The 285,744-nt window shown below is 44.1% G+C and overlaps 9 protein-coding genes, 1 non-coding gene and 1 pseudogene across 19 annotated transcripts in view; 7 read left to right on the forward strand and 4 right to left on the reverse strand.

The window, feature by feature from the left end:
- The window catches only part of LOC133101702 (olfactory receptor 10AD1-like), a 957-nt gene extending 405 nt beyond the window's left edge, over window positions 1-552 (forward strand). Inside the window, exon 1 of the mRNA XM_061206667.1 lies at window positions 1-552. This exon is cut by the window's left edge and continues 405 nt beyond it. Within this exon, the coding sequence (XP_061062650.1) occupies window positions 1-552 (552 nt within the window).
- Window positions 553-31,629: 31,077 nt separating this feature from the next.
- Window positions 31,630-32,490, forward strand: LOC133101478 (olfactory receptor 10AD1-like). The gene has a single exon (XM_061206312.1). It carries the CDS (start codon window positions 31,630-31,632, stop codon window positions 32,488-32,490), a length of 861 nt encoding a protein of 286 aa, XP_061062295.1.
- Window positions 32,491-47,473: 14,983 nt separating this feature from the next.
- Window positions 47,474-48,061, reverse strand: CCDC184 (coiled-coil domain containing 184). Its single transcript, XM_061206182.1, has one exon. It carries the CDS (start codon window positions 48,059-48,061, stop codon window positions 47,474-47,476), a length of 588 nt encoding a protein of 195 aa, XP_061062165.1.
- A 16,103-nt stretch (window positions 48,062-64,164) lies between these two features.
- Window positions 64,165-64,293, forward strand: LOC133101833 (small nucleolar RNA SNORA18). The gene has a single exon (XR_009702724.1). It is a non-coding gene; the product is annotated as a small nucleolar RNA SNORA18 (small nucleolar RNA).
- A 1,493-nt stretch (window positions 64,294-65,786) lies between these two features.
- Window positions 65,787-74,492, reverse strand: LOC133101304 (ERO1-like protein alpha; annotated as a pseudogene).
- Window positions 74,493-75,930: 1,438 nt separating this feature from the next.
- On the forward strand, window positions 75,931-84,015 carry ASB8 (ankyrin repeat and SOCS box containing 8). 5 transcript variants are annotated; one of them, XM_061204857.1, is made up of 4 exons: window positions 75,938-75,986; window positions 78,594-78,757; window positions 80,221-80,325; window positions 82,174-84,015. In XM_061204857.1, exons 2-4 carry the CDS (start codon window positions 78,629-78,631, stop codon window positions 82,804-82,806), a joined length of 867 nt encoding a protein of 288 aa, XP_061060840.1. In that variant the 5' UTR covers window positions 75,938-75,986; window positions 78,594-78,628; the 3' UTR covers window positions 82,807-84,015. The 5 variants fall into 5 exon arrangements, with proteins under 5 accessions (XP_061060845.1, XP_061060840.1, XP_061060842.1 ...); XM_061204859.1 differs by having other exon boundaries at window positions 75,942-75,986; window positions 78,598-78,757; XM_061204861.1 differs by lacking the exon at window positions 75,938-75,986 and adding an exon at window positions 76,276-76,335 and having other exon boundaries at window positions 78,598-78,757.
- Window positions 84,016-85,510: 1,495 nt separating this feature from the next.
- Window positions 85,511-126,457, reverse strand: PFKM (phosphofructokinase, muscle). Of its 3 annotated transcripts, XM_061206309.1 has the most exons (24): window positions 126,376-126,457; window positions 125,595-125,717; window positions 107,566-107,658; window positions 100,179-100,252; window positions 99,243-99,320; window positions 97,427-97,616; window positions 97,033-97,198; window positions 96,222-96,266; window positions 95,696-95,804; window positions 95,487-95,582; window positions 95,132-95,224; window positions 94,423-94,548; window positions 93,257-93,321; window positions 92,696-92,759; window positions 91,800-91,949; window positions 90,640-90,710; window positions 90,197-90,284; window positions 89,955-90,107; window positions 89,290-89,454; window positions 88,238-88,299; window positions 87,902-88,013; window positions 86,479-86,578; window positions 86,295-86,400; window positions 85,511-86,053 (listed from the first exon to the last, which is right to left on the reverse strand). In XM_061206309.1, exons 1-24 carry the CDS (start codon window positions 126,455-126,457, stop codon window positions 85,909-85,911), a joined length of 2,556 nt encoding a protein of 851 aa, XP_061062292.1. In that variant the 3' UTR covers window positions 85,511-85,908. The 3 variants fall into 3 exon arrangements, with proteins under 3 accessions (XP_061062292.1, XP_061062291.1, XP_061062290.1); XM_061206308.1 differs by lacking the exons at window positions 125,595-125,717; window positions 126,376-126,457 and adding an exon at window positions 124,106-124,169; XM_061206307.1 differs by lacking the exons at window positions 125,595-125,717; window positions 126,376-126,457 and adding an exon at window positions 110,790-110,871.
- A 1,229-nt stretch (window positions 126,458-127,686) lies between these two features.
- On the forward strand, window positions 127,687-183,200 carry SENP1 (SUMO specific peptidase 1). 4 transcript variants are annotated; one of them, XM_061204441.1, is made up of 19 exons: window positions 127,723-127,756; window positions 128,280-128,389; window positions 131,903-131,950; window positions 133,865-133,995; window positions 135,040-135,121; window positions 140,243-140,402; window positions 144,153-144,324; window positions 151,470-151,573; window positions 151,656-151,942; window positions 153,486-153,540; window positions 157,398-157,436; window positions 158,290-158,374; window positions 158,606-158,761; window positions 159,637-159,768; window positions 178,468-178,671; window positions 179,545-179,624; window positions 180,551-180,635; window positions 181,161-181,256; window positions 182,208-183,200. In XM_061204441.1, the coding sequence occupies exons 2-19, from the start codon at window positions 128,338-128,340 to the stop codon at window positions 182,268-182,270; spliced, it is 2,031 nt and encodes a 676-aa protein (XP_061060424.1). In that variant the 5' UTR covers window positions 127,723-127,756; window positions 128,280-128,337; the 3' UTR covers window positions 182,271-183,200. The 4 variants fall into 4 exon arrangements, with proteins under 4 accessions (XP_061060425.1, XP_061060424.1, XP_061060423.1 ...); XM_061204442.1 differs by lacking the exon at window positions 128,280-128,389 and having other exon boundaries at window positions 127,687-127,756; XM_061204440.1 differs by lacking the exon at window positions 127,723-127,756 and having other exon boundaries at window positions 128,216-128,389.
- A 3,586-nt stretch (window positions 183,201-186,786) lies between these two features.
- On the forward strand, window positions 186,787-187,295 carry LOC133101027 (proline-rich protein 13-like). The gene has a single exon (XM_061205580.1). It carries the CDS (start codon window positions 186,814-186,816, stop codon window positions 187,237-187,239), a length of 426 nt encoding a protein of 141 aa, XP_061061563.1. The 5' UTR covers window positions 186,787-186,813; the 3' UTR covers window positions 187,240-187,295.
- Window positions 187,296-222,464: 35,169 nt separating this feature from the next.
- Window positions 222,465-253,526, forward strand: COL2A1 (collagen type II alpha 1 chain). Its single transcript, XM_061205204.1, has 54 exons — window positions 222,465-222,762; window positions 226,831-227,037; window positions 228,551-228,567; window positions 228,777-228,809; window positions 228,911-228,943; window positions 229,042-229,095; window positions 229,260-229,361; window positions 230,654-230,731; window positions 231,364-231,408; window positions 231,515-231,568; window positions 232,155-232,208; window positions 232,989-233,042; window positions 233,420-233,473; window positions 233,601-233,654; window positions 233,926-233,970; window positions 234,517-234,570; window positions 236,938-236,982; window positions 237,451-237,504; window positions 238,941-239,039; window positions 239,365-239,409; window positions 239,502-239,600; window positions 239,761-239,814; window positions 240,166-240,273; window positions 240,673-240,726; window positions 240,807-240,905; window positions 241,058-241,111; window positions 241,559-241,657; window positions 242,051-242,104; window positions 242,493-242,546; window positions 242,894-242,947; window positions 243,148-243,201; window positions 243,442-243,486; window positions 243,647-243,745; window positions 243,947-244,054; window positions 244,369-244,422; window positions 244,725-244,778; window positions 245,189-245,242; window positions 245,584-245,637; window positions 245,930-246,037; window positions 246,643-246,696; window positions 247,128-247,181; window positions 247,876-248,037; window positions 248,281-248,388; window positions 248,594-248,701; window positions 248,922-248,975; window positions 249,120-249,227; window positions 249,442-249,495; window positions 249,637-249,744; window positions 250,022-250,075; window positions 250,531-250,638; window positions 251,008-251,296; window positions 251,767-251,954; window positions 252,261-252,503; window positions 252,959-253,526. Exons 1-54 carry the CDS (start codon window positions 222,678-222,680, stop codon window positions 253,103-253,105), a joined length of 4,464 nt encoding a protein of 1,487 aa, XP_061061187.1. The 5' UTR covers window positions 222,465-222,677; the 3' UTR covers window positions 253,106-253,526.
- A 22,233-nt stretch (window positions 253,527-275,759) lies between these two features.
- TMEM106C (transmembrane protein 106C) lies at window positions 275,760-281,116 on the reverse strand. The gene is made up of 8 exons (XM_061204798.1): window positions 280,990-281,116; window positions 280,299-280,513; window positions 279,296-279,359; window positions 278,635-278,794; window positions 278,404-278,544; window positions 277,912-277,961; window positions 277,371-277,424; window positions 275,760-276,491 (listed from the first exon to the last, which is right to left on the reverse strand). The coding sequence occupies exons 2-8, from the start codon at window positions 280,483-280,485 to the stop codon at window positions 276,395-276,397; spliced, it is 753 nt and encodes a 250-aa protein (XP_061060781.1). The 5' UTR covers window positions 280,486-280,513; window positions 280,990-281,116; the 3' UTR covers window positions 275,760-276,394.
- Between the last annotated feature and the right edge of the window lie 4,628 nt (window positions 281,117-285,744).

Below are 285,744 nucleotides of genomic sequence, written 5' to 3' on the forward strand. Positions count from 1 at the left end.
CAGGCCATGAGCCAGCAGGTCTGTGTGAGGCTGGTGAGTACTGCCTGGTTCTTCGGGCTGATCAACGGCATCTTTCTTGAGTATATGTCATTCCGGAATCCCTTCTGCAGAGACAACCACATAGAAAACTTCTTCTGTGAGGCCCCCATAGTGATCACTCTCTCTTGTGGAGACCCCCAGTTTAGTCTGAGAGTCATCTTTGCCGATGCCATCGTGGTGCTGCTCAGCCCCATGGTGCTCATTGTCATCTCTTATGCCCGCATCCTGGCCTCCATCCTGGGCAGATCCTCCTCCTCTGGTTGGAGGAAGACCTTCTCTACTTGTGCCTCCCATCTGACTGTGGTCATTTTTCTCTACACCTCAGCCATGTTCTCTTACATGAACCCCCGCAGCACACACGGTCCTGACAAAGACAAGCCTTTCTCTCTCCTCTACACCATCATCGCCCCCATGTGCAACCCCATCATCTACAGTTTTCGAAATAAAGAAATGAAAGGGGCCGTGGTGAGGGCCCTTGGGAGGAGCAGCCTTTCCCAGGCAGAGTCTGTCTAGTGGGAAGACTCCTGGCGGGGCAGCTACTTCCCCTGACTTCCCCTCCCTCAGCCCACACAGGTAGGAGATTCACTAGCTGACAGTCTCCAGGAAAGCATACTCATGGCTTCCTTTCTAGTAGTATCAGACCTGGAAGATCCTGTTGATGTCTAATAATGCTCATCTATCTGATTTCACTTCCACCATAGATTGATCCTTTCAAACTTCTCTTAGTTATACATTTTCATGATTGGAGGGGCAAGTGTAATGAAATGGAGAAGTGTATTCCAAAATTTGGGGAAAGGTAGTGTGGTCCTCTAGAGAAAGTCAGTGAAGAGGATGACCAGTCCATTCTTCCCAGAGCAGTTCTTTCCAGGGCAAAGTCAATTGGTAGGAGACTTAGGATTGGGAAAGGAGCAGACTGAGAGCCATGAGGGAAACAAAGGGATGTGTGGAAGATAGGAAAAAGGCAATGAGTGGGAGAAATATGCCATAAGGTGTGTGACACCATCCCTGTATGGTGGCCTCAAAATTCCCCATGAAATTTGTACCCCCATATAAGAACTGATTAATAGGATTACTTCTCAGAGGTAGCAAGAGGAGGAGCTGTATGCCAAATACATGTGGATTATTGATGGGGAGGAGGAAGGGCAGAAGCAAGAACAAAGTCTGAGGAGAGCACCCACTTCCCCAGGTTGTAAACTGGGTGTGGGAGCTATAGGTCAAAATCTCCTAGGGTCAGGGAAGGTTTGAGTGACATCTACATTGTACAAGAATATAAAAAGTGCACTTTGACCTATTTGCACATTTATTTGCTTCCACTTGTAAATTTTGTCACCAGCCTGGATGCAGTTTGTGCAGTTTAAATGTATCCTTTTTTTTTTCATGAAGATTCCTTCCTATCTCTTGCTTTACCTATAATATACTATATTTCCTGAGACTCTACTCCCACCTCTACCTTCTTTCTTCCGCACCACTATTCCATTACCGAAAGTCTAGAGCAGGGGTTCTAAGTGGGGATGATTTTCCCCCCAGGGGTATTTAGCAATATCTGAAGACATTTTTTGCTTGTCACTACTGGAGAAAGAGTATGCTGCTGGCATCTAGTAGGTAGAGGCCAAAGATGCTGCTGAACATTCTACAATACACAGGACAGCCCCTAAAATAAAGAATTGTGTGGCCCAAGATGTCAATAACACCAAGGTTGAGTATTCCCGATCTAGAGATGAGGTATTAAAAGGGCAGAATCATAAAGACGAGAGTTATTGATCTGGGGAGTGATGAGAGAGGAGGAAACCAAGGAGAATTTAGAACACAGAATTCTAACTGCAAAGTCATTTACTGCTGGACTGTGGGCAGGATTTCTGCTGGCACTGCTATGGCAACAGACTATGTAAGTACTTGTAATAAAACCTTCCCTAAAACCTCTGTGTTTGTCTCTATTTGAGCTTACCCCTATCCATCCCCCCAAGTTTTTTCAAGTTATAGGAATTTCCTATTCAATCATGCCCTTCTGTCTATCACTAGTGTGGACTCCTACTTAAATTCTGCCCTTTTCCTCTGTTACTTCCAACCAAACTTCATCCACCCAACATCCATCCTTTCCTTGTTCCCACCAATCTCACATTCTTGCCTAGCTCAGTCTTACCCTTCATCACCTCTGCTTGTTTGCAGTGGGACTCTTACAAATGCCATTTAGTGCAACCTGTGGAAGCCATGTAACCTCTTATGGAAATACTCCCTAGAATTTCGACACTTTTCTCATCCCATTTACCAATCTCCTTCTTTTACCAATGCTTATATTTCCCCACCCGTATGCTCCACCCATCCTGAAGGGTCTGCTCTACCTTTCATGTATGCTGGATTTTTTTTTTGCCCCTCTAGAACTAAATATACACCTTCTCCCCCTGATCTGGGTCCTGGTAGAAAAACCTTTATTGACTGCCTCAATGGGCTTCATTACCTTCTAGGTTCTGGTTGGGTTCAACTAATAAGAGTGTCTTAGTAGGATAGAGGAAGGCAGGAAGAGAGTGAGTGAGTGTGTTTACTTTCCTGTCTCCTTCCCTGATGTTCCAGAGCCCCTGTCAAGTGGCCTTGTTTTACAGCTCCCTTCCCTGTCCCCGGAAGGTAATACCTGCTCCCCCTCTTGAGAGCCCAGGATGTTTTACCACCCTTCTTTGACTCCCCTTAATCTTGTCCACATCCCCTCATTGGCCCTACTTAAGTATGCCAACTATTTCCTTCCACCACACCAACTGGCTCAGTAATAGGTACCAGGCATTTAGTATAAAAACAAATGGAAAATTTCTCAAAATAGACCATATGTTGGTCCATAAAGCAAATCTTAAAACATTTCAAAGATATGGAATCACACAGACCAAGATCTCTGATCATGTTACCGAAATGCAAGTCCGTGTGCCTGATGCACAGTGAGGCCAAACAATACCAAAACGCCAGAGTTTGGAACAGAGAAAGGTTTATTGCAGGGCCATGAAGGAGATGGGTGGCTCATGCCTTAAGACCCCCAAACTCCCTGAAAGCTTTCAGCAAAGCCCTTTTATAGGAAAGGTGAGGGAGGGGCGTTGTTAGTTGTTGCAAATGTCTTGGTGTCAGATCCTTTGTTCTTGAGGTCAGTCAAAGTCAGGTAATGATGTTCCTGTAAATCTCCACCAAACAAATGTTACTCTCTGTTCTGACAAGAAAGGGGAAGGTCCCAAGGCACAACTTTCACCCTTTGAGGTCCAGGCCTGGCTAAGAGAAGGGGGTCCTTGCGGGGGCGGGGGCGTTACCCTGCCCCAGAGCATTCGTCCAGCACCCAATCTGGGTCCTCCTGCCAGTGCCCAGGCCTGGCTGAAGAGGCAGATCTCAGTTGGTGGCTCCCTCAAGGCCAGGTCATACATCGCTGAGGGAGCCAGGAACCCAGGACCCAACTAGCCCAGTGTGACTCCTCAGGCCACCTGAACAATGTGGCCATTAGGTTGCAGAGGCAGGGATGGGGGAAAGGTTCACTGCCTTCTCAGGGCCTGGGCCCGGCCAGTGGGTGGTCCTGGCAAGGGCTCTGGGGCCCTGCAGGACACACCCCCAGCCTGTTCCCTGGGCCACCCAGCTCACCCGCCAGCCCAAGGCTGGGTGAGCTGAAGGGCCCCGGGGAGAAGATGGGGATCTGCCTCTTACCTCACTCTCCACCTGATGACAACCACCCCACCAACCGTTGGCTCAGTGCCCCCTCTAATGGTAGCTCCTTGACAGTCGCTCGCTTGGGGGAGGGGCCCACTGCAGCGCCGACCAATGGTTAGACCAACGCTGCTCTAACCGTCCCACCCGGTAACCATTGCCTGGTAATGGGGTGAGGGGTAACGGTGCACAGCAATGGCCGAGTGCTAAGTGCTGTGCACTGCAGCGCTCTATTACAGTCATAATGCAGTTCACTTAGAAATCAGTATCAAAAAGATAACTGGAAAGAAACACATATGTTTGGAAATTAAGAAACATAATTCTATTTTACCTGCAAAGCAAAGAATGAATTATAAGTCTAGTCTAACATGGAAAGAGTATAGGGCTTGGAACTTGTCACTTCCACCCTCATCAGTGAAAAAGAAAAAAATAATGAACAAACTGAAAATCAACAACACTTCTTAGATCCATCAGAAAATTGAAGTCACAGGGCAAACCACCACCCCAAAAACTGGAAGACGGGTGAACACAGAGAATCACAGCTTCCTTAGGAACAGAAGCTGCAGCTAGAGCCTGGTCAGAACACTTAAAGGAAAATTGACTAGTTACTGAAGACTGAGCATGGACTAGCTTCATAGAAAAAAACTCCTGGAGGCTCACCCTTAGGGAAGTCTTCATAGTTCCGTGAGTTTTATCTCCAGCATCCCCACCAGATTCTCATGATAAAGATCAGAAAAAAAATCCTCTTATACTTCAGCAGTGGGAAAAGAAAATAACCATTCTGAAATAAGCCCAGAGAGCTCTGTTCTCCTTTACAGACTATCTTCATGGAAATCTATCATATGAGAACCTAACCAACCTGGGGAAGGATCCAAGAAAAAGAAAATCTGAGAAGCACTTGTAAAAGTCACAGCCCAAGGACACAGGCTCACTAGAAGACTGAGACCTAATCATAGGACCATAGAATCCCCCACACCTTACCACCACCTCAGTAGGGCTGGAGGATTTCAAGGATTACAGCTGAAAGACCTGTGACCCTCAGTCCCTGTTTAGGAAGGCGTCTCTAAGGAAATGAAAAGACAACAGAGGAGACAAAAACAAGGACAGCAGAGGAAATATTAGCCGCTGACACCACAGCTACAGCAAACATTAAACACCACCTAACACCTAACAAGATCAACATAAACCCCCCACTAAAGGCCTATTTACCTCAGTTCCTTTTACCTGATACCTTGTGTCTGGTTTTTAACAAAAGAGCCAATTATGATAAAAAATAGAAAATTTCACAAACCCCAAAATAGTGATGGATCTACATACAATTTTGTAGGATGTAGCTAGAGCAGCACTTTCTTTTATTAGAAAAAAAAGTTAAAATGTAATAAACTACCAATTTAATCACAGATTAATAGAGTACACAGGAAAGCAGGAGAAAATGCATATGATTTGTTCAACCAATCCAAAGCTTGATTAAATTAATAGAGTTAGAAGGGATTGATAATTTGTGACTGACCAAAAATAAACAAACTTAAACTATACTAAGAATGAAAGGAGCACATGATTACAGATGTTGCAGACTGAATTATAAAATTGTCCTCTGCTTCTAATACAGATGGACTAGGTAATTTGGAACAACTATCTCACTAAGAACAATCAAAAGCTGGACACTTATTTAAAAAGATCTTCTTGAAGGCATTAAAGCACTAAAAATTCTGTGAAGACTTTCTGGGCCAAGATACAGGAACATTTAATGTGTGTTTACAGAACTGGTAAAGTGGGAGATATGTCATAAAGAAGATGAAAGAAAGAATGGTTACAGCAATAACAATAATTTGAAGAGAAAATAGCCAAGAATTTTCCAAAGTCAAAAAAAAAAAAAAAAAAAAATAACAACATCAGTCCAGAGATTACAGAGGTCCTAAGTACCCCCAAAATATATTATTTATAAAAAGAAAAACACACCTGGTCACACCATTAAAACTTCTGAAAATGAAAGACAAAGAAAAAAGAACAATAGCCACCTAAATAAAAAGAGAGGTTCTTTTCAAAGGAATCACAATTAGACTGAAAGCTCTCTTCTCAACAATGAAAGTCAAGGTATAAAGTTTATCTCATATAAAACTACATCATAGCAGACTAGAGATAGTTGGAAGTCAAAACAATTGCTCCAGATGGTGGGGCAGAGATCAAACATTCATGCTGTGAACCACCTATGGGGCCATGTGTCAAGGAACCGTGGGCAGCCTCTAGGAGCTGAGAGCAGTACCTGGCTGATGGCTAGTAAGTAGACAGGTACCTCAGTAGTACAACTTCAAAGAAATGGATTTTTCTAATAACCAGTGAGCATGGAAGAGGACCCTGAACCACAGATGAGAATCATAGCCTGGTTGACACCTTGATTTCAGCCTGGTGAGGTCCTGAGCAGAAGACCCAGCTAATCATACCCAGGCTCCTGACCCAAGGAAATTGTAAGGATAATAAGTTTGTTTTACTTTAAGCCACTGAACTTGTGGTAGTTTGTTACACAGCAATAGAAAACTAATACAAGTCTTTAAAATTCTAAGAGAATACTATGGAAAAATTTATGACATTAAATCTGCTAACTTAGATGAATGGAAAATCACTAGAAAAATATTATTTTCCAAAACTGACAGAGGAAAAAATAGAAAACTTGAACACACCTATATGCACGAATTTAAATCAGTAGTTAAAATTTTTTCTCTATAAAGAGCCAGACATATGATTTTAAGGCAAATACTGCCAACAACAACAAAAAATTCTAATTTTAGATGGAGGTATTCCTTGTTTTATTGTGCTTCACAGATACTGCGATTTTTAATTAATTTTTTTTTGAGTTTAATACTAGAAAATATTTTAATGTAACATATCTCAAAGATTTGAATAGGCTTTCACCACAAAGGAATCATAAATGGTGAGTAAACATGGAAGATGTTCAAACTCATTAGTAAATTGGAGAAAGAGCATTTAAACACACAACATTGACAAAAAATTTTTAATCTGACAATACCAAGGGTAAGCAATGACCAACCCAATCGCAAAAGTAACCAGTAACAATAAGCAAATAACAAGCCCTAGCACCGAGACTGCTACTTTAAATGCCATTTCCCAGAATTCTGGAGAAATGGCTGATTCCAGGTCTGTGACATAAAATGTATGAAAAGAATCTGGCACTTCCTGTCACAAGCTGGCACTTCCTCCAAGCTGTTGGAGAGTACTACAGATGGGTCAAAAGGCTTAAACCAACTTAAACAGGCTCCCACTGGCTGAAGATGCAACAATTGAACATCAATAAGTTTAATAGCTGCAATGGATTGAAATATCAAATATATTTTAAATGTGGTAGATAATAACTTTCAAAATTCACTGGTCATATCTAGAGGACGTGGGGAACCAATGTGTCATTTTGAAAACTAGTAAATAAAAGGAACAAATCAAGCAAACTGAATCTATCTGCAGACTGTATCTTGGGATGCCAAATAGTTGATGAGGAGAAGGATTTCTTTATAGAGGTATCCCAGCAAATAAATGAAGTGGGAGTGATAGAATTTTAATATTTAACACCATAATTAAATAAGGAGTCTAGGTAATAATCATTAATGGCTGTTGTTAACATCATTTAAAAAAACCAGCTAACTGGATATTATATGCTTCCTGATGGATGGAAGTAGAAACACATCGTCTGACACATTCTTGCCAAAAAATTGAAACTAAATCTGAACAGTTCTCTAGATCTTGCCACCAATTTACAGGAAATAGAGGGTTCTGTGAAACATGTTGATTGACATGTTGGAATGCAATCAACAAAATCCAGACTGTGGAAACTATACAGAATAAATGACTTGATTTCTTCAACAAAGACACCGTAAAGAACATTAGAGACAGCGAGGAGACCTATATATCAGGAAAGACTTCAGAGTTATATCAAACAATATAACTGTATTGTAACTGTATTACAATATTGTACTCTATGAGTCTTATTTGAATACTGATTTGAAACAAATAAATAAAATGATAATTTCTGGCATACTCAGAAAAAAAATTTTTTTTTTTGGGAATATACGTATACATATAGCTGATTTACTTTGTTATACAGCAGAAACTAACACAACGTTGTAAAGCAATTATACTCCAATAAAGATGTAAAAAAAAAAAAAAAACCATCAGATTGCCAACATATCTAAAGACACTGATAAGAGCCAGGTTTGACAGTGTATAAAGAAATGGGTGCTGACATACACTGTTGATACGACTTTAAAGTGGCAAATCCCATCTTAAGGTCAGTTTGGAAGTAACTTAAAAACTAAAACACACATTTAATTAATTTTTATTGGCGTATAGTTGCTTTACAATGTTGTGTTAGTTTCAGCTGTACAGCAAAGTGAAACAGTTATACATACACATATATCCACTCTTTTTTTCTTTTTAAAGAAGGCTGTTTTTAATGTAGGAATAAAACAAGCTTATAAGAAAGAAAATATAGCCATCACATTTTATAAGATCCACTTTAAATATTTATCTAATCATACCAGTGTAGCACCAAAATTTTTTTTTAATTAATTAATTTTATTTATTTTTGGCTAGGTTGGGTCTTCGTTGTTGCGTGCAGGCTTTCTCTAGTTGTGGTGAGCAGGGGCTACTCTTCGTTGCAGTGCATAGGCTTCTCATTGCAGTGGCTTTCTCTTGCAGAGCACGGGCTCTAGGGTGCCCGGTATCCACTCTTTTTTAGATTCCCTTCCCATCTAGGTCACCACAGAGCGCTGAGTAGAGTTTCCTGTGCTATACAGTAGGTTCTCATTAGCTATCTATTTTATGTATAGTAGTGTATATATGTCAATCCCAATCTCCCAATTGATATTGCAATTTTTATAAATTGAAAGTTTGTGGTAACTCTGCATTGAGCAAGTCTATCTGCACATTTTTTCCAATAGCATTTGCTTACTTTGTGTCTCTGTGTCACATTTTGGTAATCCTTGCAATATTTAGTTAGTATTATATTTGTTATGGTGATCTGTGATCAGTGATCTTTGATGTTACTACCATGACTCTCTGAAGACTCAGATGATGGTTAGCGTTTTTTAGCAATGAAGTTTATTTAATTGAATATGTACATTGTATTTCAGACATAATGTTATTGCACACTTAATAGACTACAGAATAGTGTAAACATAACTTTTATATGCACTGGGAAACAAAAAATTTGTGTGACTTGCTTTATTGCAATATTCGCTTTATTGTGGTAGTTTGGAATGAAACACGCAATATTATGGAGGTATGCCTGTATACTAGAAAAGAAGGAAAGACCTCAAAAAAAAAAAATGAAAATAGAGCTACCAAATGACTCAGCAATTCCACTCTGGGATATATGTCCGAAAGAAAAAGAAAACACTAATTCAAAAAGATAGATGCATCTCAATGTTTATAGCAGCATTATTTACAATAACCAAGATATGAAAGCAACCTAAGTGTCCATCAACAGATGAATGAATAAAGAAGATATGGTATATTTTAAAACAGTAGAATACTACTCAGGCATAAAAAAAATGAAATTTTGCTATTTGCAACAACATGGATGGACTTGAAGGGTATTATGCTAAGCGAAATAAGTTAGACAGAGAAAAATATATACTCTGTGATATCACTTACACGTGGAATCTAAAAAATAAACTAGTGAATATAACAAAAAAAAAAGAGGGAAGACCTCAACTTTTTAAATAACTTTGAAACCAAAACTTGACAAAGACAAAATAATCTAATCTCACTCATGAACAGAGTTGCAAAATTCCTAAACAGAATTGTCTCCTACAATGTGTTAAAAAGATAATACCTTATATCATGAACAAAATTGAGTCTGTCCCAGTACATTCAAAGTTTATTTAACATAAGAAAATGAATTAATATAAATCACTACATTAACAGACAAATGAAGAAAAACCACATGATAATCTTAGTAGATGCAGGAAAGGCATCGATTTTACTGAAAATTCACACCTGTTTATAATATTAAAAAAAAAAAAATCTCAGCCAACCAGGAATAGATATGTACTTCCTTAAGCTATTAAAGTGATCATATACCAAATCTCTGCAAGCATCATCCTTAATAGTGAAACATTAAAATTACTTTTAGATTATAAACAAACCTAGGGTAACCATTATCCCTACTTTTATTCAAGATTGTATTGACAATCCTAGACAGTACAATAAAGCAAGGGAAGTAGATAAATGGTATAAGAACTAGCAATGAAAAACGAAAACTGTATTTAGGGATGGCATGATTGTCTTCATAGAAAAACTAAAAGAAGGCAGAGATAATTTATTTAAATTAATAGAATTTAACAAGTTTACTAGATACAAAATCAATATGCAAAGATCAAATTGCATTTCTATATTCCAGCAAACAAAATAGAAAAATAAATTTTAAGACCATTTTAAATAATATCCAAAATGTAAAGTACATGGGAATAACCATAATGAAATAGGGCAATCCTTCATGGAAAGATGCATGTAAATTTATGGACTGTCACTAGGGAAAATCTAAATAAATGGAAATATATAGAGACTTAACACATAACATCGATAGATATACTCTTTGTCCCAATGACTCTTGAAGTTATACCACTTTTGGACTGCTCATTTTTGGTATAATTATTTTTTCACCCACATTTGAATTGCACATCATGTTTGGGTTGGAATTGTGTCAATAAATACTATGGACCAGTTGTGATAAGGAAGTGAGGAGACCAATGAGCTTCCTTCTTAGCATGCCAATGAATGATGTAGAAATAGGTGCTTTAAAAGAGCTTGACAATTTCACTTTTTTTCAGACGTTCCTGAGTGGATATCTGAAGGATCATCAAAAATCTTTACTGCAGAGGTCAGTTTCCTGAAGCTTAACTTTTGTGCGTTATGCTTAAAAATTGCACTTTCCTCCAAACTCATTTATGTTACAAAAATACCCCAATTGTATTAGATTTCTCCAAGACCCACACTTGGAGATGGTGCTTGAGATATATGTTATAGGGTGAAGCTGGGGGTGAAACCATCCTACACAATTAGAATGAGTCAGGGCACAAGCAGCATAAACTTCAACTTTATAGGAATCCAAGTGCTCCAAAAGTAGTAAGAGGAGCTGCAGAGCAGCGGTCCCCAACACCCGGGCCACAGACCGGTACTGGTCCGTGGCCTGTTAGGAACAAGGCCGCACAGCAGGAGGCGAGCGGCGGGCGAGCGAGCAAAGCTCCATCTGTATTTACAGCAGCTCTGCATCACTTGCATTACTGCCTGAGCGCCGCCTCCTGTCAACATTATGGTGAGTTGTATAATTATTTCATTATATATTACAATGTAATAATAATAGAAATAAAGTGCACAATAAATGTAATGCGCTTGAGTCATCCCAAAACCATCCCCCACCCCAGTCCCTGGAAAAATTGTCTTCCACAAAACCGGTCCCTGGTGCCAAAAATGTTGGAGACCGGTGCTGCAGAGGATTGAAGGAGTGAGAGAAGTTCTTGGAGTTATGCATAATCTAATTCAGTATCAGGCAGGATTTGGGGAGAACAGTGGGTGAATTAAGGAGAAGAAGGTTATTTGAGATTTGAAGAATAGAATTGTGATAATGAAAAGGTAGAGGATGGAGGTTAGGAGGGGAGCATGTTATCAAATATGTGTGCTCCACCAGGGAGCACTTTTGACCGTCTTTCACCCTATCAGCAGCATTTAATAAGGTGACTGCTTCATTTGTGTATTCAGCCAATATTTATTGTTGTGTTGAACATAGTATAATGATATGAAAAAATATTGAATTGGGGGCACAAGGAGTGATATCTAAGTCATAAGAAACCCTAACTAGAAAATTAATTCAAAATAAAATTGCAAAATAGGTGGTCAAGAGTTAAAGGGCTCCAAGATTTGAAGCTAAGGACACAGGATAATGACACTTGCCAGGGCCCCTTAAATATCAGCTCATCTTATAACGGGAACAGAACTTTCCTGGGAAACCCTGAGACTATTCTAGACCTTCCAGGCCACTTAACATGGACATAGTCTCATACCCTTGTGAGACCAGGGGTGCAGTTAAAATGGTAAGACTTCAAGATGAGATAGTTGGCCTTATTACGCTTGGCTCCCAACAGTAACCAGGTAGAAGCTCATGCCTGCCTGAGTGTGTGTGTGTGTGTGTGTGTGCAAGGAGCCCATACTCCCTACCCTATAAATGAGAAGCTGGTTTGCAGCAGAACTCACTGCACCCTCACTCTATGCCTATTGATCCCTCCTCTGGGCCTGAGATCAGCACAGACAATGTCATCAGCAGGGTGTGCCGAAGTCAATGCAGAAGGTCAGTAAATGTGTTCACTTCTCCAGTGAAAGCTGACCCTGACTCTGTTGGCATCCATCAGAGATAAACATCCCTGGGTTCCTCAGTGACCACCTGTGTTTAGATCACACCAGGACTCTGCACACAGTGGCCATGGAGGAGATGTCACAGATCTTGACTCCATTAACCTCCACCTTGCTCCTTTCTCCCTCTCTAGACACCTAACTGTCTCTGCTTTTCCAACTCTCTCCAGCTAGTCTGTTCTCTAGATGTCCCCTCCAAGTTTCCATCAGGCTCTCAGAGACTGCCCACTGGCCCTCCCAGCTCTGGCTGAGGGGCAGATGGCTTGGGTGTGTCTGACAGGGCCCTTCTGGTTAACAGTTCCCTTTTCTCCACACCTTCTCCAGCATTTATTGTTTGTAGATTTTTTGTTGATGGCCATTCCGACTGGTGTGAGATGATATCTCATTGTAGTTTTGATTTGCATTTCTCTAATGATTAATGATTTTGAGCATTCTTTCATGCTCATGACAGTGACAAAGGCCTGTCACCCATTGCTGCAGAGAAGGAGACAATCCTATCTCTAGGAGTACTTTTTTTCATTTCTTTCTTTTTCAACCTTCCTCTTCATGTTTGTGCATGTTGGCATTTTCTAGTTATCTAACATTTTTCTTTCTTATTCCCTGGAGAAAAGGAAGCTTAGAAGTGACTCTAGGATGATTCTCTTTCAGAGGTTGTGATACAGAGCTGAGGTCCATATTTTTTGCAGCGTTTTGAGGAGCAAGATTAAGAGAAAGTGGGACTTTAATATCAGGGGAAAAACCTGTGTTAAATGGAAAGACCCTCCTGACAGGGAGAAGCAGGAACAATTAAGATGGATTATAAAGTGTGAATGAGATCCTCTCCTCTCTCCAGGTTTCTGCAGGGCCGGTTTGGCTTCCAATTGGGACACTGGCCAAGTCTTTACAGTATTTCTTTCACAAGTGAAGTGAAACCACAGGGAGAGGGAGAGAAAACAGAAATCACAACTAATGTTTATTTATTGTCCAATCTGTGCCAGCACTAATTATATCTTATTTTAATTAATCTTTATTTTATAGTAGAAAAAACTTGATAATCAGCTAGCCAACTCCACATTATAGTAAGTGACAACGTCAAGGCTGAATCTCAGGTACGCCTGCCTCCAAAGTCCCTGTACTTTACCCCGTGCTTCATTGCCTCCATATAAAGTGATGAGATCAGGTGTGTGTGTGTGTGTGTGTGTGTGTGTGTGTGTGTGTGTGTATGTACCACATCTTCTCCATCCATTTATCTATTGATGGGCACTTAGGCTGCTTCCATATATTGGCTATTGTAGATAATACTGCAATGAACATAGGGGTTCATATATCTTTTCTAATTAGTGTTTTTATTTTCTTTGCATAAATACCCAGGAGTGGAATTGCTGGGTCGTATGGTAGTTCCATTTTCAGTTTTTTGAAGAACCTCCATACTGTTTTCCATAGTGGCTGTTCCAATTTACATCCCCACCAACAGTGTAGGAGGGTTCCCTTTTCTCCACATCTTCACCAGCATTTGTTATTTGTTCTCTTTTTGATAATTGCCATTCTGATAGGTATAAGGGTGATATCTCATTGTGGTTTTGATTTTTTTTCCCCTGATGATTAGTGATGTTGAGGACCTTTTCATGTGCCTGTTGGCCAGCTGTATGTCTTCTTTGGAAAAATGTCTTCAGATTCTCTGCCCATTTTTTAATTGTCCCCAGATTTTTTTTTAACATCTTTATTGGAGTATAATTGCTTTACAATGGTGTGCTAGTTTCTGCTTTATAACAAAGTGAATCAGTTATACACATACATATGTCCCCATATCTCTTCCCTCTTGCGTCTCCCTCCCTCCCACCCCTCTAGGTGGTCACAAAGCACCAAGCTGATCTCCCTGTGCTATGCAGCTGCTTCCCATTAGCTATCTATTTTACGTTTGGTAGTGTATATATGTCCATGCCACTCTCTCACTTTGTTCCAGCTTACCCTTCCCCCTCCCTGTATCCTCAAGTCCATTCTCTAGTAGGTCTGTGTCTTTATTCCCGTCTTGCCACTAGGTTCTTTGGAACTTTTTTTTTTATTATTATTCCATATATGTGTGTGTATATATGTATATATACACACATATATATGTGTGTGTCAGCATACGGTATTTGTTTTTCTCTTTCTGACTTACTTCACTCTGTATGACAGTCTCTAGGTCCATCCACCTCACTACAAATAATTCAATTTCGTTTCTTTTTATGGCTGAGTAATATTCCATTGTATATATGTGCCACATCTTCTTTATCCATTCATCTGTTGATGGACACTTAGGTTGCTTCCATGTCCTGGCTATTGTAATTAGAGCTCCAATGAACATTTTGGTACATGACTCTTTTGAATTATGGTTTTCTCAGGGTATATGCCCAGTAGTGGGATTGCTGGGTCGTATGGTAGTTCTATTTTTAGTTTTTTAAGGAACCTCCATACTGTTCTCCATAGTGGCGGTATCAATTTACATTCCCACCAACAGTGCAAGAGGGTTCCCTCTTCTCCACACCCTCTCCAGCATTTATTGTTTGTAGATTTTTTGATGATGGCCATTCTGACGGGTGTGAGATGATATCTCATTGTAGTTTTGATTTGCATTTCTCTAATGATTAATGATGTTGAGCATTCTTTCATATGTTTGTTGGCAACCTGTATATCTTCTTTGGAGAAATGTCTATTTAGGTCTTTTGCCCATTTTTGTATTGGGTTGCTTGTTTTTTTGATATTGAGCTGCATGAGCTGCTTGTAAATTTTGGAGATGAATCCTTTGTCAGTTGCTTCATTTGCAAATATTTTATCCCATTCTGAGGGTTGTCTTTTCCTCTTGTTTATGGTTTCCTGTGCTGTGCAAAAGCTTTTAAGTTTCATTAGGTCCCATTTGTTTATTTGTGTTTTTATTTCCATTTCTCTAGGAGGTGGGTCAAAAAGGATCTTGCTGTGATTTATGTCATAGAGTGTTCTGCCTATGTTTTCCTCTAAGAGTTTGACAGTGTCTGGCCTTACATTTAGGTCTTTAATCCATTTTGAGTTTATTTTTGTGTATGGTGTTAGGGAGTGTTCTAATTTCATTCTTTTACATGTAGCTGTCCAGTTTTTCCAGCACCACTTATTGAAGATGCTGTCTTTTCTCCACTGTATATTATTGCCTCCTTTATCAAAGATAAGGTGACCATATGTGCATGGGTTTATCTCTGAGCTTTCTATCCTGGTCCATTGATCTATATATCTGTTTTTGTGCCAGTACCAAACTGTCTTGATTACTGTACCTTTGTAGTATAGGCTGAAGTCAGGGAGCCTGATTCCTCCGGCTCCATTTTTCTTTCTCAAGACTGCTTTGGCTATTCGGGGTCTTTTGTGTTTCCATACAAATTGTGAAATTTTTTGTTCTAGTTCTGTAAGAAATGCCAGTGGTAGTTTGACAGGGATTGCATTGAATCTGTAGATTGCTTTGGGTAGTATAGTCATTTTCACAATGTTGATTCTTCCAATCCAAGAACATGGTATTTCTCTCCATCTATTTGTATCACCCTTAATTTCTTTCATCAGTGTCTTATAATTTTCTGCATACAGGTCTTTTGTCTCCTTAGGTAGTTTTATTCCTAGATATTTTATTCCTTGTGTTGCAATGGTAAATGGGAGTGTTTTCTTAATTTCACTTTCAGATTTTTCATCATTAGTGTATAGGAATGCAAGAGATTTCTGTGCATTAATTTTGTATCCTGCTACTTTACCAAATTCATTGATTAGCTCTAGTAGTTTTCTGGTAGCATCTTTTGGATTCTCTATGTATAGTATCATGTCATCTGCAAACAGTGACAGCTTTACTTCTTCTTTTCCAATTTGGATTCCTTTTATTTCTTTTTGTTCTCTGATTGCTGTGGCTAAAACTTCCAAAACTATGTTGAATAATAGTGGTGAGAGTGGGCACCCTTGTCTTGTTCCTGATCTTGGTGGAAATGGTTTCAGTTTTTCACCATTGAGGACGATGTTGGCTGTGGGTTTGTCTTATATGGCCTTTTTTATGTTGAGGAAAGTTCCCTCTATGCCTACTTTCTGGAGGGTTTTTATCATAAATGGGTGTTGAATTTTGTTGAAATCTTTCTCTGCATCTATTGAGATGATCATATGGTTTTTCTCCTTCAATTTGTTAATATGGTGTATCACATTGATTGATTTGTGTATATTGAAGAATCCTTGCATTCCTGGGAAAAACCCCACTTGATCATGGTGTATGATCCTTTTAATGTGCTGTTGGATTCTGTTTGCTAGTATTTTGTTGAGGATTTTTGCATCTATGTTCATCAGTGATATTGGCCTGTAGTTTTCTTTCTTTGTGACATCTTTGTATGGTTTTGGTATCACAGTGATGGTGGCCTCGTAGAATGGGTTTGGGAGTGTTCCTCCCTCTGCTATATTTTGGAAGAGTTTGAGAAGGATAGGTGTTACCTCTTCTCTAAATGTTTGACAGAATTCGCCTGTGAAGCCATCTGGTCCTGGGCTTTTGTGTGTTGGAAGATTTTTAATCACAGTTTCTATTTCAGTGCTTGTGATTGGTCTGTTCATTTTTTCTATTTCTTCCTGGTTCAGTCTTGGAAGGTTGTGCATTTCTAAGAATTTGTCCATTTCTTCCAGGTTGTCCATTTTATTGGCATATAGTTGCTTGTAGTAATCTCTCATGATCCTTTGTATTTCTGCAGTGTCAATTGTTACTTCTCCTTTTTCACTGCTAATTCTATTGATTTGAGTCCTCTCCCTTTTTTTCTTGATGAGTCTGGCTAATGGTTTTCAATTTCGTTTATCTTCTCAAAGAACCAGCTTTTAGTTTTATTGATCTTTGCTATCGTTTCCTTCATTTCTTTTTCATTTATTTCTGATCTGATCTTTATGATTTCTTTCCTTCTGCTAACTTTGGGGGTTTTTGGTTCTTCTTTCTCTAATTGCTTTAGGTGTAAGGTTAGGTTGTTTATTTGAGATGTTTCTTGTTTCTTGAGGTAGGATTGTATTGCTATAAACTTACCTCTTAGAACGGCTTTTGCTGCATCCCATAGGTTTTGGGTCATTGTGTTTTCATTGTCATTTGTTTCTAGGTATTTTTTGATTTCCTCTTTGATTTCTTCAGTGATCTCTTGGTTATTAAGTAGTGTATTGTTTAGGCTCCATGTGTTTGTATCTGTTACAGATTTTTTCCTGTAATTGATATCTAGTCTCATAGTGTTGTGGTCGGAAAAGATACCTGATACAATTTCAATTTTCTAAAATTTACCAAGGCTTGATTTGTGACCCAAGATATGATCTATCCTGGAGAATGTTCCATGAGCACTTGAGAAGAATGTGTAATATGTTGTTTTTGGATGGAATGTCCTATAAATATCAATTAAGTCCATCTTGTTTAATGTATCATTTAAAGCTTGTGTTTCCTCTTTTATTTTCATTTTGGATGATCTGTCCTTTGGTGAAAGTGGGGCATTAAAGTCCCCTACTATGATTGTGTTACTGTCAATTTCCCCTTTTATGGCTGTTAGTATTTGCCTTATGTATTGAGGTGCTCCTATGTTGGATGCATAAATATTTACAATTGTTATATCTTCTTCTTGGATTGATCCCTTGATCATTATGTAATGTCCTTCTTTGTCTCTTGTCACAATCTTTGTTTTAAAGTCTATTTTGTCTGATATGAGAATTGCTACTCCAGCTTTCTTTTGATTTCCATTTGCATGGAATATCTTTTTCCATCCCCTCACTTTCAGTCTGTATGTGTCCCTAGGTCTGAAGTGGGTCTCTTGTAGACAGCATATATACCGGTCTTGTTTTTGTACCCATTCAGCCAGTCTATGTCTTTTGGTTGAAGCATTTAATCCATTTACATTTAAGGTAGTTATCAATATGTATGTTCCTGGTACCATTTTTTAAATTGTTTTCGGTTTGTTATTGTGGGTCTTTTCCTTCTCTTGTGTTTCCTGCCTAGAGAAGTTCCTTTAGCATTTGTTGTAAAGCTGGCTTGGTGGTGCTGAATTCTCTTAGCTTTTGCTTGTCTGTAAAGCTTTTGATTTCTCTGTTGAATCTAAATGAGATCCTTGCTGGGTAGAGTAATCTTGGTTGTAGGTTTTTCCCTTTCATCACTTTAAATAAGTCCTGCCACTCCCTTCTGGCTTGCAGAGTTTCTGCTGAAAGATCAGCTCTTAACCTTATGGGGATTCTCTTATGTGTTATTTGTTGTTTTTCCCATGCTGCTTTTAATTTTTTTTCTTTGTATTTAATTTTTGATACTGTGATTAATATGTGTCTTGGCGTGTTTCTCCTTCGATTTATCCTCTATGGGACTCTCTGTGCTTCCTGGACTTGATTAACTATTTCCTTTCCCATATTAGGGAAGTTTTCAACTATAATCTCTTCAAATATTTTCTCAGTCCCTTTCTTTTTCTCTTCTTCTTCTGGGACCCCTATAATTCGAATGTTGGTGGGTTTAATGTTGTCCCAGAGGTCTCTGAGACTGTCCTCAATTCTTTTCATTCTTTTTTCTTTATTCTGCTCTGCAGTAATTTCCACTATTTTATCTTCCAGGTCACTTATCCGTTCTTCTGCCTCAATTATTCTGCTATTGATCCCTTCTAGAGAATTTTAAATTTCATTTATTGTGTTTTTCATCACTGTTTGTTTGCTCTTTAGTTCTTCTAGGTCCTTGTTAAACGTTTCTTGTATTTCCTCCATTCTATTTCCTAGATTTTGGATCATCTTTACTATCATTATTCTGAATTCTTTTTCAGGTAGACTTCCTATTTCCTCTTCATTTGTTAGGTCTGGTGGGTTTTTGCCTTGCTCCCTCATCTGCTGTGTGTTTCTCTGTCTTCTCATTTTGTTTAACTTACTGTGTTTGGGGTCTCCTTTTCACAGGCTGCATGTTCGTAGTTCCTGTTGTTTTTGGTGTCTGTCCCCAGTGGCTAAGGTTGGTTCAGTGGGTTGTGTAGGCTTCCTGGTGGAGGGCACTAGTGCCTGTGTTCTGGTGGATGAGGCTGGATCTTGTCTTTCTGGTGGGCAGGTCCACGTCTGGTGGTGTGTTTTGGAGTGTCTGTGGCCTTATTATGATTTTAGGCAGCCTCTCTGCTAATGGATGGGGTTGTGTTCCTTTCTTGCTAGTTGTTTGGCATAGGTGTCCAGCACTGTAACTTGCTGGTCGTTGAGTGGAGCTGGGTCTTGGTGTTGAGATGGAGATCTCCGGGAGATTTTTGCCGTTTGATATTACGTGGAGCTGGGAGGTCTCTTGTGGACCAGTGTCCTGAACTTGGCTCTTCCACCTCAGAGACACAGCCCTGATGTCTGGCTGGAACACCAGGAGCCTGGCATCCACACGGCTCAGAATAAAAGGGAGGAAAGAAAGAAAGAAAGAAGATAAAATAAAATAAAGTAAAATAAAATAAAATAAGGTTATTAAAATAAAAAATAATTATTAAAAATATTTTTTTAAAGTAATGAAAAGAAAGAAGAGAGCAACCAAACCAAAAAACAAATCCACCAATAATAAGTGCTAAAAACTATACTAAAAAGAAAAAAAAAACGGACAGACAGAACCCCAGGACAAATGGTAAAAGCAAAGCTATACAGACAAAATCACACACAGAAGCATACACATACACACTCACAAAAAGAGAAAAAGGGAAAAATATATGTATATCGTTGCTCCCAAAGTCCACCTCCTCAGTTTGGGATGATTCGTTGTCTCTTCAGGCATTCCACAGATGCAGGGTACATCAAGTTGATTGTGGAGATTTAATCCGCTGCTCCTGAGGCTGCTGGGAGAGATTTCCCTTTCTCTTCTTTGTTCGCACAGCTCCTGGGGTTCAGCTTTGGATTTGGCCCCGCCTCTGCGTGTAGGTCGCCTGAGGGCATCTGTTCTTCGCTCAGACAGGACGGGGTTAAAGGAGCAGCTGATTCAGGGGCTCTGGCTCACTCAGGCCGGGGGGACGGAGGAGTACGGAATGCGGGCCGAGCCTGCGGCGGCAGAGGCCAGCATGACGTTGCACCAGCCTGAGGCGCGCTATGTCTCCCGGGGAAGTTGTCCCTGGATCATGGGACCCTGGCAGTGGCGGGCTGCACAGGCTTCCAGGAGGGGAGGTGTGGATAGTGACCTGTGCTTGCACACAGGCTTCTTGGTGGCTGCAGCAGCAGCCTTAGCGTCTCATGCCTGTCTCTGGGGTCCGCGCTGATAGCCGCGGTTCACGCCCGTCTCTGGAGCTCCTTTAAGCGGCGCTCTTAATCCCCTCTCCTCGCGCACCAGGAAACAATGGTCTCTTGCCTCTTCGGCAGGTCCACACTTTTTCCCGGACTCCCTCCCAGCTAGCTGTGGCGCACTAGCCCCCTTCAGGCTGTGTTCACGCAGCCAACCCCAGTCCTCTCCCTGGGATCTGACCTCTGAAGGTGGAGCCTCAGCTCCCAGCCCCCACCCGACCCGGCGGGTGAGCAGACAAGCCTCTAGGGCTGGTGAGTGCTGGTCGGCACCAATCCTCTGTGCGGGAATCTCTCCGCTTTGCCCTCCGCACCCCTGTTGCTGCGTTCCCCTCCGTGGCTCTGAAGCTTACCCCCTCCGCCACCTGCAGTCTCCTCCAGTGAAAGGGCTTCCTAGTGTGTGGAAACCTTTCCTCCTTCACAGCTCCCTCCCACTGGTGCAGGTCCCGTCCCTATTCTTTTGTCTCTGTTTTTTCTTTTTTTCTTTTGCCCTACCCAGGTACGTGGGGAGTTTCTTGCCTTTTGGGAGGTTTGAGGTCTTCTGCCAGCATTCAGTAGGTGTTCTGTAGGAGTTGTTCCACATGTAGATGTATTTCTGATGTATTTGTGGGGAGGAAGGTGATCTCCGTGCCTTACTCTTCCGCCATCTTGAAGCTCCCCCGAGATCATGTTTTTTAATCTCTAAATATATCTGTTCACCTCTCAAAATCATTTATTTCTTAGTCTAAGAATCTTTCTGAGTTTCAGCTTTTTTCTCTTCTATTGTGTTGGTACACATCTCACTCTCTCCCTCTCCCTTTCCTTCTCTCTCTCTCTCTCTCCCTCTTTCCTTATCCCTCACTTTTTCTCTCTCTTTATTCCCTTCTTGAAGCTAATTAGAGTCATTGCAAAATTTTTTTTCACACACTTTAAGTACCAAAATAGCTCAGATTAACCAATGACATGGAACAGCTGAAGTTATCCAATCTACTGATGTTCAGTAATTCTCCTTGATTACTAAGTTCTCCTCCCAGATTTCTTTTTTTTTAATATTGATTTATTTGGTTTTGCTGGGTCTTAGTTGCAGCAAGCAGGCTCCTTAGTTGCGGCTTGAGGACTCCTTAATTGCGGCTTGCTAGCTCCTTAGTTGCAGCACGTGGGCTCCTTAGTTGCGGCAGGTGGGCTCAGTTGTGGCTCATGGGCTCCTCAGTTGTGGCATGTGAACCCCTAGTTGTGGCATACACGTGGGATCCAGCTCCCTGACCAGGAATCGAACCCGGGCCCCCTGCGTTGGGAGCATGGAGTCTTAACCACTGCACCACCAGGGAAGTCCCTCCTCCCAGATTTCTTGTTAATCCATCTTTGGACTTATACACAGGCTCTGAATATTCAGAGGAACATCATTATGGATACTTCTGTGTATCATTTCCTGTCTCTTTTCCTTGGTTATCTAGTTGTTTTACTCTTTGTTTAAGTCTCCATACTGAAGGTGACTGTGAGAAGGGAGAGGAGCAACAGATCTAGTCTGGTTTCATTACAGCTTCTACTGGAATAGTGAATTCAGTTTGAGGTCAGCTGGAGAATGAACAGGGATGATGGAAGGAGATCAAGTTTCAAGAGATGGAAGGAGGTACAATATGGAGCTAAAACCTCAGGTATAAAATGAAATTGAGGTTATTTTCAGTATTTCCATTATTTATGGTGTCTCCCATTAGTGCAGATCTACATGAATGGTCTTCTGGGAGAGTTTGTGACCTACATGGACCTTTGGACATCACAGGGATCTGGTCATCACAGGCATCTGAAATGCCCAGCTGTGGTGCATTTATAACACTTAGTCCTGGCCAGGCCATCACCAGGGCGTTCAGGTACTTCAGAGATCCTGTTTCAGAAAGAAATAGAGAAACTGAAGTGGATCCAGTAGCAAGGAGGTGGATGAAGCAAAAAGAAGGCAGAAGACTGAGAGAGACGAGAGAGTTTAGAAGATTTCTACAACTTAACTCAATTGGATTAATCTCTGTTGCAAGCCGATTATTAGCAAGGCACTATGAGGAGCAAAAAGAGCATTGTCCATCTTGCTTAAGAAAAGGGAAATGGGAATAAAGTTAATATAGAAAAGAGAGGAAACAGGTAGGCCTATAGAAATACTTCTAAGTAAATTCGTAAGACATTGGGATAGCTTGCTAAGTTGTAACAGAGTTACCAGCAGAGGCCTCCAGGGACTCACACTAACAATTAGTTGTCCTTCCTTAAAAGTCATTTACATCTGTCCTCAAAATATCTTTCCATCCATGGATCCATATGATTTTGTCTACACAACTTTGTTAAGTAATACATGGCAAAATTTTATTTCCTATTATCTCCCAATATGATTCCTAAATTCCTCAAAGTTCATGTAGATGTGTTAGTGAAAATCATTGAGTTCCAAAGTTACATGTCACATTTTAAAACCTTTAAAAATGCCATAATTCCAGGGCATTATGAATAATATGTGAAATCAGCAGGGAAAACAATTATTCTTTTCCGACCATTTAAGGATTTGGTAAGAGCCTGGCCTGTCTTTATAATGATGGGGTTAGTGCAATAGGATGCAGGGTCAGAGAGGCCTGGAGAACAAGGGATCTGGTCTCACAAGGTCTTTCTAATTTCTCTCCTTTTTGCTCCTAGTGAAAGGACCCACTGTAGTTTCCTCTCTTTCTGACATTCCTGCTGTGCGACAACTATTTGGTTCTCTTCCTGTGCACTTACCAAAATCTTCCAAACAGCCCTGCAATTGGGCATTCTCTCTGATCTCTGGTTGTGGACGACTGGGATCTCACTAACAAGGATCTCTGTAGATCCTGGTTGCCCTTCTATTTTAACAGGGCTAATTCAGGGCTCATCCCTCATTGATTTCTGGGGCTTATCATCATGTCTGTATTTTTAAATGATGAATGGCCCTATATTACATTTTTAAATCTGATTTCTAAATTCTCTTAGTTTTCCTATTTAGTAAAAAGTTATGTTCTCTCACTCTTAGTTAACAAAGAGAAGTTGATTAGCCACTTTAGGGTGAACTATACATTCTCTGAGCTGGAATCAGATGGGTGGATGCCTTTGCCTTCTTCCTGCAGGTTGCCTGTTGATCTACTCCTATTTGATTAGGAGAATTTTCAGAGTTGGAAGAGGGAATACAAGCCTTATAAGTACTAAGAGCAGGCTTTTAGTTCCCAGCCTTGAGAAGCAAGGGCAATCTTCACTCAATCCTCAAATAAGCCCCAATTAGTTTACACTTTTTATTGTATGTATTTGATTTCAAAATTATTGCATATTGGCCATTATGGAATTTGGTACCTACAATCTATTCACACATTGTCAAATTGGGAGCAGGAATTTCTATCTTCCCTAACAAAGATTGAAGAGAAACTGCTTTATATCCACTAACAATTCAATTTACTAAAAGAACATCTTTTTATGGCTACTTTCTGCCTCTTAAAGTCTTTTCAAAATTTAGATGTAATTTCAGTTTTATACCTAATTTGAAACATTTTGGGCTTAACTCAGGTTCTCACTTAGAGTGATCATTTTTTCTTTTACAAAGATGCCTTTTTCCAGGAACAGCCTTTTTTAATCTGTCAGTCATTAGCAAATATTTTTTTTGCATCTGATATTTTTTCTTCTTGTGCACATTTTTTCCTGAGTATTTTATTATTTCATTATTTTTCAGATCTCCCAATATTTTATTGAAACCCTATTAGAGCTCTTAACCATATCATATTATATTTAATTTGTAAAACATCTCTGCCCTCAACTGTACTGCATGCTCTGGCAGAACTTAACAGTATTTGAGAAACGCATTTTTAATATGCAGATTCAGTTTTTAAAAGGCTTTAGGAATTTGAGGATTACAGACATTTAAAAACATGAATGTCCTAATTAATATTTTTCATTTAATCAGTGACCTACAAAAGGGAACAGTAGATTAAAATTTGTTGAGCACTTTTCCTATTGTAGATATTGTTCTGTGTGGTTTACACGTATATTTTTATATAAATATATCTTTTGATTGAGTGAATAATTTCCTCCTAATCTTCACAACAACTACACAGACAAATATAGTTTTCTTCATTTTACAGATGACAAAACGGGTTTGTAGGAGTTGATTTTTAAGGTTTTGTCATGGACAACATTAAATAATGTAGAAAATTGGAGCTCAGATGGTCATTTACTCCACTATTCCTTCAACATACAAATTCAATATATTGAACAACTACTATGTCTTAGGCAGTGTGCCAGGAGATAGGGATGTAAAATCTCTACAGTTAAGGAGCTCAGGAACAAGTGCAACTTCAAATAGGCTGACATGGGAAGAGTTACTGAAGACTTCACTATGGTTGCAAGACTTAAGATTGGTCTTGTAGAAGCAAGAGTTTGTGAAATGGAGAAAATATATAAAGACTGAATTCCAGAAAGAAGACTAGCTGGGACTTGGAGGCTTAGGAAACTACAGTGTATTTGGGAAACAAAAGTTGTAGCTGGGGTATAGGGTGTCTGTTGGAGAGTAGGGGAAGATAAAGAGTATTTATCAGCACTTAATAGCAATATAATACAGAGGTTAGAAAGAGGGGAGTGGAAAGTGACTTCATGGTTTTTGATTTAGGTTACTAAGAGTTCAGTTAATACCGTTAACTAAGGAGGAGATTAATACAAAGAGCCATCCATGCTCCTAGGTGCACTGATAACTGTGCAGACTGCTATCTGTCCTTAGTCTTTTACTAGACCAAATCTAAACCAGACTTGACACACTGAAACTTTTATAGAAATATTCTCTAAAACCTACAGAGCAGGAAATTACACCCCTTAGCTAGTCATATTATTGTTTAAAAGCACTTTTGGGACAGGAAGTTCCTCTAGCTACCATATCTGCATGCCCTAACCTTGAAAGAAATGGGAAACCACTGGCCACCATAGAGGGATTCCCCAGGATGAACTTCTTTAAGTGCCTTGAAGCTCCATTTTAGTGCTTTTTTCCTTCCATCACCTCCTCCCACTTCTACTCCCAATAAAAAATATTAATATTCTCTCTGGGTAAGATCTGGTTACTCATATGGCCAGAGGCACTGCCTCCGTGGTGATTTAGAATGTCATTTTCTGAACTTATGTCATAAATATGCTATTTAATTACTCATCTTATTGCACTCTCCTCACCACCCCAACTCAGTTCTCTATGCTCATAGGTCATTTTAGTCTCCTTTTAATTGTGAAAGCAAGATTGCAGTATAGGTCTGGAGAAGAGCAACAAGGAGGCTTCTCAGCTACTTTAGGCATTGTAGGCCTTAGGCTACCGAGTGGCCCAGGAAAAAAAGCTTACCAAGTGGTCCCCCTCAAACATGACAGCTAGGGTACCTCAACACATGGTTGGGAGCCAAAGCCCCAGCCAGTAACAAACTGTTTGCCTGGACTTCTTTAAGACATCTTGGAGGTAGCTATAGTCTCAAGAGGTTATTGGCAGTGGAATTGGGTGCTCAACCATCGCTCAATCACTCTGCACAGGAGACACTTTTTTTTTAAAAATTATTTGCTTTATTTATTTATTTTTAAATTTTATTTATTTATTTGTTTATTTATTTATTTATTTATGGCTGTGTTGGGTCTTCATTTCTGTGCGAGGGCTTTCTGTAGTTGCGGCAAGTGGGGGCCACTCTTCATCGTGGTGCGCGGGCCACTCACTCTCGCGGCCTCTCTTGTTGCGGAGCACAGGCTCCAGACGCGCAGGCTCAGTAATTGTGGCTCACGGGCCCAGTTGCTCCGTGGCATGTGGGATCTTCCCAGACCAGGGCTCGAACCCGTGTTCCCTGCATTGGCAGGCAGATTCTCAACCACTGCGCCACCAGGGAAGCCCCAGGAGACACTTTTGAGGAAACAAACAGTTCTGTGAGATGAAAGAGTGCTTTCATGTTCAGTCTAAAGAAGAGAAGTCTATGGGACTTCAGTGACTTTAAATCTCTAAATCACAAGTTTTTTCACACTTTGTGAGTTCCAGCTGCCTTTTAGAAGTTGATTAAAGGGTGGACTTTCCAAGAAAATAGTTCTCACACACACAACATTTCCTATAACCTTTCAGAGATGCATGAATGGACATTCTGAAACGTATCTATTGATTCCCTTGGGTCCATGAACTCAAGTATGAATATATCTACCATAAGGTTTTTCACCCAGAAAAATGATGCTTTTCTGCTTTAAGGTCATGAAATGAGTTGTTTTTTTTTAAGTGAATGGTGTTTGTTTTTTTAATTTATTTGTTTTATTTATTTTAGTTTTGGCTGCACTGGGTCTTTTTTGCTGCGCATGGGCTTTTCTCTAGCTGCGGCAAGTGGGGGCTACTCCTCATTGCAGTGCGCAGGCTTCTCATTGCGGTGGCCTCTCTTGTTGTGGAGCACGGGCTCTAGGCGCACGGGCTTCAGTAGTTGTGGTGCACGGGCTCAGTAGTTGTGGCTTGTGGGCTCCAGAGCGCAGGCTCAGTAGTTGTGGTGCATGGGCTTAGTTGCTCTGCGGCATGTGGGATCTCCCCGGACCAGGGCTCAATCCCGTGTCCCCTGTATTGGCAGGCGGATTCTTAACCACTACGCCACAAGGGAAGCCCATGAAATGAGTATTTAATCCAAAAAGTAAAGAATTAGAGTATACAGAAGAGGAACCAGATTTCAAGCTGGTAAGATTTGAAATTACTAGAAGCCCGTTTTATTTAAAGCAGACCTGTAAGAGGACATTCAAGCCTCACAGAGGCTGAAACTTTCTAAGAGAAGAACTTACATGATTTTTAAAAAGTCTGGTGAGTTCCCTTACAACATGAGTGAACTAACCTCATCCCTAAAACAAACGTACTCTACAGAATAAATAAGCAATACGATGCTAAGTATATTTTCTTTCCTGTGGTCATAGCATGCTAGGAAGGCAACAGAAACATAGTGGCTAACTGTTGAATTATTCAAAAGTGTCCTGGCCCCTTTGGTAAATATTACAGGAGTCAGTCTTACTTTATAATGAGACATTTTCCCACCAGTCTAGTCTACAGTAGCACACTTCGTTCATTGTGCTCCTGTGGTCATGGAATGTAGACTTCTCTCAACTCACCAGCACTGTTCTTTGAGAATTCAGTATATGTGTATCAGCAGAATTCTTCCCTCTCAGGATCTGCCAGACATCATTGTGACTCACAGTTTTTGTTTTTTTTTTTTAAACATCTTTATTGAAGTATAATTGCTTTACAATGGTGTGTTAGTTTCTGCTTTATAACAAAGTGAATCAGTTATACATATACATATGTTCCCATATCTCTTCCCTCTTGCATCTCCCTCCCTCCCACCCTCCCTATTCCACCCCTCTAGGTGGTCACAAAGCACCGAGCTGATCTCCCTGTGCTATGCGGCTGCTTCCCACTAGCTATCTATTTTACATTTGGTAGTGTATATATGTCCATGACACTCTCTCACCCTGTCACATCTCACCCCTCCCCCTCCCCATATCCTCAAGTCCATTCTCTAGTAGGTCTGTGTCTTTATTCCCGTCTTGCCACTAGGTTCTGCATGACCTTTTCTTTTTTTTTCTCCTTAGATTCCATATATATGTGTTAGCCACAGTTTCTTTTTTTATACCCAAAGCTCTATCATATTTCTTTGTTTACAATTTTATTTCCATGTATGTGATAATATTACTAATAATTGGGACTTTGATGGGTCCAGTAAATAACACTACTCCTCCCTTCACTTCTTAATCAACTGAGAAATAAGGTAGAGTCTGCAAATGGGGGGTAAAATATCAACTTTATTAATACCAATGCAGAAATTTGAGCAATTGGACTTCCTAATGCCAAAACACAGAGTTAAACAGACTTATTTCCCTGTAGCTGGCAGCTATAGGAACATTGCCTCCCCAAACAGCAGTAGGGCCTGCCCTTAAGAATGCCACTCACTCCCAAGGGGAAGGCTGGAGGAAAGAGACAGACACATGTGGTCGGTTTTCCTTCTAAAATCAGGTAACCGCCCCATCTCCCAGGAGATGGTGTGAATGAAGGAGAAGGGAAGTGTCAGGAGTATGGTGCTACTATAGTTCCTTTCACGTGGAAAGAAATATCAGGAATATAGAAGAAGTTATTCCCCACCCTACGCACCTCTAACCATATCTAACATTATATTCTCTTGTCCCATTAAGTCTTTGGTTAACCAGGGGTGTGGTGTATCAAGACAGTCCTACTTCCACCTTCATGTGGCTGCTCCTCCAATATAAATCATTGCTCTGTTGAAAGGCTCTTGGAGCTTTTCAGCAGTTCTATTTTGCTTGCAGACAGTTCTAAAATGGATCAGAACAGTAAGTTAATTAAATCAAATCTGAAGTCAGTCTAGATCACAGCTGAAAATTCATTCCCTATTCTTTTCTCCTTACCAAAATGTGTTCAGCTACACCGTCCAACATAACAGAGGTTCTTCAATGAGATTAAATCACATCATTAAATTATAATAATAAATTTGAGGTTCAAATGTGATGATGGGTGTAAACTATTTTATAAACTATTGTTAATTTAAATGAGAGTACAGACCCTCCAGTCTTTAAATAAGAAACCCAAGGAGTCATGAGTGGTTATTTATTTTATCTCTGTGCACTTGGCAAAAGAAAATCCCATGATCCTCTTCTGGTTTAACAAAGAAATCTCACAAGTATATGTACCTTTTAGAAATCAGAGAGATATCAATCTAAATATTACCATAGCCATAATTAAGACCACCAATAAAAATTACATTTTAGATGTTCGAGGTTGGCTTTACAGCACATAGCAACAATTTCTGATGTCCAGTCTTAGAAGATTCTTTGTCAGAAATAATATTTGCAAGTACTTGTTTTATGTTACAGAATAATATGAGCTTATTTGAAGCTAAAGGAGAATGAATGTCTTCTTATTTTCCTACTGGTATTTCTTCAACTAACAGTTATGAGGGAATGTTATTTCAAATAAAGGTGCTAGAATTCAGTTAGTTATCACAGACAAAATTAAAAATCCTAAGAAAGTAAAAACATACACTATAAAAAAGTGAGGACAAAATAAGTTTATTAACAAATGGAATGTGTGAAATGTAAAGTTTCACACATATTCTATAAAATGCAGTACACACATAACTTAGTAATATTTAAATAAACATTCCTCACCTATGGTATAGATGACAAAGAACTAACAAGGTCATCAGACAAAACTTCTCTCCCAGAGTGACCCACCAGTTCAGACCATCCTCCATGGAAAAATTCTTCAAACACCATGAGAGTTTCTCTGTTATTTGCCACAGTGATTCAGTGACAAACATCATTACCAGCCAAGCAACAGAATGAGATAATATGTGATTTTCAGGATATTGTACCATTTAATTACACAAATGTTTGATTGGTTAACCCCTGATGGTAGTTAACAAGGCACTTGATGCCAAGTATCACCGAATATTCTTTCTGGCACAATGAACCACAAATAAGCATTTATACTGTTGTATAATACACTACTTTCCTAGTGATTCCATAGGTTGAACTTCAGTTTCTTCTTGGTCAAGTCCCAGCTGTCTGAAGTGTAGCTCATTTACCTCTGTTGCCCAGACTCTGACCTCAGCTTCAACATATCCACTCGGCCCAGGATTCAAAGCCACATCTTGGATTAAACAGTTCTCTCTGTCCCTCCCTTTTCTCGTTCTGGGCCCCCAAGAGGAGAACTTCCAGGGGATCATTCCAAAGTAGAGATGGTGGGAATGGCCTACTGCCCAAACAGTAGACGTGCCTAGACGTATCAGGAAACACCTAGAGGGAATGCAGAGCTGAAAAGAGTGACAGTAATGGCATAGGTATCTCCTAAAATTAAGATAGGCAACATGAGAGATTTAAAGACATGGAGAACAGAAGGGAGTTCAGCCAAAGGTAGCTCAATGACAGATACCCACCACCAGAGATGAGAAAGGGAGAGGGAGAAGAAAAGAGTGAGAAATGCAAGTTAGTGGGGAAACCGGGGGAAAAACAACAGAGGGGGGAAATTGAAAGTGTGTAGAAAAGGGAGTGGAAGAGAAAATGAAGAAGAGTGGTTGGCAGAACTGAAAGTTAAGAAGGAATATACTGTCTATAAGCATCTGAAAGTGGAAGGGATCTATCAAATATATACTAACTCCAAAATAAGATGAAAAGTAGGAGAGGTTTAATATGAGCATAATGACTTCCTAAAAGTTAAACAATGAGAAAAGAGCATGAGAATTCTGAATTCTTGTTCTTTGATTATAGAAAAAGAAAAAGATTTACTCCTATTAGTAAATGGACAGATTGAAGTTGTCTGAAGTTCTATCCAGAAAGATTGAATTTGTGCCCTGCTCATAACTTCCCTTTTCTCACAGGGATGGTTGGATCCTTTTCACGCAATGATGCATAGATGTAGGGCCCTAAATTTCAACCCCAGCAGGAAAACTATCTCCTGTTAGGAAGCCTGCAAGTGCTCACAACCAGGCCGCATCTCCAGTATGCACAGCGTGGGTGGTTAATGCAGCAGCAGCAACCAATGGGAGAGTGGGTCTGGAAAGAGGTAGGATGACTGGGAAGAGTTAAGCGTGACAGTTTCCAGAGATATGAAAATCATTCTCACGTAAGGGACAATCCTGAGGGTTAGCATGTTTTTATTTTCTCTAAAAATTCAACCCACTCATTGTTTTAAATAGGTACAGTAAGACTGAGCATTTTTTTCTTCTAGAAAAATACACATTCAAATATCTTTCAAGTACATCCTCAATATGATCTTCTATAAACTAATAGCTACCATACCCTCCCCTCAAACACTCCATTCCTCTGTTTGGCATGGGTTCTGAAAAACTATCTTGTTTATTCACTTCTGAATACATTTTGATTAAAGGCTAATCCTTCAACATAGAGGATCCTGGAGTGGATACTTTATTTGACTTGAGGCCTGATTAAACTAGAATAAAGTATAACCACCACTTCCTTAATTTTTGATACTGTGATTCCATGGATGCAGCCTATAGTGACCCTGGCATTTTCACTGCCCCATAATGTTGCCAATTAAATAATGTTTACTTAATACAAAACATTTATCACCACTCATCCATATATTATATTATATTATATTATATTATATTATATTATATTATATTATATTATATTATATTATATTATATTATATCCATCTATGTTAGCTGGGTTTCTGTCCCCAAGTGAGTACCTTGCATTACCCTACAGCTGTCTCTCTTGTGCTTTTCCTGTCCTTCCTCCTCAAACAGGTCCAAGCCATAGGACCTAAGGAATGGCAGCATGGTGACAGAGTTTCTCCTCGTGGGCTTTGAGCAGAGCTCCCCTTCCACTCGGGCATTGCTCTTTGCCCTCTGCCTAGCCCTCTACAGCCTTGCCATGGCCATGAATGGCCGCATCATCTTCATCACCTGGACAGACCCCAGGCTCAACAGCCCTATGTACTTCTTCCTTGGCCACCTGTCCTTCCTGGATGTCTGCTTCATCACCACCACCATCCCACAGATGCTGATCCACCTGATGGTGAAGAACCATATTGTCTCCTTTGTCTCTTGCGTGACCCAGATGTACTTGGTCTTCTGTGTGGGTGTGGCTCAGTGCATCCTCTTGACTTTCATGGCCTATGACCATTATGTTGCTATCTGCCACCCACTTAGCTATGCCCAGATCATGAGCCAGCAGGTCTGTGTGAGGCTGGTGAGTACTGCCTGGTTCTTCGGGCTGATCAACGGCATCTTTCTTGAGTATATGTCATTCCGGAATCCCTTCTGCAGAGACAACCACATAGAAAACTTCTTCTGTGAGGCCCCCATAGTGATCACCCTCTCTTGTGGAGACCCCCAGTTTAGTCTGAGAGTCATCTTTGCCGATGCCATCGTGGTGCTGCTCAGCCCCATGGTGCTCATTGTCATCTCTTATGCCCGCATCCTGGCCTCCATCCTGGGCAGAGCCTCCTCCTCTGGTCTGGGGAAGACCTTCTCTACTTGTGCCTCCCATCTGACTGTGGTCATTTTTCTCTACACCTCAGCCATATTCTCTTACATGAACCCCTGCAGCATACACGGTCCTGACAAAGACAAGCCTTTCTCTCTCCTCTACACCCTCATCGCCCCCATGTGCAACCCCATCATCTACAGTTTTTGAAATAAAGAAATGAAAGGGGCCATGGTGAGGGCCCTTGGGAGGAGCAGCCTTTCCCAGGCAGAGTCTGTCTAGTGGGAAGACTCCTGGAGGGGAAGCTCCCTCCTCCAGCCCTGACAGTTGGGTAACTCTCCAGTGCTGAAAGGCTCCAAGAAAGAGCATTCATAGCTTCCTTTGTACTAGCATCAGACCTGGAAGATCCTATTGATGTATAATGCTCATCTGTCTGATGTAACTTTAAGCACTGTTTTCTCTTGGACCTTCCTCAGGAGAATTTGAGACTTTCCTGAGTGACTTTCTTCTAAGTTACCACAACAGGATCTATAAACACATAAGTGCACTTCTATTTCATTTTCTTTCTGTAGCACTTTTATATGTTCTTCCCTGCCTGAGTTCTGCATATATGTTTAGGAGTAAACTTTTTTCTCTTTCAACTTATCATTTTAATCTGTTTTTCTTTCTCACACTCCACTCTCACTTCCTGAATCTGCCCTCATCCACCCTGCTCCTATATGAGAAACAGTAGAGGAAGGAGTAAGAAAAAGGGAATTAGGGAGCAGTGTTGACATTAAGAAAAGTCAGTTAGAGAAAAGAAGAAAAAGAAAAACTAAGGATCAGCAGCCTGAGCTTCATCTTGTTTGCCTCCACTAGGCCACGAGGGAGAATTTGTGGTGGCATTAAATAATCAACACTGCATTCAATGTATGTTTATGCTTGTGTGTGTTGGGGAAGGGCAAGGGGGAGAGGCCAGGTGTCAAACCCCTTCTTCCTAAGTCCTCTAGTTTCTTAAGTACATGACTATTTGATATTTCCCTTCAGATCCAACTAATAAGTACCTCTACCAAGCTTCTCAGACTACCAGTTTCCTTCCCTGTTACCCATACTCCTAGTTAACTCCCCTCTCCCTACGGCCTGTTTTTCTCAACCATCTTTCATTTCATTCCAGTTCAGTCCTATTCCACCGTACCTCCTCATCATAAATGGGTCCACTTAATTCCCTGTACTTTAAGGAACATCTCTCCACACTACCTCCACCACTGCAGAAGGCTTTCTATTTGCAATGCTTCCTCTCTGGCTTAGCTTCTCTTCTCAACAAAACCCAGTGTCCCTTGATAGGGCATTATATTCCCAGCTGTTCTCTTTTTTTGAAAATTACATCTTTCTCATGCTTCTTTCATAATAGATAGGAAAGGAAAGGGCATAGGCCTGTGCTTTGTTTCCTGGTGCTACTTCCATAAGATGAACACACCTCACTTGGGATGCGCTCAAATAGATGTACTACCCTTTCCACATCCTGCACATCACATACTAACTACCCTGCAGTGAATTGAAGCAGTAGCTTCACTCCACAAAGCTCTACTCTTTTCAGTCCAAATTGGTGAATCTCTAGATAATAGAGGACATGTGAGAAGCACTTCTCAGACAGCAAGGAGTAAGAAATGAGACACCACTGTAATCAAGAAGAAACAATAAGCACAGAACCTAAACATTTACATTATCAAAGAAAGACTACACCAAGGCAAAGTTAAGCAGGCAAGAAAGACTTTATTTAAGGCTACTGCAAGAGGTAGGAGACTGAATTCAACTCTGCTGAAACAAGTGGCTGGAGAGTTTTTAAGAGCTGCAGTAGGGAGATCTTAGGCCACCTGTGGGTGGTAATTGTTCTTACCCAAAGGAAAAGTAAGTTTACATGCTGTAGTTTACAATTTGGAGCAAGACACCTACTAAAGTTGGGCTCCGACCCTCCCACAGAGACTAGGAAACAGGGGTGCTATCTTCCTTGAGGATTACACTTCAAAGGGATGGCTCTTGAGAAAGACATTCCCTGGGTCTTAAAACTGGCAAGAGGCTTTTAGGGAGATTTCTATACTTTTCAAAGGGGCAGAGAAAGAATTTGTAATTGCAAGTTTCTAAAGTAAATGCGCTGAGAAAAAAGAGATCAGGAGACAATAGTCAAGAAGAAACTTGCCCTAAGTGTAGTCAAGGGAAAGGGAAATGTTAAGGCTTTCCTGGTCACCATGGAGAACAGAGACGTGCTTATTCTTGCCTCAGGATCTCAGCTCCTTCTCCAAGTTTGAAAATTCCTGTCTCAAGGAGCCTTTAAGAGTAAAAAGAAAAAGTGAAGGAAAGAAAAAAAGAAGAAAGGAAAAAAGCGAAGAAAGGAAAGGGTACTTTTTACAAAGTTTTCTGAGAAATAATATAACATTTTCCCAGCACTGTTTACGCTGATGCTATAAACAAAACACAGTTCCAGCTTTTAAGCTCTAACAGGGCAGATAAGAAAAAATAATGCTAATACAATGGGCAAACTTAATAACAAGCCTATACAAAGTACACTGGGATGACAGATAATAACAGAGTACAATGTACAAAGTACATTGGGATGACAGATAATAACAGCGTTCACAACAATTAAGCACTTAGGTTCTAAAAACGTTACATCTAAACCTTACAAAACCCTTGACGTAATACTACTACCTCCATTTTGAGAAGCAAAACTGAGGCTCAAGGAGGTTAAGTAATTTGCTCAAAATCACAGCGCATTTCAAATGGCATAGCCGCAATAATAACTGGGCACCACTTCCTGAGCCTGCACTCCTTAAGAGGTAATAGAATAACTATCCTGAAGAATGGGCAGGCTTTATACTGAGGTGATATTAGATCTAAGCCTTAAAGAATAAGTAGTGAATTAAAAGGTAGAAAATGGGGCAGGGTGCGGCGTTGGCAGGGACTAGTGATTCCAGGCAAGAGGAACTGCGTGATTCGTCATAAAAATGTTGCGTTCAACGTGGATGGAGAAGGGCAAGTTTGGCCAGGAATGCTGGAAAACCAGGCTGAGTGACCTAGAACTGTCTTCTCAAGGCCACGCACTTTCTGGTTTAAGGTCCGGCTCCCAGGAGCCACGGGCGCCAGACGGGAACCGACGCATGGTGGGGCTGTAACGCTAAAGATACACCGCCCTGGCCGTGTATCCCTTGCAGCCTCTGCCTTGGTCCCTGGGGGCACAAGAAGAGCCCACAGGGACAGCGAAAACTCCTGTAAATGCATTAACTAGAAGCCATCCTGAAATGCGCGTCATCTCCCGATGTAAAGTCACTGGTCACCAGACCGCGCGACCAGGCTGTAGGGTTACCACAGCCCGGCCGAAGGGCCGAAAATGTGGGAAGAAAACCCAGAAATTCTACCGAGAGTCCCGACTCAGCCCGACCTCAGCTGTGGTCCGGCCCTGCGCTCTTCCCATCTAAATCCGGCGCCACGTTAACCAGCCCGGTTTGGCGCCGCACCACTAAACAACCCAAGAGGCCTCGGGGCCCTGACCTGATTGCAGCTGGCACAGGAGGTGGGCGTGGTCCGCCCCAAGAACCTGCGGCCAATCAGCCTTCCCCCGCCTCTCGGATCGCCTCTATGGCAACCAATGAGCGCCTTCTCCTTGGCTACCCCTCCCGGGCAGGAGAGCCCTAACCAGACCAGTCTGGGAGACACCAGCTATTCTGGGAGACTGCAGACATCCGCCCCAGCTGGTGATGCGGCCCTCGGGCTTGGGATGTCCTCCCAGCCGAGTGCAGTTGTTGAAATGCCACGCCCCTTTGGCGGACGGTGGGGTGGGATGGGATGGGGGCGGAGCAGGGCTGGAGGCAGGACTGAGCGAAGATCTTTGCCCGTCACGTGCAGTCACCCTAGCTCCCAGCCTTGTCCGCGGATCTGTATCCTAGTTCTTTCCAGGTGATAACCCCCCTTTCAGCGAATTGCATAATGTTGGGCTCCTCTTCCCTCTTTAGACAACGGCAGTGTCCTCTGAGCTTCCTTGCCTCCCTTTCCAGTTACCGACTCCAGGAAGCCTTCCTTGATCCCTCGCCCCTTCTGGGTTCACTGGACTTTCTTTAACCCTTCATCACCTGTGCGTTTTCCTAACACTGTACTGTTACTTACTTTTCTGTCTTCCCCACTAGTCTGTGGTTCGAGTCCTTAGCACATTGCCTGACTATAGGTGGTGCTATAGCGCTGTTTCTTCAATGAAATCTTAAGCAGAATCCTGTTGTTATTAACCAAATAAAAGCAAAGCTGTTCTGATAGGAGTGGAGAGGGCGTGTCCAGAGTCCTGGACCTCCAAGGAAGCCCCTGAGGCACCATAATTAGTGACTTCAGCTGAAGTAATCAGTTTAATATATATAGCTTACCCAGGACATGAAAATTAAACATATCTAGAGCCTCTAGAAACACCCTTGAAAATCTCATTTTGGGGTTTCAAATCTGATTACACGTGTTTATTTTTATTTTCCAGTCTAACGACCTAGATAGCTGTTTCTTTCTTCTGTTTAATTCCTTATCCTCTTCACCCAGCTCTGGGCTTTGAGGCTAACCTGTATGGACCACATCAACAGATTCCCTTACTTCCCTGGCTTTCTATTAGGTTCAGCCAGTGAGTAGCATAGGCAGAATATCAGAGGGAAGTAGGAGTGTGAGGTTGGGTATTTAATCCTGTTTCCCTATGAGGGTTGTGGACTCACTTGAGTCCCCTTGCTAAGATCTCACTCCTGCCATGTGACCCCCTCTACCTAGCTCTCTGTTTCTAAGTTTGAACCACCATCTCCCATTACCTCTTCAGGCTCAGCCCCTCTAATACTAGATTCTGGGAACTGCCCACTGCCTTTGTGATTTCCCTACACCATGCCCACATCTTTGCAAATAAATCTTTATTAAACTTCCTTAAATTATTGTGATTTGAATGTGCCATCTGTTTCCTGGGTATGCCCTTATACAAGACCATTCTCTTTTACTGAGGTAATGGAAACAGTTATCTCACATGCAAACATTTGAAGGCTACATGATGTATTAGAAAGAGCATGCACTTTGAAGTTGGAGAAACCTGAGTCTCCTGTCATTCAATCATTCATTCATTTGGCAGATACTGCAGAGTCCTATCAGTTGCGGTAGAGATTTTAGAGAGTATCTGCTATGCACACAGCCCATTCCCTAAGAACCCTCTTCTCCTCCCATAAGGGTGAACCTGGCAATCAAGTTAGTAAGTGCCATGGGACACCACCCTCCACCATCAGCACAATCAGTGCAGCAAAGCTAGATGGATTAAGTCTTCTTTCACAGGAGTTTGGAATTGGTATGCAGTGGGTATAATCAGTTCAGGGCTGGAACAGGCAGACACCCGACCTATGGAGCAGTTGTCTTCTGCCATGTACCTGAAGAAATAAAGAAAGTTAGCAGGGAGAATAGGTTGAAGTCAGAGGAGAGGGAAGCAGAGATAAAACACCATGTCTCTAAAGAAAGAGCCCAAGATAATGACTGCCCTGGTTTTAGTCAGCCTTGGAGGCCCACCTGCATTCTTGCTCTTGGGTTTTGTGAGATAACCTTGCATCCTTATAATAAGCTCCTTTTTTTCCCCCCCTCAAAACTAATACAGATGGGTTCCTGTTTCTTGCAACCAAAAAAGTCTTAGCTGAGGCAGTATCTACCGCAATGTGATTATAAGGACTAAATGAGATAAAGTATTTCAAACATCTAAATCAGTGCCTCCAAAAATGTTACTTTCTCCCTTCCAACTGTAAATGGCACCCATGTGCTCTGAGCATCAGACTTCTCTGTTCTTTGTACTTCTTATTTGGAGTGACAAGCCCATTTCGCTGTCAGTATTTTTGCAAGATTTTCTTCATTCTTGCTTTTCCTCTTCCAGTTGCCATTCTGTTCATGGTCCAAGTGCTGATATATTTGTGTTTGTGTTTTGCTATGTTTTGTTTTGAAGTTTTTGTTCCTCAATGGATGGAATTAATCATAATCCTCAGTTCACGAGACACCATCATTGGTCCCTGCAAGGAAAGGCTCTCTTGTTTTATGTCTTTATTTATTGCTTTATTCTATCTTTATACCCTGTATCTTCACTCCCTCCACCCCCCAAAATAGGCAGTTTTCTAGTGTGTATATTTCTGTTTAAATGTGTCTTCAGAAAATAGTTATCATTTTGTAGGCATTTATTTTTAAATGTACTCCAAAGCTACTGTTACATGTCTCATTCTGTGTCTTACTTTTTTCACTGAGCACTGTTTCTCATCTCCATCCACATTGCCAGATGCTAATATTTAATTCGTTGCTTCACTTTGTTGCCTGCTATTCCATGGTGTGCACTATTCACTCACAGTGTTGCATCTATCCACTCCTCCATTGATGAACACCCACATTGCCCCCAACTCCATACCACTACAAGTAACCCTGCAAAAAATATCCTCCTATTAGTCCCCTGCTGGACTTGTAAAGAATTTGTTTTATATTTCTTAGGGGAGGAATTCGTGGGCTATAGTGTATGAATCTATTTAATGTATCCAAGTTTTGCCAGATTGCTTTCCAGAAGTGGTGAAACTAGTCTTGCAGCAGTGCAAGTTTCTACATTTCCACATTCCTGACAACATTAGTAATTGTCTAGATTTCTAAGTTTTGCTGTTTTTATAGATATAAACTGATCTCATCGTTGGTTTAATTTGCACTTGATTAATAATGGTTTTGATCAAATTTCCATATCCATATTAGTTTTTTCTATTCTGTACATTGCCTATTGATATTATTTGTACCCTTTTTTTCTATTGGGTTGCTGTCTTTTTCCTGCTCATTTGCAGGAGTTCCATGTATATTTTAGAATGATATTACATCCTTGTCAGTTTTAGACAAATATTTTCTTCATTCTGCCATCTGCCTATTAACTTCCATGGTGCTGTTTATAGAACATAAATCTTTAATTGTTTTGTAATCGAATTCCTCAGTTTTTGCCATATGGTTTACGCTTTTGAAAGTGTTGAAATATGTGGACTACTCTCTTAGTTATGCCTACTCTCAGCCTGGCATCTCTAAATCTGAGTTCACTGGAGTGGTCCCTGTAGTCATTGCATCTACTCCTCTTCATTGGACTCCAAAGTATCTGCACTGACTGAGTTTCATTCTTAAGAGAATCACATCTTCCTTGAGCCTTTTCCTCCATAGAATCTCAGGCTATGAAACTCATATCTTTTATCTATTTGAAGTCAATTTTCCCATAATCCTGGACACACATCTCACCTTATCTCCTTGGCTATCAGGGAGAACCAAATCACCATAGTTACTGTCTTTCAAGATTTTCCTCACTCCCATTCCACTAGTCAGTTCCATCTTTGTTGGTCAAAATTAGACCCAGAGTTGCAATCTCTACTCTGCCAACCTCTTCCTTATGAAGGTTGAGACTACACTAAATCAACATTCTCCTCATTTCTGGAACTTGGCTTTGTGCCATTTCATGATTTGTCCTGGGATCTGTAATAGAGTTTATCTGTTTTGGCAGACTCTAGCACATTTTTACAATGATATTACTTATTTTCCTCTCCTTTATCCTCACCTAAATAATTCCTTTCTTTTTTCCACTCTGAAGGTTATAAAATCCCATAAAAGACTCTATCTTCATGATGTAAAGTACTACTCTGGCTTTCCTCCTATCATTTTCTTTTGTTTTTATTCCTCCTCCTTACTTCCTTGTGTCTCTTTTCTTGTTTCCTTCTTTCCCTCCCTGCCCTTTTTCTTCCTCCTTTCCTTTCTGAATTTTACAAATACTGAGGGCCAGGGCAGGCTTTCTGTAGATCAGAGCAAAGAAGCTGCTTCTATCCCAGAAGCAAATTCCCCACAAACAGGTGGTGTGTGTCACATGACTGGCAATTCCTTTCCAGTTGCACATCAGAACCCAGTTCTGTTTCTTTGGAACAACGTACTCCACCTTTTTTCACTGCCATGGTCCAGGCATGAGTCCCATCCTACCAAGTTTCTTTATATGTGTGACATTTTATTTTCCTCATTGTGTAAAAACTCAAGTTCTATTTTATATTACCTGTACTTTGTGCACTGGTGTAGAGGCCATAACTACTTTTTTTTTTCCCCAACCCTTTTCTACTTACTTTTTCCAGAGAATTATGGGATGCCGCTTCGGCTACTGCTTTTCTTCCGGTGTCATATCTGATATCCTCTGTGGTATAAAATTTTGTGAGCACTTTTTTTCACTGTTGTCCTCTCCATTTTTATCTTGTCATCCCACCCTCCCACTGACTCCCAACACACCACACACACACACACACACACACCATTCCCATTTTCAAATTGAAGTTCTCTTAATTCAGTTAACATTGCTCACAGAAAACATGCCCTTCAATCTTCTGAGAAGCACTGTGTTCCAGTTCAAGAACATATCATCCCCCCATCATTAGACTGTGAGCAACATAAGGTCAGGTACCATGACTTCTTGGAGTCTGCCCCAGAGCCTACCACCTTCCATGAGACGTGGTAAGCAGTTGGCACATACTTCCTGGTAGATTGAGTCAGTCATGGTTCTCTTCTTGGATGTCTTTTTCCATCATCCTTATAAGAATTATTCACCTACTCTAAAAGGAATTTTCAATTTCCCTTTTTATTCCCAAAGCAGAATCCAAGCCACCATAAGCTTCCCTTAGCATATTGTAATTACTTATAACAGAGTAAGATGCAGAACCATTTAATGAGAAAAAAACAAAACAAAACAAAAAAACCCCTGATTTTTATTTCAAACGAACAGGATTCTAGTCCTAATGCTGTCCTTGACTATGCAAGCTTGCACATGTCATTCCATCTATTGCTTTATTTATAAGCAATGACATAATGTTTATTCACTGTAAACCCTCTTAAAAGGAGACCGTACATTTTTTTTAAAGTACTTGAGGTAGAAATAAGGTAAATTTCCCTGACCCAGGGGTCTAAATGTGAGATGAACTATTTGATAAGAAAAAGAATTTGCTTGAATTTGCTTTCTTCAATATTCTGAAGAAATATTAGTCCTGGTCGTTGTCTGAACATCTTTCTTGACCTCTCACTGGCAAGATCAAAAAAAGTCCCCGTTTTAAAACTTTCAGCATAGGTGGTGTGGTCTGGAAGAAATTCCCAGAGATAATAGTCACCCTCTCTTTCAAGAAATGCTGCTTCGCTAACACTCAAAATGGCCCAGAGAATATAAATGCATGAAAAGTACAGGCATCAACAACTCTGAGTCAAAAAGTGACTCAGAAGTGTCAGACTCAGTATGAAGAAATTATAATAATACTATAATGACTTTCAGTTATGTTTGTGTGCATTGTAGTGATATAAAAAAGTTCGTTTTCTAAATAAGTCTAAATAAGCTCTTTAAATAAGAATGAAATTTTAAAATATGTGATAAGAAAGCATGGTGATAGTTGAATTGGCAGTATTTTTTCTTTCTTAATGGTACCTAAAATAATGACGTGCCACACAATTGATAGTGCATCTATCTAAAGTCAATAAAATAAGATAAATATTTCAGAGACTATAAAAATGAGAAAGCAGTTCCAGCTCAAGATATTCATAATCTGGAAGGGGGAATAACAAGCATAAAGAATAGTAGAAGTGAGGGAAAATATACTAATTGTCCCCCAAAGAGTTACAAACAAAAAGATTTGGATATTTAAGGGAGGAAGAGATCACATTAGGAAAGGTTCCATGGAGGAAGTAGCCTTTGAGAAGGGCCTCGAAAAACTGATAGGATTCCAACTGGCAGAGATGGAACAGAGTGAGAATAATAGAGAGCAAGAAATCAGCTGCAGGAAAATGGGCATTTCTAGAGAATGGTGAATAGCATATTTTGATTCAAGGGTTTGTTAACCTTTTCTGGCTTTAAGAATTTTATGAAAACTATGAACCCAATTCCTAGAAATAAAAGCACAAATTTCATAATCAAAAGGTTTTTTGCATACTGTTTCTGGGGATTTCCCATTTACAGGTAGCATAAGAGAGAGGAGGGGAAAGCAGCCTTGCAGGACACCCCATGAGAAGCTGGTGCAGGTGACCAAGGCAGCAGAAGTCCCTTTTCTGAAGGAGAAATTTGGATCTGACTGCGTTTGGGAAGAATGGCTAAGAGAAATTGTAGCAAGGGCCAGGGGGGCACATCCAGTCCACTCATCCAGAGATTAAAAGAGCTGAGATACACTTGGGAATCATTTCTAGCTGACGGGATGATATAGGCTTCCAACTGATGGTATGATGGCTAAAAAATGTACCTGGGAAATGAAATGTATGGGTTTAAAAGTATGCCAGGGCCTTACTGGGGGGAGCTTGACTACCGCCACTGTATTTTATGCTTAATTCGAGAAGTAATGGAACATGTTGCAGATTTCTGAGGAGAATGAATGTTCAGAGCTGTGGTTTAGGAAAATCAATCTTCAGGATTATAGGTGTGTGAGAGGCCAGGGGAGACCATTTAGGAGTTCACTGCAGTTAGTTTTTATATCCTTCAAATACATTCTATTTATTCGGTTCCCCTTCTGTCCTGGCCACCCACTATTTGGCAGAGCCAGGCCTTTAGTAAGCATTTGGTGGTGCTTGCTGAATTGAAAACCACAAATTTACTTTGTGAAGGTCCCCTTGCAACTTTGTAATGGTCCCCTCACCAGGTGGCACCATTACAGCATTACTTACAGAGCAGACTTCCTTCTATATGCACAGTGCTTCCAAGCAGAAAGGCTGTGTTTCTTTGAGGGAATTCACCTTCTGGGGACAATCTAGAGGTGTGGGGTTGGGGAGGGGGGTGGAGGGAATGGTAGCTGGGATTAAAGATTCAAGAATATTCTTTTTTGTATTGTACATCAACTATCCCTCAACTTTTAAAAATATTCCTTTTGTACTTCTATGTATCATTTCTTATTATAGCTGAGAATCTTGGCTGAATTTCTATTCCTAGGCATATAAATGGAGAAAGACGCTTAGGAAAACCTGCCTTTTCAAAGATGCAAGCAGTTTTCCGTCTTGCAAGGAGTATTAGACTCAAATATATCTGGGGAAGAACTGTCCCTTAGTTTTGGGAATACTTCTAGGTGAGCCATTTCATTATACATATCAAGCAAAGACCATACTCTGGTGATACTGAAGCCACATAAAACTGCATATTTAGGTTGTAGGCCGGTTTGCATCTCTTAGAGAAATAACTATTTCTCTAGAACAGATTTTAGTTGTACCACGCTAAAGTTGTAGCTTATTTCTATGAAGTTGTATGTTTTCATTTTGAGATTTAGAGCTAACCCTGAGAGATTTCCCAATGAGAGATAGGAGTGCCAGAAACAGAAAGAGTTGTGATGACTTACATGCAGCATTGCGCTGGGCTCAGACATCAAGTGCAGCACAAAGCTATGGGGGGAGGGGGTGGGAACCATCACCTCACTGCCACACATCAGCAGTGCTCTGACAAACTCCCAAGTACTGGAAGACTTGGAAATAATGGTAGACAAGATCCTTAGTGCATTCTAATGGGTATCAATATGATTTGAATTTGTTGAATAAGTGGTGAGTAATCAGGTTTATGCAAAGATTTCAATTCAGTGTAGGAAATACACTGGAGGCCCCAGGAGGCAAGGGTGTATCAGTTCAGGCAGGGTCACTTCTTCTTTGTTACTTTTTGAATTTAAAAGTCTCATTATCTTTTAGCTCAGTGATTCTTACCTTTTTACTTAATTCTTACCTTTTAGAATTAAGTTAAAACAATAGATCTTCTCTCTAGAGAATATACATACACGATTTCGCATTCAATTTCAAGGGGCTATGGCCCCCTGAAATTCATAGTGACCCCATCCATGAGTCCCAGGTTAGAAATCTCACCTGAAACTCACTCATCAGAAGCATTACAAAGGAGAAATGCCAGAGGAGAGTGGGGAATCTGGAGAAAGGAGGAGGTGGGAGAGAAACCTGTGCTGTATCCCTCTGAAATGCTGATGCAGGTCACTAAAGAAAGCTGAAAAATTGCTTTATCTGGGGAGATTTTTATCTATCTGGACTTGGAAGGAATAGCTAGAGAAATTCCAGGAGCCCTGGGCTAAAGGACTGATGACCATTTAGGATGGTAGGCATAGGAAGAGGAACTGAATTGGCATCAAGGGTTAAAAGCCTCAACCAGGCATTTCTACAGGTGCTAAAGAGCTAAGCTACCTTGAGATTCATGTCACTCTCTGCGGAATCTGAGCTACAGGGAACAGGAAAGAGGCACAAGAATGGAGCTGTGTCAGGGAATATCTGGGGACATCAGCTTCTTCCTCTCAAGAAGCAAGTCCAGAAGACCATCTTCTCTGTGCCATTATTGAATTATCACCCACTAGACTCTGAGAAGGGTCACTACCCAAAACCTGATCTGCAATTACTTGTTCCAACTGAGAAGATGAAAAGTGAGTAAAACTAACATTTCTTCCTGTTCAGGACTCTTAGACTCTTGATTGGGGAAGTAAGGGATTTCCTTCTCTGAAGAAGAAATAATAGAGCAATTAGCGGAGTGGTTCCCATCTAGGGTTCTTTAAGTCAGAAGATCTGGATTAAGTCCTGGTTCTGCCAAGTACTAGCTGTATGACCTTGACCAAGTCTTGGAGACTGTTTTTGGAAGTGTTAAGTGAAAATAATAATAGTGCCTGCTTCATAAGGTTGTTGGGAGATAAAATTGGGCACAGTGTCTGGCACACAGTAAGTGCTCAATAAATGATAGCTATCATTGTTGTTATTGGTGCAGAATGCTGGAACTGTAACAGGAAACTATCTTCCAGCCCTCAGGGACACTTCCCCACTAATATACTTTAGCTGCCCTCTCTAGGGCCCTGGCACATATTCCCCAACCACTGCACAACTCAAAGCTTCCTCTGGTCATCCTATGTGTACAGAGCTGGCTTTAAGTCCTTTTTGACCCATAACTACATGACATTTATGAAGGAAGTCCATGTCAGCTTGGGAATCTCATCATCCCCTTGACTATCTTGAATGATAAGAGTTTTAGGTAGGGAAGGATTATACTAAACAAGAGCTTCTAGAACCTTCCCTAAGTAATTGTATTTTCCCAGAGGAGCCAGTCACCACCATCACCCCCTATCCCAAGAGAACTATAAGAAAAAACTAACATTTGCACAAGACTTCCCAGGGATCTTAGATATTTTTCTCCTCAACAATTTTTGTCCCCATTTTACACAGGCAGAAACTAAGCCTCAAGCACGGAAGCAAGTCTCAAACACTCATTTACTGTTGGAACTGAGATTCAATGCCAGTGCTCTTTCCATCTCTCTGCAACAACCAGCAGCAAGAACACACACAAATACATAACACACATACATACATACGCAGATATACAGGTGCAAGTGCACACACACACACAGAACCCCAGCTCATTCTTCTCCCAAATTTTGTTTGGAGCAGCCTGGAAAATCTCCAGTGCCCAAGGGAGCAGACTAGAGCTGATGTCAATCTAAGCTCCCGGGGGAGCACCTTACCGGCATTCTCCACAAGAGTCCTGAGGCAGTTTTTGTGGTTTCCTTTGTGATATGTCACTCTACTGCCAGAGATTCCGGGCAATCCCTCCTGAACAATACCCCTTCCCTAACCCTCCCATGGAACAAGTGTCATGCCTACCATTCCAGGACTCAGATTTGGAAATCATCTCCCAGGAGCCAGGTGCTTCACTGAAAAGAAGTCTCCTGCACATCTGGAGTTCTAGCTACTAAAAACCCTTGTTAGTTTGGGAGTCTCAACACGTACCCTCTCCAGCTTGAGGTGAAGGTCCAGGTCGGAAATGACAGCAGGTAGAGTTGGCAACGCATGTCCCAATCAGGGCAGGGACAGTCAACTCCTTGGAACCAGAGGCAAGAAGAGAGGAGGAAAGGCATGGTCCCTGTAGTTGCCGCTAAGCCTGTGTCCATGCAGTGGGTCCAGAAGCCCCACCCTGACATCGCCCTTGTACCAGTCAGCAAGGAGGGGAGATGACGCCTCTTTATTAAGGTTAACACCAAGGAAAACACTGAGAAGGGATACACGGAGGAGGAGGAAGGGCACATAAAGTCACCACTTGAGGAAGGAGCCTCAGGGCAGCCACATGCTCCGTGCCCTGGTTGTGGGGGTGAAAGAGGAGAGGAGAGGGGAAAGCGCCGTGAGAGCCTGGGCCTCACAGAAGGGTCTGAAGCTCCCTGAACCTAACACCAGAGCCACAAGCCCTGCCCCTCAGGGCTCACACACTACTACACAGGTTGGCACACATAACGCACACAAGACATTATGGAGGCAGCACCAAGAGGCAGCAGGCAGGGAAGTGTTGACAGGAAAAGAAAACTGAAGTTAAGCAGGTATAGCCAGGAAAGAGACAGTTTTTGGCTGCAGCCCCCAAGAGTCCCTCAGTGTCCCCTAAGTCTGGGCTGTTGCTGAGCATCCCCAAGTCTCTGCCTGTGAACTGGGCACTTTGTTCTCTAAGCCTCAGTGAGTGGATAAAACAATCCCAGATGAAGTCAGTGACAAGGCAGGATCCACTCTGCATGCAAAATCCTAGAGGCTGAGCTATTATGTCTTCATGCACATTGATAGCCAGCTCCTCCCAGCCCAGAGGCCCTTGGAACCCCATTCACCCAGACTCCTAGGGCTGCAGTTCCCTCCTCAAGCTTCTTTTACCAATCAGCAGCCGCAGAGATCTGTGAGGGGGAGAGGCTTCTGCAGAACGCTGAATAACTTGGATTTCATCAGAAGGGTAAATTTTCTGTTAGCCAGAACAGAATACCCCCAACTCCTTAATTTCTAGGTAAATTGTTAGAGATTATTTGCCAGAGTCCTAGATAAGTCCTTTTTCAGAATAGAAAAAGCAGAATTTTATTTACACAATTCAGGGGTTCTCCTGTTGGCTGGAGAGGGGGAAAGGGTAGGGTAGGGGATTGGATGGGGGTCCAGAGATGGGCGCTTCCTCTCCCGCAGCCTCACCTTTCCGCAGTTTGCTATGTCTCGCTTGGTCAGGCAGAAAGAATTCTTGATGCTCCCAAAGTCCTTCACCCTATAAATGCTTCCTCGAGGGAGTCTCTTCCGCCTGACCCGCAAGAATAGCGGTCGGAGTGAAGCATGCTGCACCGCACGGTTCAGTTCTCTCGCGTCATGCGCTCGGAAACCCAAAGCCAGCCCGGGAAAGTAGTGCCCCCTCGGAGTCCCCTCACAGAGAGGCCTCTCCCTCCAGCTGCAGCAGGGTAATGTCGGGCAGATCGAGGGGCTCCACAAGTGGCCCGTCCCCCACAAGGAGGCCAGCACAGGGGCTCTCGGGGCGCTCACAGTGACTAGTGGGTGTGGCGGAGCTGGGCATCTCCTTCTCTTCTGAATCGTCGTCCTCCTCGTCCTCAGGATCGCGACCCAGCAAACCGCTGTCCCCGATCCCAAGCGAAGGGGTCTCCGGCTCTTGGGGGGCGCCCGGGAAGCTCCCCTTGCCGCCGACCACGCCCAGGGCACCCTGGCGGGGCGCGGTGGTCATAATCCGGCACATGGAGACGATGGCCCGCTGGTTGGCGCACACGTCGTCCGAGAGCACCTGGATGTGCGAGGCCTGCTCGTCCAGGGCCCCACGCATGGCCCTCACGTCCTCAAACAGGGCCTGCAGCTGGGCCTTGAGGTGCTCCATCAGCTCCTTCATGCCGCCGTTGTACTCCCCGGAGATCACGTCCCCCACGGCCGGCACCGTGGACACCTCCAGAGGTGCCGGCATGTCGCCGCCGTCCTTCGTCATGATCTCCAGCAGACCGTCCTCCATTGAATGGCAGAAGCGGGCGGTGGCGGCTCCGGGTCCGGTCCAGCCCGGCCTCGAGGTGGGGGGAAGGTACGGGGAGGGGGAGAGGTGCCCGGAGGGGCTGGGAGGAGCGGAGGTAAGAGGAGGCTCCCGAGAGGGGCGGGGAGCCGACGTGAGGAGGTGAGTCTCGGGCGGAGGGTGCGGGCAGGATCGGGAGGCCGGGAAGAGCCTGGGGACGAGGATCGCGCTACAGTCCCAGGGCCGGCGTCTCTCCGGCTCGCCACGGGGCGAAAGCGCCCTGCCCTACCTAGCCTCCTGAATTGCACCCGTGTCAGCTCCGCCCTCTGGGCGCCAAGAGCGGCAAGTGCCTGCGGGTTCCCTGGGTCACAGAAGCGCTCGCACAGGCGCTCAGGTCGAGGCAGAGGCCAGCAGCGGGTCGAGCTCGGGACTCCCCTCGGCCATTAACGGGCAGCGCCCGCGAGTGTGGTTGGAAGTGACACGGACGGGTCTCCCAGCCGAGCCGCGGATGCTCCTCTGTTTCCAAGGCGACGCACGGCCCTTAAATGACGTGTGTCTCCATGGCAACCAGGAAGTGGAGAAGAAAAGGGAGGATGGTTGGGAAGCTGCAGTGGGGCTCTGGAGTCTGAGCTAGCGGGCGGAGCGGGAGGGGAGGGGACGCTGCAGTGGCCTCAGCTGAAAGAGCGTGTGGCTGCAATGTTTAATAGGGAAGCATGAGAGAGCAGTTTGCTGCATAAATCCCCAGGTCGGGGAGACATCGTCCCTCCCCTAGCCTGGGTGGTAGACACTGAGCGCGACTGCCTTGGAAGGATTTTCACCCGCCCGAAATCCTTTCTCTGAGGATGACGTTAGAGCCGGTCCTGCTTCTCTGTCCTCCAGCAGGGAAGCAGAGCGGGTAGCGAGGCCGACCCTATTACCCAAACTAGAGCTGGGGCGCGGCGGCGCCCTGGAGCCGGCCCCGCCCGGCCTTAGAGGTGCAGAGGCGCGGGAGGGCACTACGGAGGTTTCCGCCACTCCCTTCTGCTTCTGCAGTAAATCAGCCCTCGCTGTAGGTAAGATAGTACAGGAGCCGAGAAAAGATGGGATTCCCTCCCATATGAGACCCAGCACGGTGAGGCAAAGCGCTTCAGTTTTGAGAAAGAAAGCTCCGTAAGAACAGAGATTTTTGTCTCCTCCGTGTCCTCCAGCACGGAATCCCCAGCACCTAAAATAGAACCTGGCGCGTAGTAAGTAAATGCTCAGTACGTTTGTTGAATGAATAATTTAACAAGAACCACTGCGTCCCATTCCCTCATCCATTACTCTCCAGCTCACAGGTAGTGGATTTTAGGAGACCTGAATTCAGTTTTGTTTCTTCCATTTATTAGTTCAGAGACCCTGAATAAATCATTCTCCTGATCTGTTAGGGGATTGGACTGGGTAATATTGGGTAATATTATTTCTAACTCTGAATAACACTGCATCAGCTCACAGTTGAAAGGGCGAACTGTCGACAATGTGTGGAAGGGATGGGGAGGAGGGATTATGTAAGGGTAATTCCCCCTCAGCAGGCCCACCACCCAGGTACAGACATACACTGAGTGTCTCAACCTTTGTGACAATGCCTTTCCCTTTTTGAGGAGCGGAGTGGGAAAGGAGGAGGAGGAAGAAAAATTGAATTTAATACATTTACAGATGACTTCAGATTGCAAAGCAAACAATACCTGGGCAGCAGCATATTAACTAATAATGACCTTAGTAAATTGGAGAAGCCAAGTGTTCAGAAACCAAAAATGAAGTTCACAAGAAGAAGTAAATCTGGGGAAGAGAAAAGCTGTATCATTTCAAGATGGGGAAGAGCTAGTTATGGGTGAGTGTTTCATATACTAGTGGTTCAGTGATAGCAAATGTGTTACCTTGAGGTTTCCCTGCTTGCATACTCTAGTGGTGAGGAGTGGGGCTGGCCCAGAGAAACATTTCTGGCACTAAAAAACTCTTTGGCTTATTCCTTGTCTTACTGCTATTAAAATAGAAACAAGTGGGGAAATATCCTAAACAGCAAAATGTTTAATCAAAGGCAGTGTTGATATAATAAAGTATTATGCAGCCATTAGAAATTTGATTTCCCAAAACAAATATACGGAGAAATTTTAAAAACCTATTGTATTTTCTATGATTCAATCCTATTTGCTTGCTCATTCCATCCTTCCTCCGTTCCACAGACTTGTGACTCTCACCTTAGTTATCACTCCCACCTCCACCATGTGTCCCACAGGTTATTCCTAAAGCTCAGGAGAAGACAGAAATGCTTTTCCTTGGTTTCCCTAAGCACAGCCAAAGTGCGCTGGTATTCACAAAATGACTTTACCAAAAAGGAGCTGTAGGAAAACTAGAAACAGACAAGACACACCAAAAACAGCGGAGCTTACACAGTATAAGTTTATAGCAAGCATATTCTCAGGGCTTATGGATTCAACCCTGCTGTTCGTCTTTCCCTGGAGACTTTTGCTATAGTCAGAAAAGACTGGCATGATTTTCAGATTTTTTGCCTGGGTCTGTTACTTCACATCTCTTGACCAGCACTTCACATGGATGATTTCACCTTGCCAGCTCCCTCACTCTTCAGATAGGCCCCTGCCTTCTACCTACAAGAACTGACCCTGTCCCCAACACAGGGCCTCCCATCTTAGCCTTAACCTTACATTAAACATAGCCCCCATACAGTAGGAGCTGTGTTATGCCATCATACAAGGCCCTTTGCCACTGTTGTTGCGGATACCATGTATGTCAAGGCTTTCAGCATAAGATTACATCATGCTCCCCAGAGACGCTGGCATGAGGTCTGCTGAGAGTACAGGGGGTCTGAGCCTAGAGGGAGGAGAAATTATTGGAGAAGCACGAAAGAATATGGGAAACAGTGCAGAGATCAAGGGGTGTGGCTGATCCAGTCAAGTTCCAAGTCAGACATTGGAGAGCCAAGGGTAGGTGGGATCTGGGGTGTGGACTAGTACCAAGACTTGAAAATACAAGGAGACAATTGGCGCCTCAGATTCAGAACCAGATAATTCTAGGAATTCTGTGTGAAATTGAGACAAGGGGAAATAGGAGAGGTCTAGTTTCAGAAAAGTAAGGGGGACAGATGCAGAGAGTGGAGCAGAGCCTCAGTCAGCTGTTTGGGTTACAGTGCTGGGCCCTCTGGAAGCCAGGGCCCTGGGGTTTGTTAATTGGGTCCATCCCCAAGCTGAATGGGTAGGTACTCTGGCCATATCACTAGAGTGTTCAGACACAGCAAGAAAAAATAAGCCCTATGCACTCCTCTTCTGCTTCCTGCCTTTTTCTTTTCCTCTGGGAATCACCTTAGCTGTTCTATTCCTTCATCCCAATCTCATCAGCTCATGGGGGGAAGAGACTCCATGCTGCATAGATAAAGGTCTCCATCAGGTACACCTAGTTCCAAACCTCAAATTGTCACTAAAATTGTGATTCTTAGTAGTCTCTGCCATTTTCCTCTGTCTCGTGTCTAGTTTATCTCCAGTGTCTATTTTATATAGCTGGTGTACTTTTTGCACTATAAATCCAGCAATTGTAATAAAGATGCTCGCTTGACTCAGATCTAGAATGATGGGCAAAATCAAGGAACAGCTGACTGCTGCACCATAGGTCCGCAATCCCAGACAGTACTCCCCAAATGTAAATTTTATGAAGCTGAGCTGCCTTGTGGCCCATCTCAGCCTGATATCACATTCAAAAGAAACACATCTAATAACAAAAAAGAATTAAAAAGCAATTGAGATTTTTATTATGTCTCTGGAAAAACTCTAAAGGGGTTTACATTCTTAGCACAGAGCAAAACATCTTAAACTTCTCTTTCCTCCTTCTCTATTCATCTCGCTCATGTGACCATAGCTGTTGCTGCCCTTCTCTCTCCCCTCTCCCCCAACACCCCCAAACTTTCTCTCAAGCATGGCCCTTGCTTCTTCACTCCCCCACCCCCTTTACTTCTTGAGTGTATTCTTTTTCTCTTTTTCAAGAAGAAACTCCTTGTCCTTGTTTCAGCTTCTTTGATTCTGTCCCTCAGTTCCCTGATCTGCCCAGGTACCAGGAGCCCCAGCTGTCAGCGACAGGGGTCTCCTTCCAAGAGGGTAAGGAAGACTGAGAGGCTGAGAATACTCACATTATTGTGGATTTTGTCTGTCACATAGACTAAATTTTCTCATCACGAGAGGGTGGGTGGCCTGATGTTACAGCCAACCTGCTTTGCTCATCTCCTCCACACTTGTACAGAGAAATGGGCGTGGCCATTTGCAAAGATCTGAAATCCATATGAGCCTCTGACTGGAGAGGGGGTCCAACTGTTTACACACTCAGGAGTCTCTACTGTCACAGATATGGTCATGAGGTGAGACACACACACACACACACCCCTCACTTAAGCCCAGAGCTGGGCTTTCAGTTGCTTGCTTTGTGCCTTCAACCTAATTTTAGGAATCCTAAAGGCCACCCCTCCCCATTTCTTTTTCACTCATATTAACTTTACTCAGAGCAAGAATACCAGGGGACCTTCCGACTTCTCATGCAGTCTGCACTTCCACTGAAAATAGCCTGTCATTTCAATTAAACCTGCTTTGCTTGTTTTCACACTACTTCCCCTTTCTTCATTGCCCACTGCAACAGCTTTTCTTGTATCAGCACTTGCAAAGGGTTTTTCCCCTTTCAGTGCATGTTTAGTCATTTATCCTGTACCACTCTGGACATGACTAGTTCCTGTCCAAGTGTCGCTGGGCAGTTGGCCATAGACACAGACATTCCAAGCTCTGGAGCCACCCATGACCTCTGGTGCAGGGCCTGGTGCACCCTCCTCATGCATCCTCTCCATATATCTTTCTGCCCCCAGAAAGTTGCCAATAGCTCAGGGCCTGGTTTGTCCCCAAGTCAGGATCCTCATCAGGCATGGATAATGCTGCACCACCTGAGAACACCCACAGTTTCTGGTGCCATGGGGCAATTTTGCTTGGCAAATTGCCTCTCCCAGAGTATCAGTCAAATTTGGAGGAAATTAGGTCCAAGTATCTGGGCAGGGTATGGACTGTGGTATGCCTGCCTCAGACTTCTCTTCCGTTTAAAAGAATTTTTAGAAATTTAGTTCCTTAATACTGACTTATGCAAATTTCTAGGCCCCTTCTCACCTGTCATATCTTAAGGAAGTCTGTGGACAATATATAAAAAATTTTTCAGGTCTCACTCTTACTAATGCCTCTACTTATGCTCTCTCCAGACTTCTCAAAGGCCCTAAAAATACTATCAAAAGTGGTTCCTACCACTTCACTTTTGCTATGAGGTGGTATTCCAAGGGCCAACAAGGCACTGGCAGCTGTACTAGTAGAGCAACCACTGTGAGGGTGCACTATGGTTCTATTCAACACACACAACTACACTAGTATTCATGAATATGTCGTGAACAGGGTCCCCCCAAAGTAATCCACATCTTCAAAGGACTGCAAAGGTGCTGCATCTTAGGCAAAAGTGAGGAGGAGGGCCCTTTCTCCAACTTTTTCACCAAGACCCTGAAGCCCCTGTTTTAAGAAGTCTTACATGAAAGCAGCTCCATCTTCTGTGGTCAACTACACATTCACAGTTTATAGACACAATGCCTGCTTTATTTGTTTTAAGGCACTAGGATCCCCTTCACTCTGAAATACTCTAGTCCCTCTACTTTGCTTTATACATCTCCACAGCCATTAACATCTGTGATACTGTATTTTTACTTGTTTGTTTATTCATTTATGTATTTATTTATTGTCTTTCACCTCCAACTAGGTGTAAGATCCATTATGGCAGAGGTTTGGTTTTGTTCACTGCAATATCTCCAGTGCTAGAATAGTGCCTGGCACCTGGGAGATGCTCAATAAATACATGTTGAATAGATGAATGAATGAAGCCTGAATCCATACCTAGAAAAAGAAACATCTCCCTTAAGGACACATAGCCTGCAGAGCTCCACCTCTGCCTTATCTTAGAGAGCAGGTTATCTTTGGTTTTAGCCATCTACTTTGATGATCTATGGCTTATGTTCACACAGTTAAATGGCCCATTTACTGGCTTTCCTTGTACGAAGGAATACTTACTGTAAGACACATGGAAGTCCCCACCTCTTGCACGATAAAAAAGTGCTTGTAGCTTTGAAATAAGAATTATCACCTAGCCACCCACTGGAACCCCCAGCAGCATATTCCACCATCAAAGTGTCAAAGAATGGGGCCAAGTTTTAGTCAAACTTCAAGGTCAGAGGACTGCATGCTCTCCCCTCCCCTCAAATGTTTGAGAATGGGATGATGCCAAGCCTGTATCCCCATCCTGTATGTCACAGAGAAGAACTCCTGATTTATACTCTTATTCTACTAGAGACAGGCTCAGAAAAAGTACCCTGCTACTGGTTATAAGATTGGTAGCTAACTGAGAAGGGATATTATGAAGAGAAAGGTTACTGTGCTGTAAAGCTAGGGTTTCTCTTCCCTTTGAGTTCCTGAGCTGATAGGCTAGTAATTTAGTGTAATGTTAGCCCAGGGTATGTTATACTATAATAAAATTGAGGCCTTTTTGTCCTCTGCTTATGCCTTCCCTACTTCTGTTCTATGACCAAACCAAAACAAACAAACAAAAACTCTCCACATTGATCAAATATATAACAAAGGAGATATAAAGATCAGTTTTTCCAGGATAGTAAAATCAAATTAAAAACCAAACATCAAACCTGGATCAGAAAAACAGTATTCCAGGAATTGAGGTTAGTTTTAAACAACCTTAGTAGGACAATTTCAATAAGAACTTGCTGAATTGGGCGATTGGGATTGACATGTATACACTGATGTGTATAAAATTGATGAAAAAAAAAAAAAAGAACTTGCTATTCTCAGCAGTGTTATCTGGGTCTCCAAGAAGCAGAGGGCAATTTCACTGGTAATTGCCCGGATAAAATGCATTAAACTGGGACTCAGTTCCCCTCAGAGGGTGATCCTGAGTCACATACCCAATCTCCTATTCATCCTAGCTCATCCATCACCATATCACACATCCTTCCAGTTTTCATGTATTATTAAAAATCAGTTCCCTCTTACCAAGGACATTAGTGGCTTTTGCTGCTCAGCAGAACAATGATTACCATCCAAGACACTTACAGGTGTGAAAGACAATAAACTGCTCACAATTTTACATTACTAGAACATTGAAATCACTGGTGTTTCAACTGTAATGAGATCTCTGGGACATAAGCCCTCTCTGCTTCATACTTGTGGATTTTTATTAGTGTTTCAGGGATATTCTTTTCATAAAAAAGAGTGATTGAGGAGACAGGTTCAATGCAGATGGAGATGGAGCATGGAGATGATACCAGGGCTATAATTTGAGTCTAAAGTCTAAGGGAAGAAAGGAAATAATCAACAGAGGTAAGAGAGAAGGAAAAGCTAGAAGGAGATTCTCCATAGATTTTAAACTCTGAAACAAACCAGCACAGAGGGTAGAGGGCAGCATCATACCCTGATTCCACTATGAGGACAAGAGGCAGGATGAAGCATTTAAGTAAGATTTCTTAAAGGACTTCTTGAGAGTGCTGGATCCGTGAGAGGAAGGAGCTTGCCTTTCCTTTCCAGGAGGACTTGAAAACTGGGAGAGTCTTACTTGTCTGAGTTTAGCTTGGAAAGAAATAGATTTATTTACCCTTGAGACCAGCTCTGTGATATTTTGGCACCCCACTGCCCGCATTTGAAGCACAGACCCAAAGCTGAAAGAGTCCTGAAGCAATTGTGTATTTTTCAAAATAGGAAGATTTACAGTAATCTCTGATCCCATAGACCATTCTCTAATCCATTCCCTTCTCCCTTTTCTATAGGCAATGCCATCCTTCAGGCCCTGGTTATCTCATGCCTGGAGGATTGGGACAGTTCCACTTTCAGCCTTTCCTCTGCCCCTCCCCTCTCTCCTCCCTGTAAATCCCTCTCCTCACAGCATTTAGAAGAATCTACTTAAAATTCACATTTGAGCCTTCTCACAACCCAGCTTAAAATATTCCAAAGGCTTCCCATAGCTTCCAGCTTCATTTTTTCCCACCGCTTTCTGCCTCACTGTTGGCCTTCTAGATGCACATACACCCAGCACACTTTCATGCCTCCCCACCTTTATTCATGCTGTTCTCTAAGTTTTCTCACCTTTTTCTCCCTTTTCTTTTTTAAAAATATATTTATTTATAAAAGTTTCAATAACTACATACCAAAATAAATATGAATAATGCTTCTTTTCTTTTTTTTAATTATTAAATTTTATTTTATTGATTTTTTTATACAGCAGGTTCTTATTAGTCACCAATTTTATACACGTCAGTGTATGCATGTCAATCCCAATCGCCCAGTTCATCACACCACCACCCCCACCCCCCCGCAGCTTTCCCCCCTTGGTGTCCATATGTTTGTTCTCTGCATCTGTGTCTCAATTTCTGCCCTGCAAACCGGTTCATCTGTACCATTTTTCTAGGTTTCACATATATGTGTTAATATACAATATTTGTTTTTCTCTTTCTGACTTACTTCACTCTATATGACAGTCTCTAGATCCATCCACGTCTCAACAAATGACCCAATTTCGTTCCTTTTTATGGCTGAGTAATATTCCATTGTATATATGTACCACATCTTCTTTATCCATTCGTCTGTCGATGGGCATTTAGGTTGCTTCCATGACCTGGCTATTGTAAATAGTGCTGCAATGAACATTGGGATGCATGTGTCTTTCTGAATTATGGTTTTCTCTGGGTATATACCCAGTAGTGGGATTACTGGATCATATGGTAATTCTATTCTTAGTTTTTTAAGGAACCTCGATACTGTTCTCCATAGTGGCTGTATCAATTTACATTCCCACCAACAGTGCCAGAGGGTTCCCTTTTCTCCACAACCTCTCCAGCATTTGTTGTTTGTAGATTTTCTGATGATGCCCATTCTAACTTGTGTGAGGTGATACCTCATTGTAGTTTTGATTTGCATTTCTCTAATAATTAGTGATGTTGAGCAGCTTTTCATGTGCTTCTTGGCTATCTGTATGTCTTCTTTGGAGAAATGTCAATTTAGGTCTTCTGCCCATTTTTTGATTGGGTTGTTTTTTTTTTAATATTGAGCTGCATGAGCTGTTTATATATTTTGGAGATTAATCCTTTGTCTCTTGATTCGTTTGCAAATATTTTCTCCCATCTGAGGGTTGTCTTTTCGTCTTGTTTATGGTTTCCTTTGCTGTGCAAAAGCTTTTAAGTTTCATTAGGTCCCATTTGTTTATTTTTGCTTTTATTTCCATTACTCTAGGAGGTGGATCAAAAAAGATCTTGCTGTGATTTATGTCAAAGAGTGTTCTTCCTATGTTTTCCTCTAAGAGTTTTATGGTGTCCGGTCTTACATTTAGGTCTCAAATCCATTCTGAGTTTATTTTTGTGTATGGTGTTAGGGAGTGTTCTAATTTCATTCTTTTACATATAGCTGTCCAATTTTCCCAGCATCACTTATTGAAGAGACTGTCTTTTCTCCATTGTATATCCTTGCCTCCTTTGTCATAGATTAGTTGACCATAGGTGCGTGGGTTTATCTCTGGGCTTTCTATCTTGTTCCATTGATCTATGTTTCTGTTTTTGTGCCAGTACCATATTGTCTTGATTACTGTAGCTTTGTAGTATAGTCTGACGTCAGGGAGTCTGATTCCTCCAGCTCCGTTATTTTCCATCAAGACTGCTTTGGCTATTCGCAGTCTTTTGTGTCTCCATACAAATTTTAAGATTTTTTTGTTCTAGTTGTCTGAAAAATGCCATTGGTAATTTGATAGGGATTGCATTGAATCTGTAGATTGCTTTGAGTAGTATAGTCATTTTCACAATATTGATTCTTCCAATCCAAGAACATGGTGTATCTCTCCATCTGTTGGTATCATCTTTAATTTCTTTCTTCAGTGTCTTATAGTTTTCTGCATACAGGTCTTTTGTCTCCCTAAGTAGGTTTATTCCTAGGTATTTTATTCTTTTTGTTGCAATGATAAATGGGAGTGTTTCCTTAATTTCTCTTTCAGAGTTTTCATCATTAGTGTATAGGAATGCAAGAGATTTCTGTGCATTAATTTTGTATCCTGCAACTTTACCAAATTCATTGATTAGCTCTAGTAGTTTTCTGGTGGCATCTTTAGGATTCTCTATGTATAGTATCATGTCATCTGCAAACAGTGACAGTTTTACTTCTTTTTTTCCAATTTGTATTCCTTTTATTTCTTTTTCTTCTCTGATTGCCGTGGCTAGGACTTCCAAAACTATGTTAAATAATAGTGGTGAGAGTGGACATCCTTGTCTTGTTCCTGATCTTAGAGGAAATTCTTTCAGTTTTTCACCATTGAGAATGATGTTTGCTGTGGGTTTGTTGTATATGGCCTTTATTATGTTGAGGTAGGTTCCCTCTATGCCCACTTTCTGGAGAGTTTTTATCATAAATGGTGTTGAATTTTGTCAAAAGCTTTTTCTGCATCTATTGAGATGATCATATGGTTTTTATTCTTCAATTTGTTAATATGGTGTATCACATTGATTGATTTGCACATATTGAAGAATCCTTGCATCCCTGGGATAAATCCCACTTGATCGTGGTGTATGATCCTTTTAATGTGTTGTTGGATTCTGTTTGCTAGTATTTTGTTGAGGATTTTTGCATCTATATTCATCAGTGATATTTGTCTGTAATTTTCTTTTTTTGTAGTATCTTTGTCTGGTTTTGGTATCAGGGTGATGGTGGCCTCATAGAATGAGTTTGGGAGTGTTCCTTCCTCTGCAATTTTTTGGAAGAGTTTGAGAAGGATGGGTGTTAGCTCTTCTCTAAATGTTTGCTAGAATTCACCTGTGAAGCCATCTGGTCCTGGACTTTTGTTTGTTGGAAGATTTTTAATCACAGTTTCAATTTCATTACTTGTGATTGGTCTGTTCATATTTTCTGCTTCTTCCAGGTTCAGTCTTGGAAGGTTATACCTTTCTAAGAATTTGTCCATTTCTTCCAGGTTGTCCATTTAATGGCATAGAGTTGCTAGTAGTAGTCTCTTAGTATGCTTTGTATTTCTGCGGTGTCTGTTGTAACTTATCCTTTTTCATTTCTAATTTTATTGATTTGAGTCCTCTCCCTCCTTTTCTTGATGAGTCTGGCTAATGGTTTATCAATTTTGTTTATCTTCTCAAAGAACCAGCTTTTAGTTTTATTGATCTTTGCTATTGTTTTCTTTGTTTCTATTTCATTTATTTCTGCTCTGATCTTTATGATTTCTTTCCTTCTGCTAACTTTGGGTTTTGTTTGTTCTTCTTTCTCTAGTTCCTTTAGGTGTAAGGTTAGATTGTTTATTTGAGATTTTTCTTGTTTCTTGAGGTAGGCTTTTATAGCTATAAACTTCCCTCTTAGAACTGCTTTTGTTGCATCCCATAGATTTTGGATCGTCGTGTTTTCATTGTCATTTATCTCTAGGTATTTTTTGATTTCCTCTTGATTTCTTCAGTGATCTCTTGGTTATTTAGTAACGTATTGTTTAGCCTCCATGTGTTTGTGTTTTTTACGTTTTTTTCCCTGTAATTCATTTTTAATCTCATAGTGTTGTGGTCAGAAAAGATGCTTGATATGATTTCAATTTTCTTAAATTTACTGAGGCTTGATTTGTGACCCAAGATGTGATCTATCCTGGAGAATGTTCCATGCGCACTTGAGAAGAAAGTGTAATCTGCTGTTTTTGGATGGAATGTCCTATAAATATCAATTAAATCTATCTGGTCTATTGTGTCATTTAAAGCTTCTGTTTCCTTATTTATTTTCATTTTGGATGATCTGTCCATTGGTGTAAGTGAGGTGTGAACGTCCCCCACTATTATTGTGTTACTGTCGATTTCCTCTTTTATAGCTGTTAGCAGTTGCCTTATGTATTGAGGTGCTCCTATGTTGGGTGCATATATATTTATATTTGTTATATCTTCTTCTTGGATTGATCCCTTGATCATTATGTAGTGTCCTTCCTTGTCTCTTGTAACATTCTTTATTTTAAAGTCTATTTTATCTGATATGAGTATTGCTACTCCAGCTTTCTTTTGGTTTCCATTTGCATGGAATATCTTTTTCCATCCCCTCACTTTCAGTCTGTGCGTGTCCCTAGGTCTGCAGTGGGTCTCTTGTAGACAGCATATATATGGGTCTTGTTTTTGTATCCATTCAGCAAGCCTGTGTCTTTTGGTTGGAGCAGTTAATCCATTCAAGTTTAAGGTAATTATCGATATGTATGTTCCTATGACCATTTTCTTAATTGTTTTGGGTTTGTTTTTGTAGGTCCTTTTCTTCTCTTGTGTTTCCCACTTAGAGAAGTTCCTTTAGCATTTGTTGTAAAGGTGGTTTGGTGGTGCTGAATTCTCTTAGCTTTTGCTTGTCTGTCAAGCTTTTTATTTCTCCATCGAATCTGAATGAGGTCCTTGCCGGGTAGAGTAATCTTGGTTGTAGGTTCTTCCCTTTCATCACTTTAAGTATATTATGCCACTCCCTTCTGGCTTGTAGAGTTTCTGCTGAGAAATCAGCTGTTAACCTTATGGGAGTTCCCTTGTATGTTGTTATTTGTCGTTTTTCCTTTGCTGCTTTCAATAATTTTTCTTTGTCTTTAATTTTTGCCAATTTGATTACTCTTTGTCTCAGCGTGTTTCTCCTTGGGTTTAGCCTGTATGGGACTTGCTGCACTTCCTGGACTTGGGTGGCTATTTCCTTTCCCATGTTAGGGCAGTTTTCGACTATAATCTCTTCAAATATTTTCTCTGGTCCTTTCTCTCTCTCTTCTCCTTCTGGGACCCCTATAATGTGAATGTTGTTGCGTTTAATGTTGTCCCAGAGGTCTCTTAGGCTGTCTTCATTTCTTTTCATTCTTTTTTCTTTAGTCTGTTCCACAGCAGTGAATTCCACCATCCTGTCTTCCAGGTCACTTATCCTTTCTTTTGCCTCACTTATTCTGCTATTGCTTCCTTCTGGTGTAGTTTTCATTTCAGTTATTGTATTGTTCATCTCTGTTTGTTTGTTCTTTAATTCTTCTAGGTCTCTGTTAAACATTTCTTACATCTTCTCAATCTTTGCCTCCATTCTTTTTCTGAGGTCCTGGATCATCTTCACTATCATTATTCTGAATTCTTTTTCTGGAAGGTTGCCTATCTCCACTTCATTTAGTTTTTTTTCTGGGGTTTTATCTTGTTCCTTCATCTGGTACGTAGCCCTCTGCCTTTTCATTTTGTCTGTCTTTCTGTGAATGTGGTTTTTATTCCACGGGCTGCAGGATTGTAGTTCTTCTTGCTTCTGCTGTCTGCCCTCTCTCCCTTTCCTTTTCTTGGACCTTTGTTAACTGTGAAATAGAGGACAAATATATAAAAGTAAATAAACATACATGTACAATTTAATGAATAATCACTCTACCCAGGTCAAGAAACAGAGTACTGCAATCATCTTTCCTCCCCTCCCCAATGTCCCTCACTGCTATGCTGGAGTCAAAACTCCCTCCCTCCTGTGGGTAACCACTGCCTTGATTGCCATGATGATAATTGTCTTGCTTTTCTTTATATTTTATCATATATTTATACAGTGCTAAAAATGTAGTGTTATTTTGCCTGTTTTTGAAATTATATGGATAGAATCACAATGAATTCATTCATTTGAACTTTATATGAATGGAACCATACAATTTATCATTTTGTGTCTTGCTTCTTTTTCACAACATTATATTTGTAAAAGTCATCAGTGTTTTGGGGATACCTGTGTGTTGTTTATATTTATTTTTCTACTGTATTCCATTGCATGAATATACTGCAACGTATTTATCTGTACTCTACTTCTGTATTCTACTGTTGATGGACCTTTCAGTTGTTTTAAAATTTAGGATATTACTATTGTTACTAATGCTCTAGTACATATCTTTTGTTGCACATAACAAGTTTTTCTAAAGTTTATACATACAGATGGACTTGCTGAATCATAAGGTATGAGCTTCAGCTCTATTAGAAAATATCAAATTATTTTCAAAAGTGGTTGTAATGATTTACACTCCACCAGCCGGGTAAAAGTTCTCATGACTCCACATTCTCTCCAACATTTGGTATAATCAGACTTTTAATTATAGATTTCACTCTGATATAGTAATACCAAGTGTCTAGACCATGCCTGGCTTATAGTATGCATGCATTAAATATTCGTTGAATAAACTAATATTTCTTAATTTCCAAACGTGGGAGTTTTCTAATTATCTTTTTGTTATTAAAACTTAAATCCATTGTAGTTGAAGAACACTTCCTGTTCAATATCAACCTTTGGAAATTTGTTGAAATTTTTCTAATAGACAAGGTGTTTGCAATTGTTATGTATATGCATCATGGAAGAATATGTGTTTTGCTTTTGTTGGATGCAAGGTTTAGAGACACCCATTAGTACAAAATTTAAAACAAATTTATAAATTGTTTATTAAAAATTTTTATATCCTAAGTGATTTTTTTCTATACATATTACAAATTACTAAGAAGAGGTTTTTATAATCTTCCACTATGTTTGTGAATTTATTCTTCTGATAAATTTTTTGTAGTTCTGATAATTTTTGCTTTATATATTCTAGTGCTATGTTATAAGTATAATTTAAATTTTTGAATTGTCATATTTTCCTGGTGAATTGAACGGTTTTCATTATTGGGCAGTGTTTTTGTTCACTGATAATGCTTTTTGCCTTAAAGTCAATTTTGACTGATGTTAATATAGCTACACCAGCTTTCTTTTGAATGGGGTACATATCTCCTTTTCCATTTCTCTACTTTCAACTTCCTAAGCTTTAAGTGTATTTCTGACAGATAGCATATAGTCACATTTTGTTTTGCTTTGCTTTTTTTCCATTTTGGCAGCCTTTGTCTTTTATCTAGTGCATTTAATGCAGTTATATTTAATATTCATAATTTGGATTTAAACCAAATTTGTGGACTTATCTATTTCTCATTTCTATTGGGTTTTGCCTCCTATATTTTGGAGGATCTTTTATTATATATTTAACAATTTAGGATTGTTATGTCCTTTTGCTGAATTGACCACTTTATCATTATGAAATGGCCTTTCTTTATTCCTAGTAATATCCATTGCTGTAATATTTACTTAGTCTGATATTCATGGAGCCATTTCAGCTTTTTTAAGTGTTTGCATGGTATATATTTTCTATTTTTTTCTTTTGTCATATCTGTGCCTTTACATTTCAAGTAGGTTTCCTATAGACAGAATGTACTTGAGTCTTACTTTTTATATAACCTGACCATCTCTACCCTTTAATTGGGATGTCATTTATACTTATTATAATTATTAATAAGATTGGATTTCCATCTATCATCTTGCTATTTTGTTTCTATATGTCTCATCTGTTCTTTGTTTCTTTTTTCTTATTTCCATTCCAATGTTTAGACTAAGTGAATTTTAAAATGATTTTTTTACCTTGGCTTTTGGCATTTTAGTTCTTCCTCCTCTTTTCTCTTTGTTTTGTTTTGTTTTTATTGCTTTAGAGCCGTTCTTTCTAACAGAATTTTCTGTGAAGATGGAGTTCTATGTCTGCATTGTCCAGTATGGTAACCACTAGCCATATATGATTATTTAAGACTTGAAGTATAGCTAGTATGACTAAGGAACTAAATTTTTAATTTTTTTCTAATTTAAATTTTAATAGCCACATATGATGAGTGGCAACTGTATTGGACAGTGCAGTTCAAGAGTTTACAACATACACCCTTATCTTGTCACAGTGCAAGAAACTTACAAAGACATACTTTCATTTCCTCCCTTATGTCCTTTGTGGTTTTGTTGTCACACTTATTACTTCTACATAAGCTAAAATCCCAAATGCACTTTAATTATTTTTACTTTAATCATTTATCTTTTTAAGAGATAAAATTTGAGAAAAATATTTTAAAATATTTTACCAAGTATTTATCATTTTTTGCACTCCCTATTCCTTTGTGTTGATCCAAATTTTTCATGTTGTTTTTTTCTGCCTGAAGAACTTCCTTTAACATTTCATCTTTTGTTTGTTTAAAATGGTCTTTAGTTGAGGTCTATCCCAATGAGGCTTTTTCTGTAAACCTACATCATTGGAAACGCCTCACAGAGTAACTGTGGTTTCCTTTATTCATAGAAATACCTGTTAGATCAGTGGGGAAGAACTACAAGACAGAGCTGCCAACTAAACTATGAAAAACCTAACAGTCAAACTTTTTTTTATCTTCAGTATTTGCATATCCCAACGATCTCTATGTACTGTTCTAGGGTGTGATGGCTTAGGAGTGAATACGATTTGAACCTAATACATTTTTAGAGGGTGTCAAATTCAGAAACAGATAGATCCATCTCCTGACCCTAAACATGGTCCTAAAGTAAATTGCTTGAGGAAATTGGATCCCAAAGATTACAGGTGGGGAATTTTGAAGTGTGTCCATATTCCACTGGAGATCAAAGAAGCCCAACTAAAAGAATTGTGGGCTGACTCACATGACAACTTCTTTTTGAAAAGGCTATTTTATCTTGAAGATTATGAGTTTGGAGGAACTAAGGTGATTGGCAGTGGAAAGAATCAGAACATGTGAAATTCCTTAAAAATTTATTGACAAATAATTTTGCCTATGTTCCACAAAATAGAATAAAAAACCTTTACACTTTGTACAGGGAAAAAAATGGTCTTTATTTCATCTTTATGTGTGACAGGTATTTTTGCTGCGTAAAAAATTCTAGGTCAACCTTGTCTTCTGCCTTGTTTAGCTGTTATAAGAAATCAGCTGTCATTATTTTCTTTGTTTTTCTGTAGTGGGGGATGGCAAACTTTCCTGTAAAGGTTCAGGTAGTCTTTTAGGTTTTGCAAGGCATATAGTCTCCATTGAAACTACTCAACTCTGCCAAGGTGACACAGAAGCAGCCATAGCAAATACATAAATGAATGCATGCGCTGTATTCCAACTAAACTTTAGTTACAGAAACAAGAGGTGAGCCAGATTTGACCCATAGGCATAGTTTGCCAATCCCTGCTCTATATGTAACTTGTCCTTTTTATCTAGCTGCTTTTAGAATATTTTCTTTATCCTTGGTTTTTAGAAGTTTATTATGTGCCTTGGCATGGTTTTCTTTAAGCTTATTATGCCTGGATTTCATTGAGCTTTCAAACTTGGAATTTTTAGCCATTATTTCTTTAAATATTCGTATAGCCCCCAGTTCTTCTGAAACTTCAGTTACATGTATGTTAAACTGCTTGATATGTCTCACAGATCACTTTTACTCTGATCCTTTCTTTTTCAGTCTTTTTTTCCTCTGCTTCATTTTGAATAGTTTCTATCTCTATGTCTTCAAGCTCTCTAATCTTTTCTTCTATAGTCTATAATTTGCTATATTTCTCCTGTGAAAATTTTAAATTTTATTCATTTTTAAATTTTGATAATCCTCATTTTTTTCAATATTAAACTTTAAAATTTGTGCCAAATTGTCGAAGTCTTACTTTGACTCACAATAATATTATACATATGTAAACTCAGCACAATTACAAAATAAAGTTGTTTACTTAAACAATATAGTTCTCCTCTAATAAAAATAGCTTTAAATAAAAGGTTTGACTTCAAACTTTCATTGCTATTTCACTCTTTGGCCTCCATTGTCCAGAAACAGGCACATTTCAACTCATTTCTTTAATGGATATTTTGCAACAAGTTTCTGAATTTTTCCAATTCTTTCATATTTGTATAAATTCTTTCAAATACATTAAACAGTGATACTATTTCTTGCCTGTTTGGATGGATTTCATATGTGGACCCACTTTCTGGTTTATTTGCTATCAATTTCTCTAAAAACAAGACCTTCAAAGCAGTGCCCAAACCCTGAGTCTGAATATTTTCCACAGTCGACATTTAAAACAAACAACGTAATCCATAATTTTGGGAACATTTCTATAATGCAGCCTAAAGTGTGCCTGTTTTTTTTTTTTAATCCTAAGGGGAAAAAAATGAATTCCATAAAAATGCAAAAGAAAAAAATTTGACTTTATGAGATATTTCCAAGAGTAATTTTTGAATCTTGTTTCATGAACCTTAAACTTCATTTTCAGTGAATAGCTGGAAATCTGGGTGCCCAGAGAATGGTAGCACTTTAGATAAAGTCCTTAATTCTTTTAAGTAGAGAAAATACATGTTCTTAGGCCTTCTTGGATATTCCCCTTCAGTCAAAATTCCATCAAACCCACTGGTGAAATTCTGTAATGTGTGTCCCCTTTCTTTTCCAAACAGGTATCTTGTAAAAGCTCTCTCACACTCAAACACACATTATTGCTTGCATGTAATCCAGATATGTCTGTAGTATGTCACTTCTTTTACACAGAGACCTTCTAGCCATCTGTGAAAAGTGTTCTCTTCACATTTCCCTTGACTAGAAGCCAAAATATTTAAATGTCTTTTATTGTCTGTGACTTGAAATAATTTTCTTCATAGATAATGATATTCCCTATCTTCCAAGCATCTGGTCCATTCTAACTATGTAATGCTTAGGATTAAGAACAATCTACATATTCATTGCCAGGGTACTATATGTCATCACCTTCACAGAGGTTGTCTAAGGAATCATCATACTTGGCCCACTGAAGAACAGTCTTCTGTGTTTCCTCATTTAGAGAGTCTTTCCAAACTCCATGTCACTGAGCTTGTTCATATTCTTCAGTGAGCTTATTGGCTTCTTCAGAATACCTGTATCTTGTGGATTCGATTTAAATTTAATTAAAACACTAAATTTTTAACATATTTAATTTTACATTTTTATTACTTCTTACACTGAACTTATTTGCTTTATCCTATAACATACACAAAACAGTTTCACAATACCAGTATTAGTACTAACAATAAAACTACAAAATGAAGTTTTAAGAGTTCTTTGCAGTTTGTTTTGTTCTTACAATATATCCCACTAAAGAAGGACAAAGTCCTGTGTTCAGAAGTCATTTGAAATAAATCTTTCTTTTTGGTTATATTACCGATATCATACACATTTAGGTTTATTTTGTTTGTTTTCAATTTTAGGGCTTGTCCTTTTTTTCTTTTTGGTTTAATTTATCTTTTGAATATGTAAAATAATTACTTGATTCTAAAGTCAAAAATAAACTCAGAGGAGTCTCCCTTCCACTCCTACCCCCGATCCCAGTTCCCCCTCCTCGCCTTCTATAAATAACCATTTTCATTAGTTTCTGGATTATCTTTCTAATGCTTCATTTTGTTCAAAGGGTAACTATCATATAACTTGTTCTGCACCTTTCCTCACACAATGTGACAATTACTCTATAGCAACATATAAAAATATTCTTCGTTATGTTTACAGCTTCATAGTATTCCATTATGTGTCATAGTTTAACTATTCAACTCCCCACTGTTGATAGTATTTGGGACATTTCTAGGTTTTTTGCCATTAAAAATAATGCCACACACATATATACAATGGAATATTACTCAGCCATAAAAAGAAACGAAATTGAGTTATTTGTAGTGAGGTGGATGGACCTAGAGTCTGTCATACAGAGTGAAGTAAATCAGAAAGAGAAAAACAAATACCATATGCTAACACATATATATGGAATCTAAAAAAAAAAAAAAAAGGTCATGAAGAACCTAGGGGCAAGACGGGAATAAAGACACAGACCTACTAGAGAACGGACTTGAGGATACGGGGAGGGGGAAGGGTAAGCTGGGACGAAGTGAGAGAGTGGCATGGACATATATACACTACCAAACGTAATATAGATAGCTAGTGGGAAGCAGCCACATAGCACAGGGAGATCAGCTCAGCTCAGTGCTTTGTGACTACCTAGAAGGGTGGGATAGGGATGGTGGGAGGGAGGGAGACGCAAGAGGGAAGAGATATGGGGACATATATATATATGTATAACTGATTCACTTTGTTGTAGAGCAGAAGCTGGCGCACCATTGTGAAGCAATTATACTCCAATAAAGATGTTAAAAAAAAATAATGCCACAATGACTAACCTTGTGCACATATTATTTCAAGTTTGTGCAGTGTACTTTGAGTACAGATTTCTAGAAAATGTGATTGCTGGGTTAAAGGGCGAATGCATCTATTTGTAATTTTGCTAGATAATACAAAATTCCCTATAAAATAGGTAACTAATAAGGATCTACTGTATAGTACAGGGAACTCTACTCAATATTCTGTAATGACCTATATGGAAAAGAATTTGAACAAAAAAAGAGTGGACAGATGTATATGTAGAAATGATTCACTTTGCTATACAGCAGAAACTAACACAACATTGTAACTCAGCTATACTCCAATAAAAAATTAATTCAAAAAATACAAAATTCCCCTCCTTAAGGGCTGTATCATTCTACATTTCCACCAGTAGCATATCAATGTCTCTTTCCCTAGAGCTTTGGCAACAAATTGTTCTCTCAAACTACTGGATTTTTGCCAACACAGCAAGGAATTCTATCCCAGTGTAATGTAATTTGCTTTTCTTTCTTGAGTGAGTTAAGTGTGTTTCACTATTTTAAGGGCCACTTGCATGAATCTTTTAAAACTATCTGTCCATGTCTTGTGCTCATTTTTCTACTGGGCTTACATCTTTTTATTTCTAGAAGATCTTTATATATTGGGGAGATTAACTTTTTCCTGTGATAGAGTTGTTAATATTTTGTCCAGTGAATTCTTTGTCTTTGGTCTTACAGTATTTGGGCCATGTAATTTTAAAAAATTATATGTAATAGAATTTATCAGTCTTTTATTGATTCTAGATTTTGAATCATATAAATGCTTTCCCCACTACCCCCATGGGAATACTATACAGAAATCTACGCATGTTTTTTTCTATAACTTGTATGGTTTCCATTTTTGTTATGTTTAATTAACTGATCCATTTGGAGTTTATCTAGGTGTGCAGTATAAGCTATAGATACAAGTTTATCTTTTTCCAAATGATGCCTAGTTGTCCCAACAGCATTTATTTGAGTCCATTTTTTCATCATTTTGAAACGTCCTTATCATTAATAAATTTCTTCATGTATTGGATTGACTTTATATTATGTTCCACTAGTGTCTGTCTGTTCATGTACCAATTCTACACCATTTTAGTTATGAAGGCTTTATAGTACTTTAAATGTCTAGTAAGACTGGCCCCTCCGCATTGCTCTTCTATTTGGGGTTTCCCTGGAAGTTCTTGTTTATTTTTTCCATATGAGCATAAGAATCAACTTGTCTAACTAAAAAACAAACAAAAATCTTGTTGAATTTTTTATTAGAATTATATTAAATTTACAAATTCACTTAAGGTATGTCTTTCATTTGTTCAAGTCCACTTTTGTGTCTTCGGGTAATATAAAATTTTTCTCATAGATTTTTACATATTTCTTCTTATTCCTAGGAGTTTTGTAATTATGGTTGCTATTAAATGGGATGTGGGTGTTCTCTATGTTATCTTCTCACTGGTTCTTCCTTGTTTCTATGAAGCCTACTGACTTCTGCAAATTGCTTTTATATCCTGCTGCCTTACTGAATCATCTTTTTGTATGCAGTAGTTTTTCCATTGATTTACTTTCATTTTCTAGACTCACCATAAGATTATCTACAATTCTCATACATTTAATTCTTTCTTTGTAACAATGCTGTGGCAAATACGTCCAACAACATGTTAGATGTTACAGTAGTAGTGGATAGCCTCGTTTTGTTTTAGATATTAGTAGGGATGCCGCCGGTGCTTTCCCATGAAAATAGTAAGATAGATGTTGGTAAGCAAGATACTTTGTGACATTAAGAAAATAGTCTTTTATTCCTCTTTTGAAAGTTATTTTTACTAGGAATACATCTTGAATTTTCTCAAATATTTTTCCAGCACTATGGAGATAATTGCAAGATCTTTTCTTCTTATGTATAATAACATTATTAAATATATTAATGTATATTCTAACATTGAACCATCTTTGTATACCTGAAGCAGTTGACACTTGGTCATGACATTTCATGCTGTTTGATTCCATTTACTAATGTTTTATTTAAGATATTTGCATTGATATTCATACATGAGATTGGTCTGTAGTGTTCCCTTTTGTGCAATCTTTATCCGATTCCGGTTTCAGTGTTATATTTATTTCTTTAAAGAATTTTTGAAGTTGTCTTTCTTCTGTGTTTTGGAATAGAATTGAGATTATAAGTCTTTAACTCAAAGATACAGAAAACAAATCAGTGAGGAGAGGGAGGGGGGTAGAGACAAATAGGGGTAAGAGATCAAAAGGCATAAACTACTATGCATAAAATAAATAAGCTACAAGGATATATTGTACAGCACAGGGAATATAGCCAATATTTTATAATCACTTTAAATGGAGTATAATCTATGAAAATACTGAATCACTGTGTTGTACACCTGAAACTGATATAATATTGTAAATCAACTATTCTTCAATTTGAAATAAAATAAAATAGATTATAGGTCTTTAAAGAATCCCATTTGAAACCACCTTGGGTATTTTTAGGGAGATTTTTTAAAAATATTCTATCCAGTATTTTAATTGTTTTCAGAAGAATGACTGGTCTAAATAAGTTATTACTTCTTTTCCTGAGGAAAAACTCCCACCTTTCTTTACCTTATTTACTCCTTCTAATCTTTCAAGACTTTGTTCAGTTATCATCTCCTCTGAAAAGTCTCTGAAACCCCCAGGTTGTGCTAAGCTGCCTCTTTTCTGGGCTCCTTCTGGCCATTGTTCATTCTTGCATAGCTACATTATATTGAAGTAATCTATTAATGGTATCCTTACTCTGCCCCTTCTATAATCCATTCTTCAACAGAAAGTCAAAGTAATCCTTTAAAAACACAGTTGTGATCATGTCACTTGCATAAAACCTATCGATAGCTTCCTATTCTTTTGGGATAAAGTTTAGAATCCTTCACATGGCCCCCAAGAGACTGCCTGATCTGAAGCATCCTTACCTTTCTGGCCTCAACTTGTGCCCCAGCCTCCTTATTCTGACCTCTTTCTCTTCTTCCAACTTCCTAAGCTCTTTCCTTCTTGAAGTCTTTCAATACTCTTTTCCATTTGCTTGAAGACCCACTCCTTTCATTTCCTCCACACCTTTGATCTGGCTATATCCATGTATCTTCCAGGTCTCAGGGAAGTTTTCCCTGAACTCCCAGTCCAATTGGGATCTTCTTTGAAAGGTCATATTATCCTCCACACTTTTCCTTTATGTAACTTATCACTATTGTGATTATTTAGGCATTCAGGTGATTCTTTAATGTTCATTTCTCACACTAACCTATAATTTCCCTGGAGACAGGGACCGTGCTGATCTTATTTTCAGCTGGATCATAACAAACAGCAAAATAATAGTATTAAATAAGTATTTGTTGAATGAATGGATGAATGAAGGAAGGAAGGGAAAAAACCCTAATTATTGCACTCTGAGCAAGAAACCTGAAGGAACAAATGCTCTATTTCCCCTCCAGGGGGAGACATACTCCTACTAGAAGTAGCACAGGCCTAGGAGAGCACAAAATTATGAGATCAACCAAAACTTGCTTCTCAAGTCCCTAAAATTGATCCAAAGAATCCAATCATTTCCTTGGTAGTAGGACTCTTCAGATCAGTCTGAACCACTCACTGGAACCAGGCAAGTGGGCATTTCCTCTGTTAATTTCCCTCCCCTGAACAATCTTAAAAACTCTCCTGCTAGAGTTTGTCTACTTCAGTCTTGGTTTGCTAGCAAATAACTGCCCACAGTCTTGAAAAAAATAGTATCATGTATATGTAATTTAAATATTATCATTAACATTGTTATTTGTATTTTTACTGTAACTTTTTTTCAAACTCCCTCAGACAGTCTTTCTTTATAAAGTCTCAAGATTAGCAAAATTATTCTGATAGTAGAAAATACTGGTAACCTGTAGGGCCAAAAAATAATAAAATACTGATGAAAAGCTAACTGAAAAAAACAACAATGATTCATAAATTTCCCCAAGCCTTGGGGAAATTTAAAGGGAAAAAGAGCAGAGTTTGAATACTGAGAGCATGTCTGCCTCTGAGCAATTCTGAAAGAAATGCTTGTTTAATCTTGATAACATGTCTTGGGAGACTACCCCTGCTGCACATTAATACTGTTCTTTTCTTCACTGAACTACTTTCTCTAGGACAAGGTTTAAGTGTATAAAAAGTTTCATGAGGTTTGCATTATATTTCCCTGAACTTTTTTTTTTCTTTTCCTTTGCTCTATTTCCAAAGCCCTCTTTCAACTTTCCTTGTAAATGTGCCACTGACTTTTTTCTCAATATCAGGGACCAGTACCTAGAGGCATTCTGCTATCCCTGTCTTTGAGAAGTCAGTTCACCATAGTTCAATTCAGTTTGCATTTATCCAATACCTACTGTGTGTTTGGGACTGTGCTATGGGGAGAGGTGAGTGCAGGAAATCTAAGTGCCTGCCTTAGCTTGCAGTATAACTGAGAGGCCCAGACATTTGGTAACATCCTTGAACAAATACATAGATGACATAGATAAGAACCAACATTTATATAGTTTAGAAAACCACTTTTCACAAATATGATCTAAGTTTTGTGAAATTAACTGTTGGGGGTAGGTGTTGCTACTCTCATCCTGTTGTAAAGTCATCAGTAAACTAAGATAATGTAACTTGCTTAGACAAGTAAGGTAACTAGAGCAACTATCAGAACTGGAACCTTGGTCCCTATGATGTTTTCATGGATTTTTCATTGTTTCTAAATTAAGGAATACACTACAAGTGATAATCCTAAAAATTAAAGAAATTCAAAATAGAAAGAGAAAATGCACCATTACACTAATGAAAGAAAGTTATTTTTCCCAACCAGTCTGACACTTGGATATTATCTTTTCACTCTACGTTGTTAATTTTGACAGCTTTCCTTCACTCTTAGGGTATCTCAAACTTCCTTTTGGTTCTTTTCATTTTCTTTGGTGATGGGGCAAGAGCTTCTCTGGAAGGAATCACTTCTTCTTACTTAAGTCACCTTTCTCTAGGAAAGGTGTGAGGAAAACCTTTTCATCAACATTAGTCAAGCAGCCCCGGAAGAAGGACGAGGCTTTTTAGTCAGAAGAGTAACTGATGAGTTCTAGACAGAAGCCAGAAAACTTGTGCTTCATGTTACCACTTAAGAGAGGTTGCAGGGCAGAATTCCTCTCCTCCAGGAATTGTCATTCTAGAGGACTGCATTCAAAATCAGGAAACGGTTTGGAGCCAACTAGTGAAAAAAGGAGTTTTTCACTCCAAAAAGGAGTTGTACAAAAGCCCACGGCTGTTAGGTTGCTGCAGCGCTCAAGGAGAAAGACACCCAGATCTGTAAACTGGGACAGCTCGCTGGCATCTATCCACAGAGACTGGATACTAATATATGTTGAACAGTGATAGCAGCGTTCATTACAAGCAAAACATTATTATCAAATTTCTAGTTCCAGTTTATGCCAAGGTCTGAAAATAGGAACACTAGTTGTACTGTCAATCAACACCATCTCATGAACAGTTCTTCAAAACAGAACTAGAACTGGCAAGGGAGAGAAGAAAAAATAAAAGTCTTATGAGAGACACAACATATTAAAAAAAAAAAAACCAAACTCAGGGAATCACTTGTAATCAAAGCATGAAGATCATAAATAAGCTGAAATATATAGAGATGGTGTTGGGATGTTGAATGGAAGATTCATGGGATATGATCAAAATACCACTTTACTTTTTGGCTTTTACCGTCTTTTAAACTATTAGGAGGGGATAATTCATGCCCCTGAATGGAAAATTGCGCAGATTCTCTGACTTTTTGGTTTATTCTTTGATAATGGACAGTATTTTAAGTAACAGTCATTTTAAGTCAAAAAAAGAGTCTTGATTTAGTAATTAGAATGTTTCCAGTCCAAGATGGTAATCAAATACTTCAGGCTTCATTCTAAGGTGCCAGTCTAAGCCCGCTCCTCCTCTCCCCCACGAGGGGAGGGCTGGTGGCTGCCTCCTGTGGCTGGTGGCTGCTGCCTTCAGCTTTCTCCTCGGCTTACCACTAGCTAACTGCTGTTTGATCTGCTGTGTAAAAGTGGGAGGAGGCAGGACAGCCAAGGGGATAGGGCGGTTCTGTTTTGATAGGATGGGTCCGTACTACCTGGGTCTGGTAGATGGTTACTCTTTTTCTTGTAAGGTGCTTTTAGAGGTTCTTTGGAGATTCCCATCATCAGAGACCTCTCACTTGAGTCCCTTTGGCCTAGACAGACACAGTTGTTTGCCTGCAACAGCCTCTGTGGGTTCTAGGATTCCTGCGTTCATCTCTAGCTTCTGGTCACTGGGTCCCTCTACACCTCTAGACAAGTCTTTTGAATAGACCAAAAGCAACCTCATGCTGACTGTCCTCTACGTGGCCCACGTTGGGTCCAGGAAAACGTTTCACATTTGTCATCCCTACCGAATCTGGGTGTGCTGGTGGATCCCAATGCAGCCACCTCTGCTTTATGGCCACTGCCTTCTTTTATTTATATGCAAGAGTCAGTGCAATCCTCTGTGTTTTACAACTATGGGAAACAATTTCCAAGCCCTCTGGTCCCACAGAGCCCCTCTTTAGGCTTGAGAAGGATGCAGCACCAGCACTGCCTCTCCCTATGGGTGGGAAGGGAGCGGGATCTCAACAAAACACATTTCTCCACAAGAAACCTCTTCACAGACCCTCTCTCTCTACACTCTCTTGATCTCACCATGAAGTAGAACTGTTCTTCAACATAAGCTTTGTACAGTAAAATTTTGTTGAAATAGTGATCTTTAACTGCAATTGACTGTTTGCAAATCTGTCTCCCAATCCTTAATAATAAGGAAATGTACTAAGCATCCTTAATTTATAAGATGCTGGGAGGAGGCTCAGTGAACTTTTCCAGTTCGCCATTCCCTCACTGACATACAAGAACTATCTGGGCCCTGCTTTACTCTCAAACTGGTTAAATTCTGTTGCTCAGAGCAAGCTTTGCGGAGGGGGTGCTGGGGAACTCTTGGTTAAACGGGATGTGTGCGGGGTAGATCACGGCTCTTAACAGTCTGCCTGTGTGGGCTGCTTTACTCTTTGCATGCACCTCTACGTGCTGCTGGCTTCGAAATGTTTATGCTTTGCATGGAAAAATCATCACTCGCAGGTGTCAACATCTCTCTGGTTGGGAAAGGTTAATGTCAGCATGTACATATTTTTTCAGCCCTCAACATTTGGGCTAGTACTCCTCATGAGTGCTTGTTTATCTTTGATATATCAATAGTTTCCTTTGAGGGAGGGTGGACAATATCCAGAAGGGTTCCGAGGAGCATCGATGCGTTCCAATGTTATGAAAAATGCTGGAAGTCTCTTTTATTTGCCAAAGACACTTCTTACTAACAGTTTATTCTCCCAACGAACCGCATCAGTGTCGCGAGTTTGGGAATAATCTGGGAATTGGCTGTTCAGGTCCGGTATCAGATGGAGACAGTGGGAGGCAGCGGAGGGCTCGGATGAACTCATTGCAGGCCTGCTCCACGCAGGCACAGCCCCACGGAGTTGATCGAACAGCTAGCGGGGAGTGAGCTCTTTGCCCACCACCGCCACGGACCTAGCGCCCGGCCAGCAACCGATAGCGCCACATTTCGCCTGCGCAAACCCTGTGGCGGGGCTAGATAGCAAAGCGGTTAACTAAGCCTTGGTTGGACCAAGGCGGCTTCACAAGTCTGCGCAGGCGCGTTCCGCCTTCGGACACCGGTCGCTGCGCAGGCGCCCATTCTACTCACCCATCCTGTAAACAGAGGGGCCCCCGGGAGACAACTTCTGCTTCCGGGTCACGTCTTGACAGCGGCTTTCACCACCCAGGTCAGCCCCGCAGTTCGGTGAGTGTTGCCCCGCTGCAGAAATGTCTGCAGCCTGGTTCCCTAATCCGGGGCACCACGCCCAGTAACGCTTCCTCCACTCCCAGCTCGGGGTCCGCCAGCCCTCGAGACTGGGACCTCGTTCCGGGCCTTGGGGAGATCGGGGCAGGGGTTGGTCCGCCTCAGGGGCTCCCCTGCCAGATTTCGCGACCCCGTTTCAATACCGGCCCCGGGAGACCTGCTGGAATTGCTGCGGTCTCTGAGGAGCCCGTGCGGAAAGTGACACCACATGTCTTCGCATTTCGTGCAGTTGTCCACCGCCCCCCTAGATTCGGCGAGACCAAGCTGCCGCGAGTCCTCCCCCAATCAGGTGCGGTGGGGCGGGGCGGGGCGGGGCGGGGCCCGGCCCCCCCCTCCTTGGTGGGCGGAAGCCTGGCCTCACTAGCACCAGAGCTCTTGAACGTCACCTCTCTCCTACTTTGCTTCTAGCTTCGCAATAAAAAATAATAAAAAAAACAAAAACAAAAACAAAAACAACCTTGGGGTTGTCTCTGGATCCGAAGTGAAAGAAAACGGGAGAGAGAGGACTTTCAGCACCAGCAGAGGAAAGGGGAGACTTGGGGTCAAACCGTGCATAGGCTGCTGCCCGGAGATACGTCGAACTTAGATTTCGTTGACCCTCCCTGACAGTGACAGTGTTGTCTGTGTGCCCCGAAGTTTCACTCTTCAGCACGAGCTTCGAGGCGGCAGCAGCAGAGGACCAGTGGTCATATTCTGAGTTAGGAGTTCTTAGCCTGGAGCCCAAGGGCGCTCCGAAAATGATTGCAGGGTCTAGTTTTTTCAGATTATCATGACCCAGAAATGGTTAACAGAACCACTTCGGTGTAAGCCTTCCACTTTGGACGCTCTGTTTTCTGCCCCCGTTCTTGAAATCAATGACTCAAATGCAACTATGCCTTTTCCCCCTTTTTCCTTGCAACAAAGAAGTGTAAGATACAGACCCTTTGTCTCTGAGGAGTTTCGTGGCTGTTGGAGAGATTAAAACGTATGCCAAGTCTAAACTATCTAGAAAATTTCAGGGAGGCATATAAACAAGTGTGTAAGCTTACTTATTCTTAATAAAGTAGGGGAGAATACCCAATTTGAATCATTGATACCTGTGAATTGAATATTTTTAACTTGCATTCCATTAATTAGTACTATATATATTTTAAACAGATAAATGGCTACTGAGTAGCAAAATGGAAACTATTAGAGTTTATAGTATATTACATAATGTATAGGGGATAGTCCTTCACAAAAGGCAAAAATTACATAGTATGAAATGACCAAAATAATTTTTGGATTTTTCCCTTAGTAGTCATCATATGCATAAGATGTTTAATTACTGCAAGTCTTGGATTTTTTTAGGATCCAAAGTAATAAGCTTTACACTGGTTCAACAGATATTTATTGAGAACCTGCCATGTGCCAGGCACTATTAAAAATAACACGATATTTACCGCCAAGGAGCTTATAGTTGGATAAGAACATGGATTCCTAAACAGTTACACCTAGAGAGCCGTACAGCATACCATGTTTTCTCTACAGTTTGATATATGCTTTTTCATAGAAATACTCCACATTCTTTGCTGTAATCTTAAATGTTCCCCAACTGATACATGGCTCTTATACAGCCAAAACTTATCATAGTTGAATTTAAGTATATTGCATTATTTTCTTCTTCCAACGCCGAACTCAAGTCTGCTTCTCAGTTGTCACAAATGGCCAATTTTTAAATTTTTAAATTCATTTTTCACTCTTAAATATGCTTGTTTTCGTACAACTGCAAGCATATGTCATTGGTGTGAACTTTGAAATTTTTTTCTAATTTTATATAGATGACCCCAGAATAATTATACTTTGGCGTTCCTTCCTTATTTTAGAATATTACCTCAAAAACTTCCTATTTTTTTCTTTGCTGAAGACATTTTAAACTGTTTCACAGATGCCTTGTCATTTGTATTTGTTCCATCTCTTCTCACAAGTAGCAATCACTCTCATACCCTTTAGTCAGTCAATCAACCAGTATTTATTAAATACCTACTTTTTGTAAGACTCTGTGGCTGGCCTTATATGGGCCAAAAAAGTAGAAGACAAGGACCTTGCCTTCCAATTGATTACAGTTTAGATGGAAAGACAATATGACCGTAACTATACTGCAAGGCCAAATGTAACAAGTAACCTAAAGGGGGTGCTGATAATAAAGACCACATAATTCAGAGGAGGAAAAGAATGTTTTGTGGCATCTTTAGCCTTTAGAAGAATCCCCTTCCTTGCCTAGTCTTTTTTAAACCGCACAGAGCTCCATGGGGAGCTTGGAGCCTCTTGGGGAAATCTTGTGCTAGACTAGGTCAGAGAGTAGAACTGAGATTTCAAGGGTTAGAACATTTGCATCCAGGTTTACCCAGCTCCTTCAGCAACTATTATAATCTATTTCTTATGATTAAGAAAAAAATGATATTAATGAATGAATCATTGATCTATTTGAAATCTGGTTTTAGTAGTGGGAAGGCCTCAGGGAACCTCTAACCCTAAGGACAGGTGTGCTCAGTGAGACTGTGTATGCCTAAAACATCTTTGTTTCAGGCAGTTTGGAGCATGTGAACGTTCTCTGAGCCTTGATGAGTTCCAGTATGTGGTATATTATGCAGAGCATTCAGAGCAAATACTCTCTCTCAGAGCGCTTAATCCGAACAATCGCTGCCATTCGTTCCTTCCCACATGACAATGTAGAGGACCTCATCAGAGGGGTGAGTGTGCTGTGTTGATGCAAGAGTCCTTGGGGAGGTGAAGTGGGAAAGCTCCCGGGGAATCCTAATGGATGACAGATTTGCAGCTCTGACTCAGCACAAGATCACAGGGAGTTTTTACAGTCGTCTAAAATGTATTAACTTGACCATTAAAATATATTTAGCCTATGTTTTGCTTCTCTTCCCTTCTGCCTTTCACTTTGCGCCTATGATATTTTTCTTCAGGAATTATGTTCTAGATAAACCTAGTCCCATGTTCTCTATAAAATCTCCATCTGCATATGGTGCATATGGGACCCAGCAAGCTCAAAGTCTTCAACACATGCTGTACTAAGGGAGGAAGGAGGCAAGCAAAGCATAAGCGGGTTTCAAATCCTTGTGTTTTGTAATAATTACATGGAGTGATATCACTGGCCTTCTGTCTTACCAACAGCCACCACTTACAGTTCCACAGAGAAGATCAACCCCTAAAATGCATGGTAATTTTTGACTTAAGAAAACTCCTTAACTATCTGATGTCTGGCCACTACTATTCAGTAATTCTGCTGAATGACTAGTATCCTAGAAAGGCTTTGATGCCTTTGTCTGTGTATTATTCCTGTTGAAGAGAAGTTACAGGGTAATTTTTTTGGTCACTAGAGAATGCATCTAGATGGTTACTTCTGTACATTCTTTTTAACAACTTTAGTGTCCTTATTTACAGTCTAGAGCCCTGTAGCTGCTTCAGAGTTGTGTGGCACAGCTGTGAGAAGAAAAAGTCATACAGCATTAGCTTGTTCTCAGCAAAAGTGGTATCAGAAGACTCAGCAGTAGCAAGTTTGTCACGTTCTAATTCTAGCTCTGCTGCTGAGTCATTCTGTGACTTTGGTCTGCTGTGCTATCTCCATCTTCTTTACCAGATTTGAAATAGAAGTACCAGTGGGCGCTAGGTGGCAGAGAATGCTGATACTAATAGGCTACTTTGAAGATGTTTATAAACAAAGAGACAACATTAAGATGACCTTAATATTAGTGATGGTCATCTGTCAGCTGGCAAAAGAGCATGCCAGTTCTCCTGGCTTCAGTCTGAAAGACTCCCTTTCCTGACTTTCTCAGAGCATGGTAGCCATAGAAAGTTGATTGCTTTTCCAACCTTCTTGCCTGATGATAAGGTTCCACTGCTTTTACATATAAGGTTATGTCCTCAGTGATGTGCAAATGACCATCTGGCAGTCTGGCTTGTGGAGAAACTTAATGACTTGATCTAAGGAATAGACAGTTCCTTTCGTTCATCTTCAGTGTATTCTCTTGGTTTGGATATTGGCATTATAATATCATTTAATGAATAGGAATAGAAACTGGGGCTGGTAGTATGTTTACAGTACAGAGTTAGAACCCTTTTCCCCCCGGACCTTGTTCTGAGTCTTGTCCTGCGTGGTGAGCCAGAGCTGAGCACACTGATTGAAGTTTCCTTCTGCCCATAGGGAGCAGATGTGAACTGTACCCATGGCACGCTGAAGCCCCTGCACTGTGCCTGCATGGTGTCCGATGCGGACTGTGTGGAGTTACTGCTGGAGAAGGGAGCTGAGGTAACGTTTTCAACACTGTCACATCAGTGATTCACTAAAACTTGAGCGTCACACTTCCTTAAAATTTCTTGTCTCTTCTCCCATTTCTTCCCACCTTCTAGCTCCTGGTAACACTGGCATGGCCAATATTAAAACAAAATGTAATGGTAAATCATCCAAAGTATTTCATTCCTTTGCCTTTCTTTCTTACACTGTCCAGGACTCCAGGAAGAGGGAATTTTTATCTCCCCTTAATCTCTCAGCCTGCCTTCTAGGGTTGTTTATATTTCTATTTAATCCTCTCATTGCCTGTTGACTCTCCAGGCCCCTCAACCCTGATTCAACGTAAACCACTTGAGACCTGCTACTGGATGTACACTTCTAATACCTCTGTCACTGGAGAATAGATTACTAGGCAGTCCCTTCCCCAGGATTGAGCTACTTGTGCTCTTTCCGCCCACTGATTTTTTTCTGTCTTAGCATATCTTGTCCCTATTTTCTTTCGAATGTATCTTAACATAAAAAAACATAGATTACTTTTTATTGGCATTAGCAAGAAGCAGCATAGTATAATGAATGATTAAAAGAACAGAGTCTGGAGGCATACTTCATGAATTTGAATTCCAGCTCTGTCACTTCCAGCGGTGTGACCTTGAACAAGTTATTTAACCTTTCTTTGCCTCAGTTTCCCCATCTGTAAAATGAGGATGATAGTGGTGTCTTCTTCATAAGGTTGTAAATTGTTTCGAGCACTGGCGTGTAGTAATTACTAAGTAAGTGCCTATTAAATAAATAAATCAGCAGTTTCGACAGCTTTTGAGGCATCTTCAAGGTGCACACGCTGTGGCACTCATTTGAATCGGACATGCCATGAAGCTGGTGTGCAGGCCCCAGACACACTGGTCGGTAAGCCTGCTGCAGCCCCCAGCATTCTCACCTCCACACCGCCATGTTGTTCTCTACTTGTCATTAACTATCCCATAACTTTTATGAGTGACCCTGAAGTGAAAGCCAGTGATTAATGTCAATGATAAAAGTGAAACTACCCCGGGGGGCGGTGGTGGAGGCAGTTTTTAGCTAAGTAGAAGGTTGAACTCAGTTAAATATCGCAGGGGTTTTTTTTTAGTGCCTTTCATGGGAGAAGATAATTCGCTATTTAAACCTGGGATCTGAAGTCTTTGTAGCCTTCAAAAATTATAGGTGATGCTGAGTTTTAGCAAGCCAGCTGCTCTTCCAGCACTGGAAGATCTGTGCTCTTTCCTCCACATGCTTTCCTCCAGGCTCTCTTGTGACCTCACAGCATATGTTTGCAGGGGGCTGACTTGGATGAACAATCTGAGCTTCTCCGTATGGTTAAAGAACACAGCAGAGCTACATGGGCAGAATCTTGACCTCATTACTTTTCAGTCTGGTTGCCGTTAGCCACGGGATACAGAGTGAGTCAGGATAAGTAAAATAATCCAAAACCTTTTCTCTGGCCGGTATATTCAAGCCGCTTTCCAATAAACGTCTTTCAGAGTAGTTACGAGGACTTAGACTTCATCTTCTCTTTCTTTCCCCTTACTCTGTGGTAGAGGTCCTAGTGAATAGTAAATAAGAACGTGGAAGCAAAATCCTAGATAATGCAGGCCAGCTAATCAGCGGACATAATAGTGTCGGTTGTCTGGGGACAGTTGTTTTCCTATTTGCTCCTCAGCTCCTGTCATAGCTCCATCCTGATCACCATGACTCCCTGGGAATTGCTTGTTGACCCTCATGTTTAGAACGTTACATAGCAAAGGTAGTGGATAGACACATGCAAGTGTCTTTGCCCGCCTGTCGTCCTCTCAGTCGTCTATACACTGTAATGTAGTTGCTCCCCCTTTACAGGTGAATGCCCTGGATGGTTATAACCGAACAGCCCTCCACTATGCAGCCGAGAAAGATGAGGCTTGTGTGGAGGTCCTGTTGGAATATGGTGCAAACCCCAATGCACTGGACGGCAACCGAGACACCCCACTTCACTGGGCAGCCTTTAAGAACAATGCCGAGTGTGTGCGGGCCCTCCTAGAGAGCGGGGCCTCTGTCAACGCCCTGGATTACAACAATGACACCCCGCTCAGCTGGGCTGCCATGAAGGGAAATCTTGAGAGCGTCAGCATCCTTCTTGATTATGGTGCAGAGGTCAGAGTCATCAACCTAAAAGGCCAGACGCCCATCTCCCGCCTGGTGGCTCTGCTAGTCAGGGGACTTGGAACAGAGAAAGAGGACTCTTGCTTTGAGCTCCTCCACAGAGCTGTGGGACACTTTGAATTAAGGAAAAATGGCACCATGCCACGAGAAGTGGCCAAGGACCAGCAGCTATGTGAAAAACTGACTGTTCTGTGCTCAGCCCCAGGGACCCTCAAAACCCTCTCTCGCTATGCTGTGCGCCGGAGCCTGGGACTCCAGTATCTGCCGGATGCGGTGAAGGGCCTTCCACTGCCAGCTTCTCTGAAGGAATACCTGTTACTCGTAGAATAGCCCAGAGGAGACGAGTGCACCGTCAGGCAGGCAGCCCTGGGTGAGGTTTTGCCCCGCAGCACCGTCTCTGTCTTGGAAAACAGGAGAAGCAGTTGCTCCTGCTCTGTGGTTTCTGTTTCGAGGCAACATGTCACAGCAGTAACGTCCACATCACCTCCCCTCCCCGAACCAAGCAACCAAAACGTCCCTCACTTTTGTTTCTGTTTCTTGCTTATCTGGCCTTTCATATTGCACCCTGAAAAGGAAGAGGTCTCCCCGACCCTCCCTTTAGGGAAAAAGTCAACAGTGAGACTAAATTTCTCTCAGAAGATGAAGCGTATTTATAGAACATGTGTTTGGTTTTCCTTTGGGGACCTGATTAACGTTTTCAGAAGAATCCCTCTTAGCAACATTTTAATTGATCTGTGAAGAAGTTTAAGAAAATTGCAGCTAACAATTGCAGCCCCAAAATGAAGATACTACAACCTCAAATGGTGTGCAGGTTCAGAATTGGGCTGGATGATATCCCTAGAATCATCCTGGGGCATTCAGAAGGGACTGGCCCCCTTTCTCACCATCGAAGGGAAGGGCAGCCTTTGCTTCTTTTCTATGGGTGTGCCCAAGGGTTACAGTAGTTCAGCAATATTATTTTAGAAAGACTGTCTTGCTGCTTTCCATATAGTAGAAGGGATAGGAGGTTCTAAGCAGTCCTAAGAACTAACAGTCCTCAGAACTTTTCTTCTAATGCAGTTCTTTCTCCTCCTGACAGCCAGTTTGCTCTAGTGGGCTTGACAGGCACTTCCCGCACCCTAGGCAAAGGTGTTTGCTCTAGCACAGGAGGACATGGGCTGGGCTGCCTTTTCTCTCTGGTCTTCTTCATTCACTCTGCTAAGAGTTTGGAATTTGTTTTGTTTTGTTTTGTTTTCAGGTGTTTTGGAAACTTTACTTTTTACTGATCTATACTAGACATTGGTGGAGGGGGTGGAGAGTTGAGGAGTGGGGGAGGAGCATTATAAGAGCTTCCTCTGAGATGACCCACCTACCCAAAAAAGATCTGTTTTAGTGAACAATACTTAGTTTACAGTACTCTCCCTTTTCATGTTCCAAAACTAGATCAAGTTGTTATTGATCCTAGATGACCTTATGCAAATGTGAAAAACTTTTTTTTTAACTGATTGGGAACTATAAATAAAATTGAACAGAATCTGCTGACACAGCTAATTTGAAAAAGTTTGTCTGCTTTTGTCCTTTTGCTGTTGGTGTTTTTTGCTCACTTAAAAAAAAAAAAGAAATAAACAGTTCTAAAAGCAAGTTTGGCAATTTCTACTGTCCCTACTTTTCTGTACATTATTTAATTACCGTGAGCCCCAGTGTCCTCATCTCTGAAATGGGGCTGTCACCACCACCTGCATTGGCTGTTTTGAAGAATCAGTGATAACAGTGCTTGATATTTATTAATTTTTCTTCCCCTTAAAGAACTGTACAAAGAGCATTAGGCTGCTTTAATGCTGGGCTCTGGCAAGACTTCTCGGTCATTTTTTTTTGTTTTATAAATTTATTTATTTTATTTTATTTATTTTTGGCTGCGTTGGGTCTTTGTTGCTGCGCGCGGGCTTTCTCTAGTTGTGGTGAGCGGGGGCTACTCTCCATTGCGGTGTGCAGGCTTCTCATTGCGGTGGTTTCTCTTGTTGTGGAGCACGGGCTCTAGGCACGTGGGCTTTAGTAGTTGTGGCACGCGGGCTCAGTAGTTGTGGCCCACGGGCTTAGTTGCTCCGTGGCATGTGGGATCTTCCTGGACCAGGGCTTGAACCCATGTCCCCTGCATTGGCAGGCGGGTTCTTAACCACTGCGCCACCAGGGAAGCCCTCGGTCATTTTTTAGAACTGTTTTTAGGGTATAGCAGTTATACTTTGGACAGCCAGCAAAAGTGAAGTACTACAGATAATCCTTTCCTCCATCCCTTGTAAAACCTCAAACCTCCTTCCTGTTTCAGCAAGCAAGCGAGGAAACTGTGTAGGTTGGGAGGAATATGTATGCTTGTGCCAAGAGCCAGGATCTGATTACTGGAGACTAATCTCAAGCCTGGCATTGACAGGGCAGCATCCTATCAACTGCGGGAACAGTCTGTAGTCCCAATCCTAAGAACCAACTGTATTACGTGGATACTTGCTAATGAGGAAGTATGGGACAGAAAACAAATTGAGCTGAATAAGAACTGACAATTTTCCTAAGCAGTATTTCAACCAATCCACCAAACTAGGTCCAGGACTGGGTGTCTCTATTTCCCAGGCATTCAAGATGTACATGTCTCCCCACCGATGGTGTCTGGCTTTCATCGAGGAAGGAGCACAGGGGAAAAGTTGAGAAGGAAGAACCCTGGATTGTCAGAGGAAGAGTAGAGATTGGGGGATGGCTGGAAAATAGCAACGCTGGGTAATGGGTAGATGACCAAGAGGTGAAACACAACTTCATGCTTAAGGAAGACGGGAGCATCCTGTTGGCTGCAGAGGATGCAGGAGGGACTAGTTGCGGGATGAGGATAAGGACAGTGTCCTATGTTTTAGGACCCTGTGTACAGAGTCAAGAGATGTCCAAGAACACAGAGAAGTACATGGGGTTAGCGCATGGGCTGCATTTTCCTAGGTGTCCGCTGGGCAGAGTCTGGTGCTTGAGGCTGATAGGAATGCACTTGTGAAGATGATAACAGGAGAACCAAAAGCACAGTGACCAGTTGGCATTTATTAGTGTAGTTATGGTTTGTCACTGTCATAAATGTAGTAGAGGAACCAAGACTTTGTTATCACAAAGAAATAAATAAAGCTTATTTTTAGGAAAATTCTAACCGAGTAACTGAAATCGAGCAGTAGCACTAGAGGAGCCCAGCCTCGTGTGACACATGAAGCCGGGGCAGAAGTCAGGATGAATTCTACCTACAAGGAGCTTACGCTTACTGCCCCCCTGCCCCAGCTCCCTGGCCAGAGCTGACCATGGCTGCAGTTACAGAATAAAAGGAAACCTAATTGAAAATGAGCTGAGCTGAAACACTTGAGAATGCATGGACTTGGATCTATCGGGGTGAGCTGACCATGATCAGACGATCCGTTCCTCTCACTGTAAAGAGGTTTAGACGGTAGCTTCTCCGGACCGCTTCCGACTGATGTGCTCAAAGTGGGCATGCTCTGAGGTATCCAAGTCAATCTCATACTTGGCTAGGATTTTGAGGATGGGCCTCAGCTTCAGCCACCACTGTTCCTTGGGGATGCGGTGCCTACAGAGGAACGAGGTAGATGATGATTTAATCTTTAGCACCCCAATCAACTTCTGTCAAAGGCTATGGGAAGAAGTTGAGCAGAAGAGGCTGGATTTGGGGCCTGGGCATCAGATCTGAAGTAGGTACGACTACAGGTGTTACTCCTAAAAGAAAAGGACTGAGGAGAGTGAGCAGCTTGGGAAGGGTAGATCTCGAAACTACCGGGGAGGGAACCACCGCAGGAAGTAGAGGTACTCACTCAAAATCTGTCTGTTCCTTCAGCTCAGTCACGGGTTGAAAGACCAGGGCCCTCTTACGCATCCCCAGAACACAGCCCGAGTCTGGGGTATTGGCAAAGATCCGCCCTGCAACAGGGATGGTCAGTCAGCTTCTATACTGGGAACCAGCATCTAGGAAGAGGGCAACCCTGTTACCCCACCTACCATTACGGTAACTCTCTTTGATTTTCCCAGACATCCAGTTCATAGCCTTTGCGCCCATCTTAGTGGCAAAATTCCTGTCAAATGGAGTTGGGCTCCCACCCTGGAAAAAGAATCATAAAAATTACACGGGGAAGGGCTCTAATGAAGTGGCAAAGATATGGGAATACACAGAGAAAAGTTTATAACCAGAAATAGGAATCCAGAAGTCTAACTATGAAAGGAAATCCTGAAACAGGGCTGGGAACCAGGGCAAGCTGGCCTAGTGTATTTGGCCGTTTATCAGACTTCAGAGTAACTAATTAGTACAGGGGGATGACTGGTCTCACAGTTGCCTCTTCCAGCTCCATAGCTGCATGACCCTGTTCATTTCCGTCTAGTCTTACTGGCCATTCAGTCAATTCCCTGCCTCTCATTAGCTTAGCAGCTTCTGTCAGTCACCATCATCGATGACACAAGTGTTCCTTGTGACCCAATTTGGATGCTCTTGGTAGCACCTCAGAATATAAAACATGGTGCAGAGTTTCTCTGAACAAAGCAGAAGTGGGAAAATGGGAAGGAAGGAAAAACAGAAAATAGGTCTTCATACTTTATCCAATAGTACCCCATTCCTGCAGGAGCTGCTAAGCCCATTCAAACTGAGATAATGTGAATTCATCTGTGGATATAGAAAGGTCAAAGGTCAATGCTTGAGAGGCGTCCGTGGGGACATTTGGGATGGGATAGGCCTTAGACCACTAGTATCATCTGGGAGTGAGGCCTGCCTTGGGTGGGGATTGAATGTGGGTGATAGAAAGGGATTCCTTTCTCCTTGAAACTCCAGTTAGTAGAGACGGAGCCCAACCCTAGCAAGGTGCCTGTACTCGTCTCACAGGTTCCCCACAAAAGGCAGCACGCTGTGGTGGCGAAAGCACTGGACCAGCTCATTTTGACCTCATTCCAGCTTGACTAGTGGCCCTGGAAAAAGCATTTCTCCTCTGTGAGCCTCATTTTCTTCATCTGAAGCAGTGGTTCTCAACTGGAGACGATTCGGCCCCCCAGGGGACATATGGTAATGTCTAGAGACGTTTTTTCAGTCGTACAAGTGGGGAGGGTGTGCTACTGGCATCTAGTGAGTAAGAGTAGAGGGATGCTGCTAAGTAAGCAATCCTACACCACACAGAACAACCACAAAGAATTTTCCAGCTCAAAATGGCAAGAGTGCCAAGGTTGAGAAACCCTGCCCTAAATAAAGAGGATGAACCACAGAATGTCTAAGGCCATTTCCAAGGTAAAGATTTCTGATTCTGTGACTGTAAAAGCCTGCAGGCCCACGCTCTGTGGCAGCCCCAATAGCCTCCAGCGGGTCGGAGGCTACTGGGAGATTCAGTGACTGTTGGGGGTTATTTATGGCCGTCTGGTGACGGGCATGGCGTGTCTTCCGCACCTGCTGCATGTGGCCAAGCACATTCTTCCTGCTGTCGAAGATGCCCTTCCCCTCCTCAGAGTACAAGTTGAAGATGAAGTCAGTGGTATAGTTCTCATTGCACTTCTCATTCCTGCAGGAGAGACCGAAGCCTGTGCCGGGCATTGTCCCCCTCCCTCCACCCGCCTTCTGCCTTGGTCAGCTTTGCCCCTCCCGGTTCCATCTCCCCCCGCGGTCCAGGCGCTCTCCATTTGTATCCAGACTCCTCAGGGTGTCCCAGCCACGGATGCAGTCTGACTAGGGCCAAAGCCTGACTATTGCTTCTCTTCACTTAGGAGCAAACTGGGGATGAGGTACCTTAACACCAGTCCCCTCTTCACAGTTGTTTTCATCTTTTGTACCAGATGTTCCACATTCATCTGAAAATGAAACAGAAAATCCAAAGCCCGGCTGAGAGTGGATCTGGCTGGGCAGGCTCATAGATCCCTTCTTCCCCGCCAGGCGTCTGCAGGAGGGAGAGGGACATGAAGAGGGCTATTTACAGCCCAGGGCCTGAACCGTGCCTAAGCCCTTTAAGAAGGTCAGTGCAGACTGAAATTAAGACTCCAGATGCTACAGGCAGAACAGGCAGAGGGAAAGTTGGACAAAGCGTGGCAACTGTCAGTTTTCGGCCCCTTCAGAGGTTTCCAGTTCTCCCTCCCTCGAGGGCTGACCCTGCTCCCCGTGTAAGTCTCTAAACGGCTTGCGTCCGGGTTGCATCCGTCCGTGTACAGCAGTGATTCACCCAGAAGCAGTCCCTTCATTGGGCTTTGAGTTGGGGGTGAAGGAGAGAAAAGGTCACCCTCCACTGCAGGCAGGGGTTGGCTGGGCCCTTGGATTAGGGAGTTCCCTCAGCCTGCGGCCCTCCACTTTGTGGCTCTTTTTCCCTCCAGTGAATGGGGATCTTGGAAAACGAGGATCATAAAGGTATGCCCTCAAAAAACGGAATGAGGACCCCGGTTTTGTAGCAAGGGAAATCTGGCGGGGGGTAGGGGGGTGGGCGTGTGACTTTCTCAATCAGTTAAACCGCCTACTCAAAGTTTAGAAAGGTTTTGTAACCTCACTAAACCTTTCTGATCTGTAATATGGAGATAATAGCTCCCTTGCATGTCTGTTATGAAAATAAAATGCAAAACCGCACGTAAAGTGCTTAGCTGCATACCACCCTTCAAACAAATGCTCCAGCAACAGGAGCGGCGGCCACGTACAGGAGGTTACACCAGAGAATGCCCGCCCGGTGCTCCTTCTAGGACTCCACACACAGACCACACATCAGCTCTGTCCTCGCCTTGGGCTCTCACAGCTTAGGTTGCTGTAGGGACAGTGGGGAGAGACTGGGGCGGGGAGAGGGGCTCTGGGTAGCTGTCTACCTGCAGGTCTCGAATGGTGAAGGGCTCCTCAAAAATATAGGCAGCATCAGCCCCGGCTGCCAGGCCCGCCATGGTGGCCAGGTAGCCGCAATAGCCACCCATAGTTTCAATGATAAACACCCGGCGCTTGGTGCCTGCCGCTGACTGCTTGATGCGGTCACAGGTCTGCAAAGACAACAGGTCATAGAAAGACACGGTCAGGGGTGTGATTCTTGTCACTTCGCTGGCCCCTGCCATCACCCAACTCTGGAGCGACATCCTCCCCAGGCCAGCGGGGCCCCTACGCCTCATCGAGCGCTTGCCTTCCGGGACGGCAGGCACGTCTGCTAAGCAGAGTGTGGAGCTCCTCCCCTGGAAGGAAGCTGTCCCTACCCCTCCTGTTGCTCGGAGTAGGGGAACTAGGCTGTAGGACCTCAGAAAGGAAAAATCATTTGATATGCAGAGTAGAGACGCCTTTCTAGGTGAGAGGACTCACAAGGCGTGGAGGATGGACACCATATGTACGGTTAAAGGCAGTGTGTATAAATGCCGGGGCTTGAAGAAGCATTCTTCTAACAAACACTGCCACTTGGTTGGTACAAAACAAGTGGCTCACTTTCTACGCCCAGACTCGGTCCAGGGATTACAGTCCTGGCCAGAGGCTGGGAAGCAGTGGTGGCCCTCACCATGCAGATGGTGTTGAGAGCCGTGTCGGTCCCCACACTGAAGTCCGAGCCGGGCACGTTGTTGGAGACCGTGGCAGGGATGACCACAAACGGGATGCAGAGCTCGTCATAGTGCTCCCTGCCCTCCATCAGCTCTAGGCCCCCCGTGTAAGCCTGAGAAGACGAGAGCAGCAGGGGCGGGAATGAGGGGAGAGGGAAGGCGGGGGCGGGGGGGGTAGGAAGAAAGGGGGGGGGGCACTCACCTCAAAGCCCCCGATGAGGACAAGGCCCTGAATGTTGAACTTGGTGATGTTGGCACTGATCTGTTCGAAGCTCTTCTTGGGTAGAGTTCTAGTTGATTGGGGCAGGGGGAGGGGAATAGAATTTGGGGAAGAGACAGCAAAATTGAAGGAGAGAAACGCTAGAGTTAGAAGGCACTTTGTTTATAGTTTCTTAATTTGTGCCCCCTTCCCTACCCCACTTTCTCATCCCCGTCCGAGGATACACGCTGGGGCTCTAAGTTGCCAGAGCTGCTAAGAGATGTCTGGATTGGCACGTCTGCCCTCATGAGGCAACTGTGAGCCTGGGGGGAGCGGACCCAGAGACAGCACTGGTCAGGCAGACCCTGACTGGATGAACTGATGCCCGTGTGCCAAGGCCCACCTTTCAGGGCAACTAGGAGGAAGTGCTCCTGTAATGCACTGACCTTTTAGTTCCAAGTTTAGAACCACCTTGGCCAGTCCAGCCCCCAACATAGCTCCAGCCAGCCTCCTCGATCTGCAGGGAAAGGTCGCACAGGTCCGCCTCGTGGCCTGACACAACTCGGTCAGCTCTGACCCCGCCCCGACACCCACCTGCCCGGACAGAGGAACGCCAGGCACCAGCTTTTCCCACCTCACTCAACTTCCTCCCCTTTCTGCTCGTTCACAAATCTTAAGCGCCTTAGATTACGCCAGGCCCTGTGCTGAACTCTGGGACAGAGAATTAAATCAGACACGTTGTTTGCAAAGGGTTCCTTTCAGTGGCTCCTGCCTGTTCCCACTGCCCTAAAATTAAATACAGTAGTCCCCCTTTATCTGTGATTCCACTTTCCAAGCTTTCAGTTACCTGCGGTCAATCTCAGTCCAAAAATATTAAATGGAAAATTCCAGAAATAAACAATTCACAGGTTTTAAATTGCATGCTCTTCTGAGTGGCGTGATGAAATCTTGCACCATCCCACCCAAGACGTGGGTCATCCCTTTGCCCGGTGTGTCCACGATGTATACGCCACCCGCCCGTTAGTACAGAAAAAACACATAGTATACAGCTGACCCCGAACAGCATGGAGGTCGGGTGCCAACCCTCTGCGCAGTCAAAAGTACATGTGTAACTTGACAGTCAGCGCTCACATCCACCGCTCTGCATTCGTGGATCCAACCAACCCCGGATCATATAGTACTGCAGTATTTGCTACTGAAAAGTCCTGGGGACTTCCCTGGCGGTCCAGTGGTTAGGACTCGGTGCTCTCACTGCCGTGGGCCCAGGTTCAGGTCAGGGAACTAATATCACACAAGCCATGCAGCATGGCCCAAAAAAAAAAAATTCTGCATGTAAGTGGGCCCATGCAGTTCAAACCCGAGTTGTTCCAGGATCAGCTGTACCTAGGGTTTGGTGCTATAGTGGTTTCAGGCATCCACTGGGGATGTGCCCCCAGCAGATAAGGGGGGACTACTGTATCTACTTCTGCTTGAACCCCAAGAGGAGAAAAAGGTAGTGAGTGATGGGGGAAGGTAAGAGAACAGGCAGGTGAGCCACTACACTTCTCCTCTGCACCACTGCTCCTTGGCCCCAGAGTAAGTGCCCTCCTTCCTTGTATCCCTGTACCTGACCCTTGGCCAGGCCCTCGAAGCCGTCGTGTACAACCAGCACTCGGTTGCCCTGGATGAGACCGATTCTCACGGTGGAGCGGACGGCGGCATTCATGCCTGCGGCCGGGGCCCCCACATTCATCACGGCCACTGTGTAAGAGCCACTCTGGAGAAGGAAGCAGAGGGGGAAAGGGGAAAGAGGGGACAGCAGGGGGAGGGGGACAGGTCAGTGAGGGGAGCTACACTCTGAGTCCCTTATGGTCCTGACAGCACACCCCTACCCCAGGGAACACCAGCACAGCCTGTCCCCTCCCCCATAGGAGGGACGCAAATGTCTTCATCACAGATCAATAAATAAAGCTGTGCTCCCTGATCCCAGGTATCACTGCAAAATGAATAGGAGACCCTCCAGAGCAGTGTTTCCCGATGTGGGATCCTTGGACCACCTGCTGTATCAGATCCACCCAGGGAGCTTGTTAAATCTGCATATTCCTGACCCTACCCCCGATCTGAATCCCCTCTGAGGGAGGGGAATATGCATGTTTAATAAGCAACCCAGATAATTCTGGTATATGGTAAATATTAAGAACCACTACGCCAATGGAAGAGGTGGCTCAAATACACTTAGATGTGATTATTCCAGATTTGCCCAGAGAAAATAATACATGAGCCTTCTTTCCCATTCCTTGCATGCTATCTTGTCAGCCCTAAACTGGATGTGGGTCTTGGCTTAGAGACCTTCAGGGCACTCTAAGAACATGGGCTTATATCTGGGGTGACTGAGAGAAAATTATCTTGGTGGGGTCTAGGACTCAGCACTGAAGATTACAGGCGGGCAAAGAAGTAGGTTGTGTGGACTGAGGGTAGCACTTCATAATGGGAGAATAAGGGGAGACAGCAACTTGCCAGTACCTTAGATACTGGGGGTCTGACATGAGCCAGAAGCTTGTATACCTCCCAGTTGTTCATGAAGCTCCTAAAAAAGTACAGAGAGAGAGAGAGAGAGAGAGAGAGAGAGGGAGGGAGAGAGGGGCGGTGTCTCCAGGCCATTCCCCGAGGCCAGCAGCTAAGGGGATCTGGTCTGAAGTTTTGCTAGCAGCGTGAAGTTCCACAGGGCAAACCTCTAAGGACATAACTGGGGCTGAGCAGGGATTGGGCAGGCCTGCAAAAAGGCCACTAACTCACCAAACACTCCCTGAGCACTCTTCCCCCCTCGCCTAGAGAAACTTATGATCTAGCTGGGTCCACATATAGAAATAACAGACTATGAAAGGCTAAGGCCAGGGAGGGAATCCCTGGGGTGAACTGAGCCACCTGGTCATCTCACAACTAATTCTCAGAAGAAACTGTTGCAGAGACAATAAGAAGAGGAAAAAGCAGAAGCTCCTATTTTGGGTCTGGAGCTACGTCAATTTTTGGCTTCATTCTGGCATCTGATTTCTGTAGCTAGTGAGCTCCTGGTCATTTCCTCACCGGCCTCTCAGCTTCAAGGCTTCATCAAATCTCCTCTCATCCATGGCCTTGGTCACGTCTTTGGTCTGAGGGAGGAGCACGGCAACAGTCAGACTCCAGGGCAGGGTTCTGCAGCGCTGGATTCCCATCCCACACTGAGACCCTGCCCATCTCTGGGCTTGTGATTGGATCCTGCCCATCCTGTACCCCACCTTTTCTATGCCCCCCAAACTTTCATAGAAGAGGTATCTTTGTTTTTCCTTAATTTTCTGAGTAATGAGCAGCAAAAGAACAGGGCTGATTCTATGCTCTATTTATTCGAAGACAGGCAGAGTGGAGGCGTACACACAGGTAAGATAGCATCTTCCTCCATTCCACAGCCAGGGCCCCAGCCTCAGAGGAGCCTCTAAACTAATGACTAAATGAAGACGATCCTGCAGGTAACCAGTTAGGAGGAAAGGCTGATCCCTGCCATGTGCTTCCCAACTATTGCTTTCTGCTCTGCGAGCCAGGGCTTCAGCTTGGGGCTTTTAGAGATACGGTTCCAGGCAAGGCTGGAGCTTGTCTGGGCTGTAGGTCATTAGGACTCCCAAGTCTCAGAGAGAAGCAGCCAGGAGACAGAGAGCCAGCCCAGAGAATCAACCGGACACCTGAGTTCCCAGCCTCAGCGTCTGCCCTGTGGTATCAGAGGAGCAATTCCTCCATAACTAGAGCCACCACTTCCTGAGCACTCAGCATCTTCCAGACCATTTACATGTCTTCTCTCCAGTCCTTATACTCACCCTCGAGGTGAGCGTTTCTTAGTAACCTCATGTTGGTTCAGAGAAACATGTTCAATGGAGGAATCAGAGAGAGGGATAAGCTACCCAGCCAGACCTTAATAGTATTCCCCTGCTTTTAATAAGTTTGGAGAGAGATTGCATGGGTCTCATTACTAGGTAGGATGTAGAGTTTCGCATCTTCTTTAGCAACATCTGGCGGATGGGAAAACTGAGGCTTAGTTAGAGAGGTGACAGCTCCTGCACAAAGCCCATCGCGTGCCTTCCCCACGCGTCCCTTCCTGTGCTGCGCCACCTCTCCACCTGCTCCCACCCTGGTAGCCTCGGAAGCTGCTCTCTTTCCGCATTAGCTCGAGCTCAGAGACGGGTTTGGGGCTGGCAGGAAGGCAGGTTGGGGTCAGTACTCACCACCTGGACACACTCCATGAGGGGCAGGCGCACAGCCTGGTTACCAGAGAGGCTCACCACACAGGCTGGGGTGTCCGGGGTCCCCTCCAAAAGTGCCATCACTGCTTCCACACCCATCCTGCTGCCCTGCAGGGAGCAGAGACAGTCTGGTTCAAGCCTCCCCATCTAGTCTTGGCCTGGAGAACCTGGGCATTCAAGGCCCTTTCCAAATCACGAGTTGAGTTCCGCATTTAAGGACTGTGGCCAAGAACTCACTGGGCTTTACCTCCCGACCCAGATTTTGTCTAAAGCTTGATGACTCTTCATCCTTTTGCCACCAGAACCCCAAGGATTCTACCTGGTTCCAGAGAAACATCCACTACAGTAATCAAGGGGATTACTGGGGCTGAATAATATTCCCTTCCTGATGGAAGTAGGATAAGAGGATACAAACTGAGTATCTGAGGTTAGATCTTAATACTTTCACTCATGCTCAAAGCTCTAAGATATCAGACCTTAGGGGAGCATATCGTTTCCCATCATTTTCTGCAACAAAAGAGAACTCCTGAGCACATGGGAATGGGTCAAGGGCCACTGCAGTCCAGAGTCTGGTGGCAGGGTGGCATGAGCAACGGTTAAAGCCCCTGTGCTAGTGAAGCGCTGTCCTGCTGGCAAAGGACAGCAGGTTGAGGGTTCCACGGTGTGAGGGCCCCAGAGCCCCATGACTTACCAGGATTCTGTCAAAGGCCGACGGTGTCCCACCCCGCTGCACATGCCCCAAGACAGTGACCCGGGTATCATATCCCAGACGCTTGACCACCAGCTGAAGGGATCAAGAGAGGGACAGAGAGAGATACAGAGTCAAGGACCTAGACTTAAAGTCAAGGTCCCTAAACAAGCAGGGACCTAGATAAACCAAGGATGACTTAGCCTCTTATCTTGTAATGATTCCTAGGTGGGAGGAAACCAGGGGGCAGGAAACCTGGGGAGAGATGTGCAGGACTAAGGGGAGACTCAGAAACCACCAGGGAATGGGGCCAGGGTGGGTAAGGTGTCAAGGCCTCTCTGGCTCCATTCATACGAACATTTTTGATGTCTTCTGAGCTGATTGGTTTCCCATTCTTGTCAATCGCACCCTCAGCCACAATGATGATGTTGAGACGAGAACCACGGTTCCTTGTCTGGTCAAGAACAAAGGAAAACATGGTCAGTGTTACGAAACTGATGGACAGGAAAGGGGCCAGCAGCAGAACAGGGCGAGGGATTTTCAAAGGGCGAAATAAAGCGCCGGTACCTCGCTGAGCCGGCGGCAGAGGTGCTCCTCCCAGTCATCATCTGGTGGACACTCAGGAATAAAAACCCAGTCGGCCCCACAGGAGAGAGAGGTGACAAGGGCCAGGTATCTGAGACGAGAGCCAGAAGCGTCATGCCAGGAGCTACACTGCACAAACAGCCTCTCCCGTTCCTGACAAGGCCTAGTCCCGTAGCCAGTGAAAGGTCTGAGGAGCCGCCATTTCATTCTTGGGGCGAGGGGACGAGCCCCACTGGTTCAGCCAATCAGCGAGATTCTGTCCCTGAAGAGCCCCTCCTATCCACACTCACCCGCCACAGCGGCTCCCCATCTCAGAGCACTGTCTGCTCTTTCACCCGTGCACGTGTGGGATGTAAGGGAGGTTGGGTGGAGACGGGGAAAGGCAGCCACCCCAAGTGTGTACACCTCCAATGTGCCACCACTGGGAGGCCTCCCCGGACTCCCCGGGGAAGAGGAAAGGGCTACTGCCTGGTCCATGGCATAAACGAGGCAAGGTGGGGGATCTTACCCGCAGTGCCGGCCCATCACTTCTAACACAAATGTCCTCTGGTGGCTGTAAGAGACAGACATAGGGCTTACACAGTCCAAGTGGCCCTATGGCCAGGACCAAGCCCCCACCCACACCGAGGCCAAGGAAGCGCTTGGCGAGATGCATTTATGCTGTGGGCTTTCCAGCAGGTCTCCTGAGACACCTGGAAGACCCAGGGGAAACACTTTAGCCACAGGGTGTCCCAGGCCTGAGAAAACACCACAGAAAAAGGTGTCAGTACTGAGGCTCTGTGCCTGGGAAGGAGGGGGCCTGGGAAGGGAAGGAGCGAAGGGAAAAGAAGCGGAGGGAGGACTCCACTAACCTCGAATCCTCCAGGATCAACCTGCAGGAGACTGTCACCCGCCCCCGCCCTCCCATTCTCCTGCACTGCTTCCCGAGTCCCTGCCCTTCTGAGCAGTGGCGTAATGGCCACTACAATCTCTGGGACACGGTTGGAGAGGTTTGGGGCTCCCTGGATTTGTCTCAGTCTGGAGACAAATCATTTAGACAAATCATTTTTAATCATTTAGGAGACCCCACAGGTATTAAAGACCTCAGAGCAACACATTTGGACAGTGGGTAGATAGTGGCCAGAGGTAAGTCTTATAGAATTTATAGAGCAGTGCAATTCAGTGCTCTAGGGATAATTTTTAGTTAAAAACAATGTTCTAGTCCCAGAAAACTGGTCACTGTAGTCACCATAGCTCAAGCACTTTCATCTTCTCTAGTCCCCAGCTGGTTGGTCTGTCCCAGCGCCATCCTCCCACACCTCCTCCCACTGGGCCCTCACCTCTGAGCGGTAGTGGTGATGGCATCTACAATCTCTATGATCCGGTGCAGGGCAGAGTCAGTGCCGATGGTCATGTCAGTGCCGCAAAAGTCGTTGTCAATTGAGCCAACCAGACCCACAATGTTCAGGTACCTGGACTTGGCAGCCTCCTCCACAGTGATCTTACCTGACAAGGGGAAGCAAAGCAGGAGGCACTGGGTGAGGTCCCTGGCATGCTAGGGAGCAGGTGACTGGAGAGGGAAGGGGCTGCAGCCAATGGCAGTTGTTGACAATGGCAGATAAAAGAGGGCAAAGACGGCCCTCTGTGTCTGGGCAACAATTTTCTTCCATGGGAGGGAAAGGCGGGTGTGTGTGCACATACGCAGAAACCACACTCACGAGAGCAACGTCTCACCTGATTTCTGGAGGTCGCTCAACAAGTCACTCCACTCAGAGCGGAAGGTGTCGGCCCCGGTGAGGCTGCCATCACCCCCAATGACGCACAGGTTGGTGATCCCGCGCTTCACCAGGTTGTGGGCAGCTCGGAGCCGGCCCTCTCGTTCCCGAAAGTCCTTGCACCGGGCACTTCCAATCACCGTGCCTCCCTTTGGGGAAGAGGTGGGAGTCAGCTCCCCAGGTGACATGGCCAAATTTGGGCTCAACATGCTAAGATTGCCCTATCCCAACACTGTGATGGGCGGGCATCACCACGTGGCTCCCTAGGAAGTTCCCTGACATCCTGAAGAGTCACTGGCCCCTTCTTTTGTGTGTGTGTGGTTTTAAAGTTTTATTCTTCATGAAAAGGATTAATGAAGTTCACATGAGTTTCAAATTCCAGAGTCACGAATACTGATGTTTAACTCCGTTGTCTGAGGGTACATAATTGTACAAGCTTAGCCATTAATAGAAGACATGCAAGTCTTGATTGCCTTAGACACGTTTCTATTTCATTTGCCTAACTCCTTTGACTGCATTCAAGATTGTTCACTTTATCTTAATTTTCAGCTTGATTTGCATGGGCCTACCCATAGCTTTCCCTGTTTTTAACCTCCTTGTAGTTCACTGAGTTGGTTTTTGTTTTGTTTTGTTTTGTTTCTGGCCCCTTCTAAAGGAAGGCGAGATGGTGCTGGCTGAAGTATCACAGGGTCATTCCCATGTTCTGCTACACTTCTTAGAAGACTGCTAAGATGGGCCCATTCCACTGAAGGCTTTGTCACTGTGACTGTCCTAAAGAGAACTAGGAATACACACATATCTGTAGGCTTCTGAAATAATCTCCATCTTTCTCACCTTAGACATGTAAGAAGCAGCAGCAGTGACTTCAACAGGGACAAGGCACCGCTAATCCTTTCCCCTTTGCGCCTGGGGATCTGTGTGCTAGTGGGAGGAGCCACAAGACCCAGGCATTCACAGGAAAAACAGCTCTGAATATGGAAAGCCCTAAATCCCCAGGAGCTTGTAGATACCCCAAGAGAGGAAAGTACACTTAGGGTTTTCACAAATCATATGAACTCCTGGCATCCATGACTTCGGGGGTATTGATGGAGAATTATGGCTCATTCTCAGACCATGTTATGGAGGCACCATTGCCTGTATAAAACCTTCACAAAGTGCTGCTCATTACATTTCTTCCCATGGATTTTTTTTAGGGGATTGAGGTAAAGAATGAGGATACAAATGTAATGTGCAGATTTTTCAGTAAATCAGAAGATGAGTTTAGAATGACGTAGAGAAAGTAGCAAAAAGGGCTGTGGATACAATCGAAATCATTTTAGATTTTTCTTTAAACTCTAAAACGCTCTCTCGGTTCCTTCCTTCCTTAAAAGGTCTGGTATCAGGTCACCTCATCGTCATCACATGAGGACTGGCAAACTTCAGCTCTACTCTGGCTCTGGCTCCAGTCCTCTGGTGAGGTTATTTTCAGGGCCTGACCTTCCCTGTGACCCCAGAGCAGGACCTGTTACATGCCAGTTCCTCAAGTCATGCCTATGACCTTTCTATAAAAAGCAAAGTGTCCTGTGATCACACACCCAATCCTCCATCCCGCCCCAAGAAACCAGCGTGATGTTTTCAAATGTAAAGAGTAAAGGACAAACATAGCCCCTCTCTGGTCACAGAATCCCTTCTCATCAAACCACATGGCAGGGAATTCAGGAAACCATGAGCCCCAATCCAAGTGGGGGCGAGACAAGGACAGGACAAACACGGGACAGGAATCCTCTGGAACATACCAGCTGAAGCATCATCGAAACACTCTCCCAGGTGGCTTCCCTGATGTTATCTCCACCATCCACCAGGCCTTGATAACCCTGTGGGGTACATTACACCCATTGAGCCTCTGCTAGGCTTCCCCCAAACTCCCAGGATTAAGACAGAGTCCCTGGGAAGAGGTTCTCTGAGAATCAAGTCACCCATCCCGCCTGCCATTACTGACGCCTGGGTGCTCCTGAGAATAACACAGTCCAAGGAAGGAGACGTCAGCTTTTTCAATACCCTCTTCTAGTTTCTCTCATTCTCTAAACATCAGAATGCCCTTCCTAATATTTGATCTTGATTCCTCTTATTTTTGGTTCATCCCATTTCCTCCCAGGGGAACTAGATGACAGATGGTTTTGATAACCAACAATGGAGGAAAAAAAGAAGGGTATGTTGGAAGGAGGAAGGGAGATAAATGTGACTTGAAAAGATAAGAGACTATAACGTTTGAGAGAAGAAAGGCAGACAGACCTTATGGAAAGAAGAGTGGATAAAGGATGAGAGGAAAAGGAGAGGAGGGAACCAAAGAGGACTTAGAACCTCAGAAAGTAAGGCAAACTGCAGAAACACAGTGGGACTCTAGGGCTCTGTCCCTCCTAGGGCTCTGTCTCTGGATGTATTGAATTTGCTATGAAATACTAACTCATTTCACCTTCTCTTCTCTTGGGGGAGGTAAAGGGAAGACAGAGCTACTTCCTATTTTAAATCGAACAGGCAACACGAGGACCCAGCCTGCAGATCCCTGGGACCCACCGTCATTACTGGAGCCCCGAGTGGGGAGGGGTGACTTGTGAAGACAGGGAACCAAGACTAACCAGACACAGCAACGTAACTGGGAGGTAAGGAAAGAGGGTGGGGAGGGGGAGCAGAAACCAGAGAAAGAATAATGGGGAGCAGAGCAGAGAACCAACCTCATGGACAAAGAAGACACGGGCACCAGTATAGATGCCAACTCGAACCACAGCCCTGACAGCAGCATTCATACCTGCAAGGAGGAAAGAGTCAGAGAGAGGTTATCCTAAGAAAAGCAGCCCTGGACTCTAAGATCTGAGACAGTCCTTTTCTAAGGCTTTTCTCTGAATCTAGAATCCTCTCATCCAATTCTTCTGGCCTCCCCACTAACACTGAATTACTTCATTCAATGTTAATATAGCACAAGTTACCTCCATTCCTCTCCCCTCCCCCCAAAACCCCATCTTTCCTAAGCCCTTTCCTTGCCAGGGCAATCTGGGGAATAATAATCTTGAATGCTTATTGTGGGGTTAGATGCTGCTAGATGCTTGTCGATCGCCAACTCATTTAATCCTATCCACAGCTCTGGAGCTGCCTCCATTTTACAGATTTGGAAACTGAAGTTCAAAGAGGTCGAGGTCACAGAACTAGGACGAGCTCAGCTTTTAATCCAAATCCTAAATGTCTAAACCAACACTGCTGACCTCCATGCTAATCCCAATGGCTGTACGAGGCTTTTCCTTGCCTTCTGCATTGAATCTAGGTATCCAGCTTGTATAGGCTTTTCAGGACAAAGACATGGCTCTCTGGGGCTCAGTGACCTGACCATTCACAAGCTGTTCATGAGCACAACAATTACTGGCTGGCGGATTCTCCCAGTCTACACACACACACAGCTTTTTAGTGTCATTGAGTTGGTGTATGTTCCAGTGTGCACCACACACTGAGATTCTCTGGCTCCCAAACTACCAGAAGAGGTTGTGACCAAGTGTGCAGACAGAATTCGTGGAGACTCTATGCTCTCCTTCTCCCGCGCTGATATTCTCCTGTGACCCTGTGGGTAACATGTGTATGAGGAACTTACAAATCACTCTGCCAATTATTCTGTTTCCACTGGGAGAAACAATTAGGGCTGAAACAGAGAGGAGAGCCTTTCCTCCTTTTCCCATGTGAGTGCTATCCTTCTCCTAGTAGCTACTCAATGACAAGAACTCTCTCCCAAGAGTATGGGAAGGAGCTGACCTGTCTCAACACACAACACATGGTTGTGAAGACCTCCACAGCAGAGACAATGTCACTGCTGACTGTGCTCAGCACAGCCTCACTGGTGAGACATTCCTGGGTCTTGATCCTGGTAACCCTGTCTTACCTTGTAATGTGAGGAGGTGATGCTGCGATGGATCAGCTTCTTGTGAACCACTCTAATCACCATCCCTCAGATACCCCTGTATACATTACACATATTTGTTTCAATCTCAAATCTATTCATATGGTCCTTAACCCTGCCTGGGGAAATATACCAGTGAGCACTAGAGAAGTCAGTAACTGGAAAAATCTGCAGTAGCAGACTAAAATCCATAACAAACTATTGCATTATCCAAAGCTATCTGGAATGGAATAGAATCAAAAAGATTCTATTGGGTTTGTTTGTTTGCAGGCTGACAAAGGTTGGTATTACATGGCGACAAGCTCCAAATTAAATTGAAGGTTCATTCACTTACTGAACAAATATTTATTAAATACCTCTCATGTTCCTGACACTATGTAGGCACTGGGGATGCATCACGGAATGATAGAGAGTCTGGGGATACAAAGATAAAGAACTCAGGAATGGTCCTCAAGACTTGGGAAGAATTATAGTGTTATTCTAAATTGGATCCATATGGAGGGGATTTGTACAAAGTGCAGGGGGGACAAGGAAAAGGAACATCTACGCTGCCAGGAGGAAGCCAGGGAAGGTGATACAGAAAAGACAGCATTTGTCCTGAGGCCTAAAGGATAATTTCCTTTCAAATCTTTTTGCTAGGTGGATGAATTTGGGGAGTGTTATAGACAGGAGGAATAGCACAAATAAAGGTGAGGGTCAAGAAATAACCTTAGGAAATTCAGTATTATAAAGAATAAAATGTAAAATGATGGCGAGATGAAGCTACACAGATGGGCAGGCACCTGTGTGCCCAGTGAGGAAGTCTGGCTTTTATTCTGAAGGCCAGGGCTTGACTGGGGATCCATGGGTGATAGTTTCAGGGAATCCATGAACCCCATGAAACTATATGAAAAGCTTTGTGGGCACGGGCATTTCTTTTGGGAGAAGGTCCACAACTTTCATTTGATTCTTTTTTTTTTTTGGCCGCACCGCACGGCATGCGGGATCCTAGTACCCCGCCGGAACTGGGATCAAACCTGCAGCCCCTGCAGTAGAAGTGTGGAGCCCCTGCGTAGAACCAGGGACCACCAGGGAAGTCCCTCACTTGATTCTTAAAGGGGTCTGTAACCTTAAAAAAAAGTTGCAAGCAACAGAGAATCTTTGAAGAACTTTGAGAGCGGTGGAACATGATGAGATTTACGTATCAGAAAGATCACTCTGCCAGCAATGTGAAAGACAGACCGAAAGAGGTGACACTAGGGTTAGATGGCAGCCTAGACAAAAACGATGAGGGCCTAGACTGGGAGAGTGGCATTTAGGACAAAACAGAGATACTGGACAAGAGACGCCTAGGAAACAGAAGCAACAGGACTTCCATCTAATCGGCCATGTGATTAGATTTCAAGGTGTTGGAGAGGAAGAAGGAGATGTCCCGTGACTGGCTTAGGCCACGGGGAAAATGGTAGTGCAGTTAACTGAGCAGAGGCGGGTTTTGGTTCGGGAAGGTAGGGGTGGGGGTGATATATTTATATTTGGATCTACTGAGTTTGAAGTTCTTGTGGAACATCGATGTGGACTTGGAAGAGACTGTTTCAAGAAAATATGTAAAATTAGAAGGGAAAAGGGCAAGGAATGGAACCCTGAGGAAAACCAACATTGAAGGAATGGGCAGAGAAAGAGGAGTTCCATGATGAAAACTAACACTAACACTAACTAACACTAAACTAAAACTAAAACTAACATGATGAAAACTAACAGGGGTTCCATGATGAAAACTAACTAGCAAGAAAGGCAAGAGGAGAACCAGGACTTAGCAATGTCTTGGAAGCCAAAGGAGACAGTTTCAAGAAGTGGGAACATTGTCAAATGCTTCTGATAATTGATCTAAGGTGAGGACTAGAAGGTTGGGCTTGCCAACAGGAGGTCATTGGTGAGCACTGATGTCAAAACTTACTCACCTCATGCAGAGTGAAGTAAGTCAGAAAGAGAAAAACGGATACCGTATGCTAACACATATATATGGAATCTTAAAAAAGAAAAAATAAAGGTTCTGAAGAACCTAGGGGCAGGACAGTAATAAAGACACAGACGTAGAGAATGGACTTAAGGACACGGGGAGGGGGAAGGGTAAGCTGGGATGAAGTGAGAGAGTGGCATGGACATATATACACTACCAAATGTAAAATAGATAGCTAGTGGGAAGCAGCCGCATAGCACAGGGAGATCAGCTCAGTGCTTTGTGACCACCTAGAGGGGTGGGATAGGGAGGGTGGGAGGGAGACGCAAGAGGGAGGAGATATGGGGATATATGTATATGTATAGCTGATTCACTTTGTTATAAAGCAGAAACTAACACACCATTGTAAAGCAATTATACTCCAATAAAGATGTTTAAAAAAAAAAAAAACTTACTTATGACATCACTAAGGCAAAGCCCCATGAAGTCTAGAAGTCTAATTGAAGGACTTAAACGAATCAAACGAATCAAAACAAAAATCTGTAAAGGAAGGGGGCTTCTCAGAAGCTTTAGGAAAAGCCTGTGTGTATGAAAAAATACAAGGTTAGAGTCAACACAAAGCCATCAGTGCTTTAGGAAAGATGAATAAACTCAACTTAAAAAGATCAGAACAGATATGAAACTATTGTTTGTTTATTTATTTTCTAGACTTTCACAAGGCCTATGGGATTCTCTTTTGGATACCTGGAGTCCCGGAATATAAATCTATAATCTTAAGAAGTAAGGAAAAAACCTTCTGAAACATATAGGCTGGAATGCTGTTTCCTGCTCCGGAGGTGAGCAAGGGTAGGGGAGAAAACATTTAAGGAAAACAAATCACTTAAAAGGTTTTAAGTGTAAAGCAAACAACAGATGGTGGACAGGAAATATCCAAATCCATTGGGCAGAAGAAAAATCCCATAAGAAGATTCTCTTTTCTCCTCCCTCTGCCTTCTCACTTCAACCGTATCAACCTCCAGAGGTCATCCTTCCTGCCTCTGAATTGGATATCTGAGTGTTTCCCTAGAAATCGAGTTTTAGGACCCATTTTGTGCCTCTGTGCCTGTGTCTCAAACCCCTAGTTCCCTAGAAATCACAGACTGGGCTGTATAGATAGCTTACACTAAAAAGTCCCAGCAATTCTTTGGGCTCTCCTACTGGCCTCTTCATCACTGGTCTCTTCTGGTCCCAGGCCAGTCCTTGGCTGCTCCATATTGCCCTAAATAACCCTCTATGAGCAGCTGTCTGACTTATTAGAAGCAAGATGAAGGATAAGATTACAGGCACCATCCAGGGGGTACTCTGGGTACAGCCAGGAGGGGCTCTGGAGAACATCAGAAGCACATAGTTTGGAGTCTCCAATTACAGCCTGTTGGGAAGAGGCTTTAGGGAGAACTATGGGTGATGGGTCTCTATGACATGAGATAGAAGAAGAAACAATGTATGACTTGGTCACTACCTTTTTGCTAAAAAGTTTCTTTCTACCCTAACTGAACATTAAATAAGAAATAAAGGACATGAGGAGCAAATGTTTGTTAGATGTGAATTATACTTTCTGATGGATATGCAATTAAAAATTGTAAATCCTACAACAGCAATCCAGAGAGGGAATAGAATCCTGTTCCTATGAACCTTTAAAAATAGGATAAACATGCATTTGGAATGGACTGCCTGTCTGAAGACAGAGGGATAGAGTAGATGACTGAGGTCCTCTCCAGCAGAATATGCTGATTTCATAAGGCCAAATGTAGCATGGTTTTAAGAGGACTGGGACCACTTCTGGGCTGGAAAGGGAGTTAGGATTTGGTATCTAATCAGCCCAGTTTCTGAGTTCAGGATGTCTGATTCCTGGCCACTCTTCTACTTTAAGAGGTTACTAGCCTTGCTAAGTTCAGGGAATGACAGAGCTGAGGCCCCTCTTGATCTTATAGAGCCCAACCTCACTTTCCCATGTGGCCCACAGCCTCGAGGGAAAAACCTTTCTGTGCCCTTTCCCTGTGAGAACTAGGGCCCCTCAAACCTATCTCCGGGAAGGTCACTTTTGCATTTGAGCTGCTCTTTCAGTTGGGACCTCTCAGCTCTACTTGGAGTTTTCTGTTTTGCTTCCTTCCTCCCTAGAATTCCATCCTCTACAACTCTCAGTCCCTACTGACATGCACCTGTGATGTTATGGGGATTCACAGTGGGGTGTTTCCCTGGGTACACTGTGCCGGTCACAGAATCCCATAGGCGTTGGTCCAGTTGGGCCTTCCAGAAATGAGCTTATCAATAGCCCCTGCCTCCACAGAAGATGATCCTTCCCTTAAAGTGGGAGATGGGCATCTCTAGAATAAGAGGGTCTCTCTGCTCAGGATCAGAAGCTGGGAGGGCTCTGCTGCTCTTGGATCCACGTTAAATCTTAGACCTTTTTTTTTTTTTTAACCTCCTTCCCTCTCCAGGAAGCTCTACTTTTTCATAAATGCATAACTCTGTGCGCTTCATCCGGATTTTTTAGCAGGCTCTCACTTCCCCTAATCTGACAATCCAATTCCACAGGCCATCCTACCAAGGTTTTAGGATCAACACTCAGAGTTCCTGTTGAAGAACTCATTACTGGCACGGGATTCTTTCCAGGAGAGGAGAGAGAAGCAACAGAAACCAGGTCAGCAGTCTCCACAGCCTGAAGGAGGGCTCTGCATTCCTAATCTGGCTACTCTTCCTAAACTCAGGCCTCTGTGCCCTCCTTCCTCTGTTTCCTCATTATAGCGTTCTCCTGGTCATAATACATATCACAATTATAAACATTAGTTTAAAATATACTTAAAGTCTAGCTTAACTAATATACTAATAAGAAGGATCATAAGAGCAAAGATGATGTGTGACTTTTCCACTGATGTAGCCTTAGTGCCTACCATCCTGTTTGGCACACAGCAGATGCTCAACAATTCACTTTTTATTTAATTAGTAATGCATTTATTGCATCATGAACTATTCTAAGCACTTTACTTAAATGAAGAGTTCAGTTTCTTGAAATCTATCTTTTTCATGAAGTTTTCCCTGGTTAATCCAACCAACGCCTATCATTTCATTACGTAAGTGGATTCTACTTGGTTAAGACACATGTGATTATTTTTATTTATGTGCCTTACGTAAGAATTCTAGTAATGTATGATATCTTTCCTCATTAAAGTTCCCAAAGGAAATCAACTTCTCCACAACACACAGGACAAGGCGCTATACAAAGTGGGTGCTTGACACAAAGTCTAGGAAAGCCTAGGGAGGGTGGTGCAGAGGGAAGGGGAGGCTAGCTGAGATCCCCTTCTTTCTCTCTTTTCCTCATCACAGTCTCCATGTCCTAGTATCCCTTTCAAAGAAATTCTGCCTCTCTTCAACATATCACAAATTACGATATACAAGAACGTACATCAAAGAGGGAAAACAGTAAAAATAAATAAATAAATAAATAATAAATTGAAAAAAAAAGAAAAAAACACCACATCCCCTATCTGCCACTTCATCTTTCCATATACCTGATATTTCCTAGGTTTCTTGGACTCAACCCAGAGACGGGTTCTCTCTGGCTTTGCTTTCTGCCCCATCCCCTTGGATATGTACTGATTAACTGCTGCTGTTCCCGTTTGTTCAAGGGTTAAAGGAATGGAAGGGGAGGAGAGGCCAGATAATGATAGAATGACGCAGAAGTGCGCCTAGTAGAAGCAACTGTGCTGTAAGAGTGAGGCACCTGACCCTGGTCAGTGCAGGAGCTCTGCAGACATCAGAACTGGTACCTGAAGATTCACTAGGGCCCACCAAATACCAATGCCAAATCTCCTCCTTTCCCCATCATTTCCAACATACTTGAAGTGAATCCACCTACTGCCCCCTCAACAATTTTATCTCTTTAGTCTATTTCTTTCCAATGTTGCTTGAGAAAACACCAGTTTTCCAGGTACCAAAGGACCAAATGGTCCCAAATCTTCAGAGAAACTTGGAAAGAAGATTTATGGAGACTTAAGTGAATAAAAGTAGAGCAAATGAAATCCAAAAGCACTTGTGGACTTAGACCTAACAGAGTTTTAGGGAAGCCCAAGATTCCAGTGTGAATCTACAGCAGGAGGATCTTAAGGAAGATAGCTCTGTTCTACGGGCTAGGGAAGTGAGAAAATTCAAGGCAGCCTCCAAGCCATGGCTTTTGTCTCTCCCCAAGCTGGGCCCTCCTCCTTACCTTGGGCATCGCCACCGGAGGTTAACACGGCGATGGCTTTGCCAACCCCCAAGGTTTTGGCTGCATGGTGCTCTTCATGGGTCATGATCCACTCTAGAATTCAAGAGAATGGCCAGTTAAGACACAGCTGGATCAAGGTGCTATGAGCTCAGGGGATGGCTCTGTTAGACTGGCTAGAGCCACCTCAGTCAGGCTCTCCCACTACACTGAGTCTGAGCTTTGCAGCCTGGGATCTTTGGACCTCCTCCAGAAGAGAGCCACACCCCACAGAGTGACAAGCTGAAATGTCACAGAGATCAAGCCCAAGACTGCAAAAATCCTCGCTAATCCCTCCCACCCCAACTGGAGCCTATTTGGAGAATGAGCTAAGGTCAAGGAGAAGGGTGGGTGACTGAACAGAAATGAGAAAGGAAAAAGTTAAGTTAGCCTCAAAGATTCCTCCCTTTTAATGAAGGGAAGGGCTGTTGCAGAGGATAGGAATCAGATGAGGCTTGGGGCACTGAAAACTAGCACAGTGGAAGCAGAAAAGCAAGGGTAGGTTGGGTTATGGTGAAGATTAGGTTTGGGTGTTATGGAACTGTGCTAAGTTAGAACAGGAGTTTGAGGTTATAGAGGCACATTGGAGCTCGGGCAAAATAATGGTTCAGGCTCAGGAATGGTTAGGGACTTTCTCTGGCTTTTCCCATCCCTCTCAGGGTCTCTGCCTCCTGAGCATCCCTTGATCCTTTATCTTCAGGCCTTGCTCCTCACACTAAATACTATCAAATGGGAAGAGTAACACAAAATCACTGCCACATATACACAGGTATGTACACATGACATGTGAACACCTTCCTATTTTTGTCTTTAGGGCTTATCTGTCTCAAAGGAAAACAAAGGACATACTTTTGTATCCATAAAAATGCCAATGGAATCATCATTCTCCCAGTTATCCGGCTAAAATCTGTTATCTTTTAAATTTATCTCCTCTTTACTCTCAGAAACAAAACGGTTACCAAATCCTATTATTCTTCCTTCTTATTATCTTCCCTTATCCTTCTCTTCCTCTCTGTCCTCATTGCCTCTTTCCACCTGAATTGCTTACTACAATAGCTGGTCCCCCTCTGCTTGTGCTTCCCTTCTCCACTCTATTTGAGACACAAAATAAACCTCCATGGGAAGGTCATAGGCCCCTGAGGCCTCAGTGGAGGGAGGATTCATTCACACGAACAGGAGCAGATGACCTTTAAATACAGCTCATGTTTCTGCTATGAACCCAGGGCAATCAGGGTAGCTGCTGATAAAGACATAGGTCACATCCACACACAGATCCACACACATGCCAATCAAATACATGCAATGAGACACTCATGAAGAAAAACAAACAGAAACACACATAGTGCTGTTAACAAACACAGATTCACAGACATGCTACATATAATAAGTGCTGACAGATAAACCCAAACTTTTTGGGTTGGCATTCAAACTTCCATGATCTAACTCTTGCCTAGAGTTTCAACCTTTGCTCCCATGAATTCTCTGCTCCATGATCACCTGAACATTTCTTTGTTCCTCCCCACTTTTGTGCCTGTGCACACTGCATCACTTGTCCAGAAGGCCACCCTGGTTCTTTCCACAGATCAATATCCTACTCCATTATTTACGGCCCGTCCTAGTCACATCCCTGTTAAACCTATTAAGCCCTCACTGATTACCACAGGTCAAGGAGGGCTTCTTACTGGACCTCCTCTAATCACATATTGTCTGAAACCAGATCATTCACTTAGCACTTAATTACTACTTTATGTGATAGTTTAATTGCTTCTTACGTACTGAAAAGGTTGGACTAGATAAGGAGTCAGCAAACTACAGCCCACGGGCCAAATCAAGCCCTTCTAACGTTTTTGTATGGCAGCAAACTAAGAAAAATTTTTACATTTTAAGTGGTTGAAAAAACAATTCCATGACATGTGAAAATTATATGAAATCCAGATTTCAGTGCTCATACCACTCACATTCTTTTGCATATTATCTATGGCTGCTTTTGTGCAGAAGAGATTATTGTGACAGAGACCCGATAGCCTGCAAAGCCTAAAACATTTACTATCTGGCCTTTAACAGAAAAAGTCTGCAGACACCTGGACTAATGATTGCTAAAGTCATTTCCCCAACTAGACTGAAAACTCCTCGGGGGGTGGATCATGTTCATTTTTTAAACTCTCCCATGGCCTACCAAAGCCTAAAGAAGTCTATGCACATAACAACAGGAGTTCAATAAACTCTTGTCGAAAGCATTAGTGAACTGACAAACAACAGGAAATGCACACAAATATAGAAAAATTTAAAAATATGCTTGGATACAGATGTACCTCTATATTCCCTCTACTTCTAACACATACAGATACAAATAGGACTTAAGAAAGCAGATAGTGACAGTGAGAGGAATACAAACACACATAGATAGAAACACTCTCCTATTTAACCAGAGTGTTCCTGTGCAAATTTCTGCAGTTCTCAAAAAAAAGAAAGACTAAGTGGTTGCAAATAGGAAGGCAAAATTTTGGAAAGAAAAGAACAAAACATATGAGTACTATGCTGATCCCTTTTTCCCCTGAGTTTTTTTCTTCTCAGTCACTCTGGGAGCTCATCACTGGCAGAAACCCATACAGGGATCTTCCACCCACAGAGGCTTCAGTGAGGGAGAGAATTCATCATAAACGGGGAAGGTTAGGAGTGCTGACCGGCAAAATACAGCTCAAATTCTTCTTCTGCTTCTCTAAAATTGTTATAGAGGCACCAGTCACAGATATGCAAGCAGAGTCGTGAATAAACAGATCAACAGTGACACACACGTAGAAACAGACATGTTAAAACCTATATATAAAATCACAGGTGCGGAGATAAGCACGCGGGAGGGAGAAATACTGGAGAGGCAGCATCCTAGGTGCACTGATTTGAACTGGATGAGTGCCAGGGTAGGAGTCGGGCAGCCGAGGGCCACTAGGTCCGAACACCACCCACCCATCCGTGATTTCCAGGCAAAGGGGCAATGCGCGCAAGCCGAGCGAAGGGGCTAGGATTCTTCACCCATCCCCCGCCTCAGCTCTTGCTTCTGATGCCATGCCACCTCTTTTTCTCCCTTCTGCTCCTTTCTGTTCTCCCCACCGCCTCCTCCCAGCACGTTCATTCCCACCTCGCTCTCAGCTTTCCCCTCGCTCTTTACCCAAGGGCCCCTCTTGCCTTACAGTCTTAGCTCTCCTCCGCCCGGTCTTCCTTGCAGATTGTCCTTGGGGAAGGGGGGAGGGGAGCTTGGCGAACACGGGGAGGAGCCAGGTGGAGGCAACAGGGGAGGGGAAAGAGGAGAGCCTTTCCAGCCTCCACTAAGCTGATGCTGGCCCGGAGGCTCCGCCTCCTCCTGGTAGCTTTTCTCCTCCTCTTCCCCCTCCCGCTAAGAACACAGCTCAAATGTGACACCGGCTTAGTCTCTTCACTCCGAAGAGGGTTCTGGAGTCCCCGCATCTATCTCGGGAGCCATCAGCTCCTGTGTACAGCGCGAATCAGAATTATTTAGTTGCTTCCCTTGTTGTCATCAGAGACACTTTTTTTCCGAGCGGAGGCTGCCTGAGACTCCTTGCATTCAAACATCCTCCGCAACTAATAATAAGCCTCCCTCTCTGGCCCTATCCATTGTCTCCCACCTCTATCACTCTTTGAACAAACATTTATTGGAAGTCTGTGTGCCAGGTTTTGTATTAGGTTCTGAGAGATGAAACGACAAGTGAAACAGAATCCCTGCCCTTGAGGAACATTGATCACTGGTATTTTCTATGGAGGGACCTCAAAAACTCCTTTTACATTTACCTGCCTTTCTCAGAGAAAATACGGAGAAGCTACCTAGGAATGAGAGTACTAAGAGGCAAGACCCCTGCCTTGATAGCCTCATTCTCAAGCCTGCACTAGAAGAGGGTGCAGGATTCTGATAGTGAAGCAAGCATATCTGTTGGGCTACAAAGCAAACAGAATCCATTCTGGGAACATAGGTCCGGTACGACCACAGCAAGAGGTGCAACCTTTACTCAGATCCTCTTTACTCTTTCCACTGCTCCACCCATGCCTTGTTTCAATGCCTCTCCACAGTCATCGCTCGTCTCCTTGCTGTTTCTACTGCCCTTCCTCTTGCTTTCTTTCGTCTCTGCACCTGCACATTCTACAAACAATAAGAATGCAAGTGACTAGGAGATAAAACCATGTGACTACACAAAATTAACTTCTGTACTGCAAATGATACCATCAAGAAAGTGAAAAGACAACCCGTGGAATGGGAGAAAATATTTGCAAATCATATATCTGATAAAGGACCAGGTATCGAGAATATGTAGCTCTGGCAACCCAACAATAAAAAGGTAACCGAATTTAAAAATGGACAAAAGATCTGAGCAGATACCTCACCAAAGAAGACAGAAGATGGCAAATAAGCATATAAAATGATGCTCAACATCATATGTCATTAGGAACCACAAATTAAAACAGAGATACCACTACAATCTATTAGAATGAAAAAAAACAAACAAAAACTGACAATACCAAATACTGACAAGAATGTGGAGCAACAAGAACTCTCATTCTTTGTTGGTGCAAATGCAAAATGGTACAGTCACTTTAAAAGATAGTTTGGCAGTTTCTTACAAAGCTAAATATAGTATTACCATATGATCCAGCAATCACATTCCTAAATATTTACACAAATGAGTTGAAAACTACATCCATACAAAAACCTGCACATGAGTGTTTATAGCAGCTTTATTCATAATTGCCAGAAACTGGAAGCGACCAAAATGCCCCTCAAAAGGTGAATGGATAATCAAACTGTGGTACATCCATACAGTGGAATATTGCAATTAAAAAAAAAAATGACCCATCAAGCCAAGAAAAGACATGGAGGAAGCTTAAATACAAATTGCTTAGTGAAAGAAGCCAGTCTGAAAAGGCTACGTACTGTATGATTCCAACTATATGACATTCTGGAAAAAGTGAAACTATAAAGACAGTGAAAAGATCAATGGTTGCCAAGGGCTCAGAGTAGAGATGGAGCAATAGATAGGCAGAACACAAGGGATTTTTAGGGCACTGAAATTATTCTGTGTGATGCTCTAATGGAGGATACATAATTGACATTATGCATTTGTCAATAGTTATAGAACTGTACAACACAAAGAGTAAACCCTAGTGTAAACTATGGACTTTAGTCAATTATAATGTATCAATATTGGTTCAACAATTGTAACAAACATACCACACCACTGCAAGATGTTAATAATAGGGGAAACTGAGCAGAAAACGGAGAGGATATATGGAAACTCTGTGCAATCTGCTCAATTTTCTGTAAGCCTAAAGCTTCTCTAACAAATAAGTCTATTAATTTCAAAAATATATTCTGTTCAATGAAATATCAAATAAAATTGTGATATTAAAAAATATGGGCAAGGGTTTGAAAAGACATTTATCTAAAGAAAATATACAAATAACCAATAAGTACATGAAAAGACACTTTCTTTTTTTGAAGATTATTAATTCAATTTCTTTAATAGATATAGGCATATTCAAATCATCTGTTTCTCCTTGTGTGAATTTTGGCAGATTGTGTCTTTCAAGGGATTGGTCCTTTCCATCTAGGTTATCAAATTTGTTGGCATAGAGTGGTTCATAGTATTCCTTTATTATCCTTTTAATTTCCATGGGATCTGTAGTGATGTCCCCTCTTTCATTTTGGGTATTGGTAATCTGTGTCCTCTTTCTTTTCTTCTTAGTTACCCGAGCTAGGGATTTATTAATGTTATTATCTTTTCAAAGAACCAGCTTTTGGTTTCATTAATTTTCTCTGTTGATTTCTTGTTTTCAATTTTATTGACTTCTGCTCTAATTCTTTTTTTTTTTTTTTCCTGCTTACTTTGGATTTAATTTACTCTTCACCTATAGTTTCCTAAGATGGAAACTTAGGGAACTATAAGAGATTTAGATCATCTTCTTTTCTGATATATACATTCAAGTCTATAAATTTCCCCCTAAGCACTGCTTTCTCTGTATCCAACAAATTTTAATAAGTTGTGTTTTTCATTTAGTTCAAAATATATTTAAATTTCCTTGAGATTTTTTCTTTGACTCATGCGTTATTTAGAAATATGTTGTTTAATCTCCAAGTATTGGGGGATTTTCCAGTTATCTTTGTTATTGATTTCTAGTTTAATTCCACTGTGGTCTGAGACCAGCCATTGTATAATTTCTGTTCTTTTAAATTAGTTAAGATGTTTTTTATAGCCCAGAATGTGGTCTAGCTTGGTAAATATGTTATCATGTATGCATGAATGTATGAATGAATATGTATGGGTGAATCATGTGACCCTGAGAAAAATTTACATTCGGCTGTTGTTGGATGAATTGTTTTTTACGCTTTTTTCCTGGTAATTGATTTCTAATCTCATAGCATTGTGGTTGGAAAAGATGCTTGATACGATTCCAATTTTCTTAAATCTACCAAGGCTTGATTTGTGACCCAAGATGTGATCTATCCTGGAGAATGTTCCATGTACACTTGAGAAGAAACTGTAATCTGCTGTTTTCAGATGGAATGTCCTATAAATATCAATTAAATCTATCTGGTCTATTTTGTCATTTAAAGCTTGTGTTTCCTTATTAATTTTCTGTCTGGATGATCTGTCCATTGGTTAAAGTCCCCCACTATTATTGTTACTGTCAATTTCCTCTTTTATAGCTGTTAGCATTTGCCTTATGTATTGATGTGCTCCTATGTTGGTGCATATATATTTATAATTGTTATATCTTCTTCTTGGATTGATCCCGTGATCATTATGTAGTGGCCTTCCTTGTCTCTTGTAACATTCTTTATTTTAAAGTCTATTTTATCTGTATGGGTCCCTAGGTCTGCAGTGGGTCTCTTGTAGACAGCATATATATAGGTCTTGTTTTTGTATCCATTCAGTAAGCCTGTGTCTTTTGGTTGGAGCATTTAATCCATTCACATTTAAGGTAATTATCGATATGTATGTTCCTATTACCATTTTCTTAATTGTTTTGGGTTTGTTTTTGTAGGTCCTTTTCTTCTCTTGTGTTTCCCACTTAGAGAAGTTCCTTTAGCATTTGTGGTAGAGCTGGTTTGGTGGTGCTGAATTCTCTTAGCTTTTGGTTGCCTGTAAAGTTTTTGATTTCTCCGTCGAATCTGAATGAGACCCTTGCCGGGTAGAGTAATCTTGGTTGTAGGTTCTTCCCTTTCATCACTTTAAATATATCGTGCCATTCCCTTCTGGCTTGTAGAGTTTCTGCTGAGAAATCAGCTGTTAACCTTATGGGAGTTCCCTTGTATATTATTTTTCCCTTGTTGCTTTTAATAATTTTTGTCTTTAATTTTTGTCAATTTGATTACTATGTGTCTCGGAGCGTTTCTCCTTGGGTTTATCCTGCCTGGGACTCTCTGCGCTTCCTGGACTTGGGTGGTTACTTCCTTTCCCATGTTAGGGAAGTTTTCGACTATAATCTCTTCAAATATTTTCTCGGGTCCTTTCTCTCTCTCTTCTCTTTCTGGGACCCCTATAATGCGAATGTTGGTGTGTTTAATGTTGTCCCAGAGGTCTCTTAGGCTGTTTTCTTTTTTTTTTCTTTATCCTGTTCCACGGCAGTGAATTCCACCATTCTGTCTTCCAGGTCACTTATCCGTTCTTCTGCCTCAGTTATTCTGCTATTGATTCCTTCTAGTGTATTTTTCATTTCAGTTATTGTATTGTTCATCTCTGTTTGTTTGTTCTTTAATTCTTCTAGGTGTTTGTTCTTTAATTCTTCTAGGTCCTTGTTAAACATTTCTTGCATCTTCTCGATCTTTGCCTCCATTCTTTTTCCAAGGTCCTGGATCATCTTCCCTATTATTATTCTGAATTCTTTTTCTGGAAGGTTGCCTATCTCCACTACATTTAGTTGTTTTTCTGGGGTTTTATCTTGTTCCTTCATCTGGTACATAGTCCTCTGCCTTTTCATTTTATCTGTCTTTCTGTGAATGTGGTTTTCGTTCCATAGGTGCAGGATTGTAGTTCTTCTTGCTTCTGCTGTCTGCCCTCTGGTGGGTGAGGCTATCTCAGAGGCTTGTGCAAGCTTCCTGATGGGAGGGACTGGTGGTGTGTAGAGCTGGGTGTTGCTCTGGTGGGCAAAGCTCAGTAAAATTTTAATCTGCTTGTCTGCTAATGGGTGGGGCTGAGTTCCCTCCCTGTTAGTTGTTTGGCCTGAGGCAACCCAGCACTGGAGACTATAGGCTTTTTTGGTGGGGCTATCCAGGAGGGCTCATGCCAAGGCGTACTTCTCAGAAATTCTGCTGCCAGTGTCCCTGTCCCCGCGGTGAGCCACAGTCACCCCCCAACTCTGCAGGAGACCCTCCAACACTACCAGGTAGGTCTGGTTCAGTCTCCTGGGGGGGGTCACTGCTCCTTCCCCCTGGGTCCTGGTGCACACACTACTTTGTGTGTGCCCTCCAAGAATGGAGTCTCTCTTTCCCCCAGTCCTGTCGAAGTCCTGCAATCAAATACCTCTAGACTTCAAAGTCTGATTCTCTGGGAATTCCTCTTCCTGTTGCCAGACCTCCAGGTTGGGAAGCCTGATGTGGCGCTCAGAACCTTCACTCCAGTGGGTGGACTTCTGTGGTATAATTGTTCTCCAGTTTGTGAGTCACTCACCCAGCAGTTATGGGATTTGATTTTATTGTGACTGTGCTCCTCCTACCATCTCATTGTGGCTTCTCCTTTGTCTTTGGATGTGGGGTATCTTTTTTGGTGAGTCCCAGTGTCTTCCTATCGACTGTTCAGCAGTTAGTTGTGATTCTGGTGTCTAATAAGAGGGAGTGAGTGCATGTCCTCTACTTCGCCATCTTGAACCAATCTCTGGATGAATTGTTGATGTCAATAATATTCAGTTCATTGGTGGCGTTGAGTTTAACTATGTCCGTCCTTATTTTCTGTATGCTACATCTGTCCACTCCTGAAAGATGTTGAAGTCTCCATTTCTGATAGTCAATTCTTCTATTTCTCCTTTTAGTTCTATCAGTTTTTTGGTTTTTTTTTTTTTTTTTTACGGTTGTGTTTGGTCTTTGTTTCTGTGCAAGGGCTTTCTCTAGTTGTGGCAAGCGGGGCCACTCTTCATCGCGGTGCACGGGCCTCTCACTATCGCGGCCTCTCTTGTTGCGGAGCACAGGCTCCAGACGTGCAGGCTCAGTAATTGTGGCTCACGGGCCCAGTTGCTCAGTGGCATGTGGGAGCTTCCCAGACCAGGGCTCGAACCCGTGTTCCCTGCATTGGCAGGCAGATTCTCAACCACTGCGCCACCAGGGAAGCCCAGTTCTATCAGTTTTTGCCTCATGTAGTTTGATGCTGTGTGGTAGGCACATAGACATTAAGAATTATTATATCTTCTTGGAGAATTGAGCCCTTTATCATTATGTAATACCCTTTTTCAACGCTGATAACTTTTCTTAGAAGTCTGCTCTGTCTAAAATTAAAATTATCCTGCTTTCTTTGATTAGTGTTAGCATGGGATATTTTTCTCCATCCATTTACTTTTTATCTATAGATATCTTTATATTTAAAGTGGGTTTTTTCGTAGACAACACAGTTGGGTCATGTCTTCAGGTCAACTCTGACAATCTGTCTTTTAATTGGTACATTTAGACCACTGACATTCAAAATGAGTATTGGATTAATATCTACCATATTCATTACCATTTTCTATTTGTTGTCCTGTTCTTTGTTCCTATTTTTGTCTTCCACTCTTTTTCTGCCTTTTGTGGTTTTACCTGAGTATTTTATGTGACTCTATTTTCTCTCCTTTCTTAGCATATCAGTAATACCTTATCACTTCTTTTAGTGATTGCCCTAGAGTTTGCCATATACATTTGCAACTAATCCAAGTTTCAAATAACACTATTTCTGAAGATTTCCATCTCTCTGCTTACATTGCTTGTCTGTTCTTACATGCTATCTATTTTATCCATTAGAACCCTTAGCACATTAATCATAGGTGTTCAAAATTTCTGGTCTGATAATTCCAACATCTCTGCCACATTTGGTTCTGATGTTTGCTCTGTCTCTTCAAATTGTGTTTTTTTTTGCCTTTTTATATGCCTTATAACTTTTTCTTGGCAGCCAGACATGACATACTAGATAAAAGAAAGTGCTGTAAATAGGCCTTAATGATGTGGTCTTAAATATGGGGGGAGGGAAAGCATTCTACAGTCCTATGGTTAGATTTCATTCTTTTACAGTGCCTATGCCTCTGGACTATGAATTTCACAAGTGTTTCTTGCATTTTTTTTCTCCCCACCCCCCTTAGGTGGGATAGGACAGCTAGAGTGGGCTGGAGTTGGGTATTTCCCTTCCTCAGGTCAGTTAGACTCTGATAACTTACCCCAGTAAGTTAGGCTCTGGTTAACTAGTTTCTCCTGAAGGCAGGCCTTGTTAAGAAGAATAAAGTGCTCTTGTAACAGGCAGGAACAAATCTGACTCCATATTGGATCTATTTCTTTTACTTTAACCTTTGTAGTCTATGCCTTTTGCTACAAGTCAGTCACTAACGGGATGTTGCCTATAAGCTTAAATTATACATAATGGTCCATCTCTGGGAACCCTGCCTCCCATGTAATGAACGTTAAGCTAATATACCTTTGTTTACCTCACAGGAAACCTTCTGACCAGGTCCACCTGTGAATGGCTGCAGGGAGGAAGAAATGAACACATGTAGGAACCAGGACTTTACCCCCCTTTTAGTATAAAAGAAGCCTGAATTCTAACACAGGGAAGATGGTTTTTGGGGACACTAATCTACCATCTTCTCAGTCTGCTGGCTTTCCAAATAAAGCTGCTATTCCTTGCCCCAACAACTCGTCTCTCAATTTACTGGCTTGTCGTGAGGCAAGCAGTACAAGCTTGGACTTGGTAGCACTCTGGTTTAGTTCAAAATGGTTCCTCTTCTCCTCTCCCTGCTGGAAGCCCAAGGAGATTTTTCTCTGATATTTACTATGGGAATCTGGTCAAACTCCTGGAAGTAAATCTCACAATATTGTGAGGGTCCCCCTTTGATTGGATCTCCCTATAGTTTTTAACTCCCAGAATTGTGTGCACTGAGCCTCCAGCAATTTGTCAATTACAGTTCAGGCTTTCCTACCCCTTCACTGGTTCCGGAGGAGGTTTCCACTCCTGGGTCTCTGCTCCAGTAAGCTGTGATAAACCGTATTCACCTGTTTGTCTCTCCAGTTTTGGGGTCAACAGTTTGCCCTTTGTCCTCCCCTCTCTTACAGATTCAAGAAGAGTTGTTGGTTTTTCAGTCTTTTTACTATTACTTGCTGTTAGCATGGAGTGTGACTTCCAAGTGCCTTACATGGGGAACTGGAAGATAGAAGCCCAAATTATACATATTAAATGGGTGAATTTTATGATATGTGAATTACATCTCAATAAATATGTATTTAAAATTTGAAAAAGGAGAGGCTGGAAAAGCTCCCCATACATTGTGGGGTTTTTAACTCCAAAAATTAATCTAAAGGCTGAAATTTAAAAATCAATCCACCCCTTCCCCTTTCTACCCACTACCAATTCCTATATCTTCATTGAAAGTGTTCTTAATGAATTACTGCATTAATGAGTCTACCTTAATTAGGTAAAGACAAGGAAATGTCACTCACTCATAGCCTTATCCCAAGATACTTGATCCTTTAGATCCCTTTTTCTGTCCAGGGATCAATCATCCCTAGGAGTTCCTAGAAAACTATATGAGCACAATTCAAAGAAATATCATATCAAAAGGAACCTAGGGAAACTTCAGGTCAGTTGGAGGTTGGAATCACAGAAAGTACTTAGGCCTTGCCTATGGTCATCCTGGTGTAATCCCCAAATTTGAAGATGTTACTCTCTGAGAGCTAAATTAGTAAAAAACCAATCCAAAATAGAGAGTAGCTAATGGAAGAAATACATCATATTAAGAAATGGCTGTAAATGTCTTCCTGATAAGAATTTTGAGAAACCCCTATTCATTATTAATTTATTCATACATTCAACAAATATTTATTGAGGACTCATTATGTGCCAGCCACTGTGTCAGGTACTGAGGTTATAATAAGCTCTCAAGAAGCTTATCTAGAGGGGCTATCAAAGGTTCATAGGAAGCTTATATTTCATTGGACCTGGGATATAATTGAAGAAGTCAATAATCCAATTAACAATTATAATATATCAAATTCTTATGCCATAAATATATTAGTTGAGGGAAAATGGAGTAAGAAAAAAAATGGGACCTGGATAGTAAGAATTTGGCAGTGTTTATTTAGTACTGTTTGAGTGAAGAACACCAGTGGATATTCCAGTATTAGAGAGATGGATGATATGATAAAACCATGACAGCTCCTTATATGGATTTTCCTTAATTTTAATCTTAAACTCCAAGACCATACATTTCACTTTTTCATAATTTTCTGTTTATCAAACAACTTTTAAATTTCAAATATAGTTTCCCAGGAACCTTAACAACTTGGAAGGGGCATTTTAGTGAGCCATGGTTGACTTATGAATCAAAATTTGGATGTATAATTTGATGGTGGACTGATGACAGAAGGGAATGTTTGAGATCTGGGAAGTTCTAAAAAATATGGTATATATCCAATCCTCGGGCCTCTAATAGGGGAGGCTGAGAAGCATCCCTCAGGGCATGGTGCTGGTATGTGAAGCCTACAGGTAAACATAGTATGGTGACTAAGGAAGAAGAGGTTGAGAAAGGGGTCTAAACATTGTCATACAAGCTAGGGTGCCTAAGGAAACTGTCAGGAGTAAAGCACACAGCTTAGCAGAGTTAAGGACCAGGAGTCACAAAAACAAAGCAGCAAGTTAGGCAAACAAGAGATGGTACCAAAAAAAATCTTGAGGCAACCAGACTAAGCCAGCAGCTGAATTTGCCCTTATTAGAAGATTATTTTCATTGCTGGTATGGTTTAATGGGGCTGAAAAAGGACACCCTGGACTCCTCTTCCAGAGGAGAAAGCTAAAATGTCCTGGGTTGGTACTGGAAAAAAACCTGGGGTCCTCAAATAGGCTTCTCAAGAGGGGCTTATGCCCATTCTAATGACTCAATGATAGGAATTAGCTAGGGTTCTGCTGGAAATCTAGAACTTTGTCCAAAATATAATCAGCTTTCTTCAGTTGTCAAGGTTTGTAGCTAGAATTCAGGCTTTAGGGGACTTGGCAGAGAGTGAGGGGAAAAAAAGACTTGAACCCATAAGAAGAGAGTCAGTTGGACCCAGAAGGCCATGTGGTTAAAGTCCACTATTTCTTCTACCTTGTACTATCTGTTGGTGGTCTTCTTGTTTTCAGCACAAAGGAGAGCCACCTTATACGACAGCTCACCTTATACGTCATACGCTGGTACCAAGCAATGAAATACATATTCTTTACATAGATCCTCATAGTACAGGAAGACATTTAGAAGGTCCTCTTAGACTCCCCAGAGCTTTCTAGGTATTAGCCAGCTATTTGGGATATTGGCATGAAGTCCAGGCAAATAATAGGGGCAAAAATTACAATTATCATGGCATAATTATCATGGCATATAATTATAAGGCATTCTGGGGGAGAGAAGTACAAGAAGATGTTTAAAGAGAATTCTGCAGCAGCTAGATAGGAAGAGCACTTGAGTAAACCAGCTGAGGTATCCTAAAGTACTTGGTTCATATGCTCTGCCCATTAACCCTGTTAAGTAATGGTAGTTAAATAAACATATAGAGAGCTTTGGAGAGGACCCTCTAAACTAGGATAAAATTAGACATTACTGCCAGGAAGTTGAGTAGTTCATGAAGACAGAAGACCTCTTTCACAATGATTACTAAAGGCTGGTATAGATGAGGGGCAATAAAGAGGATGTTGTATGCCATACTCATGAGTCCATTCACTACCACTAGGATGGTATGAGAAGATAAAGATTATGGTGATGATGCTAGTGATGCTGTACCAGGACCATCATTTACGAATGAGAAGTAGGTATGTCAGTCATCCAGGTGTAACTCTAACCCAGGAGAAGAGGAAATAGCATACTATAGGTTTATTGTGTTCAGTCAACAAATATTGAGCACCTATTACATGTTAGGCACTGTTCTAGACACAAGGGGATCCAGGATTGGAGAAAAAAAACAAAACCTGTCTATCCTTATGGAGCTTAAATAATAGTGAGGAAAGCAGATAATGAACAAATTAGTCAATTAGTGATAAATGCTTTGAAGAAAAATAAAGCAGGGCAAAGAAGCAGAGCAACAAGTGTGCTATCTGAAGTAGGGTGTTCTGGAAAAACCTTGCTGAAATGACATTCTAGGAAGAAGTCTGAACAAACAGGAGAGAAAACCATGCTACCAGTTGGAGGGAGAGCTTTCAGATGGGGAGAATAGCAAATGCAAAGGTTCTGAGGCAGGAAGAAGTTAGGAGTATCATACCAGAGGATCACCAAGATTTCCTCTGGACTAGAATCAGAATTGTAAATGGGTTACTATGACTTGGTGGGTTCATATTGTGAAACATATGTAGCAGTTAGGTATGGGTCTCTCTCTGGGTTGAAACAAATATCTATCTGGTCCTCTCACTTCTACACAACCCCTGGATCTCGTCTAGTCATCACCTGACTAATATACTATTGTGTGTTTGCCTCCACTAGAATGTAAGCTCCCTGAGGACAGACCCTGGGCACAAGCATGAAACCACTGTCCGCACTGGAGAGTCATCTTTAGCTCTAGTTGGCATAGGATGACCCCTGGAGACACTGCAGCCTCTACTAGCAACAAATATTAAAGTTTCTGACACAGTGCACTGGCTTAAGACAAAGCTTCTTGATTCCAGTCCAGCAGATTCAGCATCACCTGGATCCTTGTCAGAAATGAAAATTCTTGGGCCCTACCTGGAACCTACTGAATCAGAAACTCTGGGGCTGAGGCACAGCAATGTGGTTTAACAAGCCCTCCAAGTGATTCAGATGCACAATGAAGTTTGAGAACCATTGTTCTAAGCTGTGGAGGTCTAGGAACACCAGCCACTTGAAAAATAAATCTGCATATCTCAAAGGCCTGGGTGGTTCCTATGGAGTCATTTCTGCCAATGAGGATCAACTTCTTGAGAAAGCTAGCTCAAGAAAGAGGTTACAGGTAACAAGATGACCCCTACGGCAAGCTGAAGCACAACATTCAAGTCTTGATAAGGGCAGAGGTAAACAAAGTCTTTAGCTGAGGTATGAAGACTCAAGCTTGGACCAGATACACTTTTTCTTTTCTTAAAGAAGAAAGTTTGAGGGGATATCAGAGAAGAGAAGACAAATAATCATTATATAAGACAATATTGGGAGTGAGTCTTCTACTTCAGATCTTCTACTTCACCTCATCGAGCATACTGTGAAAGGCCTAGCTGTTTAGCAAGTCCAAGGAATATATCTTCAGGCTCTTATACACATTCCCCTGGGTTAACTGAGAGGCAGTTTAACAGGGGGCCACCCAGAGTAGGGTGGTCCAAGAGGATAAATAAGATCATTTTTATTAACCAATGGAAGATGAAAGAAAGTGTTCCACAGGTCTACTGGTATCCTTGTATATTTGACTGGAAGAAAAGCATCTGTAAGGCTATTTTCCCACTCAATGATCTTTCCAATTTAGTTGACACTATAAAAGTCCTGAGAATTTTAGCTTCATGAAAACACTAGTTCCTTGGAGCTGGTCCTGGGAGGTTGGGATCGGGAGCTCAATGTTGAATAGTGACTAGGTTGAGATGAAGGCAATCTTGATAGAGGCAGAGCTCCCACTGATTTTCCTTTAGCAAGAATACAGGTTCTTACAGCTTATAAGTGGTAAGACCCAGAAGGCATAGCATGATTTGGCTCTTCTACTATCTTTATAGTTGGCTCCCCAGTTACTCCTCCCCTCACTCAAGTTGTACTGGCCTCTCTACTCCTCCAATGAGCCAAACTCCTTCTCATCTCAGAGCCTACTGTCCCTTTTTCCAGAAAGCTCCTCTTCCCCCTTTGCCTGGCTAGTGCATACTCATCTCTCAGGTCTTCCCGAGAAAGGGTTTTTCTGACTTCTTAGGCCAGGATAGGTGCTCTGTTTTACACTCTGATTACATGGTATTATTTTCCTTCATTGTACTAGCATCATTCTAATTATCTAGCCACATGTGTGATCATGTGATTACTGTCTTCCTCCCACAAGACCATAAACTTCATGAGGGCAGGCAATGTACTGATTTTCCTTACTTTACTCCCAGTGCCAAGTACAGTGCCTGACATAGTATGTGCTAAACAAGTTTTCTTGGAAGGAACAAAAAGGAGGGAGGTAGAGAGGAAGGAAGAAAAGGAAGGGAAGAGGAGGGAATGACGGAGGGGAAGTAGGCAGGGAGAAAGGCAGAAAAGGAGGAATGGAGGCCCCATTGGGGCAAATTGGGAAGATATTTGATTCTCAATCTCTAATGGGAGAGTTGGAAGGGTTAAATGTAGCTCTTACCTGAGGCCTCAGTGCTTAAAGGCAGAAGTTGAACATCAAAATTTTGTCCATGGGATAATGCTGAGTTCAAACCACAGAAGCAGTTCCAAATGGGTCATCAGAGCAAAGGGGGTCTGAGGTGAGTATTAAGTATAGAGCAAAATGAGAATGGGAAAAGCAGGGAAGAAGAGGGCAAATAAGAAATAATCTATACAAATTCGGGAAACTGTAGGACAAGTCCACCAGCTGGGCTTATTTCTTTACCTAGCAGCTTTTTATGCATGGGCAAAGCAATGTCTGATTAAAGGGACACAGACCACACACAGTTGCCATATATAGATATGTATTCTTCCAACAGCTTAATAAATTGGGATTCTTGTATACAAACCATTTTCTTGTGAGTCTGGTTAACTCTGGGTACACTAAGGGGACTGAATTAAGTTAGAGTGTATGCCATTTCAAAGCTTAGGACTGGATCCTGGACCATTGTGCCCTGCCAACATGCTGGAGCTCAGTGAAACTCTACCTAAGCAGTCAGCTGGCCCCTCCCTTTCCTGCATCTCCAAGGCATCTTCTTTTTAAATTCAACATTTTTGAACCAAAGTTATCAAGCTCTTAACTTATTATCTCCCTTCTTGATCGTCAGCTCCTGGGGGAGAGGGAAAGCATCTAGTTCATTTTCTCATCTCCTACTGAGTCTAGTACAATGACTTCAAATAGTAAGTGCTCAAAAATTATTGAATAAATATTGCTATATACTTCATAGGTGCTGGGAGTAATTACTCCAATGAATTTGTTAACTTCTTGAGGAAAACCTTTTTAGACCTGAATTCCTTCTGGAAATATAAGGAGTTGGACTAAATAATCTCTAAGGCATTTCCAAATTGTAAACTGCTGCGACAATGACAAGGTTATGTTACAACCTCTCTTATCATTTCTAGCATATTATTGGGCACAGAGTGGGAACTCAATAAATGTTTGCAGTGAACTGACTCCAATACAGATATATTTAAGTTGAGAAGAAACACAGAAATGTGTTTCTGAAGTTTCATATAAATTGCCTAAGAGTTGGATACTACTTAAAGAGAAATCTGTTATTAAGTGGATTCTGAAGGTGAATATTTTTTATGATATTTGGAATCACTTTGTGATATAATAACTCCTTAATTTATTTTTTTAAGTTTCACATTTTTATATATCAAGGTTCCTAATAATAGGTTAAACCAGATTAGCAGCTTACAGTTATGAGGGAGCCAAATGACTTACTATTGACTAAATCAAGCTATTCTTCATAGAGGGAACTGTCCCTCTTTCTGTAGTTTTACAGATTTCTCTCTCTCTCTCTCTCTCTCTCTCTCTCACACACACACACACACAACTTTCTCCCCTGTGTCTTAACTCATATTTTGAATTTAGTAAGTCTATCCTGATTTATAATGCTACTCATAAATTTTTCACTTTCCAATACTCCTTTCCACATTCCTCCCCCTTGTTTAACCACATGCCTCACCATTTAAAAAAATAGGTATGCCTTCCACGGTGTCTGGATCATCCATAGTATCTAGACTCTTCAAGGCGTCTGTCTTGGGTGGTGGCTTTTGTATGAGCATGCTGCAGGTTGAAGCTTCCCCAGCTGAGAAGCAACATTTCTAGGTCACCCTCAAGGTGGGATTCAGGGAGGGGAGTGCTCTTTATTCTCTTTCACTTTCTCTATGGCTCTCAGTTAGCTGTCCAGGGTATTTTTCACATAAATCCAGTGACAAATTAGAGAAGTGATGACTCTTATCAACAACTATCTTACCTCCAAAAGGTTCTACTATTTTGGCATAAATGAAGTAAAAGCAGAACACATAACTAGAAACTTTAAGACTGGGGTGGAAGAGAAAGCCATTTTTCTTTGGGACTCTATTTATCTTATAGGTTTTGGAGTGCCAATTCCAATGGCAACAAGGACTCCCACAGATGAACCTGGAAAGGTTGAAATAATTCACAAAGGACAGAGAAATCAACTACCAGTTCATGTGCTATAAATCTTGTTCTCCTTCAACTCCCAAGTCCTCCTTACCTGCCTGGGGCCTATCCCCACACATCAGGCCAAAATCTCACCTGATACTTGTACAAGGAAAAGACAGGACTCAGTCATAAACATTTTATCATAGTGGGGATGGAATAAACAAGGTCAGTTGACTGCTAAAGCCTGCCTCTACACTAGTAAGTCTCATATCCTGTACTGAGATTCCCTGCAAGAGAACCCATTCTGTCACTGGAGTATGATCAGGAGACACTGGTACCTGTTCTCTGAGGAGTCCTGACTAACTGGCGAGACTGAATCACACACATGAAAAATTTCAGATGCAACTCCTCTTTATGCATGGTTGTCTCCTAGAAATAGAGACAGAGTTTAATGCAAATCAACAGATCTGTGGAATGATTAAGATGGACAAAAGTGACATGGACCAGGTATGTTCAATACTAACAGGCCTTAGGACCTGACAGTATAAAATGTCAGCATATGAAGTGAAACATATAATCTACTTTTATACATTTGACAGGGCAAGATATCCTGAACTCAGCAAGCATCTTCTCCAGCAGCTGGGAGTAGCTAAACGGCTGGGGGCCTCCAGCTCAGCCAAGTCTGACCTCAGACTGTGGCTGTCATCTGGGTCTAGAGTGCTTACTCAGAAGCACTTCTCCAAGACTTCTAGACAGGGCCTGGGTCCTGAGGCCTGCCAAGCTGAGGGACTTGGTAACAAGTCTAAATGAACAAACATATTTCTTCTTATTATTTTCTCTTAAAAATAAAGATTAAAGGTTAATCAATTCGGTCCCAGGAACAACGACATGGCCATTTAGTTCTTCAGAGGGCAGAAATCTGGGTTTGACCCCGGATAGCTTTCCTCACACTTCCTGGAGGAGTGTTTCAAACTCCTCCAGAGTTCTGGAAATTTCTACACGTTTCTAGAGTCCAACCTAAGCCAATCCCAAGCTGTTCCCCGCCCCCTTTTCCCCAATGGCCAATCAAGCATGATGTAGTGCAAAGAGTATAGGACTGCAAGTTAAGAAACTTGTTTACTAGGCCCAGATCTGCCATGCACTTTATAACTTTGGGAAAAGACTTCACATCTCTGAAACTCAGACTGAATGATCGCCAATAACCTCTACAAGCACTAACGTTTTGTGATTCTCAATAAAACATGAATCTAGCCTGAGTTAGATTTAGCTCTCAGGTCAACATCTGTCAAGGTGGCCACAGGTTCCCGCAGATCGAGGGCCACAGCAAGAAGCTGCCATGGAAACCAGAGCATAAGCAAAAACCGCCAGAGCGGAACCAGAAGGCGGCAGGTAAGGGGGCCGAGGGAACAGAGAAAAGCGAAGGACGAAGGGCAAACTAACAGTATTCTAACAACGAGAACGAGGAAAAGCCTAAACTGAAAGAGGAAATTATAACCACAGCCTTAGATGATCCCTCGGCTTCTCAGGCCTCTCCACACTGCGCAGGCGTTGCGCGGGTCCTCGACTCTGCTCTTTGACCTCTCGCCCCACCCCCCTCCTCCGCTGCCACCGAACAGCTCTTCCGGTGTTGTGGAGGCGGTTCCGGTTCGCGGCGGTTCCCGGGTTTTGCGTTCCGCGCCCGGCCGGAAACCCCTTCGCATAGCAGCCGGTTCCGGTTCGGTGAGTGGCGGCGGGAAGCTGGGGGAGGGGTGAGGATGGAGGGAGCTTGGGCCGGGAGGCAGTGCGAGCCCGGGCCCGGCAGCCTGGGCTGGGCTGGACGGAAGCGGGGACGGCTGTGGGGACGGCGCTTTTTCCTCTGCCCCGCCCCCTGGGACCACCTCCCCTCACCCCTGCTGTCTGCCGGCCGCGGTCTGGCCGGTGGCCGTTAGTTAGGTTTCCCGAGGCGGTTCCTTGAGGCCTCTTTCTCCGGGGTCGAGGAGAGGCCGTCTCCCTAAGGTCACGGCCGGCTCCATCTCAGCACCCAGCCCTACGTGTGAGGAAAAGGCCGGTTGGGATTTCGGGGCTTTCCCGCCAGAGCAGGTCTTCTCTCAGGGGAAAGCTGTTTTCACCGGGAAGCTCAGCTTTTCTGTTATACCTGCTTCACCTCCCGCCTTCCTTGAGACCTGAAAGATATTTCTCGACTACTTCTGCGTCTCACGTAAACATTTCTCCAACTCTTTTTACTCTGTGGTATCTCCCCGAGATGTGATACCGCTAGTGCCACCACCAGAGAGAAACGTCTGGACCCTCCTGCCCAGGTTATGAAAAGCCCCTTAACCGCCACCGTTTGCTTACCTGGCTCATCGCCTTCTGGTAATTCCTTTGAACCGTCTCTTTCTTGGGGTCCCCTAACGTGATCTCTCTGGATATATGCCCAGTTTCTCTTGAGCTTGGTGATTTCTGTTTATCGGTGCCTCTGCAGTATTTCCACTATCTTGTTGGCAATAACTTGCTCCTTTATCACTTTCACGTCAGCCTTGTTAAGTCATTTCATCTCACGTTTGGTTCACTTATATTTGGGGTGGTGGTGATTCTTATGAAATTTATATGAAGCCTTTTATAGGCCACTAACTATTTGATTTAGGGTCCCTCTTCCAATTGGATGTTTTTGGATGGAGTAGATCGTATCATCTCCTAAATCTTCACTCTCTATAAAGATAATTTGTGTTAAGGACTCGTGTTGAAAGATAGATTACACTGAATTTGAAATTACAGTTACCGTGAAACCTTAAGCATCACTTTAAGCATGATCCCTTAACCTTCCAATTTAGAGTTTCCCTTTTTTCCCTCTAGTCCCATTTTGGAAGCCTCATTGGTTTTTATCTTGAGAAGCCTCATTCACTGTTACCTAATTCCAATTAATTATCCCAACTGCAAAGGTGGTCTTCGTATCACCCATCTGATGACAGATCTAGAGGGAGCAAGTGGATTAAAAGACAGGTTCTTCTGCCTCAAGCTAAGGTGATGTAACTCTTGACTGCTGCTTCGGAAGTCTTTCCTTTTTTTAGCTGACTTCTACACCTCCTACCAATTGCACCAGCTTTATTGTCTGGCTGTAAGTATCTGTTGATGAATCTGGTTTCCTCCTGCGGACAGTGAGATTCTCAGCAGCAGGGACCAGTTCTTATCTTTGTATCACCAGTCCCCTGTATGTTACTGGTGCACAGTAAATGTTTGTGTATGAAAGAAAGTGAATCTTTGGTGTTTAAGGTGTTAGAGTCTAATTGGAGAGATTCCTTGTAAAAATATGAAAAACAACAAAACAATACATAATGATATAGTACAAACTGTCTCATAAACATAATTTCCCAGAGTTCGTAGTAGGATAATTCATATGATCACTTCCACGCCCTTCTCATATCATAAATTGTTCTTACTACATCTTGGTCCTGCATAAAGCTAATTGTACAATGCCTCTCCTCAATATATACTTTCAAAAAACTTCATCATAGCTCTAAACATTCACTTTTATAATCAGCTCTTTGCATGTATGTAAACTTATAAATGTTTTACCATACTCATTACATTCTGTTTTTGCCAGGACTTTGCCATCTTTTTTTTTTTCTTTCAGATTTCCTATTATCTTGTGTTCAGCTACTTACCTGACTTCACCTGAATACCTGTAACTACTTATGTTCTTTTAGTAAATTAAATGAACAAAGTGAAGTAGAAAATGTGTTACTAGAATGCTCTTCGTAGAGGGAAAAAATTCTTATGCTTGAAAGAATTTGGTGGTATCAGAGGTTCCAGGTCCAACATTTCATGTTGAATCTTGGGGTAAAATATTCCTTCTCCCATTGTATTTGCCAAGTGGCAAAAAGGAAGTAGCACACTGAAGAAGCTGGATGTATTTGTATTAAAATGTAAATGTGGGGCTTTAATTCTTAAAATTATAAAAAAGTGTGGATTCCCCAGAATTAGCTAGGGATTACTTTTATCTTGCCAATGTGTATGAATCCTTGAATAAGGATATGCTAAAGGATGTGAAATTTTGTGTTGTTTATTGAAAGAACATTTGCTTGGAAGTGAGGATGCCTGGATTTTTGTCTTCCCTTTGCCCCATCTTTGTGATTTCAGGCAAGTCACTTAACCTCTCTGGACATAATCTCTAACATTCTTTGACTTGCTTGCTTCCCTCTTCACATCTATCTCAGCAATGCAAAGAAAGTTAACATGGGATTGTTCTGATGGGCACCAGGCTTTTAAGTTGGCATTCGTCTTAACACAACAAAAAAGACTAGTGATGACTCCTGGCCCATGGGCCCCCAGAGCTGGGGGCGGCTGGGGGACAGGGAGAGAAGAGAGGCAAAGTGTCCTAGGGAATCTTTGGAAGTGCTGAAATGATTGGACAGTAGAAAATGAGCAAATACTTTAAAACTAAACCTGAAAAAAATGTCCCCTCACCCCTCCCCACCCAAGCCAAACAGGTGTGTTATGAAACTTTAAATAAATACTAAAAGGGTAGGTTTGTTAAAAAAAAAAAAAGACTAGCAATGACAGTTACGGGATGACCTGAAAGAGTGAAATGTGAAAAAGCCACTGCTAGTTTATTGGTTAATAGGATTTTTTTTTTCTCTTAATGGGGGACCCAGGGAATTTGGCTTTATTAAAAAAGAAAGAAGCGGAAAGAATAATCTGTAGAATTACCAGATAGAAACCTTTTAGTAAGTTGAGCATTTGGAAATATATTTGAAGCCTAAATCTAGGGCTTAAATTCTTTGGGAAACCTCCCTGGCAAGACTAGGTAATCAGATGATTACTCTGCTTAGTCTGTACCTATGCCAGGAAAAGCTCAAGCAGCCTTCCTTTATGTGTGCACTTCGTTATTGGGGCCATAAAGAATTCCTGTTATCATCATTCAGTTTCCTTAGATTGAAGCTCTGATAGTGCTATGTATTTGGTGAAGTGCTCAATCTTTTTAAAAATATGTGATAAGATTATGACTATATCTATGTACCATCTCTAGTCTCCTCCTATTGTAAATCTGCCAAGAAGCCTGTGTCCAAGGGTACATTTATTAACCTAGTTCCACCAGTTAGGCTTTTAACTTCTTTTTCTGGGCAAATTAGATATATCGAGGAAAAAAATAATTTCATGTAGGCAAAGGGGCTTTGGTTTGCAACTGTTTGAGTAATGATGGGGGGAAAAGTACTTAGTACAACTGCGAAGTGTTCCTTGATAACTTTTTGTTTGGCTGCTAAGACGTATGGAAGACAAGTCCTAACAGGACTACCACAAGATCTGTCACTTGTTTATAAAATGGTTTAGTGGGACTTCCCTAGTGGTCCAGTGGTTAAGACTTCGCCTTCCAATGCAGGGGGAACCCTGGTCAGGGAGCTAAGATCTCATGTGCTTCGGGGCCAAAAAACCAAAACATAAAACAGAAGCAATATTGTAACAAATTCAATAAAGACTTTAAAAATGGTCCAAATAAAATAAAATAAAATGGTTTAGCATGAGGTAATAGAAAGAGTAATGGATTGGGAAGAATGTTTAGGTTGTAATTTCAGTGCAGTCACTAACTTTATGATCATATGCAAATTAATCTGCAAAGGGTTGGCTCTCCTAACCTGCTTTGTGCTGTAATATTCTGTGATTCTGTGGGTAGTCCATAATTGCTGTTTAGTATTACACAGGTTGCAGAAATGTTTGGAACTACCTCAGGCTAGTTTTAGTTCCCATTCTCTTCCCATCAACTTGCCTTACCATGTTATATTTTTCTCCACTAAGAATACAAGTGTCACTTCTGAGTGGCTTCCTGTTCTGTAATGACATGAAAGAGATGTTTCAGAATGTAACATTTCTATTTTCTGTCTTCTTTTATAGGACTTTGTATCTTTGCTGAAGTCAGTGATGTGAAAACACCTGACATGGGTAAGACTGACTATGAAGTAGTGTTCAATCCTTTTAGTTACTCTGATTAGATAAGCTGGAGTGAAAGAATATTTGCATCTTTGTGCTTAATAATATTTTCAGTATTTGTGTCTTTGTGCTTAATAATAATTTTAAAGGAGATCTCATCCTAATTATGTAATACAGTATACCAAACAATTTTCTTTTGGTTGGGATATTGTTTATAGCAACATTTTAAAGCATTTTCTCATTCATTGTATTGAAAAAGCTAAATACACAGTAGCAAGCATTTCTGTGTGCAAGGCCTTGTTTTTTAAGTACTTAAAATACCTAATACAGTAAGTCCCCTACATACAAACCTTCAAGTTGTGAACTTTCTTTTCAAAGATGCGAACATGCGTTTGCATGTCCAGTCACGTAAGTTAGTTCACGTGTCTGGCGTACATTGTCACGTGCGTGCATCCTCTACAAGTCCTTGTGCTTTTGTGTACTTTACTGTACAGTACTGTATAGAGTACAGTAGTACGGTGTCTTTATTTCAAGCCCAGGATGTCTGGAAGCAAGCGTAAAAGCAACAGTAATGTAGGTGGTGCTGCTAAGAAGCACCAGCCGTTTTACTGCACTGTACTACTATACTTTTCAAGGTACTGTAAGATTAAAAATGTTTTCTTTATTTTTTGTGTTTGTTTTTTATGTATTATTTGTGTGAAAAGTATTATAAACCTATTATAGTACAGTACTATATAGCCAATTGTGTTAGTTGGGTACCTAGGCTAACTTTGTTGGACTTACAAACATATTGGACTTAACGGACGCGCCCTCGGAACGGAACTTGTTTGTATGTAGGGGACTTACTTTAGTACCTAGTAGGTACTATTATTATCTCCATTTTGTTGACAGAGAAACTGAGACACAGAGGTTAAGAAACTTGCCTAGGATCACACAGCTATAACTGGCAGAGCCAGGATTTAAACTCAGGGACTGGTTCCAGGGTCCTTGTTCTTTAGTACTGTTATACTGCCCTCTATGTGATAAATAATTTGATTAAGGTAAAATTTAAATTTCATTTAGCTAGTGGCATTGAGAATTAATTGTGATTGGAACATTTTCTGCTATTCGTAGTACTTTATGTCTATAACGGGGAACAATATAAGGTCAAGACTAGTAGTCAATTTAGGAATAGGTTGAAAAATCTATACAGTTAGATCTTATAACATCCCATATGCTCCTTTTAAGTCCACATTAGTCTCTCTACTGTTTTTTCCTTTTGTTTAGTCTACCTTCTTTCTCCTGGTTATTTGTTTCCCTTTTCTCTCATTGCTGATAGCAGTATAAATCACTGAGTTCCCTTACTCTCACTTGTTCCTGTTCTAACTCTTTTATGGTAACAAAGGTCTCAAAAGCGGTAATAAAGTACGGTTCTGCCACAGTATACAGTAACTGAGCTGATATCTGTTAAGAGCTATATGAATAAATTACGCTTTTTGCAGAAAAAATTTTCAAGTGGATTAAATTTTAGAGCACCTTGTTGAGTTGAAACAGAGGAAATAAACCAGGGTTAAGAGTATTTGCTTTGAATGGTGAAATTTTTTCCCCGTTTTTTTTTTTTTTTTTTTTTCCTACAGTTAAAAAAATCTTCTTTTGGGAAAATGTCATTATTTTTAAAACTTTGAATTAAGCTCTTTTTATTTTTGTACAAGTTTTGAACTATTTAGTAGATGATCTCGATTCCAAATTAACCAATTTCTGCACGTGGGCCTGTTTTTTGGACAGTGACATTTTGAGATTTCTTGCCAATAGTTATGAAGGAGCGGTTTTATTTGACTGTAGAGGTGTTTGGGGGAAATCATTTTTATTAGGTGAAAGGATTGGTTCATAGGAAGGTAGGTATTGAAGAATTACGTGACTTGAACTAATCCGGACTCTTTTCCCCAGATGATACTGCTGATAGGATGAGGATGGATGCTGGAGAAGTAACTTTAGTGAACCACAACTCCATATTCAAAACCCATCTCCTGTCACAAACAGGTTTTCCAGAGGACCAGCTTTCACTTTCTGACCATCAGGTTAGTAATAATTTTCTTTCCTTAATGAATGAATTATTTTGGCTTAAGTTTTCATCTGATAGAGTTTAAATGCCACACTCAAAAGCACAAGAATATATGTAAACTTTTTACAATCAGTAATGCTAGTATTTGGAATTCTGTTTGATACGTTAAAGTTAAATAAGAGCCAGGCTATGTATAAATTCTTGGAGAATGGTACCTTTTAGAAACTCTTTATTATTCCTCTGAATATTACAATTACTAATACACAGATCAGCGTTCTTTTAAACTGGTGTCTTAAAATTGCTGAGCATTAAATGGGGGGAAACTATGAAAATATACAGTAGCTCTGAAATTTCTCTGTTCTGTAAAGCTTAGTTTCTCAAGGGACCAGCAGCATCAGCATCACCTGAGACCTTATTAGAAAAGCAGAACCTCAGGCTTTACCCCATACCTACTGAATCAGAATCTACAGTTTAAAAAATCTCCAAGGTTTGAGGACTGTTAATAAAGCGGTCTTTCTCAGTAGGAAGCCATTACTAATTAGGATGAGCCCGTTCTTTGCTGTGTGCAGAATGTTTAGCATCCGTGGGCACTAAATACCTGTAGCATCTGCCCCCAGTAATCATTCTGATAACTGAATATATATCTACACATTTCCAGATTTGTACTGGGGTGCAGCAGCACCCCTGATTAAGAACTGTCCTGTAAAGTTATCAAGAGAATCAAAACCAGGTTGATTTTGTCAGCTGCTTTGATATGTGATACAGCTGGCTTTGAGAACAGGATATATTAAATACGTATTACCTTCTGATGAGCATTCTTTGAATTAAGTTGTATAACAGATATTTTGCCCATTTTTCCCCTTGAAGCCTTAATCATTTCATCATGTTTTCCTTTCTTACTAGTATGTAGCTTAATTTATTTATAATATATATAATTATAATTAATTATATTGCATTCTGAAATATGTCATAATCTTGTTTAATTATATATTTTTCCTAGTGTAAATTTTTGTTTTATTGTAAGAAATATGGTTTAAGAAAAAATTTTTGTTTTGTTTAGATTTTACCTTCCAGGCAAGGAAATTTGGACCGATCTTATACTTGTTCTACAAGAAGTGCAGCTTATCCAAATTATTATTCAGGTATGACACATTACTTGGAGTCAAGGCATTTCTACCTTTCAGACTTCTTCCTAGCAAGTTGTTTGTGTTTACTGTCTCTAAAAGTGAAAACATTGTCAAAAGCAAAATGGTATTTTCTCCACTAAAACATCATTTTAATGAGCTCTCTGTGTATGGTTGCTATAATACTTCACTGATCTAGTCTCAACCAAATATTTTTTAAAGGGAGATTTTTTTTTTAGAATCCATTCTCCTACTTGTCTATTATGCCCTTGTTAAAAGCAATACAGCTTTGTTTTTGGCTTTTAGTTTTTTTGTTTTTTTAGATATGTGTATGTGATGTAAAGGTTACTTGTATTGATTTGAAGCACAGAGCTAGCCTATTTGTATTCTGCTTGAAATCATAAATCCTGAAAATTTATTTCTACCCAAGCTTGTCCCTCCATTAGGGCAGGAAATGTTAACTACATGTTTCTGTCTAGCACCTGCCACAGCCATGCTTGCATATTCAAGGGCTTGCCTTTTCAACTTGTGATCCATGACAGAAGTCAGCATTCTCTAGGCTATTCCTAGCCCCTGGCCTGCCTGACTTTTCATCTGCCCCCTTTCTAAGGTTTGGATTTCCAATGATCTGGCTCTGTCTTGAGGAAACTTAAGAGTTTTTTATTGGTTAGTCTCCTGGCAGTATGACCCAGGAAGATTATAGTGGTCTTCCAAAGTCTTTTCACTCCTCATGCTTTAATCTCCTCACCTGACCCAAGTATGGGAATATTAGCCATACCATTGAACCTGTTTCAATGGGATTTTTATAAGGATAAGTTGAGATAATAAATATGAAATGCAAATAATAATTATTGTTGTTATTTGGCTTCCTCAGGATTCTTTGTCAGCAAGATGAGATCTCCTCCCCTAAAAAGACGTTAGTATGATGCTCTTTTAGATTTATATTATATTTAAATATCATTTAGGTGGGTGGTACTTTACCCTGGGCACTGGATTTCCTCTTCTGGGGTGGGAAATGGTGTCCACATAGTATGTGCATAATTGTATAGAAAAATCAGTTAATTTTTTCAGAAAGTAACTCTGCCATCATTATTGTTGAAAAGGTCTTTCTGATGAGCAGAGAGCCTGAAATATGGCTTGATAGCTTATTAGTATTGATCCTAGGGGAAGGACAGTTGAGTGGATAATATTTTCATTTGAACTCAGGCTGTGTTTGCTTGTAATTTTGTATGCTGATTTACCATTGGACAGAATTTTGGTTTTTGTTTAAAGTAATTGCTTAATAGTAAACAATCATATATAGAAAATTATACTCAAGATCTCCTGGCTAACTCAACTCTTACTTAACCCTGTGGTCTTTTCTGTTTTTTTATCTGAGTATATATCTATGTACACATTGTATGATTTGAAACGTGATTTTTTTTTTTAGCCCAATATATTTTTTTTAAATTTTCTAACTGCTTACCTGTTATTCTTCTTATTTACCTTTTTCTGTTGATTTCTCATAATCCATGGAATTTATATGCACATTCACAATCCTTTATGTGCAATTCCAAAATCGGAAAAGCTCTGAAAACCAAAAAATTTTTTCATGATTTATTTGACATCAAAACCTGACCTGAGCTCAATTCATTACTTGGCAAAAGCTGCATGAACTGACATTTAACTGTTTATGTTTTGTCTTTTATTTATCTCTGTAAATATGAATATTTACACATTTTACTGTAGATATATCAATATGTTTGATAACAGGGTGCTGCTTCAGATTATACTTAGAAGTGCTACATAGTATATACCAGGTTATCTTTGTAAAATCGCCAAAATTTTTAATGTAGAAACACAACTGGATCCAGGGGGCTGTGATTTAGGATAATGGGCCTGTGTCTTCATTTCCTTCATTTTCTCTATGGTTTAGGTCCCCTTCACCCTCTCCATTTTCAGCTATTATAAATAACATGACTTAAAATAATTTGTTTTAGCTTTTTTCTTTTAAATTTCAGTAGACCCTTGATATTCACAAAGGATATTTCTGAGATCATCTCAGGTCCCTATATTCTTGACTGGTGGTATTTAACCAGAGTGCTGGCTTTCTACTCAGTTACATGATTCTTGAGGGTTATATTTTTTCTCTGTTTGTCCTCATACCACAACTTGATCCCTATATCAAAATTTTATGTCAGAGTTTTTATCTCTCACTTGAAGGCCTTTTTTTTAGGAAAAGAAAAAAATTCATAACAGTTACTTTATACATGATGATGACTAGAGAATACCAACAGCAAATAATAAAACCGTATTGAAATGGGGTTACTGAGCTATTAGATTCATTCTGTAAAATACAGCCTGAAGCAGAGGATTCAGATTTATGCCTCTGCCAAGTTTAGTCTAGCCCCTGACCAAGCAAGCTTATGACATGCCACAGACCTTTTAGGTTGCTCACTGACTATCAGAACTTTCAATCTGTGAATGCCAAGGGTCTGTATACTTTTTTCTTATAATAAAGACTTTAATTCAAATCTTTTTACTGTGTACTTTTTTAACTTTGTTCCTTTGCCACACCCATTCTTGTTCATTACATGTCCTGCAGAATATTGTCTCTGTTGTCTCCTGTTCTTTGCCAATAATTTCCACATTGATTTCTGTGGTCAGTCACCTTGAGACTTAACTCTTGATTGGGCTAGATGTGGGTCCCCAGTTTACCTGCCTTAGTCTCCTCATTCTGACTGTACTGGTCTTTGTCTCCTCTCCTACCTTACTATCCTGTCCTCCACTAAGATGAAAACAAACACAGGAAAAACTCAAACTTCAGAACCTAGAGTCTGGAGCTTCCCATTTACACTTTGCTGGATCTGCCTCTCTGTATCAAGCTTTTTAAATATTTGCTTCTTAATCCCAAGATTAGACTGTTAAAAACATTTTTTTTTTAAATTTAGAAAGCAGAGAAAATGCAACATTTTCACTTTAATAACTTAGTGCTGGTCAAACTTGAAGACCTCTTGATTTTATTAAGAGCACAATTGAAAAGAAAATTAAAACATTTTAAACCTTAAAGAAAAGTAGCTTTAGATGAAAAGAAATGATTTTGCTCTTGCTTAGAATCATTGTCAATGTCTTATCTTTGGAAAATATGTTAAATTAGGTTGCCAAATAGGCATTTAGTAGGTAAGATGAATTAAAGCATCCTGTATTCATAATAACTAAATGAATCTGAAAGTTAACAGGAGCAACTGATGGTTACTTTCATACTAAGTGATTGCCTGACACACTTTTTTTTAAATATAAAATTTCATTATGTCCATAAAATTACTGCCTGTCCTTGTAGAAAATTTGTAGAGAAAAGTAGAAAAATCCCCATCATTCTATCATTGGAACACACCCAAAGTTAAAATTTTGGTGTATTTCCCTATAGTTCTATGTGTGTGTGTGTACACATAAGTAATGTTATTTGTGACATTTGCAATCTGACTTCTTAATGATGACAGAATACTGGGTTAAACTGTCAACTAAAAAAGAATGTGTGCAGCCTCCTGTTGGTCCCTTTCTAGCTTTGCTTGATCCCATCAGCAGTAGATCACTATTCAGTGATTTCATTGAGTGGGGATGGAACCACCTTATTCTGGTGAAACAGATTGCCTGATCCTGTGCTTTTCCCTTGAATTTTAAAGCCAAAACCTCTGTCAGATGCCATTGAGGAGGCTACTCTGGTTTATCCTTGGTCTCAAATTTGCATTTTTTGGTAGACTTATTCCTCAAGTAGACATCTCTAGTTAGATCATTCCCAAATCAAATTTTAACAACAACAAAAGTATGAGGGACGAAGATTTCTACTGTTATTACTTTGCTTAAAGATAATGATTTTCTGGTCCTTTAATGAAACTCATTTTCATTAGCCTCACGTCTCTTATTTTTACAGTAATAGTAATAGATGTCAAGCATAGTTGTTGATTACAAAGGGAAAAGGTTGTAATTCATTTTGAAAGTAAATTTAATTATTAATTAGGTCATCCACTGGTGCATCAACTGGTACTAATACCACCCCTGACTGCTGCTTTTTTTCCATCTTATTTAGCCTAAATTCTGATAATCCTGATCAGCTTAAAAAAAAAAATTCCAATACAATACAAAACTGATACTTTTGTCAGCTGCCAAACTTTTTGGATAGAGTATCAAAAGCTACGTTAAATAGTTTAAATAACATAAGTACATAATATTGTGCAAAGTTCCATAGTAATATGCTTTGAAAGAGGATCCTCAAAGTGATGTTGGCATTAGACGAAATTCAGGGAGTAGAGAGTTACATTTTTGTCTTTCTACTGGTGCTCCTCAGTTACATAGCCTAACATCTGAAGTTATTTTGAAGGTGTTGTTTTAAATTGTCCCATCCTGCTGATGGAGAGAGGAGGCTATAAAAATTATTCTACTCCTAGCTGAAACTTTGAAAGATTTTTATCACCCCAGTTTGTAAGCCACAAGTCAGAAAATTCAAATAATAATTAATCCTCGCTTAGTCTGATTGCAATAGCAAGCATCCGAGTATTGATATGTCTGATGATTATAACATTAAGTGACTGAAGATTATCATACCAGAACCAAATGCATAATGACAGGTCATTCCCGCCATAAGCCGGCCAGAATAAGCAGCAATTAGGTTATCTCTGCTCTTAGACAGAGCCCCTGAGTCGTGAACATGGTAATTAAAACAAGAAAGTGACACCAGCTGCTTATTAAGCAATAACTGTTGTTCATTTGAATTACAATTCTCCTTGGCCCTCCACCTGCTTTCTTACTGGTCTGGCCTACCTTCTTTCAGGCCCAGGCCTGGGAGTGCTTGCAAGATATAGTTGGGGTAAAATGTTGACTTTTGGTGGACACCACGGAGTCACATTGATGCAGATAAGGCACATGGCTGTGGCAGGATTCAGCTCCTTCATCAATTTTCAGGTTAGTATGGCTGAATCAATTATAGTTTGTAGAAGTTCCCTTATTGCAGACTTTACTGGCAGTTGAGACCGGGATCTTTCTTCCATTAGAGACATGGTGATATGCCACATTACTTTGGAATACAATGTTGGACATGGTTGCAGTCATATGGAGAACCAGTATAGGTATTTGTTTAATTTATTCAAACTTTTATTCTTCTAGACAACCCTTCCTCAGACAGTTTTCTTGGCTCAGGAGACCTAAGAACCTTTGGCCAGAGTGCAAATGGCCAGTGGAGAAATTCCACTCCAGCATCAGGTTCAACTTTACAAAAATCAAGAAACAGCCGAAGTCTTTACCTCGAAACCCGAAAGACCTCAAGGTAAGTATTCTGGCTGCTCAGTTCACAAGCTCTTCCTCCAATATAAGGGAAAATGGCTATAAGATAGTTGTTACATTGGCATTTTTAAAAAGTAACACCACTTTTGAACTTTAAACCATAGAGATACGGACAAATTCATTTTGAACTTTCAACTTTTAATTCATCTGGTGCTGGATTTTGGTGACAGCCAAATCTTATCATTAGAGGGAGGGAGTTTTGAGGGAAATCTTGGTGGATATGAGTGTATTGGGACCCTTCAGGATCAATATGGCTATTTTGAACCTTAAAGTGAAAATTGATCAATTTCTGCAACTTCAGTAGCAAAGAAACCAGCGCATTTTGTAGGCTCTCATGTGAGCAGAGACCTGACTTAAACCAAAGCAGCCTTACACCTTAGTCAACTACTTCTATTGTAAAATTAAACTCAGAAAGAACTTGATCATATTTAGCCTAACTTATAAGCCCTGCTTATTCCCTCACCAAACTTCTACTGATTATTAAAGGCAGATGAAGTTTGGCTTAGAAACTTTTCCCTCAAGTACTTTATTATATTAGTAAATATTTCTTTTTTAATATGGTATTTATGACTTCTTAAATATTACTCTGGTGATGGATTTTAGGCATGTGGGATCATTCAATTTCCTGCTTAGTCAAAGCTAAGCTTTCTGGTGCTGATTGAAACCAACAAGATGGTTTTTATTTTATTTTATGATTATCAGCACATGGACTCTGGAAACATGTGTGAGTACTCCCAGGGATTGTCTTCCCCACTTCTTAATATTTTTAAAAATTACATAAGAATTCATTAACACAGTCACGTTGTAAAAGTTAAAACATTGCCAATAAAGCCAAAGATCCCTTGACCACTACTCACAATCTTACTCCCTTCCCCTTCATGCGTTTCCTTCCAAATCTTTTCCTATGCTTGTTTCTCTTTCACTTTCTCTTGCTTAGATATAGAATGATATATATGCTGTGTAATACTATAAAATGTATAATATGTTATCTTCATTAAAGATATTCTGTTTGCATCATTTGGCAAGTTGCTTTTTTTCCTCAATAATGCCATGCTGTTATTTTTTTAAATAATGTTATTACAGAAACTGCGCATGCTTTGTACAAAATCAGAAAATACAGATAAGCACAAATAAACAATAAAAACATCATATTCCCACCAGTGAGAGGTCACCTTTTGTAATGTCTTAGTACATGTCCTTCCAGATATTTTTCTGTTTACACACATTTTTTTCCAAAAATGAGTTCATATTGTGCATACTCTTTTGTAATCTTTTTCAATCATCTTTTTTTCATTCAGTAAATTTTATCTTGTACACTGAATAAGTTATATTTAAGTTTTCCTAGTTGACCCAAAAGTATCCTTTACAGCTAGTTTGTCCAAAGCAGTATGCAGTTTAAAATCGCATCTGGTATTTATCACCCTTAAGTCTCTTACAATCTTGAACAGCACCCCCTTTTTTTATGACATGACTTTTTTCTGCATAATGTTCCACCTTTTGGATTTCACAGGTTGCTTTCCCGTAGTACCATTATTTTGTCCTCTATCCTCTGTATATTTTATAAACTAGATTTTTGACTTTAATAAAAGCTGATGCTGTGTTACATCATATTAGAAAACTTACAGTCCTATCATTAGTGATGCTGGATTGACCTCTAGATTAGAGTGATAGCGCTCTAGTCCTTAATTGTACAGTTAGGTTTTCTTCCCCCTTGTGACTAGAATGTAATCTAAATGATGTTACTTTGGCATTTTATGAACGACCAGTTTCAAATCAGCCTGGGAGTTATTAATATCAACTGATAATCCTTAGCTGATAGTAGTTTTTTAATTGAGGTATAATTGACATATAACATTATATTAGTTTCGGGTGTGCAGCATAATGATGCAATATTTGTATATTGATCACCACGATAAGTTTAGTTAACATCCATCACCATACATGGTTACAAAATTTTTTTTTCTTGTTACGAGAACTTTTAAGATCTACTTTCTCAGTAACTTTCAAATATGAAATATGGTATTATTAACTATAGTCACCATGCTCTACATTACATCCCCATGACTTGTTTTATCACTGGAAGTTTGTACCTTTTGACCTCCTTTGACCTGATAATAATTTTAGTAGTTAATGAAATAGTATTTTTCTAATTTTATCATTTCTTTTACACTAATTAATTGGCACTCTGCTATAAGGGAGAGCTTTTTTCCTCATTAGGGCTGTTTGGTTACCCTGAAATATTTTTCCTACTGGGAAGGCAGGGTATGTGATTAGATCTTTCTTTTTCATTAGCAATTTTCAAAGTAAGTTTTTTTTTTTTAATCGCCACTTCATGTGGTTCAAATGAATTTTTCTGTTCTTTTTTCAGTGTCATGGATTCAGTGTGTTTTAATCCACTACTACAATCATTATTCTTTTAATGCTTACATTCTCACAACTTTGGCTAGTGGAAGTTCCTTCAGGCTTATGTCTGTGTCTGACTCAACCTCGTTAGTTGTTGGTAGCACCCTTGCTTTCTGGCATCGCAAGTGCCCTCATACTGTTTCTTTAGGAAGAAGAATCTTTTGCATTAAACACACACACACACTCCAGGAAAAATAAATGCAAAAGACATTGTGGGGAATTCATTATATCTTTATCAAGCAAATTATATTGCCCTTGCCATTTTTTCCTAGCCACATCTACCCATCCTAAGAAAAGAACCGTGTTTCTGGAATTCCAAGTTCTTGCTCCTTTCCCCACTCTAACACACATAGGAAACATTAGAGTTTGAAGAGTCAGAGAGAGTATATGTACTGTTTAATTTTCTTTAGACCTAGTCTGATTTCATTTGGATCAGACCACATGTACTGATTTAAAGAGTTCATTTCAATAAATTCAGCTTAGTCAGCTTATGTACTTTACTCTTCATCCTCAGCAGAAAGAAAGAAAATTAATTATATTGAGCACAAGTACCTGTGCTGGGCAATGATATTTGAAAAAGAGCACATAGAAAAAAACTTTAAATTATTAACCTAACCTTAGAGATAAAACTGGATTTTGAGTCCACAAAAATATTTTTCTTGCCAATTTTTCCCATTATTTGAGGCGCATATGGTATAAAGAAACAAAGCAAAATTCTCCTTCAAAAGAGGTAGATAGTGAGGGCAGAAGGAGCAGTCACAGTGATGCAGCCTCATAAAAAGCCTAGTTTTTTTTAATGGAGGATGGGAGCCCTCTGTTGGTCTTTTAGGAAACTTAAATTCAATTGAAAAACAGTTGAGAAGCTTCAGCTTTATCCACCTTTGCATATTTAATATTAAAATAATTCCCTCCAAAAGGCTGGGAGAGGGGACTGCAGGGAGTAAATAGAAAGTGTGTGCATATTAGCACACCTAGAACCCAGGTGCATACCTAGAACCCAGGTTTTCTGAAGAACTCTAATTTGATAGGCTTTCTGTCATACCACACAGGTCTATGGTTCCTGACCAAAGGAACTTATAGATGGCGAAGCTAAGAAATACAATTTTAGGTGTTTGATAATTACATAGTTTGGCAGTTTAAGACCTCCTAAGTGGCAGAACCTAATGCAGCAACTCATGTATCATTTCTTGTGTATTTCCCTCACAGGGTACATCTGTCAGTCTGCATTTTTTGTTTTTGTTATTTCTTAAAAGTGAAAATAATCACCTGGTTAGATTTTCTTACTTACTGTTCTTGTCTTTTCTTACAAACTTTTTTTTTTTTTTTTTAGTGGATTATCAAACACTTTTACAGGAAAGTCAAACCATCACTGTCATGTGTCTGCATATGAAAAATCTTTTCCTATTAAGCCTGTTTCAAGTCCATCTTGGAGTGGTTCATGTCGTCGAAATCTTTTGAGCCCCAAGAAAACTCAGAGGCGACACATTAGTACAGCAGAAGAGGTAAGGAAAACCTGCAACAAAAGCTACTAAAAGTTAGACTTTCCCTACATTCAGCCATTTGTTCCCTCTGACTTAGATGTTTATTAACCATTCCATTAATCCTTTCTATGTTTTTTTTCTTTCTTAATTACTCTTTTTGAGTGCCAGCATCTCTTCTAAAGAAAGTAAGGAGATATTTTAGCAGGACTTCAGTATTTTTCTTACCATCTTCTATTCCTGTTGGACAGCACACTTAATCTTCAGTATTGTCTGAGTGGCTTTCATACATCAAACTATCTCTGTTCTCTTTCGGACCCTTATTAAAACTCTAGTTTCATGTGGCAAAGCTGTTAACCTTGCTGGATTTCATACCTGCCCTTCTTACTAGGATAATTTTTCCTCAATATAAAAGAAAAGTCAAGAAGCCAGCTAAATAATTTACATCCTTTCATTATGAGTAAGATCTTTGAGATCATAAACTTTCTCCACAAGAAAGATGTTATGTTGACACTATGTTATATTCATTCAGTAAACTTAGGAAAAAATCAATTCCTTATATATAACATATAATTTATACAATAAGGAGATGTGCTTACATCTGTTCAATTAAATATTTATTGTGCATCTAGTCAGCTTTGGACTGGTTGCTGTGGAGATACATATGAATAATAATGACCTCATACTTATATAGCATTAGAGTTTCCAGTGTGCTTTCCACATGTATTATTGTTTTGAATTCTTTTAACCTTGTGAAATAGGTAGAGATGAGGTAATAACCACATTTTACAAAGTTGGAAAGTAAAGGTCAGAGGTCACACAACTAATAAATGGCCAGCCTGCAGTCCAGTTCTTCTACAGGAGTCTAGAAGGTATGCTTTCTTTTATACAGCATGGTTATGTGGTTCCTGTCCATTGGCGCTTACAGACCGTGGAGTCAAGAATATAGCATTATGTGCTAAATAATTGTGTAATGTGGCAGTGAAGATCTCTTAGGTGGCAAAACTTGATTATTTGTTACATAGTTTAAAATGCTGTATATTTTTTGGTTTTAAATTTGTATTGAATCTAAAATATTCAAGCAAATGATGACAGAGCTAGTAAATCATAATTATCAGGGGGAAGGATAGACAAGAAACTGGCACCAGTTGCATTTGGTGATAAGAGCTGAGCAACAGTTAATGAAAGGGTGATTTATTTTTCACTGTACCTTTTGTAACATTGAATTTAGTACGATCTGCGTATCAGTTATTACATACATAAATAATTCTTTTTTAGTTACTGGAGCTGTGGGGGTTGTGCTTGTGCTAGAGTGTAGGCAGCCAGCAGGATACCGAGAGACTTGTGGGGACCGAGACGGTAACACATGGCAGCCGGTACAGGCCTCCCAAACCCGTCCCTGCCCCGTGTGGCTGCTGCTGGCATCACCAGTGCCCTTTAGAATGTGCTCATTGTGAGCCCCCCATTCACCCACTAGCCAACCAGTCCTTGGGACCACTCAGCCCCTCCTCCTGTCACCTCCACTTCCAGCCCAAAGACTTGGGCTGACCCAATACTTTCATCCTTCCAATCCACCTTCCAGGCCGCAGGCTGGGTCAAGGGAGGACATGAAGCTGGTTTCTCTTTCCTTCTGCAGTGTCAAAAAGATGCCAAGGATTGAACCTGTCCTATGGAACAAGAGATGCAGGGAATTTTGCTTCAGTTGTTTTTAGGTCTATAATCTGCTGTGAAAAGCAAGTCACCTGTAGTGTAGAAATATGGAGTAACCCGTATTATATGAACAAGACGAAATATTGGACCAAACTTTATTAAATGAAACTCTCAACAGATTATTTAGATATTTAGTCTTGGATATTACAGATAATCCAGATTAAAATGTTACTTTTCCCTCCTGGACTAAAATTATTGATGGGAGCTTATAAGCTGGAGGAAAAGTTATTTTCCATGGAAATATTGGGATCTCCAAGAGACATCTGTTGCTTATGTTAAAGAAGGAGAATTGTGTATGAATCTTACTGCTGGAGTTGTCTAACACCTTCAGGAATATGAAGCTATCTGCGGAATTAACATGTCACCACTGTGCTGTTGAGTCTTACAACGGGTTTGAAGATAATACATGAGGAAGAAGAATTTGGAAATATGCAGGTGGTGGCAGTACCACCACTTGGCTGATGGCTGATTCAAGGGCAACATTAAAGAACAATACTATCCAATAGGGCAGGGGTCCCCAACACCCCGGCCACAGACCGGTATCGGTCCCTGGCCTGTTAGGAACTGGGCTGCACAGCAGGAGGTGAGTGGCCGGCAAGTGAAGCTTCATCTGTATTTACAGCCACTCCACATCGCTCACGTTACTGCCTGAGCTCTGCCTCCTGTCAGATCAGCGGTGACATTAGATTCTCATAGGAGCTCGAACCCTACCGTGAACTGTGCATGTGAGAGATCTAGGTTGCACGCTCCTTATGAGAATCTAATGCCTGATGATCTGAGGTGGAGCTGAGGCGGTGACGCTAGCACTGGGGAGCGGCTGCAAATACAGATAATCATTAGCAGAGAGGTTTGACTGCACAGAGACCATAATAAATCAATTGCTTGCAGACTCACAAAACCCTATCAGTGAGTGGCAAGTGAAAACAAGCTCAGGGCTCACACTGATTGTGTATTATGGTGACTTGTATAATTATTTCATTATATATTACAGTGTAATAATAATAGAAATAAAGTGCACAATAAATGTAATGCACTTGAATCATCCCGAAACCATCTCCCCCTCCCCCGGTTCCATGGAAAAATTGTCTTCCACGAAACTGGTCCCTGTTGCCAAATAGGTTGGGGACCACTGTAGTAGGGTTACCACCAGCCACGTGCACTATTTAAGTTAATTCAAATTAAATAAAAGTGTAGTTTCTCAGTCACGCTAGCCACATTTCAAGTACTCATTAGGCATATATGGCTAGTGGCTACCATATTGGACAGTACAAACAGAGATTACTTCCATTATCACAGAAGGTTCTCTTAGCACTGTTACAGAGGATGAGAGTTTCTGTTTAGGAAAGAAAAAAATATTAGGGACAATAGAAATGTTAAATAGTAAAAACACAAGTAGTTTCTTTTCAATTATATGTTGCTTCCAGACATGCTTCTCTGCTACATATTGAGCAGCATTTTAAGATGTTAGACTGCCTTATAGATGTCACTGATGGTTTTATTCTTTTTCTTTTAAGAAAAACATACTTTACTAATTGTTCTTATACTTATTAAACTTTCTTTGGTCCTCTATTAGGTTTGAAACATAACATTAGCCAACTTCCTTTAACATTTTATCCAATTATAGCTTCCTTTCCTCTCAATTTCCTAATGTGCTTTCTCAATAGAAAATAGTTTAATAAGTAATATACATAGAAAGAATTTTTTTTTTACTTTATAGTACCAGGTGCTCCAAAAAAGGATTATGTTTGAAGTCTCAAGTGACTTACCTCCTTGCATCTTGCATTTGCTTTTGGTAAAGCCAAATGTTATGTGTTCTTTTGAGAGTTGCTTAGACTATTCTTTCTTTGTCCGAAATGGTTCTAAATAAAATGTAATATACCCAGTGTTTTATTGTTTAATGAAGCCCCAAAAAGAAAAGTGCCTTGCCTCATTTAAAAAAAACATAAATTCTTGTAACTTCCAAATAAACATGTAGAACAGTGAAAACTTCTTAACCTTTTTTCTGTAATTTCTTTTTTAAACCATAAATCAGTTTAAACTGAAAGTATGGGATTTGAAGGAGTTCAGATAATTATTTGGAATATGGATTTATTTGTGTTCATTTTATGTTGTCTAATGACTGTGAGGTTGTTCAGGCTCAGACAGAAGCTTTTCATTGAAGATATATTTATTGGGGAAAAAGATTTGTGGGGGACTTTTGTGTGTGTTAAATTATTTTTAAAAATCAACTCTTTGCGTTCAGTTAATCTAGATTTCTTGTAATTTGCATTAGCTGAGTTGCTTAATGGCTCCTTAGTTTATTCATGTTTTATTTATAAGTATAAAAAAAATTTTTTTTTTTTTTTTGGCTGCGTTGGGTCTTTGTTGCTGCACGCGAGCTACTCTTCGTTGCAGTGTGTGGGCTTCTCATTGGGGTGGCTTCTCTTGTTGCGGAGCACGGGCTCTAGGCACACGGGCTTCAGTAGTTGCAGCTGCGGGCTCAGTAGTTGCAACATGTGGGCTTAGTTGCTCCGCGGCATGTGGGATCTTCCCGGACCAGAGATCAAACCCGTGTCCCCTGCATTGGCAGGCGGATTCTTAACCACTGTGCCACCAGGGAAGTCCTAAGTATAAAAATTTATTTCAAGAAAACATTTCGCTATGTAGTATCAGGAAGGAGGGAAATGTTTCTAACTTTTTATGGTTTAAGTCTTTTTTAAAAAAATTTTATTGGATTATAGTTGATTTACAATGTTGTGTTAGTTTCAGGTTTACAGCAAAGTGATTCAGTTATACATATATTTATTCTTTTTCAGATTCTTTTCTCATATAGGTTATCACAGAATATTCAGTAGATTTCCCTGTGCTATAGAGTAGGTCCTTGTTGGTTGTCTATCTTATATATGGTAGTATATGTACGTTAATCCCAAGCTCCTGATTTATTCTTCCCCCCACCTCATGTTTCCCCTTTTGGTTGAAGTGTTTAGGGTACCACAAATAAATTGGTGTTCTCATAATTCTTGGTGTTCTCTGGAGGTCTTTAAGTAATGGGCATATTTCTTTATCTTCCCTTGGTATGCAGAGTAACCTCCTACACCAGTTTATCTGCTTTACTTTCCTCCCTATGTTATGATAATACAGTCGGAGCTTTTTAAGATGTAGTTTGTTGGGACAGTGAAAATGAACTAAGATGATTGAGTTAATATCCACGACTCAGGTGTGGTGTTCCGCTTACGGTTTCCCTTCCCTCCTTCCATTTTACCACCCCTGAAAACAACATACTGTTAACAGCATAGTATTGTGGATTAGGTTACTTGGTATAGTGGGAAGGTGGAGTCAAGATTTACATTGAGGGGTATTCAAAATTCTAGTCATTAAAGTGCCAGATAACACAGCTTTCCTGTATATAGATCACAGTGGAGTTGGTTGGCAAAGATGTCTCTTACAATCTAATAATCTGTAATGATGCTTCATTCTTCATATTATCTACTTGAAGAATTTTCATAGTAGCCAATTTATGTTTTCATAAAGAGGCATTTATTTTAATTATGGTTTTTAATACTGTAGACAGTCTCTTCACAAACACTAAAAAAGAAGACCACCATCATCTTGAATATAATATTAATGTCTAAGGGATAAAATAATGGTGTTTATTTTCTTCATATAGAACATTGCAAATTTGTTTTTTCTCTTGGGTCTATTTTGCCACCAAATGCTCAACTACTTCTACCTTTTCTGATCACTCAACTATTCAGATTTAAGGATAGCTCTTTCTCATAAGGAATTGTCATGCAGCACAGTACAAGGTGTATCTTGTTAGATCAGTAACATTATACTGACAATGTAATTGAAATTTACCATGTACAAAAAAAAAAGATTCAAGAAGAAAAAATTTAGTGTCCCTTTACCTTTGCATAGATAATTGCTTTATTTATTGTGCTTTTTAAAATTAATTAATTAATTTAGTTATTTATTTTTGGCTGTGTTGGGTCTTCGTTGCTGTGCACGGGCTTTCTCTAGTTGCGGCGAGCGGGGGCTACTGTTCGTTGTAGTGCGCAGGCTTCTCACTGCAGTGGCTTCTCTTGTTGCGGAGCATGGGCTCTAGGCACGCGGGCTTCAGTAGTTGCGGCACGTGGGCTCAGTAGTTGTGGCTCGTGAGCTCTAGAGCGCAGGCTCAGTAGTTGTGGTGCACGAGCTTAGTTGCTCTGCGGCATGTGGGGTCTTCCCGGACCAGGGCTCGAACCCGTGTCCCCAGCATTGGCAGGTGGATTCTTAACCATTGCGCCACCAGGGAAGTCCCTTCACTGTGCTTTTAACAAACATTTGAAACTGAATGAAATGCTTGTGTGTATATTGAAATGTCACAGTGTAGGATGTTGCTAGCATTGGCACAAAGTATTAAAATTATTTTGTGAAGATTGGTGCTTGTATTAAACTCTATACAAGATTTTGAAAATACTGGGGCATGTTATTTAATGAATGCAGCCCATTGCTTCAGGGGATCTGTGCAGTGTAGATACTTTACCATGATTATAGTTACAAGTCCTTATGTAATCTGGTTCTCTGCTAAGTGACCTCATTTCTTATTATTCTTCTGATTCACACTGACCTTACTATTCCTTGAACACATCAAGCATATTTCTGTCTCAGGGCCTTTGCATTTGCTCTGACTCTACCTGGAATACTGTTTATAAATTTCTATGACTGATTTCTTCCTTTGATTTAGGTTTCTATTGAAATATCACCTTTTTAGAAATGTCTTACCTGTTCTTGCTGTTCCTCCTCCATCACTTTCTATTCTCTTATCTTTAATTTTCTTCATACTACTTGACTAGTTTGTCAGTCTTTCAACTGTAATGTAAGCTTCACAAGGGCGTGGACTTTCTTTTATTCAGTGAGGTATCTTAGTAACTGGAGCATAGTAGGTGTTTAAGTCAATAAGTGAATTATGTTGTAGATGTAGAGTATGTGCTTTTCCCTAAATTCAGTATTGGGACTTGAGGGGGAAAAAAAAGTAAATAATGAAAACCATCTCTGGAAAATACTTACACTCTTAAAAATTGGATAGAATAGGAAACTTTAGCAAGATATCCCATTTGACTGTTCTGGTTACTTCCTTGTGGTTTTTCTAACAGGTATTAGGAGTCAAGGGATTTGTTGGAGTCTTATTAAGAGGTCCTCAAATGTTTTATTTCTGGCACTCTATAAGTGACACAAAAGTGGCCTTCTGCTTTCATATCCTGTAGTTTCTTATTTACGTATATGCCCCATAATTTTCCAAAATATACTGTCTGGTATTTGCTTCACTCAACTCCTCTTATGTATACTTTATAATTTTCTAGAATATTATTAATGAACCATAATTCTTAATTATCGTGAGGACGCTGCCAGAGCTTTGACAGAGCTTCTGGGAGTCTAGATACTACTTTGAGAAACATTTGCCTCATTGGATGTATTTAAGATTTTTTTTTCTTTTATAGACAGTTCAAGAGGAAGAACGAGAGATTTACAGACAGCTGCTACAGATGGTCACAGGGAAACAGTTTTCTGTAGCCAAACCCACCACACACTTTCCTTTACACTTGTGAGTCATGGAAACATTTTTCAAATGAATTTAATTCTACATTTTGTTATTTGATATTGAAGTTGTATTCTTCTCTTGCTAGGTCTCGATGTCTTAGTTCCAGTAAGAATACTTTGAAAGACTCACTGTTTAAAAATGGAAGCTCTTGTGCAACCCAGATCATTGGCTCTGATACTTCGTCATCTGGATCGGCCAGTATTTTAACTGCCCAGGAACAATTGTCCCACAATGTGTTTCCCATATCATCTTATACCCCAGATGTTGTTGCATTTGGATCCAAAGATTCTGATCCTCTCCATCAACCCCAACATCACCACTCTCTTTCACATCAGCCAGATAACTTACCAACTTCAAATACACAATCTGAAGGTAAAAATGGTGTTGTATAACTGTATTTTGAACCCTAATAGCCAATTAACAGTTTATTGGATCCATGTGAATTATAGGCAAGGTAGTAATACACATGTAACTTAATTAAGATATAAGATACAAGATACCTTAAATACATTTAACTCAGCTGTGCCATGAGTAAATGAAGCATATAATAAGTAGCTTACTTTTTTCTTACATGGAGATGCAAATGATTTCCTATAATATTTTATTTAAAAGATTAACTTCCTAAGCAATCTTGTGTCAGAATATATTAAGCCCAATTACTTCAGTACTGTCTCTGTTTCTAGTACTTTACAATGAAAATTAAGTACTCTGAAGTTCTAGGAGTTTTGGAACATCAATTAAGAACTGAAGTAAAAGTTCTTAAACAAGTACTACTTATAAAACCTGTATAGTAGGTTTATGCATTTTGGAATGGTCATCGGCAAGTTTGGGAAACAAAGTTTTCTACCTAACTTTCAGCTAACCAAAATATTCAGTCTCTTAGCATTCCAGTTAATTAAAAGGTTTGCTCTGGTAGTTTTTTTTTGTTTGCTTAGTTTTCCCCTTCTTTAAGTATGCATTATGTGTGTATTTATGGTATGTATTTAGGCATGTAACTTAAAACAAGTTTTATGTTAAGTGGTTAGACATTAGGGATCTTTTGCTAGATCAGTCTCTAAGGCTCTCCCCTCCTTCTTCAGGTTATTTAGTTTTTTTTTTAATCTATTCCTCACTTTCTTAAAATTCTCACTTAGGGATTAAAATTATTGGTGACATCATTATATAGCTACACATATTCATGAAAACTTAAATTTTGTCAGGTGATTTACTGAGAACTATTATTAAAAGCTGTTAATTTCAGAAGCATGCATTGTATGGCAGATGCTTAGATACAACTAAACTGGAACAAATATACTACACTGAACTGTTTAATTACTTTCCTTGTACCATTTATTAAATATTCTAAATGAGATTCTAATCATAGTGCTTTAGAAGGACATGATTTCTTCCTCTATCAATAGAAAATAAGTGCTAGAATGATAGAATTTATACTCTTTAGAGTCTGCTACTTCTCACATAGCTGTTGCTCTCTTTCTTTCTGCCTTCCCTCCTCTTCTTGTCCCCTCCCCTCTCTTCCCTTCCTCCTTCCCCTTCCCTCTTTCACCTTATTCAGTCTTGTGGTAGCTCATGAACTAAAGACTTTTGAGAAATCTTGGCACATTCTTGTTTCCCAGGAATAGAAAGAAGAAGCACAGGGAGCAAGCTCAGCCCAGGAGGAGATGCTGAAGGGCATATATACTTTCTTTTAGAGTGATTGCTTTATTTGTGAGGCAGGCTCTTCACTAAGCCCTATTTATGGCTCAGTGAAAATGGACCTGCCTCTCTTTCTCTTCCATCTTACGTTTATCCTTATGCTGTGTTATGTTTATGGAAATAGAATATAACAAAGTATGGGAACTTAAACTACAGACATCTAGAAGGTACAACCATGTGGAATTTTGTTAATAGTGATATGCTCTTGTGTTTTATTGTTTAGGATCAGACTCTGTGATTTTACTCAAAGTGAAAGATTCCCAGACTCCAACTCCCAGGTAAACTTTGGTTAAAGGACATTTTTAACATATTCTCCCTCTATTTAATCACCGTTTCTTCACTAAGATCTAAGTAATATAAAATGGCCTCAACTCAGACCTCTCTTATATGTTGTTTGAATTATTTCAGTAACTTCCTGATTAATCTGTTTTCCTCCAGCCTCCATTTTGTTCTTCATTCCATTTTCCACCATGTTTTCTAATCCATTCTTTGCCTTGTTCTTTAGTCCATCTTCCATTCTGCAGAGTGATCTTCCTAAAATGCTTATTTAATCATTCATTAAACTCCCTGAAGGGTGGCTTATCAGACATAGAATCAAGCCCAAACTCCTTGTATGGTATACAACACCCTTCCTCCACAAGTCTTGCTTCCTATCATGCATTCTTTCCTTTAACAAGTATTTATTGATAGTCTCTTGGGTGCCAGGTATTAGTATAGACATTGGAGATAACAGCAGTGAACAAAATGAAGTTCCTGCTCTCAAGGAGTCTACATTCTAATTGTAAGGAGTGTAAGGGGAGGGATGGGGGACAGATAGAGAACAAATAAGCAAATAAACACATGCCTGTTGGTGATAAGTGCTGCAAAGAAAAACAAAGCAGGGTAGTATATAGACTGGGGTTTGGGGGTGCTATTTATCTAGGATAGTCATGGCAAGTTTCTGATAAGGTGACATTTGAGGAGAGACACAGTGGAGGTGAGAGAAGGAACCATGTGTAAATACTGGATTCTTTCATGTGTTTATTATATGCTGACTTATAAGATGATAGGTATTTTCTTACCTTCACATTGTGTGCCTTCTGCCTGGTATGCTCCCCTTCTCCCCCTTGCACTTGTCTATCTGGCAGTAGTCTTTTTCTTATCTTTTAAGTCTCAATTCAAATGTGATCTTCTGTATGAAACTTGACCCCTCTGAGAGGTACCAAGTACTTCTTCCTCTGTAATCCAATAAGTTGCTACTCAGATTGCTATGTCTTTGCCATATCTGGCCTTAGCAATTCAATTGCTAAAATAATAATGGTATCAGTTTTCCATTGAGAAGATTAGGGATAATAAAATGTTCTTTCTCATCTCAGTTCCTCTATGTCTTTGCAGCTCCCCTGTATGTTCTAAACTTTAGATATTTTAAAAAATTCTCCAGTTATAGTTTCTCAAGGAGACTTTATAGTTTAGATGCTTTATTCTTTATACTTTTTTGTTTTGTTTTTGTTTTGAGTTAGACCTGGGTTCTGATCTTGCCTTTTCCAGGCTTCATGTAACTTTGGACAAGTTACTCTTCTAAACCTCAGTTTCCTTATCAATAAAATGCGAGTATTAATACCTTACTATTGAATTGTTGTGAAGATTAACTTACAGATAAAACACTTATAAAAGTGCTTTACATGTATGTGCAAAAATAGGTGTTCTTTCTTGGGAAAAAGTTGATTTCATGTAATGGGTGCTCTCAGTTCTTCAGTTCTTTACTGAGTCTGCCTTTCCTTTATGGAGAATTTCTCCTAGTGACGACTGAAGAGTGAGATGGACAAGAAGTAGTCTTGGGTAAGGCTTATTGGATGATGCTGTTTATCGAAGTTGGAGCCTGCTCTCCCAAGGCTTGGTCGATTGATTGGCTCTTTATTCTTAATCTCCCAGCATTCCCGCTCGGTTAAGTTCCAGCAATGAAGATCTGCCCTTATTTCCCAGAATGTGGCATGTATTTTATGCCTTTGTGCCATTGTACATTCCAACCCTTCCCCTTCTGCCTGGAATTCCTTTTCTCTCCTTGTCCACTTGTTACGCTCTTATTTTGCTTTTCAGAATCTGACTCAGGTGTTATTTTTTTCTCAGGACATTTCTCTGGCTTCTCCTGATAGCATTAGTCTTTCCTGCCAGTACTTCTATCTCTGTACTTTGTTCGGTACTAGTACCTTTGCACTACCACCTGGTGCCCATAATAGTGCATGGCACATCATGGGTACTTAGTAAATAAATCTGTGTTAAATAAATGAATTTCCTAGAAAGCCTGAAGTACTCTCTTGAGTAGCCCAAATACTCATCATCTCCATTTTGGCTTAATACTTTGGTTTATTAAAAGACACTTTATAATAATAGAAAGAACACAGTCTTTGGAATTGGATATAAATAGTTTCTGATCCTGGCTCTTCCAAAACAAATTATTCTTTTGAACTCAATTTCCTTTTCTGTACAGTATAAGTAATATTTTCTTATTACACATTATATTGAGTCTTAATTAATTTGAGGATTATTGTGAGGCTTAACTAATATGTAAAACCCCCCAAAGAGAGTTTTATACATAAAGCACTAAGTAGGTGCTCAGTAAGTAGCTGTAATTATTATTGCTTCAATTATATGAGAAGTAATGTATAATCTCTGAAAAGCAAACAGATTTTGCTTTTTCCTCTGCATTTTGCTTTCCTGCGCCAGCAGATACCTTGATCCGTTAAAGAGAAGTGCTTGGCCCTTACATTATTTATTTATTCAGTAAATACTGACTGCCTGCTATGTGTCAGACACTATTCTTGGTGCAGAGGATACAGTAGTAAATACAAAAGAGAAAAATTCCTATCCTCATCAAGTTTATATTCTAATAAGGGAAGCAGACAAATTTGAATAGCATGATCCAGTACCATGAAATTCTGGGTGATTCTTGTCACTTCGTTATATTGTTCAATAAATGTATTCTCACGTTCATTTGTTTTTAGTATCCCGCACTAAGTAGCCCCTCACAGTGCTTCCACTGATCTCTGTGACTTTCTTTCTTGGCTGTTATATCAGTCGTTCACTGTGTTAAGGAGGTAGGCTACCGACAGTGGGGAGGTAATAGAGCAGCATGTTTATCACCAAACCCCAGAACTAAGGATGATTGGGAATACTAATTCTCAGAAGTTAGGCTAAGGAGCAAGGGGATAATCTCTGAGCCCTTATTCTTGCCTTTACAGGACAGACTGTAGAAATTTAAGAACTGAAAGGGACTCTAATCTCCATGTTTACAAACCCAGAAATTGAGGCCCATGGAAAGGAAGTGACTTGCTCAAGGTCACAAAGCAGCTCCAGGAGATACTGGTCTCTTAAATTCCAATTTGATGCTCTGTTTACTTGTTCTACGTATCTGAAAGTTTTCTTTGGAAAACTGTTCCCTCTTCTTTCATTTGGTTCTATGAGAACTCTTTCAGTTAGGGGCAAGGAGATAAGAAAGGAGACAAGAAAGTCTGAGAAGAGCAAAAGGCTCTAGAACAGAGAGCATACCTGTGACTCTGCTAAGCATTATTCAGTTGGGTTGTCAGCAAGAGCTGCATGGAGTAGAACTGGCCTTTCATCTTTGGAATGGGGTTGTATTGCTGATTATCTGATTTGGTTCACTGGCTCATTAGCCATTTGATATGGGCTATTCTGTGGGCGGGGATTTTCAGTATCTAATGTGATGTGGTTGAATGTATTTTTACTCAAGTAGACCTACAAGAAGTCCAAGAACCCATAAGATTTTTTTAAACCATTAATAAATCTGTCAATCTGAGCCATTTGGAAAGAGGAACGTTCTAGCTTAATATATTGCCTTGACAAGTGATGTACTCTTTCACATCGTGTTGGTCTCCCTTCCAAGTAAGGAGCATGCTAAACTTAATTTCTCGGCTGAATGTTGGGTCATCTTTTTAACTGTACGTGTGCAGATGACTCATATTTGTATTCCTTTACTTCCCAGTTAGAATTGTTTTATGTAACTTAGGTCCTTTTATTTATTGCATACTTGTAAAGCATTTTTATAAACTGTTTAAATAAGTGGTTTTCTTGATGAAAATATTTGATTTTCCTTTACGTCTCCTGCTCATTTGTCACATTTTTCTTTTCCCACCCATAGTCCTACTTTTTTCCAGGCAGAGCTGTGGATCAAAGAATTGTAAGTTATTATTTTTGGTATCATTTTTCCCTCTCTATCACTTTCTTTTCAGTTAGAAGAAATCAATTAGCCAATCACCCTACCTATTTTTAGTCAGTAAAAATTTCCTATGTTTGTCTATACAGAAAATAACTTTTAAGTTAATTGGGTTTTAAAGGTTCTATTGGAGTTGGGACATATCTATGCTCAGGTTTATTAAATCTGTAACAATTGTTGAAGCTCAACTGAATTGGAAAAATATTTCAAAGTTAGCTATTATATAGAAAGGAAAGTAAGTGCCTTTATTTTCACATTGATAAAACTAATTTATTGAATAATCTTTATTCCTGGAGTTTGCGAAATCACTGAAAGTTTAGTCTCTAGTTTCAAGGACTCACTTTGAGTTATCCAAACCCATGGTCTAGTTGAATTTTTTGAAAGAAAAAAAGAAACCCATATTTCTTCTTCTGGATCATAAATACAATATTTGAACTAAAACCTCGATGATATCTTGTATTATTCTCTTCTTTGGGATTCAGTTTCATTTTTGGATTTCTAGAATGAAGCTTCACTTTCTCCATAATCTTAGAAGCATGTTTTTAAAAAAGGACTCCACATTTACGAACACAAAAGTCACTTGTTCACGTTTAGCAACAAACTAGTAATTTTCATTATATCAAAAAAAAAAATAGGATAATTTCAGTAACACCATGTGGTTTCACTTTGTCTTAAAGTAAATGTAATGATAAGTTAGTATAAGGATTTTAGGCTTTCTCTCTGAGGGTTTTATATTTAACGCTCATTGTGCGTCAGCAATGTTCTTGACACTGAGAGAGTGGTCTGCATTTGTGTCACGTTCCTTTTCATTTCCAAGGACTAGTGTTTATGATTCTCGAGCACGGGAAAGATTGCGCCAGATTGAAGAGCAGAAAGCACTGGCATTACAGCTTCAAAACCAGGTAAAACAATTTTTTTGAGATAATAAATGAATAGCACATCCAGGTTGAAACTAATTTTAGAAGGTTACCTGGATTTGGGATCAAGGTTGTGGTAATTACAAAATAGTGTGATAGCATAGCATTGTATGATAAGTGGTCTATGTTCTTGGTCTCTCCAGCTAGTACTACTTAGTGTACATAGACAAATAGTAGATTTCTTTATTCCACTTATTTTGAAGCTCTGTTTTTCAGAGACTGCAGGAACAAGAACATTCAGTACATGATTCAGTAGAACTGCATCTTCGTGTGCCTCTTGAAAAGGAGATTCCTGTCACGATCGCCCAAGAAACAGGAAAAAAAGGTCATAAATTAACACAGAGCATAGACGAATTTCCTGAAATCACAGAGGTAAATTATATACTCTAAATTCCTACACTAGCAAGTGTTGTGTTTAGAGAGAATTCTTTGGACAAATTTCAAACATAAAAGTAATCTGGTATTTAAATTGTATTGCGTACTCCTGCTTTCATTTGTATTGCATACCAATCTTGGCTTTATTTTTAAAGGATTATTGAAAATTCAGGAAAGAATTATGGGTGACTTTTAGTGACTTCAGTAAAAAAGCATTTAATAAATTTGTGTTTCATTTCATGTGCACTTTTACTTAATGCATGTGTCTGGTACTTTGATATCAAATAGTAAGTTGAGCCGTACCTTTTTTTTTAAGCAATAAAACGCAGAATAAAAATTTGGAAAATACATAAAAGTCTGCATACATTTAAAAATCTGTTCCTTAATTTATTCTTCTGTTTGAAAAACTATCATATAGCTGGTGAGTGTTACACATTTATTATAGTTGTGCTGAATTCCACAGTTTTACATTAAAAAAGTAAAACAAATTTTTCTAGGAAAATGTTTCTAAAAGACTTCACTACCTTTATTCCCTTATTGCCTTTGAGAAAGATTCTATTTCTCAGGAAATTGTTTGGACCAAAGATATAAAATATAATTAGGTCTTCTCATGAACTTGGGAAATTTGACAGCAGAAGGTTATTTCAGGCTTCAGGAATAATATGAAACAAGGGTCTGAAATGTACTGAAACAGAGAAGGGAGGACAAGCTAGGATGGAAGGAAGTAATCAGGGAGATTACTGGAAGGAATAGAAACCAAAATATTAGAAGTAAATAGTTGATTTAAGTCTAGGGATTGCATGGAGCTTGGTGAGAGATTGGTATGTCTAAGGCCATGTATGCTTGATCTCTGACACTTCTTGGTTCCCTAGGAAATGGAGAAAGAAATAAAGAATGTATTTCGTAATGGGAACCAGGATGAAGTTCTGAGTGAAGCATTCCGCTTGACTATTACACGCAAAGATATTCAAACTCTAAATCATCTGAACTGGCTCAATGATGAGGTAATCTCACACTAGTTTTTATATTCAAAGAGTAAGTGAACGTCAAGTGGAAACGAAAGGTATTATTTCACTGTTTCTCAAAGTGTGGTCCTTGGATGACCTGCTTCAGAATCAGCTCTCACAGGCCTCTCCATTCTCCTGAATAAGTTTGAGGCAGTGTGGTAGAGTTATGTATTTTAAACAAACATCTCAGGTGATTTTTTTATGTACCTTAATGTCTGAGAACTGCTGATTTATCTTTTTATGTGTTGAAGATTTGGACGCTGAGGGAGAGGACCTTCACTTATTGGTATTCTCGCTCTGTTTAAGGCACCTGCCCTGCAGTTCACATCTTTTGATCAAATATTTAATAGCTGACCATGTTGCAGCATGAAGGAATATTTTGGGATTTCCATATAGGAATCCATTTCTACTACCCTTTCTGTCTCTACTTAGGTCACTTACGTTATGAGCGGGAAGCTTTCTAAAATAGCCTACATTTATACGTGATATTATTTAAACTGACATAGAAGTTACATTATTAAATATTTGATGTATTGAGTTAAAAAAGAAAAATGGTATGGCTCTCAGCTCCTGAGAGTTCTAGTTATTTTATGTAGATTAGTTACATTAGAATCTTTAAACTGATCTGTCCTATTCCTAAACCTGTAGGAGTCTACAGGTTTAGGAAGGATATTTTCACAGCAAAAGAAGAGAGCTGGGTTGGGATTTTTTCCTATTTACCTGCCTCCTTTCTTAGGCCCACTAGGAGCATTCCTGCCTGATATCTTGGGTGTACTCAAGCTTCATAGCTATGGATACTTTTTAGATGCTCAATATAGTAAGCACTAGATATTCTAGGTACCTGTATCCTGGCCGTGGATGTTTAAGACCTTCCAAATACTAATATTGGCCAACGTCTGTTGGGCATTTACCTCATGTTATGCAGTATTTTTTTTGAACTCAAATACCTTTTTTTTTTTAAACATCTTTATTGGAGTATAATTGCTTTACAATGGTGTGTTAGTTTCTGCTGTATAACAAAGTGAATCAGCTATATGTAAACATATATCCCCATATCCCCTCCCTCTTGCGTCTCCCTCCCCCCTCCCTATCCCACCCCTCTAGGTGGTCACAAAGCACCGAGCTGATCTCCCTGTGCTATGCGGCTGCTTCCCACTAGCTATCTGTTTTACGTTTGGTAGTGTGTATATGTCAGTGCCACTCTCTCACTTCGTCGCAGCTTACCCTTCACCCTCCCCGTGTCCTCAAGTCCATCCTCTACGTCTGCGTCTTTATTCCTGTACTGTCCCTAGGTTCATCAGAACCATTTTTTTTAGATTCCATGTATATGTGTTAGCATACGGTATTTGTTTTTCTCTTTCTGACTTACTTCACTCTGTATGACAGACTCTAGGTCCACCCATATCACTACAAATAACTCAATTTTGTTTCTTTTTATGGCTGAGTAATATTCCATTGTGTATATGTGCCACATCTTCTCTATCCATTGGACACTCAAGTTGCTTCCATGTCCTGGCTATTGTAAATAGTGCTGCAATGAACGTTGTGGTACATGTCTCTTTTTGAATTATGGTTTTCTCAGGGTATATGCCCAGTAGTGGGATTGCTGGGTCATATGGTAGTTCTATTTTTAGTTTCTTAAGGAACCTCCATACTGTTCTCCATAGTGACTGTATCATTTTACATTCCCACCAACAGTGCAAGAGGGTTCCCTTTTTTCCACACTCTCTCCAGCATATACTGTTTGTAGATTTTTTTGATGATGGCCATTCTGACCGGTGTGAGGTGATAACCTCATTGTGGTTTTGACTTGCATTTCTCTAATGATTAGTGATGTTGAGCATCCTTTCATGTGTTTGTTGGCAATCTGTATATCTTCTTTGGAGAAATGTCTATTTAGTTCTTCTGCCCATTTTTGGATTGGGTTGTTTGTTTTTTTGATATTGAGCTGCATGAGCTGCTTGTATATTTTGGAGATTAATCCTTTGTCAGTTGCTTCGTTTGCAGATATTTTCTCCCATTCTGAGGGTTGTCTTTCGTCTTGTTTATGGTTTATTCTAAGTATTTTATGTGTTCTACTCATGTCATAGTCACCGCAACCGTTGGAGGTAGATACTGTAATTTTATCATCTTCATTTAATAAAGAAACAAGGCATAGAAAGATTAAGAAACTTGCAAGGTTACATAACTAGTAAGTAGCAGAGCCAGGATTCAGACTCAAGCATTGGGTCTTATCTATTATGTCATACTGCCTCAGAATCTTAAATTGGATCCCATTTTAGGATGAGATGTATAGGATTGGAGAACCATGTCATGTCCAGTAGGTTGATTTTCTATGGGGCCAGCTGAACTAACCCCACCGTCTTTGCCATTGGTGAGTTTATAAGATATAAATTTCAGAAGTTCATCACTCCCTGAATAATATCTTTGACCAAGAATAGTAAAGAAATTATGGTTTGACACTGTCTTGCTTTAGGGGAAACATCCCTTGCTTCTTGTGGCTCAGAATAGTGATATTAGAACATTGGGTCAAATAACAGGGGAAAAAAAGAGCTCACCAAATCAAAGGGCAAAATGAAAATCAAGAACAGTCATAAGTATCCACCAATTAAGTGTTTTTGATTTGGAGATATTAATCTGTGGTCTTTTACCATTTTTTGACTGCCACTGCTAAATGGGGAAGAGTCAGTTATTCTCTAGGGATTGTAGCTCGTGATTGTTGTAAATTATGCAGAATCTTCTAGGGGGCAGCAATGAGTAGGATATGAGCTGAGTTCTAGCTATATATTTCTGGTATTACCTCAGTGAGCTCCCTTACAGAGGCAGCATTCATCAGGACATATTTTCCATTCCCTGGGCCCACCAGAGGCTGGATTTTTACCAAACAAAGTTCATGGAAATTACATTACTTAGAAGAGACAAGGGAAAGGAAAGATTCCTTGCTTACTTTATCTCTACCACACCTACCCATAACTTTTGTAAGGAGTACTTGTCTTCTGAGTTCAGAATAATGTTAACCTTGAAAGCAGGTGCCAATTCACATGTCCATAATGATGATGAGAACTGTTATAATAACTACTTTAATAACTATTTTAACTATTTTAAAAAGCACCATTTTCAAAGTACCGCATTTCTCAGGCTTTTAGAATTACTGCCCTTGAGAAGCTAATACCATTCTGAAGGGGAATTAGTAGATATCCTTAATTATTCATAATCATTTTAAAATACTTAATTCCATTTCTCAATTGTGAACTCTCAATCTTTTGCAAGTAATTTGCTCTCTCTTCAGTGCTATTCTCCTTCTCTCAAACAGATATTTTCATTAATAACCATTTCTTTTCTTTTTGTTTCTCATGTCAGTTTTATAGGCTGCATTAAAATTTTCTCCAAAAGAAGGTGGTTGACACATTATTTCTACTATTTTATAGACGAGGAATATAAGATCCTAGAAATGAAAGGGATCAGATTTAGTTTATAAGGAAAATAAAATCCAGAAGTCCTGTATTTGGGATATGTACAGAAAGCCATTAGGCTACCCTTTCTCTGCTCTCTTTCCTAAAAGGAGTAAGCCACAGTGCCTGTTCATACAATAGGCTTTCTAACATGGTTTTTTTTTTTTTTCTTAACATCTTTATTGGAGTATAATTGCTTTACAGTGTTGTATTAGTTTCTGCTGTATAACAAAGTGAATCAGCAATATGCATACGTATATCCCCATATCCCCTCCCTCTTGCGTCTCCCTCCCACCCTCCTTATCCCACCCCTCTAGGTGGTCGCAAAGCACCGAACTCATCTCCCTGTGCTATGCAGCTACTTCCCACTAGCTATCTATTTTACATTTGGTAGTGTATATATGTCAGTGCTACTCTCTCACTTCGTCCCAGCTTACCCTTCCCCCTCCTTGTGTCCTCAAGTCCATTCTTTACGTCTGTGTCTTTATTCCTGTCCTGCCCCTAGGTTCATCACAACCATTTTTTTTAGATTCTGTGTATATGTGTTAGCATACGGTATTTGTTTTTCTCTTTCTGACTTACTTCACTCTGTATGACAGACTCTCGGTCCATCCACCTCACTACAAATAACTCAATTTCGTTTCTTTTTATGGCTGAGTAATATTCCATTGTATACATGCGCCACTTCTTCTTTATCCATTAATCTGTCCCTGGACACTTAGGTTGCTTCCATGTCCTGGCTATTGTAAATAGAGCTGCAATGAACATTGTGGTACATGACTCTTTTTTTTATTTTTTACTTTTAAAATATTTTTATTTATTTATTTGTTTTTATTTTTGGCTGTATTGGGTCTTCGTTGCTGTGCTCGGGCTTTCTCTAGTTGCGGTGAGTGGAGGCTACTGTTCGTTGCAGTGCGCAGGCTTCTCATTGTCGTGGCTTCTCTTGCAGAGCATGGGCTCTAGGTGCAAGAGCTTCAGTAGTTGTGGCTCGCGGGCTCTAGAGCGCAGGCTCAGTAGTTGTGGCGCACGGGCTTAGTTGCTCCGCGGCATGTGGGATCTTCCCAGACCAGGGCTTGAACCCGTGTTCCCTGCATTGGCAGGCGGATTCTTAACCACTGTGCCACTAGGGAAGCAGCCCCCATGACTGTTTTTGAATTATGCTTTTCTCAGGGTATATGCCCAGTAGTGGGATTGCTGGGTCATATGGTAGTTCTATTTTTAGTTTTCTAAGGAACCTCCATACTGTTCTCCATAGTGGCTGTATCAATTTACATTCCCACCAACAATGCAAGAGGGTTCCCTTTTCTCCACACCCTCTCCAGCATTTATTGTTTGTAGAGTTTTTGATGATGGCCATTCTGACTGGTGTGAGGTGATACCTCATTGTAGTTTTGATTTGCATTTCTCTAATGATTAGTGATGTTGAGCATCCTTTCATGTGTTTGTTGGCAATCTGTATATCTTCTTTGGAGAAATGTCTGTTTAGTTCTTCTGCCCATTTTTGGATTGGGTTGTTTGTTTTTTTGATATTGAGTTGCATGAGCTGCTTACATATTTTGGAGATTAATCCTTTGTCAGTTGCTTCATTTGCAAATATTTTCTCCCATTCTGAGGGTTATCTTTTCGTCTTGTTTATGGTTTCCTTTGCTGTGCAAAAGCTTTTAAGTTTCATTAGATTCCATTTGTTTGTTTTTGTTTCCATTTCTCTAGGAGGTGGGTCAAAAAGGATCTTGCTGTGATTTATGTCATAGAGTGTTCTGCCTATGTTTTCCTCTAAGAGTTTTATAGTGTCTTGCCTTACATTTAGGTCTTTAATCCATTTTGAGTTTATTTTTGTGTATGGTGTTAGGAAGTGTTCTAATTTCATTCTTTTCCATGTAGCTGTCCAGTTTTCCCAGCACCACTTATTGAAGAGGCTGCCTCCTTTATCAAAGATAAGGTGACCATATGTGCGTGGGTTTATCTCTGGGCTTTCTATCCTGTTCCATTGATCTATATTTCTGTTTTTGTGCCAGTACCATACTGTCTTGATTACTGTAGCTTTGTAGTATAGTCTGAAGTCAGGGAGTCTGATTCCTCCAGCTCCGTTTTTTTTCCCTCAAGATTGCTTTGGCTATTCGGGGTCTTTTGTGTCTCCAGACATATTTTAAGATTTTTTTGGGGCTTCCCTGGTGGCGCAGTGGTTGAGAATCTGCCTGCCAATGCAGGGGACATGGGTTCGAGCCCTGGTCTGGGAAGATCCCACATGCCACGGAGCAGCTGGGCCCGTGAGCCACAATTACTGAGCCTGTGCGTCTGGAGCCTGTGCTCTGCAACAAGAGAGGCTGCGATAGTGAGAGGCCCACGCACCGCGATGAAGAGTGGCCCCCGCTTGCCACAACTAGAGAAAGCCCTCGCACAGAAACGAAGACCCAACACAGCCATAAATAAATAAAAATTAAAAAAAAAAAAAAGATTTTTTTGTTCTAGTTCTGTAAAAAAAATGCCATTGGTAATTTGATAGGGATTGCATTGAATCTGTAGATTGTTTTGGGTGGTATAGTCATTTTCACAATGTTGATTCTTCCAATCCAAGAACATAGTATATCTCTCCATCTGTTTGTATCATCTTTAATTTCTTTCATCAGTGTCTTATAGTTTTCTGCAAACAGGTCTTTTCTCTCCTTAGGTAGGTTTATTCCTAGGTATTTTATTCTTTTTGTTGCAATGGTAAATGAGAGTGCTTCCTTAATTTCTCTTTCAGGTTTTTCATCATTAGTGTATCAGAATGCAAAAGATTTCTGTGCATTGATTTTGTATCCTGCTACTTTACCAAATTCATTGATTTGCTTTAGTAGTTTTCTGGTAGCATCTTTAGGATTCTCTATGTATAGTATGATGTCATCTGCAAACAGTGACAGTTTTACTTCTTCTTTTCTGATTTGGATTCCTTTTATTTCTTTTTGTTCTCTGATGGCTGTGGCTAAAATTTCCAAAACTTATGTTGAATAATAGTGGTGAGAGTGGGCAACCTTGTCTTGTTCCTGATCTTAGTGGAAATGGTTTCAGTTTTTCACCATTGAGAACGATGTTGGCTGTGGGTTTGTCGTATATTTATTATGTTGAGGTAGGTTCCCTCTGTGCCTACTTTCTGGAGGCTTTTTATCATAAATTGGTGTTGAATTTTCTTGAAAGCTTTTTCTGCATCTACTGAGATGATCATATGGTTTTTCTCCTTCAGTTTGTTAATATGGTGTATCACATTGATTGATTTGCATATATTGAAGAATCCTTGCATTCCTGGGATAAACCCCACTGGATCAGGGTGTATGATCCTTTTAATGTGCTGTTGGATTCTGTTTGCTAGTATTTTGTTGAGGATTTTTGCATCTATGTTCATCAGAGATATTGGCCTGTAGTTTTCTTTTTTTGTGACATCTTTGTCTGGTTTTGGTGTCAGGGTGATGGTGGCCTTTTAGAATGAGTTTGGGAGTGTTCCTCCCTCTGCTATATTTTGGAAGAGTTTGAGAAGGATAGGTGTTACCTCTTCTCTAAATGTTTGATAGAATTTGCTTGTGAAGCCATCTGGTCCTGGGCTTTTGTTTGCTGGAAGATTTTTAATCACAATTTCCATTTCAGTGCTTGTGGTTGGTCTGTTTATTTTTTCTATTTCTTCCTGGTTCAGTCTTGGAAGGTTGTGCATTTCTAAGAATTTGTCCATTTCTTCCAGGTTGTCCATTTTATTGGCATAGAGTTGCTTGTAGTAATCTCTCATGATCCTTTGTATTTCTGCAGTGTCGGTTGTTACTTCTCCTTTTTCATTTCTAATTCTGTTGATTTGAGTCTTCCTTTTTTTCTTGATGAGTCTGGCTAATGGTTTATCAATTTTGTTTATCTTCTCAAAGATCCAGCTTTTAGTTTTATTGATCTTTGCTATTGTTTCCGTCATTTCTTTTTCATTTATTTCTGATCTGATCTTTATGATTTCTTCTGCTAACTTTGGGGTCTTTTTGTTCTTCCTTCTCTGATTGCTTTAGGTGTAAGGTTAGGTTGTTTATTTGAGATGTTTCTTGTTTCTTGAGGTAGGATTGTATTGCTATAAACTTCCCTCTTAGAACTGCTTTTGCTGCATCCCATAGGTTTTGGGTTGTTGTGTTTTCATTGTCGTTTGTTTCTAGGTATTTTTTGATTTCCTCTTTGATTTCTTCATTGATCTCTTGGTTATTTAGCAGTGTATTGTTTAGCCTCCATGTGTTTGTATTTTTTACAGATTTTTTTCCTGTAATTGATATCTAGTCTCATAGCATTGTGATTGGAAAAGATACTTGATATGATTCAATTTTCTTAAATTTACCAAGGCTTGATTTGTGTCCCAAGATATGGTCTATCCTGGAGAATGTTCCATGAGCACTTGAGAAGAAAGTGTATTCTGTTGTTTTTGGATGGAATGTCCTATAAATGTCAATTCAGTCCATCTTGTTTAATGTGTCATTTAAAGATGTGTTTCCTTATTTATTTTCATTTTGGATGATCTGTCCATTGGTGAAAGTGAGGTGTTAAAGTCCCCTACTATTATTGTGTTACTGTCAATTTCCCATTTTATGGCTGTTAGCATTTGCCTTATTTATTGAGGTGCTCCTATATTTGGTGCATAAATATTTACAATTGTTATATCTTCTTCTTGGATTGATCCCTTGATCATTATGTAGTGTCCTTCTTTGTCTGTTGTAATAGCCTTTATTTTAAAGTCTATTTTGTCTGATATGAGAATTGCTACTCCAGCTTTCTTTTGATTTCCATTTGCATGGAATATCTTTTTCTATCCCCTCACTTTCAGTCTGTATGTGTCCCTAGCTCTGAAGTGGGTCTCTTGTAGACAGCATATGTGCAGGTCTTGTTTTTGTATCCATTCAGCCAGTCTATGTCTTTTGGTTGGAGCATTTAATCCATTTACATTTAAGGTAATTATGGATATGTATGTTCCTATTACCATTTTCTTAATTGTTTTGGGTTTGTTTTTGTAAGTCTTTTCCTTCTCTTGTGTTTCCTGCCTCAAGAAGTTCCTTTCGCATTTGTTGTAAAGCTGGTTTGGTGGTGCTGAATTCTCATAACTTTTGCTTATTTGTAAAGGTTTTAATTTCTCCCTTGATTCTGAATGAGATCCTTGCTGGGTAGTGTAATCTTGGTTGTAGGTTTTTCCCTTTCATCACTTTAAATATGTCCTGCCACTCCCTTCTGGCTTGCAGAGTTTCTGCTGAAAAATCAGCTGTTAACCTTATGGGGATTCCCTTGTATGTTATTTGTTGCTTTTTCCTTGCTGCTTTTAATATTTTTTCTTTGTATTTAATTTTTGATAGTTTGATTAATATGTGTCTCAGAGTGTTTCTCTTTGGGTTTATCCTATCTGGTTCTCTCTGTGCTTCCTGGACTTGATTCACTATTTCCTTTCCCATGTTAGGGAAGTTTTTTGACTGTACTCTCTTCAAATATTTTCTCAGTCCCTTTCTTTTTCTCTTCTTCTTCTGGGACCCATATAATTCAAATGTTGGTGTGTTTAATGTTGTCCCAGAGGTCTCTGAGACTGTCTTCAATTCTTTCCATTCTTTTTTCTTTATTCTGCTCCCTGGCAGTTATTTCCACCATTTTGACTTCCAGCTCACTTATTCGTTCTTCTGTCTCAGTTATTCTGTTATTGATTCCTTCTAGAGTATTTTTAATTTCAGTAATTGTGTTTTTCATCACTGTTTGTTTGCTCTTTAGTTCTTCTAGATCCTTGTTAAATGTTTCTTGCATTTTCTCCATTCTGTTTCCGAGATTTTGGATTATCTTTACTATCATTACTCTGAATTCTTTTTCGGGTAGTTTGCCTATTTCGTCTTCATTATTTGGTCTTGTAAGTTTTACCTTTCTCCTTCATCTATAACATATTTTTTTGTCATTTCATTTTTTGGTTTTTTTGATGGTTGGTGCTGTATTCCTGTCTTACTGGTTGTTTGGCCTGAGACGTCCAGCACTGGAGTTTGCAGGCAGTTGGATAGAGTTGGGTCTTTGTGCTGAGATGAGGACCTCCAGGAGGTCTCACTCTGATTAATATTCCCTGGGGTCTGAGGTTCCTGTTAGTCCAGTGGTTTGGACTCAGAGCTCCCACTATGGGAGCTCAGGCCCAACCTCCACCCTGGGAACCAAGATCCTGCAAGGTTTGTGGCATGGTAAAAAAAAGAAGAAGAAAGAAAGAAAGAAAAAAAGGAGCAGTACAATATCAAAGAATAAAAGACAAAATAAAAGTAGAAAGATAAAAAATACATTAGGAAAAGTAAAAGTATAATTGAAACAACTGCAACAAGGCAAAATAAAACCACAACAGAAAAAAGGAAGAAAAGGCGGGGGTGGAGGACAAGCCAAAAGGATAGATCACTAACAAAGTATAAAGAATAAAATAAAATTAGAAAAATAAAAGATTTATTAGGAAAAATAAAAATATAAAAGAATCAACAACAGTGAATCAACAAGGTAAAACAGAACCCCAATCTAAAAGAGGAAAAAAGAAAAAACAAAAACAAAAAACCTTGACCATGGGGGTGGAGTTTAGGCTGGGGTGGCACTTAGTCAGGGGCGGTGTTTAGGGTGTGGCAGGGCCTAGGCGGATGGGGGGTGACGTTTGAGCATGGGGTGGGGCCTAGGTGGGTGACTTTTAAGCGTGAGGCATGGCCTCTGCTTAGGACCTGTGGGGAAGAGGAGAGGCAGCATGCAGAAAGGAGGGCCTCAGGAGTGTGGAGTTCCGTAGTTTGGAGGTAGGGTGCTGAGTGAGGGTGTGTGGGTGGGGTTTAGGCCCAGCTCGTTGGAGGGGGTCTCCGAGTGTAGAGTTGGGGCCCTGGGTGGGGGTGTAGGGGTGGGGCTTGGGCTCTGCACGGCAGTGGGGAGGCTCCGAGGGCAGAGGATTAGGCCCGGGAGCCCAACAGGCTTCCCGGTGCCTAAGTGGACAGGGAAAGTACTGGCCCCATTCCCTTCCGTTCCTTCGTGCCCCTCCCCCACCGTCTTCCCCAGGGTCTCCCCCGTTGCCACTGGACCCCTAACCGTGGGTGGGTCCCGCTGGGTGTAGGAACTCCTTCCCTCCCCCAGCCACCCCTCGGGGTGCCGGTCCTGGAGGTCCGGCCTTAACTTTTGCTCCCCCTTCCCTCCCTCCCACTCCCTCAGGACCCGCATGGCTGGAGGGGGCCTCAGTGGGCAGAGGATCAGGCCCGGGATCTCAGCAGGTCCCTGGGGGTTCAAGTGGGCAGGGGAAACCTGACCACACTCCCTTTTGACCCTCTACCCTCCCAGTGGTTCCCCAATTTACCCCTTCCCCTCCTGCAGCCACCCCTCGGGGCGCCAGTCCCATCCCGCCTCCACTTCTCCTCCCCCTTCCTTCCCCCAATGACCCACGTCCTACCCAGTCGCTGGGGGTTCCTCCTGCCCCCTTAGGTGTCCGTGGTCCCCCACTGGTGACTGGTAGGTGCCCTAGTTGTGAGGAGACGCGAGTTCCGCGTCCTCCTAGTATGCCATCTTGACTCCGCCCCCCCAACATGTTTTTAAGAATGGATTTTTATATAGGTGAATAGTTAAATTCTATACAGCTTCAAAGGACTAATGATTGACAGTATTAACATTTTACCTTACTATAAGAAAATGAAACTTCTCAAAATTGGAATGTGGGAAGTGGCTGCCTTGTCAAGAATAGAAAATGAGGCTGGAAAGCTAATAACATATAGATGGGGATTTCTATACCAGGTCTGGTGATTAGTTATTAAAAGAAATTTCTAATTAAGGGAAGGAAGACAGGGTTAAAGAGAGGAGGAATTAGTTGCAAAAGTAGATTGAAAGTCACAATTAAACAAAAGGAAATATTTTTAAGTGTATGTCAGTACTAGAAATTATTTATTATTTCCTGGAGATTGAGTTGAATAACTTCTGGAATCCAAGTCTAAGATTTTAGGTTAATGATCCTGAGGAGAGGACTACTTTAGGCTTTGTGTTTCTCTTTATGGCCTGCTAATTCTGCTTCTTAGAGGGCCTAAAAGTTGTTTTATAAAGCATCAGATAAGTTTAGAAATACATGGAAATTATTTAGGCATACAAGTAAATGAATCTGACTTCTTCTGGTCTTAATAGAATAAAATGGATCAGATTTACTCTTTCAACTTAACTAGAAAACTAGATAAAACATCAAGCAAGAATTTTCAGACATTGGATAACAGTGATTCCTGAGAGGAGGGAAATGAAAAGGATGAGCCTATGATTTCCACAGCTTACTGGGGTGGTGTGTTGAGGGGAGAGAGCTGGTAAAACCTGGCAGTGCCTGGCAGTCTTGTGAGTGGAGGAGACAAGAGTTCAGGGAGGCCAAAGTGGCTAAGGTTTGTGAGATAAATACTGGAGGGGAAGTTGCTGAACAAAGAGAAAGCTCCAGAGATGTGCAGTGGGCCCCCCTCAAATCTTTGGCTGAGTACTGATCTGTACACATATGGGAAGAAACTACCAGAGCCTGGGGAAAGAACCACCAGAAAGAAGGAATCAGAACAAGCCTGAGAGCTAACACAGGTGCCAAGAATAGTTCATGTCCCAACCATCTAGAGTAGAAAAGTTGTGGGGCATTGAATAGAGTCCTCAAAAGGGCATTGCTTCAAGAGTGGGGCCAAAGTGACCCTAGAATAAAGGCTGCCCTGAACCCATGGTAACAAGCTTAAATACAAGTCTTGAAAGCTTGAAACTGATCCAACTAACTTAACTATATCACAGAACAAAGCCCAACAGTATTTAAGGGAACACAGCAAATTCTGGTAACAACAAAACCCAACAACATGAAATTCACAATGTCTAGCATCCAATTAAAAATTCCCAGGCATGCAAATAGAAGAAAAATATAACAAAGGGAAAAAACAGTCACTATAGAAATACCCAGGAAAGACAAAAATGGTAGGATTAGCCAACAAAGATATTAAAACAGATATCATAAACATATTCACATGTTCAGGAAAGTGGACATTATGAGGAGAAAAATGGAAAATATAAAAGACCCAAATTGAACTTCTAGAGATGAAAAATACAGTATCTGAAATGAAAAATACATTAGATGAGATTAACATATTAGACACTGTGGAAGGAACAGTTAGTGAACTTGAAAATAGAGCAATAGGAACCATTCAAATGGAGTAGAAAAAAGGCTGAAAGAAGATGACTAGAGCTTAGCAAGCTCTGGGGCAGTGTCAAGCCTAAGCATGTAATTGAAGTCCCAGAAGGGAAGGTTGGGTGTAAGTGGTATCAGAAAAAATGTTTAAAGAAATAACGGTGGAAGATTTTCCAAATTTGGAAATATACTGACAGATCCCAGAAATTCAGCATACCTCAAGTAGAAGAAACACCATAGTGAAATGTATAATAATCAAATTGCTAAAGACCACTGATAAAGAGAAAACTAATGAAAGCAACCAGAGGAAAAGAGACATATTATGTACAGAGGAACAAAGATCTGTCAGAAACCATGTAGGCCAGAGGACAATATAGCTACATCTTTAAAGTACTGAAGGAGGAAAAAAAAAAGCTTGTCAACCTAAATTCTATACCAGCAAATATATCTTTCAAAAAATAAGGCTGTACTTTTTTAGGCAAACAAATGCTGAAAGAATTCATCACCAGCAGACTTCTACCATAAGAAATATTAAAAGATATTTGTCAGGCAGAAGAAAAATATGAGGTAAAAGTTTCAATCTACACGAGGAGTGAAGAGCAGTGGAAATGCTCTCAGTTTTTAATATCTCTGAAAGACAATTGACTAGTCAAGTCAAAAATAAAACAACATACTGTGGGGTTTGTAACATGTTGAAGTAAAGTATATGACAATCATAACATAAAGGAGGGGGAAAATGGAAGTACATCCTTGTCTAAGGTTCCTATACAATACATGAAGTGGTATAATGTTATATGAAGGTAGACTACAATAAGTTAAAGACATATAAATCCTAGAGCGACCAGTTAAAAACAAAAACAAAAACCAGAGAGGTATCGTTATAAGCCAGTAATGGAGATAAAATGGAATTAAAAGATACCCAATCCAAAGGAAGGCAGGGAAAGAGGAAGGATACAAAGAACAGATGGGACAAATAGTAAAAAAAGAACATGATGGTAGATTTAAAACCAACCATCTCAGTAATCACATTAAATGTAAATGACCTAACCCAGCACACCCAATAGAAATATAATGTGAACCATGTATGTAATTTTAAGTTTTCTAGTAGTCACATTCAAAAAAAGTGAAAAGAAGCAGGTAAAACTAATTTTCTAATATATTTTATTTAACCCAGTATATCCAAAATATGTTATTTTGGCGTGTAATAAATCTGAAAATATTGTTAATGAGATATTTTACCTTCTCTTTAAAATGTATGTATTTTACACTTACAGCACATTTACACTTACAACACAATTTGCATTAGTCATATTTCAAGTGCTCAAGAGTCACATTTGGCTAGTAGCTACCATATTGGACAGTATAAACATCCTGTTAAAAGGCAGAGATTGTCAGATTAGGTTAAAAAATATGTCTACAGGAAACCTATTTTAAATATGAAGACACATATAGGTTAAAAGTAAAAGGATGGAAAAAATATACCGTGCCAACACTAAACGAAGGATGAAGTAACTGTATTAATATCACACCAAGTAGATTTCAGAGCAAGTCATATTACCAGTGATAGACTTTTCATAATGGTAAAGGGGTAAGTTCGTCAAGAGGATTAACAACCTAGATATGTACACACCTAACAGAACTTCAAAATAGATGAAGTAAAAACTGAGAAAATTGGAAGGGGAAATAGACAAATTTATAATTACTGTTGAAGATTTCAGCACCTCTCTGTCAATAATTAACTGTTTCCAAGGAGAAGTTTAATCTAAGTGATGCTTGGTAAGAGAGGAAACATCTTGCCAAACATTAAGCCCAACTAGACAAACCTAGCACAGGGAGTAGGTTTTCCTTAGGAAATAAAAACTGCGTAAGAAGGGAAAAAAATCAGACAAAATGAGATAAATTAGTTAAGTGAATATGATGGGGTCTACGATATGCTATGCACTCTAACATGTGGAATAAAATGACCAGAATGGAAGTTATAGTGTTTCTAACATGACTCGTGGGAAGATTCCACGTCATTATAGTTTACCTCTTTAAAGTGTTTCTTAATAGAACTAGTCCTGTTGATAAACCAGGGATTTATGTGAGGTCACAGGGAGAATAATTACAGTTGTCATGACTCCATAAAAATAGATGTTGCCTGCCTCTCTTTCTCTAAAACCTTGGCAGTAATTCTAATAATTTGTTACTTGAATTCGCATGTGAGAAAAATCCTGGACACAGTGAGGGATGCAGTAACATAGAGCTTACCTGAAGTCTGCCTTCTTGGTTTCTATAATATTATTAGATTAGATCTTTTAGGAGTGAGTGACCTTCTGACTCATAATATTCAGGGGTTGTTGCTTGGTTAGTCTTTTAGGTTTTGTGGTTGACAAGGATAAGTCTAATTTAAAAATCAGAATGAGGAAGACTTCCCCAGTGGTGCAGTGGCTAAGAATCCGCCTGCCAATGCAGGGGACACGGGTTCGAGCCCTGGTCCAGGAAGATCCCACATGCCACGGAGCAACTAAGCCCGTGTGCCACAACTACTGAGCCCGCATGCCACAACTACTGAAGCCCGCGCGCCTAGAGCCTGTGCTCCACAACAAGAGAAGCCACCGCAAGTAGCCCACACACCACAAGGAAGAGTAGCCCCCACTCGCCACAACTAGAGAAAGCCTGTGCGCAGCAACGAAAACCCAACACAGCCCAAAATAAATACAATTAAATCTTTAAAAAAAAAAAAATTCAGAATGAGTATGTAGAGGGGAAAATCTGGAGGGGTAAAATAGGAAAACAGCTTTTTTTCCCCCTGAAAGTTATCTTGGTCTCTGCTCAGGAACACTGTCATGCTCAGGACTTTTAGAACATTTATTTCCTAAGTCAATTATAAGGGTTCAGAGTGTGAAATTGGAAAGGGTTAAAGTCAGGATTGTATTGTGAAATGTTTTACTTCTAAATGCATGAGAAAACAATAGTTTTTGTCTGGTTTACTGTGTGAGAAGGAGGATACAAATAGCAGTCATTTGTGTCATTGTGGTAACATCCAGGAAAAGGATTGAGTCCTTAGTTTGAAAACATGGTAGGCTTTTTCTTTAAAGAGAAGCTTTTTTCAGCTTCAACCTGGCAGCTCTTCAAATAAAATCACAAAGGAATAAGACACTATAAACAACCATTCCACCCCCAGACAGGACTGCATAGACAAGTAGGCACTCATGGCCAAAGCTGCAAAGGCAGCAGGAAGGGCAGCTCTTTAGGCACCAGGAGCTGCAGCAAGCAGAGGCAAGTGTGGGCCCCCAAAAGAGTGACAAGTGCAAGACAAACAGTAGGCACCGGGCTGACTTATTACTCTTAGCCCCCTATTCCAAAGGGAATTGAAGATCTTCTGAAGCTAAGAGAGTCCTGTGTGCAGAAAGGCTCTCACCGTGGAAGGGGAGGGACCCTTGTCTTCACAAAATACAAGCAAATGCCCTGACCATCATTGCTCCTCTTTCATCTTAAGCATTGTGATCCCTTCTCTCATTTCTTTTTCCTTTATCTTCAGCCCTCTGTGAGATGATGTGTAGGATTCTTTTTGTTCTCCTAACTCCTAGCTTGTTTTTTTGGTATGATTGTGTCTTGGCTGAACTATGGCAATTTTCCTCATTTGGATAGAGTAAGAGCTGAAAAACTGAGGAGAGAAACTCGGATCTAAATTCTGCCTCAGATGTCAGATTACATGTCCTCAGTTAATGGGAGGGAACATTGAAGCCACTAAACTCCCTCCTGCTGAGATACAGGAGAAATGAAAAAGAACCCAGACCACTCCATAGAGCTAATTAATGAGCTGACTTTGGAGGAAGCCATTTCCCTCTCAGTGGAGAAACCTTGGTTGGAGGCAGAACTGAAGCAGTGGAAGAGGGATTCTTAGTGTGGTGTCCTGATCACTAGGTCTCTATTCCTGTTCAGCTAGCTTGGTCTTTAGCTTTATAGGTCCACTCTCTCAAAATAACAAAATGAAATAAGAAGCCAAACAACTCAGTCTGTGTAGGTCCAGCTAAACTTAATTGGTTTCTGGCACTCTTTCCTCCTGAAAAATAGGATAGTCATGTGTAGCATGACACTCATTTATGTCATCCTTTTCACTTCAGGGTAACTATACCAAAGGTGGTATACCCCTCTGATGGGCACCTGGGGGAGATATATCGCCGTGACTTTCATGTGCTTGGCTATCCTTATCTCTCTCTGATTTCTTCCACTTCCGTCCTAAGTCCTTGTTGCCTGTTGTAATATATAACTTGTCTGCCCCCATGGAAGGTTTGGCTTACCGTGACTGACAGGTTGTCTGCCTGTTCACTTCACCCCCTGGATTAAAGGGTTTAGTTAGCCTCATAGCATGGCTAATACTGTGGGATAGAATGCCAGAGGAATCAGTCCCTTCCTGCTGATTTTCTCTCACTAGAGGATGTAGATTATAGCTGTGAAATCTGTGCTTGCTGAGCAAGATCCTTCTGCATTCCTGGCTGCCTTCACAAGCCGAGAAGCATCCTTTAGCACCATTATCTTCGGGGGCAGGGTTAGATTAAAAACCTGGATTGGAGAAATCTGTGATCCTAATTGTGTCTTAATTCATTATCATTATTTTAAATAACTGAGCTCCAGTTACCTATTGGGCATCACTCAGCAGAGAATTAACCACAACCTGAGTCCTCTGGGCCTGTTGTTCCGTCTTCAGAGATGCAGGAAGAACAGTGTCTTTCTTCAGTCCTAGCTCTCCCTCCCACCACCCTCAGAGCTCTGCTTCATGGTGAATGTGGTTTCCCTGCAACTGCTTAGGCATCCTCATCTATAGGCCCTTTCTCTGGTCTAGACCATGCTCCGGTGTGTTCCTGGCAGTGTTCCCTGCTGCCTCTCCAGTATGTAGTTGCCTACTATTGGGCTCACTGCTCTGGCATTCTAGTGTGTAAATATTTGTCAAAGGACGGGGGTGTTTTCCCAGTCCCCAAAAAGCATTCTGAAAAATGTGCCTGTTTTCTTAGTCATATTTCCAAGCTTTGGATCAGTTAGCCCATTCATTCCTTGCAGTTGACAGACACTGGCCTGACCTCAGCTGGCCACATAAAGTAAGTATGCAGTAACTTCCGGCACAGTAACTTTCAAGCTTTGGTACCAAGCAGTCCTGGACTTAAAGGAACCATGGACGACATAGTCATTGTTAGAGAACACATTGTTTCATTAACATATCTCCTGTATCAAGCATTTTAATTTCTTTCACTTGTACTTGATATTGAAGGCATAAATGGAATCAACAAAAATGAGGCAGCTAACCACATAGATTCTGGGGGAGAACTTTACTCTTCATGTTTGTCATTTTACTTTCAGGTCTCATGTAATGTAGGTTATACTATATCCATGTCTGCCTCTATAAAGGTGACATTGCTGAGCTACTACCAGTTTAGAGATGTTTTTCCAATATAGTTGATGGTTTATTCTGTCACTCAGTTCTACTTGAGACCAAAACAGTTTGCTTCTGCTAGGTGGCTTGTTAGGCTGAAAATGCAATCCTTAGTCATGGAGCAGAATTTTCTATCTTTGTGCAGAATCAGGAGACCTACGCAGAAGGATTGAACTACTGATCTTAGCTTTATTAACACTAGACTCTGAGCTCAGGATTTATTTAAATTACTCGCACAGTCCCGATAGATTAAAGGAACTGCTGGTGTGTACCTCATTAAACTGCTTGTACTCCTTCCTTTCCTTTTCTCTGAGTCTCACCTTGTACCACCCCTTCCTCCTCATTTTCCAGTTTTTTTAACCTAATCTTCAGTCTTCTACAAGTCCGGCCAACATCTTCCCCTATGTATCTGGAACCATATATATACACATATGTGTGTGTGTGTGTGTGTATACACACACACACATATCAGCTTTTTCTGTTTTCACTGTTTATAACCACCTCAACACCTTCCTCCCTTCTAGTCAGAATTTGATACAGGGACATGAGGCTGTTGGGTGTTGAAGTCATAATTGAATTGATTAGGAAACTAACCTATGCTGTGCAATATCACAACTGTGTTTCCTTCTTACAACACAACTATTTTGAAAGGCTGGAGTATCTATTTTAATACATATACTTTCTTCCCACAGATCATCAATTTCTACATGAATATGCTGATGGAGCGAAGTAAAGAGAAGGGATTGCCAAGTGTGCATGCATTTAATACCTTTTTTTTCACTAAGTTAAAAACGGCTGGTTATCAAGCAGTGAAACGTTGGACAAAGAAAGTGGATGTCTTTTCTGTTGACATTCTTTTGGTGCCCATTCACCTGGGAGTGCACTGGTGTCTTGCTGTGAGTGCCTCTTTTATTACTGATAAAATTTAAAAGAAATCTATGTAATTATAGAATACACAGAGAGTAGTGAATATTCTACATTTTCACTAGATGACTGAGAGAAAAAGTAGTATTTAGTTGTCTAAAAATTGGATAGATCAGTGAACTCCCTGTCAAGAGTGGGAGATACTTAGACTTTGAAGAAAGCTGTGGAGTTTTCCTTTTCTGGAAATATTTAAAAAGGGAGTTACAAGTCAAAGCAGGCTAAAGGCAAGGCATGGGGAGTAAAAGTGACTTCTCAATGATGCTGCCAACTCAGATTCTATGACTGTTATTTTCTGCCTAATCATGACTTGTCTTGCATACTTGGTAATTTAATATTTTTTATGATTCTGAGAACATGGATACATGAGCTTAATATATTAATAAAAGTATAAAAAGTATTTCACAGTCTGTTTTGAATTACATTTGAAAAGCATAAGCCAAAAGGAAATTCTCCAAGTAAAGAAACAAAAACTAGACTCTTTTACCATCTTTCAGAAAATGTATGGAAATTATCTCACTCAACTTACATTCTCTGAAGAGCATGTTGTGTCTTCACTGTTACCCGCAGTGCAGATGGAGAACCTGAGTACTAGAAAAAGGTTTCAGGGCAATTACTGGAGCCACCAGTCAATCAGCCCCCATCGTAGTTCTGAGTAAATAACCCCTCTGTTCTTCTCTCCTCTGCAGATTAAGCATGGTATAATGCTAAGCATCCATCAAACTTGTCATGATATCATAGGAAATCTGGCAGAAGGTTCCAAATTCCAGGGAGGGAAAAGCTGAGAAACCAGTTTTCTTCACTTCATAAACACAGATTTTTTTTTTTTTTTTTTTTTTAATTCCCAGGTTGTAGACTTTAGAAAGAAGAATATTACCTATTACGACTCCATGGGTGGGATAAACAATGAAGCCTGCAGGATCCTCTTGTAAGTGGGGAGTTGAGGACAAAGAGTTTGATGTTGGGTATATGTTATGTTTTTCCAGCTATTGAACTCAGTTCTCTGATCCCTTCAATCTAGTGATTAATAAAGGAAGTCTTTATCTTGAGTAAGAATGGATATTTTCCATCTAAATAAGTAAAGTTTAATAATAATATAATACCAAAAATACACCCTAATGGGGATAATTACTGTCCCAGTGCTCTAAATACAGAGTGGATATATACATATAGATATAGAAACTACTTAGAAATCATCTATTCCAACCTCCTAATTTTTCAGATGAAGAAACCAAGACCCACAGAGGTGACTTAGATTTGCTCAGGTCCTACTAGTTAGTGGCTCAACTGGGAACCAGAATGCAAATCTCTTTATATCCCATCTGTTTCTCTTTCCAAAATGTCTATTCCTCACTGTACCATTTTGGCAGCCAGGAGGGGGCTGGATTCCAGAATGGTGAGCAGTTCGCACTTAAGAAGAGTGCTGTATATGAGGTATGCACTCAACAAATTGTTGGTTTGGATTGAATTTTCACACAGGAGAATCAAGACTATAAATAAATAAATACCTCAGTATTGCTGGAGAAACATTTTTCTTGCATTAGATTGAGTTCTGTAGGACCATATAAACCAAGGAAAAGAACCAAAGCTTGTTCCTCAGGACGGACAGTAGGTAGAAGGAGCCTGGGTATCAAAGGCAGATGTCATGCTTCTCTTGGGTTGACAGGGCAGGCCTGAATTGTGGGACCTCCAAAGGAAGCTTAGCAGTCCAAAGATTCCCTGCCCAGTAGTATATACTGTTTTCCTTAGACGTGCAGAAGAAAACTCTTCCTAAGGATTGTCAGCCCCATTCTTGCAGTGGCAGCTGTCATCACTGCTCCCCAAGCTCATCGCATTCTCTCCCAATACCTTTAGGCAATACCTGAAGCAAGAAAGCATTGACAAGAAAAGGAAAGAGTTTGACACCAATGGCTGGCAACTCTTCAGCAAGAAAAGCCAGGTACATTTCTTCTTGATGAGATGGAAATCCTGAGACTAGGGTATTGGAAAGAAAAGGATTTTGCTGCTTGGTCCCCAGAGACCTTCTGTGTTAGTGTCTAGCCTCACCTCAGCTTGGTTGTTTGGTTCCTTGGGGAAGATAGAGTAAGCTATCTGTGGGAAACTAGTAATGTGTTTCTTATGAAGAACTAGGTTTTATAAATGCCCAGCTATTTTGCTAAACCTTCATCTGTGGGAAATGTTTGCAGACTGTTTGGCCCTTGTAGGAGGGGCCAGCTTTTACACCCTTGGGTGTCATGGAAATCTAAGATAGTCTCCTGTGTAATTAATATGAAATACACAGGCTGGACTGAGATGCTGAATTTTTTTCTCTGAGCCTCTGTTGTTCTGAGTCGGGGACCAGGGTCATCTCTTCAAAATTCAGGGAAACCTGTAAAATTTATATCCTTTGGCTCTTATTTATAATCAAATAAGAAAGAAGGAAGCTTGGAAAGATGTCACTTTTTTATTGTTTTTTGCCTTTCAGGAGATTCCACAGCAGATGAATGGAAGTGACTGTGGCATGTTTGCCTGCAAATATGCTGACTGCATTACCAAAGACAGACCAATCAACTTCACACAGGTGAGCCAAGCCTTCAGGAGAGAGCTCTATGACCACCCTGTCTCCAGGCTGCCAGATAGATGTTTTTCCCTCCACTTGCTCCACTTAGGGGGCTCTGCTTCAGCTTGTGGCTCATAACACGGGTGGTTACTGCCTGTGCCGTGTCACAAGAAAAAGGGTAGTGATAGGCCACATCCTGGGTTACCGTATATCACATATTGTGATGTATGGGCAGAGCCTTCTTCTCCGCCCATCTCTCCCACCTACCTCAAATCCTGTAAGAAGCAGAGAACTGGGACCAGAGCAAGTTTCCTATAGTTTCCCTTTATTTGGATAGCAGTTAAGTTTTGGAACAGGCCACACCTTGATCTAGTGTAATTTGTTATGCTGCCCTCTTCCCCTGCCCCTCACTTGATGCAGCTGGTCAGTCTTATAGTTTGTGATTGTTTATTTCTGTCCACGTGGTCCTTCGGAGACCAAAGTGGATTGAGACTAGAGATTAGGGGTTATTCTGTGTCCTCCACTTAACTCTTTACTTCTGTTTAAATCAATGGCTTTACCAGATTTTTCCACCATAGCCCTTGGGTGGAGCTCACTCTTGCAGTTCCTATAACTCCTCCCGTAAAAAGTGAGTTTTTGATTTTCAAGTGTCGGATCTCATATCCTCTTAAAAATTTAACATAGAGGACTTGATAGACACCGTTCTCAAAATTCTTGGAGACATTTGGGTGTACCCTAGGGACTCCTGGCAATGCCCAGCAAAACTTCTAAGGTTACAACAATGGAAAATAGCAATAGGGATAGTAATAGAAAAAAGCAATAGAAAGAAAAAAATCACATGTGATGAAGAATGAGCCATTTGAAAGATCAGAAATTCAGCTGAGATTATTTTGGTTGAAAACCTCAAGACAGAAAGGAGTGTTAGGTCTGCATACAAGAAGTGAAAATAAGGGTGTCTCTGTGTCCCTACAGCAACACATGCCCTACTTCCGGAAGCGGATGGTCTGGGAAATCCTCCACCGAAAGCTCTTGTGAAGACTGTCTCAATTAGCAGACGTGGACTTGTGGGAGACCAGCTCTTTGTTGTCTACGGCCAGAGACCTTGGAAACAGCTGCTCCCAACCCTCTGTTCTTGTAAAGTCCTTGATCCTGGACCAGGCCCTGGAGAGATGCACTCACAAGCACATCTGCCTTTCCTTTTGTATCTCAGATACTATTTTTGCAAAGAAACTTTGGTGCTGTGAAAGGGGTGAGGGACATCCCTAAGCTGAAGAGAGAGACTGCTTTTCACTTCTTCAGTTCTGCCATCTTATTTTCAAAGGGCTCCAGCCTCACTCAGTCTCTAATTAGGGGCCTGAGAGAAGCTTGGAAAGACTATTGATTTCATGTAAACTCTTGTTGTTAGGCCTTACTAAGAGGTAGGAAAGGACGTGGGCAAAAAGGTAGGGATGAAAACCACCAGCATATACACGCACACATACATACACACAGGATTTTCAAGATATGTCACTGGAAAGTGACTGTAAACTGGACTTTGGGGCACCTGCGTAATTCCCTCCTCCAGGACTTCTCCTATTTATATGCCCCTTGGTGAAATCCGTCTGCTTCTGTACAAGGCTGTTTTATCATCTGTAGCTTCTTCCTCTCCTGAGGCACAACACGTGAGCCCTGGATGGACCCCAAAGTCCCAGGCAGTCCTTTCCTTAAAAGCAGAGGCTTGCATGTGCTCACAACACATGATATGGGGAAGACCCACCCAGGGAGCGGTTTAGTGGAGCGACAAGGCACCACTTTTACTGCTAACTACTTCTGACCAAGAAGAAGGACCTCAGTCTTTAGCATAAAATTCCAGCATTGGATGAATGCAGGTCTAGTTTGGTCTGTGGCTAGCTAGTTTAAATATGTTTCTAACCACAGAGAATTTAATATATATATATATATTTCACAGGGATGTTTTTTTTTTTTTTTTTTGAAGGCTGAATGTGTTCACCATTTTAGCCTGTAGGTTTATTACCATTTTCCAAATTTAGCTCCAGCACGCACAGATCCCAGCCCCTATGTGTAGGGTGTTTGTGGACTTCCTAACAGAATATTTTGATTCCTGGTTGAATTTTGGCTTAGGGGTAGAGGTTACAGAGGGAGGCGAGATTTTCAACTGGAAAACGGGTGGAATTTGGACTGATCAACTTGAGATTGAAAAACTGCTATTCCTTTTGTTCTTTGTGGCATCTCCCCACCCTCTGAGCGCTCCTCAGGCTAGATAGTGAAATGATCCAATGCCAGTGTCATTTTGTACTTAAGTTCCAAAATAGGAACATTTTATACTTTTTTCTGTATTGTAATAGGTAGTTTTGTATGAAATCTTTTCTTCTCTTCCCATGTACCTCATCCTTTCCAACATTGTGCTTTCTCCCTGGGCTTATTTGAAAATTTTACTCTGTTTTATATCAAGCTTGTTTAGTACATTTTTCTATGTGTTACCACAGGTTACAATTTGAAAAGAAAACTATTTTTTTTAAATATTCCATTGTTAACTGAATGTTACTGTTTTCCACTCCAGCAACTAGATGTCCTACCTTTTTCATACTGCCTGCCTTTGGGGGGAAGACCACCTTTTGTTTGTTTTCTTTTTTTTTCTTCTTTCTTTCTTGCCTGTTTTGTTTTGTTTTGGTTTGTTTTTTTTGTTTTGTTTTGGGTTTTTTTTGGTGTTTTCTATAGGAAATAAATAGCTTTCTATATATGAGTTCCTGGGACTTTCACATTCTCTTTTAGAGAGCTATGGCATGCAGGCTCATTGTGGGACTCCTGAACATTGATTCTTGGTACTTAATGTATTTAAGTGACAACTTGAAAGGTGACAGTATGGTATAGATTTTGGACCATGAATCAAAAAGACCTGAGTTTTTCAGGCACTCTTGCTATTGTCTGGGGGACTCAAAACAAGATACTTCTCTGTATTTATTGTTTGTCCATTTAGATAACATCTGTCTTACTTTCCTCACAGACTTTTTGTACAGACCAAAGCAACAAATATTTATTGCCATGTACAGCAGAAAATGAAACATGCAACAAAAGCACTTTGAAAAATATACAAGGAATTGTTAAGCCTGTCTGAATTTGGCCCCACTTTCTGACCAGTGCAGTTTTGTACAAGGTGAAGTTAGTGATCCTGAGAGGCCCTGTGTGAGTGGGCCAGGCTGAGACACAGGTTGTGGTCCAGGGTGGGAACCAAGTAGACTTAACATAGTGGGGGCCATTCTTTCCAGAGAGCTGCCCAAGAAGAGCAGGACTAGCATCTGGAAACTTTCTTCTTCATTTAAGGGCGGACCTTGATGACGGGGGAAAAAATACAACGTTCCTGTATTCCATGGCCAAGGGCATGTTACCAATGTCTTGTTTAACCTGCTTTAAACTAAAGCCTGTTGCTTTCCTTTTCTCCGATCTTCCCCTCTCCTCTGTGTCCAGTGCTCATAATTACCTGCCTCCCCTAAAAAAAGGAACACCTGATGGATGATAAGCTCTAGATGCCAGATATGGAGCCTTCAGCAGAAACCAGTCTCAACAATCACTCCTGGACCCTGTACAGAGAAAATCAGACCATTCCTGCCCATTTGAGGATACATGGTGCGAGACACAGAGGCTAGTTCCATCCCATTTGTCACCTGGGACCCACCGTTGCTCCCGGGAGCCCTGTTTAGGGTCGAATGTAAGAGCGCTTTTCCCTCATCTGGCCTGGAGACTCTGTGTAAACTGACTCCTCTGTATATGAGGTGCTTCATATTTCTCTGTGGTATCAACTTCTCTCTTATTTTGCCCTTGTAATTGTGCTAGCATCTTCTACCCACTGCCCCTAGCAAGATGAGCCCCAAAGTTTTAGTGTTCTGGGATAGAAACAGGTTGCCTGGAAAAGCACTGCCAGCAGCCATATTCCATAGTCTGTCCATCGCCACCTGGTTCTGCGTGGCCAATAAATGGCTCTAGTGGGTAGAGAGGGAGGGTTCACTTCAGAGCCCCAATGTTTTTAACGTTTCAGCTTCTGGTCCTCCTGTGCCATCCCTCCAGCTCTTAAATATGTCTTAACCCAGAGTAAGAGAGACAACTGACACTCGGCCTTTGTCTTCTCCCTTGCTCCACCTGGATGGGCCAGGGGGGTTGGGGTAGGGTGGAATATGATGCTTTCATCCTGGGAGCTCACATACCCAAGAGAGTCAGAAAAGGACGTGTAACGCTATCAGGCCCTGTTGTTGACTCAGACTACATGCTGAGCTCCTGGCAAAGTGGCCATATTTCCCTACCCAGGAGCAATCTGTCCACAGCTTCAAATTCATCCTAAAATTTGGGAAGGGACAAGTAAGACTCAACCCAACAGCCTTCCTAATAGCCCAGGCCTTATTTCACCTGTGCTGAATCCTAATATCTGTCTTTTAAGAGCCCATAATTCCTATTCCCAGCTTTGGAGGTGGGGAGTGACGTAACGTAAGGGTAAATGGGGTTATGCTGGTCACCACTAAGAGAAGAGTACTTAGACATGCATCCCCTGTGAGAGAGAAATGGGAAACTAGGAGACTTTTAGCTACAAGATAAACCTCGAGGAAACGTTAGTGCGGGCTGCCTCTCTGGCCTGTCAGGGAGAGGGTGGGGAGAATTCCATTTGGGAGTGGTTGAACCAGATGTCAAGGGTCTGGTCAAAGTCTAAGATTCTGAAATGTTATTGAGGGCCATAATGCTGCTTGGAATAGAAATTGATCAAGGTAGAGATTCAAAGTCAAGTTTAAGGCCAGTGTTAACACTGGCTTGATCTTAGAGTTAAGGCCCAGGTCAGTCTTTCCTAATGGAACAGATCATAGCTGCTGACCTTTCTCCATTCTAAACTGAGGAGTAACCATCAACTGCTTGACTTCTGGAGATTGTCCTTCCATCCTTCGCAGAACTTTAGTGCTGGGAAAGGAAAGTTGTCGGGGAGAGGCACACAAGGAGCCCAGAGTCTTCAACCTGCTGGGCACCCTTCATCCAATTTACTCTTACTGCTTTCACGAATACACAGTGCACACACACCCAAATCTCACCTCCTTGAAGCCTTCCCTGATTACATTAAAATCTCTTATCTGGACATCTGCAGCGCTTAGAAAATAATACAACTCCACATGGCATATGTATTGTAATCTGTCCTTTACATCAAGAATGGACTGAGACCTGTGTTGCCAGTGAAGGCAGGTGAATGATTTGGTGCTTTTTTTCCAGGCCAGGAGTGCAAGCTGCTTCTCTCTGGCCTGCTAGGGAGGAGTAGGGGTAACTGACTAAACATTTACTTAACCAACATTGCAGGAGTCCGGGGGAGGAGGTCCACTCACATCAGCCTGCAGTGAGGCTGCACCTCCTTTGTGGCCCTAAACCTAATGCTTCACTGCCCTTAACAAGAGCTCCTTCCTCAGCAGTTTGGCATGTCCTTCAGGGGTTTCAGTCTCTATGCAAGGGGCCTAATCAAAGTATTTTTTCCCAGAAAGGAGGAGTCCGCCCAAGCAGTGGTGTAGAGGTGACGGGACGCCAGTGGTGTAGAGGCTGGAGGAAATACCTGAACATGTGGAACCCCAATGCCGGGCAGCCAGGACCATATCCACACCCCGCTAACATCGGGTGCCCTGGAGGTTGCAATCCTGCCCATCCACCACCTGCCACCCCTACCTTTCCTCCAGGCCCCTTTCCCACTCCCCCAGGAGCACCCCAGGGGAATCCAGCCTTTCCCCCTGGTGGGCCCTGTCATCCTGTGCCACAACCAGGGTATCCAGGATGCCAACCCTCAGGTCCCTACCCCCCTCCATACCCACCACCTGCCCCTGGCATGTGTCCTGTGAATCCATTGGCTCCTGGCATGGTAGGACCAGGAATGGTGATTGACAAGAAGATGCAAAAGAAAATGAAAAAAGCTCATAAAAAGCAGAAACACCACAAACATGGCAAGCATTCCTCCTCCTCCTCCTCCTCTTCCAGCAGTGACTCTGACTGAATACAGGGCCTGGACCCTTCCCTCAAGTCTCTCCAGTCCTGCTCTCCCATCAAGTTTCAGATTCCGTCGTGTACTGGGGGAAATTAGCCCTTGTGTCCCTCCCCCCGCCACCCCTGCAATCTAAGCCTCACTCTGCTGTTCAACCCTAACTGGCTAGGGAAAATGGGAAAAGAATTGCCATGGGCTAGCAAAGGCCGTCTTCCCACTGCTTGGATAGAACTTTTAGCTGGTGAATTTTGCAGGAGAACTAGTTTTTGAAGATGGTGAGATTTGAGCTAAATGCTGAAGACAAGTCTAAGATCTGTAAAGTGTGATTTTTTTTACTTTCTTTTGTAATACTCGTGATTGGGGAGATGCTGTGGAAATTTAATTATGGAAAGGAAAAAATGACCTGTACCGTTCTTGTAATTGTGGCATGCTTGGATGATTTAGTGGCAAATAAACATTTCCCAGCAGGCCTTTTATTGACTGAACTCACTGCAAGGCTGCTGGGAAGTGGAGTCCATTTGGCTGATGAGCTCTGACTGCCATTTTGGAAACTGATCTCTACCCCTTAGCTCAGTATGCTATCTCAGGTCCTCCTCTCACTCTCCAACTCTCAGTCCAAATAAAGCTGTTTCTCCTGGAAAAAAAAAAAAAAAAAGTATTTTTTCCCTTACCACACACCTTTCTATTATATACAGTTTTCTTTATGTTTTTTTTATTTCCAGTGATGTTGTACATCCATTATGGATTGTGAGTCCCCTTCTGTCTGCCTTGTCCTTTAAATGGACTGTTTTACCTGCTGCCGGTGTCTTGTCTATTAGCCGGAGCTAAGTTCCTGGAGGGCATTTTCCTCATCTAATACTTCTGAGGAGCCCCTTATGCTAGGTGTTTAATAAGCCTGTGTTTAAGCACTGGGCTTGGGGGCCCTGGAGGGTGGAGTGAAGAGATGGTTTGACCATCTGGTGGAAATGGTTTGACCATTTGGTGGAAATAAAAGCCACCCATCCTCAAAGACCTTAGAGTCTAACTCATGTAGGAGGCCAGGCAGATACCAAGCAATGGACCTTATCAAGAAGGCAGAATCATAGGCATATGGTCCAGTTTGAAGCTGGGTGTAGATGATGGAGGGGCAGAGGTAGAGATAAGTCAAGGATGATGTTGCCTTTATCTGACTATCTATGTGTGGCTCTCTCCCTAGTTTTTAAAAGTTGATTTATTTTAAAATAAATTCTGTGGATTTTGCTTTCTTGCTTTGACTTGGAAACTCCCTGGTAAAAAAGGACTCGATGGTGTTTGTCTCTCTGTCTCTCTGTCTCTTTGACTGTTTGTTCTGTCTCTGTCTGTGTCTGTGTCTCCTGATCCAAGCTGGACCAGTGATTGGGTCCTCAGTGTGGTCTGGATTCCGGAGTCCACGCCTTAACCAGGAGTCTGAATAGTGTTCATTCATTCATTTCATTCCACATACCTGGAATTGAAGTCTGAAACACAAATAACATGCAAATCTGTGGCTCCTTGGCACTTTTTAAAACCAGACCTGTCTGTGGAGCCAGCCAGAGAGCCCTCCTGAGCCAAACACACCAGTCGGGACTTCCAACCCAGCCTGGATACCTAACAGCATCCCTTGTCTCCTTGCCCCCTCCCACACCCCTTTCTCCTCACCATCTAACCTCCAGGAAGTGCTTCCACTGGTCTACCTGTAAAACTCACGCTCCAAGGAATAAAACAAGAAAGCACCAACTTCTGAAAAATCTTCCACTATCCTGGTGAAACAGTTTTATCTGTGTTGAGTTAGAAGAGTTGCTTGTCATCTCCAGGACATTCTTTTTTTTTAAATAAATTTATTTATTTATTTATTTATTTATTTATTTATTTATTTTTGGCTGCTACTCTTCGTTGCGGTGTGCGGGCTTCTCATTGCGGTGGCTTCTGTTGTTGCGGAGCACAGGCTCTAGGCGTGTGGGCTTCAGTAGTTGTGGCACGCGGGCTCAGTAGTTGTGGCACACGGGCTCAGTAGTTGGGGCTCACGGGCTCTAGAGTGCAGACTCAGTAGTTGTGGCGCACGGGCTTAGTTGCTCCGCGGCATGTGGGATCTTCCCGGACCAGGGCTCGAACCCATGTCCCCTGCATTGGCAGGCGGATTCTTAACCACTGCGCCACCAGGGAAGTCCCTCCAGGACATTTCTTGAGTTCTAACATTTTTCTGACACAGTTAAGATTTTTCAGCTGTTTGAAAATGGTTGGAGTGAGGAGGGAAGCCTTCAAGCCACTCTTGTTTTCTGATTCCCCAATGTGGTTAAAGATAGCTGACGATTGCCTGGGTCTACAGATGGGGAGTAGACTCCATCACAGTGGGGACCTGGACCCAATCGTGAGTCAGAGTCAGCCTCTACCCCCAGGTGGCTAGGTTGGTCTTGGGCCCTGCAGAAAGTTACAAAGGGAAGGGGGGTGGGATTCACTTTCCTTAAGGAATTAGTGTTCCAGATGCGCTTTTTATTCTTTTTCAGATTCTTTTCCATTATAGTTTATTACAAGATATTGAATATATAGTTCCCTGTGCTAGACAGTAGGACCTTGTTGTTTATCTATTTTATATATAGTGTTTGTACCAGATGCTCTTCTGAAACCCAGGAAAGAAAGTTTGCTTCCTTGTACACCTGAGCTCCGTTTCCCGTCAGCCCACCACCGGCCAATTACCTATGCCTACAAGGGCCCGCGAGGCCCTGCACGGTGGCTCACCACCTCTCCAACAGCTTCCGCCATCACTCTGCCCCGGCTCCTTGGTCTTGGCCGCACAGGCCTGCTTGGTGTTTGTCTAACAAACCCACCTTACTTCTGCCTCATGGTCATTCTACTTGCAGCTTCCTGTGGCTGGAGGGCTTTCCCCCAGACACTCTCCCCCCGACTCACTCCCTCACCTCCTCTGTCATTCCCACACCCCAGTTCTCACACTCCCTAGCTCCCTTCATGTTTTCTCTGTAGCATTTCATTCTGACTATATTATTTACTCATTTGCTTTGTCGGTCTCTCACTAAAATGTCTGTTCTGTTTATGCTGCATCCCAGGTGCCTAGAACAACGGAAGGAGAGAATTGTTGAAGGAGTGAACGAATTACAGTTATTCAGCATCTCTGAGCAGTGCCTACCTTCCGTATTGAGAGCCTCCACCCTATCAAGTCCTCACTCACTTCCTCGTATGTGGTTGACAGGGCAGCCTCCCCCAGGGCCTCTGGCTTCAAATTCATCATCCACTTAGCACTTAGAGCTGTCTTCTTCCAATAATAATAATAAGACTAAGCGTTTATTGAGGCCCTGGCCCCAGCTTTATGTGCCAAATCTTTATATACATTACCTCATTTAATCCTTACAAGTGTATGAGGTAGGTACTTTATCCCCATTTCTCAGATGAGAAAACGAGCATAGAGATTGCATAAGTTGCCCAAATTCTCACAGATTGTCAGTGATAGAAACAGAGACTCCAAGCCAAGAGCCTGTGTCCCCGAAGCCTGTGGCCTGCCACTTCACACAGCCAGCCCTGCTCCGTCTCACTCAACAGGGGTCACAGGGCTCCAGCAGCATGAAGCCAGTGAGAGCCTCCGATGAGGTCCGCAAAGGCCAAGCCTCCCTCTTTTCCCTCATGAGCAGGATTGAGGCCCTTACTTGTCTCTTCACCTTAGTTTGGAAGGTCAAGGGGAATGTCAGGGCACCTTTCCTTTGGGGTTCATTTCCTCTTGACTTCTCTAGCAAGGGGTACCAAGGAGTTCCCTCACCCCTCCTTCGACAGCTCTTTCTCCAACTGCCCTTCTTTTTGCCCCCCACTCTTGTCCCCAACTCCAGGTTGCCCATACTAGCAACACTTGTCCTTTGAGGCCTCTGGTTCTAATCCCGAAAGGGGCAGGGCTGAGGATTGGAGGGTGGTGAGTAGGGAGACACCAAGCCGATCCAGCACATCCCCACCGATTCTCAGGGATCAAGGGCGTTGCATGGGGGGACACTTGCAGACGTTTTGGGTGCTCCACAGTGCTCCATTTTATCTTTTCACTTTCTTCTGTGTCTAGGGCTCTGTCCCCTCAGTATGAAGTTTCCTCTGCCATTCCGTTCCGACTGGTTTGAGAATCTCAGGAATGCAGAGCCCAGTGCCCTCCTGCTCTCCCCTCCCACCTCCGGACAGAGAGCCCCTGTAGAGGCCGAAGGGGGAGGAGTCCTGCTGTCTTCCTGGAAAAGAAAGACAGCACACACTCGACCCTTCCTCCCACCCTCTGTCTCTGATTTTTTCCCCAAAATCAGTCTGCCACTTTCAGCTTCCTCTTAAACAGACGGCCTTTCCCACCCTCACCCCTCACTGGGGGCCTCTCTTGATGGTAATTACTCCTAATTGTTTTCCCTTGGCGCACGAGGCCTTTTCTTGCCTGCCCTGAGCCAACAGTTCTGTGTCTGCTCAGAAAATGGACTCAGCACAGACCAGAGGCAAGCCGCCTCCGGCCTTAAAACCCAGGCTTTCTAGGTCTAATTCAGAGGGCAGCTTTGACCATGGATCTACTTTAAGGGAAGGCTCTACTTGGACTCTCCCAAAACAAATTGCAGCAGGGAAGAGTGATTAAACTTCAGGAGCACATCCCAGCAACAAGAGCCCCTGAGGAGCTCTGAGAACTTCCTTCCATGAAGATCTCAGCACCAGAGAAGATCTACTGGATCTGGCCTGGGGACAGGACCCCTGAATGGGGTCTCCAAGCCCCACGGCGCCGGCCTTGGTGGTATGGAGCCGCCCGTCTCCTCAGTCAAGCCCCCTCATCACGGCCACTCATGCATCACACATGCACTCACGTACACACGGCGGCTTTGTGCTGCTCCCTCCTGGCACCCCCAGCTTCTGGATCAGCACCGTGATAGCTAGTGATGGGGCTGGAGGAGGAGGACGAAGGAGGGGGGACCATGGGTAGCAGGGGTGGGGGTGAGAAGAGTTTGGATGGGGGCAGAGATGCCACTGTCCCTTTTTCCCTCAGCAGGGCTGCTGACCCTGATTCGTTCTACCCTCAAAGGAAGGTCCTTAGCGGTCTAGCGTTCTTGAGAATTCTCTATACCTTTTGGGAAAGGATTTGGGGGTGTTATCTAGAGAGAAGAGGACATAGGAATGTTTTATTCATTCATTCAAAAAAATACAAGTGCTTACTATGTCAGGCCCCTGTGTTAGGTGCTGGAAATGTTCTCCACCTCCTGGTCCAAGCACATAACAGTCTACTCTAGCCCCAGCCTAAAACATTTTGTGCCCAGGGTCCTGTTCCATGGCACCCCATCAGCCTAAGCCTCATCTCTTCCCATCTATCTCCTCCCTAACTCAGTGCTGCTTTGCCCAGCTGCAGAGCACCTTTCCTAGTGGGCAGAGAAGCCTCTGCAAGAAGGGGCCTGAAGTAAAACATGAGGATGGAGAAAAGGCCAGTTTCACCCAACCCCAGACCTCCAGGGGAGTCTCAAGGACACACTGTAAAGAGTCTGGGAAGAGAGATTTCCTTTAAATTCAGGAATAAGTTGGCTGCACCTTCTAGACCTAGGTTTCTCCTTCCTTGTATCCCACGTTTGGACCAAGAAATCAGATTAGGTTTATCAGAATGTCTACTTGGATCTAAGAGTCTTCATTTATTTATCTATCTTTCTACCCATTCACCCATCTACACATCTGCTTATCCATCCATCCATCCAACATTCACTCACTCACTCTTTTAGGACCTACTCTGTGCCAGGCACTGGGGAGAGAGGGATGAATATGGTATGGTCATTGGTCTCTGTGGGCCTCTTCTTTGGTCCCCAGGGCATCTCTCTCAGCCTCAGCTACTTCCACAGAACCCAGATCTCCCTTCTCTCCTCACATAAGAAGCCAGACTCCTACTGAGGAAGACTCCCAATGGATAACTAGAAGTCCTGAACCAGAAGCCACTGGTAACAAGGGCCAGTGAGGGGAATGGAGGCCAGGCTAGTGGTGGGAGGGATGAGGAAGGCTCCCAGCCAGGCCACTGAGCCCATCACTGTGGCTTGGCTCTTTTTGGTGAAAAAAATAGCAACTTTGGACAAGTGTCTCCCTGTGTCCTGAGCTCTGGGTTGCTCCCGACAGGAGTCACTCCATTAAACAAACCACAGCCAAGGGCAACAGGGGCCCAGAGAGGACTCGAAGGGGGAGCAGGGACATGGGGCTGAGGACAGGACTTGGGCCAAGCCCATCCATCACAGGCACAATGGTGCAAGTGAGGCCTGCTGGCTGAGTTGGAGTTCTGAGCGCACATCGCGGGAGCTGCAGGTGAGGCAGGGGAAAGAGAAGCCACACCCAGGCTCATAGACAAGGAGAAGACAGGCACACACAGTACGAAACTGAAACCTCTCCAAAAGCAAATAGGGTCAGTTCTCTAGAATCTGTTTTAAGGTATTAGCCAAAGATTCTTCCCCCAAAGTACCCAGATGCGTAACAGGAGGTTGACAGTAGGGTTGAGAAGGGGAGGTTATGACAGGGCACCAGAGCGTGTGTGTGTGTGTGTGTGTGTGTGTGTGTGTGTGTGCGCGCACGCGTGCACGCTCTATTAACATACGAGTTTGGGTCAGTATAATTTTCTTTCTTCTGTGCCTTCTACTTCATTCTAAAATCAGAAGAACTCTGAGTGGTTTGGGCTTCTCCAGGCCTCTCCTCCCCTTTCCACATGTGGCCGAGGGCGAGTTAATGGGACTGCACACACAGAGACTCACACAGCCTTGAAGACAGAGACCCATTCATCCCAGGACACTGCGGCACCGCTCTCCCAGGCTGGCCTGCGGTCCGTAGCTCCCACATGCGCGAGTGAGAGACGTGCGCCTTTGCACACGCCACCTTGCCCTCGAGCACACACACAGAGCCACACTCGGGCTCTGTTAACCCTTCACCACCACGTGCGGGGGGCTCTTGGCTCCCAGCCTGGGCTCTGGCCTTGCCTTTCTCAATCCCTTGTACCCAAACCTGGCCACACCTGAGTTAACCCTTGAACAACGTCCTCAGGATCCCCAGGGAGCCCACCGCGGGCCTGCAAATCCCCCAAGTCCCCGGGAGGGGAAGTGAACACACTCTCAGCCAAAGAACTGGATGAAGGCCTTCCTCCCCATGAAGGAAGAGAGAGGACTCTGAACGTCTGGGTTCAAGTCACAGCTACGCCGCCTGCAAGCTGCGGTCCTCAGGCAAGTCAGTCCGCCCCTCTGGGCTCCAGTCTCTGACAGTGAGATGAATAGAGGCCACCCTGAGGTCCATAGAGAAACCTACTAAAATCATACGCAAAACATGTAGAAGTCTATATTTTGCTGGAAAGAGGTTTCATGAGTTTAGCCAGCTTCTCATAGGTCCATTGAACTCCCTCAAAACCAAAGAATCAGTGAATTTCTTGACCATTCAGGGCTCTATGTGTATGAGTCATGTGCTTTGCAAGCGACACAAAATGGCCATTGTAAGTCCACTCAATCATCTAAGGTCAGTGTCAGCCTCACCCGTCACCTACTTTCTGAGGTTCTCCCACATGACCCCCATTCCCATACCCCCATACCCATCACCTCCGTGGAGAGTAGAGCTCAGGCTCAGACTGAGGTGCTCTCATCTGACGGACCCATTTGCTGGGCTGGGGTCGTCAGGTTGGAGGGTCAAGCCTGGTAGTGGTCATGGAGCAAGAGAGAATGGAGGATGGGGTGGATATTCGGAATAATAACCATGATACTAATGTCTATTGAGTGCTTTCTATGTGCCAGGCATTGTGAAATCAAACAACGAAGTGAATAATATCATTATTCTCATTTTACAGGTGAGGAAACTGAGGCTCAGGGACATTGTGCATTGCTCAGGATCACTTGCCCAATAAGTGGCAGAAACTAACACTGAAATCAGGAGTGTCTGACTCCAAAGTCTTTACTCTTAAAAGAGAAGGACATCAAGGGGATGAACCCATCCCTGGTGACATTTCAGATGAATTGGGCACAGCACTCTTCAGCATTTGGGGTACAAAGCTACATAAGGAATCCCCTTTGGAGAGAAGGGCCAGAGCCAGAAGTCTGTCTGAGCCAGTCCTTGGAAGTATGAGGGCAGCAAGAAGGCTGGGCCAAAGGCACTGGCTCTTCAGAGCTTTTGCCAAGGCCTGGTTCAAAGCCCTCTTTGTTCACTGCTCTGACTTCTACAGGGTCCTCCATCTCCATCCTCAGGGACCTTGGGCTGCTTCACCAACATACGGGGGTCTCCAGTCCCTCTCACCCTCAGCCAGAGAACAGCCAGCCCCCATCATGCCGAGGGGTCCCTGAGAAGGTGGGTGGCTCGGGAACCAGGGGCAGGACTGCTCAGGGGGTGGGGTGGGCAGGAGGGACTGTGTCCGGGAGAATCAGAGTGGAGGAACTGCACGCCCGCTGCTCCCCAAACAAACAGGCTTTACTTCTTTTGAGGCAGAGAATCAAAGACTTATTAGCTGCTTATTTTTTATATTACTTAAAAGAATTTTACAAATTCTTATTAATGTGCTACTAAAGGGCTCAGAATTCCTCCAAACACTTGTTAATACAGCTCCCCTATCCTCTTCTCCCTCTAATCCTTCAGCCCCCTTCAGCCTCTGCTGAAGTAACAAAAAGAGAAGGGAAGATGGGAAAATGTGCCAGCTGGATTCTTGATAGATATCCCAGAACTTAATTTCAGCTTCCTCCTCTCCAGACTGGCATCTAGAAGGAACCAGAGAATATAGGAAGGAGCCCTAGCTCTAGGAATTTCTGGAGGATGGGGTCCACTCCACTAGGGAGTGGGGAGTCGGGAAATCTCCAACTCCTTTCCTGGTCCCCTTGCTGGACACTCCTAATACTCCATTCTTCTCACACTGTTACCTTGGCCCTTCCGGATTTGAGCTCCATCTCCTTCCTGAGGGTAGGGATGGTAGTCATGGCTGCATTTCCCAAGCCCGGGAAGAATATGACTGACAGCTTTGCAGGAGCCTCCATGTCTGTGGCCTCGTTTCCTGGCCCCCTTTGCCAGGGAGGACATGAGGCTGCTCCCAGACAGGGCTTGTTCCTCCTGCTTACCTGGGTCCCCCTCACAGAGCACCTCCTTCAGGTCCCCCTGTTCTCTGCTTAGCAGTCACCTCCTGCTCCAGCACAGGCATCTTCCTGCCCTGTTCACAGACAATTCTAGAGATTTCCTCTCAGTGAGAGCAGCGTGTGGCCTGGGGGCCCAGGGACCTGTGATGGTGAGATGTCCTCGGAGCTGGGTGGTCCAAAGGTGGGCTAGAAACTACTCGGGACACCAGCAGGGCAGGGTCGCTAAATAAAAAATTAATCTTGTAATCTCTGATATTTGATTTTTTTTAAAGCATACAGGTGGTCATCATGGTAAAAGCCAAAACTTTGTTGGACTTCTGTATGCTTACTTTACCATTTGAATTGCTTTTATTTGAATACCAATCTTTTCAAAGCTGGCACTTGTAAAAGTTTTAATCCAGCTCCAAGGGCTCTGCATTTTCCCTAAGCAAAAGGAAAATCAGCCTGGGAAAGTCAGTCCTATGTGGCCCCCAAAATGGGAGTGGAGTGACGGCAGTGTGCCAGAAATAAGGGGTCTAGGCTTTGGGGCCAAGGGGCTTAGGTTCAGGCCCCAGAGCCATAACGTGCTCCCTGAGAGACCCTCAGCTCACCCTGTGTTCTCTCCCCTCCAGACGGTGCAGTATTATTTGACTCTACTTCAGTGGATTGTAACGAAGGTCAGTAGGACTGCAGATGCCCAGGCACGTTGAAAATAGTCACATCAACATCAGTCATCATTAGACCAAAGGGTGGAGGGAATGTCCCAGAAAGACCATCAGACGCTTTATGATGGCATCTCGTCCACCTCTCGGTTTCTAGTCCAACCCAAATACACACAGGGAAGGAGACCCCAGGCCTTCTCAGTCTAATTCTGGCCTCACCACATTGTGAGGGTGGTCTCTCTCTCTACTGCTGAAATAAACACCTGTGGGTTACGTAAACAACAACAGTTTAGTTCAAGGTAAATTTCCAAAAGGACTCCCTTTGCTAATTACAGACAGAACACCACCGGGCCTCCAGGAAGAGTGGACCCCACCTTAAGCAGCCCTGTTCAAGTAGGGCTTCTTGGTCCCTGTGGTGTCAGCGGAGACTGTGATCTCTGAGTTCACCCTCTTGCTTCTGGCCAGGGCAGAGTGCAGCCCCGTGTGCTGTTTCTATCGTGTGAGCGCACTGTCACAGCCTACTAGTTGAAAATTGGCTCTCCTTGGATGGCCCTCAAGCACTGCAATTTTTCCAGCAAGTCTCACCAGACCCACAAATGAATTTATCTTCCGTGCGTGCGCCATTTGGCTGTTTCTGTTTCAGGAACCGCTAGCTCAATGAGTTCCACTGTTCTACGGAGCTGGCCAAACAGCCGTGGCTCTGTTCTCTCCGCCAGACCCTGGGGCCTGGAGTTCTGCCTCCGGGAATTCCAGAATTTGAGAATGTTAGAGCTGGAAGACACCTCAGCCCTCACCTAGTCTTGCCCCAACCTCTGTACAGATGGGGAAACTGAAGCCTAGGGAGGGGAAGTCCTTCAGGAGCACAGAACGTCAGCCTTTCCTTTAAGCTGTGCAGGCACCCCTTTCCCTGGCCTGCTGGCCTCTCGGCCATGGAGAGCTGGGACCCTCCCAGGCAGCCCACTCCATTGTTGGAACGCTAGGAACGTTCTTCCTAACACTGGGCTAAAACTGACCCCCTGACTCCCTTTGTTGCTCATCTTTTTGTGCAGTCTCCATGGAGAGACAAGACCGACCTATAAAGAACAATTTAGAAATCAGTTCATCCTCAAAGGGAGTGGAGCAGACCGTCCCAGGTCTTTCCCGGGCAGCCTCTGCCACCAGATTGGAGAGAAGGCCCAGCATCCTCATCACAGATACTTGAATTCAAATCACACTCGATTGCTTAAGAGCTATGGGACGGGGAGCATGTTACTTAACCTCAGTTCCCTCATCTGCAAAAATAGGGATAATTGTAGTTTCCACCTCTAAAGGCTGTTGTGAAGATGCAACGAAATAACATGAAAAGTGATTAAGCACAGAGCCGGTCTATGGTCAGAAGGCAACCAGTGTGGTTTGTTGATGCTGTTGGAAGAGCATAGGCTCTGGATTCATATTGCTTTCATTTAAATCCCAGCTCCTTCACTCCTTCATGTATGTATCATACTTGACTTCGAACAAGTTACTTAACTTTCCTGGGCCTCATATTCTGCATCAGTTTGGATACTTGCAAGTTACAAAAAAAAAAATTCCAACTCAACTATCTTAAATAATAATGGACTTTATTAATTCACATAACAGAAAATCCTAAGGTCATAAGAGTTTCAGGAATAGTCTGATCAGGGCTTCAGCTTGTCTCTGTGATTCTCTTGGCTTGGCTTTGCTGATATGTTGGTTCATCCTCACCTATGATGATGGCTCACCTATGATCCTAAGATCGCTACCAGCAGTTCCAGGCCTCACACCTGCACATATCACAGTCTAACATAAAAAGGAAAGAGAAGAGTGGTCTTTTCTTTCCTCATCATTAAATCAACTTCTGCTCTACACTTCGTTTGGATCAACCTGAAAGAGTTTCTCAGGCATGAGTGATAGGATTACCCTGATTGGCTCAGATCTACCAGGTTCTACCCTTGGAATTGGGCCTGGTGTCAACCCTACCAAACTGCAAGTTTGCTCCATAGTTGGGGGGGGGGGTGTGATGGATGCTGAGGAAGAAACCACCATGTCCTCTGCAGAGGACATTTGTCAGGGCTGGATTAGATAAGGTATGAAAAGTGTTCAGAGTAGCACCTGACCCCCAGGATTTTTTGTTTGTGTGTTTGTTTTTGTCGGTAGCACCATGCGGCATGCGGGATCTTAGTTCGCCAACCAGGGATTGAACCTGCGCCCCCTGCAGTGGAAGTGTGGGGTCTTAACCACTGGACCACCAGGGAAGTCCCAGTGCTAACCATTTTTTATGAACTATCATTGTTATTAGCATCCTGAGCTCATGCCGTGAATCAGTTTTCAAATGCTTTTCTGATGGCCAGTTTGGGGTACAGCCCCAGCAGCATCACCAAGCCTATTCCTTTCTATTTCACAGCAACAATGTTGCTGCAGCCCTACTCCTTGTTTCTTTCTCCCTTAGGACTCTGTTCAGCCTCAGGCCACTGGGAACCCTTTAGGCCCTGCAGTGCCAACAGCCTGCTTGTGATTATGGCTTCTGTAGCTCCCTAGCCCTCTCCTTGCTTTGGTGGGCAGCTGTGCTGCGTGGTTCTTTGTTCCCAAAGTAGAGCTTCCTTTATAGTCTTTCCACATTTTAACTTCTCCCTCCAAAAGTTGCTTTAAGGCATCCAGGACCCCAGCTTTATTCTCTCCTTTGATCTGTGTCACTCAAAGTACACCAGCTCCAAGTCCCAGGGAGATAATATGTCCCCTCTGCTGGCCCCATAAATTATCTCAGGAGAGATAAACCTTCCCTCCTAGACAAAAGTTTCAAGGGTGTCTTCAATGGCACGTGTCCTACCTTAAAACCTCTGGTTTTAAGTGGATCAATCCCAAGTTTGGGTGATAAAAAACTATGGGAGATTTCTTACAGCAAAGGACTTCACTTACGTGGTTAATATTAGAACCTACTCTTCTCCAAATGGCTGATGCTGGAGGCTCCTCTTTGACCTTCTGGCTGCAGGACAGAGAGCCTCTCCTGCAGCTTTCAGGTGGCGTGAGTGGTCTGGCTACTAAGACTCTAATGACTTCTAGGTCAGCATCAGCCCGTTGCCAGTGCCTGGAGAAATGTGTCCGAATGGGTCATCCCCTCTTGTCATCTTGCTGGCACCGTACAGCTTAGAGAGTCCATTGGACACCCTTCTAGGGATGTGCCCAGTGGCCCTGGCAGTTGGGGATGGCGGGGGGTAGTTGTTATTTTTCTAGTTTACAGAGAAGAGAATGAGGCTGGAAGACTTTAAATGGTTTGTACAAGACCACTCAGCTCAAAAGTGGGAGAGCTGGGACTTGAATCTAGGGCCTCTTGAATCCAATGCCAGTGTTCTTTTGACTCCTGCAGATTCGTTTCTTGCCTTTGGACCTGTCTCTGGGGAAGGAATACCCTGAGAAACCTCGGTCAGGCTTGTCTTCCTGCCTAGCCCAGCCTGAGCCAGAGCAGGAGCTGGTGCAGCGAAGCAGGAATGGGCCCTAAAGCCCAGCTCTGCCCCTGCGCGGCCTTCCCTTGGGGCTGGGGGCACACACAGTGGGGATCCCAGGAATTGGACCAAATCCTTAGTTACGTCTGTAAACACGGCGGCAGTCTCTTCCGATCCCTCGAGCTCCATAGCTGTGTGGGTGAACATTTCTCACTGTTTTCTTTCTCCTTTAACTTCCGTCTCCTCCCCAGGTCTCCTCTCCACTGAACTTGATTTTCCTCTTAATTTCTCTCTTGATATCCAGCGTATCTCAGTTGGCCTTTCTCTCTTGTTGATTTCTTCTTTCTGCCTTTTCTCTCCCTCCTTTTTCAGAACTTCCTGGGTTAAGCAGGCAGGGAGATGCTTCAGCAGGGCTAGGGGAGAGAGGCTGCTGAGCTGCCTTCCCCTCCCCCTCCTCTCTCCTCTCCCCCCTCCCCACCTCCCCCCCCATGCCCTCCCTCGGCAGCTGCCCTGCACCCCTCTCACTTGGGCCCTGGCCCCTCATCACCTTAGGCAGCTCCTCCTTGATGTGTGGGGCTAGGACGAAGGTACACGGGGGCCGTCAGAGCCACTTCTCTGGGTACAAAAGCTTCTTTCTCCCCTTTGGAGATGAGGTTTCCAGGCAGGTTATTTTTATAGCAGGGCTCAGGCGGGAGCCTTCAGAGAAAATAAACAAAGTCACACACACCAGTCCTTCACACTCCTCAGCCCCTTCCCTGAGGGGCCCAGCCTGGCTATTGCAGACACAGGGACACCCACCTCCCCAGAGGGGCCACGGAAGCTGCTGCCTGGATGGAGAGAGGCCGGGAGCTCCGTGGGGGGGGAGGGGCTCCTGCGAGGGAGACAGACAAAAGCCCTCTGCCGCTGGTCCTGGTCGTCCAAAGGGGGTCCGGGAGGAGAGTGCTGAAACCCTGGGGCCCCATCTCACAGTCTGGGCCAGGGTCTTGGCTTCTGCATCTGTAGGGGAGAGTCAGATTTAAATTCAAATTTAACCCGGATTTTCTAATTGCCCGCCAAAGCCGGTCACTGTGCTTGGAGCTTTCAAACACATTTCATTTATTCCTCGTCACTGCATCCAGTAGAATTCAGTTCAACAAATTGCCACTTTGCATCCACCGCTGTGTGCCCTGTTTCAGGTGCCTGAGAGACAAGAATACACAAGACACATAGAGGCGAGTCCTCAGAGGGCTTTCTGGACTGGGGAGAGGTGCAATATGGGGCTACAAGAAGCTGAGGTAGGTATTGTCATGCTCACTTTGCAGATGAGAAAACCGAGGCTCAAATGAGGTAAAATGGCTTGTCCAAGGGAAGCCTGGGCCTTGGAAATCAAGGGCATCGGGGATTTCTCGGGGCAGGTTTCTGCTAAGGGGATGAGGAGGGCAAGAAGCCTGAGCAGGGGTGGAGGACAAGGCACAAGTCCACATCCAGTTTTCCTGGGGTCCCCGATCCCCACATTCCAGACCTAGGGTGGGGCATGCACAGTTCCCAGCGTCTGAGGGCAGGCAGGCGGGCAGCAATGCCTTGTCTACCAGATCCCCAGGAAGGAAGGCCTTTCATAACTAGGTTCCCTGAAGTCTCCTCAAAGCTCCTTTATGAGGAAGCATCAGGTTAAAAAGGCTTCATAAATCACACACATTCCCCGTTGGGAAGGACAGAAATATACAGCCCCCGAGCACACCTGCCCCGAGAAGGCAGACAGCTCACGGCAGCGGTCCGGGGTCCACCCAGGCCCACACCCTCCCCGCCCTCGGCAGAGCCAGTCCCTGACTAGGGGCAGGCCCTCGCCGCCCCCGGGCCAGGGAATTCCAGATCCCCGCGTTCACACTAATGACCCTGCAGGAGGAGTGAGCTTCAGCGCTGCCTCAGCCCCAGTGCTCATTCAGCCTTTTTATGACTAATTGTGGAGTGAAGGAATGTGTCCCCAGTTCAGCAGTCTCGAGTATCAGGAGGTCACGTTCTAGTGAGTTCTTGAAGAGCCAGAGGAGACCCAAATAACACATTCTGGTATCTGTACTCCCTTATCTTTGAAATGGAGCTAATGATACTTGGGCGGTGGGGTTACTAAGAGCTTCTAGATAGGCCGTGCTTAGCACAGCGCCTGACGCACCGGAGGTCTGAGCTGTTGCCGGCCCCGCTCCCCGAGGACCAGACTCGATATACATTCATTCATCAAACGGATGTTGAGCGCATTGCTGGCACTGAGTACGTGCCGGTGCTGGGCGCTGGGGGTTCAGAGTCCCCTGAGGCCCAGCCTCCATCTCCAGATGTCCACATAATGGAGGCTGTTCAGACCTCACCTCTGGGACCCTTAGGATCAGGCAAGAGAAGCTGGCAGCCCTTCCAGGACCCAGGGCCTTCCCTTCCCGCCTTGAGCCCAGGGCATCCCCTTTTAACGCCCCCAGTTCACATCCCACCCCTCTCCCAGGTCGCAGTTGATTATTTTCATTCGACTGCGGGCTGACCTCAGTATGGTTTACTGGCCTTTTCCTCCTGCGGCCACTCTCATCTGACACCTGGAATGCCGCTCTGAGCTGCTTCGCGCCTTTCTGTCTCTGCTAATGAGGCTTTCTAACAAAGCCATGCGTCAGAGGGACCGCTGGAACGCCGCCTGGGGACCCGGGCTCTGTGGGTGGAAAGGGAGGGCTGAGGGAACACAGCATTTCTTTCAGAAAAGGCTGAGACCTGGGTGGGGCAGGGAAGGCACGCTGCTTCCTCCAGGACGGCTCCAGGGTGGCCACGGGCCATTTGCTGGAGAATTCGTCCTCAGCCCCAGGCTCTGGGACTGTCTCTATAGCTAACCTGAGCAGGGGCCGAGGGGCCAGACCAGGGAGCAGGGCCTGGACCTGCAGGGGGCACCCAGCACAGGGCCTGGGAGAAGGAGTCCTGGGTGGGTGTGGGCTGCGGGCCTCTCTCCCCTGTCCATGCAGGTGGCCTTGCATGTGTCCAGGCACCGTCCTGTCTCCACCCATCTGCTCTGGGGACGCTTCATGCGCCACCTCCACTGGCCTCGCCTGCTCCTGGGAAGACTCCAGCTATTCGGCCAAATTTGAAGGATAAGAGGTAGAAAGTTCCACAAAGAGGCCTGGAGGCTAAAGATAACTTGGTCCAGAGAAGAGAAGGCCATGAGATGGCCCAGGAATAGATGCTCTCCAAGGCTCCAAAGGGTCCTTAGACCCAGGCAAAGGAACGCAGCTCTCAGGCTCCATGGAGCTTACTATCAAGAGAATGTAAGAAAACACTTCCCAGGACAGCCACGATCAATCAACAAATGTCTATCAAACACCTACTCCCTGGAAAACAAGTGCCAAAAGGCTGCTCTTGGCAAGAGCTAATTCAAGGAAGGTACAGCCACCGCAGTTTACTTGCTGTTACTGTGTATCTGGTGCTATGCCGGGAGCATCTCATTCGGTTCTCCCAACAAAACTGGGAGGAGGTAGATGTCGCTGTCATTACCCACTCGTTACAGATGAAGCAGTTGGGTAACAGAGAGGGTAAGTAACTGACTCAAGGACACACAGCTGGTAAGCAGTAGAGTCAGGGTCAGAACTCACAGCCTGCCTGTGAGCATTACGCTGTAGGAGCTGTCCCTCCTCAGGGAAGAGGAGGTTTGGGGGCCTCGGAGGAGGTTGAGGAGGAGCAGGACAGGTTGGAGGGGGGGGGCAGTTCACCTCGGTGGAGCAGTATGGGCAGAGGAGAGATCAGAGGAAGGAGACCAGATGCCTGGGCAGCGAGTACACCGCACCAGGGGCAGAGACCGGAAAGACGGATTAAGAAGGGCTTCGAGTGCCAGGCTGAGGAGTTGGCCTCCAGCCTGCAGGCAATGGGGACTTACAGAGGGCTTTAGAGCAGTTCGACTGAAACTCCATGAGAGTAGCATTTGAGGACAGCAAGTCGGGCCGGGTGTGCAGACCACAGGGGGCAGACAGAACCACCATCCAGGGAGCTGTGACATGTCACCAGAGCTCTTTGGACATGGAGCAGCCCTTCTCTCTGCCCAGCCCAGGGTTGGACCCTCCTGTTTAGATCAAAACCTTGTCCATGTCTAGGAAGCTTTAGGTGAGGGTTGAGATCAAGTATGCAGTGTTCCCAGGTGGATGTGTCAGATCTGAGGGCCACCTGCACTGCTATGGATTTAATAGTTTCCTTAAGTCAACGCTCTCATTCTCTTTTCCTTTACTCAAGTTTACGTGAACTGAAAACTCTACATCATGGCATTGATATTCTACCTTTTCCTCCAATGCACATTAAAATAAATACATTACAAAAATGTATAACTATTAAGACGAAAAATATTTACCCGTGTTCCACCTAAAATCACTCCAGGGACCTCTGCACTTAGGAAATATTGGTGACCCTCCCCCGGCTCCCCCACTTGAAGTGACCTCATTCCAAGATTTCACATTTGGAAAAAGCAAGTCAGAAATCACTCAGAGCCAAGGGAGGGGAGGGGGCCAGGCATGGGGGGTGGGGTGCTCTGCAAACCAGGCCCAGCCGGCCGGGTGCTGGTGGGTGTGAGACCGAGGGGCTGGGGGCAGCAGAGGGAGCTGCCCGGGGAAGTGAATGAGGCCTTGTTGAGAGCCATGGCAGCTGGGCAGTGTGCAGAGACCATGCTGCAAGTGTAAAGTTTCCAATAACTTTTATGGATGGTTTCTTAATAAACATTTGAGCCATCTGTCTGGACTGGAACATCCGTTATCCCAGGCTCCTGGAGATGGGGCTGGGGGAGGGGCTGCTGTCTCATGCACCTCTCCCACGATGTCCCCTCTCCCCATCCTCGACTTGTCCCCTTGTTCTTCTTTTTTGTCATAATTAGAATAGCTTCCGTCTGCTGAGTGTCGACTGAGCCCAGCGCTGGTCCGTTGTGGTCTACATTCTGCCTTATTTAATCCTCACAATTACTTTACAAGGCAGGCGCTTGAATGGTGCCACTTTTACATGTGCGGAAACGTGCAAGCACATTAGGTTGCAGAGCTGCTAAGTGGCAGAGCCTGGCTAGCCCTTTGGGCCCAGATCTGTGTGACCCCCAAGCCCATGCTCTGAGCCACCTGATAACTCTTTCTCCCCCATGTCAGCACACTGCCTGCCCTTTCCTCCTCTACTTCTCCTTTCAAAGCCAATCTCAGCTGGTGCCTCTCCTCTCAAACATCACTAGGGAAATACCTCCCCCCACCCCAGGTGTCAGAACGGGCATCACTCATGAATATAGCAGGCCAGTCCATAGGGCAGCTGACCTTTCTGTGATGGGACTGATTAATCTAACGCAGAGAAACCTTCTGAGCCATTGAAAGCCACTTGGATTATTGGCTCTGGCTTCAAATAAACAGGATAAATAAACTTCAGCCAAAAAAGAAATGGTTCCTGGTGTCTTTCTCTGAATCTGGTGCCTTTCTCTGAATCTGGTGCATCAAAGACAACCGAGTTCTAGTTGGAAGCATGATCTTCTTACAAGCACCTTCCAGTGGGGTCCCTTGCTTTGTTTAGTTGATGTATATGAATTGATAATAATTTAAAAAAATATTATAGATGCTTAATGGCCTTGCTGGGCCTATCCAAAGATAGAATGTTATAGGAGAGGAAAACATCTCAAGAAGAAAGGTGCTCAGATGTCAAGAGGCAGAAATGGCAGCCTTGAAGCATTCCATCTACAGCCCTAGTAAACCCTCGACACACAGCTCATAACGAACCAATCAGCCTGTTGCATCTAGTCTACTAAAACTAGCCAAACTGACTTCAACCCTGTATTTCTTGGGTCTGGAGTTTTGTAGGGCCCGTTTGATCTGTAAATGTATAATTTTCAAAAACCCCCAGTGAGGAAGCAGCCAGCTGGTAGTTAGAACCCATGAATAGGAGGTGCTCTCATCCTCTGTGCAGAAAAAAAGTCAATTTAGATTATTCAAAACTCTGGATCGACAGATGCACATATGTGTGCACTCAAACCCTGCCGTGACCTCTCTTACTTTGTGTTTGCACGCAGCTTATAAGCTTCCTCAGGGCAGAGACCATGGACCAGGGAAGTCCTTCTCCTTCCAAGATGGAGACCAAGTCAGAGAGGTCCTCAGGGTCCATGGGATGCCATGTCCATGTGTCAGTCTCTGATTAGCATTTGGCTTGCAGGGCTGTGGGCCTCTGGGGTTGGAGGACCCACATGTGTTCTACTCTAACACAATCAAGAAGGATAAAAGATGGAAAGATAGCTAAGGAATTAGCTAAGGAATCTCAGCAGCTGATGAGCCCAAGTACCAGCCATCCAAAGGAGGGGGGTGAAGCCCTGGGCCAGGGGTCAGGCCTGAGAACTGGTCCAGTTCCTCCCTTTGTCTGGTCTATGAAGGCTGCTCAGAGGGATGAATCATGGACCCAGGCTCTGGACAGCTTCACTGAAGGACAGAGAGCACTTGTTACAAGCAGTTCTTCAGGGTTGAAATTCCACTTCAGGTCTCAGTACCTAAAGTCATTTTTCTTCCTTATTTATGTTTCCTGTGGAAAGTCTGAAGAAAAACCTGTGGAGCATCTTTTGAGTGTGCATTTGGAAGGGAGGAAATATGTTCCCTCTCTGCTGGGCAAACACAGCAAACATTGGTGCTTTCACAACTCGGACACAAGCTGGTTTTCAAAGCCTCCTGCTTGGCAGCCCCGAGGAGCTCATCGGAGGGGTGAGGGGAGCAGAACTTGGGCTGAGGAGGTTTGCTTTGGGAGCAGAGCTTGGAATTTGTGAGTTTTCTACTCCGAGCACATCCAAACGGAGCAGCCACGGACCCCTTCCGCACAAGGTCGCTCAGGCAGCTGGGGCTCCGTCTGCCTGGGGAGGGGCTGGAGGGCCAAGGGCCTCGGATGACCGGCTCCCTGATCCCACGAAGCCTGTTCTGGGGTGTTGGAGGCTTAGCAGAGATGATGCAGATGAACAAAGATGGCCTCAGGGACTCTGGTCCCCCTCTCTGGGTGATGCTGAGAATAGAGGGTGGAGGTGAGAGCGAAGGGGACATGCTTCTGCACCCACAAATATTTCCAGGCTTCCAAACACTAATCAGGGAAACCACTGGGCAACAGTTGTTCCTGTAAAGCTAGAACTGTGAGATGGCAGCTACCCAATGTGGGCTGTCTGGCTCTTTCAATGTGGTCTGTAGCAAGGGTTTCCTTCCCCCCACCCCGCCCCGCCTCCCTCCCGCCCTTCCTTCTTTCCTTCCTTCCCTCCATCATTTCTTTCATGAGAGAATAATATAATAAACTCCCAAGCACCCATCAATAGCAATGATCAACTCATGGCCAATCTTGTTTCACCTGTAACTTCACCTACCCCACCCGCTCCATGCCCTCCAACTGGAATCTACAGAAGCAAATTCTAGACATCATCTTATCCATAGATATCTAGATTTTTTTTTTTCTTTAAGTATTGGACTCTGGCGAACACCAAGAACCCTCCTTCCCCTAGGCCTATGTATACATTTGCAAATCACTGCAGGGGTTCAGGGAACATCTGAACTGCATCCAAAGGCCTTAACTTGAAAACCTCTGTTATATAGGATAATCTCTATCTCCAAAGGAAAACTTTCCTTTTGATATCTTGGAACTCTCAGCTGTTCCTTCTAAGGAGATGTACTTACTTGTTTTATTTGCAATGGCTGTTTACTGAGTGCAGGGGAGCATGCTGGCTGATTGTGGGGAGAGGTGAAAGAAGCCAGGGCAGGGCAGCTGCCTTCCAGGTGCTTTCAGTCCAGTGGTGGGGTGGAGAGGGGGGAGCCGTAGGAAGGAGCCCACAGGCTGAGGGAGCAAGAACTCTGCCTTGAGAGGAGGAGGAACCTCTTCTGCATAATCTCTCCTGGGGGGTTGTTTATTGGCCAGCATTAGTTAGGTCTCTTAGTGGCTGTTAATGTGTTTGTTTAGGGTCTGTTGTAATGTCTCTAAGATAAGGACCAGCTCAGTTTACACTCCACCTTCAAGAACTGGGCTTGGGGCCTAGGGTACCTGTGAGGGAAGCGAGGCGGTGACCAAAGGCCTTCCTGGGCTCCTGAAATTGTCAAGGAAGACACTGCGAGGATAGCCAGTGCACAGGGGAGAAGGGCTTCCCTCCGGGCTGGACAAATAACCAGATTTTTTAATGAGGAAACAAACTTTGTTCTCTTTTTGATTTTCTTTTGAGAGGAGGTATGGGAGCAAAGACATTTTTGATGCGGGGTTCTTTGGAGAGAGCTTAGAATCTTTCTGATCTTAATAGCCAACTTTTTGCTATTCCCCCAACCCCATCCCATCCCACCCCAGTGTCTGCAAACCCAGAGACCTGCAGTCAAGTCCAAGTGGCATCTAAAGAAAAGACAGGCTGTGGTGCTGGTGCACGGGGACCTAGGCCAGTGGGGCAGCAGGGGAAGCACTGAGACAGGCACAAACACGCTCTGGAAGTGACAACATAGTAAAGATGGCATTTCCACCAGTGAGGAAAGATAGACTTCTCAATAAGTGTTCTGGAACAACTGGGTAGACACTCGGGGAAAAAAGTTAAAGTCAGATTTATACCTCACACCTTAAAATGAAATAAATTGCGTATGAATGAAAAGTTTACATGTAAAAATTAAACTCTGAAAAAACTCAAAGAAACCATGAGAAAAAACTTAAATCTATGAATTAAGCCAGAAATCAAAATAAAATAATTTTGACCATAAAAAATAAAAGGTTTTTGTATGGCAAAACAAAAAACAAAAAAATCACCATAGGCAAACTCAAAAGACAAAATGTTAAACCATGAGAAAATACTTGCAACTATTATTGCAGCATTATTTCATCAAAAGACTAGAAATGGCCCAAATGTCCGTCAAAAGAGGATTGGTTAAATAAATTATGGTTTATCCACACCGTGGAATACTAAGTAACCAATAAAATAATGAGACCATTTTTAATGTGTTGATATGAAATCATCTCCAATATACAAAAAAAAAATGAAGTCCCATGTAGACCAGTGTGTAGAGTATGTTACTATTTGTGTTAAAACAGAGGATGGATGATATTTACCATTTGTAATGCGAGGGGGGAACAGTTGCTGAACTATGCTTGGAATCTCTAGGGAAGGATACCTGAGAACTTGTCATGTTGATCTCTTCTGGGAGGGGAAGTAGGTGACTGGGAGGGAGACTTCACTTTTTGTAACTTTGGAATCTTGAATCATGTGAATGAATTACCTATTAAAAATAATAGTAAAGTTATGATATTTTTTCTTTAAAAAAAAAAAGAAGAGAAAAGAAAGGAGAAAAACCAAGAGTACTTTCCTTTCTTTGTAGATGATGCAAAGCTGACCCAACCTGGTTCATGGTAAGATGGCACCTCACTGCACTCTCCTCTCCTTCTTTATGGGCTCTCCCAGCAGCCATGCTCACAGAGGTTTTTAGGGAACAGTTGTCTGTAAAAGCTTACCACCAAACCACGATTTCCATCAATTTGGGTTGCCAAGCCTTTCTTTTGAGTGGGGGACAGTTGATCCTATAGCTAGAGGATGTGACTCACAAGCAGCACTGATTCTGGGCAGGGACCATGTACTCTTTCTAAGAAAACTGTGTGCTTTACATGACTGTGCAATGGAGAACCCTGGAGAAACAAAAGAGGGTTATCCCCAGCCGAAAAGTTAGAGGGGAGAAAGAGAGATTGAGAGAGAGAGGAGGGGAGGGGAAGGAGAGAGAAAACAAAAAGAAGCAACTGAGTGTCCATCAACCTGTGACTGGTGCACCACGGTGCATCCATGCAGAGGAACGTCGTGTCGCATGACCATACAACGAAAGAAGAGGTGCTTCATCGGTGCCCAGTTGTTGCATATTGTTCAAGCTTTACGCGCCTAAGGCTGTGCTTTATGCCATGAGCATGGGGTGAGGAAAAGAACCACGGGTATGGTGAAGCTTTATCAAAGAAACAAAACTATTCTGAAGAACGCCAGCCTGGGTTTGGGAAGGATGGAAGGGGCTTCCTCACTTCCAAAGTAGTACAGGTGAGAGAGGGTTGGGCAGGGGAACTGGCCCACATTTTAGCCTGTGTTTCTACATCTGTTGTTACCTCACTGCAGTATCACTATTCTGATACTATCATCAATAGCAATCTGTTATTTAGGGAATAATTTTGCAGTTTCTTAATTGTGCAAATATTGCTTCTCTGACTGGGCAATAACAAAGCAAGAGTGTTATTATTCCGCAAGTTCAGCTCCCTGCCTGTTGAAGCGCTCCACTTATTTGGAGAAACAAGATCTCACACTTGAAGTTGACAGAGAAGAAGGAGGTAGACGTAGTTGGAAGGCCCAAGCTCTCCTTTTGCCTCTGGTCAAAACTAGCGCTGCTGTGGTCAAGTCCCTACCCTTCCTGCCAGGGCCAGCCAGGCCTAGGGTGAGAGGCAAGTAAGGCACTTGCTTTGGGTGCAAACTTTTAAGGACACACAAAAAAGCCTTAGTAATCAAGATAAAGAGTATTTTAAGGTAATATTTTAAAAATAAAAATTAATACAAAAAATCCATGATGAACAGAATGTCCACCTTTGAAATAAAGATGGGGGCAGCATTACTGATTTCTGCTTTAGCTATAGGCTCCATTATGGCTCACAGCTCTGCCCCCTAGGTCTCATTTCTCCATCTTTAAGTCAAGAAGGTTGGACCATTTGACCTTCCAGTAGACTGCTGGGCCCTGATGATTTATGGCTCAGTAATGAAGTACCATTGAAGAATTAGGGAGCATTTAGCAAAGCGATAATTGTGCAGCCTAGATAACAGTACAGGTGGGTGACAGGGAGTCTTCATCTAGTCAGTGGGACAGCAATAAAGTTGAGACAGTTGGAGGAGATAACATTTAGCCAGCTTTCTTTCTCTGTTCCCACTGGGCATAACCTACCTATGCAGCCGTGGAGGGAAGGAAATCCTCCCATTGCCTCTTTTCCTGATTCTCCCCCTAGAAATAGGTTCACATCCAGTCGGAACAAAGAGAGAGCTTCATTCAGATGTGGCTTGCGGCCAGGGGCCTGCTGGCTAACAAAGCCTCCTAAGGATGTCCGGATGTCTGCAGGACGCTTGGTAACCTGCAGGTGGAGGTGGATTTAGAGGAGACAGCAGCAGATGTCCTTGCTCTGGCTGTCCTAGGACACTCCCAGTGCTGGCCCTTACTCTTCCCTTGCCCCAAATGGGCAAAGCATCATAGCTTGTTCCCTTGTTTCTGAGGTCACCCTTGTCTTGACAGAGTCTCCTAAGGTCGACATGGAGAAGAGTTATGGATAGAAAGCTTAAGAAATTCTATGGACACGTCAAGACAAAGGGGCAAATAATCATATAGTTGTGGATCCCATTTCCACAGTGCATCACTTGCATCTCCAAATTACCCAAGTCAAGGATGAAATTCCTCAGTGAGACTCTGGAAATTGACGTTCCATACAGGGGCTGCAGCTCCATCCCTGGGGACAGCCATGCTATTCATGGGACCCAGTTTTCTCAGAGCCTGATTTCAGATATGCTTTTCCCGAGTCTTTACCAGCTGGAAGATGAAGACTCATCTCCTAAAATGTCATTCATCACTAGAAAGTGACTGGGGCCTTTAAGGTCCTGTTCGAATCAACAGGATGAGAGAGTCTGGCTCTTCAGGAAAATCCACCTTTTCTCTTTGGCTCCAGTGACCCTCGGACATTTGCTGAGCTACAGGGAAGGACAGCTGAAGAGAGTGGCATTGGAAAAATCAGCCGCCTCCACCCTGGATGGGAAGAATATCTCCCTTCATGGGGCTGCTCTGGGATGCCAGTGTTATCCAAGTCCCAGAGTAAGGAAGTGAATCAGCCCTTCCCAGCCCTCCAGTCATCAGGCCTGTCCAGTATGCTCTGGTGGTGTGGCATTTGGATGTGTTTTGTCAAAAACTTACGAACATCTCACTTAGGCGTTGGAAACAAATATAAGCCCCAGCCAGTTCTTTTACTTGCTGAGGATGAATACCTCCCTTTGGCTTCCCAGCCAGCCGGGCCCAACAAGTGAATTTAGAGGCTGAGAGATGAGGCACTGGCCCTCACACACACTCATCCATCATAGTGTGACCCAGGCTGGCTGCATGGCCCAGGAGCAGCCATTCTCAACCTTGGGAGCACACTGGAATCACATGAGGAGGGGGCTTAAAAAGCACTGGTGCCTGAAATTCAGATTTAACTTGTCTGGGGTGAAGTCACAGTTTTGGGAGTATTAAAAGCTCCCCTTATTAGGAATTTGAATACACAGTCAAGTTTGGGAAGCACAGCCCCTGGACTAGTGCTTCTCCAACTTCATGTGCAAGCACATGACCCTGGGATATTGTTAAAATACAGATTCTGACTCAGTAGTTCTGGGGGGGGGGGCTGCTGACATTCTGCATTTCTAACAATCTCCCAGGCGATGTGATGCTGCTGGTTTGTTTGCAGGCCACACTTTGTGTAGCAAGGTTGTGACATGTGGTCCAAGATGGTAGCTACTAGCCTCATGTGGCTAATTAATTAAAATTAAAACCAATTAAAACTTAAAAAGTCAGTTTCTCAATTGCATTAGCCACTTTTCAAGTGCTCAATCATCACATGTGGTTAGTGACTACCATACTGGACAGCACAGATGTAGAATGTTTCCATCATCACAGAAAGTTCTGTTAGGCAGTTCTGTCTTAGAGCATCTCTTTGTCTCTGAAGCTGTATTGGAGCAGCTTGAAATGTGGGTCATCTCTTGAAATGTGGGTCGAAGCTTTCTTGGTGCGAGGACTACAAAACACTTCTTGTGCACTCCTCACATCACACCTGTGCACTGGGCTTGTGGAAGATGCTTGGTTAACACTTGCTCAGGTTAGCGCACTCAGGCTTTTGTCCACAGACAAGCATCACATAAACACTGGCTGATTGACTGATGTCTACTTGGGCATCAATTAGCATTCTCATGGAGTTTTATCCAGGACAGCTCAATGGGCTTGTCAGAGGTTGATGACCAGGTTGCACTGGGAATGCCTCCCCTCCCCTACCTCTGGCCAGCCCCCGATTCAGGCAAGAAAATGCAGGGCTCCAGGTGATCGCCTCTCAGAGCATCTGCTGTTGTCAGTCATTATAGCCTGGAAGATGGACCAGGATACACTGGTGCAGCTGACGGGTGCTTCATCTTCCAAGCCCAACTCAGAGGTGACAAATCTAGACATATTCTCTCTTCTCAAGGTATTTTTTTCTGGGTCTTGGGGAAAGGGAAGTACTGGAGGCGGCCTGCCTCCTATGCCTGAGTAACCGCTCTGCTTCTCCTTGGGTGACTAGCATGGACCCAGGTGGAGCTGGGAGAGGGGTGTTGAGCCCAAAGGCAGAGGAAGTGCCGTCTGACTTAGTCACACTGGATGGGAAAGTTAAACCCTCAGCCAGTTGAGCCCTTAGCTTCACAGTGGTTGATTTTCAGATTCAACTGATGGGTCATTGATAGTGAAACTAGGATTAGGGTGAAGTGATAGAGGAAAAGAAACTGGAGCTGGTGCCTCTCATTGTAAAACCACACGCAGCTACCTCATTTTACAGATGAAACATCTGAGGCTCACCGAGTAAAGCAATTGGATCAAGATCATGAGGCAAGTTAGATGCACGGGTAGGTGTAAATTTTAGGTTTCCTGACTCCAAGGCCAGTGTTCTTTCCACTGCTCCATGCCCAAGAGATTTGCAGGGATGCATAAGCCATTCAAGAGAAGAAATAAAATATTACATAAATTTTTATCTCTAGTACAATACATAATATAGGTAGGTGTTCGTTAAATGTTTGCTAGTAAGGATGATAATGAAATTGCTTTTTTCTCATCTTCTCACTCCCAGCCACCACATCCTACTGCTGGATTCACCTTGCACACACTGTTTCTGAGATAACTAAACCTCCCCCCCACCCATTACTTTTTCAATAGTAAATATTACAGTACTACACAATGCGCAGTTGTTGAATCCGCAGAGGCAGAACTGTATATATGGAGGAACCGTAGATACAGAGGGTCAGGGTAAATTATATGCCGATTTTCGACTGCCAAAGGGTCGGCGCCCCTAGTGCCTCTCCCCTTCAAATGTAGAGCATTGGTGCCACTGTGGCCTGAGAAGAATCCGCTCCTCTCTCTCCCGTCTTTGAGTTAGATCCTCTGGAGCTTCTCATCAAACTGGATCAAAAAGACTTACAGGGTAATTTCCCCCCAAATCTTCGTCTTTCCACAGTTATGCTTTTGTTTAAACTGATAGGTATTGAGAAGGTTAACCACTATCCTAGTCTTCCTAGCTTTCATGATAAACTTAGAAGCTCCTGTTTTCCTTCTTAGGGAGAAGTTGTGCCCAAGTATTGGGTCCATGTATCCCTAGTGCCAAGTTTCCTTTGCAGGTAATACTAAATGTTTGTGAATCCCGAGTTTGTGTTACTGACTTCAAAACAATGAAAACACTCTCAATTCTATACCTCAAATCCCAGGATCTTCATCAATCAACCTAGATACTATCAGTTGTCATCCAAACTCATGGAAACACAACTGGTAAGACAAAAATGTTAACAGGACTAGACTAAATTAAAAACAGAGAAATGAGATTGTTTCTTTACGGTATGGTAGGCAGGTGGGGCAAGGGTAAATAAATAGGGTGGAGACCACGGAAAGCTGGGATGAAGATAATGAATGTGACCTTGAGCCTCCTCTGTGGAGTGCTCTGCCGAGGCTCCACATCTGTATTTCATTTATCCTCACAATGAGCCCAGGAGAAAATGGCTATTATCCCTGTTTTATGGATGAAGGTCAGAGAAACCGAGTAACTTGCCCAAGGGGACAGAGCTGGGAAGTGCAGTTGCCTTGTCTAGCTTGGACAAGTCGAAGGGCAACAGTAAGGGCATGTGCGTTTCTAAGAACTTTTAGGATAAAACCAGACAGGCATCTTGACGGGCTGGCATAGGAGGGAACTAGGGTGTAGGTGGAATTCTTTTTTTTTTTTTACGGCGTTAGTAACTCTGCTTTTTTTTAAAATTTATTTAATTAATTAATTTATTTATTTTTGGCTGTGTTGGGTCTTCGTTTCTGTGCGAGGGCTTTCTCTAGTTGCGGCAAGCGGGGGCCACTCTTCATCGCGGTGCGCGAGCCTCTCACTATCGCGGCCTCTCTTGTTGCGGAGCACAGGCTCCAGACGCGCAGGCTCAGTAGTTGCGGCTCACGGGCCTAGTTGCTCCGCGGCATGTGGGATCTTCCCGGACCAGGGCTCGAACCCGTGTCCCCTGCATTGGCAGGTGGATTCTCAACCACCGCGCCACCAGGGAAGCCCAAAGTGGGATTCTTTACTCTTGTTTCCATGAGAATGGAGCTCTTGTACAACTGGCTGAGGATTCCCGGGCAGGGTCCCCAAGTGACAATGAACAAAGCCACTGTGGCGGCCTTGCTGGTGGTGTCTTAGTTAAGCTGCCCGAGGAAGAAACTTACAGTTGGGGATGTGGAGGTGGGGTTAATGGCAGATCTCTGGAGATTCTAATGATTAGGAAGTAACGCTTTGGCACAGATACGACCAAGCTGCCTTCGCTACCCAAAGCTGTGCGAAGAAGAGCTATTCTCAGTTAAACGCCAGGCCAGAGTGCTTCCACGTACGGCATTGCACTGAGCTGCCTCACATCGCGATACACTATGTTGCAACCTGTTCACCTCGTAGTTTGCCTCTTTATGTGACTATCTCCCCTGAGGTGGTGATCTCCCTAAGGACAGGATCCACGTCAAACAGATCTTTCTGTGTTGATGCTCAAAACAGTGCAGTGGAAGGAATGCCGGCTGAGGCATGGGAGAGGGAAACGGGCAGGAAGGGGGACAGAGTGAGGGGAGACAGTCAAAGAGGAGTCCCTGGCTTTGAGCCCAGGAGTCTGGGGGGCGGTGTCAGGGGTAGTGGGTGGGTGTCAGCAGAGGGCCTGGCCTGCAGGCTGGAGTGGGGTGCAGGCGTGCAGAGCAGGGGGGTGTCCTGTCGGGCCCTAGACGGGTGCCTCGTCCAGCAGGACAGACGAGGCGCCTTCACTGGGTTTGCGGATGGGGAAGGGCGCACACGTGTCCTCCTGCTCCCTCCTGAGGCTGTTTTTGGTAGAGGAACCCACCAGAAGCTTACCACACATTCCCTTGAGCTTTTCAAGGACTTCCTGGAGGGCAGGTCCACCCCACCCACGGGGGTAGAATAAACTTGGTTTCCAGGTGCCTGGCTTTCTTGAGGGGTGAGAGGGGGAGAGGCAGGGGTACGTGCCCTGCTAGGCCCAGGGGCTCCAGTCTAGCTCCTAGCTTTCCATGATAAATTCCCACCCAGGAAGAGTTCATGGGTCACGACCCCGAGTGGCGGGGCTGGTGGGAAAGAGGTAAGATGTCAGCCTCCACTCCAGCTCGGCCCCAACACTCTCTCCATGGAGTTCCAGACTCAAGTTCTAGAACGGGTCCATCTCTTCCTGGCACCGACCCCACTTCCTATCAGAGAAATGGAATGGAAGAAGAGTGACCCCCCACCTACCACAGAAGGAGACGGCCTTTAACATGCTCACACCCCCAGCAGCAGGCTTTCCAAAGCCCTGCATCTGTCTCCTCCTTGGCAAACCCTCTGTCCATCCCTCTCCCTCAACTCACTTCTCCTTTCTGCCACCCCTTAACTCAGACCCCGTCCTTGCCACGCCGGCAGACTCAGTGCACACATGATCGCAGCTGTCTGGAACTGAAGACAACACCTGCTCTATTAGCCAGGGCCACAAATAACTACCCTCAAACCAACATTTAGACCAGCACTTCTCCAGCCTCAATGGGCGCATGAGTTATCTGGAGATTCGGCAAGATGCCAAATCTGATTGAGTGGATTCTGTGGACCACTCTTCCAGTAGCAAGAACTTAGAACACTTACTACGTGACAGCACTGTGCTAGATAGACTTTGTGGGGGAAACCGTAAATGTAAAAATTATGGCCCCCGCTCTCAAGATGTGTGAATAGACTCAAGTAGGATTTTTCTACATGGTTGAGGGATAGATGAATGAATGAATGAGGGCACAACGGTATGGTATGGGCTATATATTAGTGCAAAGAGTTCAAGGGAAGGAGAGAGATAGGAGATAGAAGCCACCCACTTTCACATGTCTGGCAGGTTGTTGGTCCCTCGAAGGGTGTCCCCTGGAGCTACCATGCTGTGCCATTGCCTGACGAGTGCCCGGAGCAAATGCTCCCTGGCTCTTGAAGACAGATGTGGCTGGACAACCATGACTGCTTCACATGTAACCTCTGCTGGGAGTGCTCCAGCATCTCTGCATCGAGGCACTGATATTTTTCCCTTCACCCCCATAACCAGCAAGAGCTGATGAGAGACACACATGTTCCGTTAAGCCAGAAGGCCATGCACTTCAAGAAAATGCAAGATATTGCGTGAAAGGGATTTGTTTAAAAAAAAAAAAGTGAAATGGGAAGGTATTTCCGTGTAAAAGTACAGCTATTTCTTCAAAAATTAAGCCTTTAGAAAACCCAGACATCTTTCTCTTTTGCCCCAAAGGCCTACCTAGTAGGAGATAAGTAGAAAAGGAAAAAATGAGAAGTAAGAAAGGCAGGTCTGAGCCAGACCCAGTGACAACTAGTGGCACTCATGGAGTGCTCTGTGTCTGGCCTTTATCTCATCCCTAGTGCTACGTCTTATTCCCACTGGCCCCCATGGCTGACTCCACACTGTTCTGGGCCCCCTACCATGTCTTCTGGTTCATCTACCCTCCTTTGCTTTCTTATAGGTGCCTCCTGTCCTCTCACTGTACCTCCACATTTCAAAACCCCACCCACGCTTGGAGACTCACTTCTCCAAGGAAACCTTCCCCAGCTTGCTCTATGGCTTCCAGAATGCTGTTCTTTCTGTTTTTGTTTGTTTTCGTTTTTAGGAGGAAGGAGGGTACCTTGCTTGCGGCATTTTTCACAGTCTTCTTGTCTCATTTCCCCTGCAGATTCAAAGACAGTCTCTTAATCCTCACTGTATCTCCATTTCATACAGAAGTGGGTGTTCGGATAGGACCGAAGAGACAGAGTTGGATTCTTAATGCTGTTTGCGCTGAGACTACATAGTAACACATTTATGCTCCCATGAAATGGAATGTACGCCATAAATCTAGAAACCCTACCCTGGACAGTCCTGATCCTGTTACTCTGCCCCAAAAATGCCAAAGGAAAACATAAACACATCTTGAAAAGATGTCTAAACTGAGCCCAACCAACAGATGCTGAATGTCGCTGAGCAAGTTGGCCCGGCTCTCCCTCCACCGTGGCTGGCTGTGTGAAGTGTGTGCATTCACCACCTGCCATATTTGGGGCTTACCTCTTTGGAATGTGAATCCTTCCTCACTTTATCACTATTTTTAAATGGGATTTGTGTAGAGGGAGAGAAAGCGATCTTTTCTTTACAGTTTACCTACAAATATCTTTCCCAATAAGGCTGTGTCCACTATAAGTCTAAATTTAATATCCCTGTAAAAGAGAGAAAAATAGTGAAATAGTTATTTCGTTTATACAGCACAAAATGGTTTAATCCACCTGTCTCACTGAGTTGGTCTGATTTGGGGTAGATACACGGATTGTGTCTGTTTAATTTCTAACTGTTCTACCAAGCCTGCCATACTTAAAGATGTAAGTGAACAATGAAGGCCACGTGGGACCTTCATCCTTAGCCATCGATGCCTTTCTTCCACTAAGTGGGGGGAAATAGCAGCTCTTTGATTCCACTTCTACAGTTCTAGACATTGCAGTGCTTCACATCTATTTAACACTGCTAGGATATAAGGTTTTCCACATTAAGTGAACAAACATTTACTTTCATTATGTTTAATGGAAACCTTTCTAAAATGGAATACAAATTTCCCTGTCTCCCCGAAGAGACCATATTAAACTCGAGTTAACATTTTATTGGACATTTAAGTTCATCATATGAACCACAGGGACAGCAGCAAATGCTATATAAACCAGGATACTCCCTGGAACTACTGAGGACTTTAGGACTATTGACCCCTACCCTATTGGCCCTAGGCAACCGTGTTTTTTATTGGTTCCTTTTCTATCTCCTGTCTTATTGTCCCTTCTTGCTGTTCTTCCTGTGTTTCATCAACTGCTCTCCTGTCTTACCTCGATTTTTCTGCATCTAATTGGTGAGGTCAGATGACTATCTGTTAATGCAGTATCTAAACTATGAATTAATAGACACGGGATAAGAGGGACTCTGCTACGCATAAAATGCATAAGGTTTAGCACGTAACACAAATTCTGGCTGCTCCGCATTCTGAGCGCTGCTTCTCCCCCCAGCTCACAGGTTGATTTCTCCTTCTTTTCAGTTTGTTGGCTATGTTCTGGATAGTGAGATTGCTGGGTAAGTAATCTCCAAATCAGGGATTTTTTTGCCTCCCACATATAGGTTCAGTCCCAGTCTGAGTCACAAATTAGGGGTTTTTTAATTGTAGTTGTTTGGATTCATGGATGGGTAAAATATTAATACTGGTATTTAGTTGACTTTAGAATTTAAATAATTTCCATAGTTTATTTTGGCTTTGTCAATTTAAATTTTATTTTGCTTTTGTCAATTCTCATCTCTGATGAAAAAACATTTTTCCCCCCCATGGGGAGTAGAGAACTAAATTTTGTATTCACAAATGAACCATTATTACCGGGAAGACTCCAGAGCTCTTACATGTAGACACAGTTCACTGCAGAGATGAATCACAGAGTTAGAGGATGAAATCAAGAGCAACTTACCAACAGAAATATGTATAATTTTTGCCCACTGAACCAGATCACTTTGAAATAGGCTTCAATTTTTTCATCTATTTTAGTGTTTTCACCCAAACTCTTTTTTTTGGTTGATCTTTTATGGCCACTTGTATTTGAGGTCAGTTGTATAAATGCCTAGATTTGCTTGTATTGTATTGCTTGTATCAGAAAATATGTATTGCTTGTATCAGAAAATAAATCATATTTTGCATCTAAATGCAGTAGTCCACACGGGTTTTCTTAAATCCTCCTATGTCCTAAAATTGTGCTAGGCAACTGTGCTTGTCCCCAAGGAGCTTCTACGCTCATTAGTAAGATAAGACCAATGAAGACGGGGGGAGGAGGGAATGAAAACCACACAAAAAAGTATGTAGCTTAGAATATAGTTGTGGATACAGGCTATAAGTGCCAGAGGGATTCAGAAAGGCAGGGAGACATTGCATTCTAGAGATATCAGAGAAGGCTCTCAGAGGGGCGTAAACATAGGGGGTCTTGAATAATGTGTGAGATTTGGTCATTCTACCTTCCAGGTGGAGAAGATAGGACCCATGGCTCCAAGCAGGGCATGGGACACCTCAGGGGGTGAGACTGGCCTTCTCCCAGCTGGGGCTGGGGAAAGGCTCAGAGCTTAATGCAAGGTCTTGAACAGGAGGATGGGAAAATAACCAAGGAAGGCCCATGGCAGGTAGAGGAGAAGTTGGAACCAGTGCTTTAATCCTTCACCCACCAACATCCAGACTAGACAAAGCGTGGAGGTATTTCTTTAAACGATGCAAGTTCCTTCACTCTCGAGCCAGCACACTTGCACTGAAGTTAAACTCTGCACACTTGCAATTCAGGGCTCTACTCTGAGAAGCTTCAAAGCCCAAGGGGGGTGGAGAGAGGGAGGAGAACCCCAGAGCCTCCTGTGAAGACTGAGGCCTGGGTGGAGAAGCAGCTTCTAAGCTCCTTCAGCTTCAAGGAGGAAAGCGCTGCAGAAACCCCACCACTGGGGAGGGGATTTCTGGTTAAGTCAAACTCCAAATTCTGAGTTTCATTAAAGTTTGCCTTTTTGCCTAAAGTTCTTTGTGGGGGGGAGCTTACAATCCTCAGGGATAGAAAACCGTCAAGAGGAAGAAGGTCTGTTTGGGGGCTTTTCTTCCCCGGTATTAATGGAGACACCTGGAGCCAAGAGAAGAGCACAGCTGAGCCCTTCTGCAAGGCAGCATTTGGGCCAAGGTGCCAGACGGGTGCTCACCGGGGAAGGTGAGATGAGGTGGGAAGTGAGGGCCAGGGGGCCACCTAGGGAATTCTGGCTTCTCCTCTGGCTCACAGAACTCGGTCCAGCTGGAGGAGCCGCCTCCCTCCCTGGCCAGGGCTACAGTAGTGGCCCACTGTCCCTGGCCAGAGCTGCTCAACCCCAGCCGGCAGCGCCCACTACCCCCCCCCCCGCCACCGCCCCCCGGGACTCCCGGACCCCGGCCAGGAAGAGCAGACACCGAGTTTGAGCCTGGAACTAGACAGTCCCCCACCTCGGCCGCGCGCACGGTTTAGTCTCGCCTCCCTCGGTCCTCTATGTCTCCTCGAGCCCCCTCCCCAGGGGCCTCCTGCTCCTCGGACGCTGCCCTCCACACCTTCACACAGGTCTCCCTCTGTGCTGTAACACACCGGCCCCTTTCCTGGCGCTCGGCTCGGGTCAACGTCTGCTGAGGTTCCAGAGGAGGCTCATTCATTGCATAGTTGGATGGGGGAGGGGTTGGGGGGGTCTGTCGTTCTGAACCTCCAGGTGGGAGCCCAGGGGCCAGGTGCCCCGAGAAGCTGCTAGAAGATAGGTCGGGACGACGCCCCCAAACTTGGCCCTGCTTGCCAGTCTCCAAGATTTAGGGCTCCAGTTACTTCGTGGGCTCCCCCTGCGCCCTTCCCCTCGCCTCCCGCCCAGGGTCCCAGCGCGATGCCCCCTCTCTCCCTCCCCCGCTGCTCCTTTCTACCGCTTCCCCTCCTCCCTCCCAAGTCTTTTTCGTCCACGGTCTAGGGCTCGCAGCCTGCGCCTCTGCAAACACCCCCCGCCCCTCCAATCCGGGCAGAACTCCGAGGGGAGGGGCCGGAGGCCCCCCTTCCCGCCTGTGGTCGGAGAGGGCAGCGCCGCAGCCCCGGGTGGAGGGGAGTACAGGGGCCGTCTCTGCGCCCCGCCCGATCAGGCCACTCGGCACACTAGGGGTGGGCGGCGGGAAGCAGGGCTAGCGGAGAGGGGGCTCCGGCCCGGGCAGGTGCGGGCTCTGGCTGGGCCCGGGCGGGCTCCGGGGGCGGGGTCTCAGGTTACAACCCTGCGGGGGGCCGGGGGCGGCCCGCGGTTTGGGCGAGTTCTCCAGCCTCGAGTAGGGCCGGCGCATATAACGGGCGCCGCGGCGCAGAGAAGACGCAGAGCGCTGCTGGGCTGCCGGGTCTCCTGCCTCCTCCTCCTGCTCCGAGGGCCTCCTGCATGAGGGCGCGGTAGAGACCCGGACCTACGCCGTGCTCCTGCCGCCTCGCTGCGCTCCGCCCGGGCCCGGCTCCGCCAGGCCCCGCGGTGAGCCATGATCCGCCTCGGGGCTCCCCAGACGCTGGTGCTGCTGACGCTGCTCGTCGCCGCTGTCCTTCGGTGTCACGGCCAGGATGTCCGTAAGTTGTCCACAGCCCCTGCCTGCCACCCTTCTGTGCCGTCCCTCCGCATCCTCTTCCCTGGCCCTCTCGCGCTCTGGAGCCTGCGGATGCGCAGAAGCTCATCGAGGGGAGTTCTGCAAGTCAGGGGCTCTGTTCCAGCGTCCTCCGTGCCGGTCGTGGTTGGAGGCATTTGCAGGTCCCTGCGTTGCAAAGGAATACTAAACAAGCAAAGCGTCGGGTCCGAGGTTTGCGCACAGATTTTAAGCGCGCTCATTCCCACCAACTTTGATAATTAGGCGCACACGCACACAACTTGGCTTTCCGAAGCACTCAGAGTTCAGCAAAACAGGTTGCGGCCCATCGAGCTTAGGAAAAGTAGGAGAGAAAGAGCGCGAGCAAAGGAGCGAGCAAGCGCCAAGGGGTTGACGGCCCAGTAGTGTCCAGGGGTTGGTGCCTGGGGGTTCAAAAGGAAGTTAGACAAAGGAGATGCTCTGAAACTGGTGGGCTGAAATCCGAGGCCACAAAGAAGGGCTTCGGAGAGACACTCTGAGACCTCAGCGCCTCTCGCGGGTTTCCTCCCCCTCACGGCTGGCCCAGGAGCAAAGTGCAGCCCTCTCGCATCTCGGCTTTCCCCTTGCCTCTAAAGCATACAGAAACTTCCCGTAGGAGAGGCCATCTGAAAGGCGATAACATTCCAACCAGACCGTGCTTTTCAAACGCCCAGGAAAATAGCGCCCCCTCCCCGCCGTCTTCCCCCCTAACACTCCCCCCCACCCGTCCAGGTACTACAATGAGTTACTTTTCTGAAAGTTTCTGGAACTAACCGAGGCTCTGCCAGGTGTGTGTGTGTGTGTGTGTGTGTGTGTGTGTGTGTGTAGCAGAGGAGGGAGACACGGTTGGTCGATTGCTATAACAATTTCAACCGAATATAGTTAGAGATGGCAGTTTTACAGTCTGGTCCAAAGGCTATTCGAACCGCACCTTTCCATCGCCTCCTTTGGTGAAGTCCCACTGCCTGGGATTATATTTAGGACAAATGAAGCCTGGAAAGTGTATTAGGTAGAGAAGTTATTTTTTTTTTCCACGTGTTTGGGCACGTTTCCGACGGCTGGGATTCCAGCCCTGTCTTTGTATGTTACAGATTGTAAATCAATCGCAGGGGAAATTTTTTGGCGGGGGGAGTAATGGAAATCAAAGTCCGTCTGCCGACGAGGCTGTCTGCAGTCTCGTCTGCCACTAGGCTATCTCCAGACACAGTTTAGAAGGCTGCGGACCCAGAAGGACTTTCCGTTCATTAGGGTGGTTGACCGGGACAGGGTCAGGACTGGGGCCCGCGGTGCAGCTGCAAGGAGCCCCGGGCAGGAGATTTTGGCCAGGCGGTCGGATGGTGCACTAAGCTGGAGGCCTGCTCCCAGGTACTTGTTGGAATACGGTGCATCTATAAGTGGCCCCAGCTCGGACTGACTATATATTTGTCCTAAATTTGCATGTACACACTCACAAAATTGTCTTCTTGACTGACCTCTGCCTTAGTGCCCAGTGGAATTAGCTAGGTGACTCTAAAATAATTCCCAATTCTCCATCTGGTATTAGAGGCGCTCACTTAAGTGGCAGAGCGTTCTCAGCGCAGCAGCCTTCCTAGGAGGTAGTGAATTCCACAGTTTCTTGGGCCCAAATCTTCCAGTCGTTCCTCCTCCTCCCCAGGGGGAGTGCTTTGGAGCCGCCGACTTTGCGCCCTGGCGCATCCCGGCTCCGTACCCCCCTCCCCTGGGTCAGCGGACCCAAAGACGTGACGTGGGGAAAGACGCAGTCTGCGTGGACATCAGGAATGTCAGAAACCTAGAACTCTGGCACGCCCCTCCTCCCCATCTTTCCACAAGTTTGAGAAACTTATTGGCTGCGGCGTCTTTGACCCACATCTGCACTTCACAGCCCTCGCCTCTGAATGTGCCCCTCGGCTCAGGGGAGAGACCTCAATCCTCCATTGTGAGGCTTGTTTGCGTTGGGAGATTGGCAGCGATGGCTTCCAGATGGGGCTGAAACGCTGCCCGTATTTATTTAAACTGGTTCCTTGCGGAGACCTGTGAATCGGTCTCTGTGTGCACTCGAGAAAAGCCGCATTCATGAGAGACGAGGTCCGGTGGGTTCCCCAGGACTCCCCGACCCCCTCTCCCACAATGCTCCCCTGTGCCCGCCCGCCGCCACCTCCCGGGCTCCAGCCCTGCGCAAAGCGGCTGCGAAGCAAAACAGTTCCCCGAAAGAGGTAACTTTTTAATTGGCCTGCTACAAAGAATCACTTATGTGGCGCTGCGGTAATGAAGGGAACCCGATCAGGCGCGCCGGGATGCTATCGGCAGCCGTTTCGAACAGCAATTATGGTGGCGCTGGGCTCCTCCGTCCACACCTAGGGGATCCGGTTACGGCGCTGGCTCCTTTCTGGGGCAGTCATTTAATCCCACTTTTCACCCCCCCAGTGTCTGTGGGCGAGCCGTGTCCAGAGCCGCAGCCACAAAGAGTCACCCGACGGCTCTCACGCCCAGCGCTGCCGGCCCCGCCCCTGCACCCGCTCATCCCCGGCCACCCTTCCGAGGGAAATCTGATACGCCTTCAGGGTGCACCCCGCTCTCCCAGCACTTCACTCTCTTCCCCCACGGCCCCTCTTGGGTGAGAGGGGGTTCTTCCTCAGTCGCTCCCCCGCCGCTCGCTTTCTACAGCTCCACCTATTTATAGCGGTGCGTGTCCCCCGGCAACAACTGTATATACCCTAGGCTCCCCCTCTCCCCCCACTCCCCTCCCCGAGATGATCTCGCCTAAAGGCTGGGTGGAGTTTTTCTAGTGGAAAAAAAAAAGACAGAAAGATTTATCTTTCAGTCTCCTTAAAGAGCACGGGGCGGGCCGTTTCTCTCTCCGCCCACCTGGTTTGTGGCCCTTTCCTATTTTTCAACCCCCGCAGTCGCCAGGGCTTTGGGGATTTTGATGAGAAAAACAGCACTGGGCGCTCTCCGGCACGTGGCGCGGGCTCTGCCGCGCTTGGCGCTCTCCGGAGCGCTCTTGTCAGCACAGGCTTCGTTTGCAGGGTGGATTCCGGAAGGCAGGCCGCTTGTGGAGAGGGACTAGTGCATGCCGTTCTTGGTCTGCGTTCCTGGAGGAGGCCAGGCCTGGACTGGCTAATCTTAGCCCGGACCAGGCATTCAAAGCCCCACCCCCGTCACACCTCCCCTTCCTCAAATTGGGCTGTTGTCTTAAGATGGAAGCAGGGTCTCTCCAGAGAGGGCTCCAGCTGGAGGTCAGCACCGGCATCGGGGCGGGGTTCTTTGGCCCTGCTTGCCTCCCAGGGCATTTTGTTATACCCTTGGGTCCCAGGTGTATTGTTTACCTGGGCCTATGCCCCTCCCCCAATCGGTCCTAATCCTAATATGATTTAAAGGATGGAACAAGCTCCTAATTGTAACAGTTCCTCCTTTCACACACACCCCACCCCCATGTATCACTTCTGGAGCCTGGCTCTTTGCAGAGTCTAATTTTTGTGGGTAGAATTTTCTGCATGCCTTCTAAATTTTAGCTGTCAGTTGTATTTAGCAAATCCCATAATTCCTAGAGGAAGGCAGGAAAAAGAAGGCCTCTGCTCCCGTGCTGGGGGTGGGCAGGTGGGGGCATCTCTCCATGTCCCCCTCCCCTCTGTCTGTACAGTCCTGAGTTCCCATTCAAAGGCTCCTGTCCTGCTCCCACTCTCAGTTGCCCCTGACCTCCACATCATCAAGGCCCCCCCCTCCCCCCATGCTAGATGCATGAAGACAGTACGGCATAGCCAGTCCCCCTCGCCTTCCCTGCTGGGTCAGGATTTTCACTGGTGAATAGACAGCAGAGTGCAAGGCACACAATAAATGTTTGTTGACTCCATGGAAGATGAATGATGTCTTAGAAAAATAATTTTCAAGTTCTCTGTGTTCGAGTGGCCCGAGCCCACCTTCTTCAGCATTTGAATTATGTCAAGTTGACTTGCAACCTCTTTCTCTTTTTCTCTTCTGGCTCCTCACCCCCTCCTTCCCTTGGCTGTCTGCTTCCCCTGCCTCACCCCCGGTGCAGAGAAGGCTGGCAGCTGTGTGCAGGACGGGCAGAGGTATAACGATAAGGATGTGTGGAAGCCCGAGCCCTGCCGGATCTGTGTCTGTGACACTGGGACTGTCCTCTGCGACGACATAATCTGTGAAGACATGAAAGACTGCCTCAGCCCCGAGACCCCCTTCGGAGAGTGCTGCCCCATCTGCTCGACTGACCTCACCACTGCCAGTGGTCGTAATTTATTTATTTCCTGTTCCACATAAATAAATTACTTGCAGGGGCAGCAAATGCCCTGCCATGGATGCCGGTCATCTCTGCGAAGCGGAGGGGCTGGTTATCCATGGGACCCCAGCAGCTGAGGCTGAAAGGAAAGGCCATTTCTCGCTTGCAGGTTGACACTGAGTGAGCCTGACACACTAGAGGGGTCCTTCCTCACCCAGTACCTCCAAAAAATACGCTTCCAAGACATGGAGGACAGAGGTGATTCCACACGGGTATCCTCACTGGAATCACCTCTGCAGATGCCTAGAGCCACCGTGGAGATCCAGTGCTCCTTCCGGCCAAACCACAGACTAACTCCTCCTCCAGTACCCACACCTTGGCTTCTCTGTAGAAGGCCTCAAATGTATGGTCTTCAGTGTGGAGCGAGCTCTGCTGGCCTGCGGGCAGACAGAGAGGGCACGCCCCCTTCTTGAAATATGGAACACTGGTGGCAGTTTCCTTTTGGTTTTGCCTCTGTTGGCGTTGACTGCCAGTTAAGAAGCAAGTTCCTAGGAGAAGGAGGAGCTGGGGTCTGGGAGGTCTAGTGGTGAAGGGCAGAGATGGGGCTGGGACAGAGCCCCGTGTGCCTGCACTCTGGTGGGTTGTTAACTCCCAGCCGGAACCAGGGCTGGTGGGTGTGCAGGTGACCCCTCCTCAGCTCTGGAACACATGCCCTATCTCCCTGTAGGGTGGCTGGGGACACACATCTAGGCCTCTTGGGTGGCCCTCACTTTTCCCTTCCTGCTCAAGTAGAGAAGACAATTGAAAGGGAAGCGAGCAGTTGCCTTTCCTTAACACTTCACCCACCCTGGAAAGCTGCTTGGGGAAGCTGCTTTGATGGTCCAGATTCCCAGATCATTTCTGAGGGGGCCTGTGTGAGTGAAGCGTTCATCACCTTTACTACTTCACTGCTACAAAGGGGGAAGGGGTTATTGACTCGGGGTGGCACTGGCTCCAATGCCCTCTGTAACTCCTATGCTCTGCTGTTTTTTTGTGCTTGCTTCACGGAGATCCAGCTTGAATGTAAGACCTTTCCAACTACCTAACGCTTCTTCTGGGGTGGAGGAGGTTGGTGGGCGGTGGCGCTTGGGCTACAGAGGGGCTTCTTACCCTGTGAGGAAGAGAAGAGACTGAACCTCTCAGTTTCTCAGTTTCGGCTGCTTTCTTTCTTGGCGGCTGATTAGATCTTGAATTCTTCATTTTCTCTTTGTACCACCCCTGCTCCATTCTTGTGCATGCTGACTGCCTTTTGAATAACAAAGTCTGGATCATCTCCATTCCTCACGGGATCTCAGCAACTCCAGGACCCCAGTGACCCTAACACCCCAACAGAGGGGTTCAGTGGAGTAACAGGAAGCTGCCTCCTTCCCTGGTTGTGTCCCTTTCCTTGTTTGATCCGTTAAAGAGTGTCTAAGTGACAAGAAGTTGTACGTATCCATCTCATGAATCTTACATTTTCCTTCTCTATTTTTTCCATTTGCAGGGCAACCAGGACCAAAGGTGAGGATTTTTGTTGTTTTTTGCTCTTTCATTTGCCTTTATATTTCCTTCTTTAGCAGCAGTGCTATGCTCATTCAGCCTGTGGTCTTTAGACATCAACAGGGATCTGTTTCAGAGGGCATCTCCATGCAAGGGCTCCTGGGCAAGGTTTTGTGCTTGGGGCTTGGTGGGCTTGCTTGGCTCAGTCCTGACAGTGTTTCATGTTTCAGGGACAGAAAGGAGAACCTGGAGACATCAAGGATGTAAGTACGCATTATACTCCCATGTTGCATCTACTGCTCTCACTGGGTCATTTTCTTGAGGTTCCCTCTAACTTGCCATCCTGTGGGTCTCTCTATCACAGATTGTAGGACCCAAAGGACCTCCTGGGCCTCAGGTAAGAAAGGGAGAAACCCCTTCCTCCGTGTCTTCCTTGAGTTACTGAACTGCAGGCCCCTGGTCTTGCTGTCATCTCAATATTTTCTTCATTTTCAGGGACCTGCAGGTGAACAAGGACCCAGAGGTGATCGTGGTGACAAAGGTGAAAAAGTGAGTAGAGAAACAATGCTGTCTGACCCTTGTGGACTCCCAAGGTTCTCTAAGCTCCCCCTCCCCAAATGGCTGACTACCTACCTCCTCAAGGGCAGCCTGTAGACAGATGGTTCTCGCAAAAACACTGCTTCTCATTGGGGCCTTTTTCTCTTTCTGCCAAGGGTGCTCCTGGACCTCGTGGCAGAGATGGAGAGCCTGGGACCCCTGGAAACCCTGGCCTCCCTGGCCCTCCTGGCCCGCCTGGCCCCCCTGGTCTTGGTGGAGTAAGTATCCGTATGTCCCCTTCCTTCAGGCTGTCCCTCCAGAAGTGTGGCTTCTAAATTGCTAGTCACACTCACCTGGCTGCCTCCCCCATGTACACAGCCTGTCCATGGTCTTCTCCCCCAGGCCTATAATTTAGTGGAATCACATAGTAGGCGTGAGACTGTGGCGCTAAGGGATGACTTTTTTCACTCACTGGGTTTCTGCAAAGCAAGTCTTCAGTTACCTGGCTTCCTGGCGTCTGTACTGTGTGGCTGATTCTTGGGAGTGGGTGTGGGGCTTGGGGGAGAGGATGACTGGGCACTTGTAGTTCCCTGGAGGAAGAGTGACCGCTGTCCTTGGAAGACACTGAATCTTCATCTTTGCCAAGTACATTCCAAGCAATTATTTATTCTCATGAAAGAGCCCCAGTGAGTGAAGGTGTGTGGCTAAAGTCATTTTTGGAATCAAACCAATCAACAAATTATATTATTGCCCAGTTTTTGCAGGTTTGCCATTTTGATGTTTGCTAGGATTTAAATTTTTAAACTTGAATGGCTCATAGATGCCTACTACATTCCCTGCTAAAATATTTCAAGACTGTTCATTTTAGCCTTTTGCTGGGCATTAAAGTCTTGGAAAAGAAAAAATGAAACTTTAAAAGTGATATTTTTAGTTATGTTTCTCAATTTATGTTAAATAATGTATTTAATATTTTAGAATTTTTTAAAAAAACTTATAAAATGAAATGCAAGTAATGGATACTCTTCCAAATAACACTTCATCTCCCAGGGAAATGACTATGCCACTGTCATCTAATAACCCATTTCCAAAACTATTTTTCAGGAATCATTAGTAATTCAGATCAATGCTAGGTTAGTCTCCAACAATTAGAATTTATCTAAATAGAGTATTTTCTATCCAGATATAGCTTACCTAGCCAAGTAGGAAAAGCACAGGGCCTCTCAAGCTTTTTTTTTTTTTTTTTTTAATTATTTATTTATTTATTTATTTATGGCTGTGTTGGGTCTTTGTTTCTGTGCGAGGGCTTTCTCTAGTTGCGGCAAGTGGGGGCCACTCTTCATCGCGGTGCGCGGGCCTCTCACTATCGCGGCCTCTCTTGTTGCGGAGCACAGGCTCCAGACGCGCAGGCTCAGTAATTGTGGCTCACGGGCCTAGTTGCTCCGCGGCATGTGGGATCTTCCCAGACCAGGGCTCGAACCCGTGTCCCCTGCATTGGCAGGCAGATTCTCAACCACTGCGCCACCAGGGAAGCCCCCTCTCAAGCTTTTAATGTTGTTGGGTTTATTTGCAGAACTTTGCTGCTCAGATGGCTGGAGGATTTGATGAGAAGGCTGGTGGCGCCCAGTTGGGAGTAATGCAGGGACCAATGGTAAGAAAAAAACACCAGTTCTTTGCAGCCAAAATGGCAGGAGGTGGCCCTTAGCAGGGCCAGGGACTCTGACAACCTCACTTTACAGGTAATTGCTTACAGCAGCTCTTCCCCAACAGTTACGTAACCTCCCATTTAGCTAGCCCAAAGCATTTGGGTTTTTATGGCGATGGATGCCAGTTTTAATGATGCGCTGGAGTGACTAAGAAGAATGAGGATGGAGAGAGGCATATAGGCTGATCTGTCAGAAGGCCAGTTGCTATTGCTCTTGGAATGAGAACTGAAGAATGCAGACAGCAGCCACTGTTCTCCAGCATCCACAAGACTTCCAGCAGGAAATCTCAGCCCTGCAGCTCCCACTTGGCACATGCTAAATGAAACTCAGACTTTAGTAAACATGGCTGCTGTCCAGGGGAAAGCAAGGCCAGCTTCTCTGTCCAAATGGTACCTATAAATAAAAATAGATTGTTGCGAGGGGAGTGGGAAATGAGAGGGAGCAGCCACTGCAGGCCCCCTGCTCACAGAGTAACTCCTTGTCCTTTGTCTGGGCTGTTGGCTGGGAGGAGGTGGCACCCTGGAGGCTGTGGGTGAAGCATTTCCAGTAAAGCTCCTCATTTTCTGTTCCAATGCAGGGCCCCATGGGACCTCGGGGACCTCCAGGCCCTGCTGGTGCTCCCGTAAGTACTGGGCCTTTCCTTTGGGAAGGTGGAGACACAGATGCTTTCAAGCTCTCTGATGTCAGTTTGCGGGGGGCCAACCTGGTGTCCTCACTTTACTTTTTAGGGACCTCAAGGATTTCAAGGCAACCCTGGTGAACCTGGGGAACCCGGCGTTGCTGTGAGTACCTCCGTGGGCCCTGCCCTCCTGGGGGGGAGCTTCCAATGATGTACCACTCTGACCCCGATCCTGTCGCCTCCCGGGCTCTGCCCAGCACTTTCCACGGTGGAGGGCTCAAAGGAAACCTAGATGTCCCCTCTTAGCTCTGGGGGAACAGAGAGCCAGATGTGGCAAGAACCACCCAGGGCTCTGTCATCTCAGTCCTTTTTCTGGGTCACCCCTGGCCCGTGCTGTCCACTGCCTCCCACTGTGATCTGCTCTGTGCCTCTGCTCTCTCTCAGCACAAAGTGGGTTCTTCCATTTTTTTTTTTTTTTTTAATTGGAGTATAGTTGAATTTTTTGGCCAAGCCGCGCGGCATGCCCGCATGCGGGATCTTAGTTCCCCGACCAGGGAACGAAGCCGCAACCCCTGAGTTGGAAGCATGGAGTCTGAACCACTGGACTGCCAGGGAAGTCCCAGGGTTCTTCCATCATTTTTTCCTTATAGAGGAACTAGCTTCCAAAAGCTACAATTCCCAAATTTTGTCCACTGATTAGGTGTCTTCCCCCTCCAACCATCTCTTAAACTCTCTTATTTCGTTTGTAGGGTCCCATGGGTCCCCGCGGTCCTTCTGGCCCCCCTGGAAAACCTGGTGATGATGTGAGTACACCTGAGGAGTCAAACAAGTGGCCACCTCACTTGAAAGGGCCCAGAGAGGGGGCGCTGGGCAGTGATACAGATGCACCCTCGGCTTGACCCAAGGGGGAGGCAACCTGAGGGGCAGAGCTGGTCTGTTGGAGACTCGGACTCCGCCTACTGTCCACATTTCCACTGGCAACATAGCTTGCAATTGCCTTGGGGACTGCTTTGGACCCACTGGGAAGGGAAATAATTAAAACATCATTAACTCCTGGAAGGGAAATTGAGAAATGAGAGAAGGGAGAGGGAAAACACAAGGGGAAAGATGTAGAGAAGGAAAAACAAAGAAAGAAACACTCAACAGCCCAACATTATCTTAATTGTAAATGAGTTAGGAAAAGCTCAGCCTGAGTCAGGATGTCTGCAAGGGATGCAAACGAAGGGAAGAGACAAGAGTTGGCATTCGTGAATCCCATTAGGCAGTGAAAGTCTCTGAGGTTAGGGGGCCCTAGGCCAGTCAGCAGCGCCTATGAGAGGAGACAGGGAGCCCACCAGCGGAGGCTGGAGGCCGTGGGGTTGGGGACGGAGGACCTTGCCCAGGGCACAGGCAGCTGTGTGAGAGAAGACATGGTGACCCAGGGAAGGCATTCGGGGAAGTCTGGGACCTGAAGGAGGGGGGTGGGGATGAGGAAGCAGGTGGGCAAAGGCACGGCGGGCTGGGAGGAGAGACAGTGCTCTGGAGTATGCCAGCTGTGCTAACGTGTCTTCTGAGGAAGCTGAGGTTCATCTCTCTCCCTTCAGGGTGAAGCTGGAAAGGCTGGAAAACCTGGCGAGAGAGGCCTTCCTGGCCCTCAGGTAAAGCCCCACCTTCCCCAGCCTCCAACATCATTCCTAGAGTCTCCCCCCTTGCAGCCAAGGCAGTGGCCTCCCGCCCAGCTCATCCAGGTCCGTTAGCTCACTCCTAAAATTCCAGCAGTCTCCACGTACATCACACCTTCATGCTGATGACCATGTCTCTGATCCTAGCATGGGTCCTGGGAGGCTGGCAGTTGTTCATACCCACTTTGCATAAGATGGGTTGAGGCACAGTGAAAGGGATTCTGGGATTGACTGAAAGATGGTCCCTGTGCTGGGCTTCCACTGCTCCCTGGCTCTGAGGTCTCTGTAGCAGCCCAGGACAGTCTTGACCCGGTTCTGCTCGGTGCCCTGAGAATCTCTTCTTTGGATTGCAGGGTGCTCGCGGCTTCCCAGGAACCCCAGGCCTTCCTGGTGTCAAAGGTCACAGAGTAAGTATCATGGGTGAGGGCGTTGGAAGGAAGGGATTGACCAAGGGAGAAAAAAGCTTTTGAGGACATGAATCTTCCTATTTGGCTTCCCCAGAAGTGCGATTGAATGTCTTCTCTTGTCCCGTAGGGTTACCCAGGTCTAGATGGTGCTAAGGGAGAAGCTGGTGCTCCAGGTGTGAAGGTAAGGACCAAGAAGCACACGAGGATGGGGGACGGACAATGAGGAGATGCTACTGAGCTCAGTGGAGTTAGGACATCTGAACAGCTTGGGTTAGGACAACCAGTCCTACATCCTAATGTACGAACAGCAGTTCTGGAGAGCTCTGGGAATTGTCCCTCACAGAACTAAAGTTTGGGGGTGTCAGTGCTAGCTGAAATGACCAGAGTTTTCGGCTTCTTCCATGGGAGTTGTCTGGGGTCCCAGCCACTGACCCTCTGCCTTTTTTTTCCAGGGTGAGAGTGGTTCCCCAGGAGAGAACGGTTCTCCAGGCCCAATGGTGAGTATGAGCGTTCCCCCCGGGAGGGCCTCTCCAGACGCTCTTCAGATACCTTCTAAAGCCTGGCAGGTGGCTTCACCGTAAATGCCATGGCTCCCTTTATGCAAAGTAGATACTCAATTTTGTAGATTGATCTGATTATGAGCAAAAGGCAAAATGTATCAAGTAGATGATTTGGTCAAAGTTTCACCAACATTTCCTTGAAATAGCCCTGTTAACACACTTGAGGTGTGCTTCAATTTTTACAAATTTCATTTAGTTTCAACATTTTGGGGAGCTCATCTATTGCAAGAAGCAAGATGTGCCTCGAACAGGGCTCCCAGTAGGTAACAACAGCACCTGTGTGCTCTGCCATGGCAGAAGAACCTTTGGTGTGATAGGAGCATCCTGAATCAGGAAGGTGAGGTCAGGGGCATCCACACCTTTGCCTCCTGGGCACTGCACGCTCCCTCCCCTCAGGTGTCCAGGAAGGGCCTGCAGGTTAAGTGATGGTGCAGAGTGTCCTTGAGTCAGCTCACGCTTGTGCTGTCCTGGTGTGTGTTCCAGGGTCCCCGTGGCCTGCCTGGTGAGAGAGGACGGACTGGCCCTGCTGGCGCCGCGGTGAGTAATTGACAAGACCAAGAGCCACCATTTGTCCAGCACTTTCAAGTTTACGAGGCACTTGCATGTAGGGTTATTCTGCCTGACCCTCAAAACAACCCTGCGAGGTGTAGAGAGTATCATCCTCCCGTGAGGATTCACTCTAGCGTGCCCGTCACAAATTCCCAGGCTGGGTCTGCAGTTGGAGGACTTGGAGTGGGCCACGGGAGGGCTGGTTGAGGGCAGGAGTATCCTTAATCAGTCTTGATTATTCAGGTAATCCCCTCAACAGCCCTACCTGCTCCCTGTCAATCCGGTTCGAATTTATGGACAGACTTTAACTGGCTAGAGTACTGTGCTCCTTTTTGTTCTTTCTGGTTGCTCAGATGCTGCCCTAGAAAAGTATTAACAGTCCAGGGTCAGCTCACATACTTGACATTGGTGCACTGCTGGTGACACTATGAAATACCAGTGGCCACCACTTCACGGGCACTCCCTCTGTTTAATACCTGAGATGCTTAGTCTCATCCAATCTTCCCTCATATCCTGTGAGGTAGATTCTGTTGTCCTCCCTATTTTAGAGGAGAAGAAACCGAGGCACCGAACGGTTAAATAACTTAAGACAAACTATGCTTTGCAGCGTCAGACTCTGGTGGCCTCTTGTTAATGGGGGAAGTTAAGAGTACGGGGATTTGCCATGGTGGAGGGTGCAGGTGTTTAGCTCTGATCCCTTAGCAATCGAGAGCCCTTGTGGGCGCCTGGTCAGGCGAGTGATGCGATGAAAGCTGTGTTTAAGAAAGATTATGCTCTCTTGTTGATTTCACACCCAGCCACCCAAGCTCTGAGGCCCCTCCTCACGGGTCCTTGCAGGACCGGCCAAAGTAAATCAGCTTCACTCGGTTTTACTGCTTTCCAGATAATGTATCTGTTTTGGCAGAAATTTCCCTCAAAAGCAGGTCAGTGAAATACCAAGGAGCCTCGACCCCCATTTGTCAGCCAGAGCTGTTGAAGTGGCTTGTCCCCGGGTCGCTTTGTGTGAGGGGATTAGAGAGCGCTGGACCTGCCGAGAAACACTGCGATTTCGGCAGGTTGTCAAGACCTGGCCTGTGGGGCCCATGGTGGCCCCACTCAGTGAGGGGCACAGATGAGCTGCATCCCTGTTTTCCCTCCTTCCCGGGCACAGTAGACCCTGCTTCTCGCTCCTTCTCGCTGACTCCTGTCCCCGTGGTAGTCAGGCTGGCAGGGTGTGCACAGGATTAGGCATAGAAGATTGACAACGTCACGTAGTTCCAAGCGCAGGCCGGGGTTCAAGGCCTGGCCAGGGACTGGGCTGGGTTGGCCTCTGCCTGCTGTGGTCACAGGGCCCCCACCTTGGGCCAGACGGTGCCCACTCCCCAGCCTTGCTGCAGGAGGAACCCTGGATGCCCGCTCAGCTCTAGCCTCGCGGGCAGCACTGCAGCGCCCCCTCACTCACGGCCAGCCCAGGCCTCTCCTCTGGCTGACCCCTGGAGGGTGGGTGCTTCTTGAAGCGGCCAGGCTAGTCCAGAAGGGGCTCTGGCCAGTGCTGAGGCTTTATGTTCCCTGTGACATTTTCTTCTGTTAAGTCTTCTCTTGCTTCCCTGTTTAATGCCAACGGGGAGAGTCTCAGGAGAAATGGACCATAGCCAGGAGGAAGATTTGAGTCTTCTTTAAAACAGGAGCTCCCCCTAAAGCATCCTAACGGCTCCCTGGGCCTTGAGGGGCCTTGAGAGAGGCACTAGGGGTGCTCACCACAAACCCAGGAGAAAACCCTCAAAGGGCAAGGCCTGTAGAGGAAACACCGGCAGCCTTGCCTTTCTGTGAAGGAAGTCTTGGGGCAGATGTGGTTCCCGGGCTGTGCCCGGTGCCCTGTCCCTATCACAGAGCTTCTTCCTGGGCTGCTGGCAGTTGTCCTGCAGCTTCTCTGTTTTCCATAGAAGCAGGTGGTTTTATGGGTTGGAGGATGGTGGGGCGTAGATCCTGGAGTTAACCAAGCCTTAACCAGGGAGGTTACCCGAGTCCTGAGAGGGCTTCCTGCTGTGCCAGGCAGGAAGCACTGAGTCAGGGTCGATGCTTAGCTGTTTCGTTCTCCTTTGGCCCAGTTCACCGAATCTTTAAATGATAACTCGGCCTTGAAGTTAGGGATACTTGGGGTCTAAACGGAAGTTTAAGAAATGATGAAATAGCTGGAAAATTACCCAGGCTTTGTTAAACTGAGAACAAGCCCACTGCCCTCCCGGTTCTCCCAGCCGCCTTGGAGGACCTGCCAGCTTCCTACTCAGCCCTGGGGTACCACGGGGGTGGGCTGAGGCAGGGAGGGATTGGACGTGTGTGCGCCTCTGACGGTGGCTGCTTCCTTTTCGCTCGCAGGGTGCTCGGGGCAACGATGGCCAACCCGGCCCCGCAGGGCCTCCGGTAAGTTCGCTTCAGCCCCGGCAGGTCTACCTGCGTTCCAGTCGGCAGCCCAATGAAGTTGCAGTGTTTACTCAGTACCCAGGCCATGCTCTGGCTTCTACTGGAAAGGAGGAGAAATAATTTTTCATTACTGCAAGAGCATGTTGAACAAGCTTTGAAGCAGCGGGTCATTTTTCTCAGCCACCCTTTCGGTAGTTTTCTTGAGGAGGGATAGAGAGGGAGGTGAAAGAATCACCTGCTTCTCACCATGTATTTAGTCAGAAACCTGCTTTGCCTTGTGAAGCCAGGCTTGGGGACACTGGCAGTGGGGACAGTTTTCACCCAGGGACTTTTGGCCACAATGGATGTAGGGCAATATCGGTACAAAGGTGGGACGGCATGTGAGGCGTTGAGGGGGTCTCACTCTGGAGGCTGGAGAGAGTCTGCCCCGAATCAGCATTCACCTCTCCATCCACTTGCTTCCTCCAGGGTCCTGTGGGTCCTGCTGGCGGTCCTGGCTTCCCCGGTGCTCCTGGTGCCAAGGTGCGTGTCCTGCCCGTTGTGTCAGGAACCCCGCTTTCCCCGTAGCCCTTGCTGACTGCCCCCTGGATGACCCCCCCTTCCCCGCCCCCTTCCCTTCGGAGGCGTGTCCCCCAGCCCCACCCCACCTCCGCTCTCCACGGAAACGAGGAAAAAGCCAGGCACTTGGCAGAGTCACCAGCTGGAAGGGAAAGTAAGATGGAATGATAAAAAGCTGGAGATACAGTTACAGCTTCAGAGTGGGGCAAGGCAGAAAAAGGTGGGGAGACACCTGAGACCTGGGAGGGAGCAGAAGACCAGGAACCAAAGGGAAGAAGGCAAAGCTCAGCCGACTTAGACCCGGAAGAGAGTTGGAGGGAAGTGGGCTCAGAGATGGTTCCACGCTTCCCTCTCGCCGCTGCTTCATCTGGGGGCCTTGGCTCTCCCAAGCCGTGTTAATAGAGTTCTTCCAAGGATTAACAGAGGCCAGTGGGAGGCCAGCCAGTTCAGGGAAAGGCCCCTGTGGCCCAGGAGGGATTCCAATGCGCGTGTGTCCCTGGGAATTCTCTCCTGGTGCCCGCCAGGAGATGAATAAGGAGCCTCCATGCGGTCACTGGCATCAGGTTGCTTTTTCCCTCCTGGGGGTTTCCACGGCAACCAGACAGTGTCTGAGGCCCCAGGAGCCGGGTGAAGGAGACCCATTGTGAAGAGGGACAGCGGAAGGTGAGGGGGCCTGACCTTTAGAAAATAATAATTACAGAAGTAAAGCAAGAATGTTCTGAGAAGAAACCTGAGGAGGCTCTGCCCTCCCTCCAGGTCATCCGTCCTCCCCAGGGACTCTGCTGTCCAGAGAGCCTAGATCGCAGCCAGTTGTAACTTTCAGGAAAAAATGAAAGTAAAAGCAGAGGCCATTTTGGGAAAAGTAGTGTTGGGGTGCTGGACCCAGCTTGCTTCTGCCCTGGCTTTCTGGCTCCCTTCAAACAGGCTTGGCTCAGAGCCTGGGTCACACATCAGCCAGATACAAGCCAAGTGGTGCCCCGAGCTGAGCTGTTTGAGAGCCTGAATAAAAGAGAAAATAGGTAGGGAAGGGGAGGTAGAGGTGCCTGCCCATCTCAGCCATCTGTCCATCATCCCCATGACACTGGGCCGGCAGGGTCCCCCAGCTTGGGCTTTTCTGAACGGTGCTGACGGGATGAGCACGATGCCCAGGCTGTAGCATGAAACTGTGTGCTTGCTCCTGGTGGTCACCGTATAGGGGGCAGATGGAGAGTACAGTGGGTGGGGTAGGAAGTCATCAGGGCAGCGAGCTCAGCCAGGCAGCCTGTGTGGGAACCCAGGTGCTCAGGAGCAGGACTCAGCTCTTTGGTGCGTGTGTACAGCTTGCCCTGAACTGTTGCTGGCCCACGAGGTCTCTGTCCCCCTGACTTGCCCTCACTCCATCCCTCCCTATCTCTTCCCAGGGTGAAGCTGGCCCCACCGGTGCTCGAGGTCCTGAAGGTGCCCAAGGTCCTCGCGGTGAAGCTGGTACTCCTGGGTCCCCCGGGCCAGCTGGTGCTTCTGTAAGTGTAGCTTCTCTTTTGCCTGAAGGGTCTGGGGTCTGAGGCCTTGGCACACTTGACTCTGTGCTTAGCTATGAGGGAAGTGGCGTCTCAATCATGAAACCTTTATTCTGGCTGAATGCCTGCCACCACCCCCCCCCACTCCCACCCATCTCTAGAGACATGTCTCCCTCCATCGCCCATCCTCCCCCTGAAATGTCCAACAGGGCCATGCCTGGAATGGACAGCTGCTGCTGCAGCCCCTGGACCTGGGGCCTGGAGGGCTAGGAGATGGCTGGGGTTTATTCTTCGCTGCTTATTTTATAACGACAGTCTCCTTTTTCAGGGTAACCCTGGATCTGATGGAATTCCTGGAGCTAAAGGATCTGCTGTGAGTGCTGCCCTTGGACTTGGCTCCTCCCGGTGGGGTCAGTCCCTCCTTGCCCCCTCTCCTGATGCCTCTCTCTCTGCTCATGCTGATAGGGTGCCCCTGGCATTGCTGGTGCTCCTGGCTTCCCTGGGCCCCGTGGTCCACCCGGCCCTCAAGGTGCAACTGGTCCTCTGGGCCCGAAAGGTCAAACGGTAAGATCCAGGATGAACCCCAAGTGCCCCAGGGTCAAACCCGCCATCCCTCCTTCCTGTGCTCACACCATGTCCTTTGGTGGGGCGCCTTTAAGGGTTTCGGAGGTAGGGACAGGGCCGTGGAGAGGACCGAGTGTGAGAACCTTTCTCCTTTGTTAAGGGTGAGCCTGGTATTGCTGGCTTCAAAGGCGAACAAGGCCCCAAGGGAGAACCGGTGAGTATCTGGCCACCACCCCTGGCCCACTGCCCACCTCTGCAGGAGCTCTGTCCCCTAATCCGGGTCGTCTCAGGCCGTGTCGGAGACGAGATATGACAAGGCTGAGAAGCTGTTGCAGCTTCAGCTCCCATCGCTGGCCTGACCAGCTTGACCAGTTGGAACTGTATACTCTCTCTCTTCCCCCTGGGGCACTTCTGCTCTCCCCCAGCTGATCCTTTGTGGCCTCACTTCCCCAGGTCCCCCAGCCCTGAAACGATCGTCACAGCCACTTCCTCCACACACCAGGCCGGTGCTCGCCCCAAGGCCTGGCGAAGACTCACCCTGTTTCTCTTTTGTGCTGGTTCTCAGGGCCCTGCTGGTCCCCAAGGAGCCCCTGGTCCTGCTGGTGAAGAAGGCAAAAGAGGGTCCCGTGGAGAGCCTGGAGGTGCTGGGCCCGCTGGGCCCCCTGGAGAAAGAGTAAGTGGCCCAGGAGTCCCCACGCTCATTGGGGTGTGACCTGGAGATGCAAGTCCGGTCCCTGTGGCTCTGGGTCTTTGCCGAGTCTGTGGCCTCCTAGACGTCCTACTTCTCTTTTCTCCACCCACCACCATGGGGATAGGGAACCTTCTCCTTCTTTGTGTCTCTCCCCCCCACCCCGGGATGGCATGAAATAGTTGGAGCTCCTTCCCAGAAAGGTGGGGACAGGCCCAAGAAGTTAATCTCTCAGAATCTTGCAGACCGTAGCTACTGCGCCACAGAAATTATGGTTGGCGGGTTCGTGGGATGGACCCCCTGGGGTCTGGTGAGGCTCTCTGCAGCCACGGTTGGGTCAGGGGCCACTCTAACTCACAGCCTCTCCTCTCCACTTCTTCCTAGGGTCCTCCTGGCAACCGTGGGTTCCCAGGTCAGGATGGTCTGGCAGGTCCCAAGGTGAGTTGGGGCACGGGGGCTGGGGTCCCACATCACTGGTCAAATGGCTTTCTGCTGACCCCCTGCCTCCTCTTGTGTAGGGAGCCCCTGGAGAGCGAGGGCCCAGTGGCCTTGCTGGTCCCAAGGGAGCCAATGGTGACCCTGGCCGTCCTGGAGAACCCGGCCTCCCTGGAGCCCGAGTAAGTAGCAGAGCTGCTTTTGTCCTCGGCTTCCGACTTTGAGCAGACTCTTCATGCCCTGCCCCACCTGGTCCCTCCACCCCTGTGCTGCCAGGTTTGGGAGGTCCTGGGGTTTGCCCTGACACCCATCCTCTTCTCTCTCCTAAACAAAGGGTCTCACTGGTCGCCCTGGTGATGCTGGTCCTCAAGGCAAAGTTGGTCCTTCTGTAAGTCCATCATCTGGGGTCGCTGGGAGGGGTTGGGGAAATCCTTGGGGAGGCAGATAGGAAAAGAGATAGGAGTTGGGTAGGGGCAGCCCGTGAATTTTGAGAATTGGGGTGGGGGACAGATGGTAGATACTACGGCCAGGTGTGGCCTGTGCAGTGGCTGAGTTCTGAAAATGCCACTGCCTTGTGCATTTGGGCCTTCTGTTGGCGGAAGACAAAGCATGATGTGCACTTTCAGGGACAAAACTTATAAGCGAAGGAGTGCCTTGTCGCTGATGGGGCCTGTGTGTGATGTGGGCTGCTGTTTGCGAACTTGGTCAATCCCACGTGCTGTATGTCTGGCCAGTGCCCAGCCCTGAGCCTGCTACGTAGTAGGCACTTAGTAGATACTGGATGGACAAATGTGGTCGAGCGTCCATGTTCTGAGAATGGTGTCCTCTCTTTCAGGGAGCCCCTGGTGAAGATGGTCGCCCTGGACCTCCAGGTCCTCAGGGGACTCGTGGGCAGCCTGGTGTCATGGGTTTCCCTGGCCCCAAAGGTGCCAATGTAAGTAATCACCTGCCCTTCCTTTCCTTCCATATGGTGCCACTACCTCCCTGCCCCTGGGGAAAGGGCTGGCCCTGAATAGAGTTAACCCAAGGGCCATGATGAGCAGGATCCATGAGTGCCCTGGGCAGCTTGGACCCCATGCCCAGTAGGAGTGAATGTGATCAGGGGAAACCCAGGGCTCTTTAGAGCCCTTGGGACATCTCAGCCATGACGTTGATCCATGGGGCAGCGCTATCAGTTCACACCTCTGAGCATAAGAGAGGTGCTGATACTTGGCTTTGGCCTTTGCTGTCCACGAGGCAGTGACCCCAAGCCCCAATCTCCCAAGCTGGCCATACCCCCGCTCCCACCAAAGCCCTCCACCTTATGGCCCTGCACTTTTTCTTCCAGGGTGAGCCTGGCAAAGCTGGTGAGAAAGGACTGCCTGGTGCTCCTGGTCTGAGAGTAAGTACCCTCCCCACTGCCCATGCCTTAGCGTTTGCTGGACCCCCACAAGGAGAGAGCATCCCTATGGCATGCTTCTGGGACCCCTAGTTGGCAGTGTGGATTCCTGTGGCTGAGCCCATGCTGCTCTGGGCCCTGCTCTGGGAGTCCGCACGGGGAGACTTCTGGTTGCTGACAGCAGCCCAGAGAGATGGAGGAGGCTACCATGCTGAGAAGGACTGAGGGAAAGAAGGGGGCCAGGGAAGGACAGGAAGGGAAAGTGTGGAAATGGAGTTCAGGTGGGGGATTATCTAGAAACTCTGGGCCACATAGTACACCTGCCTAGTCTTGGGGTCTGTAGAATTGAAGAAGAGTGTATCATTACATCACCCTTTTCTCTCCCCTCTAGGGTCTCCCTGGCAAAGATGGTGAGACAGGAGCTGCAGGCCCCCCTGGACCCGCTGTAAGTACCTGCCCAGCCTCTCCAGGTGGCCCGTGGGCAGGAGCTTTGTGGGTAGAGGTGGGGAGTAATGGAGCTGACAGGTGTGGATCTGGGCTGATCCAGGACACCTGACCCAGCCTGAGCTGAGGCAGGGCTTCCCAGGAGGCAGTCTGGACCCCATCGGGGTTGTCAGGGGTGCGGGTTGCTGGTGGGAGGGCAGCGAGGCACGCACACCTTTCTTGGGCAGTGAGGCAAGGTGCAAGGTGTCGCCTGCCCTCCTGCGGGCCGGCCCCAGGCCCCTCTAGGCCTAGCTGAGGCTCCCAGAGTCTCTGGAGGCTGGCTCAGCTCGTCTTTGTCTTCCTCCGCAGGGACCTGCCGGGGAACGAGGCGAGCAGGGTGCTCCTGGGCCATCTGGGTTCCAGGTAGGTGGCTGGATCAGTCCTGTTCAGGCTCCGTCCACACGCAGGGCTCTGGGGCAGCAGCAGCGCCCCCTCGAGGGGGACCCGGGGACGAGTCTTCCCTGAACCCCCTCCCCTACACCTGCTCTCGCACTGTGCTGGCCTCCCTGCAGGGCGCCGCAGCAAACGCACTCCTTTCCTAACTAAGTCACTTTGGCTTCTAGGGACTTCCTGGCCCGCCCGGTCCCCCAGGTGAAGGTGGAAAACCAGGTGACCAGGTGAGTTTGGGGCTCTTTGAACCTGTAGCCTGTTTAGGTGGGCAGATCTATCCTCATGCCCAGGAGGCAAGGGCAGGAGGGCGCACGAGGAGCCCCATGAGGCCAGGGAGTGTCCAGGACCTGCTGCCCAGCTCTCCACAGAGGACAGTCTGAGCTCAGCCCCCAGCGGGAGGGCGGCTCGGCCAAGGATCTGGGACAGAAAAGCCTCTGCTCTCGCACACATCCTTCTTTGTTCTTCAGGGCGTTCCTGGCGAAGCTGGAGCTCCCGGCCTCGTGGGTCCCAGGGTGAGTGTCCCGTCCGCTGTTTCCGCGCGGCCTCCTTGGGCCTGCTCTTTCCCATGTGGTTCTGCCCGCCCGTCCCAGCCCAGCCGTCCTGGGTCTCCTCTCTCTTTGGGCCTCCACCCCATCTCTCTTGCCTGACTGCTCCTTGGTGTCTCTGCCACAGGGTGAACGAGGTTTCCCAGGGGAACGTGGCTCTCCCGGGTCCCAGGGCCTCCAGGGGCCCCGCGGCCTCCCTGGCACTCCTGGCACTGATGGTCCCAAAGTGAGTGAGGCGGGTCCTGCTGGCGGGGGTCCTCTGGGCTGGAAGGGGAGGGGGCTCAGGGGGGATGAAGATGGAAGGAGGGAGGGATGGAGGATGAGACAGAAAGGGGTCTGGGCAGAGGAAGAAGGGAAGGAAAGGGGGCTTGGGGCCTGGGGGGCCCAGGGGAAGTGCTGCCCTCCACAGATTCCTCTCCCACCGCAGGGCGCAGCTGGCCCAGCTGGCCCCACTGGGGCTCAGGGCCCTCCAGGTCTGCAGGGGATGCCCGGTGAGAGAGGAGCAGCTGGCATCGCTGGGCCCAAGGGAGACAGGGTGAGTACCAGGCTGAGCGCGCTTCCACCACAGCTGGGCTTCCCCACGGCATCTGGGGGTGAGAGTCCCCGTTACCCTCTTGAGGAACTTGGAGACCCCTCCCAGGCTCTCTGTTTGACCTTGAGTGACATCCTGCCCTGACACTTCCCTCCGTCTCACTTCTGTTACTCCTCGTCACCCACCCTGAGACTGAAGCAAATCCCTCTTGGCCAGGCTTTGAGCTCTGCCTGGAGCCCCATTCAGGGGGGCACTGAGCTGGCAAAGGGGATCTTGGAATGCCTCCCTGAGGTGGCCCGTTTTTCTCTATCCCACAGGGTGATGTTGGTGAGAAAGGCCCCGAGGGAGCCCCCGGGAAGGACGGTGGACGAGTAAGTGGATGCTGGTTGCAGGCTCCCTGGGGTTGGGATGGGGATGGATGCAGGGGACCTCATGCACTCAGGGGACAGAGGAGCGGCGTGTGAGCGTGGTCTCTGCTCCTATCTCAGTTTTGTGGGCTGGGCAACTACAGGGACTTCCCTGACAAAAGTGGGGGCCCCAGGGTGAGAGGGAGCTCTGGGGGCCATGGGAGGGTACACCAAGGTCCGCTGGGTGTGGCGTCTCCAGGCTCCCTGTTGGGCTCCGCGTCCCTGGCTGCCTCTCCCTGCCCCTCACTCCGCCTTCTCCCCCCCAGGGTCTGACTGGCCCCATTGGCCCCCCTGGCCCGGCCGGTGCCAACGGTGAGAAGGTGAGTCGTGGATCCCTTTCCTCGCTCTGCCTTGCCTCCCCCATCAAATCTCCTTCTCATCTCCTGCCAAAGACTGCTCTCTCTTCCCCTCGACACCTGTCGGTCTCCTGCCCTGCAGCAGCTGCAAGGAGTGGAGGGTGGGGGCTCTTCTTAGAGGCAAAGTCATGGCTGTGTGCACCACCGAGGGAAGCAGTTGGATGGGGGTATGGGTGTCTTCAGCAAAGGCCCCGAGTAGGTGCGGGTATGGCCAAAGCAACAAGGGGAGAACATGCCGCGGGTCGGAGGGGAGACCAGAGCCCCCGTCCCCCGTCAGGGCTCTCTGGATGCACTTTGCTCTGGAAGGGCCCCCCTCTCACCCCACATCCCTCATCCTTGGTTTTTGTCCCCCCCCCGACCCCGGCCCACTTTAGGGAGAAGTTGGACCTCCTGGTCCTGCAGGAACTGCTGGTGCTCGCGGCGCCCCGGTGAGTATCTGCCCCTGAGCCTGGCCCTGCAGGCCCCCGGGCACGGCTCCCACCCTGCCCTCTGTGCCTGGGGGTGGGAGGAGAGATGAGAAAGGAAGGGAGAAGGCACGTCCCCCCCATGATGTGATCAGGGTGGAGGGCCTTCGGGTCCCCAGATCCTCTGACCGCGAGAGGCTTTCTGACCTGGGTCCCTTTATTTAGGACGGAGCCTCCCAACCCCCTTCTCTCTGGGGGTTACTGTGCAGTAGGCTAGGCTGGGCCAGAGCGGGCTCTGGGCCCACAGGAGGGAACAGAGCAGGCCGCAGCTGAGCCTTACCCCTCCCGGCCCTCTTCTCTCACAGGGTGAACGTGGAGAGACTGGACCCCCCGGACCCGCTGGATTTGCCGGTCCTCCTGTGAGTATCTCTGTCCGCCCTCCCTCCCTCCCATGCCCTCCACTCTGGCCATCTCGCGTCATTCCCCAAGGACACCTTCCTGCCTGCGGGGGGTGGGGAGGGAGGGACAGGATTTAAAGAAGAGGGAAATGGCTCCTCTCCGTCCTCATCTCCACACCGATGTAACAGTCCTACCTGAGACTCGGTGTCCAGGCCCAGGGTGGACGCACACACTCACACAGTCTCTGGCCCCTTTGGAGGAACCTCGAGTGTTTGCCCGCACTCACTGGCTTCCTCCTCCTTCCCGGGACAGGGTGCTGACGGCCAGCCCGGTGCCAAAGGCGAGCAAGGAGAGGCTGGCCAGAAAGGTGACGCTGGTGCCCCGGGTCCTCAGGGCCCCTCTGGAGCTCCCGGGCCTCAGGTGGGTAACGCTGAGCTCCCCCCCGGCAACCGATCCCACAGGGTAGGCGGTGCTGGGTGCCGGGAGAGGGGCCTGGGCAGGCAGCGGTGGCTAGGAGGCCTGGGGATGCCCGTGTTTAGGGCCCCTCCACCCAGCAGACTCCAGAGCCCGCTGCTGCAGCCACAGGAGGGGGAGGCTGCAGGGAGGAGGAATTTGTGCTCAGGGGTAAAGGTTCAAGGAGCTAAGCTGGCTTTCAGTGCCGTGGGTGTGGGTGTGGGTGTGTGGCTGGGGGCCGGACACAGGGTACCAGCCGCTGGGTCTCCCTGAGCACAGACGGCCTGGGGCAGAGCGGCCAGTCTCCTGGGAGACCTTGGACTGGCTCTGAGGACACCTGATGGGCCTGCCCTCCCCGAGGTCTCCTAGAACACGAGTCTCCTATGGGTCAGGGTGGCAGGCCCACCTGTGACAGCCTCTCCAGGCTGGGATTTTAGTGCTGACAAAGCTGCGTCTTTGAGAACCTAGCTCTCAGGAGTCCACGGTCGGGGCTCAGAAGGAACTCACGCCCAGAAGCCCACAGCCCTGCCCCGGGGCGACCGGGCCTCACTGTCTTCCTCCTTCCTCCTCAGGGTCCTACTGGTGTGACTGGTCCTAAAGGAGCCCGAGGTGCTCAAGGCCCCCCGGTGAGCGAGGCCCCCATTCCCACTGTCACTGGGCCGGGTGGAGGGCACTGTAGGGGCAGTGGCTTCTCTCGCACCCACCCCCGGCTTCAGGAAGGAGGCCTGGCCCCAGAGACCCCACCCTGCCTCCTTCCCTCTCAGCCCGAGCCCCTCCCACACAGAGCCCCTCCCACAGCCAGGTGGGAGAGAGGGCGCCCCTACAGCGCTGACTGCCCCAGCCGCGTCCTCCCCCTGCAGGGGCTGGAGGCTGAGAAGCTGCAGCTGCATGAGGCAGCGGCCAGACCTGGGGGCCCTTTCTCCCTCTCTAGCTCTCCCCTTGCTGCCGTGCGCCCCTCGCCCCTTGCCACACCAGCCTATGAGATCCCCGCCCCCAAATTTGATTCTTGGGCCTCCTGAGGGTCTGAGGTACTCAGGGTCCTCTTCTCGTCACATAGGGGGCCACCGGATTCCCCGGAGCTGCAGGCCGTGTCGGACCCCCAGGTTCCAATGTAAGTGCTGCCCCCGGCTGTTTCCTCCCTAACTCCAGGCATGGGAGGCACAGGCAGGGGTCGAAGAGTCTGGCCCAGTCCCCCACACGTCTGTGTGCCCATCCCCACTCCTGGGAACAGTAGTTAACTGACCACAGGGACCTGTTCTCCTTGTAGACAGCTGGGAGCAGGGCGGTGTGCCCTCTTGCTGGCCACGGGCTTCTGGCTCCGTGGACAGGGCAGGGCTGGTACAGTTGCTTTCATCGTGGACACACACTTCTTGAGCACACTGTGCTTTGTAAGAATGTCTGCATCTTGCTCTTGGGGAGTTCGCAGGAGTGGGAGGAGAGGTGATGAGAAGTCCCCCAGCTCACCAACACCACCAAGTGCAGAGGGAGCGGGCGCAGAGGCTTAGGGGCCAGGAGCAAGGCTGGAGCTGTTCCCTGAGGACCGGTGGTGGGACTGAGGCCACAGGGAAGGAGGCAGGAGGGAGTCCAGGTAGATCAGAGAAAGGAAAGTGTGCAGAGGCTGGAGAAGCCAGGCTGGCTTGAAGCCAGAGCTCACGGGGGAGAGAAGATGGAAGATGTAGCTCGGGGTGGGGGTCAAGCTGCCCTTAGGGTGGAGGAAGCCCCCAGAGGGTCACCGTGGCTTTGGCAGCCTGGAAGGATAGCGAAGGGTGAGATGAGTTCTCACTTCCCGCATTTGCTCCTTCTAGGGCAACCCTGGACCCCCCGGCCCCCCTGGTCCTTCTGGAAAAGATGGTCCCAAAGGTGCTCGAGGAGACAGCGGCCCCCCTGGCCGAGCTGGTGACCCTGGCCTCCAAGGTCCTTCCGGACCCCCTGGCGAGAAGGGAGAGCCTGGAGATGATGGTCCTTCTGTAAGTCCCACCCCAGGCTGGGGAGCCCAGGGCCAAGGTCCCCGGAGCAGGAGTGTGAAGGGCACGTGGGCTCACAGAGCCCAGAGTGGCGGGGGGCAGGACTGTGGGGCTGCCGGGGAGGGGTGGGCGCCGCAGAGAGAAGTGCCGTAACCCCTGCAGTGGGCAGCCAGCCACCTCACGGATGGGCGGGGGGCGGCTCCGTGTCACTTCTCAAGTTCTCACCTCCCTCCTCTCCTCCCTCAGGGTCCCGACGGTCCTCCAGGTCCCCAGGGTCTGGCTGGTCAGAGGGGCATCGTTGGTCTGCCTGGGCAGCGTGGTGAGCGAGGATTCCCCGGCCTGCCCGGCCCATCGGTGAGTGGGGATGCCCCTTCCTCCGGGCGGGCTGGACCCAGCCTGGCTCAGGTGGAGGCTCTTCACCTGGTGTTCTCGGTGGCCTGGCCACCCCGAGGCTGCCACCGCTCCGTACCATCTGAACTGACCCCCGGTCAGCGCCTCCCCAGGAGGGCTCAGAGGGGCCTCGGAGCGCGCACTCATCCTCCTCGTTGCCGTCCCCCAGGGTGAGCCTGGCAAGCAGGGAGCTCCTGGAGCATCTGGAGACCGAGGCCCCCCTGGCCCTGTGGGTCCTCCCGGCCTGACTGGTCCTGCGGGTGAACCTGGACGCGAGGTGTGCAGTGGGATCCACTGTGGGGTAGCCCGTTCTAGGGAGAGGGGAGCCCTGGAGAAGGGGGTGACAGACGGGCCGAGCCCAAGTGCCCAGATGTGATGCGAGGGTGGTGATGGGAGAGAGAGGGCACGGAGACTAAGAGCTGGGCTCCTGAGGGAGGACGGGAAGCAGAGGCGGGGATGGCAGGCAGCTCTGATGGCATCCGTTTCCCTTTGCGCAGGGAAGCCCTGGTGCTGACGGCCCCCCTGGCAGAGACGGTGCAGCTGGAGTCAAGGTGAGTATTGGGGTCTCACTCAAGGTGAGTGTGGTGGGGCGGGGAGGACATTCCATTGGCCTGGCAGGGTTGGGGTCAGAATCACGTCTCTCCTTGCCTCTTCTGGAACGTTCCTCTCTGAGCCTGAGACCTCTCTCCTGACAGGGCGATCGTGGTGAGACCGGTCCCGTGGGTGGCCCCGGAGCCCCAGGGCCCCCTGGCTCTCCTGGCCCCGCCGGCCCAATCGGCAAGCAGGGAGACCGAGGAGAAGCTGTGAGTATCTTCGAGTCAGTAAAAGCCACGGTGGAGGAGGGTGGCTGCATGGGTAGGGAGCTTTCTACCACCCGCCCTCCCCCACGCCAGGCCCTGGACGCGTCCCTGGGGTGGGCTGTGGAGCAGTAGCCTCCGTGCCCAGCCCGGGGCAGACGCAGAAGAGGGCCGTCCCTGTCCTGACTGTGCTCTGACGCTGCCCCCACTCTCCCCACAGGGTGCACAAGGCCCCATGGGACCCTCAGGACCAGCTGGAGCCCGGGGAATACCAGTGAGTATCTGAGCATCCGGTGCTGGGTCCCCGACAGGCAGGTTCAGGGGGCAGCAGGGACCTGGGGCTCCTTGGCTCGGGTGAGGCTGGCAGAGGCTGGCCTGAGCTGACCAAACCTGTGTCTCTGTGTCTTGTTCCCAGGGTCCTCAAGGCCCTCGAGGTGACAAAGGAGAAACGGGAGAGGCTGGCGAGAGGGGACTGAAGGGACACCGTGGCTTCACTGGTCTGCAGGGTCTGCCCGGCCCCCCCGTGAGTGCTGCTGGCTGCGCTTGGCTCCCCAAGGCGTCCCACGTCACAGAGCCCACTTGAGTTTCCCATGCTGCTAAGGCGACTTGGGATCATCCTGAGAAATGTCCAGGACCTCCTCAGGGTTGGAGGGAGGAGCACATGGAAGGGGCACAGGGGCGGGACATGTATGTGCTCCCCCAACTCCCAGTATATACACATATTCAAGAAGGCCTCCTGACATGGAAGATGGGGCCCTGTCTGTGCTGACCTCTGACCTTTGCCTCTTCCTGCTGCACAGGGTCCTGCTGGAGACCAAGGTACTTCTGGTCCTGCCGGTCCTTCTGGCCCCAGAGTAAGTGAGACGGAGAGAACCCTTCCTCCGGGGTGGGACCAGGGTGCTGGTCAGGTGTTTGGTGAGGAGGGAAATGTGGCTGCTTCTGGGGAAGCCTCGGGCTCAGGGGCCTCACTCAGCAGCAGAGGTGGGACTGGCTTGGTGAGACTGTGGCCAGAGAAGCACCTGAGATCATAGGATGAACACGAGAGCAGCTCTCGGCTGTCAGACAGACTCCCTGGGAACAGGATTTTACAAAGAGGACTGTAGGGAGTAGGAAAGCCGTGAAGCCATCCTGCTGGTTCTTGGCCCCACGGAGACCAGCGTGGGGTTCTGTGACTGAGAAATGGGAAAACTTGGGAAGAGAGCAGCTATTAGTGCCCCCAGGACGGCCACCTCACCAGCCCCGGCTTCTCCCGGACCTTCCCTGTGTCGATGGCTCTCTTCTCATGGCCTTTCTCTCTCCCGGCCTGCAGGGTCCTCCTGGTCCCGTCGGTCCCTCTGGCAAAGATGGCGCTAATGGAATCCCCGGCCCCATTGGACCTCCTGGACCCCGTGGACGTTCAGGCGAAACTGGCCCTGCTGTGAGTGTCCTTCCTGCTGTCTGGGGTGTTCCCAGCACCGGGAGGCTTGAGCTCTCTGATGCTAAGGGCTTCTTTCGGGGCATCAGCCTGCAGCTAATGTGACAGCATCCTTTATCCTGGGAGCTCCCTGGAAGTTCAAAGAGTCCATGAGACATAGAAGAGAGGGGCTAATGAAAAAACAGGGAGCATTCTATGGTTTTCTTGGTCTTGGCCTGCTGCACACACACACACACATACACACACACATGCACACACCCAACCTCACGGGACTGGGAAGAAGACATCCTAGTACATTCTAGCAGGTGGGGATGGACACAGGAGGGGCATCTCCCTGTAATTCCTGACTGATTTCTCTGTTTCCTGCTGCAGGGTCCTCCTGGAAATCCTGGACCCCCTGGCCCTCCAGGTCCCCCTGGCCCTGGCATTGACATGTCCGCCTTTGCTGGCCTAGGCCAGAGAGAGAAGGGCCCCGACCCCCTGCAGTACATGCGGGCCGATGAGGCAGCCGGCAACCTGAGACAGCACGACGCCGAGGTGGATGCCACACTCAAGTCCCTCAACAACCAGATCGAGAGCATCCGCAGCCCTGAGGGATCCCGCAAGAACCCCGCTCGCACCTGCCGGGACCTGAAACTCTGCCACCCTGAGTGGAAGAGCGGTGAGCCTGGAGGGCAGGATCCCCGCCCCGGAGAATAGGAAGTCAGCCCGCTGGGCATGGCCCCCTTCCAAAGGAGGGAGCAGGCATCTCTTAGTGCCGGGCAGAGTCAGGCCTGGAAGGTTCTGGCACTGGTGGCTCCCCCATTTCACAGCAGAGAAATTGCAGCCCTGGTTCCATCCTGCCATGGCTACATGGTGGAAGTGACTTCAGGGTAGAGTTCCATCCACTGGGCAGGCCCTGCTCCTGTCCCTTTGCCTGCACCCCTGTTTAGCCCTGGACATTCCCATCTGGGTCTCCTCGCCCAGATCCCTCCCTCTCCCCTCCCTTTGGCCGCATGTGGCCCTCACACCCTGCTCCTCACCCCCTGGTGTCCCCGTAGGCCTTTCTGTCACCCCAGGCAGGCCTGGCCCTTTCAGGAGCGTGTGCATTGCCTGTCTGAGCCCTGATGGGGTGTTGCCTCTCCGTTGCAGGAGATTACTGGATCGACCCGAACCAGGGCTGCACCCTGGACGCCATGAAGGTTTTCTGCAACATGGACACTGGCGAGACCTGCGTCTACCCCAGCCCGGCCAGCGTTCCCAAGAAGAACTGGTGGAGCAGCAAGAGCAAGGACAAGAAACACATCTGGTTCGGAGAAACCATCAACGGTGGCTTCCACGTGAGTCCCCGCTCGCTCTAGGCCAGGGACGGCGCCTCAGAAGCCTTCTCCGCTTTCTCCCTGGCAGTTTTGAGCGCCTCGCTCACATAGCGCCTGGCTCACAGAGTTAAGGGGAAGGAAAGTGGAGTAGGATTTTTTCCCATTTCGAGGTGGAGGGAGAGTCCTTGGAGGCTTGCTCCGCTCCCTGGAAGCAAAAATGTCTTCCCAGTGACCCCACCCCCCACCCCCAGCCCCCTTCAGCTCCTCCGAACCCTGGTCGGAGGCCCCCGGCCCCGGGCCTCACGCCACTGCTCTCTGCCCTCCCAGTTCAGCTATGGAGATGACAACCTGGCTCCCAACACCGCCAACGTCCAGATGACCTTCCTGCGCCTGCTGTCCACCGAGGGCTCCCAGAACGTCACCTACCACTGCAAGAACAGCATCGCCTACCTGGACGAAGCCGCGGGCAACCTCAAGAAGGCCCTGCTCCTCCAGGGCTCCAACGACGTGGAGATCCGGGCTGAGGGCAACAGCAGGTTCACGTATACTGTTCTGAAGGATGGCTGCACGGTGAGTCAGGCCGGCTGGGCCGCCAGAGAGATGAGCTTCCCGGGGCCCCGGGCTGGAGCAGGCAGAGGGCTGGTCCACAGCAGGCATCGTAGTCCTAAGGGGCACGAGCGTGAGGGGCTACGTGGGGATGACACGCAGAGCGACAGGTGAGGCAGTGGAGCGTGTTGTTCCGTCTCCTCCCCTCTCTTGGCTCAGCGGGTCCAGTGGCTTGGAGGAACACTCGTGCAACGTGCGTGGGCCTCTGCCCTCGCAGGCCGGGTCACTGTGGAGAGTGGGGAGGAGAAGGGCAGGGGGAGGAGGCCCTGCTGCTGAGGACTGGAGTCGAGGTGGAGGTCAATCCAAAAGAGGTCTAGGCCCCCCGCGTGTGTTCTGTGCTTTGTGTTCAGTTTTGGGGTCCAGGGCAGCTGGCACCGGCTTGTAAGGCAGCCACCGACTCTCCTCTCTTTCTCCCCTAGAAACACACCGGTAAGTGGGGCAAGACTATGATCGAGTACCGGTCGCAGAAGACCTCACGCCTCCCCATCATTGACATTGCACCCATGGACATAGGAGGGCCCGAGCAGGAATTCGGTGTGGACATAGGGCCTGTCTGCTTCTTGTAAAAACCCGAACCCAGAAACAACACAATCCATTGCAAACCCAAAGGACCCAAGTACTTTCCAATCCCAGTCACTCTAGGACTCTGCACTGAATGGCTGACCTGACCTGATGTCCATTCATCCCACCCTCTCACAGTTTGGACTTTTCTCCTTTCTCTAAGAGACCTGAACTGGGCAGACTGCAAAATAAAATCTCGGTGTTCTATTTATTTATTGTCTTCCTGTAAGACCTTTGGGTCAAGGCAGAGGCAGGAAACTAACTGGTGAGAGTCAAACGCCCCCTGAGTGACTGCCCCCCAGCCCAGGCAAGAGAACCCCCCCTTCAGGTGCTGGGCGCAGGAACTGTGTGTGTCCTACACAATGGTGCTATTCTGTGTCAAACACCTCTGTATTTTTTAAAATGTCAATTGATATTAAAAACAAAAAAATTATTGGAAAGTACATACTGGCTTGTGCTTTGTTATTTTCCATTAGTCCTGGAGTCTGCGGGCAGGACAGAATCCTCTTTCGTAAACTTTGGCACCAAGTGGAACCCAGGGGTGAACTAGGAACAGAGACCAAGGTTTGGGAAGGGAGGCACACGAGAGGGGGTGGCCTTGTTCCTGAGCATAAGCCCAGACACACCTCCAGGCGGATTAGTGCAAGAGAAGAGATGCGCTCTGAACTCCGACGGGGAGGTGGGGCCTGCATCGTGCCACTCGGGAGAGACCAGAGACGCCCCGAGGGAGGAGGGGTGCACGGTGCAGGGGGGAGGGGAGGGGAGGGAATCCACAGAGGCCCACGATAAGTGCACACAGTCAGACAATCTTTTTATCTGTATCTTTCCCTCAGACTTCAGTTCAAGGAGAAGTGTTAGTGCTGAACACTCGCCCCACCCCTTATTCCTTTTTCCTGGGCCCCGTTCCTCACTTCCTGGGCTGGCACCTAAAGCTTCCATGGATGTCTTCTCAACACACGGAGTGTCCCTTCTTGCCTTCCAAAGACTTGTGTATGTGGGGCAAAAATGAGGAAGTGGTCACCTTTTCCACTAGAGGGGGCTAGTTCCCGACAAACTACAAGAGTGAAATGCAAACATAATTAAGAAAACACAATTAGAAGAGCTATCTCATAATTTAAAATAAACAACCCTTCCATATACCAAGAGAGCTAGTGGGGGCAAGGGGGAGAGGTATGCGGATGCTTATGGAAACCTCCTCAGACCACATATGGAGCTGAATAGTGGAGTTTGGTTCCAACCTGTCAGCCACGCTCAAAGCCTATCCTGCTCCCTAGCTCACTTCACTGCCCACAGTGGTGTCAGAGCTACTTATTCTAAAGCAGCTCAATAGATCGTGAGCATCAGCTCGGTCCCTGGTAAGAGGAGTCCCATTTGCATCAGGATATAAAGCTGATCCCTCGTAGCCCACCCATTTCCCGGGTACCCAGTAAAACCTAGAAATAATAGCAACTGCTGCATAGGTAACTGATGAATGAACCAGAAAGGAAGAGAAGCAGCGGGACACAAAGCCCTGCATCTGTGGTCAGATCAAAACGCACCACCCTGGGTGACAGTGCTGCACTACAGTATTGCTGCCCCCTTGTCCCGACCTGGGCCAGAGGCTCACCACTAATTCCCATGATCCCTGATGCCCCAGGAAAGGCAGAAGGTCTCTCCAGGCACAGTAACCTCTCAGATAACATTCTGACCCCAGCAGGACAGAGTGGACAGACCTGGCTTACTAGCTGTAGGCCTCAGTCAGGCTACTGTTCCTTTCTTGAGCTTCCTCGTCTCTACGAAAGTGTCCTGCCTCAAAGGGCTTTTGCTTTTTGCACTGCGTGGAACCCAGGAGTCTGACTCCAGTGAAGACTTGCTCAAGACCCTGGATCCTGCGTAAATCACAGACCAACTTCTGAAATAGTTTCCCCTTCTAAACAAGAGAAGAAACACAGAATGCACAGAATGAATCTCGAGATGATGAAGAATCTTACTTATAAAGGCAAAGACTAAGGATTATTTTGCCCAGAGAAATACTTAGGACCCCTTAGATTCATGTAGAACTTTTACAAACAGGCTGATTCTTTTTTTTTTTTTTTTTTAATGTGGACCATTTTTAAAGTCTTTATTGAATTTGTTACAATATTGCTTCTGTTTTATGTTTTGGTTTTTTGGCCCTGAGGCATGTGGGATCTTAGCTCCCTGACCAGGGATCAAACCCGTACCCCTTGCATTGGAAGGCGAAGTCTCAACCACTGGACCACCAGGGAAGTCCCCAGGCTGATTCTTTTAATAGTTGTTTCACATTTGGGGCTAGAATCCCTAGAAGGACAGTTGACCCAGCGGTCTCAGGGATCCTGCTTTGGGGTAACTAGTGTTGCAGAACAGACGGTGGAAGTATATTGTGGCCTATATGGGACCCAGTGAGTATCAAAGGCTTATGATGGCATATGAAACATCTACCTATGACTCTGGACAAAAACGCATAGAAAATGCAATCCTTAGCATATAGCAGGTGCTCAATAAATACTTTTTTGGAACAAGTAAATGAATAAATGGAGATTTCAACCAGGTGACATGGTGTAAGTACATTGAGAGTAAGAAAGAGGTCACAGCAGAGGCCAACCCAGAAGCTACAGAGAAAGATCTCTGGTGAAGCTTCATCTCCAAGAAACACATTCCTGCACTCCAGTCAAGATGGTGGAGTAGAAGGATGTGGAACTCACCTCCTCCCACAAATACATCAAAAAATACAAATGGAAAAATTCTCACAGAATACCTACCCATCACTGGCAGGAGACCTCAAACACCTGAAAGGACAAGAAGGATCTCCACGTAACCGGGCAGGATGAAAGAAAAAAAGAAAAAAAAAAAAAAAAAAGAGGAAGCGGGATGGGACCTGCTCCCCTGGGAAGGAGCTGAAGGAGTGGCGAGGTTCCTGCACCCTGGGAAGCCCCCTCACTGGTGGCGAGATCAGCCAGGACAGAAAGGGAGCTCCAGAGGCACAGAGGAGAGCACAACTGGTTTGTGGCAGGCAGAACAGAGAGAGACGTACACAGGTGGTCTGTGCCACTGCTTTGTGCACCCCAGCCTGAGATGCGCAGCTGCTGGTATGGGTGGGGGCTGGGGGCTGGGGGCTGGGGGCTGGGGGCTGGAACGCGGGGTTTAGAGAACAGACCTGGGGAGAGGACTGCTGTTGGCTGCACGGAGACAGCCTGAAGGGGCTGGAGTGCGGTACAGCCGCAACTGGGGGTGTTTGCAGAAGAAGCTCGAGCCCGCCACAGAAGTGAAGCGCCATTAAGCGGTGTACAAAGGGAGGGGTGGAGCTGCCATAGCAGCCTCTACAGGCTCTGGGAGCGTGCACCCAAGCCACCACCTCAGTGGGCCGCCGCCTGGGTGGGCTCCCGCCTGGGCTGGACTCCCACGCCCCAGCCACCAGCGGGTTGCCCACCTGCAGAGGAGGGGCTGAAATCACAGCTGAGCCCAGGGGCCATGCAACTTAGGAAGCAGGGCTGAAATCTCTCCCTGCGCGGCTGCCTCACTCAACGTCTAGTGCAGGCTCTGATCACAATGCCAGTCACACCTCCTATCAAGGGGATAACGGCCAGCATACACTAAGGAAAGATGTGACAGGCATCCATACTAAAAACAGCCCTCGCACCAAAAATATTAAACCCAAGCAGGCTACACAGGGATGTTCCCACATATAAATAGCCCTCCAAGACCACAGTAGATAATTGTTTCTCCTAAACTCATAAAGCAACAGAAATATAAGTAAAATGAAGAAGCAGAGGAACCGCTCCCAGTTAAAAAATCAGGAGAATTCCCCTGAAAGAACAACAAATGAAACAGATCTCTTCAGTCTAACAGACACAGAGTTCAAAAAGGAGATAATGAAAATACTGAAGGAATTAAGAAGGGCTGTTGACAGAAATGCAGATTACTGTAAAAAGGAACTAGAAACTATAAAAAAGGAACCAAGAAAAATTAGAGAACTCATTCGCCAAGAGGAAAGCTGAGCTAAAGGCAATGAACAGCAGAATGAATAACACAGAGGAACAAATAAGTGATCTGGAAGACAGAATAATGGAAAGCACCCAATCAGAACAGCAGACAGAAAGCCAAATTTTAAAAAATGAAAGCAATATAAGAGACTTATGGGATAATATAAAGCATGCCAATCTATGCATAATAGGGATCCCAGAAGGAGAAGAAAGAGAAAAGGGAATTGAAAACGTATTTGAAGAAACTATGGCTGAAAACTTCCCAAACCTAGATAAGGAAACAGATATCCAGTTACAGGAAGCACAGAGGGTCCCAAACAAGATGAACCCAAACAGACCTACACCAAGACATATTATAATTAAAATGGCAAAAGTTAAAGAGAGGATTCTAAAGGCAGCAAGAGAAAAACAAAGAGCTAACTACAAGGTAACCCCCATAAGGCTATCAGCTGATTTCTCTACTGAAACGTTGCAGGCCAGAAAGGAGTGGCAAGATATATTCAAAGTCCTGAAAGGGAAAAATCTGCAACCTAGGATACTCTACCCAGCAAGATTATCATTTAGAATAGAAGAAGAGATAAAGAATTTCTCACACAGGCAAAAACTAAAAGAATACAACAATACTAAACCTATCCTAAAGGAAATATTGAAAGGTCTTCTCTAAATAGAAAAGAAGTAAGAATCTACAGGGAAGAGAAAATCACATTTGGAAAGTAAATCACTTAAATAAGCCAGTACACAGATTTAAAGAAAGACAAAACAAAAAATTTCTGTGGAAGTGATGATAATGACAATGAACAGCAAAAGGATGAACGTGAAGATGTAAAAGAGGACATCAAAATCATAAAATGTGGGGGAGGACAGTAAGAAAATGTAGATTTTTTTTTCCTAGAGTGTGTTTAAGCCTGTATGACTACCAGTCTAAAGCAAGTAGATATAGGAAGGGGTTAACATACTTCAAAAACAGGGTATCCAAAAATCAAAAACATACAATAGATTCACAAAAACCAAAAAGAACAGAACACATACTACAAAAAAAATCATCAAACCACAAAAGGAAAAACAAAAAAAGAAAGGGACAAAGAAGAAATATAAAATCAACAGGAAAACAAGGTTTAAAATGGCAATAAATACATATCTATCAGTAATTACCTTAAATGTCAATGGACTAAATGCTCCAAACAAAAGACACAGAGTGGCAGACTGGATAAAAAGGACAAGAGCCTACAATACGCTGCCTACAAGAGACCCACTTTAGGGCAAAGGACACACATAGATTGAAAGTGAGGGGATGGGACCTCCCTGGTGGCACAGTCGTTAAGAATCCGCCTGCCAATGCAGAGGACACGGGTTCGAGCCCTGGTCCGGGAAGATCCCATATGCTCTGGAGCAACTAAGCCCATGCACCACAACTACTGAACCTGTGCTCTAAAGCCCACGAGCCACAACTACTGAGCCTGTGTGCCACAACTACTGAAGCCTGTGTGCCTAGAGCTCGTGCTCCACAACAAGAGAAGCCACTGCAATGAGAAGCCCGTGCACCACAAAGAAGAGTAGCCCCTGCTCGCCACAACCAGAGAAAAGCCTGCGTGCAGCAACGAAGACCCAACACAGCCAAAAATAAAATAAATAAAAATAAAAAAAAAAGAAAGTGAGGGGATGGAAAAAGACATTTCATGCAAACGGAAATGACAAGAAAGCACGGGCAGCAATACTCATATCAGACAAAATAGACTTTAAAACAAAGGCTATAAAGAAAGTAAAGAAGGACACTATATAATGATAAAAGGATCAACACAAGAAGAGAATATTACACTTGTCCACATATATGCACCCAATATAGGAGCACCCAAATACATAAAACAAATACTAACAGACATAAAGGGAGAAATTGACAGAATACAATGATAGTAGGAGATTTTAACACCCCACTCACATCAATGAACAGATCTTCGAGACAGAAGATCAATAAGGCAACAGAGATCCTAAAGGATACAATAGAACTGTTATACTTAATTGATATTTTCAAGATATTACAGCCAAAAAAGCAGAATACACCTTCTTTTCAAGTGCACATGGAACACTCTCTAGGATTGGCCACGTACTAGGGCACAAGTCTCAACAAGCCTCAACAAATTTAAGAGGACAGAAATTATTTCAAGCATCTTTTCTGACGATGATGGCATGAAACTAGAAATCAACCACAGAAAAAGAAACGAGAAAAAAAACAATTACATGGACTAAACAACATGCTACTAAAAAACTAATAGGTCAACGATGAAATCAAAGAAGAAATTAAAAAATACCTTGAGGTAAATGACAATGAAAGCACAATCATATGAAATCTATGGAATGCAGCAAAAGCAGTTCTTAGAGAGAAGTTCATAGTGATACAGGCCTTCTTTAAGAACAAGAAAAATCTCAAACAACTGAACCCACCACCTAAAAGAATTAGAAAAAGAAGAACAAAAAAACCTAAAATTAGCAGGAGGAAGGAGATAATAAAGATCAGAGAGGAAATAAATAAAATAGAGATTAAAAAAAACAATTAAAAAAAATCAATAAAACCAAGAGCCAGTTCTTTGAAAGGGTAAACAAAATTGACAAACCTCTGGCCAGGCACACCAAGAAGAAAAGAGAGAAGACCCAAATAAAAAAATAAGAAATGAAAGAGGAGAAATCCCAGCTGATACCAGAGAAATACCACAAACCATGAGAATACTACGCACAATTATATGCCAACAAATTTGATAACCTGGAAGAAATGGACAAGTTTCTAGAAACATACAGCCCACCAAAACTGGAGCAAGAAGAAATAGAGGGACTTCCCTGGTGGCGCAGTGGTTAAGAATCCGCCTGCCAAAGCAGGGGACACAGGTTCAATCCCTGGTCTGGGAAGATCCCACATGCCGCGGAGCAACTAAGCCCATGAGCCACAATTACTGAGCCCACATGCCTAGAGCCTGTGCTCTGCAACAAGAGAATCCACCACAATGAGAAGCCCGTGCACCACAATGAAGAGTAGCCCCTGCTCACTGCAACTAGAGAAAGCTTGCGCGCAGCAACGAAGACCCAACGCAGCCAAAATTAAATACATTAATAAATTAAAAAAAAGAAGAAATAGATAACTTGAACAGAATGATCACTAGAAGTGAAATAGAATGTGTAATTTTTAAAACTCCCTACAAACGAAAGTCCAGGACCATATGGCTTCACAGGCGAATTCTACCAAATATACAAAGAAGAGTTTATACTGATCCTTCTCAAACTCTTCCAAAAGACTGAAGAAAAGGAACACTCCCAAAGACATTCTATGAAGCCACCATCACCCTAATACCAAAGCCAGACAAAGACACTACCAAAAAAGAAAACTACAGGCCAATATCTTTGATGAATATAGATGCAAAAATTCTCAGCAAACCAAATCCAACAACACATAAAAAAGGTCATACACCATGATCAAGTTAGATTCATCCCAGGGTCACAAGGATCATCACAGGGTCAAAATACGCAAATGAATGTGATACACCACATCAACAAAAGAAAAGACAAAAACCATATGATGATCTCAATAGATGCAGAAAAAGCATCCAATAAAATTCAACATCCATTCATGATAAAAATCCTTACGAAAGTGGGTATAGATGGAACATATCTCAACATAATAAAAGTTATTTATGACAAACCCACAGCCAATATAATACTCAATGGTGAAAAGCTGAAAGCCTTCCTGCTAAAATGTGGCACAAGACAAGAATGCCTACTCTCACCACTTTTATTCAACATAGTATTGGAAGTCCTAGCCACAGCAATCAGACAAGAAATAAAAGGTACTCAGATTGGTAGGGAAGAGGTAAAACTGCCATTATATGCAGATGGCATGATACTATACATAGAAAACCCTTAAGACTCCACACCAAAACTACTAGAACTGATAAATGAATTCAGCAAGGTAGCAGCATACAAGATTAAGATACAGAAATTGGTTGCATTTCTTTACACTAACAGTGAAATATCATAAAGGGAATGTAAACAAACAATCTCTTTTAAAATCACATCAAAAAAATTAAAATACTTAGGAATAAACCTCACCAAGGAGGTGAAAGACTTATATGCTGAAAACTATAAAACATTAATAAAGGAAACTGAAGGTGATTCAAAGAAATGGAAAGATATCCCATGCTCTTGGACTGGAAAAACGAATATTGTTAAAATGGCCACACTACCCAAAGCAATCTACAGATTTAATGTGATCCCTTATCAAATGACCCATGATATTTTTCACAAAACAGGAACAAATAATCCTAAATTTTACAGGGAACCATAAAAGATCCAGAATTGCCAAAGCAATCCTGAGGAAAAAGAACAAAGCAGGAGGCATAACCCTCCCAGATTTAAGACAATACTGCAAAGCTGCAGTAATCAAAACAGTGTGGTATTGGTACAAAAACAGACATATGGATCAATGGAACAGAATAGAGAGCCCAGAGATAAACCACATACCTATGGTCAGTAAATCTTCAACAAAGAATATACAAGGCAAGAATATACAATGGTGAAAAGATAGTCTCTTCAGCAAGTGGTGTTGGGAAAGTTGGACAGCCATATGCAAATCAATGAAGTTAGAACACACCCTCACACCACACAGAAAAATAAACTCAAAATGACTTAAAGACTTAAACATGACACCATAAAACTCCCAGAAGAGAACATAGGCAAAACATTCTCTGACATAAATTGTACCAATGTTTTTAGATCAGTCTCCCAAGGCACTAGAAATAAAAGCAAAAATAAACAAATGGGACCTAATTAAACCTATAAGCTTTTGCACAGCAAAGGAAACCAGAAACAAAATGAAAGGACAGCCTATGGACTGTGAGAAAATATTTGCAAATGATGCACCTGACAAGGGCTTAATTTCCAAAATATACAAACAGCTCATACAATTAAATAACAACAAAAAAACAACCCAATCAAAAATTAGGCAGAAGACCTAAATATACATTTCTCCAAAAAAGACTTACAGATGGCCAATAGACACAAGAAAATATGCTCATCACCACTAATTATTAGAGAAATGCAAATCAGAACTACAATGAAGTACCACCTCACACTGGTCAGAATGGTCATCTTTAAAAAGTCTACAAATAATAAATGCTGGAGAGGGTGTGGAGAAAAGGGAACCCTCTTACACTGTTGGTGGGAATGTAAATTGGTGCAGCCACTATGGAAAACAGTATGGAGGTTTCTCAAAAAACTAGAAATAGAGTTGCCATATGATCCAGCAATCCCACTCCTGGGCATATACCCAGACAAAACTATAATTCCAAAAGATACATGCACCCCTATGTTCATAGCAGCACTATTTACAATAGCCAAGGTGTGGAAACAACCCAAATGTCCATCAACAGATGAATGGATAAAGAAGATGTGATATGTGTGTGTGTGTGTGTATCTCACATGAAATATATGGGAATATTACTCAGCCATAAAAAAGAAGAAATAATGCTATTTGCAGCAACATGGATGGACCTAGAGTTTAAGTGAAGTCAGACAAAGAAAAATACCATATGATATCATTTATATGTGGAGTCTAAAATATGACGCAAATGAACATATCTACAAAACAGAAAAAAAGACTCAGAGAAAGAGAGAATGGACTTGTGGTTGCCAAGGGGGAGGGGAGGTGGGGGAGGGAAGGATCAGGAGTTTGGGGTTAGCAGATGCAAACTATTATATACAGGATGGATAAACAACAAGGTCCTACTGTATAGCACAGAGAACTATATTCAATATCCTGTAATAAACCATAATGGAAAATAATATGAAAAAGAATATATATTGGGTGGGCTAAAAAGTGCCTCTGGTTTTTTAAGTAAAAATAAAAGACATATTTTTCATTTCCACCAAGAACTTTATTGAACAACGTATTCACCCTTTTGTTCCACTATCTTCTGCCATTTTTTAGGCAACTTCGTAATTCCATCTTCCCAAAACTTTTTATCTTTTTAAGCAAAGAACTGTTCCAGGTGCCTTTTACAGTCTTCCAGGGAATTGAAATTTTTTCCATTAAGAGAATTTTATAAAGACTGAAATAAATGGAAATCCGAAGGTGCAATGTCTGGTGAATATGGCGGATGAATCAGAACTTCCCAGCCAAGCTGTAACAGTTTTTGCCTGGTCATCAAAAAAACATGCAGTCTTGAATTATCGTGATGGAAGATTATGCATTTTCTGTTGACTAATTCTGGATGCTTTTAGTCGAATGCCATTTTCAGTTGGTCTGGTTGGGAGCAGTACTTGTTGGAATTAATCGTTTGGTTTTCTGGAAGGAGCTCATAATAGAGGACTCCCTTCCAATCCCACCATATACACAACATCACCTTCTTTGGATGAAGACCGGCCTTTGGTGTGGTTGGTGGTGGTTCATTTTGCTTGCCCCACGATCTCTTCTGTGCCACATTGTTGTACAGTATCCACTCTTCATCGCCCGCCACCATTTGTTTTAAAAATGGAACGTTTTCATTAGGTTTCAGTAGAGAACCACATGCAGAAGTATGGTCAACAAGGTTTTTTTTTTGCTTCACTTCTGTGGAACCCAAACATCAAAGCGATTAGCATAACCAAGCTGGTGCAAATGATTTTCAACGCTTGATTTGGATATTTTGAGTATGTCAGCTATCTCCTGTATGGTATAAAGTTGATTGTTCTCAATTATTGTTTCAATTTGATCGGTATCAACTTCAACTGGTCTACCCGACCGTGGAGCATCATCCAGCGAGAAGAAACTTCGCAAACCGCTTCTGACGTGTTCAATCAGTCACAGCATCTTCTCCATACACTGCACAAATCTTTTTTTTGCGTTTTAGTTGCGTTTTTACCTTTCTTGAAATAATAAAGCATAATATGCCTAAAATGTTGGGGTTCCCCACCCCTTCTTCAGTGTTAAAATGGCTACACAAAAATTCATCAAGTTTGATGTGTTTTTTTAAATGCATGCTGACATGACAGCTGTCACATACAATCTAACAAAATTGTTTCAGATGAAGTTAAAGACAACTAAGTGCTACTAGAGCCATCTTACGGAAAAAACCAAATGAACCTTTTGGCCCACGCAATATACGTATAACTGAATCACTCTGCTGCACAGCAGGAATTAATGCAAATTGTAAATCAACTATACTTTAATAAAATTTAAAAAAGAAACACACTCCTTCCAAATCTCAATCCAGTACCAATACAATGGTGATAGCAATGATACCGGAGCCAACCACTTCCCCTTTCTGTTTTGGTGTTGCCGAGAGCAAATTCTATGTATTTGTTCAAGAATTAACAGAGAGCATGATACAACTACGCAGAGCATCCCGAAGTGCAGTATGGGATGCTGAGAATATAAACAGGTATGAGAGTTCATAGCATTATTAGATCAGACTTACTGCTGCATGTTTAAAAAATTTAACTGCTCTCATTTGAATATCATAGCTGCATTTAAAGATAACATTGACTCCCTCTTGTGAGAGCACCGGAATCACAACTAACTGCTGAACAATCATCAACAAGAAGACATTGGAACTCACCAAAAAAGATACCCCACACCCAAAGACAAAGGAGAAGTCTCAGTGAGACGGTAGGAGGGATGCAATCATGATAAAACCAAATCCCATAACTGCTGGGTGGGCGACTCACAAACTGGAGAACAATTATACCACAGAAGTCCACCCACTGGAGTGAAGGTTCTGAGCCCCATGTCAGGCTTCCCAACCTGGGGGTCTGGCAACAGGAGGAGGAATCCCCAGAGACTCAGACCTTGAAGGCCAGCAGGATTTGACTGCAGGACTTCGACAGGACTGGGGGAAAGAGACTCCACTCTTGGAGGGCACACACAAAGTAGTGTGCACACCAGGACCCGGGGGGAAGGAGCAGTGACCCCAGAGGAGACTGAACCAGACCTACCTGGTAGTGTTGGAGGGTCTCCTGCAGAGGCGGGGGGTGGCTGTGGCTCACCGCGGGGACAGGGACACTGGCAGCAGAATTTCTGGGAAGTACTCCTTGGCGTGAGCCCTCCTGGACAGCCCCATCAAAAGCCTATAGCCTCCAGTGCTGGGTTGCCTCAGGCCAAACAACCAACAGGGAGGGAACCCAGCCCCACACATCAGCAGACAAGCGGATTAAAGTTTTACTGAGCTCTGCCCACCAGAGCAACACCCAGCTCTATACACCACCAGTCGCTCCCATCAGGAACCTTGCACAAACCTCTTAGATAGCGTCATCCACCAGAAGGCAGACAGCAGAAGCAAGAAGAAATACAATCCTGCAGCCTGCAGAACAAAAATCACAATCACAGATATATAGCAAAATTAAAAGGCAGAGGACTATGTCCCAGATGAAGGAACAAGATGAAACCCCAGAAAAATGGCTAAATGAAGTGGAGATAGGCAATCTTGCAGAAAAAGAATTCAGAATAATGATAGTGAAGATGATCCAGGACCTCGGAAAAAGAATGGAGGCAAAGATTGAGAAGATGCAAGAAATGTTTAACAAAGACCTAGAAGAATTAAAGAACAAACAGAGATGAACAATACAATAACTGAAATGAAAACTACACTAGAAGGAATCAATAGCAGAATAACTGAGGCAGAAGAACGGATAAGTGACCTGGAAGACAGAATGGTGGAAATCACTGTCACGGAACAGAATAAAGAAAAAAGAATCAAAAGAAATGAAGACAGCCTAAGAGACCTTGGGGACAACATTAAACATACTAACATTCACATTATAGGGGTCCCAGAAGGAGAAGAGAGAAAGGACCCGAGAAAATATTTGAAGAGATTATAGTCAAAAACTTCCCTAACATGGGAAAGGAAATAGCCACCCAAGTCCAGGAAGCGCAGAGAGTCCCATACAGGATAAACCCAAGGAGAAACACACCGAGACACATAGTAATCAAATTGGCAAAAATTAAAGACAAAGAAAAATTATTGAAAACAGCAAGGGAAAAATGACAAATAACATACAAGGGAACTCCCATAAGGTTAACAGCTGATTTCTCAGCAGAAACTCTACAAGCCAGAAGGGAGTGGCATGATATACTTAAAGTGATGAAAGGGAAGAACCTACAACCAAGATTACTCTACCCGGCAAGGATCTCATTTAGATTTGATGGAGAAATCAAAAGCTTTACAGACAAGCAAAAGCTAAGAGAATTCAGCAGCACCAAACCAGCTCTACAACAAATGCTAAAGGAACTTCTCTAAGTGGGAAACACAAGAGAAGAAAAGGACCTACAAAAACAAACCCAAAACAACTAAGAAAATGGTCATAGGAACATACATATTGATAATTACCTTAAACGTGAATGGAGTAAATGCTCCAACCAAAAGACACAGGCTTGCTGAATGGATACAAAGACAAGACCCATATATATGCTGTCTACAAGAGACCCACTTTAGACCTAGGGACACATACAGACTGAAAGTGAGGGGATGGAAAAAGATATTCCATGCAAATGGAAATCAAAAGAAAGCTGGAGTAGCTATACTCATATCAGATAAAATAGACTTTAAAATAAAGAATGTTACAAGAGACAAGGAAGGACACTACATAATGATCAAGGGATCAATCCAAGAAGAAGATATAACAATTATAAATATATATGCACCCAACATAGGAGCACCTCAATACATAAGGCAACTGCTAACAGCTATAAAAGAGGAAATTGACAGTAACACAATAATAGTGGGGGACTTTAACATCTCACTTACACCAATGGACAGACCATCCAAAATGAAAATAAATAAGGAAACAGAAGCTTTAAATGACACAATAGACCAGATAGATTTTATTGATATTTATAGGACATTCCATCCAAAAACAGCAGATTACACTTTCTTCTCAAGTGTGCACGGAACATTCTCCAGGATAGATCACATCTTGGGTCACAAATCAAGCCTCAGTAAATTTAAGAAAATTGAAATCATATCAAGCATCTTTTCTGATCACAACGCTATGAGATTAGAAATCAATTACAGGGAAAAAAACGTAAAAAACACAAACACATGGAGGCTAAACAATACGTTACTAAATAACCAAGAGATCACTGAAGAAATCAAAGAGGAAATCAAAAGATACCTAGAGACAAATGACAATGAAAACACGACGATCCAAAACCTATGGGATGCAGCAAAAGCAGTTCTAAGAGCGAAGTTTATAGCTATACAAGCCTACCTCAAGAAACAAGAAAAATCTCAAATAAACAATCTAACCTTACACCTAAAGCAACTAGAGAAAGAAGAACAAACAAAACCCAAAGTTAGCAGAAGGAAAGAAATCATAAAGATCAGAGCAGAAATAAATGAAATAGAAACAAAGAAAACAATAGCAAAGATCAATAAAACTAAAAGCTGGTTCTTTGAGAAGATAAACAAAATTGATAAGCCATTAGCCAGACTCATCAAGAAAAAGAGGGAGAGGACTCAAATCAATAAGATCAGAAATGAAAAAGGAGAAGTTACAACAGACACCGCAGAAATACAAAGCATCCTAAGAGACTACTACAAGCAACTCTATGCCAATAAGATGGACAACCTGGAAGAAATGGACAAATTCTTAGAAAGGTATAACTTTCCAAGACTGAACCAGGAAGAAACAGAAAATATGAACAGACCAATCACAAGTAATGAAATTGAAACTGTGATTAAAAATCTTCCAACAAACAAAAGTCCAGGACCAGATGGCTTCACAGGTGAATTCTATCAAACATTTAGAGAAGAGCTAACATCCATCCTTCTCAAACTCTTCCAAAAAATTGCAGAGGAAGGAACACTCCCAAACTCATTCTATGAGGCCACCATCACCCTGATAGCAAAACCAGACAAAGATACTACAAAAAAAGAAAATTACAGACCAATATCACTGATGAACACAGATGCAAAAATCCTCAACAAAATACTAGCAAACAGAATCCAACAACACATTTAAAGGATCATACACCACGATCAAGTGGGATTTATCCCAGGGATGCAAGGATTCTTCAATATACGCAAATCAATCAATGTGATACACCATATTAACAAATTGAAGAATAAAAACCATATGATCATCTCAATAGATGCAGAAAAGGCTTTTGACAAAATTCAACACCCATTTATGATAAAAACTCTCCAGAAAGTGGGCACAGAGGGAATCTACCTCAACATAATAAAGGCCATATACGACAAACCCACAGCAAGCATCATTCTCAACGGTGAAAAACTGAAAGCATTTCCTCTAAGATCAGGAACGAGACAAGGATGTCCACTCTCACCACTATTATTCAACATAGTTTTGGAAGTCCTAGCCATGGCAATCAGAGAAGAAGAAGAAATAAAAGGAATACAAATTGGAAAAGAAGAAGTAAAACTGTCACTGTTTGCAGATGACATGATACTATATATAGAGAATCCTAAAACTGCCACCCGAAAACTACTAGGGCTAATTAATGAATTTGGTAAAGTTGCAGGATACAAAATTAATGCACAGAAATCTCTTGCATTCCTATACACTAATGATGAAAAATCTGAAAGAGAAATTATGGAAACACTCCCATTTACCATTGCAACAAAAAGAATAAAATACTTAGGAATAAACCTACCTAGGGAGACAAAAGACCTGTATGCAGAAAACTGTAAGACACTGATGAAAGAAATTAAAGATGATACCAACAGGTGGAGAGATATACCATGTTCTTGGATTGGAAGAATCAATATTGTGAAAATGACTATACTACCCAAAGCAATCTACAGATTCAATGCAATCCCTATCAAATTACCAATGGCATTTTTTATGGAACTAGAACAAATCATCTTAAAATTTGTATGGAGACACAAAAGACCCCGAATAGCCAAAGCAGTCTTGAGGGAAAAAAACGGAGCTGGAGGAATCAGACTCCCTGACTTCAGACTATACTACAAAGCTACAGTAATCAAGACAATATGGTACTGGCACAAAAACAGAAACATAGATCAATGGAACAAGATAGAAAGCCCAGAGATAAACCCACGCACCTATGGTCAACTCATGTATGACAAAGGAGGCAAAGATATACAATGGAGAAAAGACAGTCTCTTCAATAAGTGGTGCTGGGAAAACTGGACAGCTACATGTAAAAGAATGAAATTAGAATACTCCCTAACACCATACACAAAAATAAACTCAAAATGGATTAGAGACCTAAATGTAAGACTGGACACTATAAAACTCTTAGAGGAAAACACAGGAAGAACACTCTTTGACATAAATCACAGCAAGATCTTTTTTGATCCACCTCCTAGAGTAATGGAAATAAAAGTAAAAATAAACAAATGGGACCTAATGAAACTTCAAAGCTTTTGCACAGCAAAGGAAACCATAAACAAGACGAAAAGACAACCCTCAGAATGGGAGAAAATATTTGCAAACGAATCAACGGACAAAGGATTAATCTCCAAAATATATAAACAGCTCATTCAGCTCAATATTAAAGAAACAAACACCCCAATCCAAAAATGGGCAGAAGACCTAAATAGACATTTCTCCAAAGAAGACATACAGACGGCCACGAAGCACATGAAAACATGCTCAACATCACTAATTATTAGAGAAATGTAAATCAAAACTACAATGAGGTATCACCTCACACCAGTTAGAATGGGCATCATCAGAAAATCTACAAACAACAAATGCTGGAGAGGGTGTGGAGAAAACGGAACCCTCTTGCACTGTTGGTGGGAATGTAAATTGATACAGCCACTATGGAGAACAATATGGAGGTTCTTTAAAAAACTAAAAATAGAATTACCATATGACCCAGCAATCCCACTACTGGGCATATACCCAGAGAAAACCGTAATTCAAAAAGACACATGCACCCGAATGTTCATTGCAGCACTATTTACAATAGCCAGGTCATGGAAGCAATCTAAATGCCCATCAACAGACGAATGGATAAAGAAGTTGTTGCACATATATACAATGGAATATTACTCAGCCATAAAAAGGAACGAAATTGAGGCATTCGTTGAGACGTGGATGGATCTAGAGACTGTCATACAGAGTGAAGTAAGTCAGAAAGAGAAAAACAAATATCGTATGTTAACGCATGTATGTGGAACCTAGAAAAATGAAACAGATGAACCGGGTTGCAGGGCAGAAGTTGAGACACAGATGTAGAGAACAAACGTATGGACACCAAGGGGGGAAAACTGTGGTGGGGTGGGGATGGGGTGTGCTGAATTGGGCGATTGGGATTGACATGTATACAATGATGTGTATAAAATTGATGACTGATTAAAAAAATAGAAAAAAAAAAAAAAAAGAAACTCTGAAAGGCAGAAGGAAGTGGCAAGGATCACATTCAGATTTGACGGAGAAATCAAAAGCTTTACAGACAAGCAAAAGCTAAGAGACAGCACCACCAAACCAGCTCTACGACAAATGCTAAAGGAAATTCTCTAAGTGGGAAACACAAGAGACGAAAAGCACCTACAAAAACAAACCCCCCAAAATTAAGAAAATAGTAATAGGAACATACATATCGATAAGTACCTTAAATGTGAATGGATTAAACGCTCTAACCAAAAGACACAGGCTCACTGAATGGATACAAAAGCAAGACCCATACATATGCTGTCTACAAGAGACCCACTTCAGACCTAGGGACACATACAGACTGAAAGTGAGGGGATGGAAAGAAATATTCCATGCAAATGGAAATCAAAAGAAAGCTGGAATAGCAATACTCATATCAAATAAAATAGACTTTAAAATAAAGAATGTTACAAGAGACAAGGAAGGACACTACATAATGATCAGGGATCAATCCAAGAAGAAGATATAACAATTATAAATATATATGCACCCAACATAGGAGCACCTCAATACATCAGGCAACTGCTAACAGCTATAAAAGAGGAAATCAACAGTAACACAATAATAGTGGGGGACTTTCACACTTCACTTACACCAATGGACAGATCATCTGGACAGAAAATTAATAAGGAAGAACAAGCTTTAAACAACACAATAGACCAGATAGATTTAATTGATATTTATAGGACATTCCATCCAAAAAGAGCAGATTACACTTTCTTCTCAAGTGCACACGGAACATTCTCCAGGATAGATCACATCTTGGGTCACAAATCAAGCCTCGGTAAATTTAAGAAAACTGAAATCATATCAAGCATCTTTTCTGACCACAATGCTTTGAGATTAGAAATCAATTACAATCAATTTGTAAAAAACACAAACACATGGAGGCTAAACAATACGTTACTAAATAACCAAGAGATCACTGAAGAAATCAAAGAGGAAATCAAAAGATACCTAGAGACAAATGACAATGAAAACACAATGATCCAAAACGTATGGGATGCAGCAAAAGCAGTTCTAAGAGTGAAATTTATAGCAACACAATCCTACCTCAAGAAACAAGAAAAATCTCAAATAAACAATCTAACCTTACACCTAAAGGAACTAGAGGAAGAAGAACAAACAAAACCCAAAGTAAGTAGAAGGAAAGAAATATAAAGATCAGAGCAGAAGCAAATGAAATAGAAACATAGAAAACATTAGCAAAGATCAATAAAACTAAAAGCTGGTTCTTTGAGCAGATTGGGATTGACATATCTACGCTAATATGTATAAAATAGATAACTAATAAGAACCTGCTGTATAAAAAATAAAATAAAATTCAAAAAAGTAAGTAAATAAAATAAAATAAAATTTAAAAATTGAGAAACCTTTAGCCAGACTCATCAAGAAAAAGAGGGAGAGGACTCAAATCAATAAAATCAGAAATGAAAAAGGAGAAGTTAAAACGGACACTGCAGAAACACTAAGCATCATAAGGGAACTACTACAAGCAACTCTATGCCAATAAAATGGACAACCTAGAAGAAATGGACAAATCCTTAGAAAGGTATAACCTTCCAAGACTGAACCAGGAAAAATAGAAAATATGAACACACCAATCACAAGTAATGAAATTGAAAGTGTGATAAAAGATCTCCCAACAAACAAAAGTCCAGGACCAGATGGCTTCATCGGTGAATTCTATCAAACATTTAGAGAAGAGCTAACACCCATCCTTCTCAAACTCTTCCAAAAAATTGCAGAAGAAGGAACACTCCCAAACTCATTCTATGGGGGCACCATCACCCTGATACCAAAACCAGACAAAGATACTACAAAAAAAAGAAAATTACAGACCTCTATCACTGATGAATATGGATGCAAAAATCCTCAACAAAATACTAGCAAACAGAATCCAACAACACTTTAAAAGGATCATACACCACGATCAAGTGGGATTTATCTCAGGAATCTGCCACGATTCTTCAATATACACAAATCAATCAATGTGATAAACCATATTAACAAATTGAAGAATAAAAACCGTATGATCATCTCAATAGATGCAGAAAAAGCTGTTGACAAAATTCAACACCATTTATCATAAAAACTCTCCAGAAAGTGGGCATAGAGGGAATCTACCTCAACATAATAAAGGCCATATATGACAAACCACAGCAAACATCATTCTCAGTGGTGAAAAACTGAAAGCATTTCCTCTAAGATCAGGAACAAGACAAGGATGTCCACTCTCACCACTATTATTCGACATAGTTTTGGAAGTCCTAGCCACGGCAATCAGAGAAGAAAAAGAAAAAAAACCAATACAAACTGGAAAAGAAGAAGTAAAACTGTCACTGTTTGCAGATGACATGATACTATACATAGAGAATCCTAAAGATGCCACCAGAAAACTACTAGAGCTAATCAATGAATTTGTTAAAGTTGCAGGATACAAAATGCACAGAAATCTCTTGCATTCCTATACACTAATGATGAAAAATCTGAAAGAGAAATTAAGGAAACACTCCCATTTACCACTGCAACAAAAAGAATAAAATACCTAGGAATAAACCTACCTACGGAGACAAAAGACCTGTATACAGAAAACTATAAGACACTGATGAAAGAAATTAAAGATGATACAAACAGATGGAGACATATACCATGTTCTTGGATTGAAAAAATCAATATTGTGAAAATGACTATACTACCCAAAGCAATCTACAGATTCAATGCAATCCCTATCAAATTACCAATGGCATTTTTTTACAGAACTATAACAAAAAAATCTTAAAATATGTCTGGAGACACAAAAGACCCTGAATAGCCAAAGCAATCTTGAGAAAAAAAAATGGAGGTGGAGGAATCAGACTCCCTGACTGCAGACTATACTACAAAGTTACAGTAATCAAGACAGTATGGTACAGGCACAAAAACTGAAATATAGATGAATGGAACAGAATAGAAAGCCCAGAGATAAACCCACGCACCTATGGGTAATGTATGACAAAGGAGGCAAGGATATACAATGGAGAAAAGACACCATTTTCAATAAGTGGTACTGGAAAAACTGGACAGCTACATGTAAAAGAATGAAATTAGAACACCCCCTAACAGCATACACAAAAATAAACTCAAAATGGATTAAAGACCTAAATGTAAGACCAGACACTATAAAACTCTTAGAGGAAAACACAGGAAGAACACTCTTTGACATAAATCACAGCAAGATCTTTTTTGACCCACCTCCTAGAGTAATGGAAATAAAAAAAAAATAAACAAATGGGACCTAATGAAACTTCAAAGCTTTTGCACAGCAAAGGAAACTATAAACAAAAAGACAACCCTCAGAATGGGAGAAAATATTGGCAAACAAATCAATAGACAAAGGATTAATCTCCAAAATATATAAACAGCTCATGCAGCTCAATATCAAAAAAACAAACAACCCAATCAAAAAATAGGCAGAAGACCTAAACAGACGTTTCTCCAAAGAAAAGGCACATGAAAAGCTGCTCAACATCACTAATTATTAGAGAAACGCATATCAAAACTACAACGAGGTGTCACCTCACACCGGTTAGAATGGGCATCATCAGAAAATCTACAAACAATAAATGCTGGAGAGGATGTGGAGAAAAGGGAACGCTCTTGCACTGTTGGTGGGAAGGTAAATTGATACAGCCACTATGGAGAACAGTATGGAGGTTCCTTAAAAAACTAAAAATAGAACTACCATACGACCCAGCAATCCCACTACTGGGCATATACCCAGAGAAAACCATAATTCAAAAAGACACATACCACATGCACCCTAAGTTCATTGCAGCACTATTTACAATAGCCAGGTCATGGAAGCAACCTAAATGACCATCGACAGACGAATGGATAAAGAAGATGTGGTACATACATACAATGGAATATTACTCAGCCATAAAAAGGAACGAAACTGGGTCATTTGAAGAGATGTGGATGGACCTAGAGACTGTCATAGAATGAAGTAAGTCAGAAAGAGAAAAACAAATATCATATACTAACGCATATATGTGGAATCCAGAAAAATTGTACAGATGAACCAGTTTGCAAGGCAGAAACAGAGACACAGATGTAGAGAACAAATGTATGGATACCAAGGGGGGAAAGCAGGGGGGTAGGGTGGGGGGATGAACTGGGAGATTGGGATTGACATATATACACTAATATGTATAAAATAGATAATAAGAACCTGCTGTATAGCACAGGGAACTCCACTCCGCTGTACAGTAGAAACTAACACAACATTGTACAACAACTATACCCCAATTAAAAAAAAAACGAGTAAACAATTTGAAAGTTCTAAAATAAAAAAAGTAAAGATAACGTTGAGAAGCAAGAAATGCTATGAGGCACATGGTCACAAAAAATTATTCAAAACTGAAGTACCAATAGGAGTAACTTCTTCAAAATCACATGAAAAATATGCTAGAGGCTGTTTGGAAAATGGGAAAATAAAAAAATGTAGCAATGTGTACATCTTCATGTGTTTAGGGCATGTCCTCAAAAATGGTGCACATCTGCTTCCATACAAGTTGCGTTCCATCATTTACACACAGAACAGTCATCAACATCGTGTACATACAGACCGTTAAAGGATCCAGGTTAACAGGGAAACTCGGCTTTCAACCCTCAGCTCTTGGGTTACTCAAGCATGGTCAGCATCAGCCAAACAGCCATGAAACTTAGCCTTAGCCTGAAGATTCAGAGTGCAAAGATCATTAATATTGAAAATCAAGCTATGTGAATGAAGACAAAAAAGAAAATAGATGTGCCACCACCTGTTGCTGTTAGGGTTTCCTGAGGCACCAGGGCTGGAGAAGGAGCTGGAGCCCACCTCAGCGGAGTTCTGAAACTCACTACTCAAGCTTCCCCCTAGATGCCCTGCCATCGTGGGGCTGGAGCCTGCTCTTCGGGTGGTGGAGAGGGTGGAGACAGTTCAAGAAACTTTCAACTTCAAACCAGGTCCTCTTAATTAGCAAGTTATTCCTCCTCAGGGAAGCAGCTTCTCACTCCTCAGGCATCACTGCTCTCCCTCGTCCAACCTCCAGGGGGCATTAAGTGCTCTGTTCTAGAACAGCGATAGGCCAGCATGTCACCATCAGAGGCAGACGGACTGTGATAGCAGCTCATGGGGACAGTACCAGCAGGGCTTCTTCTCTTCCCTTCCCATCCTGTGCTGATACACTTCACAGGTAACTATTCTACGGTCCCCCAGAGGTGCCTACTGATAAATCCAGGCAATCAGAGGAGACACAGATGAATCAAAAGCAGGGTTTATTTTTCTACCAAATTCTCCAATCCATGTTCCAGCCAATGGATGAAGGGTAAATCAGACCCCACAGACTCTTGGTAAAAACAGTTTCAACTTTCTACAGGAAAAAAAAGTTATTTTTTTTCTTTAATAAAGTTCCTAGGCATTTGGAAGCAGATGAAAAAATTTCACATATTGAATGGTCTGTGCTTTCTTCTTTAATGTATTCAAATGCTCCCTCCCTGCTGCCTCTTCTGTGATGAGGCCCCGAAAATAGTTCTGCAACTGCACTGACCGTCCTATTTCCGGATCACTCTATCGTCTGATACCCTAGAACCATGGTATGATTTTAATTGATAATGTCCCAAGAACAGCTGAAAAGATCTCAGTTAAACTCTTCAAACCTTCTTTGAGTGCCTACTATTTGCTGGGCATAGGCTAGGCACTAGGCAGTGATCCTGCCGGTTCTGAGAAAAGTAAATGGCGCTACAGAGAGGAGTTTTCCTCCCTAGTGGCAGGAGGATGTCTGCTGGGGACTGAGAGAACCAATTTCTCCTCTGGTTCTACCCCCTGGGGTAGGTACAGGGCTCAGGCCCTGGGAACAGATGCTGTGTCTCTTCTGACAGGTGCTGCCATGGAAGAACCACGAGCAGTTTCTAAACAGCTGTGGAATTTGCTCCACAATCCACATAGTGATGTGTCTCCAAGGAGCTCTGGGTCATGTGGCCAATGTAGGAAATCTTCACTGAAGTTCTAGGGAAAGGAAAACCAACGAGAATTAATTATTTCTCAGATGAAATAAGTAAGAAAGATTGCCCAAGTAATTTCTTGCAAGTTCAGGCAATAATATCCACAGGTCCTAGATACGTATCTTCATGGTTACACAACCAGGAAGTCAGAGGATCTTTCCACATCCCCAGAGACACTGTGCCCTGAGCTGACCCTCTAAATATGTGGTTCTAAACCGGGGACAATTTTAACCCACAGGGGACTTCTGGCAACGTCTAAACATTTGGGGTTGTTACAGCTGAGTGGCGGAGGAGGTGGTGTTACTGGCATCTAGTGGGTACAGGCCAGGCTGTAAAACGTCCTACAATGCACAGAACAGCCCCTGGCAACAAAGAACTATCTGGCCCAAAATGTCAATAGTGCCAAGGCTAAGAAACACTGCTCTAACCCTACTATTTCAAATGCCTGCAGCAGAACCTTGTCACTTGCAAATTTAACAGTCATGGTTCTAGAAATTACCCTACCGGTCCATGACATGTGGTAATTTGTGTGGCTACAGAGTAAGTCTGGCCAGATGCCCAGGGCTTATGCCTTGAGAAAGCTTTTCTTTTCTTTACTAGTTCCATCAGGATTCTAAAGGGATCACACAACTCGACCCCATTTCATGGAGAAAATTCTACATCTAACCGTTCACTGTGACCCTGGTGATTTGTGACAGGGATTTGGACACTGTATCTAAAGGACAGCAAGGCTCTGCCGTGTCTATGCCTGTAAGGTACTGGGCATCCCCTCTTTGGTCTGTGGGTCCCACAGGCTCTCCCGAGCAAAGGTGGCCAGCTCACGTGGCCTGATGGTCCAGGCTCAAACACAAAGGCTCTGGACACAGGGAAATGAGCAACGTACCGCATGAAGACCACTATGTTGTGCACCAGGATATCGGGTAACGTGCAGAAGAAGCTGCCAAACAGCAAATAGAGAAATGGTCAGTTTTTTGTTTTTTGTTTTTCTTTTTTTAAAAAAAGGCGAATCAGCAGGAGTGCTGAGTTACACTGTCAAACTGAGGAGCAGTCAGCCCCGTTTGGGTACCTCCCCTGCCCCACACCCACCCTTCTGGCCTAAGTGCTGCCCTGGCTCACCAGTTCCGAGTCCCCACAAGTGTCCTTCCATCCTCCCACATCACCATCTTTTTGTTTGTTCATACCCATCACAAAATGCTGCAGTTTGGAAATGTTTCTAGTGGCCTAATGTTCTCTTTTAGAAATTTGAGCACTTCAGTCACATATCAAATACCACATCCTCCAAGTAAACCTCAAGATGGCCAAAGCTAGGGAACCCACAGGCCCAAGGCTGGAACTTAAGGCAGGATCGGCCCCCAACAATTGAGCTCAACTCTGAATCCCTTTCATCCAGTAAAAAGCACACATGTAGAAAACACTGTCCTTACTACACATAGGAAAATGGTCCTCCCATCTCAGCCTTCACGGTAAAATTCACCTGAAAATAAGACACCAGAGTCAGTCTGTGGCTAAGCAGGCTTGACAAAGAACAGTACTATTATCAGCAACCCAAGGACCTGAGAGCATTCTTCTATCACATACAAAATATTTCCCCAAGACTGTCCCTGATCCAGATGATGAGCCTCTAACAAATCTTCCAACCTCTTCCCTGTTGAGAGGCCAATGGACCACATGGCCTCTTCTCGATTGCTGGCAAATTGCTTTCTCCGACAAATTCTTTTGTTCCTGTAACACTTAAATGCTAGCTGTTTTTTTTCCCTAATTTTTCATAATTACAGAGCTCATCAGGTCTTCCTCGTCAACCAGTTGCTACAAGTGGAAATGAGGAGAGGAAGAGGAAAGTAATGAGGTGACAGCATTCCATAGCGCCTACTCTTCTCTCAGGCCCACGGGGCCAGGATCCTAAAAGGATGGCATACCAGATGCTCGCTCCGAGGTGGAATGAGGGAGATGTTAGTTGTCACATGCGACCCAACCACGGTGTTCATGTACTGAACCTGGCTGGACAGGCTGCTCACCGCCACAGAGTAGAAGTTGGAGTTCCTGATTTTCAGGGTGGCCTGCATCAGGGCAAGAGAGGAAACACGTGTAAGTGTCCTGGGTACAAGACTCACAGATGCACAACCCAGGAAGGGAGGCCCTAATCTTACCGTGATGGCGAGGATTACAAGGGAATCCTGCTCATTAAACGTGACTTTCACCACTTTGATGCCGTCATCATCCACGAGGACCGAATGTGGAAACAGGAAGAAAACCACCAAACCAGATGCCAGGAGACAGAGCAGAACAGACAGGAGGACATACTGCTTACTGCAAACGACAAAGCACATGACCAACCCAGGCAGTCAGATATCAAGGTCCAATCAGTCAAGATTAAATGCAAAACCAGGAATGAGGCGGGGAGGGACAAGAAAGTGAAAAGAGCAAGGAATCACAAACCAGGCACGAATAAGTGGCGTGGGTTCACAAACTCATCTGAATGCTGTCTGCAGTCTGGGAGGAGAAGCTGAAGAGAGGAACTGTGTGGATAGAAACATCTCTTCACCTCCCAGGACACCCTCTTCTCCAATTCCTTCTGATTCAAGTTCCTTCATTTGGCTCTCTGTCCTCAAAACATTTCTAGCTTCAAGTTCCCTTCCCCAGATTGTGATGGGGGCAGAGACATCTTGCTTGAGCAGACAGTATTAAAGGAAGTGGGGAATTTACAGGAACAGATAACGTTTTCAAGAAGTTAACTGGCATTCATACACAGAAAAAGGGACTAGGGAGGGACAACTGTAGGCATTAACAGGAGAGACGCAGGTGACTCACGTTCTCTGAGGACGCAATCTCTGATCACTGTGTGGGATCAAAGCCACCAACTCATTTACTTGCTCTAGAAAAGAAACAAACAACAATTTTGGTAAAATAAACCCCATGTGTTGCAGTACTTTCCATCACATACACAGTAGCCTGTCACAAATATACTTGTCTGGAATTAGACGTTTCTAAGATACCAGTTTTATATTTGGGGTCTAATGAACAAGAAACAAGTAAATATGTAGAGAGTGCTACAAATTACAAAACATCTATCAGTGCTCCCAGGGCAGTGACGTGGAAGTTGAGAAATCTAGGATCTTGTTCTGGCTTTACTGAATGGCCTTGAGCTGCTGCATGGCTTTCAGCTGCTGCATAGCCTTGGGGAAGTCATTACCTCTCTAGGCCACTGTGTCCTCATCTGTAATATAAAGGCTTTGGATTAAATGGTTTCTAAGGTTCTTACCAGCTCTAAACCTCTGTGACCCTCCATCTACACTGTTAAGACTTTTTGAGAGCCAACTTAGTGACAGATGATTCTGTACCCAATCCAGGCTCCACTCCTGTGCATGTTTTTCTCCCCCCACTTGATGTGTTTTTCAGATCTTAGGTTGTTAATGATTCACTACCTGCTTCCTTGAACAGAAGCTTCCAAGATGGTGTCTGCTCCTCCCCCACAAAGCCATGCCAGGCCTTATGAGCGAGAGCAATAAAGAAATGTGCCTGTCAACGAATCCCACAATCTAGAGCAAACCAAATGTTCCAAACCAAGGAAACAACGAACAAGAGTGGAAGTGAAGAAAAGCAAGGCTTTCAAATATTGGGAAACCTAGAGAAGTTGTGGAACCTGCCCAAGTTTATCAAGTCAGCTCAGCTGGCTCCTGCTCAGGGCATGGCCTATGACTGTGGTATTGCCGCCTAGGAGAAAAGTTCTGTCTGGGAGACCGGAGAAGCCCTCTGGGTATCTTGGAATTCTCCTTGGGGAATCATCCTTCCCGTGATCACCAAAGACTCTCACCTGTTGGAATGTAGCCTGTCCCCTGGCACGTGAGACAGGTGATGCTATCTCGCCCTGTGAACTCCACATATGGGAACTGAGCAATGGCTTCTTCCTGCTCCCGTTCAGCCAGCAAATCCTCCCTGTCATCTGCTTTCTTCCGCTTGCAAGAACGGGGGTGAGCATAGGCGGACTGCTGGGACCCCATGGCCAGGATGTGCCACTTGTGTCATGTCCTAGGGTGCAAAGAGGCAAGTGAGTGCGTGTATAGGTGGCCGTGCATCTTTCTATGAGAAAAGTGATAACACAAAAATGACCAAATTGCTGTCCTGAATGTGATCCCAAACACCTGCACAATTTCTACCAGGCTCCTCATTTTGTAGCAGTGCTCCCTAACCCCCTCCGACTCGGGACACAGACAGCTGGAGAAACGGGGGCGCCAGCTCCTCGCAGTCCCAGGGCTCGGGTCACCCCAGCTCCCACGTGGTCCAGCCTCACCCCTTCCTGTCCGCTATTTGCAAACTCTGTGCCCTCCTCGAGAAAACCTCCCCAACAATCAACAGGCACCAAATAAATAACAGGCCTCAAAGATTCCCCATCCCCCTCCACTCCCAGACCCAGGAGGCGGGCTCAGGTCAGGCCCCTTGGCAAAAAGCGCGCTCCGAGCCCACCAGAGTCGCCCAGGAGGGAGCAAATGCCGAAGGCTCCAGACCTGCAGGGAACGAGCTCCCGGCAGCTCCTTCACGGGCCGGACCGCCAGCCACCTGCCCGCTTGAGCGGGTTTTTGTTCCTTTTGGGTCTTCGAAACTGCCCGCACTCGATGCGCATGCGCAGAATGCAAGCTGGCCCGGGGACGCCGGCGTGAGCGCGCGCTTGCGCTCTTCGCGGCCCTGCTGACGGCGCCGGGAGAGGGCGGCAGAGAGCTGGGGGGGGGGTGGGGTTCGGGGTGGAGCAGCGCTTCTCGGGGCTTGAGGCAGGTCCAGTGGAGATGATTGAATCCCCCAGAAACGCTGGGAAAGGCTCAAGTTTCCAGAGGAAGAGGAAGGCGGAAAGAGCCGGCAGCCAAAGCCATTGTCAATTCTTTGAGCACAGGGGTTGTGTAGACGCCGAGGGTAAAAAGTGCATCAGACACAGAACCTGCCCTCATCCTGCTTTAGGGCGTCCCCTTCCGCAGCCCTAGACACACACACACGAGGCATGCACATAAGGGGTTAGAGGACACTTTTTAAAGTGGCGGGTTTAGTGCTTGTGTTACCTCCTCCATGAAGCCCTCCTTGATTCTGACACTTTTTTTAGGGCGGGTTTCTTTGTAGGGACTGCCTGGTTGAGCTTCGCCTGCAGCAGAAGGAAGCAAGCGAGGGCAGACTTTAAGCAGGTGAAGTTATAAAGACGATGCTGGGGAGAGGAGAGATTCTGAACTGGGTGAATGGGGGGCATGCCCTGCAACGTGGAGGGAGGCTGGCGACCTTCGAGCTCTCTGCCATCTCCACTTCTCTCTCCTCCTTCTCCTGTGAGGAAGGCTGATGCCCCTGCTGCTGTCTAGCCACCTGCACAACTGCTGGTCCCAGTCAGCCCACTGAGTCTTTGGAATAAGAAATGGTAAAGAAAAAAGTATTGAATGACACTGGTTGGAGACAGTAAGGCAGACTTTGTTCAAGGTGGGCAATGGTGATAGGTGTGGAGGGACAGCTGCACCAATGGGGTCTTCCAGTGGGGGAGAGAGACTGGGTTCAAGTCTGAATACAGCAGCATAACTGGGAATTTAGAGTCAAGGAACAGGGTGCCGGTCAGTGGATGGAAAATTACTAAGAGAAAACAGCAGTAAGGGGAATTCTGGCTAAACTGACCTAACAGAATTCTTGCTGAAGACACACCATGGTGATCAGACATCACCTGGGGGATGATGGACGATAAGGAATCCAATCAGATATGGAAGGTGATCAGATTTTGAGAGGGGTTCTTGCTAAGCTGACTTAGCGGGGTTCATGCAAAAACTGGATTATACAATAAGTGCACACATGGGCCTAAGAGAAGGTTCAGGAACCTGACTAAAGTTTGGCCAAGAAAAGAATATTTGGCAGAAGCAACAAGAAACCATTGCTCCTCTTTTTCCACCTACGGCCCATACCTTCCCCTTCCTGAAATCGATCTTCACCTCTCTCCTTGCAAGCTCTATACCAGTTTATATTCCTTGTTTATACAAATCTGATTTTGCTGGAGACAGCGATATGCTCAATGAAAAATACCTTTCCCTGCCTACTTACCATATGACACAGTTTGAGCCAATGAGGTGTGTGGGACTTCCAAGAAAGCTCGTTGAAAGTGATGGAGACTCAACCTGTGCTTTGACCTTCCTCTTCCTGTTTGGAATTTAGACTTGATGTTGGAGATGGGGCAGCCATCTTGTGCCCATGAGGCAAGAAGTGCATGTTAAAGAAGGATGGGTAGAGGGATTAAAAGAGCCTGGGTGCCTATTTGGAGCCACACTCAGGCTCTGGACTACCTTTCTTCTGACTTCTCATTGCATGAGAAAAATAACCAACCCCACCCCGACAAATTGTGTTTTGTATGTGTGTGTGTGTGTGTGTGTGTGTGTGCCTTTCTCATAGTGGGATACAATCCTAAAAGATACAGACACAGAGCTAGTTAAGGGGGAAGCCTGGATTTTAACACAGGCAGTCTGACTGCTTTACCCAAACACCATGTAGGCCACACTTAGGTTTCTATCCTCTTCTAACATCTGCCCTTAGGGCACATGCCTTTAGAGAGAGGGAGGCCTCTTGCCTGTCTGAGGCCTGTCTTCCAAGTTAGGCTTTCTTGTCTGAAGGCCCACTTCTCACAGGGAATTCACCTGGGGAATCTGGGGAATGAGCCCATCCTTTAGTCACATGGGGATTGCCTCACTTTGTGGCCTCTGCTGGAACCCTGCCAAGGGCAAGAGGCAGTGAGCCTAATGTCCGCACTATGGATGGACACTGCAGAGGGTGGTCCAGGCTGTCCCAGGAACAGGGAAGGTGAGGAGGCAGCAGCCTGATTCATACCAGCTTAAGAGGAAGAGAAGGCCAGGGGAAGATTGAGGGCTGTGGATGCTTCATAAAGGAAGGGAAACAAGCTAAGGGCTTGGGCCTGTGGTGAGGAAAAGCGGGGCTCGTGTTGCTGGGGACTGTAAAGGGGGTCTGGGGGCGTAGCCAGCAGAACCCTTGAGGCTTTCTGCCCACTGTCTGGGACAAATAGACTGTACCCTCCAGTGTGGCTCCTATTCCTCCTTGTTTCCCCAGCACCCAGCTTGAAGCCTGAGGCATAGTAGGCCCTCAATAAACACCTGCAGACCGACTCCACCTGGAAGCTGGCCCGCACTGCCTGGGGGAGTAGTCCCAGCATCCGCCATGGCCATCCAGGAGGCCGTTTTAATTGGGCAGCACATTCCGAGGAGACACCCATCACTTCTCACTTGTGCCTGGCTTCCAAGGTTGTCTCAGCATCCCAGTTATGAGCAGTGAGGTTACTGCAGACGTGAGCTCACGGGGGGCTCTCTGCTGGGGGAGCCGGGGTGGAGTGGGACAAACTGGGGATCCCTGCCCTCCCAGCCTCCTTGATTTCTCCATGTGCGTTATGTACCCCCGGCCCCACAGGCTGAGGGGAGGCAAGGTATTGAGGGGCCGTGGTCCTGAAAGGCCCTGCACATGGGGAAACCAAGGGCTTAGAGTTGGAAGTGTTCTTCATGGTCTTCATTCTGCCCCCTTTATTAAGTCCACAGTGGAGAAAACTTGCTTGAGGTTAAATGACACCCAGTTAGTGAAAAACTCTAGACCAGAACCAAATCCGCTCTTTCCTTATTCAGTATACTTTCCAAAGAGATCAGGGGACTGGTTAGAGTGTGGGCAGTGAGGGGCAGAGCCAGATCGTAGCCCATTGCTGCAGCCACTGTGGCCACAGGCAGATTTCAGGGGCACACAACCCTTTTTATTTAAGGGATTCTGTGTTTATCCTAACTCACATCAGAGATCTCAGTGTTCAAAGCTCTGGTGCATGTGTTGTTCAGATAAAGAGAGAAATCGATCCCACCCTCTAAAGTTCCAGGTCCAGTTCTCTAAAGGAAGGTCTAGAGGGAGAAGGGGAAGAAGATGGTTCCTTGCATTTAAGAACCTCTTCTAGCAATGGAGCATTTTGCCACTTGTGCTTCCATCTATGTGAAGCGGCTGTTATTTCCATTTTACACTGAGACATAATCGGGGAAGCTGATTGCCCCAGCTATAGTGGTAAGGTCAGAACTGGATCATGGGTTTTCTGCTCCCAAGTGCTGTCTCTTTTTACTTTACTGTGCTATTTCCTAGGAAGATTGGCTACAGAAAGAAAGTTTACAGGCCTGTTCTAGGAAGAGAAGTGGCACAGAGGGTGCTTATACACAGAAGCGGTCTAGGTTGGGGGTTTGCACTGTGTCCTGGGCCCATAGCAGCTGAAGGCAGGAGCTCTGCCCAGAGAGGTCACCTTGATGGAGAGACCCCTTGGGTTGCAGGGGCTTGTGTGTGCAAGGAACTGACAATCCATCTCAAGCCACTGAAGGTCTTAGCCCTTTACCGAAGCCGCAATCAACCATGGTGGTCCTCCAGGCCAAGGTCTCCTCAGCTCCTTTCCCGAGGGGCGTAGAGGAGGCTGATTGTGGGGCTTATGCTCACCTGGCTCAGGGGTGCACCCTGGAAGAGTCAATAAAGTGTTCTGAGTGCTGGCTGCATGGAAGGTATGAACCTTCTTCCACAAACCCAGGTGGACAAAAGATGTCCTGTTAAAAAAAAAAGGAAACCAACCTAAATCCAACTCAGAGCCCCATCCTGACTGGCTGGCAGGGGATTTGGTCTTGGTCACTGAGGCTGCCTTCCCTTCCCCAAGATGTCTCAAGAACCCAGGAAGCAGGGACAGGAAGGGCCTCTCGCACTCAGCCCACCGTGTCACGCTCTCTCCTCCTCGTTCAACACCCCATGGGGCTCTGATTTGGGGGATGGTACTGCTTTCTTGGAGCCTGGGAATCTTTGCTCAGGCTGGCAGAGCTGGTGCCCAGGGTCCTGCATGCCCAGTGCACAGGCCAGACCCAGCCAGGGCAGGGGTCTCAGAGCCTCCTGGGCCCCCCCATCGGGCTCACCCGAGGGAAGTCCCTTCCCTGCCTGGTGCAGGCTCCATCTCTCTCTGCCCTCCCCATATTTTCCTTTCTCTCCTCAACGGCACCTCAGTATCATCTCTCTAATGAGCTGAGCCATTGATAGAAAACAGTTTAAGAGGTAGTCTTTTAAGTCTTGAAGCAATCTTTTAAGAAAATTTCTACCCCACATAAATCAAAGAGACCCAAAGGGCTGTTATCTCCTTGGAACACGGGGACAGGAATACAGGGAAAACAAAACAAAACAAAATGACATCTTAAAAGGAACACCTGAAGCAGATTCTCTTGTAGGGGGACTTGCAGATGGAGGAGACT

The sequence above is a fragment of the Eubalaena glacialis genome, chromosome 11 (assembly GCF_028564815.1).
Source record: "Eubalaena glacialis isolate mEubGla1 chromosome 11, mEubGla1.1.hap2.+ XY, whole genome shotgun sequence".
Taxonomy (NCBI): Eukaryota; Metazoa; Chordata; class Mammalia; order Artiodactyla; family Balaenidae; genus Eubalaena; species Eubalaena glacialis.

What these genes read in the sequence shown, in the direction of transcription:
- LOC133101478 (XM_061206312.1), top strand. Translation starts at nt 31,630, where the DNA reads ATGGTGACAGAGTTTCTCCTCGTGGGCTTTGAGCAGAGCTCCCCTTCC.
- CCDC184 (XM_061206182.1), bottom strand. Translation starts at nt 48,061, where the DNA reads ATGGAGGACGGTCTGCTGGAGATCATGACGAAGGACGGCGGCGACATG.
- ASB8 (XM_061204857.1), top strand. Translation starts at nt 78,629, where the DNA reads ATGAGTTCCAGTATGTGGTATATTATGCAGAGCATTCAGAGCAAATAC. An exon ending in TAGAGGACCTCATCAGAGGG is followed by an intron (nt 78,758 to 80,220) that starts GTGAGTGTGCTG and finishes TTCTGCCCATAG; the next exon opens with GGAGCAGATGTGAACTGTAC. An exon ending in TGCTGGAGAAGGGAGCTGAG is followed by an intron (nt 80,326 to 82,173) that starts GTAACGTTTTCA and finishes CCCCCTTTACAG; the next exon opens with GTGAATGCCCTGGATGGTTA.
- PFKM (XM_061206309.1), bottom strand. Translation starts at nt 126,457, where the DNA reads ATGCATAAAGAGGAGTTGCATCTGAAATTTTTCATGTGTGTGATTCAG. An exon ending in CATACCTATTTTTTTAAATG is followed by an intron (nt 107,659 to 125,594) that starts GTGAGGCATGTG and finishes CTTGAATTCTAG; the next exon opens with AGTGGATCATGACCCATGAA. An exon ending in TGCTTGGCCACATGCAGCAG is followed by an intron (nt 86,579 to 87,901) that starts GTGCGGAAGACA and finishes TTCTTTTTCCAG; the next exon opens with GGTGGGAGCCCAACTCCATT.
- SENP1 (XM_061204441.1), top strand. Translation starts at nt 128,338, where the DNA reads ATGAAAAGCCCCTTAACCGCCACCGTTTGCTTACCTGGCTCATCGCCT. An exon ending in TGTGAAAACACCTGACATGG is followed by an intron (nt 131,951 to 133,864) that starts GTAAGACTGACT and finishes TCTTTTCCCCAG; the next exon opens with ATGATACTGCTGATAGGATG. An exon ending in ACATTAGTACAGCAGAAGAG is followed by an intron (nt 144,325 to 151,469) that starts GTAAGGAAAACC and finishes TTTCTTTTATAG; the next exon opens with ACAGTTCAAGAGGAAGAACG.
- LOC133101027 (XM_061205580.1), top strand. Translation starts at nt 186,814, where the DNA reads ATGTGGAACCCCAATGCCGGGCAGCCAGGACCATATCCACACCCCGCT.
- COL2A1 (XM_061205204.1), top strand. Translation starts at nt 222,678, where the DNA reads ATGATCCGCCTCGGGGCTCCCCAGACGCTGGTGCTGCTGACGCTGCTC. An exon ending in GAGGCCTTCCTGGCCCTCAG is followed by an intron (nt 233,043 to 233,419) that starts GTAAAGCCCCAC and finishes TTTGGATTGCAG; the next exon opens with GGTGCTCGCGGCTTCCCAGG. An exon ending in AAGGCAAAGTTGGTCCTTCT is followed by an intron (nt 241,112 to 241,558) that starts GTAAGTCCATCA and finishes CCTCTCTTTCAG; the next exon opens with GGAGCCCCTGGTGAAGATGG.
- TMEM106C (XM_061204798.1), bottom strand. Translation starts at nt 280,485, where the DNA reads ATGGGGTCCCAGCAGTCCGCCTATGCTCACCCCCGTTCTTGCAAGCGG. An exon ending in GGACCATTTTCCTATGTGTA is followed by an intron (nt 277,425 to 277,911) that starts GTAAGGACAGTG and finishes GCTGTTTGGCAG; the next exon opens with CTTCTTCTGCACGTTACCCG. An exon ending in AACATAGTGGTCTTCATGCG is followed by an intron (nt 276,492 to 277,370) that starts GTACGTTGCTCA and finishes TCCTTTCCCTAG; the next exon opens with AACTTCAGTGAAGATTTCCT.